This window comes from Canis lupus, chromosome 15, assembly GCF_011100685.1.
Source record: "Canis lupus familiaris isolate Mischka breed German Shepherd chromosome 15, alternate assembly UU_Cfam_GSD_1.0, whole genome shotgun sequence".
NCBI classification, from domain to species: Eukaryota; Metazoa; Chordata; class Mammalia; order Carnivora; family Canidae; genus Canis; species Canis lupus.
This window is the reverse complement of record NC_049236.1, coordinates 14,007,783-14,232,755: the sequence shown is the minus strand read 5'-3', so window position 1 is coordinate 14,232,755 and position 224,973 is coordinate 14,007,783. Positions and strand designations below refer to the sequence as shown.

General features: G+C 51.4%; 7 protein-coding genes, 5 long non-coding RNA genes and 1 pseudogene across 27 annotated transcripts; 8 read left to right on the top strand and 5 right to left on the bottom strand.

The window, feature by feature from the left end:
* Nucleotides 1-889: 889 nt before the first annotated feature.
* RAD54L (RAD54 like) lies at nt 890-29,447 on the top strand. Of its 4 annotated transcripts, none has more exons than XM_038558168.1 (18): nt 890-1,526; nt 1,620-1,706; nt 2,845-2,964; nt 9,989-10,049; nt 10,767-10,902; nt 11,349-11,418; nt 11,521-11,809; nt 12,034-12,158; nt 18,896-19,046; nt 22,531-22,657; nt 23,856-23,930; nt 24,074-24,204; nt 24,717-24,827; nt 24,976-25,099; nt 25,451-25,529; nt 25,838-26,017; nt 28,788-28,951; nt 29,044-29,447. In XM_038558168.1, exons 1-18 carry the CDS (start codon nt 1,524-1,526, stop codon nt 29,252-29,254), a joined length of 2,244 nt encoding a protein of 747 aa, XP_038414096.1. In that variant the 5' UTR covers nt 890-1,523; the 3' UTR covers nt 29,255-29,447. The 4 variants fall into 4 exon arrangements, with proteins under 4 accessions (XP_038414096.1, XP_038414097.1, XP_038414098.1 ...); XM_038558169.1 differs by having other exon boundaries at nt 892-1,526; nt 25,009-25,099; XM_038558171.1 differs by lacking the exons at nt 890-1,526; nt 1,620-1,706; nt 10,767-10,902 and having other exon boundaries at nt 2,886-2,964.
* On the bottom strand, nt 21,871-23,911 carry LOC119869285 (annotated as a pseudogene).
* Nucleotides 29,373-47,871, bottom strand: LRRC41 (leucine rich repeat containing 41). 2 transcript variants are annotated; one of them, XM_038558166.1, is made up of 10 exons: nt 47,391-47,871; nt 43,516-43,602; nt 42,763-42,833; nt 34,860-36,003; nt 32,058-32,318; nt 31,344-31,508; nt 31,153-31,251; nt 30,487-30,609; nt 30,187-30,262; nt 29,373-30,086 (listed from the first exon to the last, which is right to left on the bottom strand). In XM_038558166.1, exons 1-10 carry the CDS (start codon nt 47,587-47,589, stop codon nt 29,867-29,869), a joined length of 2,445 nt encoding a protein of 814 aa, XP_038414094.1. In that variant the 5' UTR covers nt 47,590-47,871; the 3' UTR covers nt 29,373-29,866. The 2 variants fall into 2 exon arrangements, with proteins under 2 accessions (XP_038414094.1, XP_038414095.1); XM_038558167.1 differs by lacking the exon at nt 47,391-47,871 and adding an exon at nt 45,301-45,731.
* LOC106559767 lies at nt 29,840-39,804 on the top strand. 2 transcript variants are annotated; one of them, XR_005370273.1, is made up of 3 exons: nt 29,840-30,930; nt 32,482-36,150; nt 39,632-39,804. It is a non-coding gene; the product is annotated as an uncharacterized LOC106559767 (long non-coding RNA). The 2 variants fall into 2 exon arrangements; XR_005370274.1 differs by having other exon boundaries at nt 39,629-39,804.
* Nucleotides 47,872-47,932: 61 nt separating the features above from the next.
* Nucleotides 47,933-57,658, top strand: UQCRH (ubiquinol-cytochrome c reductase hinge protein). Of its 2 annotated transcripts, XM_038558176.1 has the most exons (5): nt 47,952-48,086; nt 52,259-52,285; nt 52,774-52,921; nt 53,031-53,192; nt 57,444-57,658. In XM_038558176.1, the coding sequence occupies exons 3-5, from the start codon at nt 52,859-52,861 to the stop codon at nt 57,474-57,476; spliced, it is 258 nt and encodes an 85-aa protein (XP_038414104.1). In that variant the 5' UTR covers nt 47,952-48,086; nt 52,259-52,285; nt 52,774-52,858; the 3' UTR covers nt 57,477-57,658. The 2 variants fall into 2 exon arrangements, with proteins under 2 accessions (XP_038414103.1, XP_038414104.1); XM_038558175.1 differs by lacking the exon at nt 52,774-52,921 and having other exon boundaries at nt 47,933-48,086.
* A 1,979-nt stretch (nt 57,659-59,637) lies between these two features.
* Nucleotides 59,638-70,477, bottom strand: LOC111098883. The gene is made up of 2 exons (XR_005370275.1): nt 70,360-70,477; nt 59,638-59,864 (listed from the first exon to the last, which is right to left on the bottom strand). It is a non-coding gene; the product is annotated as an uncharacterized LOC111098883 (long non-coding RNA).
* Nucleotides 70,444-88,986, top strand: NSUN4 (NOP2/Sun RNA methyltransferase 4). Of its 3 annotated transcripts, none has more exons than XM_038558172.1 (6): nt 70,444-70,599; nt 74,752-75,095; nt 80,261-80,415; nt 82,918-83,078; nt 85,952-86,076; nt 86,666-88,986. In XM_038558172.1, the coding sequence occupies exons 1-6, from the start codon at nt 70,507-70,509 to the stop codon at nt 86,940-86,942; spliced, it is 1,155 nt and encodes a 384-aa protein (XP_038414100.1). In that variant the 5' UTR covers nt 70,444-70,506; the 3' UTR covers nt 86,943-88,986. The 3 variants fall into 3 exon arrangements, with proteins under 3 accessions (XP_038414100.1, XP_038414102.1, XP_038414101.1); XM_038558174.1 differs by lacking the exon at nt 70,444-70,599 and adding an exon at nt 71,424-71,568; XM_038558173.1 differs by lacking the exon at nt 70,444-70,599 and adding an exon at nt 73,860-74,000.
* On the bottom strand, nt 74,629-81,789 carry LOC102152839. Its single transcript, XR_005370276.1, has 3 exons — nt 81,289-81,789; nt 75,569-75,682; nt 74,629-75,136 (listed from the first exon to the last, which is right to left on the bottom strand). It is a non-coding gene; the product is annotated as an uncharacterized LOC102152839 (long non-coding RNA).
* Nucleotides 88,987-95,366: 6,380 nt separating the features above from the next.
* On the bottom strand, nt 95,367-98,459 carry LOC119869332. Its single transcript, XR_005369910.1, has 3 exons — nt 98,158-98,459; nt 95,973-96,196; nt 95,367-95,756 (listed from the first exon to the last, which is right to left on the bottom strand). It is a non-coding gene; the product is annotated as an uncharacterized LOC119869332 (long non-coding RNA).
* Nucleotides 98,460-102,854: 4,395 nt separating this feature from the next.
* Nucleotides 102,855-119,862, top strand: FAAH (fatty acid amide hydrolase). Its single transcript, XM_038558161.1, has 15 exons — nt 102,855-103,064; nt 109,157-109,270; nt 111,421-111,555; nt 111,780-111,913; nt 111,991-112,197; nt 112,446-112,486; nt 112,717-112,841; nt 113,885-114,010; nt 114,503-114,600; nt 116,448-116,547; nt 116,861-116,901; nt 117,705-117,744; nt 118,222-118,330; nt 118,880-119,025; nt 119,461-119,862. Exons 1-15 carry the CDS (start codon nt 102,870-102,872, stop codon nt 119,587-119,589), a joined length of 1,740 nt encoding a protein of 579 aa, XP_038414089.1. The 5' UTR covers nt 102,855-102,869; the 3' UTR covers nt 119,590-119,862.
* LOC475367 (fatty acid amide hydrolase) lies at nt 119,847-147,262 on the top strand. 4 transcript variants are annotated; one of them, XM_038558162.1, is made up of 17 exons: nt 119,937-119,981; nt 127,278-127,363; nt 127,525-127,700; nt 135,469-135,582; nt 135,738-135,887; nt 136,216-136,349; nt 137,158-137,364; nt 138,576-138,616; nt 139,021-139,145; nt 140,509-140,634; nt 141,346-141,443; nt 141,745-141,844; nt 142,212-142,255; nt 142,912-142,951; nt 143,364-143,472; nt 145,113-145,258; nt 146,910-147,262. In XM_038558162.1, exons 3-17 carry the CDS (start codon nt 127,530-127,532, stop codon nt 147,036-147,038), a joined length of 1,734 nt encoding a protein of 577 aa, XP_038414090.1. In that variant the 5' UTR covers nt 119,937-119,981; nt 127,278-127,363; nt 127,525-127,529; the 3' UTR covers nt 147,039-147,262. The 4 variants fall into 4 exon arrangements, with proteins under 4 accessions (XP_038414093.1, XP_038414090.1, XP_038414092.1 ...); XM_038558164.1 differs by having other exon boundaries at nt 119,949-119,981; nt 127,501-127,700; XM_038558163.1 differs by having other exon boundaries at nt 119,954-119,981; nt 127,508-127,700.
* Nucleotides 147,263-152,744: 5,482 nt separating this feature from the next.
* On the top strand, nt 152,745-182,053 carry LOC102152650. 5 transcript variants are annotated; one of them, XR_005370270.1, is made up of 4 exons: nt 152,745-152,883; nt 153,836-153,971; nt 175,155-175,247; nt 181,505-182,053. It is a non-coding gene; the product is annotated as an uncharacterized LOC102152650 (long non-coding RNA). The 5 variants fall into 5 exon arrangements; XR_005370271.1 differs by lacking the exons at nt 152,745-152,883; nt 153,836-153,971 and adding an exon at nt 166,536-166,817; XR_005370268.1 differs by lacking the exons at nt 152,745-152,883; nt 153,836-153,971 and adding an exon at nt 167,743-167,883.
* A 21,158-nt stretch (nt 182,054-203,211) lies between these two features.
* Nucleotides 203,212-208,468, top strand: DMBX1 (diencephalon/mesencephalon homeobox 1). The gene is made up of 4 exons (XM_038557579.1): nt 203,212-203,374; nt 206,563-206,741; nt 207,000-207,348; nt 207,894-208,468. Exons 1-4 carry the CDS (start codon nt 203,221-203,223, stop codon nt 208,331-208,333), a joined length of 1,122 nt encoding a protein of 373 aa, XP_038413507.1. The 5' UTR covers nt 203,212-203,220; the 3' UTR covers nt 208,334-208,468.
* Nucleotides 208,469-224,973: the final 16,505 nt, after the last annotated feature.

Sequence of the window (224,973 nt, the reverse complement as noted above, 5' to 3'; positions counted from 1 at the left end):
GAAACCGAGTCAGACGCTTAACTCCGCCCCTCCCACCCCATGCGTCCCTAGAAGGTACATTTTATTTTAATTTAATTTAATTTAATTTAATTTAATTTAATTTAATTTAATTTTATATTTTTAAGATTTTATTTATTTAATCATGAGAGACACACAGAAAGAGGCAGAGACACAGGCAGAGGGAGAAGCAGGCTCCACGCAGGGAGCCGGACGTGGGACTCGATCCCGGGACCCCAGGGTCACGCCCCGGACCGAAGGAGGCGCTAAACCGCTGAGCCACCGGGAATTGCCCGAATGTACATTTTAGATACGAAGAAACTGTAGTTTTGAGACAGTCATTAAGTCTCTGGAATCAGGCTTGATTCCAGGAATCACACTTCCACCAACATGATTTTGCCTAGATAACAAAGGCAGCTTTCTTCAGGAAACCCCAGACCGAAGAATCCTGTTCCCCAAGGGCGCGATCCCTGCAGGAGCGGACCTGGCGGCAGGTAGGCAGGGGCGGAAGGCTCCCGCCGCCCTCGGGGTGGCGACATCCGAGCCGCAGCACAGCCGCGGGCTCAGCGCGCGGGCAGCGCACACACCCGCCGGCCTCCCCGAGCTCCAGCCCCAGCGGACCGGAGGCCACGCCCCCAGCCCGGCCCGACGCAGCCGGCCCCGCCCCGCCCCGCCCCGTCCGCCCCGCCCACCTCCCCCAACCGCTCGCGCCTCTGCCGGCCCCGCCCACCCCGCCAAGTCCCACCTCCTCGCGGGTGGGTTTAGCCCCTTCTCCGCCGCGGGCCGCGGAGGCCGCAGCGCCAGGCCCGCCCCCTTCCCCGGGTCGCGAGCGCCGAACGCATCGAACGCAGCCAATGGGTGTCGCGGCGGCAGCACCGCGGGAGGTTCGATTCACTGGGCCTGGCGGGGCCGCGGAGTCCGGGCGGCTGTTAACGCGCGCTTTAGGGAGAGGAGGGTTCTGGCGGGAGTGCTGGGGCGCGGCCTCGCTTCTGCGGCTCTCCCCGGCTCTCCCCGGTATTCCCCTCCCGGGCGCGGGTTCTCTTACTTGCCCTGCCTGGACCCCTGCTCGGCCTCCCCCAGTCCGGGCCTGGCTTCCGCGCTCCGGACCTGGGACAACCGCTTCAGACTGGCGCCTCGCCCTCCGCAGGCCTCGGGGTTTCACCGGGCCCTCTCCCCGGCCCGTGACTTCTACCCCGTCCCCCAACTGCTCCCTACCGTCGCGACCACTACCCCGGCTCCACTCTGCCTCTTCCCCGCATCCCAGGCTTTTGCTCTCCTTTGCTTGGATACTTCTGGGCCTGCTCTCCCGCCTCAGTAACTGGCGACCGACGCTCACAGTGTGGGCCTGAACTCTGGGCCCTGGCTGGATCCCCTCCACCCGTGCCCCATGCCCCCTCTTTAATCAGCCCGTGCTTTCAGTAATAGAGCACATCGCTTAAACCCGCGCTGGTTCTGCGCTCTCAGCTGCTGGGTGCCTTTGACCTTTGGTTGATGGGTACTTGACGTTTCATGCTCCTAAGCCCAGGATGGTAAGTATGGCCTAAGGGAGACTGTAGGTAGCCTTGTGTCTGGGTCTAATAGGCTCGGGCTGCGGGTGCTCAGCTTCCGTTTTCCCCTTACAGAGGAAGAGCTTAGCTCCTAGCCAGCTGGCCAAGAGAAAACCAGAAGGCAGACCTAGTGATGATGAAGACTGGCAGCCTGGGACAGTGGTGAGTACTCTGCCCTCTGGGAGATAGGACAGGGCTGTTTGGGCAGAAAGGAATCCTGGGCTTGGTTTCTGGGGTTTCATGGAATGAGCCTACTTACCTCTAGAAGCCCCTTTCAGTAAACTTTTACTTAGTGCTTATTCTGTGTCAGGCATTGAACAAAATAAAAAAAAAAATCTTTTGTCTTCAAAGTGTTTACAGAAGCTAATGTAGCCCCAATTTTTCTGGTACAAAGGGATTCCCAAGCAAAAGAACAGATTGGGTTGGGCCTTTTGGCTCCCCTGGAAAAAAATGGCTCACCAGTGGCAACAAGCTGGCTGTACTTTTGCTGTGGATTGGGTCCTGTGCTCTGTTCCCTGCTTTTGAGGCTTTCTGGGGCTGGCTGTGCGTAGGACCTATGTAAACACATATCAATAGGATAATGCAGCATATACTTCAGAAAGAAAGAGTAGTTCAAGAAGTAAGTGGTTTAGCCACTGGAACTTCGGAGGAAGGGATTAGCTAAGGAAGATCTAGAAGGCAGTTTTGGGCAGGGACTGTATGTGAGAGGTGAAGGGGCTGATGTTTGTTTCAGGTGTGTCCTATAGGATCACTGAAGCTTCAAATACCTTGGCAAGGTGCTACAAGCTTGCTTGATGTTTCTATGGGGTCTTGCTCTGTAGTTGCACCACTGCTGGTGTGCCGGGGGCAGTGGGGGAGGTGGGGGGTCCCTCTCCCTGTAAGGAACAAGGCTGCCTCTTGCTACTTATGTGGGTCTCAGACTTGAACTTGGGGCAGCACTTGGTGCAGCTGGGTCATAAATGGTGCTGTTTGCTTCTGAAAATCCTTTCAGTGTGAGGTACATCACTGCTCCAGTGTGGGCTGACTGGCTTTCTTTATTCACTTTGTCCAGTGCCCCTCTTCAGATTAGACAAGTTCTGTAACCTCATTAACCTCCAGTTTTCTCACCTACTAAATAAATATAATAATAATAAACATCATAAGATGGCTATGAAGATTGCTGTGAAGATGATACATGATAATATACGTGAAGAGTTTAGCATAGTGCCTGGCATTTAATAAACGTTTTAAATGTTAATTGCCACTGTGGTGAACTCTGTGGTCATCTAGACTTCACTCGTCTTCCCCAATACTCTTCTAGACTCCCAAGAAACGGAAATCCAGCAGTGGGACTCAGAGCCAGGAGTGTTTCCTGTCTCCTTTTCGGAAACCTTTGACTCAACTAACCAATCGACCGCCCTCCTTGGATAGTAGTCAACATGTAAGTCAGAATTGCAGCCTGCTGATGAAGGTGTGCGCCCTATGGAGGCACCTTTCTTGTTTTGTCAAGAGAGGCTTCTACCCCATAGACAGACTTTTGTGGAGGCTTTGGGTCTAACCATAGCCTCAATAACCTGGAAGAGGCCTGACCTTTTCAAAATGTGTGCCTGACTTGGAGTCTCCCTTGTTATTTGGGCACCGGATTCCGGTGGCTCGGATTCTTGAGGACCTGAGGGTATAGGAAAGGGAAGGCCGTGGCAGGGTGTTCCACCCAGGATCCTCATGCCAGCTCAGACTCTCACTCAGCATATGGCTTTAAGAAGTGTCGGAGTCCTACAGCTTTCACGTGTTTCCTCTAGTAAAATAAAAAATGATGTTTACTATGGCAGGTTCTATGCATCATCTTATGTAACTCATGTTTTAAGATGCAGAAGTTGAGTCTCAGAGGGGTTAAGTAATTTGCCCAGAATTACAAACTAGTCAGATCTGCTTAGCTTCACCAAAGCTTTTTCCACTAAACTTTCTGAGGAGAATGGTATTGAGCTCTGGCACGGAGCTCCAAAAACCTTTGGAATTTCTTAGGTGATAAAGCAGTAAAGATGTCTTTTACTATTTATATATAAAACAAAAACAAAAGCAAAACCATTTCAACCACACCTGAGTTTATGTTAATGGGATTTTTTTTTTTTTTAAGATTTTATTTATTCATGAGAGACAGAGAGAGAGAGAGGCAGAGGGATAAGCTGGCCCCATGCAGGGAGCCGGATGTGGGACTCTATCCCAGGTTTCCAGGATCACGCCCTGGACTGAAGGTGGCGCTAAACCGCTGAGCCACCCGGGCTGCCCTGAGATTTTATTTGTGAAGCAACTAACCTTGTGGCTGGTTGCCAGGGGAACCAACCTACCAGTGGCTAGTATTTAATGCCTGTGTAATGAAGCCTCCATAAAACCCCCAAATGATCAAGGTTTGGAGAGCTTTTGAGTTGGTGAACAAGCGCTCGTCCATGTGCCAGGAAGTGGCCGCCCCAGACTCCACAGGAACAGAAACTCTTGTGCTTAGGACTCTTCCAGACCTTGCTCTATGTGTCTCTTCATCTGGCTGTGCATATCCTTTTATAGTCTTTTTGGTAAACTGTTAATCTAGCAAGTAAACTTTTCCTGAGTTCTGTGAGCTGCTCTAGAAAATTAATTGAATCCTAGGAGGGGTTGGGACCCTCTGATTTATAGCCTGTTGGTCAAAAGCATAGGGAGCAACCTGGATTTGGAATTGATGTCTGAAGTGGTGGAGGGAGGCATGTGGGACTGAGCCCCTAACTTGTGGGATCTGATGCTGACTCTAGGTAGATAATGTCAGAATTGAGTTAAATTGTAGGACACAGAGGTGGTACTGAATAATTTCTTGTGTGTGGAAATCCCACACATCTAGTGTCAAGTGAAGTACTGTGGTAGAGTGGGGGAGACACAGGAGTCTGTTTTTACTTTATAAGGATGTTTTGTTTTTTGTTTTTTTTTTAAAGATTTTATTTATTTATTCATGAGAGACAAAAAGAGAGAGACACAGGCAGAGGGAGAAGCAGGGTCTGTGCAGGAAGCCTGACACAGGTCTCGATCCCAGGTCCCCAGGATCATGCCCTGGGCCAAAGGCAGGCGCCAAACCCAGGGATCCCCCTATAAGGACGTTTTGAAGGAAAATGCAAATATGTTGATAGGAATATGTAATGGACGTTAGTTATTTGTACATTCAGGAAACATTTTAAAATTTTTACATAAAACTTGATAAATACAAAGGAATATGTATATAACATGGGAGATATAAAACACAGAATAAACACCTGTGAACCCACCATCCTGCCCTAGAATATCATCAAATCATAATCCCCCCCCAAAAAAAGTCATCCCTTTTCGCATTCTGACAGGTAACCACTATCCTGATTTATCTTCATCATCCCTTTTGTGATAGTTGAACTCTATATAATTCACTAAGTGATAACATTGTTTAATGTATTAAATGCATTTATGTAGTTAACTATTAAGCCTTTAAAAATGATGTGTATGGGGCACCTGAGTAACTCGGTGCCGAGTTCTTGGTTTCAGCTCAGGTCATGATTTCAGGGTCATGACATCAGGCTCCATGCTAAGCAGATTCTGTTTGAGATTTACGCTCTCCCTTGGCCCCTCCCCTTGCATGCATGCTTTCGTTTTTTTTCTCAAATAAATCTTAAAACCACAACAAAAAGATGTGTAGTTCCGTGTAAGTATATGACATAAGTGCAAGTGCAATGTGTTATACAACAGGGGGTCTAACAGTCTGGAAGTTGGTGAAATACCTGAATCTGAGGGATGTGCCAATTAGGTTGAGTCCTCAAGGATGTGAGGAGTCAGCCAGGTAAAAAATAGTGGGCAATGTTCTAGCTAGAGGGGACAGCCTGTGTGAAAGCTGTGGAGGAAGGGGCCTGAAAGGCAAAAGTGCTTCAGGCCTACAAAAATCATAAGGTGTAGCCCTGGAGATGAGCACTTAGTCATAAATGTGTTGAGTTTGAAGCCTTGTAAGATAGGATATTTAGGTTTGGGGATGGTTGCAAATATGGGTAGTTGTGGAGCCTAGGAGGGAGGTAGGCACTGGAAATAGATTTGGGGTCGCTAGCATAGAGATGATGGTTGACTCCTCCAAAGTCTTTTGGAGTGTCAAGGTGAGTGTAGTCAGAGATGCTGAGGGGCAAGCCCTGAGGAACACTGACATTTAAGGAGGTTAAGTAGACAAAGAAGAGCTTATCAGGGGACTGAGCATGAGGTCCTAGAGAGGCAGAATAGTGGGAAAGTGGTGTCATGGTAGTCAAAGGCAGAGAATATTTGAGAAGAATAACCAGCTTTGTCTAGCCAGATAAGGATAGAAACACGTCCACTGGAATTTAGGTCATGTAGGCCATTGGTGATCTTAGAGTCATTTCAGAGGAGTGGAAGATTAAAAAGGGGAGACAGACAACTCTTTCTAGAAGTTTGAAGGGGAGGAGATAAGAGGTCAAAGGAATCTTTGCTTTTGTTTTTTAAAATTTTATTTTTTAAAGATTTTATTTATTTATTCATGAGACACAGAGAAGCAAAGATATAGGCAGAGGGAGAAGCAGGTTCCCTGTGGGGCGCCCAATGTGGAACTCGATCCCAGGACCCCAGGATAACATCCTGAGCCAAAGGCAGACACTCAACCACTGAGCCACCCAGGCGTCCCAAAATTTATTTATTTTAGAGAGAGAGAGTGTGTGCACAGGGGGAGAGGGACAGAGAATCACAGACTCTCTGCCGAGCATGGAGCTGCATCCCAGGACCCTGAGATCATGACCTGAGCTGAAGTCAAGAGTCGGATGCTTAACCGACTGAGCCACCCAGGGGCCTCAAAGGAATTTTTGTTTATAAGACAGGAGAGAGTTAAACTTGTTTTAAATGCTGATGAGAAAGACCCAGTGGAGAGGGAGAGGTTGAGATACAGGAGACATGGGGCAGAACTGATAGAGTGAACGTCCAGAAAAGGGAACCTTTGACCTTGGTGGGGAAGGTGGTTGCTCTCCCCCTTCTATCAGAAGGAAAGGAGGGTATGAGTTTTCCATAACTAAATAAAGAAAGAGCATGCTCTTTCCCATGCCTCTGCCCATCTTATGAGACCAGATTTCAGGAGGCTGGCCATGGTAAGTCTTGTAGGCTGTGTCCTCATGTTTTTGGCCAGGGATGCTCATTCTGCCACAGTGGTCGCACAAGCTTATAGTTCAAAGTCTTGCCTTTTTTTTTTTTTTTTAATTTTTATTTATTTATTATGAGAGACAGAGAAAGAGAGAGGCAGAGACACAGGCAGAGGGAGAAGCAGGCTCCACGCAGGGAGCCTGACGCGGAACTTGATCCCGGGCCCCCAGGATCACGCCCTGAGCCTAAGGTAGACGCCAAACCACTGAGCCACCCAGGTGTCCCCAAAGTCTTGCTTTTTAAATTAAATTCTTGGCTACTCAGAGCCTCAAATCTAGCCTTCTATGTTGACAATTTTGAAAATAATATTTCCTTTTTTGGGGGCGCCTGGCTGGCTCAGTCAGTGGAGCATGACAGTCTTGATCTCAGGGGTTATAGGTTCAAGCCCCATGTTGGGAGTAGAGATTACTAAAAAAAAAAAAACTTTAAAAAATAATACTTCAGTTTTAGTATTGAAGCCAAATTAGATAGGAATTCTCTTTCCTTTCCTTATTTGTTTGTTTAATTAATTTATTTGAGAGAGCATGCATGCGAGAGCTAGGGGAGGGGCAGAGGGAGAAGGAAAGAAGCAGACTCCCTGCTGAGGGTGGAGCCTGATGATGCAGATGATGCAGTGACAATGCAAAAGATGCAATGCAGTGACTCCAAGACCCTGAGATCACAACCTGAGCTGAAATCAAGAAGCTACACTCAACCAGCAGCCACCCAGGTGCCCCATCCTTTTCCTCTCTTTAGACTTAAGGGTGGCTTTGCGTTAGCATTGTTCATATACAAGCTTCTCATTATCATTGCCATTCATAGATAGAATAATCACAGTAATTAAAAATAGTCAATATAAGATTTCATCCAGCTGCAAAGAAATAGGCAAACAATTTGGGCCTTTCTTTGATCCCCCTCCCCCATCATGTTATTTATGTCATGGTCAGTTCTCCACATTATTTTTCTATCTTCTAGTAGATTATCAAATATATTAATTATATTTTTCCTATTTAAAGTACACTGAGTTTCTGGGGGCCTGGGCGGCTCAGTCAGTTAAGTGTCTGCCTTTGACTCATGTCGTGGTCCTGGGATTGAGCCCTGCATCGGGCTCCCGACTCAGTAGGGAGCCTGCTTCTCCCTCTCCTTCTAGGCTCATGCTCTCTGTCTCTCTCTCAAATATATAAAATCTTAAAAAAGTACGCTGAGTTTCTAGAAATTTATAATCTTTGTAGAAATGGGTCGGAATAAAAAGGTACAAAGTTCAGGGCAAGATAGGTTTGCTTTTTCCTTGTTAAACTACCATTTTGCTTGAGGGTAATATTTTTCATTATTTCTTTTTCCAATAATAATGTATTTACATTAAAACTACCTTTAGGGTTTCTGTTCTTATTTTCTCCTTGCTTTCTTGGGTTTCAGCTCTTGTTTTGTAGAGGTTCACAGACCATTGTAATTCCCCAAAGAGCTCAGAGATCTATAGACCAGAAGACCAGAATGTTGATGGGAGCTGTCAGAGTTACCCCAGGAGCTGGTGCTTGGACTCCCCTGCCTGCTCTTCAGCCCCAGCCCCATAGTCCAGTGCTGGTTCCAGGCTGAGGTGCTGGCACAGAGGCTTCTGTAGGCCCTGAGGTGGAGGCAGCAAGGCCACTCTTCTCTACGACCTATGTATGTCTACTTCTTGGCACCCTTGTCCCATTTTTCTTTTGGTGATTTTTTGGCCTTCTCCTATCCTCTTTCTCATGTTCCCTCTCTTGTGCTTTCCCATGGCAAGAAGATGCTGACTCTGGGCTGATCCATATGGCTGTACTTAAACAGGTTGGATTAGGAGGCCATACTGCCCACTGGTTAAAGTAAGGGTCCTGGAAACCAGGAAAGTCCTGCACCCGTCATGGCCCTGTGACTGGGGACAGTGACTTAACCACTCAGTCTCAATATGCCCATCTGGTACAGTGGAGATACCAGTAATAATGGGCCTCATAGTGCTGGTAGTGAGGATTCAATGGCATCCTGAATGCGGGCATCTCGAGTGCTTAGCACTGCACCTGTTATACACTGTTATAGTCATCATGACTGTTGTCATTTTTGCTGTTGTTAATATTATTTAATAATAATACTGTTCCTGTTACTGCTGCTATTTTTTGAAGGTCTAGTTAGTTCCCAAGGAGGCTGATGTAGTAATTAGATGCAATAGGCAGAACTGTTACAACAAAAGAAATGTGATGTATGCCTGGGAAGATGTAGCCCTGTAGGAGAGTGGTTGTATCCAGACATTGGAGTTGTTAGTACTGGGGTTGGGTAAGTGTGTGGTGCTTTCTTCTTAAGGTGCTGTACCCTAGGGAATAGTTAGTTGTCCTTGTTGGCATGGCCTTTTATGAACAAACGAGTCTAAGCCTTGTGGCTGACGGAAGCTGGGCACTTGCCAGTGGTACTTTGCTGTCCCTGAGTATTTGTAGAATTGTATGTAAAGCCTTAAAGATGAAAACTGTTGTATAAAACCTAATAACCTAATAATGGAGTACATTTCCTTCTGTTCTAGATGCATCTGAGTGAGATGTAATCAAAATATAATGCTCTGAATGTATTACCTTTAAATAGGCATTTTAGGGGGATCCCTGGGTGGCTCGGTGGTTTAGCGCCTGCCTTCGGCCCAGGGTGATCCTGAAGCCCCGGGATCAAGTCCCACATTGGGCCCCCTGCATGGGGCCTGCTTCTCTCTCTGCCTGTATCTGTCTCTGTCTCTGTCTCTGTCTGTCTGTCTCTCTCTCTCTGTCTCTCATGAATAAATAAAAATCTTAAAAAAATTTTTTTAAAAATAGGCATTTTATTTAAAAATTTTTTTTTTTTTTTTTTTTTTTAGTTATGATAGTCACACAGAGAGAGAGAGAGAGAGAGGCAGAGACACAGGCAGAGGGAGAAGCAGGCTCCATGTACCGGGAGCCCGACGTGGGATTCGATCCCCGGTCTCCAGGATCGCGCCCTGGGCCAAAGGCAGGCGCCAAACCGCTGCGCCACCCAGGGATCCCTAAAAAAATTATTTTTAAGGTTTACTTACTTTAGAGAGAGCAAGAAAGTGTGTGCAAGTAGGAGAGGGAGAGAGGGAGGGGAGGAGAGAGAATTTCTGGCAGACTCTCCACTGAGCACAGAGCCTGATGTGGGGCTTGATCCACGACCCCAAGATCATGGCCCGACTGAAACCAAGAGTCAAATGCTCAACTGACTCAGCCACCCAGGTACCCCTAAATAGGCATTTTAGACTGCATTTGTAAAAATATCCTAGAACATCTCTAATCAGTCCTGAATCCCTGTTTCTTTTTTAGGAAGCGTTTATTCGAAGCATTTTGTCAAAGCCTTTTAAAATCCCCATTCCAAATTATCAAGGTAAAAATGGAGACTTTTCTGTTTTTTGAATCAATCATGTTTGAATGTATCTGAATAATTTAAAACCTCTGTTTTTGTGAATATACGCTTACCTTGGAATTGAAGATGCCAGCCCAGTGGTGACAATGTGTGGGGTAACACTCCAGAGGCCTGCATGAAGGTTGTGTTTGATAGCTTCAGCAAGAGCTGCCAGGACTAACTGCCCCTCCTCCTCTTGGTGGGATATGCCAATACTTGGGAAGCTCCTGGGGGCGGGCCCTGGTGGCTGATGGGCCCAGGCTTCATTCAGTCTGAGTGAATTTAGTAGCATCTTGTTTCTGAGGTTGACTGAGGCCTGGGTTCCACAGAGTTTTTCCCTGGCCTGTGTAAGACCTAGCATAGTGCTAAAACGGGCTGGGGAGGGAGGAGGCCAACTCCTAAGAGTTCTTCATCTTCAAAGGCCTCTTTGAGTTTTAGACCTTTCTAGGATTGATTTGAGATGAACAAGACCTGGCCCTCCACAAGTTTATAGTTAAATGGGATAAGTAAGATGTGAAAAACGCTAATCTGAGGCAGACTAGGATAATAGATAGAGGTGCCCAGCTAGGTTTGGAGAGGTTCTGGAAGAGAGAAGGTCATGTGCAAGCTTAGGAAAGGTTATGTGAAGGATAGGCATTTGAGCTGGGCCTAGTGATCTCTTCAATACAGAGGCTCAGGTGACAGATTGTTGGTTTCTAGGTCCCCTGGGCTTTCGGGCATTGGGCCTCAAAAGGGCTGGGGTCCGCCGGGCCCTCCATGACCCCTTGGAAGAAGGTGCCTTGGTTTTGTACGAGCCTCCCCCACTGAGCGCCCATGACCAGATGAAGCTTGACAAGTATGTACATTGGTATTTCTTGGGCAGGTCTAGTCTTCTGTTAAGTGCACGTACCTGGAAGGGCAGAGGGCATTTTGGTGTGATTTTTTTCCTTGGGACTGGCATGTATTCAGAGTGCTGTCATGACCACTGTACCACCATCCAGAGAGTGGGTTAGGTGGGGAAGGAGAATGTGTAGCAAAGAGTTTGTGGGCATGTTTAGTTGGTGGGTGTTCATCTTCTTGCCAAGCTTGCTCAGGGAAGCTGGAGGGATTGATGACATAGGGAACCCTCTCCTCACTTTCTAACTCCTAGAGCAAAAATTTGCTATGGTATGATTATCAGGCCACAAAAGTCCTCTCTTAGGCAGCTGCCTCTGTGGCCTCTGGGTCAGCAGGATACAACTTCCTAAGGGCGTATCCTTGCACATGTCTGAGCTACATGTTTTCTTTGCTGTGTTTTCTTAGGGAAAAACTCCCTGTTCATGTGGTTGTGGATCCTATTCTCAGTAAGGTCTTGCGGCCTCATCAGAGAGAGGTAAAAGGGACTGGGGGGAAAGAGGTATGGGATGGGAGGCTGCCATCCCTGGGGCAGCACCAGTGTGGGTACCAAAGTGGCCTGAATGCTGTTATTCCCCAGGGAGTAAAGTTCCTATGGGAGTGTGTCACCAGTCGGCGTATCCCTGGCAGCCACGGCTGCATCATGGCTGATGAGATGGGCCTGGGCAAGACGCTGCAGTGCATCACGTTGATATGGACGCTTTTGCGCCAGAGTCCAGAGTGCAAACCAGAAATTGACAAGGCAGTGGTGGTGTCACCCTCCAGCCTGGTGAAGAACTGGTACAATGAAGTCGGGAAATGGCTTGGAGGGAGGATCCAACCTCTGGCCATTGACGGAGGCTCTAAGGACGAGATAGACCAAAAGCTAGGTATGGAGCCTTAATAGAGTTGGCTGTACTCTTCCATACAACTTGCTCCTTTCTTGTATATATGCTCACTGATGGCCAGCAGGCTGAGGGCAATGAGGGGGGTGGAAGAGAATTCCCATGGAAAATAGTGGAGATAGTTATTTCCAGGCAAAATTAAAGAATCGGCAAACTCTTTTTCTTTAAGATATTCTAGATTTTTTCCCTTGACATGTTTTCTATTGTAGAAGGATTCATGAACCAGCGTGGAGTCCGAGTGCCTTCTCCCATCCTCATCATTTCCTATGAGACTTTCCGCCTTCATGTTGGAGTCCTCCAGAAAGGAAGTGTTGGACTGGTCATATGTGATGAGGTACTTGGCTCCCAGCAGTCTGGGTGGTAGGAAAAAGTGTTGAAATGTCCTAAGAACTGTCATCTAAGGGCTGTATCAGTTACTGGGGAATATATGTATGTATGTATATAATATGACATATATATATAGATTTATTTTTAGAATGTTTTTTTTTAAAGACGTATGTATTTTTTTATGAGAGAGAGACACACACACAGAGACATAGGCAGAGGGAGAAGCAGGCTTCTCACAGGGAGCCGAGTGCAGGACTCGATCCCGGATCCCGGGATCACACCCTGAGTTGAAGGCAGATGCTCAAGCACTGAGCCACCCAGGTGTCCATATGTATATATTTTTTAAGGTTCTATTTGTTTGAGAAAGCACGAGTGAGATGATTCAAGGGGAGGAGCAGAGGGAGAGAAACAGATTCCCCTCTGAGCAGGGAACCCGATGCTGGGCTCGATCCCAGAACCCCGAAATCATGATGGAGATGAAAGCAGATACTCAGCCAACTGAACCACCCAGGCATCCCAGTCTCTGGGGAATATTAAGGACAGAGCTTGTTGCCTTAGAGGACACAGTGAGAGGGAGAGCCCTTGACGTCAACCTACCAATAGGGATTAAGCATTACTTGGAACTCCCAAGGAGGGTGAGGTACTATGGGCTATTTGGTTTTGTTGCCTTCAGTCAGTATTCTCAGACCAAGGAAATACTTTGAAGGATGGGAGGGATTTGGATGGGTGGAGAGACACAGTACAGTGTTTAAAGGAATAGGTTCTAGAGTCAGAGAGACTTGTATTCAAATTCTGGCTCTTGTAATTACCAGTAAAATGACTTTGACTCGTTGCTAAACCACCTGAGCGGGGCAGCCCCGGTGAGGCTCAGTGGTTTAGTGCTGCCTTCAGCCCAGGGCGTGATCCTGGAGACCAGAGATCGAGTCCCATGTCAGGCTCCCTGCATGGAGCCTGCTCCTCCCTCTGCCTATGTCTCTGCCTCTCTCTCTCTCTCTCTCTCTCTCTCTGTGTCTCTCATGAATAAATAAATAAATAAAATCTTTAAAAAAAATAAACCACCTGAGCCTCTGTTTCTGAGTTAGTAAAGTGGGATAATAATATTTATAATAATCCTTGAAATAATATTCATGGGATTATTGTGAGGATTAAATGAGGTGAATGAGGGAAAGCTCTTCACACAGTGCCTGGTATGTCATAAGACTTTGGTAATTGTCATAAGACTCTGGTTTTGGTTTTTGGTTTTTGGTTTTTTTGTTTTGCTTTGTTTTAAGATTATTTATTTATTTATTCATGAGAGACAGACACAGGCAGAGGGAGAAGCAGGCTCCATGCAGAGAGCCTGATATGGGACTTGATCCCAGGTCTCCAGGATCACGCCCTAGGCTGATGGTGGCGCTAAACCGCTGAGCCATGCAGGCTGAGCCATCCAGGCCCTGTTATTTTTTTGTTCGAGGCTGGGGAGATGCATGTGAACAGAAACAGGGAAGTCTAGTGTGGACAGTCCATACACCTTATAGTCTGTATAAATTGTATGGGACAAAGAGAAACATGGTAATAATTATTTTCTAGCCTTTTCCACCACAATGCATGAATGGTGGTAGAGATGCTACTACTTGGAAAGGAATGAGGGTGACTGGGAGCTTCCCATTATAAAGAATTCTCCAGGTTTTCAGGGTGCTTAGGTACTCTGAGGCTGCTATCATTGCGCCTCTTGGGAAGAGTGAAGGCCACTCTGCACACCCCTGGGGCTTTAGTGGAGGGGTGGCTGAAAGACTTGGTCCCCTTTGTCAGCTGTTTGGCAAGCTTGACTGTGCTCTGGAAACTATGGATTAGCTCAATATCTAAGGGACTTTTGGGATGCCATGCTTGCTAGTTATGATCTCTTTCCTTATTGTGCTTTTGTCTTTAATGAAGAGTCTGTCATTGTTGGGCATGTGTATCAACTTCTAACACTTTGATGGACTGTTCTTTCTGGTAAGAATAAAGGATTTAGCAGGTTGAGGTGGGTTACATGTATGATAACCCTATGAAGTTCAAGGCCGTGGCCAATCTAGATTTCCTTCTGCTCTGTAGTGTTTCTTTCTCATTCTGTCCTGCTTTCTGAGCTGACTCTGCAGGGCACAAGGGACCAGGCTGCTTCTTGCCACATTGCAGCATCCTGGCCCTCCCATTTACTCATCTACCTTTTTTATTTTTTTAAAGATTTATTTATTTATTTATTTATTTATGAGAGAGAGAGACGGGGAGAGTGCAAGTTAGAGAGCGTGAGCATCAGGAAGAGGGAGAAGCAGACTTCCTGCTGAGCAGGGAGCCCAACGCGGGGCTTAATCCCAGGACCCCGGGATCATGACCTTAGCTGAAGAGAGACACTTAACTGACTGAACCACCCAGGCACCCCACATCTACCTATTTTCATCAGCAGTTTGTCAATTGTGAGAGATATGAGGAAGCCAGTTTGGAAAGATAGCTTACTCTAAGAGGACTTTCTCAGGTTTGGACCCTGGAGAGGGAAGATGCTGCCCCAGGCTTTCCTTCTCCCAGTACCCACAGTGCTTCCTCCCAGTACCTCCAGTGCTTCTCTCTGGCACACAAAATCTTCTTATCCCTATAGTAGTGTGAGTTAGGGCAAGTCAGAAGACTTGGGGTCAGCCTTGGCTGCCACTTATAAGGATACTGTGCAGGTGAGACTGCTCAAGGTCTCAGTTACTTCTGTGTACTAGATGGCATAGGGTCAACCTGAAAAGAATATGATCCAGATCAAGAGAGATCTATGGAAGCATTTTGTAAAGTAGATGAATAGGTGAGGGATTGACATTGTCATTATCATCATCATCTCAGTTTTAGAGGTTAGGAGAAGTGTGATGACTTGCCCAGTTTCCCCCTGTCAGGACCAAGTGAGGTGGGACTTGAATCCAGGCCTGAGATTTTAAGACCTGGCTCTTATCCCTTGGATATAACCCAAAACTTGGTGTGGGAAGTCTGGCTTAGGTATGGGAGGACTGGCCCTGTGTGCCTTATCCAGATCCATATATGTTCCTTTAGAAGAGCTAGAACACACAGCAGGTCAGAAGAAACATGGTGGGGAAATACATAAAAAACAAGAATATTGCTCGTAGGGCTCATGTGTCAGAGAGAAAAGTGGTATTTAATTGTGGCATTGTTTATTGTTTTCAGAAAGAATAAGTGAAGAACTCTGCCAGAACTGAAATTCAGCAGCAGCTTATTAATAAGAGCTCTGGCAACTTTTCATCTGGCCAAATATTTGATTTGCTGAATTGTCAGAGTTTGGGTTTTATTTATTTATTTATTTTTAAGATTTTGTTTTTGGGGCACCTGAGTGGCTCACTTGGTTGAGCGTCAACTCTTGATCTCAGCTTGGGTCTTAATCTCAGGGTCATGAGTTTGGGCCCCTCATTGGGCTCTGCACAGGATGTGGAGCCTACTTGAAAAAAAAAAAAAAGAGGGGCACCTGGCTAGCTCAGTGGTTAAGCATCTGGCTCAGGTGTGATCTTGGGGTCCTGAAATCGAGTCCCCCATCAGGATCCCCACAGGGATGCCTGTTTCTCCTTCTATAAAATATTATTTTTAAGCAATCTCTAAACCCAGTGTGGGACTTGAAATCATGACCATGAGATCAAGAAGAGCACATTCCTCTGACTGAACCAGCCAGCCACTCCAGAGAGTTTGGGTTTTAAATCTCTGGGTGATAGTGGAAGGAGGTGGGTCTGAAGTCTGGGTATTCTCATAAGGAGCTGGGATTGGCTTTCCCTTCCACAGAGACCCACAAGGATAATGTGTCAGCTCAGTTCATTTACTGGATTATTTATTAAGTGCCTATTATGTGTCAGGTCCTGGGGGTCCCATGATGCCTCCCCTCAGGGAGCTTCAGTTTAGGGGGACCCAGTTGTTGACACCTATTTCCCTAGGGTCTTTTGGGTAATTTCCTCACAAGTTTCATTTCCCTCTTGGGCTCCAGATCTGAGCCTTCTCTCCTTCAGGGCTAGTGCTTATAGCCTCTAGTCATTTTTAGTTTTTTAATTTGTTTTGGATGTCTTAAATATTTTTTGAGATGTAATTGATATATAACATTGCACTAGTTTTAGGTATACAACATGCAGTCATTTTTTTATTTTTTTAAGATTTTATTTATTTATTTATTCATGAGAGACAGAGGGAGAGGCAGAGACACAGGCAGAGGGAGAAGCAGGCCCCATGCAGGGGGCCTGACGTGGGACTCGATCCTGGGTCTTCAGGATCAAGCCCTGGGCTGAAGGCGGCGCTAAACCGCTGAGCCACCCGGGCTGCCCCATGCAGTCAGTTTTAAAGATTGAAATTCTATGCCTAATTCTTCTTTAATAGCAATACTGATTATTCATTCATTCATTTCATTCAACAGACATTTACTGAACAGTTTTCTGTCCTATGCACCAAATTATATAGAGGCAAATCTGACATGGTTTCTTTTTCTTTTTTTTCTTTTTTTTTTTTAAGATTTTATTTATTTATTCATGAGAGACAGAGAGAGGCAGAGACACAGGCAGAGGGAGAAGCAGGCTCCATACAGGGAGCCCGATGTGGGACTCGATCCCGGGTCTCCAGATTACACCCTGGGCTGAAGGCAGCGCTAAACCGCTGAGCCACCGGGGCCGCCCGACATGATTTCTGCTTTAAGAAGTTCCTGTCTAGGGATCCCTGGGTGGCGCAGCGGTTTGGCGCCTGCCTTTGGCCTAGGGTGTGATCCTGGAGACCTGGGATCAAATCCCACATCACCGGGCTCCCGGTGCATGGAGCCTGCTTCTCCCTCTGCCTATGTCTCTGCCTCTCTCTCTCTCTCTCTGTGGCTATCATAAAAAAAAAAAAAATTAAAAAAAAAATTAAAAAAAAAAAAAAGTTCCTGTCTAGCTGAGGAGATTAAGTATAGTAGAGTATGGGGATCCCTGGGTGGCGCAGCAGTTTAGCGCCTGCCTTTGGCCCAGGGCGTGATCCTGGAGACCCGGGATCGAATCCCACGTCAGGCTCCCGGTGCATGGAGCCTGCTTCTCCCTCTGCCTATGTCTCTGCCTCTCTCTCTCTCTCTCTCTCTCTCTCTGACTCATAAATAAATAAAAAAAAAAAATTAAAAAAAAAAGATTTATAAGTATAGTAGAGTATGATTAGTCTCTAGTATATATAGCAGTAGATGAGAGACAGAGTAGTACAAGTGCTTGGAACCACACATACCTGAGTTCAAATCCTAGTTCTGCTATTTACTACCAGTGTGATTTTGGAAAACTGTTCACCTTTCTGACCTTCATTTTCTCTAAAATAGGTATTACAATTCCCACTCATCTGATTGTTATCTGGATTACAGAAGAGAATATAAGGGAAGTGCTTCCTATTAGTACAGTGCCTGGCACTTTGAAAAGATTCAGCAAACAACTATTATGTACGGAGCGCCATAGGAGTGAGGAAGTGGGAGAGACCAACGAGCTGGGGTCATTGAGGAAGGCTTTGCAAAGGAGATGACCTTTGAGGAATTGGCCTGTGGGAGAGAATTCTGGGCAGAGAAATGGCATGGGCAAAGAGACCTAAGGAAATCCAGCATGAAGAGTTATAGCTTCTTGGACTAAGACCAGCTGTGGAGAATTGTCAGAGAAGTTAGTTGGGGTCTTACTGAGAAATGCTAAAGTAATGAGCTTGGACCTGATCCTAGAGACAGGAGGTTCAGTAAAGAGTCTGTGTTTAATTCCATTGTACAAGGCTGACCAGAGGGGGGGCATGCTGACTTGTTCATTCTTTCATTGGTGATTGCATTTTGAATGTCTTGCTCAGTACAGGCTGAAATGGGGCCTGTGGATGGAAGAGGCACAGATCTGATCTTGCCCATGTGGTTCTTGGGGAAAGAGGGAAGATAATAGGGTCCTTTACAACCCTCTTGAAAAAGGCTTAAAAAAGAGAGATAAAACAGTGGTGTATATGAGGGATGGGTGACAGGGAGAATAGGGATTGGGGAACAGCTGCAAAAGGAGGCAGGGAGAGGCTCTTTTTTTTTTTTTTTTTAAACTTTTTTTATTTATTTATGATAGTCACACACACACAGAGAGAGAGAGAGAGGCAGAGACACAGGCAGAGGGAGAAGCAGGCTCTATGCACCGGAAGCCCGACGTGGGATTCGATCCTGGTTCCCCAGGATCGCGCCCTGGGCCAAAGGCAGGCGCTAAACCGCTGCGCCACCCAGGGATCCCGGGAGAGGCTCTTTAGGTATATGAGCTGTGGATTCTGCAGGGAGAGGGAAGGAGGAGCCTGGGCCAAGTCCCTTTAGCTCTCACAGCTGAGAGATGGCCTGTAGACCAATCCAGAAGGCATCTGGCTCCGGAGGTTCTGGGCTGGTTTGGCTTATGGGGAAGGAGGATTCCCTGAAAACAGGAGTCTAGAACATGGCTAAATGTCTGTGAAGAGGATAGGCAGCCTGCTAAGGCTCTGGAGGTTGGGGCGGGGAAAAGGAGGGTAGATAATGGAATCTAGGAAATCCTTGCTTTATGGATGTAGCACTGGTGGTCTGGAAACTAACAGTCTCTCTCTTGAACCTGACTTTTCTCCCTAGGCAAGCAGGTAAATTCTCATTCTTGTTGCACTCTACCCAGTTCCCAAGATCCTAGGACCTGTAATGTTTATGATTCCTCTTTCCCTGTTTACACAAGACTTTGCTATCATGAGGGATTCCACATCATGCCGAGGCCTAAGTGAAAATTAATTTCCTTGCAGGGACACAGACTTAAGAACTCTGAGAATCAGACTTACCAGGCCCTGGACAGCTTGAACACCAGCCGACGGGTGCTTATCTCTGGGACCCCCATCCAGAATGATCTCCTTGAGTATTTCAGCTTGGTACATTTTGTTAATTCAGGCATTCTGGGTAAGAAACCAGCCTTGTCTGCTACATTGGAAAGGAGCCTTGCTTTGGCCTTGGGAATGTAACTCTAGCTGAAGAGAGAAAGGAGGGAATGTTAGTTATATGTAGGTCACTAGGCACTCTTGTAGGAAGGCTGCTTTTGTCAGGGAGTAATTTAGCCATTGGGGGGGACCTTGGTGCTACTGAACAACTCAACAAGGCCCAGTCCAGCTATTTTTCTACTGCAGAGGTGGCAGGGGCTATGCACAATGTGGTGTGACAATGAGCTGGGGATGGAAACACTACCCCAGGCATTTTTGCTCATCACAGCCTAGCTGCCTCACAAGAGCATTGGCCTTAAGGCAGTTGGTCTTGGACAGTTTTTGTTTTTGTTGGTTAACTGCCTTTTAGTGTACAGTTCAGTATCATTTTTTTAAAGGATTTTATTTATTCATGAGAGACATAGAGAGGCAGAGACACAGGCAGAGGGAGAAGCAGGCTCCATGCAGGGAGCCCAGGATCATGCCCTGAGCCCAAGGCAGATGCTTAACCACTGAGCCACCCAGGCGTCCCTCAGTATCATTAAATATGCTTACATTGTTGTGCAGCCATCACCACCATCCATCTCCAGAACTATTTTTATCTTGAAGAATTGAAATGCTACCCATTAAACAATAACTCCGTTGTCCCTTCCCCCCAGCCTTTAGCAACCACAGGTAGGTAGTTCTTGCACATAAGTATCTGTGGGAGGGTTTGTTCGTGCCACCCCAACTTGCCAGTGCTCAGGAAGAGAACTTTACATGAGAACCAGCTAAGTAGCAAAATTTTCATAAAGTTAACACATTGGTGTAACCACTATCAGATCAATTACTGCCACCATCTCTGCAGTAGAGTACCTCCCCATTTTTTTAATATTTTATTTACTAATTTAGAGAGAGTGAGCAAGTGAACACAAGTGGGAAGGGGCAGAGGGAGAGGGAGAAAAAGAATTCCAAACAGACTCCGTGCTAAATGTGGAGCCCAGTGTGGGGGCTTGATCCCAGTACCCTAAGATTGTGACCTGAGCCAAAACAAGAGTCAGATTCCCAATCAAGCCACCCGGGTGCTCCTAGCAGCACCCTCTTCTAATCACTGTTCTCTCCTTTTCCCTGGGAAGCACACTCTTCTGACACCTGATTGGTTTTTGCCTATTTTTGACTTTATATAAATGGAATAATACAGTATATATTCCTTGGCTAAATAATATACAGTATATATTCCTGTTTCTTTTGTTCAACATTATGTTTATGAGATTCATCCATGTTGTTGCTCCTGGCAGTTAATTTTTTTCTTTGTATACTAATCTCTTCTTTTGTTTGTTTTTTGAGAGAGGGGAGCAGAAGGTAGAGGGAGAGAGAATCTTAAGCAGGTTTCATGCCCAGCACAAGCCTGATGTGGGTCTCAACCCCACAACCCTGAGATCACCACCTGAGCTGAAATCAAGAGTTGGATACTTAACCCAACTGAGCCACGCACATCCCCTTATACTATTCCATTTTTATGAATATACTATAATATTTTTTGTGTGTTCTGGTGATGGACAGTTGAGTTTCCAGTTTTTCATTCTTTTGAATAATGTTGCTGTGAACATTCTTGTATGTCTTTACCTGAGCATAATGTACATTTCTTTTGTGTAAATATGCATTCTCTGTCCTGCAAGTGGAATTGCTAGGTCATATGCTATGCATGTGTTCAGCTCTATTTTATTTTATTTTTTTTTAATTTTTTATTTATTGATGAATCAGAGAGAGAGAGAGAGAGAGAGGCAGAGACACAGGCAGAGGGAGAAGCAGGCTCCATGCACCGGGAGCCCGACGTGGGATTCGATCCCGGGTCTCCAGGATCACACCCTGGGCCAAAGGCAGGCGCTAAACCGCTGCGCCACCCAGGGATCCCTGTGTTCAGCTCTAGTAGTGATTATGCCAGTAGTATAAGAGAATTCCAGTAGCTCTATGTCAGGGGTCAGCAAATTTTTTCTTAAGTGGCTAAATAGTATTTTAGACTTGCAGGCCATACTGTCTACTCAGCGCTGCTACTATGGCAAGAAAGCAGCCATAGAATGTAAATGAATGGACGTGGTTGTGTTCTAATAAAACTTTATTTAAAGAAACAAATGGCTGGCCCACGGCTGTAGTTTGCCGACCTCTGCTCTCTATCATGACCACTATTTATCTTGAGAGATTTTTAAAAATTTTAGTCATTAGGTGGGTTTTCGGTGATACCTGATACCATTTGCCTAATGTTGAATAAATTGAACACCTTTTATTGTATTTATTGGCCACTGGAGATCCTCATTTGTGAGATACCTGACTTTTTTATTCCTGGCCAAAAGAAAACTCAGTACTCAGTAGCAGTCACTGCCTATCTCTCCTTTCCCTCAAACTCTGACAGTCGCCAGTCTGCTCTGTCTCCGTGGACTTGCCTATTCTGACATTTCATATAAATGGACCATACAGTATGTGACCTTTTGCATCTCACTTTTACTTAGTGTATGTGATGTTTCATCCATCACATCCACCTGTTGTAGCAGGTATCAGTACTTCATTGTACATCCATCCATCCACCTGTTGTAGCAGGTATCATTCATTCATTGCACTGGTTCATGCTACTTCATCTCTTACAAGCAGCCTATAGATGGGCTTTAAAAAAAATTCCAGGGCAGCCCTGGTGGTGCAGTGGTTTAGCGCCGCCTGCAGCCCGGGGTGTGATCCTGGAGACCCAGGATCGAGTCCCGCGTTGGGCTCCCTGCATGGAGCCTGCTTCTCCCTCTGCCTGTATCTCTGCCTCTTCTCTCTCTTTCTCTGTGTCTCTATGAATAAATAAGTAAAAAATCTTAAAAAAATCCAGTCTGACAATTGTCTTTTAATTGGATTATCTGGTCCACTTATATTTAATGTAATTAGGTATGTATTTGAATGTTAATCTGTCTCTGAGGCCTTTCAGTCCCCACTTGCTTTGCTAGCTCTCTGATCCGTTCAAACAAAATTGCCTGTAATTGTCCAGCTTTGTTCTTGACAGGAAGGTGGTCTATAACAAAGTAGTCTGTCATTATTGGCAGTGAGATAATCATTCCTTTTTTACATTCTTTTTTTTTTTTTTAATTTTTAAAATTTTAGTATAGTTCAGATCACTGTGTTAGGTTCATTTCAGCTCTTTGACTGCCAAACCTAGGGACAGGGATTGCTTCAGTTTCTCTGTCTTCTCTTTGTATGTGATGACCAAGATATAAAGGTATCTGCTCCAACAAACTCTAAACTTCACTTTACTCATATGTTTCTTGATCTTGACAGGTTTGGCATCCTTTGCCTGGCCATGAGCAGCAAGTCCTTGATTTCTTCCATTTTGTGAAACATGCCCCATGGGAGTGCGTGGCTGGCACAGCGTGACTACAAGCGAGGAGGGAAAAGAACGAGTCTTCCCTCTTTTTACATTCTTTAATGCTTTAATTTTCCCTTTTCTCTTGTCTTAGGAACTGCCCATGAGTTCAAGAAGCATTTCGAATTGCCAATTTTGAAGGGTCGAGATGCAGCTGCCAGTGAGGCGGACAGACAGCTAGGCGAAGAGCGGCTGCGGGAGCTCACCAGCATTGTGAATAGGTAATGGCAGGGTGGGGGCTGGGCTAGGCAGCAGCACCTTTCTTCAGGACTTTCCCCCAAGTTAGGTCATCAGAATTGCCTACTCAACCATCCAAGTCCAATCTTTCGGGGCCTTGGCCTATAAGGGCTGGGATTCTAGGGAGTGGGATCTGTGCCCTGATCAGGGTCACTGAATAAATGGAGGTGTCTTGCAGGCCAAGTCCTTGCTTTCTTCCTGGCCTAGGTTCTTTTATCTGGTTTGGGGCTGCTTAGCATCATATTGAGGAAGCTTTTCTCTGATGTCGCTAGATTCCCTGAGCAAAGCTTCCTGTCAATTGGTCTCAGAGTTAAAGCACCAGCCTTCCCTTCTCAGGCCGCATAGCCTTCTTTGACAGTTAGAAATAGATCTGAAGGAGGGATGTGGCTCCCAGACTAAGAAGGCTTTTCCATAGTGTCCACATAATCCAGGGGACAAGTACATCTGGGACTCCTCTGTTGTAGGTAATACACTTGATGGTTTATATCCTGGGGTCCTGTCTCCTCCCCTCCCCCCCAATTTTAGATGGTAGGAAAGAGAATCACTGCGTTCTTAGCAGCTACTCCTTAGGTGTCTAATCCCTGTCCTTCCTAGTCTGCTAGGAGGTATGAGCTTAGTTTCTTTGAACCTTGGGCCAAGTGGTATTTGGGCAAATGCAAACAAAAACTCCCCTAAGGATTTAGTGGTTTGCAGCTTGCTTTCCCTGTCTGAGCACCAGACTCAGTGGGAGGTCTTGGCCTTCTCTTGAAGACCAGCTAAACTTTTGAAGAGGAAGACAAAGCGTTGTCAATGTAAGGTAGGTTGTTTGAAAGGGTCTTTGTTCCCATGACTGAGACCCTCATAAAGATTTCTTTGCCAGGGGGATCCCTGGGTAGCTCAGCAGTTTAGTGCCTGCTTTCAGCCCAGGGCATGATCCTGGAGTTCCAAGATCGAGTCCCGCATCGGGCTCCCTGCATGGAGCCTGCTTCTCCCTCTGCCTGTGTCTCTGCGCCCCTCTCTTTCTCTCTCTCTCATGAATAAATAAATAAAATCTTAAAAAAAAAAAAAGTTTTCTTTGCCATAGGGCTGGTGGTTCTCTGACATCCAAAGGTAGTCTTTTGGATTCTTTGGGTGGTAGCTTTTATTCCAGTAGTTAATATGGCATTTTTACCAGCCTCTTGTCTTTTTACCCTGTCTTCCTAGGTGTTTGATACGGAGGACATCTGATATCCTTTCTAAATACCTGCCTGTGAAGATTGAGCAGGTGGTTTGTTGTAGGTACTGAACTCAACTGAGGAGGGGGTATAGAGTGAGTGTGTAAAAAAAAAGCTCAGCCTTTGAGCCTGGCTGGGCTTTCATGGTGTCTTCAGGGCTGAAGTGTGGTCCAGCCTTTCCCACTGACCCAGCTGTTCTTTTTTCAGGCTGACACCCCTTCAGACTGAATTATACAAGAGGTTTCTGAAACAGGCCAAGCCAGCAGAAGAGTTGCGTGAGGGCAAGATGACTGTGTCTTCCCTTTCTTCCATCACCTTACTAAAGAAGCTTTGTAATCGTGAGTTGGGTCCATGTCCTGAGGTCCTCTAAGAGTACGTAAGGAAGGATAGGCTCCTATATGGTTCAGGCATCTTCCAAATTTGTTTAGAGTCCTCATAAAGGCCACATGTGATTCTAGCCCTTCCCGAGGTATGAACCCTACATTGTGTACTCCGTAAACCAGACCCTTTGTTTGGGAAAGTTTACCTTATCCTCTGCCCAACCGATGCTTGTGTATGTGAGACTCTGTATGCGTCTGTGCATGCATATGTACATAATAAAATGTTAGGAAGAAAATTAGCAAACCTTGCCCTCTCTTGGTATAGTTCCGTTTTTGTTGGGAGAACACACTAACTAGTGAGCAGGATTGTCCAGATGGAACGGACTGTATCCTGGGATTTGGGCCCAAGCAAGTCTGGGGCTGAGGAAGGTCTGCTGAGTAGGCTTCTAGAGGGGGTTCCCATGAACATTGAAGTGGAAATTCCCGAAAGCATCATAACTGGCATTTTGTGTTTTGTTTTTGTTTTTCAGATCCAGCTCTAATCTATGACAAGTGTGTGGAAGAGGAGGATGGCTTTGAAGGTGCTTTGGAAATATTCCCCCCTACTTATAGCGCCAAGGCACTAGAGCCCCAGCTGTCAGGTAAGCCAGTCTTTGGGCTCCTTTCGGGGAGGGTGGGAGATTGTCTCTTTGTGCTGATGTATCCTTGCCTCAAGGCTTGATATCAAGAGTAAGATTCCTGGGGCACTGGGATGGCCTGTTGAGGACTAATGCTTGCTGACTTCTCCAGGTAAGATGCTGGTCCTTGATTACATTCTGGCAGTGACCCGAAGCCGCAGCAGTGACAAAGTAGTGCTGGTGTCCAATTACACTCAGACATTGGACCTCTTTGAGAAGCTCTGTCGGGCCCGAAGGTAGGAAAGAGCCTAATTGGTTTACTAAAGTGGTGCCTCCCCAACTGTCCTGCTAGGAAGAGTTGGTGTTCTGACTGGTGGATATGGGCCAAGATGTGGGTATGGGAGGAGCTTCCCAGAAAACATCTGTTGTTTTATTTCTGTGATGGTCCCAGTTCCACCTCTAAGCAGAATAGCCCCCTAGTCCTTCAGGTAATCCCAGTGAACAGAGTCCTGGGCCCTAGCTCCCTGCCTGTCCCTTTGGGAGTTTAGGGCCCCAGGCTGTACACAAATAGCCTCAAGCATTGTTTAGTTCCTTTAGTAGCAGGGCTCTGCACCTTCTTGTGTTTTGATCTTTGGATTCCCCTTCAGGTACTTATATGTCCGCTTGGATGGCACAATGTCCATTAAGAAGCGAGCCAAGGTTGTGGAACGCTTTAACAATCCGCTGGTAAATGTACAACCTCTGTTCCCACACTACCAATGCAGTACCATCAGAATCAAGGGGTGATAGGGAAGCTATAAGGGTGCTCTGCTTTAGGGTCTCTTTGATTTTTCCTTTTTTCCCCCTCCTTTTCTGCTGGGTGTGGCAGGGTTAGGTTGGTTGGTGATGGCGGGGTGGGGAAATTAGTAGGCAGACAAATTAGTGGTCTTTACAGCATAAGAATACAGATGTGTGAGAGAACAGTCGGCTGGGTTGAGTAGGATTCTAGTTCAGGCTGCACGAGGTTCTTCTTCTCTTGCTTCCTCTCTTTCCAGAGCCCTGATTTTGTCTTCATGCTAAGCAGCAAAGCTGGAGGCTGTGGCCTCAATCTCATCGGGGCTAACCGACTGGTCATGTTTGACCCTGACTGGAACCCAGCCAATGATGAACAAGCCATGGCCCGGGTCTGGCGTGACGGTCAAAAGAAGACCTGCTATATCTATCGCCTGCTGTCTGTAAGGATGGTGACAGTGGTCATAGTAGGAGTGGGTCATGAGATCTTCAGGACCATCTTATGTTTTTCTCAGTGCCTCTTATTGGCCCCTCTGCCTCTAGCAGTAGCCAGGCTATAGGCTTAGCCAGTCCTTTATTCTGTTCTTTCTTCCTCTTTCCACCCCATTTCTTCAAAACCTTACTATGCCGTCTGGACACCTGTTCTATGGTTAACAAACCCCTGCAGCCTCTTCCCACCTGCTTTCCCTCATACCTGATTTCTGTCTGGCCACTTGGCTTGTAATCTTCTTAACAGTCCCTGTGTCCCATGGGGCTAAGAAGTGGTGTTGGCATTAGCCAAGTGCTGTGTTGTCATTCAGACCATCCACCTATAGTTCTCTTTTAAAGCTCATGTTATCTGACTTCACTACTCTTTTCTTCCTTGTTATAGTCCTCTATCCTATGCTGTTTTCCTAATTCATTGATGACTTTGGATGCCAGCCCAGTCTTCATTTTTTTCCCAAATCATCTTGACTTCAAGGACCATGGAGTTATCTAGCACTCTTGCCCTTCATGTTTCTTTGACCTCCTAATACCTCTCATTTAACTACTCCCAAGCCCATACTCTAGAACTTAAATAGTACCAAAACTATACCTAGTACCCAGAACTTTAATAGCTATCATTCTATTCTCACTTCCTATCCTTCCAACTTTCTCATACCCATGAGACACACCCATCTCATACCCACCCAGATACACATTTTATCTGCTTCAACCTAATGTGCTTTGTACCCTACCTCCCCCCAATCTGGCTTGACTTCTCTTTCTGTTTGGCTTGATTCCTACTATGTATCCTTTCAGCCACTCTTTCCGTAATACCTTCTCCACTTGGATAATTACAGCTGTTCTCAGCTTCTGCACCAGATAAAATGTGCAGGTATAGATCATCACTATTACAACATTCACATGTTCCATTTTGGGCTGGGTTGTATCTCGTTTCTTTCAACAGCCACTTCAAGCCTTCACCACTTGCCTCAAGTTTCTTACCTAACCCTCATTAGGGTCTCTCATTTCTTTTTTGCAGAGACCTTGTCTTCTACTTTACAGAAAATGCAGGCTACCAGGCTTGAATTTTCTAGCCTTTCTTTTGTAAATCTCCACACCTGCTCTTCCCTTCCCATTTCAGAGGAAGATAATTTCCTTCTTTGTTTGAGGCTTATCATTCTAGCCTTGCCCTAGACTGTTTCCCATCCTTTCCTTTCTTAGTTAAATTTTCCTTTATTTCCCCAGGTCTATAAGCATGCTCGAGTAGTGCTCACCTTAAAACAGTTTCTTAATCTTCTGTCCAGTTGTAGCCACTACTTTGGGTTACTTTCTATTTCTTCACAGTCACATTTTTCCAAAGCTCACAAACTAACTTCACTTCCTCACGTTCCACTCACTTATCAGACCACTTATGCCATTCAGCCTGCTTTTGAATGTACTGTTGGCTTCCTAATTGCCAAAACAAGAAACTCTTGATATTTTTCCTCTGAGTATCTGACACTGTTGACCACTAATCTTTAAAATTCTGTTTGCTTTGGAAATTCCACTCTGGTTTTCCTATCTCTGTGATTATATACACTCATTATATTGACAGATCTCTAAATTTTTAGCCTGGATCTCTTACCTGGGTTCTAGACCCACATTTCCATCCCATGTTGTACATTTCTGCTTGGGTGTCTTATGAATACTTTGGATGCATGATGATTAAATTAATTTCCTTTCTGAATTTTTTCATTTAATGACTCTATTATCCAGCCAACCCAAACCTGGGTATCTCCTACTGGACAATTTCTCTGTCTCCTAACAACAAATTACTATTGATTTTTACCTTCTGGAAATTTCTTCAACTTTCCTCTCTGTCCCATACCAATGTCACAGCCCTCTCTCACTTGGATACTACAGCAACTTCCTAATTCTTTACCTTTGGTCTTAATCTGTTCTTTACATACTGCTTCTAGAATGAACTTGAGAAAAATTCTGATTTTGCTTTTTGTCACTTATAGGACAAGACCAAGCTCTTTCAGCCTGGCATTCCTATTTCTCCAGTATGACCTCTGCTGACTTTCTCAAATCTGACTACATTCCCACCATCCTCTAGACAGGCTCAAGTTCTCAGCCCTCTAGTAGGTCAGGCTTATTCCTTTGTTCCTGTGTGGGGCCTACCTAGGAGTTTTCCCTTCTCTCTCCCCTTGTAAACCATGTATTCATTTTTAAAAATTGAATTCAAGGATCATCTTTCAAGCTTTCCAACACTCTTTCCCCCTACCATCCCTCTGTGGGCCCTTGGTTATCCTGTATAGGTTTCTATTATTATACAGTTAGTTTATGTCTCTCCCACTAGCTAGCCTATGAGGTCAGGAATAGGGATCATCTTTGATTCTTCTTTGTATCCTCGTGCACAGGGCATGGCCTGTGATATGCTAATGATTTTTAGTGAGAGAGAGAGACCTGGGCTTGGTGTGGAGCTCTGGTGAAGCTGCTGCAAACCCAGCTCACTCTGAAGGAATTTAGCCAGGCCATGAAACACTCCCATTTGTACAGAAAATATCCTGGGGGAACTGATATGTACAAGTCATGTTCCCAACAGACAGACTGGGAAAATGGGCTCAGCAGAGCAGATGTGCTGCTGTAGGATTTTTAGTTTTATTTCCCCTTCTCCTGGGTGGCTGTAGTTTCAAACACTAGGTTTTCCTGCACCCTATGTACAGGGATGACTTAGCCATGGGTTCTTGGGTCTCTCCATCCCAGGCAGGAACCATTGAGGAGAAGATCTTTCAGCGCCAGAGCCACAAGAAGGCACTGAGCAGCTGTGTGGTGGATGAAGAGCAGGATGTGGAGCGGCACTTCTCTCTGGGCGAGTTGAAGGAGCTATTTACCCTGGATGAGGCTAGCCTTAGTGACACACATGACAGGTAGGTGGCCTTTACTGGCCATTACCTCTGAACTCCCTGCACAGCATAGAGATGGGCTCTGTAGTTACCACGACTCTGTCCTCTGCCCCTAGGTTGCGCTGCCGCCGCTGTGTCAACAACCACCAGGTCCGGCCACCCCCTGATGGTTCTGACTGTACTTCAGACCTGGCTCAGTGGAATCATAACACTGATAAGCGGGGGCTCAAGGATGAGGTACTCCAGGCTGCCTGGGATGCTGCCTCTACTGCCATCACGTTCGTCTTCCACCAGCGTTCCCATGAGGAGCAGCGGGGCCTCTGCTGATAACCAGCTGGTCTGGGTGTAGCAGTCAGAGGAAAGAGACAGGGAAAAGGGGCTCCTTGCCCTATAGGACCCTACTGAATTTTGTTCTCTGGGACAAAAATCATCAAGGAGGGCTGCATGATGTTTGCCCAAAGTTTATTTTATAAGAAAACCTTTTTGGTTAAAAAAAAGAAAGGAATAAAGGTATGAAAGGGACTGAGGCCTGGGAGCAGCATGGTAAGAAGCCCAGTGGAGAAGAGGCCTGGTAATGGACACTCCTAAACTTCTCTAAAGCCTGGGTATCTGCTTGAGGAGGCAAAACAGGAACCTCAGGCAGGGGGAGGGGAGCTGTCCCCAGTGACTGATGAGCACTGTAACCTGGCCCAGGTTCCCAGAGTACTGGGGTAAGGGGCCCAAAGGCTCTACACCCAGTTGTGGAAATGCCTTTGCTGAGTCCCATCAAGGCCTCCAGGACCTCAGTGCAAGGGAAGAAGGAAAAAAGAGAAAAAAAGGTGGCAGAAAGAGAAAGACAGAACTGGTGTTTGGGAGTTCTGGGCAGCCCATGTCACAACCCAGGTCTCAGCCCCTGCAAGCTGATGGTACTGAGCATGGGCCTGTGAAGCATGGGCCCCATCACATAGTGCTGACATAATCTGCGAAGGCCTGGGATGAGTCCCACGAGTCGCTAACCACGTGGCAAGTGGCCCGGAGCCGCCGAATGGCTTCCCTGGCTGTGACTGCATCCTGGTCCAGCCAGTTCTGGAAGAGGCGCAGGTGACCAAAGGCTCCACGGCCCCAGCGCTCCAGCCGCTTGGCGAACTCCAGAAGGCCATCGGGCTTGATGCAGTTGGAACTGGTAGGAGTGAGATGGATTAGACACACCTAGGAAATAATTAATCCCTAGTCTATATCCCTGCAGTTCCATCCCTTGTCCCATCCCCAGCCCCATGTACCTGATGTCCAGCTGACACAGAGAGGAGGATGAATCCTCTGAGAAAACATCTGCCAGGGCCAGCAGGCCAGCATTCCCTGGGAAGAAGGGGAGAAATGTCTACAACCACCCAAGAACAGGGGAACAAGGGGATGCCAACCCCGTTCTGGTAGGGAGAAGCCCACCCTCCTGAAGCTTCAGCACACAACAATATTCCAACCCCCATGTTCCCCAGTGGGAAGGCCTGTGCCTTCATCCACTATGTTTCTAAGTCAAAGGATTGGCTCCTTCCCCCTGTCCCTTCCCAGGGCCCTGCCCCCACCCAGGCGGTTCCCTGGCAGCCGGAGGCCCTTCAGTGTGGAGTTGCCCTTCATAGCAGCAACCATCTCAGGCAGAAATTGGGCCGGGCGCTTCTCAAAGAGACGGCAGAAGGAGAAGGTAATCTCTGTCAAGAGAAATTAGAATAAATTCTGATGGCTAACGTTAGGATTTGGTGCTACCCATCCTACCCCAGTTGGCCCTAGCAAGGGGGTGGTGGTGGTGAACATTTTATAGAAGCCCAGAAAAGGGAATTTGTCTAAGACCCCAAGGAAGACTGGAACTAATCAGATTCAAAACAGAGACTGAGCCCAGATATTCACTATTGGGAGGTTCTCTGCATGAACAGTTCTTCATTCACCTCTTTTCCCTCTATACAGGGGTGGGGATTAGGGGCAAACAGCGTATTTATCCTTCCCACCACCATTATTTCTGCAGCTATTTAAAGGTAAGAAAAACTTGAGGCACTTTAAAAGTGAGTAATCTTCCAATGTTTAGGAAGAATGGAGTTTGGGACCTTTTAGAAAGAAGATTGTGCAGGTTCTCTAACCCATTTTATAGGTGAGGACATAAGGGCAAGAAAAGAATAGTGGCTTGCTCATTTAGTGAGACTGTGGCAGAACTGCAGTGGAGACCCAGGAATGCTCCAGGTTCTGGATAAAGAACTTACCTTGAAGAGTCAGATTCTGTAGCAAAAAGAGCACCTCGCTCTGACAGTCAGCCAGATTCATGTCATGGAAGCTCAGCCTCTTCAGGGCTAGGTTGTACTCTGCATGGGGGCAGAGGCCATGTGCCTTAGCTTTCCTGAAGAACAGTATGGAGGTCTCCTACCCTCCCTTTACCATTTCAGCTGGGTCCTACCTTTGAGTGTCTGTAACACAAGCCCAAAATCTTGGGGAGAGGCAAAGGTGGCACTATCCAGAGACAGCTGCTGCAGAGAACCTGAGGCCTTCAGTACAGAGCAGAGCAGTGGGGCTGGTTGGGCTCCCCGTGGAAATCCCATCTCCAGCTGTTCCAGGCAGTTTTCTGGATATAGTAGGGAGGAAAGATTCTAGCTGGCCATCCCTCTTCTCCCGCAGCAGGTCCCATCCTGTCCTTTAGAGATTCACTAAAAAAATCTCATTCATCTACTTGTCATTGAGTGTAGTGTGTACTCCACATTAGGTACTATGCTAGGTTCTGGGAGCAAAGCACTAAATAGGAGATTTAGTCTTTGCCCTGCTGTAGCCTTTAGTTCAGGAAGACTAAGCAAATATGAGTGTGCAGAGTAGTGACATAGGAAACATACTGGATCTAAGGGAATATACAGAAGAGGTACCTACACCACTTTACTAGAAACTGATCTACCATGGTCACTTCCTACTGGGCTTATAGTGGTTGGGCCCTCTCCAGCCCATGGTTATCTTTGAATAACAGGCTCTAAAGAGGGAATGGGTTTCATTCCCTCTTTAAGGAATGAGTGGTGCCAGGCCTGGACTAGAGGTCTTCCTACCTTCTCCACACAACTGCACCTGCACATTTGTGTGGACACACACACACACACACACACACACACACACATATGCAGTGCTTCACCTGGTATCTCCTCATCTCCAATTATGTGGCTAGTGGGCCCTGCATTCCCTGGTACAGCAGGGTTGTCCCTCTGGCTGGGGTGATCAACACGAATAGAGAGGACCCGCAGTAGGGGCAGGGCTCGCACAATGGCACGTGTCAGCTCCAGGATGGGCAGTGGTGAGAACAGATCACTGAGATGCAGGGCACGGAGGCGGCATCCAGCCTGGCCTGACAGGGCCCGCAGACTGTCCAGCAGGCGGAAGATGTTAGAGCCCAGGCCTATAGCAGGAAAGAAGTTAGATCAGTCATGTGGGAGTGTCAGCAGGAGTAACATTCAGAGACCACTCCAAATATTTATGTTGATAAGTTTCTTGAGTTTTAGATCAGCTTATTTAAAATCATTTATCTCAACTATTCATCCATTGTCTTGCTTTTTCCTCAGGTAACCAGCAAACTGATGTCTACTATACTGGGCCATGCCCTCAAGCATCAGTAAGGGCAGTCACAAAACAAGATAGGACATGGTGGGGCATCTTGTGCTGCCAGCTGAATGACAGGCCCAGGCCCAGAGGGCAGCAGCAGTCTCTGGACTCTTATAGGTCACAATGAACTCGTGAAATCTAAGCAGGGGAGTGACAATGACCCAGTAGGCAATACTTTAAAGGATTAACTGGGTGGGGAATAGACCAAAAAAGGACAACCATCTCACAGAAGGGTTGGAGAGGCTTAAGGCCACAAAGCAAATATCTCCCCTTGGACTGAGCAAGTTCCTGTGGATTCATTCCTTCCGTAAAACCTCACCAGCACCCAGTAAATACAGTTTTTGCTAGACGGTGAACAGATCTTACTCCTGCTTGTGTAGCCTGATGAACAAAAATGTGTGAAGGGAACTGGGGAAGTATGAGTATTGTGGAAGCACAAAGGATGGGTACTTGGTACCCAGTCCGGTTTCTATCAGTAAAATCTTTCCAGTGGAGTCCCAAAGAACACAAAGGAGACAGGCTAAAAGGAGGGAGAGGAGTGACTGGCAGGGAGAACTCCGTATATATAAAGGCCTGAAGGAAGAAGGTGACAGGTTTCAAGAACTGAAAAGTAATGTGACTTGTGTGTAAAGTACAGGGGGTGGGGGGTTGTTCAAGATGCCTCTACAAAGGTAAGCAGAGGTGAGAACATGAATGACCTGTAAGAATATTAAGTATGGTGACAGGAAACCAATGAAGGGTTTTTGAGTGAATAAATGAATGCTCTTTGCACTTAAAAAATGCTACAGTGTAGACAGTGAATTATATGGTGAGTATGGAGTCAGGAACTGTTGAAATGATGAATACAAATAAGTAGTAATGGTAGCTTGAATTAAAGATCTGGAGAGGTATTAAAGAGATAGATTTGAGATTTCTTAAAAACAGATGTGCAAAAGAAAGAACCCAGCTGTCTTCTGAGCAGCTGAGAGCTGTGATGTCACTGATAGGAGGAGGATCAGCATGGGGAGGAGAAGATGCATTCAGGTTGGGGAGCTGTGGTTTATGAAGTGATATCTAGTAATCAGCCAGCTAAAATGGTTCTGGAGTTTATGATAAAGATCTGGGTCAGTGTCATAGATAGGGAAGTCTGCAGCATAGTTGGCTTTTAAAGCAAGGGAATGGACAAAACTATCAGGAAGAATGTAAAATGGCAGAAACTCTGAACATTGATAAGAGAAGTAATCTTCAAAGGGGGATAAGAAAGATTTTGAGGTAATGGAAATGAGAGTATTTCATGAAGACTGCGTCATAGCAGCAAATGCCACCGAGAATAAAAGAGGACTGAAAAGTATGTATTAGCATCTCACTGGAGAAGGAAGGCAGCATTAAGTAGTGATTTAAAATCTTGGAATCCTGGAATCCGATTGGGTTTGAATCCTGGCTCTACAACTTACTAGTGAGGTTATCCTCGGCAAGCCACTTGACCTCTTAGGTTGTTGTAAAGATTCAATTAATAGAATACTTAAATTATGCCAGACACATAGGCAGTATATAAAAGTTCTTTAGCATTTGAGAAACAAGCTTTCCTAAGGTAAGACGGTATGGATCCAGAGCATAGGTAAAAGAGTTAGTCTTGGTTAGGATGGCCATCTCTACTATTGTGGAAGAGGAAAGGAGTGTAGACATAGAATTAATAGGTTGGTAACAATAAGCTGAAGTTCATGTGATGGCTTTCTCTGAAGCAGGAGGTAGTCATCTGAGAAAGAGGGAAACATTTAGAAATAAGAGGAACGGGAATTAATGTTGCAAACACAGGATTCATATAAGGTTGATGACTGAATGTATGTGTAGTAGCACCAGTTGGCACAGTTGTGTGATTTTCTCCATCTGTGCTCAGCAACCTGGGTAGATTGGTGGATTTACCCAGAGTTGAAATTTGCCTAGCTGGGCGCAGCCAGGTAGGTAAGAACTGAGAACTCCTTCACAGGTTGCTGGTCTGATAAAAAATGTACACACACTTTGTACAGATGGTTTGATAGGATTGGGGGGGGGGGCTTGCATATACTATATTGTTCCCACCTGCCCATGGATTGCTTACCATTGCTAAAATGTACCCACTCTTCAGGTTTTCACTGCCTCTCAGGAACCCCTGTTTATAACTGTAAATCAAGCCTACAGACCTCATGTTCTTCCCCAGGACTAAGTCTGCCCCTACTTCAAGTATGTGCTTTCTGCCCTGCTGTGAAGCGGCAGGGCCTCATCTGCAGCTTCCTGATCATACTCCCTATTCCCCTTCACAGGACTGGGCACACAACTGGTGCTGCTGTGAGACCCATCCCTGCCCCTGCAGGGCACTCACCATTATAGGAGAGTGTGAGGCTCTCCAGAGACACCCAGGAGCTCAGCAGGTGGCACAGTGTCAGAGCCGCCTCTGTGGAGAGCGGAACTGTGAATAGCTCCAAGGTGGAAATGCTGCGGAATCGCTGGGAGGCCTCCAGTGCTGGAAGCCCCAGGCAGCTGGGATCTGATCCATCCAAAGCTCCACAAGCCACTTCCCCGATCTCCATCTCTTCCCCATCCTCCTTCTCACCAGCCACAATAAAAACAAAGTCATACAGGTCTTCAGACTCTGCACCGGACCCCTGACGGGTGCGAGGACCCTTCTTCCCTGCAGCTCGCTTAAAACGCTTTAGCGGCTTAGACTGTGGGGCTGAGCTAGCTGGAGCCCGTTTGGATGAGGATGTGGAAGAGGAGGCAGAGGCAGAGGAGGTGGTGGCTGGAGCAGAGGGTGGTTGCTTGGTGCCAGGAGCCTCGTAGGAGGTTGCTGGAGGGTGCAGATCCCTCTTAGGGTCTGTCCCACCTGCTGTCAGGCTCTCTTGTGTGCTCCGGCGTGTTACCCGGGTGGTGGGTGCAGCTCTGGCTGTCTGCTTGGCTTCACTCTTCCGCCGGGATGCCATGAGGGCTGCAGCACATCGCTCAGCAGCATCCCTGCGAGGCCGGCGTGAGCCCAGTAGGAGGGACCCTTCATCTCGGGATGGGGCCCGGCCTCGGGAGGCCTCTCCACAGAGGCGGCAAGGTGGACCACCAGGGCCTGGCTGCCAGAAGCCAGCACTCATGGTGAGGATAAGGATGAAAAGGGCTGACTCAGGCACAGGCCAGGAGTACAGCGACACCTGGCTGACAGCCCCGTGGTGAATAAGCTGATGCAGCAGCTGCCGAAGTGACTGCTGAGCAGCCACATCAGAGAACAGCAGGTGGCGGAACTTGAGGGTGTGCAGGGAACTGGCCAGGGTCTCCAGAACCCTGCGGTTGGGCTCAGCCACCAGCTCAGTTGCACCCTGCAGCATATTGCAGATGGTGAGCTGCCGGACATGGCGGGAGCTATGCAGAAGAGGTGAGAAGCGCTGGTCACAGAGACGCCTGTCAGAAGACACATCAATGGTCCCACGTAGAACATGGGAAAAAAAGGCCTCCATAAACTTGGCTCGCCAACAGGTCACACTCTGAAAGTAGAGAACATGCCAGACAGCTGTGATACTAAGAGCGCTACCTGTTGAACCATCATCATCCTGGGTTCCTTCCAATAGCTATTTGCTGAGCCAGGCAACATTCTAATTTATACAAATTCATTTAATCTTCCCATCTTTGAGGTATGTGTTACTATTAGCCCCATTTTCTTTCTTTCTTTCTTTCTTTCTTTCTTTCTTTCTTTCTTTCTTTCTTTCTTTCTTTCATTCATTCATTCATTCATTCATTCATTCATTCATGAGAGACACACAGCAGAGGGAGAAGCAAGCTCCTTGTGGGGAGCCTGACGCGGGACTCAATCCCCAGACCCCGGGATCATGCCCTGAGCTGACGGTAGACACTCAACTGCTGAGCCACCCAGGCGTCCCTATTAGCCCCATTTTATAGGCAGGAGAAACGAGGCACAAAGGTGGTTACTGCCTGTGGTTATACAGATAAGTGGTAGAATCAAGACCGAACTCAGGGGATCCCTGGGTGGTGCAGCGGTTTGGCGCCTGCCTTTGGCCCAGGGCGCGATCCTGGAGACCCGGGATCGAATCCCACGTCGGGCTCCCGGTGCATGGAGCCTGCTTCTCCCTCTGCCTGTGTCTCTGCCTCTCTCTCTCTCTCTCTCTCTCTCCCTCTCTCTGTGACTATCATAAATAAATAAAATTAAAAAAAAAAAAAAGACCGAACTCAGGAAATTTGGTTCCAGAGATGCTTTTGCTTTAGTGCTGATGAAACAATCCCGTAACTTCTTCCATGTCTGTTTCTAGAACCTGGTCCCAACCTTCCATTCTTACCATTACCACCTTTGTTTGGACCGTTATCACCTCACACCTGACCACTTCATTAGTTTCCAGATTGTTCCTCTATCTCATTTTCCCCTTCCCAAACTTTTGCACAAATCCACTGGACTCAATCTTTGTAAAACCTGTCTGATTACATTCTGCTTTAGTGCCCACCACCCCCATATCTATCCACTACTGAGGGGCAATCTGAAGTTCCTCAGCCTGGCAGGGAAAGCCCTGTACAAAATGACCTCTATTTGAGCAGCTTTATCTCCCACATCTTGCTCACGTGAATGCTATGCTCCAGCCAAACTGGTCACCACACTGACCCAAACGTGCCTCCTCTGCCCTTTCCTACATCTGCCAGAAATGCTGTTCATTGCCGGCTTCCTAAGAGGACCTACTAACCTTTCACTATTGTTGAGGCTGTTCATTTCAGCCTCTCTCCGTGAGCCTCTTTCTGCTCTGCCTCTTGTGGGACTCCTCAGATACTCTGACTCAGGTCTTAAACATTGGTAGACCTGTCTTTAGGGTGTCGAGTCTCTGTGTACGTGTTTTATCCCAACCAGATTAAAAATTCCTGGAGATCAGGGTCCAAATCTTTGGTTTTCTCCAGGCAGTAGTTATTGGCTTTGATGCATGAGACTTCATCAGACTATTCCAGTACATTTAGAAGAACTCTGAATGCAAGTGTTTCTCAACCTTTGGTGCAAATCAGAACGGACTGTGGAGCTTTTCTTTTTTGAAAATTCATATGCCAGGTATCCAGACTTGAGGGTTCTCTATGTTACATCTGCAGTAAGGCCCATGCACCTTTATTTTTTAAACCACCTCCAGATGATTCTGATGTATAGAGAAGGTTAGCAATTACTGCCTCCACCCCCATCCTACCACCACAAAAGGGCAGAGACGTCCTTAAGTTTCCATTCTCTCAGGTACAGGAGAAAGTCTGTTAACTGATACAGATGTCATCTCTGCCACTATCTAGACCTTTCTTCATCTATAAAATGTGGATAATATCACTTCACAGGTTTGTTGTGAACATCAAATGAGTGCAAGTGAAAGCACTTCATAAACTAAAATACAAAATGTTATTTCTGCTCCTGCTAATAATTAGTCCAGATGGGCAATATGAAATGGACTTGATGGAGGCAGAGCCTGTTATGCAGGGTGCTTGTTTAGCCTGAAGCAAATGGTAGCAGGAGCCTGAGGTTCCCCAAGATTAAAAGGCACTTCTCTGGTACTTAACCTTCCTCTATGCACTCCCTCATACCTGAGTGGACCTCAATTTATGTCTGAGGTTTTTGGCAGGAGTTGGGCTCCCATTGTTCTCAGCAGAAGTGTCATTCCCTTTGCCCTGCCTATTCCCCATGACGCTGCCTGCTGTGGTAATAATTAGGAATGACTTCTTCATGTTTGAACTAACTGCATGGCAGCAAAAAGAGGGAGGGACTTCTCTCACTAGCAACGGGGGTGGGGGGGAATTGGGGGACCAGGAAAAAATACCTGGGAACCAAATCTCCACTCAGCCTCAAATGGAAAAATGGAAGCAGAGAGGGTATTTCTGAATTCTACCTCTAACACTTTGCTAACACATTTACTGGCCCAAGCTCACAGCCTTGGAAAACACTTGCAGGTAACCTAGCAAGGCTTCAACTTCATAAGTGAGACATTCTGGGCCTAAAATACGGACAAAGATATGAACCAAGATACTGTAGCTATTTCTGACCATAAGGCATGTGGAACATGTAGTTTAGATAACTATTAGTGTGGTTTCCCCCCCCCCCCACATTTCATTGGTTGATGAAGACAATGTGAGAATATTTGAAACTGGAACACCCCAGATACAATAACTGCAGTGAGACCAGCAGGACATAGTGGTTAGGAGCATGCACTCCACAGCCACATGCCTCAAGTTGAGTCCTGGGTCTGCCATCAGTAACTATAACCTCAGACAAGCCACCTCACCTCTTTCTGCTTCAGTTTCATCACCTATAAAGTGAGGAATATATCCTACCTATATCATAGAGTTGTAAAGATTAAATGAGTATCTAAAGTTGGTTATGACAACTATCTCAATCAATTATCAACAGTAATTACTGCATTTTATTCCATCATCACCTTTTAGAAGAATCTCTGCTAAAATTCCAAAGCTGAAAAACAGCTAAGAGATCTAGTCCAAGCCGCTCATTTCGTGGGCTTGTACAGTATTGCTCAGGGAATGCAAAGTGATTTGAACATGTTCTTTTGGGCAAGAGTAGGGGAAATGAGATACCACCGAGGTGAAATGACATTTACCTACCAACACAATCCTTGGCCCATCCACAGGCTGGTGGCTCAGGCATAGTTGGGGAGGAAGTGTGTGTACAAACTAGGGAATAATATTTTCTTGTAAACAAGAGCAAATGTTCATTAACTATTGTCCACTATTTTTCTGATAACAGAAATACTGTTTCTGGAAAGATAAAATCTGTAAACCAATTCTTTGGAGGGTATATGTAAATGTGAATAGCTATAGAAAATTGTTTTTATAACGTTGAGACAACTCTGAACAGTTTCAGATGCTGGGCTTTTAAAATACTGTACCATGGTATATTTAAATGTTTTCAAAATATGACTTTATTAATATGTTGAAAATATGAATGTACTATATACTTAATAATTCCTGCATTACTGAATAAGTTTGTTTCTAGATTTTTAATAGTTGCTATAATGAACATCTTGGAAATCTTCAGGAGTATCTCAATTTTTATATACTATAAATTCTAAGAAATAGAATTTCTACCCAAATAATATAAGTGTACATATATAACTTTTTTTTTTTTTTAAGTAGGCTCCATGCTGGACATGGGACTGGACACGGGACTTGAATTCAGGACACCGAGATCAAGAATTGGATGCTTGGGATCCCTGGGTGGCGCAGCGGTTTGGCGCCTGCCTTTGGCCCAGGGCGCGATCCTGGAGACCCGGGATCGAGTCCCGCATCGGGCTCCCGGTGCATGGAGCCTGCTTCTCCCTCTGCCTGTGTCTTTGCCTCTCTCTCTCTCTCTCTGTGACTATCATAAATAAATAAAAATTAAAAAAAAAAAAAATTAAAAAAAAAAAAAAAAAGAATTGGATGCTTAACCAACTAAGCTACCCAGGCACTCCCAAAGAATTAATATTTAAGATTCTAAATTAATAATTAATTAATAATTAATAATTATTGTTAAGATTCTTGATAATTATCACCAGACTGCCCACCAAGAAAGTTACATAACATTTTTGCTCCCACCAATAACAAATTAAAATGCAAGTTTTACCCACTCCTGAAATTATCTTTTGAAACAAACCAAGGCTTTACTAATTTAAGAGTTATATACTTTCCCATTTTTTAATTATTGAGGTTGAGTATTTTTCACTTTATTGGAGATTTTTGTATATTTTGTGACTTGGCCCCGTCTTTACTTATTCTACTAGGATAGTTTGCTTTTGTCTCATTCCCTCTATCCTCTTGTTTTACAAATAGTGTTGCAAACATTCTTTCTTAGTTTATGTACCTTTTAAATTGTGTTTACAGTGTTGGCATTTTATATGGCCAAATATGTCCATACCTTTTTTTTTTTTAAAAAGTGTAATTTAGTAATTAACACTCTCCATCCTGAGGTTAGATAATCAGTCACCTTTATTCTTTTTTTAGTTGTTCTGTGCTTTTACTTTTTACAATTTAATCTTTAATCTATATAGAAATAATTTAAGTATATTGTAAAATGAGGCTCTAATTTTATCTTTTCCAAATAGTTAATAACTAGAGAATCCTTTATTGAATACTCCTTCATTTCCCCATTGCTTTGTCTACAGATTATTTTATTTTATTCTACAGATCTCTTAATACACATACACTAGTACTACACAGTTTGAAATTATATTTCTTTATAAGCAATCAGGGGCTATCCCTATCTTGTTTACCACTATATCCCTAGAACCTAGAACAGCACCTGGAATTGAGCAGGCACTCAGTAAGTGTTTCTGATTTACAAAGTTAAGGTTACTGTCATGTAAAACTGGGAAGCAGAAGGCAGTACCCTTTGGAATGCATATGATCCAAGTAAGGACCTCTGTCTAGGGAGACTGTTAGGCCATCAAGCCTGGGGCTTCCTTAATGTTCTGAAATGCTCCAGAACAAAAAAAGATAACAAACTACCAGGATGCTTGAGATAATATTGGGAAAAAAGCTTACTCTATGTGAAAGACCTTATGATCTCCATCATCTGTTAGTCAACCATATTATTTGGGAAACACTGGGAAAAAGTGAATCTCATGCATCTTTAAAAGTTTCAGGAAACTTTCTGTTTTCTATTTTGCATCCATTTCTCCTCCTCATAAGGCCCAATTCATGTACATGCTGCCTGAGGATTTTCTTGGGCCTTAGCATTATCACACTGAGCTTCAGGAGTGACGTCCAGATCTAGAAATGGGAAAGCTGAAGGATATGGAGCTGAATGTTACTGAACCCAGTGCATCCCCAGAAATTAAGACTCTAATTCCTGATAAGAACTTGTTTTCTTATCATTTGGCCTCATCCACCATTTAAAGCCCAGTTCAAATACTACTTCCCAGGAAAGACTGTCATGCTCCCTTCTCCCTCAACCTCCTTGCTACTGTCACTGAACCACTTATCCTTATACCATGCACAATGTATTTGTTTGCAGATTTCTTTGCTAAACATGAAAGGGACCATGTCTGTGCTTCCAATATCTAACATAAGACCTGGTATGTGGTTAAGTTTAGTAAATGTTTATTGAACTCAGTCTGTCCTATCACTATAAGGAGCAGCAAAAGAAATTCTACTTAAGTAAGAGTGAGCTATATCTGAACCAATGAATAATAGAATCTAGGACTAATAGGAGCCCTAAAAGTCATCTTGCCCGACTTCTTTTAAAATGCTGAAAGTCTTTTACCCTTGTGTCAAGTAGTTATCTAGACTCTTTTTGAACATTTAAAGATGGGAAGCTTATTACCTCTGGCATTAGCTTGTTTCATCACCAATAAGCTCAGAATTTAAAAGTTCTACATCCAGGGGGCGCCTGGGTGGCTCAGTGGTTGAGTGTCTGCCTTTGGCTCCGGTAGTGATCCCAGGGTGCTGGGATAGAGTCCCACATCGGGCTCTCCATGGGGAACCTGCTCCTCCCTCTGCCTGTGTCTCTGCTTCTCTCTCTGTGTCTCTCATGAATAAATAAAATCTTAAAAAAAAAAAAAGTTCTACGTTCGGTTTAGCAGAAATTTATTCTTTTAGCTTCTACCAGAACAAGTCTATTAATTCCTTTTTTATGTGAGAATCATTCAAATATTTCAAGACAGTTCATGTTCCCCAGGTCTTCTCTTTTTCAGGAAAAACATCTCCAGTCTTCCAAATGTGACTCATGTGATATGGCCTTGGCTTCTTTCTCCATACTCCAGGGGTAGCCTGCCAACTGCAGAGCCAGGCCGGTCTATTATCCCCATAGTCCTTTAGCTTATAGTTAGATTAATTCACACAGCTTAGAGTAGAGTCATTATATGAGTGGCTTTAGCACACTACTGACTAAACCACCTTAATCTTTCTCATACAAGTTGCTGGTAAGCCAGACCCCCTGCACCTCCTACCCTAAGGTCATGCAATTAGAATTTTTTAGATTCAAGTGAAGAATTGGTTTATTCTGTTAATTTGCATCTTGGTAGGTTTGACCACTATGAGTCTTGGTTCTGCCATCCATTGTGATCACTACCCTTCCCTGTTTTGTGTTACCCGCAAACATGGTGAGCAAGCAAGTCAGTGACAAATGCCAAATGGAAAGAACCTGGTGACAAGCCATCAGAGCCCTCCTCCCAAAGTCACGCCACCCCTGGTCCTGCACTTTCCCAGTCCCCAGTTTGCGTCTGTAAGCTACTCCTGCTTTCACTGTGCAGGGTCAAGCCAGAGTTCTCCCTGGTGCCTTCACTTACTTCCAAACTGGAAGGCCTTGTCTTCATCAGTTCATCCCATAGTCGGCGCCAGATGGCCTGAGTGGAGAGGCCTGTGGGGAGAAATATCACATTTACTTGGCTGCTCTTTGGCCACCACGAATGTCGCACATTAGCCTTTAATGCTGTCTTTCTCTGGGTTCACAGGAGCGATATGGCAGGCCAGTAAAGAACACTGGCTCTACAGATAGACTGCCTGGGTTTAAATATCAGCAAACCACATTCTAGCTGTGTGATCTTGGGCAAGTTTACTTATTTTTTCTGTACCTCAGTTTCCTTATCTGTAAAATGTAGTTAATAATAGCTATTTCATAAAGTTGTTAGAAAGTTTAAATGAGTTTCTCCAGGTGAAGTGTCTAGGACAGCACTTGGCACATCGGGATTAGGTAGATAAATGTTAGCTGTTAACAGATCTGTACAATGAGGGGTCTGGAAGACAGCAAGGTAAAATAGAAAAACTAAGATTCAGAAGATCTAGGTTTCAGTCTAGCTAAGCCAGCTTAGTTATTCATGTGGTGTGCCTGTGGTTTCAATTTTATTAGTATAACTGGAATCATTTACTTGCTTTGTGTTTCACTGGACACTGTGAGGAATAACCTAAGAAAGTCAGTATGAGGGAATTTTTTGAAAAGCACAAAGTTCTACACAGGTATCAGGTGTAATATTTACCTGAAGAACATCATGGTGCCTTGCTTACAGTCACTGACTGAGAAAGAGAGAGAGAGAGACACTCACCTTTCTTGAGGGCAGTTTCCTCAATCCTCTCCAAGTAATATATATTGAGCAGAGGTAAGATGCTTTGGAGTATTGGGCCTGGGAGGGCTACAAAAACCAAAACACAAAATTTACTTTTTTTCTCCCAGGGTTCCAAGCATTATTTACCCTATTGGAAAGGAAAAAAGAAGGGCAGACTTCTCATTTGGCAAATAAATCCCGTAGAAGTTAACCTAAGTCTAATTCAAACTCTAGTCTACTTATCTTCAGCCACTTAGTTGGCAGCTGGAATTTCAGGGGCATGCACATCTTCAAGGGTGAGATAATAAGGCAGGATGATATGCTCATTGAGGAGGTGGTCAGTTCACTTCTGCCCAGCATAATGAACCATTCTGCATTTAACACCATTCCTACTGAATATGGGTAATAAAAATCTCCAACATAATCTGGGCCCAACTAATTCTCCAGCTCTGCGCTTTGCCTCCTCTCCTTCAGCCATACTAAACTAATTTTTTCACTAACCTAACATGTTACACTGCTTTCTGCCTCTGTACCTTTGTCATGCTGCTCTCTACCAGGAATGTCCTTGCCATTTTCAGCACATCAACTACTCATCTTTCAAGTATCATGTGCCCTTCATTAAGCCTTTCCTGAATTCCCGTCCCACTCTTCCAGGCTGGCAACTCCCATTCTTTGGGCCCCTACTATATCCTGAACTAGTACTTTCCTATGAACGATAGAAATAACTAGGCCCTAACTCTAAATTCAACATATCATAAGAACAACTTGCTCTTGCTGATGTCTAGATTTGAGAGACTTTATAGTATTGTGGCTAAATGGTTTAGTCTCTAGAGTTAGACAAAACTGGGGGAAACTCTGATTCTATTACTTAGTTAATCATGAATCCTTGGGCAAATTAATATCTTTAAGACTTGGTTTCCTCAATTTTAAAATGGAGGTAATAATAACTACCGCATAATATTGTTATAAAAATTAAAGAAGATCATGCTTGTAATCTTTTTTTTTTTTTCATGCTTGTAATCTTTTTAAGACCATGCCTGGCTCTAATAAGCTCACTAAATGTTGTCTATTATTTTTTTTTTAATATTTTATTTATTTATTCATGAGAGACACAGAGAGAGAGAGAGAGGCAGAGACACAGGCAGAGGGAGAAGCAGGCTCCATGCAGGGAGCCCGATGTGGGACTCGATCCTGGAACTCCGGGATCACAACCTGAGCTGAAGGCAGAAGCTCAACCACTAACCCACCCAGGCGTCTGTCTATTATTATTCTTATCCTGTCAATAGCCTCTGTCCTGTCAAGAACAAGTCTAAAATCTTAGAGTATACTAACTCTAAGGAAAATCTTTCAAAACTTTGTTTCTATGATCTCCCTTTCTCTTTACTTGTAGAATATTTGGATTTTGATGTCCAAGAGTCTAGTATGATTCTTTGTACATAGTACTCGATGTACCTCCTGAATGAAAGTATTAATTCCCTAAGCTACTACATTAACGTAGGCAGGCCCCCTACTGCATTCAAGATGAAGTCCAAGCTCCATATCCTGGCATTCAAGGTACAACATACCGATTCTACTTGTTTCCTCGTTGTGTCCCTTCCTGCTGCTTCTACTCACTTTACCCTTCTCTCTCGCTACACAAAGCAACCCTAGTCCTCTGCCTCCAGGAAGCCTTTCTTGGCTGTTAGCCCACACAGGGACCTTCCTCCAAAACAGCGCTTCTCAGCAGGCCTATTACTTGGCTCTCCTAAGAGGCCTACCTTGATTCAGCTTTTTCTGTGTGTTTACCTGGGCAAGGCCCATAGGAGCTCTTTCTCCTCTGCCCCTCCAATCTGCTCTGTTTAGCCATTTTCTCTCACAGCCACTGGGGATTCTCATCCCCTGTTATTCACACTCTTCTTTTCTCCATTCTTCTTAAGCAAGGCTCTTCCGTCTTTCCAGCCTATACCTTTAATGCTTCCTCTTCTCTACTCCAGGCCTCCTCACCCAGTCCTCTTCCCTCCTAGCCAAGTTTAGCATCCTAGAAGTTCCAGGCTGACACAGCCAGTCTTCTCTGCCTTCTTCCACTTCCCAGGACTTTCCAGAGCCCCCTGCCCAGCTCCACTGAGGCTTCTCCTATTCCCCATGGGTCAGTCTGACCCTTCTTCTCTCAGCTGTTGGCATAGGGCCTCCACAATCCCCTCCCCCTACCAGCTTGAGGACTTCTAACAGTCTTTCCCACTACAGGAAGACACTTGGGCCTCTTTAGGACCAGCGCCCCACCCCCACCTCACCAAGGGCCTTCCCGCATCCCTGGGCCTTCTTTAGCCAGTCTCCAGAGTCTCCGGGCTTATTCCTGGAGGCCCAACCCCCCAAACTCCAGGGCCTTTTCTTCACAGCCACCTCCCCAGGTGCAACCCCCCCAATGCCCCCAATCCCAGGATCTCAAGCCCTCAACCTGACCTTACCAGGGCCTTCCTCCTGGCAAGACACTACCACCACTCCCGAGGCCTTCTTCAGAACCCCACCCCCTCACGGCCTGAGGCCTCCTCTCCTGCCACTCCTTCCCCCTTCTCTGGGCCCTAGGCCTGGCCTGGATCTCCTCACCCAACTTCGGACCCCACCCCCTCCACCACCAGTCTGTCAGGCCCAAGGCCGCCCTCAGCCCTCATCCCCTGTGCGGGCAGGCCTACCCCCCCTCCCCTCCCCACCCAGAGCCTTCGCTCTCCTCTTTCACTCTCACCATCAGGGTTCACAAGGCCAACTCGAGTTTTTCTCATCAGCTGCCAGTCTGGGTCCAGGGGCGCCCACCCCAAAGCCCGGCCTCCGCGTGCCCGTCGGCTGCGGGCCTCCTCTCCGGCGCTACCTGGCCGGCGCCGCCCGCCCTACTCCCAGGCCCACCGGCCCGGCCCGACCCGTCAGTTTGTCCCGCCGGGCCCCTCCGCCCAGCGCCGCGGGCCCGCCTCTGCCGCTCAGCCCCGGCCCGACCGTCCCGGCAGCTCAGGCCGGGGCCTCCTGTCGCTCCCACTCAGCCCAAGGCTTCCTCGCCGCGACGCGCCCCCTCCTCGCCGGGATCGGGGGGGCCTCCCTGGCCCTTCCCGCCTGTCCTTCATTCGAGCCTCCCTCGATTGCTGGACCCGCTCCGGCCTCCCTTCCCCGCTCGGGGCCCTTCCTCCGCGCAGGCCCATCCGAGTGGCCTCCGGCGCTCGCTGCTCTGCCCGTCAGTCGGGCGCTCAAGCAGTTTGGCACCCGAGGCCCCGGTCGTCAGTGCGCTCCCTTCAAGCCTGGGTCGTCGGACAGGCCGCGGCGCTCCAAGCCTTCTGGCCTCTCCCCGGCCCCTCGCTCGCCCATCCTCCGGGCTGCCTTCGCCCATCAGCCTGCCCTCCCGAGGCTCGGCACCCGCGGTCTGTCAAGCAGACGCGGGAGGCCCCGCGCGTCAGTCAGGCTAGGTGGCCCGGGGCCTGGCCTCCTCGCCCTAGGCCGGGACTCCCAACCTCGGCCCCCGCCCCCGAGCGGCAGGGCCATCCCTGGCCGTCGGTTCGGCATCCGAGACTCCGCAGCCCCGCTGGCCCCGAGCGTCAGTTCGGTGCCCACGGCCGGCCCGTCATTCCAGCTTCTGCCGCCCGGGCCCTGCCCGTCTGGCCCCAGACCGGGCCTCCTGGCCTCGCCCCCCGCGCCCCCCAGCCAGGCCGCGGCGCGGCTCCACCTGCCGATTTGCTCCCCGCCTTTACTCTGCACAGCCCGGTCAGTCACGGAATTCATGTTCCGACCCGACGGTGTGGCTTCTAGTGCCCCGGGCTGGGCCTTGCCCCAGGCCTCCCGGCCTCGCCCCCCGTGCCCCCCGGCCGCTGGGCCGCCTCCGCTCGTTGCCAGAGGTAGCCCCTCACCCCGCGACTTACCCCACACCCCGCTCTCCAGAACCCCCATATGGGCGCTCACCGCCCGCCCGCACAGCTCGAACAGGGCGGGGGGAGCGCTGGGGCCCGAGGCCGAGCTCTTCGCTGGCGCCGCCTCCCGGGACGTGGCCTCCATGGTCGTTGCCGCCGCTACCTCACAGAACCAGCAACTCCGGGCGCGCCAGGCCTCGGGCGCCGCCATCTTGGGGAGGTGCGCGAGCCCGAGAGTGGCGCCCGCGGGCCGCCATCTTGAAAAGGTCAGCAGTTAGGACGGTTTCATCAGCGATGTGGGTAATACTGGGAACTGCGCTAAAGGAACACCGAATAAATCCGAATTCTTCCCAAGTCTCTTAGGAGCCAAAATCTTAAATTAATTCGGAGATCGACGTAGTTGGCCCCGGCGCCATGAAGGGGATATTTCTTAGCAAATCCTCCTCAGGTGCAAATACCAGCTCCCCCCATCCCCTGCGTATGGACGGTAGTAGATGCCAATCCGAGCGTGTGTTCGCGACTACGACGAGTCTGCCGCACTTCCGGCCAGACCGCCGGATATCCGCCGAGTGACCCTTACAAGTCCTTCTTGATCCTGAAGTGGAGTAGGTGCCGCTGTTGCTGCTGGTGTTGAATTCAGAACTGTAGCGGGACATGGGGCTGGAGGACGAGCAAAAGATGCTGACCGGGTCCGGAGATCCCAAGGAGGTAAGGCAGGGCGACCGACTCGACCCTCTTCGCTGCCCGGAGGGAGGCTCAACACCTAGCCCGCCAAAACCCACCGGGCCCTGTTGGCCCTGGAGTCGCCCCTGGAGTTTGCACCGTCCGGATTGCTGGTTCCCTTGACCCTTCCCCAGAATTTGTCGATTCATCTTGGACAAGTAGATGACTAGCCTTTCTCTAGCTCCTGGTTTCCCCCGTCTGTGAATGCAGTGAAGGTGTAACGACAAAGAAATGCTGTGTCGCCTAAACTTTTGTAAAAATTGTATTTTTATTTTTAGTCGGTCAGGTGTTCCGAGACCCTAGTTTGGCAGGTTTAGAGAGCAGGCTGACCAGCGCTAGTGCTTCTCTCCACTCGGGTCAAGAATCCTGCCACATTTTCTGTGCAGGTTCCGAAGATCTGGCCTTATGCTAGTTTCTGTAAAGAAGTGGTGGTTTCTTTTTTTCGGTAGGGGTGAAGGTGGGAGATATATTTGGGGACAGTGTAGGAATGTGCCCCATAATTCTGTGCTGATGGAAGAGGGAGCTCTTTGCCAGAGTAAGAATGCCAATTTAATAATTATTTTTTGACTGCTTACTATTCCAAGTTATTTATATGTACCAATCCGTTTAAGCGACACACTAGTCCTAGAAGGTGAGTATTGGGTACTGTTCTTATTGTCATTTTACAGATGAAAAACTAGCACAGAAAGGTTAAATGTCTTTTCTAAGGACCACAGCTGGGAAATCATGGAGCCAGGACTTGAACCCAAGCAGCATGGTTTCTGACCCAACCAAGACTTAGTCACAGTGCTTCACAGCTTTACAGAAGCCAGCTACCTTTGTTTTCCAGTCACATTTCCTATCCTTTGTTCTCTAGTCCCTTCAGGGCAGCTGTTCCAGGTTTATGGGTTCAAAACAGATGGAAACTAGTTTATCCCAAGATTTTTCCTAGTCTTATTATTTTCAGAAAGAGGAGCAGAATGAAATGGAACCAGCCTCAGGATGTTCAGCAGGAAGTATACCAGAAAGTTCAGCACTCCTACCACAGCAGTAGATGAGAAAAAGCAAGGAGTCAGTTTTAAAATTAAGAAAACTGAGGTCTTTGGGGCGCCCAGGTGGTTCAGTTGGTTGGATGTCTGCCTTCAGCTGTGTCATGATCCCAGGGTGTTGGTATCCAGCTTCGACAGGCTTCCTGCTTGGTGGGGAGTCTGCTCTCTCTCCCTCTGCCCCTTGTCCACCCCTACCCCTACTTGGGCACTCTCTCTCTAACAAATAAAATATATTTAAAAACTAAGGGCTTATGAAGAACCTATACCTTTTGGACATTACATCTTTTTGTTTAGTGTGACCTTGGTTTTTGTTATTGACTGAAAATTTTACATGAAGTAGTCCATATTCAGACTTGGATTTGTTTTTCTACATGTCCTAATATTTTTTCATACAATATTATCAAAATGATCAATGTAGTAGCATTGCTAGTAGAGAAATGATACAAAGGTCTTGTTTCTAGGATACAAATTCCAGGTTTCTTTTTTTTTTTTTTTAAAGATTTTATTTATTTATTCATGAGAGAGGGAGAGGGGCAGAGACACAGGCAGAGGGAGAAGCAGGCTCCATGCAGGAAGCCCGATGTGGGACTCCATCCGAGGTCTCCAGGATCACACCCCTGGCTGAAGACGGCGCCAAACTGCTGAGCCGCCCGCCGCCCCCCGCCCCCCGCTGCCCAAATTTCGGGTCTCTAACTGAAACAATATGATTTCCGTTTTTGTGTTTTTGTTTGTTTGTTTGTTTGTTTTTTTATGATAGTCACAGAGAGAGAGAGAGGCAGAGACATAGGCAGAGGGAGAAGCAGGCTCCATGCACTGGGGGCCCGATGTGGGATTCGATCCCCGGTCTCCAGGATCACGCCCTGGGCCAAAGGCAGGCGCCAAACCGCTGCACCACCCAGGGATCCCTGATTTCCGTTTTTTGGAAGAATTTTTTCAGTATGAATTTTTTTAAAGAGCAAGGGTAAGAAACCTTAATGAAAATCTAGAATTTGGGACGCGTGGGTGGCTCAGCGGTTGAGCATCTGCCTTTGGCTCAGGGTGTGATCCCAGTCTGGGGATCGAGTCCCACATTGGGCTCCCTGTGAGGAGCCTGCTTCTCACTCTGCCTGTATCTCTGCCTCTCTCTGTGTGTTTCTCATGAATAAATTTTTTAAAAAGAAAAAAGTAAATCTAGAATTTGACATCCTAAAAATCTTCATGTTTAGAAGAGATCTTTGCTAATTTTGAGGATAAATAGCAGCCTTAGCCCTCCCAGCTTTCCTGAGTTTTGGTCTCTTCCCCAAAGGGCATGGTAGGGACAAGCAGATTGTGTTGGATTTTTGAAAACATAATGAGGGATTGCTGAACTAGTTCTTGGTATTTTCCTATATACCTTTTCTTTCCCTTCCCCCAAATGTGGATACATGGATGTGCAGGCAGGCAAACAGGCTGAAATATTGATCAGACTCTATTGTGCTCCAGATTTAGACCTATAATGATGCTTCCATAGGGACTTTTTTGCTCTCTTAGGAAGAAAGGAAACAAAGTTTGAGGTTGTGTACCTGAATCAGAAGTAAATAGGTAGAAGGTGGTATTTCCAAGGTTGTGAATGGAGCACTGTACTGTAGACCTTTGATGCACTTAGGCTCATAGTCTATGTAGAGACCTGGGAATTCAGCAAGTCAAAAAGCAGTGACTAACGTTTTTAGTTAAGCTCTGGCTAACGAAGTTTAGGTTTGGCTATTTTCATATTCCTAGTTCAAGTTCAGAGTCTAGAAAAAAATGTTAGTTTTCTTCCTAATTTCGTTTTGGATAGAAGGACTAAACTGAGCTATTTCTGGTAATACTAGGGCCTACCAGAATTTCAAACAAAAATTTCATGTGAACATCAGCTTGAATTTATATCAGAAAATGTCTAATTGGGGCACCAGGCTGGCTCAGTAGATAAGAGCATGTGACTCTTGATCTCAGGGTGGTTGGTGAGTTCAAGCTCCACGTTGGGCGTAGAGCTTATTTTAGAAAAGAAAGAAAGAAAATGTCTAATTAGTGTTTGTTATCTGTAAAGTGGAGCCCTTAAGGGGCTGTTGTGATTAATCAAATTACAGATATGAAAGTAATTTATATACTTTATTTGTTTGAGAGAGAGAAATCAAGAGAAAGTGTGAGCAGGGTGGAGGGGCAGAGAGAGAGGGAGAAGCTGACTCCCCCTGAGCAGGGAGCCCGATGTGGGGCTCAACATGGAGCTGGATCCCAGGACCCTAGGATAACAACCTAAGCCAAAGGCCGAGGCTTAACTGACTAAGCCCCCAGTTGCCCTACTTTATGTAGAGTGTCCTACACACTAGGTTGTTGCTAATGAAAGTGGATAGTATGTCCTTGTTGAAATGTACTCTGGGTTTGTTTTAATTAGGCATGGTAAGGTTATAGACTATAGACATGGAGACACTTTTTTTTTTTTTAAGATTTTGTTTATTTATTTATTCATGAGAGACACAGAGGCAGAGACACAGGCAGAGGGAGAAGCAGGCTCCATGCAAGGAGCCCGATGTGGGTCTTGATCCCGTTCCCCAGGATCACGCCCTGGGCTGAAGGCTGGCGCCAAACCTCTGAGCCACCCAGGGATCCCAAGACACTTTTTTTTGAAAGAAGAGTTTACTATTTATGGATCCCAAGAGAAGGAGGGGAAGGCATACTACCCAGGGCCACATGGAGAAGTGTGTGGGCCAGTAGAAAGAGCAAGGGAAATCAGCTCTTGATTTCTGAGGGAAAGAATGGGTGAGGCAGGATAGGTTAGCCCTGGAAAGTTTAGTAGGACTGGATTATTTGAATAATTTGGGGCAATAGGGGTGGTCTAGTTATTTGTACTTGGCCCTTAGGGTGATTAGGGCAGGAGCAATAATTGGTTTAGTGTAGGAGATGAAGTGATTGGTGGTGTTTTGGATAGGTTGGTTTACATATGAAAGGTATTGTCCCCTGGGAGGAGCTTTCACACCAGAATTAGCAAAACCTCTAAAATGTCAAAGCATCATAAAATAGAGAAAATTTAAAAACAATTAATACAGTGTTTTTCCTCAGTAATTACAACACCAGTATGACTAGGAATATATGTCCTAAATTGCTGCTGACATTAATTTTGTTTTCCTTTTGTAGGAGGAAGAGGAGGAGGAGGAATTAGTGGTAAGAGCCGTCTCAGGTTTGGAACATCTCAGTAAAAGGAAGTTTGAGCTTCATGAAACTCTAAGGGCATTTTAAGGAGTCTTTACTTGACATCTTGGAGAGAATGGAAGTGGAAAAAGCCTTTAGTACTGTCTGTGCTGTGGAGTGTTTGGGGGTGTGGGCCTGGGAAACTGAATCTTCTGGGTTTGGAGCTGCTTTAGTCATGGTATGAGAGAGCACAGCAGCATCTTGAGGGCCTGGTATTCAATTTTCTATCTGCTTTTTGCGGTTTAATAAAGGATTCTGGAAGGAACTTTTCTTATGTAGCCCTTCTCCTTATTAACATTGCCCTTCTAGCTGGGCAGCTGGGGCATGTAGGCCTGGCTCTCAGATGAGGGGAATTCAAATTCACAGACATTACATAGCCCAAAATAATGTGTTAATAAGTGAGGCCTCCTATAGATCTACTTCAAGTTTGGCTAGGTTTCCTTTACCACCTTGTTTTTCAGATAGGACTGAGGCTTTCAGTGCATACTGGCAACCTTGGAAGGCAGGAATGTGAAACTTTCCCCTACTACTTAGCATCAGAATTGAATGGGAGACCCCATTCTGCCATTTCTGGCGGCAGTGTGGCTCTGCCAGCTGGCCTTCTGCACGGTAATTCAGAGGCAGCACCTTGGTTTGGTGGTTGTATTAATCAATCAGATGGTTTGTGAGTCTCCTCCTAAAACCCCCATTTTGGTTCTTTTCTCTGTTTCTCCTTTAGGATCCCCTAACAACAGTGAGAGAGCAATGCGAGCAGCTGGAGAAATGTGTAAAGGCTCGGGAGCGGCTAGAGCTCTGTGACCAGCGTGTATCCTCCAGGTCACAGACAGAGGAGGATTGCACAGAGGAGCTCTTTGACTTCCTGCATGCAAGGGACCACTGTGTAAGTTAGCTGGAAGTCAGGAAGGGGAACGCTTCTGGTGGCCAGGCCAACCTGGTTCTGACAACCTTCCACACTAGGGGCAGTTCTGTCAGTAAGCATTTACTTATTGGCCCATTCACGTCAGCTACAGTGCTGAGCACTTTATGTAAATAATCTTACCTAATTCTACTACTTTCACTGGAGATAGGTGTCGTTAGCCCCATTTTACAGAAACTAAGAAACTGAGGCTTAAAGAAGAGAAACAGTGTCCCAACTTGGACTGCTAAACAGTGGAAACGCTGGATTTTGTACCTTTAAGTGGTAGGCTATTCTTTAAAATCGTTTACATTCTCCAGTATGTCTTATACATTGCAGTTGGTCCAAAAAGTATTATTTTCCTTTTTTTAAAAGATTTTACTTATTTATTCATGAGAGACACCGAGAGAGAAAGAGGCAGAGACAGAAGCAGGCTCCATGCAGGGAGCCCAATGTGGGACTCGATCCTGGGACTCCAGGATCATGCCCTGAGCCAAAGGCAGACGCCTAACTGCTGAGCCACCCAGGCATCCCAAAAAGTTTTCTTTTTCTTTTCTTTTCTTTTTTTTTTTTTTAAGTAAATTTGTATTTGACTCTTACATCTAACAGGTATTTTATTTAAAGATTTTATTTATTTGACAGAGAGCACACGAGCATGGGGAGTGGCAGGTGGAGGTAGAGGGAGAAACAGGCTCCCACTGAGCAAGAAGCCTGATGTGGGGCTCACTCCCAGGACCCTGGGATCATGACCTGAGCTGAAGGCAGACACTCAGCCGACTGAGCCACTCAGGTGCCCCCATGTAACAGGTATTTTAAATAAATTACAGAGTAGGCAAAAGTTTGATATGATTGCTTATATTAAAGCTGATAAGCATATGAGAAGGTGCTTAACACCATTAGCTCTCAGGGAAATACAGATCAAAACCACAATGGAACTATCAGTTCATCTATCAGGATGGCTATAATCAAAAACATAGGGAGAAATGTGTGAAGGGGGTCAAAGGTAAAAAAGAAAAAATAAATGACTTTTTTCCCCCCCTCTGAAAAAGTTAATGATCTCCATTCAACCAATTTTATTTATGCTTCAAAAATCCCAGGGCACCTGGCTAGCTCAGTCCATAGAGCACACAACTCTTGATCTTGGGGTCATAAATTTAAGCCCCATGTTGGGTGTGGAGCTTACTTAAAAAAATAAATCCCAATATAGGTGTTTTGTTTTAATTCTGTAATATACAGTGGAAATACACAAATGCATATGCACCCCACCCATTAAACACATTGTGACCATTAAGGAAGATATTTTATAAAGATAGAAAAATCTGGCATCCCTGGGTGGCACAGCGGTTTGGCGCCTGCCTTTGGCCCAGGGCGCGATCCTAGAGACCCGGGATCAAATCCCACATCGGGGGATCCCTGGGTGGCGCAGCGGTTTGGCGCCTGCCTTTGGCCCAGGGCGCGATCCTGGAGACCCGGGATCGAATCCCACGTCGGGCTCCCGGTGCATGGAGCCTGCTTCTCCCACTGCCTATGTCTCTGCCTCTCTCTCTCTGTGACTATCATAAATAAATAAAAATTAAAAAAAAAAATGTAACTGAATTATACTGCCTAGAGATAACCCTGTTTTCTTGTATATACTATCAGATTTTTAAACAAAATGGAATCATAAGTACATTTAAATATAAAATATGAATAGAGGTATTACATTCCTTTTTCAACATAATTTTAGTGGAAAGAAGGAAAAATTTTTTTTAAACTTTTAATTTTTTTTTTAAGATTTTATTTATTTATTCATAGAAATGCAGAGAATGAGAGAGAGAGAGAGAGAGGCAGAGACACAGGCAGAGGGAGCAGCAGGCTCCATGCAGAGAGCCTGACGTGGGACTCAATCCGAGGACTCCAGGATCATGCCCTGGCTGCAGGCGGCGCTAGACCACTGCGCCACCTGGGCTGCCCCAAAGAAGGAAAATTTATATACAAAATGTGCATCTGTAATTCTTCATATCATTAAAAATAGATGGGTGTTGGTGATGTGGAGAAATTGGAAACCTCATATACTGCTGTTGGGGCTATAGATTGGTATAGCCCTATAGAAGGTGGTCTGGCAAAAAGAAAAGAAAAAGAAACTGGTCTGGCAGTTCTTCAAAAAGTTAACATATGACCCAGTAACCCTCCTAGGTATATACTCGAGAAATGGAGAGATATGTCTATACAAAAGCTTGTACACAAATATTCAAAGAAGCATTATTCACAATAGCCACGAAGTGGAAACCTAAGTGTTCACCAATTGAGAAACCGATAAATGTAATATATCTGTTATAATGGAATATTATTTGGCAATAAAAGAAATCAAGCACTTTACTAAAAAAATTAAACTCTGCTATATGATCCAGCAATTCCATTTCTGGTTGTATAGTTTCTTTTTTTTTTTTTTTTTTTTTAATTTTTATTTATTTATGATAGTCACACAGAGAGAGAGAGAGGCAGAGACACAGGCAGAGGGAGAAGCAGGCTCCATGCACCGGGAGCCCGACGTGGGATTTGATCCCGGGTCTTCAGGATCGCGCCCTGGGCCAAAGGCAGGCGCCAAACTGCTGCGCCACCCAGGGATCCCTGGTTGTATAGTTTCAAAAGAACTGAAACTCTGTTCAGTTGAACAGAAACTTGTACATGCATGTTAATAGCGATATTCATAGCTAAAAGGTGGATGCAGCCCAAATATCCATTACAGTATAGACATACAATGAAATATTTAGCCTTAAAAGGGGAAGGAACTCTGACGTGCTACAACCTGTATGAACCTTGAAGACATGCTAAGTAAAATAAACTAATCACAAAAAAACATGTCATTCCACTTATGAGGTACCTAGAGTAATCAAATTCATAGAAAGTGGAATGGTGGTTGTCAGGCTTCAGGGAGGGGAAATGGGGGATTATTTAGTTTCAGTTTGAGAATATGAAAAAATTCTGAAAATTAATAGTTGCTAGTGTAAATTAATGCCACAGAAATGTAGAGTTAGGGACGCCTGGGTGGCTTAGTGGTTAAGCATCTGCCTTTAGCTCAGGGCATGAACCCGGTCTTAGGATCGAGTCCCACATCAGGCTCCCTGTGAGGGGCCTGCTTCTCCCTCTGCCTGTGTTTCTGCCTATGTCTGTGTCTCTCATAAATAAATAAAGTCTTTAAAAAAAAAAAAGAAAGAAAGAAACGTAGAGTTAAAAATAGTTAAAAGAAAGGCCCCTGGCAGGCTCATTCAGAGGAGAGTGTGACTCTTCATCTCGGAGTTGTGATTTTGAACCCCATATTTGTCACGGAGCTTACTTTAAAAATATATAGTTAAAATGATAAATTGCATGTTATTTAAATAGTTTATGAGCCAAGCACTGGGTTGAGATGTAGGAATGAATGAAATAGGCATGGTCCCTTCCTTTAGTTGAACCAGCATAAAAGACAAGTAGAGGGCAGCCCCAGTGGCTCAGCGGTTTAGTGCCGCCTTCAGTCCAGGGCCTGATCCTGGAGACCCCGGATCGAGTCCCACGTCAGGCTCCCTGCGTGGAGCCTGCTTCTCCCTCTGCCTGTGTCTCTGCCTCCCTCTCTCTGTACTCTCATGAATAAATAAATAAAATCTTAAAAAAAAAAAAAGTAGAATACTTAACTCTTTCGGGTATAAACTTCTCAGGATGGCTTTCACTGATGCTCCTATTTAAAGCCACTTCTCCCACTCCGCTACCCCCTGCTCTCGTAATTTCCTCAGAGCATTTCTCAGTAAGTTAACCTCATGTGTGTATTATGTTTCTGTTATTAGTCTCTAAGTTCCTCAAGAGACAGAGATACTGCCTGGTTTACCAATGTAGCTCCCTTAGCACCTGACATATAGTAGATATTATATAAATATTTGTTACGTTAATAAACACTGATACGGGAGGTATAAGTTTCTGTGGGGAAGACAGAGGAGGGACAGACGTGTGGGGTAGGAGTTCGTTTAGAGAAGGCTTACAAGAAATGACATGTAAACTTAAATTCTAAAGGAAAGCTAAAAGGTGAAAAAGTGGGAGAGAGTTCTAGGTAGAAGGGAAATAGTATTCATGTAACTAAAAGTAGTTCACTAGCACTTAGGGGTGTGGGTATGTGGGAACGCTATGGAGAGAGAAGGGGCAGTAGTGTGTTCCAGGTCATGAAGGACCTTGTAAGCTATGGCATTAAAGCTGCCAGTTGATGACATCCTTTTCTTTCCCATCTAGGTGGCCCACAAACTCTTTAACAGCTTGAAATAAATGTGCATACTTCACCCCAGCCTTCATCACCTGGGCATCAGGATATTTCATGGTTTTGACCATGCATTTGTTTCGTATCCGTCTAACTGTATGTTCATGTGGACCTCATGGATTTTGGCTTAGACAGTAGCTTCTAAGTAATTAGCAGTGATTCCTCTTAATAAAGTCCAATGATCTGCAGACCTGTTGCCTCCTTTCCTTTTTTTCTTTAATTTGAAAATTTCAAACATAAGACTAGGTAAACAATAATCAACTCCCTGGTACTCATCACCTAGCAAATCTCTCTTTTTTTCTTAAGATTTTATTTATTTGATAGAGCAAGGGTACTACCTGGGGGAAAGGGCAGAGGGACAAGCCAACTGCTCAGTGCTCAGTGGGAGCCCAACACCGGGCTTGATCCCAGGACTTTGAGATTATGACCTGAGCCAAAGTCAGACGCCTACCCAATCGAGCCACCCAGGCACCCGCCAATGTGTATGTGTAATGATAAGGACAATGTGTAATGATAAAGACTTTTTAAAGATGTATGTTGGGACACCTGGGTGGCTCAGCGGTTGAGCATCTGCCTTCAGCTCCGGGCGTGATCCAGGAGTTCCTGGATCTAGTCCCACATTGGGCTCCCTGCATGGAGCCTGCTTCTCCCTCTGCCTGTGTCTCTGCCTCTCTCTCTGTCTCTCACGAATAAATAAATAAATAAAATCTTAAAAAAAATAAAAAATGTACTTTGATGCCAAAGTCACAGTTAAAATGAACAGTGATGGCTTAATTTCATTGAATACCCAGTCCATATGAAAATCTAGCACAAAAGTGTCTTGACAGTTTTTGGTCTCAGTGTCCAACCAGGTTGTTTTTTTAAACAAAAAAAACAAACAAAAATTTTATTTATTTGAGAGAGTGTGCGAGAAAGAACATGAGTTGGTGGGGGTGGGCAGAGGGAGAAGCAGGGAGCCTGAGCTGGGGCTACATCCCAGGACGCAGGGATCATGATCTGAGTCCAAGGCAGATGCTTAACTGACTGAACCACCCAGGCACCCCACAAGGTGGTTTTTTAAAAAATATACGTGTTTTAAGAAGGAATGAGGAAGATACACGTTTGTGAAGGGAGAGGTACTGGATTCTAAGACGGGTGAGAAAAGGGCACTGGGGTAGGCAGTGCTGGTAATGGGAGATTGGTTACATACATAGAGTGGTGGGGGAATACTTAGTTAATATATTGAAGGTAATAAGTATTAGCAGAGAATGGAGTTACAATTAGGGAAAAGGAAAAAGCCAGAAGGAACCCAGCAGCATTGAGGTATTTTTATAAACTAGATAAATATAGATTTCGATGTAAGTATATATAGACATTAGAGTGTATATGTAGGGAATGTATATTTCTCTAGCTCAGCCCATAGAAGGCTTAATTCTCCAGTAAAAGGAACCAAGGCTCCTTGGAGAAATGGGTGAATCCAGGACTGGAAAGTATAAGATAAGCGTGGAACATTTTGTTTGTTCCAGCAAAAAGAAAATGCTCAAAGAACAATAGGGACATGTCAGAAGTACACAAAAACTACTAGCCAAATCCAGAACAATGTGAGCATCATAATATATAATGATAATACTGGATTTAAACTCACTGAATAAAATAAGCCATGATTCCATATTAATATAGCTAAATGAATCAATTAAAAGGTGAGGGGCACCTGGGTGGCTCAGTTAATTAAGCATCTGTCTTTAACTCAGGTCATAATCCCAGAGTCCTGGGATCAAGCCCTGCATTGGGCTCCCTGCTTGGTGTGGAGCCTGCTTTTCTCTCTCTGCCACTCCCCCTGCTTGTGCTCCTTCTCTCTCTGTCAAATAAATAAAATCTTAAAAAAAAAGGGTGAGGAAGTTGATACATCTTAAATACAAAAGGAGAATGTATACACTATAGTTGAAATGAAAGCTGACATCACACTAAGGAGACCAATAGCTGTACTGTAGGCAGCAATGAGAAAAACACAGCATCACCGTGATTTCTACAAAAAAACAGATCCGCTAAATCTAAACAGATGAACTGAGGGACATTTTATAAAACTGGATATAATACAAAATAATCCTAACTGTCTCAAGTTGGTAAAAGTCCAGGAGAGAGAGAACTGCTTCAGACACAAGGAGATTAAAGAGACAACTAAAGGCAACATGTGATTATAAACTGGATCTTTTTATTATTAAGGACATTATTGGGGCAATTGGTAAAACAAATGGGGTCTGAAATTAGATGGCAGTTAACATAATTAGTGTAATGAAATTATGAAAAAAAAAACCACCTCAATAAGTGTGTAGAATAGGGGCAGACTTGAGACGTAACAGCCAGTGTTGTGAACGGTTCACAAGCCCACGTCTCGTGTTAGATCTTGGCATATTTTCCTATAAAAACAGAAAATAGTGGTGAGTCTCCACAGTACTGCTAGTAACGTATGTTACTCAAAAGATAGGGAAGATGTTCTTCTAACTGGGGAGACAGAACAGAGTTTTAAGATTTTATTTAGGGGCACCTGGGTGGCTCAGTCAGTTGAGCATTTGCCTTTGGTTCAGGTCCTGATCCTGCATCCTGCTCCTTGCTCAGTGGGGAGCCTGCTTCTCCCTCTCCCTCTGCCATTCCCCTTGCTTGTGCTTACTGGCTCTGTCAAATAATTTGAGAGAGAGCATGCGTTGGGAGAGGAGCAGAGGGAGAGGGACAAGCAGACTTCCCGGTGAGCAGGGAGCCAGACACAGGGCTCGATCTCAGGGCCCTGAGATCATGACCTGAGCCAAAGGCAGATGCTTAACCAACTCAGCCACCCAGGTGCCCTGTGGCAGAGTCTTGTCCAATATGGTAGCCACTAACCACACACGGCTACTAAGCACTCAAAATATGGCTGAGGTATTGAGGTTTTAAATTTATTTAATTATAATTTAAATTTGAATTACTTTATGTTCAAATTGCTACATGTAGCTAGTAGTTACCATATTAGACAACAGAGGTCTAGGAGTTGCAGATTCAACCACCTGAATAGTAACTGAGGGAATTAGGCCCTGTAGGTGTTGGAGAAAGGCTTCTCCAAATGCAGTCAGCTGTTGCTATGTAGAAATGTACGTCCAGTGTTGCCAGATTACTTGTTAAGGAGCCAGAAATCCAAGTTTTATATGAAATCTTCCAATTTTTATTTTTGTGAAGATTTTATTTTTAAGATTCTATTTACTTGAAAGAAAATGAGTGGGGTGGGGAGGAGCAGAGAGAGAAAAGAAGCAGACTCCCTGCTGAGCAGGGAGCACAATGCAGAGCTCAGTCCCAGGACCCTGAAATCATGAACTGAGCCTAAGTTAGACACTTATCCAATTGAGCCACCCCAGGTGCCCTCCCAATTTTAATTTTTATTTATTTTTCCCCTCCCCATTTCCCAGTTTTTGAATGTAGACAGTTTATTTTTTACTTTTTTTTTTTTTTTAACGATTTTATTTAGTTGAGAGAGAGAAAGAGCAGGAGCCAGGGGTGGGGGTAGGGGTGGGGAACGGTAGCAGAAGGAGATGGAGAAGCAAGCTCCCTGCTGAGCAGTGAGCATGATTCGGGCCTCAATCCCAAAACCCTGAGATCATGACGTGAGCCACCCAGGTAATCTGACAGCTAACTTTTAGGTAGGACAAGTTAGGACAAATAAAACACATCTATGGGCTGTCTTTGGCTCACTAGTTTGCAATCTGTTTGCATATGAAAAAGACTACATGCAAATAGTTATAAAGTGAACCATGGCAAAAATGAGTACCTTGTGCTTCAGAAGTAACTGATATTCAGTATAGCCAGCAAGACTGCAGAAGCTTCATAGATGAAAATGTGGAGCTTCTGAGAACTTGAAGGATGTTTGGAAAAATAGGGTGAAGTGCCACTTGAATCTAGAAGGTCTTTCAATCTATTGTCCTAGTTACAGGGATGGCCTGCATTTCCCAGCCATTTCTGATTTAGAACTCATTTCATGATGATGTATAATCTCACAAATACCTTTATAAATGGTGGCATTGTATTTGTTGTATATAATCTGATTATTTTCAAACATCTCATTAAAATTTCAAACATACAGTAAAGCTGAAATTTTATAGTGAACATCCCTAAACTCATTACTCAGATTTTAGTGAATGGTTAGTAATGTGTTAATTAGTGTTACCATAGAAAGAACGAATTACCCAGAGAAAGAGCTCCAGAATTCTGCTTAGAGGATGCTTGAGTCTGTTGCTAAATATTAAGCAGCAAATGAATAGGGCAAAACTCCGTGTAGCCAGGCAATGAACTACTGGGTATCCATAAACTGAATAATTCCCAAAGTTAGCAGAGGATTGGGCGATGTTTGAGTTTTGACCAGCTAATGTGGGGAATTCCTTTTGAACTTGTTAAACACCTAGAGCATTGAACTTAAACTCCAGAAGATACTTCAGTAATAGGACTAAAATTAGCTCTAGAAAGAGGCCACTCAAGATAGGCTATACCCCATCTTAAAAAGGAGCCTTGAAAAGATCAAACTGATTCACAAAAAGCCTGACTGCCTGTTAGAACAAAGTTCAAGATGTTGGCGATCCTTGGGTGGTTCAGTGGTTTGGCGCCTGCCTTTCGCTCAGGGCATGATCCTGGAGTCCTGGGATCAAGTCCCATGTCAGGCTCCCTGCATGAGCCTGCTTCTCCCCTCTTCCTGTGTCTCTGCCCGGCCCCCTCTCTGTGTCTCTCATGAATAAATAAAATCTTAAAAAAAAAAGTTCAAGATGTTTTAAAAGAAGTCAACAAAATCTAGCATTCAACAATGTAAATTTCACAATACCAAGTGTTCAATAAAAAATCGCTAGACATGCAAAAAAAAAGTAGGCAAATGTGACCAGGAGAAAAATAGTCAATAAAAACAGACACATGATGATAAGATGATAAAAATAGTAGACAAGCACTTTGAAAGCACTATTACAGGGCAGCCCTGGTGGCGCAGCGGTTTAGCGCCGCCTGCAGCCCGGGGTGTGATCCTGGAGACCCGGAATCGAGTCCTGCGTCGGGCTTCCTGCATGGAGCCTGCTTCTCCCTCTGCCTGTGTCTCTGCCTCTCTCTCGCTCTCTCTGAATGAATAAATAAATAAATCTTAAAAAAAAAAAGCACTATTACAAATGTGCCCAAGGATTTAATGGAAATGAACATAATGAGAGAAATGAAAAATATAAAATGAATCAAATAGAATTTCTGGAGCTTAAAAGTACAATATCTGGGGGTTCTTGGGTGGCTCAGTCGGTTAAGCGTCTGACTCTTGATTTTGCCTCAGGTCATGATCTCAGGATTGTGAATCGAGCCTTGGATGGGCTCTGCTCAGCGCCAAGTCTGCTTAAGTTATTCTCTCTTAGGGACGCCTGGGTGGCTCAGCGGCTGACTGTCTGCCTTCAGCTCAGGGCGTGATCTCAGGTCCTGGGATCGAGTCCCCCATCGGGCTCCCTGCGAGGACCCTGCTTCTCCCTCTGCCTATGTCTCTGCCTCTGTGTGTGTATGTGTGTGTCTCTCATGAATAAATAAAATCTTAAAAAAAAAAACTCTCTCTTTTCCCTGTCCTCCCCCACTCACACTCACACACTCTCTCTCTCAAAAAAAAAAAAAAAAAAAAGCACAATATCTGAAACTTAAAATTCACTGGAAAAGACTGGCAAATATTACACACTGAGGAAGAAAAAGAATAGGTGTACTTGTATGTTCTTGGAGATACAGCAACAGAAACTATACAAACTTGAAGGACAAGAGAAAAACACTAAAAATAGATGAACAATGAAAAAGCAAGCTGTGAGACAGTATCAAATGGCCCAGAAGACAGAGGAGGAAGTTGAGGGGTGGGAGAGAGTTGAAAGGAAGAGAGGGAAAAAAATTCTGAGCAGGGGATACCAAATTTTTTTAAAAGATTTTATTTATTTATTCATAGAGATGCAGAGAGAGAGAGAGAGAGAGGCAGAGACACAGGCAGAGGGAGAAGCAGGCTACATGCAGGGAGCCTGACGTGGGACTCGATCCCAGGCCTCCAGGATCATGTCCTGGGATGCAGGCGGCTCTAAACCGCTGCACCACCGGGGGATACCAAATTTTTAAAAAATATTTATTTGAGAGAGAGAGAGAACAAGCAGGGGGAGTGGCAGACAGAGGGAGAGGGAGAAGCAGGCTTCCTGTGGAGCAGTCAGCCCAATGTGGAACTAGATCACGGGCCCTGGGATCATGACCCGAGCCAAAGGCAGACACTTAATAGAACCACCCAGGTGCCCCAAATTACTTTATTTGGAGGAATGTACAAATGAAAGAGCTTAAGTAGATGTTCTGGAACAGAAAAAAAAAAATCTGAAACAGTAATGGTTGAAATTTTCCAAGTATAACGAAAATTATAAGCTCCTTTATTTACCGGAAGCTCAACAGACTCCAATTAGTCTCAAAACACTCCAATCAGAATAAACAGAAAGGAAATCACATCAAGTCACTTATCACCAAATTGCTGAAAACCAGTGAAAAAAAGAAAATCTTGAAAAAGAAAAGATGCATTACATACAGAGGCACGACAAGAATTACTGCCCACTTAAGAAAGCTCATCTTTAGGGACGGTTGGGTGGCTCAGCAGTTGAGCATCTGCCTTTGGCTCAGGTCATAATCCCGGAATCCTGGGATCAAGTCTCACAACAGGCTACCCGCATGGAACCTGCTTCTCCCTCAGCCTGTGTCTCTACCTCTCTCTGTGTGTCTCTCATGAATAAATAAATATTTAACAACAACAAAAAAAGAAAACTCATCTTTAAAAAAGTGTTGAAAGAAAAAAAGTAGTGTTGAAAGAGGTAAATTTTTTAAAAAGATTTTATTTATTTATTCATGAGAGACACAGAGAGAGAGAGAGGCAGAGGCAGAGGGAGAAGCAGGCTCCACTCGGGGAGCCCAACGTGGGACTCAATCCCGGGTCTCCAGGATCACACCCTGGGCTGAAGGTGGCGCTAAACCGCTGAGCCATTCGGGCTGCCCTATTACACAATATGTTAACTAGAATTATATATATATATATATATAATTCTAGTTAACATTATATATATGTATAATGTTAACTAGAATTTTTAAAAATGAAAGAAACAAAATAACATGGGTACATAGAATATTTTCTTATTTTAAAAATTTATTTAAAAGGTAGTTAGCAATAAAAAGAACACATTAAGTAGAAATTATAAAGAATAGAAATCTGTGAAATAGAAAAGGAGAAAACCAACAAAACCAAAAAAATTTTTTTTAAGTTATATATTTTTAAATTTTATTTATTTATGATAGTCACAGAGAGAGAGAGAGAGAGGCAGAGACACAGGCAGAGGGAGAAGCAGGCTCCATGCAGGGAGCCCGACGTGGGACTCGATCCCGGGTCTCCAGGATCGCGCCCTGGGCCAAAGGCAGGCGCTAAACCGCTGCGCCACCCAGGGATCCCCAAGTTATTTATTTTTTTTAAAGTTATTTATTTATTCATGAGAGACACACAGAGAGAGGCAGAGACATAGGCAGAGGGAGAAGCAGGCTCCATTCAAGGAGCCCAATGTGGGACTCGATCCCTGATCCCAGGATCAGGCCGAGCCAAAGGCAGATGCTCAACTGCTGAGCCACCCAGGCGTCCCCCCAAAATTGTTTCTTTGTAAGGTTCAATAAAATGAACCTCTAGTTAGGCTGATAAAAGTACCCAAGAGAGAAGATACAATTTACCAATATCAGTGATGAGAGAGGGGACATTTCTATAGATCCTACAAATCAGGGGTCAGCAGCCTTTTTCTATAAAGATTCAGATAGTAGGGCAGCCTGGGTGGCTGAATCTGGCCTGTGCTATAGTTTGATGCCCCTTGCTACAGACACTAAAAGGAAGAAATCTCCAACTTACATGAAGTGAACACATTATTTAAAAGTCTCAAATTGGGATCCCTGGGTGGCGCAGCGGTTTGGCGCCTGCCTTTGGCCCAGGGCGCGATCCTGGAGACCCGGGATCAAATCCCACATCGGGCTCCTGGTGCATGGAGCCTGCTTCTCCCTCTGCCTGTGTCTCTGCCTCTCTCTCTTTCTCTCTGTGTGACTATCATAAATAAATAAAAAATAAATAAATAAATAAAATAAAAGTCTCAAATTGCTTTAAAAAAAAAGGAGGGGGGGGGATCCCTGGGTGGCTCAGCGGTTTGGCACCTGCCTTCGGCCCAGGGTGTTATCCTGGAGACCCGGGATCGAGTCCCACATCGGGCTCCCTGCATGGAGCCTGCTTCTCCCTCTGCCTGTATCTCTGCCTGCCTCTCTCTCTCTCTGTATCTCTCATGAATAAATAAATAAAATCTTTAAAAAATAAAAGTTTCAAATTGTTAAAACTGCTATAAGAAGAATTAAAAAATTCAAATAGCCCTGTAACAGTTTCTCAAATTTTAGCAGTCTTGACATTTGGGGCTAGATAATTCTTTGTGTGGGGGATAGGGTTTTCAGCAGTATCCCTGGCTTCTATCTACTATATGCCAGAAGCACCATCTGATTATAATAATCCTAAATATCTCCAGATGCTACCAAATGTCCCCTGGGAAGGGGTATCACCTCTGGTTGAAATTCACGGCCCTACATCAATGAAAGAAATTGACTTCATAATTAAAAAACCTTCCCTTCCTTCTCACCCTGTATTTCCCATCCCTGCAAAACAAAACAAAAATAAAAAACACCCAAACACCCAACTCCAGGCCCAGATGGCTTCACTGCTGAATTCTATTAATAATTTAAGGAAGTGGGGAACCTGGCTGACTCAGAAGGGCATGTGACTCTTGATCTTGGGGTCATTTATTTATAAATAAATAAAACGAAAAAGTAATAACTGAAGGAAGAAATAATACCAATTCTATAAAAATTCTTTCAAAAAATAGAAATGATGGGAGACTTCCCAAACTCATGTTATGAATCCAGTATCACCCTGATATCAAAATCAAAGACGTTACAGAAGGAGAAAATTTCAGGAAAATATCCTCCATCAACAGAGATGTAAGAATTTAACAATATATAAAAAGAGTAATACATCATGAACTGTTTTTTTTTTTTTTTTTTTTTTTTACAGGAATTCAAAGTTGGGGAATGCCTGGGTGGCTCAGTGGTTGAGCATCTGCCTTTGGCTCAGGGTTTGATCCAGTGGTTCTGGGATCAAGTCCCGCATTAGGCTCCTTGCATGGAGCCTGCTTCTCCTCCCTCTGCCTGCGTCTCTGCCTCTCTCTCTCTCTCTGTGTGTGTCTCATGAATAAATAAATAAAATCTTAAAAAAAAATCTTAACTAGGAAAGAAGGCAACTTTCTCAATCTTGTATAGGACATCTGTTGTAAAAACAACTATGGTTAACATCATATATAATGATGAAATACTGAATGCTTTCCCCTGAAGAATGGGAACAAGGCACTCTACTACTACCACCTATATTGAACAGTGTACTGTAAATCATAAATAGTAAAATAATGCAAAGAAAAAAATGAATTCAGATTGTAAAGAAGTGTCTTTATAGAAGACAAGACATTATGTATAGAAAAGGTGAAGATATTTCCAAAAAAGTTACCAAAACATAATTTTTAAAAAGATTTTATTTATTTATTCATTAAAGACACACACAGAAAGAGAGAGGCAGAGACACAGGCAGAGGGAGAAGCAGGCTCCACAGGGAGCCTGACTCAGAACTCGATCCCTGGTCTCCAGGATCGCACCCTGGGCCGAAGCTGGCGCTAAACCGCCGAGCCACCCGGCCTGCCCCCAAAACATAATTTAACTTAGCAAAGTGTCAGGATAGAAGATCAATAGAAATCAAATATATATATATATATATTTTGAAATCAAATATATTTTAAAAGCATTTTCTTGAAAAATGAACAATGTAAGCCTGTCACTTCAAGAAAAACAATTGATAGTACTAGTTGCCAGAGATAAAAATTAAGCTTTCAAGCAAAATTAGGATTTGGAGGGATGCCTGGTGGCTCAGTGGTTTGGCACCTGCCTTTGGCCCAGGGCGCTATCCTGGAGACCCCGGATCGAGTCCCACGTCAGGCTCCTTGCACGGAGCCTACTTCTCCATCTGCCTGTGTCTCTGCCTCTCTCTCTCTCTCTATATATATATATATCTCTCATGAATTAAAAAAAAAAAAAGCCAGACATTAATTTGCCAGATATTTGTAAAATAATGCATTTGTAACTCTTCTAAATTTCTAAATGAGGATAGGACCTGTGGTCAGAAAAGGCTGCCATGAGCTTTTTTTTTTTTTTTTTTTTTTAAAGGCTTTTCTCTATGTACATACCTTCCTCCATCTTACAACTCCTAGGTCCCTGTAACAAACTCATCTTTCACTCAGTCACTCATTCAATAAACTTTTATTGAGAGCCAACTATGTACCACATACAGTTCTAGGTGCTGATAATTCAACAATGAATTAAAGAAAATCCTTGATTTTTAAAATCTTACATTCTAGTGAGGGCAAAACTGGTAAGAAGAATTGTTCAGAATTTGTAAATGGGCAGAAGAGAATTACTGGGTGCTCCTTTACATAGTGCTAGGATATACCTTGGATCAACTTTATATTGACTAGGGTACTGCACAACTTTGTAGGTGTTAGGTTAATTTGTAGAAAACCAATGGCGGGCAACCCAGGTGGCTCAGCGGTTTAGCGCTGCCTGCAGCCCAGGGAGTGATCCTGGAGACCCAGGATTGAGTCCCATGTCGGGCTCCCCACATGGAGCCTACTTCTTCCTCTGCCTGTGTCTCTGCCCTTCTCCCTCTCTCTTTCTCATGAATAAATAAAATCTTAAAAAAGAAAAGAAAAGAAAACCAATGGCAATGCAAGTGATTCCTAGCCGTAGTGATGCAATAGAATTTTGATCAGTAGAGATGGGATTGATTTCCATCTGGTAGAAGCAATAATCCCAAACATTACAGTTTATTACTTAATAAGATATCAACATTTTTGCAACTATTAACAAATTCATTTCAGCATTCCTTTGGCTGATAACCTAAATCTCTGAAACTCAAGTTCTCATTTGAACAAGCCTTACCATCTAACTGGTTCCCTCATTACTTAGGCTAATGATGGAGGAGCAGTTTCTTATGATGAATAAAATCTTTGGTATTTTTTATCTTTGTATAAGGATTATGTTTCCACCTTTTGAAAATTATAATTTAGCAGACTGTATGAAAAAATACATGTTATAAGAATAAAAGCAGGTTAGGAGGGCAGCTATTAACTGGTGGTGTAGGATATACTAGTTTAGATAGATAGGGCCAATCAATCAGCAAGTCCTGTTAATTCTCCCTGTATTTTAAGTGGAATCAATCCTTTTCTCTACCTTTACTGGCACCACAGTAATCCAGAATCATCTTCTCTCATCTGATCTCCCTGCTGTAAGCCTACTTACTATAATTATCAACTGTCAGATGATTTTTTTTTTAGTGATAAACACAAGATTCTATTTATGATATTTAAAGTTTCGGTAACTATTCCTGTAAATGAGGAAATAAAGGTATATGTTTTTCACGGGGACTTTACAACCCACATCAAGAAGAATACAATTTGACCAGAGGCTAAAAATTCCCTCATTCACATGCAGCTTTGGGAGTTCACAATCCATAAAGTACTGGAAAAGCTCAAAGTGCTACAAGGGTTCCTCACTACTTCTAATTTTCTATGGTAGCGAAGAGATTGTGGTCTTAAAATTCACACCTGCTTCATCACTCCTGTAACTCCAATAAAAATGTACCTAATTTCCTGCCTCCTGAAACTGACAGGACTCTGATGGAGTTTGAAATAGTGGCTGATATCTTTTGAATACTTCAGCTTTACTGACCGCTCACATCTGTACTGCTGCTGACTCTCTGCCTAGAGATGAGGTCCCCAGGGCCCCATCTTTGGGCTCTATTAACTGGCTGGAGCAGCTCACAGATCTCAGGAAACCCTTACTCACTAGATCGCTCGTTTATTATTAAGGGATATAACTCAGGGCAGCCCAGGTGGCTCCGCGGTTTAGCGCCGCCTTGGGCCCAGGGCCTGATCCTGGAGACCCGGGATCGAGTCCCGCATCGGGCTCCCAGCGTGGAGCCTGCTTCTCCCTCTGCCTGTGTCTCTGCCTCTTTCTGTGTGTCTCTCATGATTAAATAAATAAAATATTAAAAAAAAAAAAGGATATAACTCAGAAACAGTCAGATGGAGGAGATGCATAGTGCAAAGTATAGGGAAGGGACACGGAGCTCCCACGCTCTCTCCCAACACCTAGTACACGTGTATGCACCAACCAGTAAGCCCCCGGATGATCTGTTTTGTTTTTGTTTTAAGATTTTATTTATTTATTCATTAGAGACAGAGAGAGGGGCAGAGACACAGGCAGAGGGAGATGCAGGAGCCCGACGCGGGACTCGATCCCGGGACCCCGGGGTCACACCCTGGGCCGAAGGCAGGCGCTAAACCGCTGAGCCACCCAGGGATCCCCATTTTTAAAAGTCCCGACCTGATCATATCCTTTCTACTGGCCCCGTACGGTGGAGTCAAGTTTTGTGGCGACTACCGCTTACACAATTCGAGGGCCTTCTTTAAAACAATCATTAAGCCCAGGGCCAAAGGAGCGCCGCAAGTGACAGGTTCTCAAACCTCAAGCTTCGTGGGCTTCACTCTAAAGCCGCCTCTGCCCACAAGTCTGGCCTCGCCTTCTCTGCCTGGAGGCCCCCCGGCCCCCGCCCCGCTGCTTCAGGCTCACCCGCCGGTCCCAGGCCTCGCTCCTCCCCCAACCGGTGGGCTGGGGCTTTAACCGAGTCTCTCCCAAAGCCCAGACCTCCCGGCAGGGGCCCCATTCCGAGCACCCACGGAAGACCCCTGGCGGGCGGGCTGGCACCTGCTGGCAGGGTGGGCCGGGCCCCGGGGCTCCAGGGGCCGCCCGACTCCCCGCCTCTCTGCGCCTGAGCGGCGCCGCCGCGTCTCCGGAACCCGCGCGTACGCCGTCGCGGTTCCGGCCGGAATTCCTCGGCGCTGCACGCGGGCGATGGCCGCGCTGGTCGGGAGGCGAGCTCGGGACGTGCTGAAGCGCGCGCCCTTCGCGACCGTCCCGCGGAGACACCGGCACAAGAAGAAATGGGTAACGTCGGGCCGCCGCCCCCCGCAAAGCTGCCCCGGCGCCTCCACGGCCCGGCCCCCGGGACGCCCCCGCCCTCCCCCGCCCGCAGGGGCGTCACGAGGCCCCCCCCTTTCCTGTCTGTTACGTCTTCGCCTCCGTCCGCCCCTTTATTTCGTCACAAGGCTGGGGCTGTCGCCGCGGTTACGTCAGCGCCCTCCCGACTCCGCCCCTCTAAGTTACGTCATCGCCCGCCCTCATTCTTTCAGTTATGTCACCGCCCCTTGCTCCCCGCCTCCGGGCGACCTTCCCCTTGGCCCCCACTATCCCTCCCTCCCTTCCTTTCCTACCCCGTCCCCCCCCCCCCCATGACCTCTCCTCCGCCTTTCCTCCTAGAACTTTCAGCCCGGCCGACCTCCCCCCTCGAAAAATGTTTTAGCGACAACCCCTTCCTCCCTGGGTCTCCGCCGCCCCCCGGGAAAGGATTCAACCCCATCCTTACCCTCGGGGTGCCTCTGGCGCCCAGGAAGGGTTACAGCGATCACCCTGCGCACCCTCCCGGCCTCTCCCCGAACCCAGGCGAAGCGTGCAGCGACTCCTCCCACCCGCTCGACTCCCCCCACTTCTCCGGGGACCCTTTCTGCGGCCTCCCCTGTGGGCCCGGCCTTTCCCCGCTGACCGCCTCGCCCTCCTCGCGACCCAGACGGCTTCGCTCCCCGCCGCCGCCCCCGTCCCCGCCGCCCCAGCCCGCGCTGCGCCCCGTGAGATGTTCTTTAGAACCCTGTTCTCCAGTCCTTGCCAGGCCTTGCTGCCGCGAGCCCATCCTCTTGCGTTCGCCTCCTTCGAGCCCTTGTTTTGACCGGTTCGGCCTTCTGGGGTCCCCCCCTGTTCGTCCGCAGAGGCCTTACTGCAGCTGGATCAGTCCCCCGAGAACACCGCGTCCCTGCCCCCGAGGCCCTTGCGTTGACCAGCCGAGTTACCTCTGTTACTGTGGTGGGTACCCTTCGGCCCTGGTAACCAGCCCGGTGACTTCCCCTCCTCTTCCTCATCGGCCCTTGGGAACCAGCCCGGTGACTTCCCCGGTCCTCCCTCATGTGCCTTTGGAAACCGGCCCCATGATTTCACCTTCTGTCACCTCTGGGCCCCAGGGGACTTGCCCCATTGTTTCACCTACTGTTGCTCATAGGCCCCTGGCAACTGGCCTGGTTATTTCACCTCCTCTTGCTCACCGGCCCATGGAGATCAGATCTGTGGTTTCTCCACCCCTTTCTCACAGGGTTTTGGAAACTGGGCCCATCTTCTCACCTGTGCTCTGCACCTGGTCCTCAGGCAAAAGTTATAATGACCCTCCTCTCTCCCCAGCATGTTCCCTACCCTCTGGCAGCTTTTGCCAAGGTTGCCTTAAGCCTCCAGACTCTTGTGAACCTAAACCACAGCTTGACTTGCCCCTTGGGAAAAATTGCTGTGGCCCCCCACTTTCTTCTCAGGCAGGCACATCCTGCCCTCCCAGCTCGTCTCAGGAGGGCTCCTTTCACCATTCCCATTTTTCTCAAGAGGCCCACACCCCTGCGCCTGCTGGCCCTTGCTGTGCCATCCGCCTGCCTGTTAGGACTACTGGCTCTCCTTGCTCACCCCCATCCCAGGCTCCTGTGAAGCCTTGCTGTGAGTCCGTCTTCACCTGGGAGACTGGTGGGAGCTCTTGCCTCTTTGTGGAGCCAGGCACCACACTCTCTTGTTCCCCCTGTCCCCCGGAACTGCCTCTTCCCCTGTCCTCTCACTGTCCCTATCCTGTCTTCTCCTTCCCTTCCCCCCTCGGCAACCAGTTCATATCTCCACCCCAGTCACCCCCCCACAGAAGCTATAATGAACCACCTCTCCCTACCCCAGCTTGCCCACAAGTGAAGTCCCCCAAATGCCCAGAGTTAAAACCACCGTGTCCTCCCCACAGATGTCGCTCCCTGATCATTCCTCTCCAGCACAGTCCTCTTGAACAGCCCAGGCCTCCTAAGGCCTGTGCCTCTCCTCCACCTCCCTCCCACCCTTCTGGTCCTTCTTGTATGGTGACATCCATTACCACTTGCTCAAATTCCTGCCCCAAAGAACTTCCCCAAAGAACTGCCTTACCTACTGTGATCCCTAGGACCCTCAAACCTGTTATCCCCACTTGTCTTCCCCTTCGCCTTCCTTTTTGTTCTGTCCCACCCAATACTTATGTTCAGAGCAGCCCCTGTGGGCTCCCCATAGGACCCCCATGCAATACCCATGTATATTCTGTGGTTCCCTCAACTTCTGATCCCTGCCCACTCCTTGGCCCCCCTCAGTGTCATAAGCTGCCCATAGTGTCCCCCTGTGGCATTTATAGCACTCCCAAGTGCCCACCCCAACCTCGTCGCCTGCCTGTGCCACCTCCCTGTTCCACCCACATCTATTCTTTTATCCCTTTGCGGACACCCTTTGATCCTCAGTGTTTACCCATTGCCCCCCAACCCCGATGCCACCCTGATACTATGCCCTGTGGCTTCCATGTCTACTCTGTGGCCCCTCGAGGCCCCCGCAAAGAGTGCCCTCAGGTCCCCTATAGCTGTCCTTTGTCTTCATCCAAGACTTCTAGCTGTAGCTCTAATCTCAGCCGTAGTTCAGCTGTTATTATTAGTGAATGCCAGAGTAGTGACAGCCACAGCAAGAATGAGAATACCCACCACCCCAGAAGAAGTCGAAGTCAAAGCAAGAGTTTCCATCCTCAAAGAACTCAGAGCCAGAACAGGAGTCCTGGTCGAAAGAGAAGTAGGAGCCAGAGCAATAGTCCCCACCAAAGCGTGAATCAGGATAAGAGTGAGAATCTTCAGGGTAGCGGAAATCAGGGCCAGAGTGAGAGTTCACAGTGTAGCAAAAATCAGAGCCAAAGTAAGAGTCCTCGCCATGGCAGACGGCGGGGCAAGAGCAAGAGTCCCCACCACAGCAGGAGCCAGAGCAAGAGTCCCCGCCCTGGCAAAGGTCAAGGCCAGAGCCAGAGTCCCTGTCACAGCAGAAGTCATGGTCGTCACAGCAGAAGTCATGGTCGGAGCAAGAGTCCCCGCCATAACAAGAAATGAGGGCCAGAGGACCAAACCCAAAGTGCAGGCTGGAGCAAAATTAATATTATTAGGACTGCTAGCCCGAGCGAGTGTCCCAGCTGTGGCAACCTGGCCCGACCTAGGGACCCCACAGCCAACATCTTCATTTTCCTTTTAATCTGTGTTTCTGCTCTGCAAGCCTGATTCCAGTCCTGCTCTGCTACCCCCACAGAAGTCCCCATTTTTTGTTTACACCACGAGGTTTCTGTGAATTCTCCTTATCCCACCTTCCTGGGGTCTAGGAACTCTCCCCAAATGACCCTCAGCCCTGTGATTCTAAGCATTATGGTGTCCGTCATCGCATGACCTTAGGTAAGTTACTGTATCTCTCCACCAAATGTGGAAGGTGGGTATCTTTTGTATCTCACTGAGCTGTTCTGGTGCCCACAGAAGCTAGGAGACAAGAAAATGCTTTAGAAGATGAAAGGACTGTTGAGAAAGAAAGCGTCTTTTGTTTTTCAGGCTGAAGCTTCCCCCAGGGCCTTCGTAGTTTCTTCCAACCTTCTGTAGACTTTCCTCAGAGTCCTATCCTGAGCTCCCAGTTCTCTTAAGTTCTTCTTCCTCCCGGGCCTCAAGGATCACCCCCTTTCTGGGTGACCCACACATGGTGTTGTGAGAACTACAGCTTTTTTCCTCACAACTCGGAGCCCTCATTGAACTGATTTAGAAAGGCAGGCACCCAGTACTTTTCTCTTTCATACTTCTATTCTGGCTGGCAGAGGCAGGATGCAAAGGCAGGAGTGGGCACTAGCTGGTTCTGTGTTTACTGCAGGGCTCTGAGGTATTGGTGAGGTCAGGTGGTAGGGGAGAGGTAAGACTTGGGGGGATCTCTGGGTGGCTCAATGGTTTAGCACCTGCCTTTGGCCTGGGGCATAATCCTGGAGTCTTGGGATCGAGTCCCACATCAGGCTCCCTGCATGGAGCCTGCTTCTCCCTCTGCCTGTGTCTCTGCCTGTGTCTCTGCCTCTCTCTCTCTCTGTCTCTCATGAATAAATAAATAAAATCTTGAAAAAAAAAAAAAAAAAGACTTGGAAGATCATTAAACCCATTCTTTTCCTTTCAGGCTGCCACAGAGCCCAAATTTCCTGCCACCCAACTGGCTCTGCAGAATTTTGACATGACCTACAGTGTGCAATTTGGTGATCTTTGGCCATCCATCCGGGTCAGTCTCCTTTCAGAGCAGAAGTATGGTGCGCTGGTTAATAACTTTGCTGCCTGGGATCATGTGAGTGGGGAGCTGGAGCAGCTGAATGCCAGGGACTTTGTGAGTGAAGCCATCTCCCACGGGGAACCAGAGCCAGAGAGTGGCCAAACTACAACTCCACCTCAAGCTTCTGGGGCCTACAGCCCGAACCTTCGATGCTTCACTTTTGCCAGAGGGGATGTCAGTCGGTTCCCTCCTGCCAGGTAGGATCTGGAGCCATGGCTGGGGTTGTCCTGGGTGTCTTCTGGAAGTAGACGGAAAAAATATTTATCGAGTGCTTATATATGCTAGGTGTTTTTCTGAGTGTTGTGTGTGCATTATCTCCTTTGTTCTGTCAACAGCCTTCTGAGGTAGGTAATATTATTGTTCCTCTTTTATATTTGAGGAGACAGGTGCAGAGAAGTTAAGGTACGTTCTTGCTTTAGGTCCCTGAGATACCAAGTGGTACAGCTAGTGTTTAGACCTGCAGCATTTTGACTCCAGAACCTGCGCTTTGAACCTGTTCTGCTCTGATGCCCCCTATGGAAGACAGCGTCTCTGACTTGAGCACTTATTATACCCTCTACAGTTAAAATGTGTATTATTTACAACTGCTTTCTCATTTTGCCCTCATAGCCACCCATCCAGATGAGTAGGACAAATAAACTCACAGTAGCAAAGAATGAGTGAGACTTACCTGGGACACATAGTACCAGAGGGGTTGTTGGTGAGGGGACTTCTGGTCTTCTCAGCCAGTGCTCAGGTGTATATGAAGTTGAAGCCCTCATGGAACTTACAGTCTAGTGAGAAACTATTTATATATAGTGAGAAACTATTCTATTAAGAAACTATAATTGTGGGATCCCTGGGTGGCGCAGCGGTTTAGCGCCTGCCTTTGGCCCAGGGCGCGATCCTGGAGACCCAGGATCGAATTCCACATCGGGCTCCCGGTGCATGGAGCCTGCTTCTCCCTCTGCCTATGTCTCTGCCTCTCTCTCTCTCTCTCTCTCTCTCTCTCTGTGACTATCATAAATAAATAAAAATTAAAAAAAAAAAGAAACTATAATTGTGATAAGTGCTACAAAGGAAAAGTACAAGATACTATGAAGTTTTATAATTAGGAGATCTAACCCAGTCTTTTCTGAGGAAATGAAGTTTAAGTGAAGACCTGAAAATGAATAAGAATTAAAGCTTGGAAAATGAATAGGAATTAAATGGGGATGGGGATGGGGGTGAGAGGCTATAGAAGGTGGCAGAGCCAGATTTTGAAGGTCTTCTAGGACATATGGGATTTTAGACTTTTTCTCTAAAAGGAAGAGGGAGCCATGAAAAGTTTTAAGGAAGGGAGTGACATGACCAGTTTTGAATTTTCAAAATTCAGGCTGCTGTGTGGAAAGCAGATTGGAGAGAGGCAAGACTATATATAGTTCTAGCTACTGGTTTGAAGGAAGGCTGCATGCTTAGGAAAACTAGGAGGCAAAGCTGGAGAGTATGTGGAGGGGCCACATTTGGGAATCTTGAATGCCAGGAACTTACAGCTTTGGGAGAAGGTTTTTCCTGATGGCCCAGGGTTGCTTATAAATGGCTGTACTTGCCAGGGTTGGATGGCTTCAGACCATGCACCCTTTAGCCATATTGTTGTAAACTGCTAAGATGTGTTCTAGAGAACTACTGGGAAGGGTTACGGAGTAGGGGAAAGGCAATAACACACAGTGGTTATAAGCACCGCCTTCGGAGTCAAGAAAACCTAGATTTGGATTTTGCCTTCATGACTTATTGGACACATAGCTTTGGATAACTGACTCTTGGTTTCCTTATCTGGAAACTCATCTGGAACATAATGGCACTGATACTATAGCTTGTGTGCCAACTACTGTACAAGTGCTTGGCTTCTATTAATTTATTTTTTTAATATTAATTTCTTTAATCTTCAAAATAATCCTGTCTGGTAGCCACCCTTATTACAGATGAGGATGCTGATGCACAGAGAAGTCAAGTAATTTGCCGAAGGCACACAACTGTTTAGCAGTTTGGCTGGATTTGAGATCCGGACAGTTTCTCTCTGGAATCTGGGTTCTCCTGCCTCACAGGGTTATGGTGAGGTCTAAATGAAGTGATGGGGTAGCCCTGGTGGCCCAGCAGCTTAGCACTGCCTTTGGTCCAGAGCGTGATCCTGGAGACCCCGGATCGAGTCCCACATCAGGCTCCCTGCAGGGAGCCTGCTCCTCCCTCTGCCTGTGTCTCTACCTCTCTCTCTCTCTCTGTGTGTCTTTCATGAATAAATAAATAAAATCTTAAAAAATAAATAAATAAATGAAGTGATGTATCTGAGACACTAGTACAACACCTCCAATATAGGGCTCACAGTCTCCCTTACTGGCGGTGTTCTACTCATCAAAGTTATGCTTCAGGAAGATCATGTTAGTAAATGCGGGTGAGAGGGAGATAGATTGGGGCAGGGCTGGAGACCAGTTTGGAGGCACTGATTTTAGGCAGAACAGTGGACACAGCACCATGTGGTTTCCTAAGTTGCCTGAGGTGCTTGGCTTCTACGCAGAGAGGTTTGAGTTTCCTTCTTGTCTTGATAGGTTCCCTATAAATCGGGAATCCTAATCTCTCAGGAGGTCAAGGATATATTTAGGGAGTCCAGGAATCTCCTGAAATTGTCTGAAAAATTGTCCCTTTTTAAAAAAAAATTTTTTTAAAAATTTATTCACGAGAGACACAGAGAGAGGCAGAGACACACACAGGCAGAGGGAGAAGCAGGCTCCATGCAGGGAGTCTGACGTGGGACTCGATCCCGGGACTCCAGAATCACGTCCTGGGCCGAAGGCAGGCGCTAAACCGCTGAGCCACCCAGGGATTCCCCCCCCCCCCTTTTTTTTGAAAGAAGGACTATAGCTTTTAGCAGATTCTGTCTGTGACCCAAAAAAAGGTTGAACGATGCTTCCAAAAGGAAGGAACTGATGAGAATGGGTTTTCTAGACCCGTGCTGGTGTGATAGGAATTCTGTGCTTTTCTCAGACTTCTTGTCATTCTCCTCTGTGAGGCATGAGGCACACAGTTTCAGGGATAATCCTAGTGTGATTCGACTTTGAAAATATCCCACCATAGTCTGAGCCTATTTGTGAAGGTGTCACCACCTCAAGCCTGGGGACTGTAGCTCTTGTAGCAGACCCTCCAGGGTACTATGTCTCCTGTCTTGTCACATTTTTCTCCTAGAGCCTTCCCATCAGAGCAGCAAGGATCAGGCTTCTGTCTCCTTGAGTCTGTCCACAGTGGCTGAGCTGTGTCTCGGGGGCAGGAAATGGCTTATGACAACTGGCCTGGGAGTGAAGAGTCCTTCTGTGCCCATTAGGTTGTTGTCCATCATCCCTCTCTCTCTATTCACATGGCTCCTGTCTTCCTGCCTTGGACTCATCACAGCCTTCTCACTGGTGTTGATTTCTAATTTGTTCTTTCTGGCCCACCTAGCTTTCTAAAATTCTATTTAGGTGATCATGTTACTTTCTTCACAAACTTGGGTAGCTGCCTGCAGGTTACAGTCCAAACTCCCTAGCATAGGGTTTAAGACTTTTTAGAATCCAGCCTCTATGTGCTTTTCAACCTCAGTCTCATCCACTTTGTATTTCTATGACACAAGATTTCTCATTGTTTCTGAAAGGAGCTATGAGTTTGCCTGCTTCCATGCTTTTGCTTTGTTCTTTTTTCTTCTCTTGGGGTGCTCCCGTTTCTTTCTCCCCTCCTCCCTTCTTCCCTTCCTTCCCTTCCTTTACCTAATGAGGGCCTATTTCTTCAGCAGGCTGACTCAGGTAACTGTGAGAGGCACAACAGATGGCATTCTTCTCTAAGGCAACAAAGCATTTTGTATCTTAATACGTACTCCAGTAAGACCAAGTTCCTCCAGTATGCCAGGTGGTGTTTCGGGTGCTGGGGTTATTACAGTGAATGAACAAAGTCTCTGCCTTCATTCTAAAGGGAGAGGAGGAGAAGGAAAGTATACACACACACACACACACACACACACCCCTGTACATATAAAGTGAATAATAAGTGCTTTTGTAATTTTTTAATTAAGTAATTAATTTTTTGAACAATAAGTGCTTTAAAGAAAAATAATGTAACATAGAGAGCTAGGAGGTGATGGGAGTAAGGGGTGCTAATTTTCAGATAAAGTAGTCAGGGAATGCCAGTATCTCTCTGGTGAGATAACTTTTATGGAGAGAACTTTGAGGAGAGACTGAAAGAAGTGAGGAATCAAGTCAGGACTATTTGGAGGAGGAGTTTTATTTTTTTAATTTTTATTTTTTAAAAGATTTTATTTATTCATGAGAGACACAAAGAGTCAGAGACATAGGCAGAGGGAGAAGCAGGCTCCATAAAGGGAGCCCGATGTGGGACTCCAGCCCAGGACTCCAGGATCATGCCCTGGGGCAAAGGCAGACGCTGTACCACTAAGCCACCCAGGCGTCCCAGGGAAGGAGTTTTATAGCTAGAAAGTAGAGCAGCTACAAAAGCCTCAGACTGGAACGTGCCTGGCTTAATTAAGGAAGGGCAATTAAGAAATGGATTGCTTGGCTGAATAAGAGTGAATTAATCTGTGAGCTGTTTTGTTTTCCTTAAAGATTTTAAGTGATCTGTGCACCCAACATGGGGCTCAAAGTCACAATCTCAGGGCACCTGGGTGGCTCAGTCAGTTGGGCCTCTGGCTCTTGGTTTTGGCTTGGATCATGATCTCGGGGTCCTGGGACTGCATGCCACATCTGGCCCTGCACTCAGTGCAGAGTCTGCTTGTCCCTTTCCATCCCCCTCTGCTGCTCCCTTTCTTTCCTTTTTTTTTTTTTTTTTTAAGATTTTATTTATTCATGAGAGACACAGAGAGAGAGAGACAGAGACACAGGCAGAGGGAGAAGCAGGCTCCATGCAGGGAGCCCGACGTGGGACTCCATCCTGGGTCTCCAGGATCACACCCTGGGCTGAAGGCAGAGCTAAACTGCTGAGCCACCCGGGCTGCCCCTCCCTCTCTTTCCTAATGCCTGCACTGTCTCTCCCTTTCTTTCTTTTTCTTTTTTTTTTTTTTTTTTGTCTCTCTCTTTCTAATAAATATATAAAATCCTTAACAAAACAAAACAGCAACACCCCCCCACACACACACACACAACCCTGATATCAAGAGTTGTATGCTCCACTGACTAAGCCAGCCAGGCACCCCTCGATCTGTGTTTTAAATGGGTTACTCTGGCTGCTGTATGAGTGAGTGAGTGGTTCTGAGAAATGAGTTTTTGCTGAGTAGACTCAGTAGTCCCCGAGAGCATGAGTTTAGTGGCCTTGACTTCCAGTGGGTCTCCTGACTTGGAATTTGACTTCAAGGTGGTCTCGTCTCTTCTAGGCTTGGCAGCCTGGGTGTCATGGACTACTACCTGATGGATGCTGCTTCCTTGCTGCCTGTCCTAGCCCTTGGTCTGCAGCCTGGTGACACTGTGCTTGACTTATGTGCAGCCCCTGGGGGAAAGACACTAGCACTGCTTCAGACTGGCTGTTGCCGTAAGTCAGAGGGTTGGTGTCTTGGGCAGGGAGGGCCCCCTACCTCACCCAGTCAGGGACTTGCCAAGTAGGATGGGCTCTCTGGTCCTAAGGTCAGAGGCGGGGTATAGTGCCTGCTTGCTAAGGTGGTGGATTTTTGTTTGCAGTTTTCTCCTCTCTTCCTCTGTCAATTGGCCAAGAAAGATTGCTGAGCAGAGCAAGGTCTCTGAAGGCAGATTAAACCAGGGCCCTGATCAATCTACACATGACACTTTCACTCCTCTACCCCTGTTTTCTTTTGTCTCTAAGATTAAGTTCATTTCCTTAGTCTGCCAACTAAAGCAATAAGATCTGGCTGCAGCCACCCTTTAAAGCTTTGTTATTCTTCCCCAGACTTTGTGTGCTTCAGCCACATTCTGCTACTCTCTGTTGTTTGAATAAGCCTCCATTTTTTGCTCATGTTCCATTTTCTCTCTAGAATACCCGCCACCTTATCTATCCCAGCTGGCCTGTCTGAAGCCTTCAGCCTTCAAGCCTCAGCTCAAGGGTGCCACCTCCTGGAAGTCTTCCCTTATGACTTTTGCTAGCCGGTTGCAAAGTGATGCCTTAGTCTCCTACACTCCCATGCCGCGGGCGTCACTCTTGCAACTGTTAGCACATTAGCCTGTGTCAGAGCTTTACGGTGTATGCATCTTCTCCTGCTCTAAGCATGAATTCCTTAGGGACAGGCACAAGTCTTGTTCATCTCAGTAGTGCAGCCACCAGCCAGGGCCATGTGCGCCATGATGTTCACTTCAGCTATCTACTTGCTGACATCCTGCCTTAAAATGGGCACCTTTCGTTCCACAGGGACCTGAGAAATATCCAGAGGGGGGCTATGGGTTTTCCACTCACCTTGGAACTCAGCCAGGCTTCTCTTGCCTTATGCCTTAGACTTTTTGATGGGCTGGGCCCCTTGTCTTCCAGGTCTCATCAGCCAATTACTTGCACAGTTTGAGTTAGCTTCCAGCCTCACGGTAGGCCCTGTGGGTGATTGCATGGTACCATGTTTGTCTTCCCTTCTGGTAGTGCAGAGGCAGAGGAGAAAAAGTGTTAGTATGGTTTAAGGAGTCCAGTGTAGGAGCCCAGCTTCTGTGCTGGACTGATCTGACCCAGTGCTATGGGAATCCATCAGAAAGAGGTTAAGTGAGGTAGGGTTACCTAGAAGAGGAGGATCTGGACTCTAAGAGGCAGAAGAAGGGCCAATGAGAAGTAATCGAGAGTTGCTCTTGTAAGTTGTATTAAGTTACCAGCACCTTGCCCCCATGCCAGCTCCTCACCAAGAGAGTCCTCGTGTTTTATGGAGGGGGAAATTGACTCTGAAGAGATTTAAGAATTTAACTTTTACCTGAGTTGGAGATAGAGCCAGAACCAGAACCCAGCTTTTCTGTTCTCCATTCACATCCTTTTACAAATTCCTCCTGAGCAAAGAATCCAATTTTTACTTCTTTGAGTTCCCTCAAAAATTGGGACTCTAGGTCTGTGTAGAAACACTAAACTGGTGCATGGTGGATTGCTCCCATCGGATAAGGGATAAGGTGTGCCCTCTAGTTCTTCACCATTGTTCTGCCTCTCCCTTTCACTCTTTCACTTCTTGACTCTGAGACCAGGTATCAGTCACCATTTATCATCAAACTTGCAGTAAGGTTTTTCTTATGGTAGAGTCAAGAGCAAAGCAAGCTTTTTTTTTTTTTTTTTTAAAGATTTTATTGATTTATTTGAGAGACAGCATGAGCACATGAGCCGGGGGAGAAGGACAGAGGGAGAGAGAACAGCAGATTCCCTCCTGAGCAGGGAATCTGACGTGGAACTCAATCCCAGGACCCTAGGATCTCGACCTGAGTCGAAGGTAGATGCTTAACCAGCTGAGCCATCGAGGCGCCCCAAAGTGACCAATTTCTTGAATTTGTGTCTGTCACAAAAAGGAAAGTAGAAGATAGATGGATTAGGTTTGGTAATATTCAATAGAAAATCAATGAACTGGCTTAAAGAAGAAAATTTTAGGGATCCCTGGGTGGCGCAGCGGTTTGGCGCCTACCTTTGGCCCAGGGCACGATCTGGAGACCCAGGATCGAATCCCACGTCGGGCTCCCGGTGCATGGAGTCTGCTTCTCCCTCTGCCTGTGTCTCTGCCTCTCTCTCTCTCTCTCTCTCTCTGTGTGACTATCATAAATAAATAAACATTTAAAATATTTAAAAAAAAAAGTTTATTTCTCTCTTACATAAGGTGGTGCTAAACCGCTGAGCCACCGGGGCTGCTCACAATGTTAAAATTTCTATTCCTGGGGATCCCTGAATGGCTCAGCGGTTTGGCACCTGCCTTTGGCCCAGGGCGTGATCCTGGAGTACCAGGATCGAGTCCCGCGTCAGGCTCCTGGCATGGAGCCTGCTTCTCCCTCTGCCTGTGTCTCTGCCTCTCTCTCTCTCTATGTCTATCATGAATAAATAAATAAAATCTTTAAAAAAAAATTTCTATTCCTACAGGCAATCTCGCTGCCAATGATCTGTCCACTTCTCGAACAGGCAGACTACAGAGGGTCCTTCGCAGCTATGTGCCTCAAGATATCAGGGATAGAAATCGGGTTCGAGTCACCTCATGGGATGGCAGGAAGTGGGGAGAACTGGAGGGAGACACCTATGACCGGGTAAGTGATTCCTGACATCCGGCTAGCCAAATCTGGCCTTCCCATCCCAGCACCAGGCCCTGAGAATTCTCATGGGATCCAGACCTCCATGTTTGAGGATGTACGGTCATTTCTGGACCTGGCCCATGCTCTGTGGGTGATTGGGAGAACAGAGTCTGCACATCTGCACAATCATTGGTGTTATCTTCATTAAAGACAGTTAGCAGGAAAGAGTTTGAACCTGAGTGGGAAAGGAGTTATTAGACTTATTTTATTTCTCAACTTCTTTGGTTGGTGAGAAGCCCTCATTAAAATAAGTATGAATAACCTAATTTATTTTTGAATATTAATACAGCACATGGTGTAAAATTCAGAAGGTGCTTCCCTTTTACTTCTGTCTCTCAGCTATCTTTCCTCTCCCCACAGATGATCATTGCTTGTTTTCATCTGTATCCTTTAAGAAGTATTATTTGTGGATATACAAATACAAATGTGCATGTGTGTTGTTGGGTTTTGTTTGTTTTAGAGAAAGTGTGTGCACACATGCATGTGTGTGAGCAGAGCATGGGGCAGGGATAGAGTCTCAAGCAGGCTCCACACTCAGTACAAGCTTGATTCACACTCAGTACAAGCTTGATGTAGGGCTCAATCTCATGACCCTGAGATCATGACCTGAGCTGAAATCAAGAGTCCAATGCCCAACTGACTGAGCCCACATAGGTGTTCCAGTGTGTGTGTATTTTTGAATAAAGGAATGGTGGTGTATTATTCTCACTATTTGAACTTTGTAGTTTTTTCATTTAATAATATACCCTGAGGTTCAGTCCTTTTTACTTTTATGCTTTTTAAGTATCTTTGCTGGATAACAGTTTATATGGATGTAAGATTTTGACAGAGGGTACTAAATCACTCTCTGGGGGGGTTACATTGGTTTTGTTTCTACTGGTAATGTGTAAGAGTACTGTGTTCTCATATCCTGCCACCACTAGTATTATTAAACTTTTTGGGTTTTGCCAAACTGATAGCATCTAATTTACATTCTCTTATTATGAATGATGTTGAAAGTCATTTCCTATTTTTAAGTTATTTGCATTTTCTTTTAATTGGCATATTCTAAAAGTATTTATTAAAACATATGCTTCTAAAAATATAAAAAATATATAGCTATTGTCTCTCTTGTCATCTGACTCGTTGATCTGACCTGTTCCGTTTTCACCATTCTGCCTCAACCACTCTAAGGCTTATAGAATCTTGGATAGGCTTAAGAGGCCTGCTTTTTGCCTGTGTAGGGATCCCGTATTCAGCTTTTTTGACATGGAGGCAGCAGAACAGAGTGGATAGAGCATGACCGTTCCTGTCCACCTAACCTGTTTCTGTACCCCAGGGTTGCCACTTACTGACTTCTGACAAGTTGCTTCATCTTGCTGAAATTTCAGCTTCTTCATTTGTAAAGTAGGAAATATTGCTACATAGGATTATCCAGACAATTCCTTGAGAGTATTTTAGGAAATACCTGACTATGAAGATTAGACACATAGCCATCATAGTAGTACTGGCCATGAATATTAGGCACATAGCCATCATCATGGTACCTGGCCTGTGAAGATAAGGCACAGAGCCATCATCATGGTACCTGGCCATGAAGATTAGACACATAGCCATCATCGTAGTACCTGGCCTATGAAGATTAGGCACATAGCCATCATCGTAGTACCTGACCATGAAGATTAGGCACATAGGATAGTACCTGGCCATGTACCTGGCCATAAAGATTAGACACATAGCCATCATCATTACTCAACTTGTGCTTGCATGCTTTCATTATCATTATTAATTTACTTGGAGTTTCTGCTTAACTAAAATTCATAGATCTCTTCCACAGATGATCTTTTTTTGAAACATAAATATAGGGCAGCCCTGGTGGCTCAGAGGTTTAGCGCCACCTTTGGCCCAGGGTGTGATCCTGGAGACCTGGGATTGAGACCCATGTTGGGCTCCCTGCATGGAGCCTGCTTCTCCCTCTACCTGTGTCTCTGCCTTTCCCTCTCTCTCTCTCTCTGTTTGTCATGAATAAATAAATAAAACCTTAAAAAAAAAAAGAAACATAAATATAGGACTTTTGTTGTTGTTGTTTTAAAGCTTTTATTTATTCACAAGAGACACAGAAAGAGGTAGCACCTGGGCTGAAGGCGGTGCTAAACCGCTGCGCCACCGGGGCTGCCCTTTTTTGTTGTTTTAATTTTTGTTTTTGTTTCTTGTGCCTAGCACAGAATATATAGGCTCTTAGTGGAGATGCATGAGTGATTTTATATTTCTCACTTTAAAATTTTTCCATATTGGATATGATGTTTCAGCATAAAATAATTTTGAATCCTGATCCTGTTATTCAGTATATTAGCTACCTTCTGGGCATTGTATCATCTGTAAATTGGATGTTTCATTCAAGTACCTAAAGACGGAGCCAAAGACAGAACCCTAAAGGATGAAAGACTTTTTCTAGGAGCACTTTGTTGGCTCAGTTGGTAGAGCATGCAACTCTTGATCTCAGCATTATAGGTTCGAGCCCCATGTTGGGTGTAGTGATTACTTAAAAATAAAAATCTTTTAAAAAAAAGACTTCTTTCTAGGTCAATATTAGTTATTTAATTATAGTTATTTGGGCATTGGCTTTGGTTTTTTGACCAGCCACAAGTATACCTAAATATACTGTGTTACCACTCATTATTTCACAGTTATCTGTGAAATAACCGGGTTAAAATGAGAAGCTTTGTTAGGTTCTCTGCATCTGAAGGATGGGCAGAGGGAGCACTGCGTGAAACCTCTCGGGGCAAGGGTATAAGGAAGACAGCCTGTAAGGAGCTCTGATACTGTATACCCTTCAACACTTCTGGCAGGTGCTGGTGGATGTGCCCTGTACCACAGACCGCCATTCTCTTCGTGAGGAGGAGAACAACATCTTTCAGCGGTCGAGGAAGAAGGAACGGCAGATGTTGCCTATGCTTCAGGTGCAGCTGCTCGCGTGAGTAACAGATTTACAAAAACTCAGGCCCCGGTGCCACAGGGCTCCGGGGGGCCGGTCACCTGGGGGATTGGAAGCTCTTGCCACAACCATCACTCACGGAAGGGTCTTCTGGCTGAGGAACAACCTAGAGGAGACAGACGTGATAGGAGGGTCCTCTGGAGTGTGAAAGCCCTACGTGGTAGGACACACAGAGCACGGTGGGCCGCACAGATTCATTACATTACCTTACCTCCTTGCTCGTCCCAGTTCCAGTGAGTAGCACAAGTTTGAGAGCTTGAAAAAAGTTACTGAAGTCAAGGCTCTGTAGGGCTGGTAAAGACTCGATGCACAGCTAATGTCAGAATTTGGACCATAACCAGAGTCAGAGTTCAGGGGATTGCTTCCGGAGGAGGGCCTGTGGAGTAGGGCCAGGTTGTTCCCTGCTTTGAGAATGACTTTCCAGGGGCATCTTTGTGGAAGGGGCTTCAGAGGCTAACACAGCTGCCCATCCCATAGTAGACTCCACTCACCATGCTTCCAGCTCCTTCCATTGTCCTCCTGCTTCTGGGAACTCAGTAGTCACCTGTTTTTCTCTTTCTGGTTTCAGGGCTGGACTTCTCGCCACCAAACCAGGAGGCCACATTGTCTATTCCACTTGTTCACTGTCACACTTACAGAACGAGTATGTGGTGCAAGGCACCATAGAGTTCCTGGCCAATCAATACAGCATCAAGGTTCAGGTGGAAGACCTGACTCACTTCCGAAAGCTTTTCATGGACACATTTTCTTTCTTCCCATCCTGCCAGGTTGGGGAGCTGGTAATTCCAAACCTCTTGGCCAATTTTGGGCCCATGTACTTTTGCAAAATGTGTAGGCTGACCTAGCATCACACTATTCCCGAAGTCCTGGTGTGGGGAGGTGAAGGGTATACTCCCATGGCGGCACCAGAAACTGAGACCAGTGGCAAAGCTGCACCCTGGGTCCTATCTCCATCCTGTTTGTCTTTCTAGAGAGAGTTTCCATCATTAGAAAATAGGAGTTTTTCCATCCTGCTGTCCAGTTGTGGAGCATCAGCAGGTTTCTAACTCACTTATTATACCCTCTCCTCCCATTTCTAGGCCTGTGCTAAAGGTTCCTGCCCCATTAGGGGCTTAGGAGGAGGAGCCAGTGACGAGGCCCATGCTTTAAGCTGTAAACTTGGGAAGAAGCATTTAGCCAATAAAACTGTTGAAGCTCCACACAATGGGGCTGTAGTTGGGGCCTCACGTTGGTCCAAGTACTGTTAGTTCCATTTGTACCAGCTGCTGTTACTGTGCTCTAGCTCCTAGGGCCCCGAAGCCCAGGAACTCGGCCTGGTTACAGACCTCTGGTTACAGAGCACCTCTCACACTTGGAGTTCTGTGTGATCAGTCCTCAGCAACCAACACGCCCAAGCGAGCCTCCGTAGTTTCTTCAGGTGGCCCATGATCTAATTTAAGGAACAAGCAACTAAAAATGTTAAGCCAATCATGATAATCTGCTTACTTGCATGGAGAAAGCTCTCCCGAGCTGCATCATTGCAGCCACCTCCTGCTGTCCACAGCACTGCTGCCCCGTGTGGCTGAGAAAGCTGCTGCCACCACAGGGCTATGATCCTCTTCTGTGTGTTTCTGTCATTCTTCATTCATCTAGCAAGTATTCCTTGAGCTCCTGTAGGACAGGTAGCCAGGGAGCTGTTGGAGGTGTAGTAGCAGCTGGGAGATGAGACTCATCTGTCTTTATGGCAGCTCTCCTCCTTTTGCTGAGCACCTAGGCATCTCCTGATGCCTTTTTCTGTTATGTTATGCTTTTTTTGCTTTGTTTTTCTTGTTCCTGATCTGTGGCTGAGCTCCAGTTGTTTGGCCCACGACCAAATCCCTGAGAGCTATTCCCCAGTATCACAAGGGCTCACCTTCCAGAGGATGTGAAGTTTGGGGCAATATTATATCATTGCTGACTGTGTGCTCATTATGTTGTTTTTGTAACTTGAACATAAAAAGGTAATCCCTTAATGGCAGGGATATTAAAAATTGCTCGTGGTCACTTGCAAAATACTGCTTTTTTTAATTAAAAAATTTTTTTTTCTGAAAAACTGATCCTTGTGTAGAAAAGGGAGCATAATTCTAGAACATTTGTGTTCTTGGTTCTCCCCACTTTCTTTATCCCTCCTCTTCCTCTTTCTGTCACTCATTTTGCTCTTTATACCTTTCCTGCCAATTCTTGTTTTGGTATTAGAGGTGTCAGCTGAGAAGGATTTTGGATAAGGTTAAGCCTTCTCTTTTCTTGGGATTTGCATTATAACTGAGGGCCGTAGAAGATCTTTCATACTCAAAATCAAGTGAAGCTAGGAAGAGGGAGCTCTAGGGAGTAGAACTTTAATTAGCTTCTGTGTGTGATATGTGGTGCCTGCCTGCTGTTTGCTCTTAGTATTGGCTGAGACTGGGAGGCCTCAGGTGCCTGGGTTTCTGCCCTTGGCCTCCTGGGTATCCAGCCTGGTGCTAACTGAATGCTAAGCAATGCTAATTCAGGAAGAGATTGGGTCTCCTGCCCCTGGGGTCCCAGTCTAACCTGGACAGACTGACCCAGCTTGGAAAAGCAAAGAATTACTTTGGAAAGAAGTTTGAATATCTCCTGTAATTGAACATTTACTTACCCTACAGCCCAGTTATTCCAATATTAGGAGTAAATCCAAGAGAAACTCCTCCATATACACTGGAAGATTTGTACAAGAATGTTCATAGCAATTCCAAAAGGAAATGCAAATACCCATGAGCAGTGGAGTGGACAAATAAACTGGAATATTCACACAATGGAATATTATATGGCTGTCGAATGAAGCACAGTGTTACATAATGATATGGATGAATCTTTATAATTAAATATTAAATAAAAAAAAGTTCAATCCCAAAAGATTAAATGTAGCAATGATGCCCTCTAAAAAAAGAAAACAAAAATTTATTATTTACATACAATATAATTGATCAATTTTATTTTTTTTATTTTTTTAAAGATTTATTTATTTATTTATGATAGACTTAGAGAGAGAGAGAGAGAGGCAGAGACACAGGCAGAGGGAGAAGCAGGCTCCATGCTGGGAGCCTGACGTGGGACTCGATCCCGGGACTCCAGGATCGCGCCCTGGGCCAAAGGCAGGCGCCAAACCGCTGAGCCACCCAGGGATTCCCTAATTGATCAATTTTAAATGGATTAATGAATTTTGATAATTATACATAATAACAATCACCATAAAGTATAGAAAGTAATTCTCTCTCTCTCTTTTTTTTTTAAGATTTTACTTATTTATTCATGAGAGACACAGAGAGAGGGAGACAGAGAGAGGGGCAGAGACACAGGCAGAGGGAAAAGCAGGGAGCCTGGCGTGGGACTCGATCCCGGGACTCCAAGACCATGCCCTGGGCGGAAGGCAGGTGCTAAACTGCTGAGCCACCCAGGGATCTCCAATAATTCTATCTTCTAAAAACCTTCCTCGTGCTCCTTTGTACTCAATCCCTTTCCCCCCACCCATTCTTGGTCCCAGGAAACCACTGATCTGCTTTCACTATAGTTTAGCCTATTCTAGAATTATTAATATGCCATTTAAAGTCTGAAGCTCGGGGTCCCTGAGAGGTTCAGCGGTTTGGCGCCTGCCTTCGGCCCAGGGCATGGTCCTGGAGACCCAGGATCGAGTCCCACATCGGGCTCCCTGCATGGAGTCTGCTTCTCCCTCTGCCTGTGTCTCTGCCTCTCTCTCGATCTGTGTCTCCCATGAATAAATAAATAAAATCTTTAAAAAAAAAAAAAGTCTGAAGCTCCCCTGATGACTCCCAGGGTCACTTTCTTTACTAATGGTTTATAACTGGCCTAACTGGTTATGGGTGTCTGGCTTGATTATATGGCCAGAGTAGCATAAAAACCTTTCCTGAACTTCTAATTTGAGCTCCCTCAAAGCCAAGATTCCTTACACAGACCATGGTGATTCAAACCAAAGACAGAATGCTTTGTTCCACATCCTTGCTAATACTTGGTATTGTCAGTTTTAAACTATATTCCAGTTGGTATCTCTGAGCATCTCATTGTTTTAATTTGCATCTCTCTCATGTTATTAGAGTTAAATACAACTAAGAATTTAAAAACCTTTTTAAAGAACATATATGCAGTAAAACTACGTAAAAAGGATGGAAGGATTCTCACTGTGGGATTCAAGATAATGGTTCCCAGGTAAGGGGGATTGGTTGGAGCTGGAGGGAACATATTGTTAGATTAGGTTATTGTCAACTAAATTAGTAAAAAGCTATGCATTAAAGGATGTTGTACATGAAAAAAATGTATAATGAAAAAGGACTATGATTAATTCAATTTTGTGCATGTGATGATCAAAGAAATAGAGGAGGGGGTAGAGAATAAGGTCACAAAGTATAATAATGCCAAATGTGGCTTGATATGGGCTGTGGGAGGGGCTCTATCTAGAGACCTGGAAGCCTAGCAATGTGCCTCAGTCTTGCTTTGTGAGTTTCCCTTTCTGTGTGATATCCAACAACCCATCCTTGGCAGAGGACCAAGTGTTGGGGCAGCCATGGGTTACATTAGAGAGATGGCTTGGGTCTGTGGTCTTCACCTTGTGGGGGGCAGAGATAATAAATCTGAGAGATTGGTAAAAGCCTTGGCATTCTCAGGGGAAAATGCATTTTACACATAGTCTCAGGGGTTTGAGCATTCCCTGAAGACCATCCACAAACCCCAAGGTGAAAACTTTTAGGGAAATAACCAAAAACTTTGGGTTAGAAGGTCTCAGGATTTGAGAGTCTTTAGAGGAGGGCAAGGGGAATAACTCAAATCACTATTCTCTCTTCTGCCAACCTGCTCTTCCTTCCCATGTGCAGTCCTCACCTCCCAACACAGTGCTGCTAGGGGCCTGCTGCCCAAGCTGGGAACTGCTGCTACCCTTGATGCCTCACTCCTAACAGCAGTGGCAGTAATCACTACTGCTTGCTGAGCGGTTGTCTGTCCCAGGCTGATGCTAAGCCCTGTTTTATAGACATCATTCTTTCTTGTCCTCACAAAAACCCTGAGAGATAGATACTCTTTGTAGTTCCATTTTATAGGTAAGGAAACAAGCTTAGACCACTTGTCACTTTCAAAAAATTACACAATCTGAAAATTCTTTCTTGCTCTCTCTAAAGTAGACCGAATTATTCCTTCCTCTCTGCTTCCTCACATTCTGTATATCCTATGAATGTAGCACTTCCTATGTTTGTTTTTCTCCTCGGCCCATCCCCAGACTAGGAATTATTTGGGGTAGGAAGCTAGTATTCTTTGCAGCCCTAACCCCCAAGCGCCAATAACACGCTTGGTACCTAATGAGGTAGGCAGTATCTGTTGGGTGTGAGGTCCAATCCTATATGCTGGAGACAGTGGTGAACAAAACAGACAAGGGGGTTCTTCTCACAGGTTGTATAATCTAGTGGGTAAGCTAGACAAGTAACTACCAGTGAATTTCAACTAAGTGGAAAGTGAGCAGAGTACTGAGAAAAATGTGGAGTGCGTTCACCCAGGGGACCTAACCTAGCTGGGGGAAGAGAGGTTTAAACAGGCCTGAGGATGAGGAGGAGGGAGTTAAGGAGGCAGAAGGGGATGTGGGGCATGTTCAAGAGAACAAGGCATATGACTGTGAAGCTTGCTCTGTGAGGCAAGGGAGGGTATATTCCAGGACCTGAAAGTGGCCTAGTGTGCTGAAACAGAAGGGGATGGTTGTGGAACACGAGGTTAGAGAAGCAGGCCGAAGCCAACTGCACCCAGGCCTTGCAGGCCACTTGAAGGAGTGATGTTTTATCCTGAGTAATTGGAAGCCGTCATAGGATTTTTAAGCCAGAAAATGATCCGATCAGATTTCCTTGGGCCTCCCGCTGGGAATATATCAATAGTATTTGGTGAATGAGGAAATTAGATAACAGGCTGAACAAAGCTGCCTCTGAAAGTCAGTCCTCTCTTTCAGCTTGCTCAGGCTTCATCCCTCCGAGTATGAGAGTCGCTGAATGCAGGCAGCTCAGACTGCATTTTGAGATGACACATTAGGAGGTACATGGGCAGGTGGGGAGGGCCTGAGGAGGAGAGGAAACTGAAAATCTCAGCCTGGGAAGAGGAGTTGAGGGGATTGAGAGTATTAAGCCAGGAGAGAGGAACACCTGGGGAAGAGAGACGCCTTCCTCAGTAGAACTGTTCTGAGGCAGGGTGGGCAGAGGTGTGTTGAGTGTCCGCAGGGGTAGAGTTGGGCCAGTAGTAAGAAGTTGTGGTCCGGATTGCAGATCACCATAAGAAACCTTCAAACTGGGCAGCCCCGGTGGTGCAGCGGTTTAGCGCCGCCTGCAGCCTGGGGTGTGATCCTGGAGATCCAGGATCGAGTCCCACATCGGGCTCCTTGCATGGAGCCTGCTTCTCCCTCTGCCTGTGTCTATCTGTCTTTCTGTCTCTCTCTCTCTGTGTCTCTCATGAATAAATAAATCTTAAAAAAAAAAAAAACCTTAAAAAAAAAAGAAACCTTCAAACTAGTGTGTTCTTTTTTTTTTCTCCCAGATTTTATTTTTAAGTAATCTCTGCATCCAGTATGGGGCTCCAACTCACAACCCCAAGATCATGAGTCGCACAGTCCACTGACTGAGCCAGCCAGGTGCCCTGAAGCTAGTATTTTCTGAACTATGGTTCACAAGCATGACTCATCAGTGGCCATGAAATCAGTTTTGCGGGTATGGTAGGCCATAGGACTTTTCATAGATTCCCAAGTTACTCATCCTCCCAGGCCCTGGGCAGAGTTGCCATCCCCACTCCCTCTGCAGTCAGGCATGGCCCTGTGACTTGCTTTATGTGATATTAGCAGAAATGGTGTTTTTCTTCTATATTTCTGGATGGAAGCTTTGAACGTGAGCATCAGATTCACTGTATCATACCCAACACAGGAACATTTGTTGAGATGGAATCTGCATCTGCTTGAGTGCCCAGGTGACCGTGCTAAGTGGAGCCCTCATGGACCTGCATGAGGCTTGTGGCAAGAGTGAAAAATAGCCATGGTTGTGTGAAGCCACGGAAAGTTTGTATCGTTACTGGAGTAGAACTTGGTCTGTCCTGACTGATGCAGCAGGCATAGTCAGCTATGAAAAACATTTATTTATTTATTTATTTATTTATTTATTTATTTATTTATTTATAAGATATTTTATTTATTCATGAGAGACACACAAAGAGAAAGAAAGGCAGAGGCACAGGCAGAGGGAGAAGCAGGCTCCATGCAGGGAGTTGGACATGGGACTCGATTCTGGATCTCCAGGATCATGCCCTGGGCTAAAGGCAGTGCTAAACCACTGAGCCACCCGGGCTGCCCACCTCCACGTTTTAAAGAGAGAATAGAAGAGAAAATATAAAAAAAAAAAAAAAAAAAAAGAAGAAGAGAAAATATCAGATGCATCCCAATCTGTAGTGATGGACAGCAGATCAGTGGTTGCCTAGGTGGGCTAAGGGGAGGACCAGATTGGGGTGCAAAGATAAAAAGAATAAATGGATTAAATATGAGGGGGGCTTGGATGGATCCATTATGATAATGTGCTATAAACTGAGGAATGTGATGGACTCAATCATCTGTACCCGAGGGAACAAAAGAAAGACTGGACCACAGGCAAAGGCGGGTAAAGGTGCTGGTGATGTGCATATCCTATGGAGCTGAGTAGGATAGTAGGATGGCCTCCTCTCGGGAGGCCTCTCCCCTGATCCAGAGGGCTGACTGGTCAGGAGAAGGGAGTGTGACCAAGAAGTGGGCAGTTCATTGGGACTCCTACAATATCAATGTCCCCCCCCTCCTTTTGGATCTATCATAGGGGACCAGAGTACAACTCCTTTCTGTTCCATTCCTACTAAGCCCTAATGCCCTTAGTGGTTGCTCTTCCCAGACTGGAGCACTTTATTTCCAGAGTATTCTCCAGACTCAAAGCTGGACTGTTACTTTATTTATTTGTTTGTTTGTTTATTTATTATTTTTTAAAAGATTTATTTATTCATTCATGAGAGAGAGAGAGAGAGAGGCAGAGATACAGGGAGAGGGAGAAGCAGGATCCATGCTGGAAGCCTGACGTGGGACTCGATCCCGGGACTCCAGGATCACGCCCTGGGCCAAAGGCAGGCGCAAAACCGCTGAGCCTCTCAGGGATCCCCTCTCTTATTTATTTAGTTTTGAAAAAGATTATTTATTTATTTATTCATGACACACACACACACACACACACACACAGAGGCAGAGACACAGGCAGAGGGAGAAGCAGGCTCCATGCAGGGAGCCCGATGTGGGACTCCATCCTCCGTCTCTAGGATCACACTCCTGGCTGGAGGTGTAGATAAACCACTATGCCACCAGGGCTGCCCCTCCTCTCTTATTTTAATGGAGAAGATAATTGTGAGCTTTATCTGCCTTCTGGAACCCGAGGCCTCTGAATTGGGTCTTTAGGGATGAATAGAAGTTTCCAGGCATTGTGTGTTCCAGGCAAGGGTGGTTAGAAGAAGAGTATGGAGGAACACTGGGCATTAGAGGTCAAGCGAATAGGGTCACCTGAGTGGCTCAGTGGTTGAGCATCTGCCTTTGGCTCAGGTCATGATCCCTGGGGTCCTGGGATCGAGTCCTGCATCGGGCTCCCCTCAGGGAACCTGCTTCTCCCTCTGCCTGTGTCTCTGCCTCTCTCTCTCTGTGTCTCTCATGAATAAATACAATCTTTTTAAAAAATTTAAAAAGAAGTCAAGGGAATAGTGTATCAAAGGCACAGGACAACACTGAGGACTAGTGTTTGAGGAAGGCTGAGAAGTTAGTTAGGACCCTTCTTCATACTTGTGCTCATCCCAACAGCCTACCAGAATCATGAGATACTGAGTTTTAGCCCTATCTGTGTTTACCCAACTACCAGAACCAAAAGTGGGCATCTGCTAGAACTGTGGGTTCTCTCTTGGATGCCCCAGTTTGTGAAGGAAGTTCCTTTTTTTTTAATTTTATAAATTTATTTTTTATTGGTGTTCAATTTGCCAACATATGGAATAACACCCAGTGCTCATCCCGTCAAGTGCCCCCCTCAGTGCCCGTCACCCAGTCACCCCCACCCCCCGCCCACCTCCCCTTCCACCATCCCTAGTTCATTTCCCAGAGTCTCTCATGTTCTGTCTCCCTTTCTGATATTTCCCACTCATTTTTTCTCCTTTCCCCTTTATTCCCTCTATTTTTTATATTCCCCAAATAAATGAGACCATATAATGTTTGTCCTTCTCCAATTGACTCATTTCACTCAGCATAATACCCTCCAGTTCCATCCACGTCGAAGCAAATGGTGGGTATTTTTCGCTTCTAATGGCTGAGGAATATTCCATTGTATACATAAACCACATTGTGAAGGAAGTTCTAAGCAGGTTGTTACCTGCTAGGGAAGAAGCCAGAGAGCTTGGTACTTGCCCGTCCAGACTGCCAGCACAGGGACATCAGAATCACTGCAGAGAACAGCTCTGCACCTGCAGTTTTCAAAGAGATTCACCGCGGTAGAGCCAGGAATCACACAGGTCCCAGCCCTGGAGAGCCAAGGGCAAGAGGCCAAGTGAGAGGAGGCCTCTTGGGGTTGTACTGAGGGTCAGCAGCAGGCAGCCCTGGAAGTTGTGGGGGGATCCTGGAAAGAGAGAAGGACTGGAGTCCCTTGAGGGAACCTTGGGTGGCAGATTTGTTTTAGATACAAAGAAACTAAATCCATCTCTAGTCAAAATTTCGAATGTCCCTCAAAGGGATACTGATCTGCTTTACAAAAGCCATCTTCACTTTGCAAAATGATTCCCCAGATGAGCTTTAACACAGATTTATGTTAGGATTTGACTTCCATGCAACCTACCAGGAATATGCTCTCTGTGGAATAAGAGGTAAATGTGTAATAATGGTCCACCAGTGCTTCTCAAGAAGGGATGCGTGTGCTTTTCCGCACGTCTGGCTTTCAAGAACTGCTTTGCCACCCACGAGGTGATGTCTCCCACGCCGTCTTGGAGAGAAGAGCTTATGGCATATGAGCTGACTCAACACTCATACTGATGTCACCAGATCCAAGTGAAAAATATGCAGCTTTCAGGATCAAAATAAAAATGTTTCCCTAGTAAAACTGCTACTGCTGTGGCTCATTTCTAGTCACATTATTTTATTATTTTATTTAATAAGGCCTTTGCTAGACATCAGGCACTGTTCTATACACTTTACTGACATTAACTCATTTAATTCTCATAACCACTGAGGTAGTACAATATCCCCATGTTACAGATAAGGAATCTTAGGGGCAGAATGGTGAGGAAACTTACCCCACAGTTTCAAATACATTTAGGAACGAGAAAGCAGAGCATGTATGAATGTCCAAATAGGGCATGGGCTACAGCAGGTTGAGGAACACAGATTTAAGGTGAGGTGTGGTTGATGTATTTCCAAGCTAACAAATAGGGACTTTTAATAACAGTTCTAAAGTCTCTATGTCTGGGCAGCCTGGGTGGCCTAGCGGTTAGTGCCGCCTTAGGACCAGGGCATGATCCTGGAGACCTGGGATCAGATTCTATGTCAGGCTCCCTGCATGGAGCCTGCTTCTCCCTCTGCCTGTGTCTCTGCCTTTCTCTGTGTCTCTCATGAACAAATAAAATCTTAAAAAAAAAAAAGTCTTGATATCTGTGTCAGCAGCGAGTCTCAAAGATCAGGTTAGACGGATGGTTGGACCCCTGCCCCCCCCCCCCCCGCCCCAGACAAACACACTGGCTATATTAGCATTGAGCAAGTCTCTTGTTGTCATGTGGGCAATGGGGATCAGTTAGCTATTGCTTTGTGACAAATTAGCCTCAACAGTAGTGGTTTAAGCACCATTATTATTCTCTGAGCCTACTGGGGGACTGGTGGTTCTGCAGAGCTAAGCTGGTTTTGGTTAGACTCATTTGTGTATTTGCATGTGAGTGGCTCTGCTTATCTTGGCTGGGCCCTCTCCTCTGGGTTAAGGGCCTGAGCAGGGACGACTGGGCTGAGTAGGTTCCTTCACATATGGTCTCATCCTCTAGCAGTCTGGCTTGCCATGACTTGTTCTCATGGTAGTGGCAGGCTTCCAGGAAAGGGAAAGAAAATACTCTTGCAGCCTAGGCTCAGAACTAGCACAGCATGCCTTGCACTGCACTCTGTTAAAGCAAGCCCCAAAAGTCAGCCCAGGCTTACAAGGGCGAGAAAATAGATTACACCCCCTGACGGGAGGAGCTATAAAGTTATTTTACAAAAAGCATAGAGCTAGAAAGGGGTGGAGTATTGGGGTCATTTATGTAATCATCTTACCATGGGAGACAGACTTCCCTAACCCAGAGGACAGTGTAGGGGTTGGGGGGTCTTTAAGGTGGTAAGGAGGCTCAGACAACTGAGGTCAAAGACAGTGCTTTTAAAATTATAAAGCACCTCACAAGTAATGCTTCAGAGTATGGTATCCTACCTGTGGGACTGTGAGTTCCTTGGAGCAGGGCTGTGTCCCTCTCCTGCCCACCCCTGAAGTACCGAGGAAAGGCTCAGATAAGCGAAAGGAAACAGAGAAAGGGCACCTGGGTGGCTCAGTGGTTGAGCATCTGCCTTTGGCTTGGGGTGGGGGGTGATCCCGGGATCCTGGGATCGAGTCCCGCATCGGGCTCCTTTCATGGAGCCTGCTTCTCTCTCTGCCTGTGTCTCTGCCTCATCTTAAAAAAAAGAAAAAAGAAAAAAGAAAGAAAAAAGAAAAAAGGAAATGGAGAAGCAGAGCAGTTGCTGGCAACAGGGGTACACTCTGTGTTCTCACCCCCAGAACAAAGATGGACTTTAAACCCTCTGGAATCTGAGAAACTCCCTTCCCTTCTACAAGCTCTCCTTGCCCTTCTTGCAACCCTGCTCCCACCACCCAGGGGACCTGGCAGGGTATTACCTGTCTTCCCAACCACGGAGGATACACAGGGATGACTTGCTGAAGGTCACCAATTAATGGGGGAGGACACCCTGCTCCTGCTCCAGGAGCCACCAGGACCTGCCTGAGAGATTGCTCTTACCTGGAACAACTCTCCCTGTACCACCTGAGTGCAGGTACATGCTGTTCTGGCTCACAGAATGGTATGGTGTTGATTAGTGGATGTTTTCTGGATAACACAGGTGGAGCCCTGGGAACCATCCCCCCTGGATCCTCGCATCTGCTCGCTCTTCCATTCTGTGGCCTCTGCCTCCCGCTCCTCCTCCACATTACTTTCTCCAGACACTGGTAGGCTTGCATCACATTTCTGGTTACTAATGAACTAATGTTTACTGAGCTCTTACAGTGGGCCGGGTGCTATTCTAACCTCTTGCCTTGATTACACTCATTTAATCTTTCCAGTTCTGTGAGGTAGTCACTAGTATTATCCCCCATTTTGCAGATAAGGAAACTGAGGCACAAGAGGTTAAAGTGACTTATTCAAGGTTTTTAAAAAATATTTTATTTATTTATTCATGAGAGACACACAGAGAGGGGCAGAGATACAGGCAGAGGGAGAAGCAGGCTCCCCATGGGGAGCCCTATGCGGCACTTGATCCCAGGACCCCAGGGGTTACGACTTGAGCCAAAAGCAGGTACTCAACCAACTGAGCCACTCAGGCATCCCTCAAGGTTACTTGGTAAGCAAGTGTCAAACTTAAGAGTTGAACTCAGGCAGTCTGGTTCCTGAGCTTGGGCTTCTCAGGCCAGAAAACCCTTCTCTGTAGGTCTCTATTTTTTTTAATGATAAATAATAATAATAATAATAATAATAATAATAATAATAATACAATGATTAACATGCATGGAACCCTTGCTATATGTTAGGTCCTGTTCTGTGTTATGTGCATTAACTCATTTTGATTCTTATAATACTAGAATTGAGGGAGAGGTTACCATTATTGTCCTCATTTTATAGGTAAGGAAGTGGGCACAGTCACACAACAGGGATGGGTTGCCAGACACGTTAACCTCAGAGCAGAGCTTTATGTATCTGTTCTATCTGCTTCCCCCAAGGGTTGTTTAGCCCAGGGCCCAGCATCCAAAGGCTCTTTGGGTTTATGCAGTATGATTGCTGCATTTCCACCAAAGTATATCTTTGTCTCTTGGTCTATGCATGTTTTTTCCTTCCCAACCAGACCTTGAGCTCCACAAGGCCACATCTGAGGTCTGGTACTTGCCTCCATTTCCCCAGCTCACAGCAAGAGTTCTATTAATTAGTAGCAGGAGTCAGTGGCAGTCTGTTGAATCAAACCACAGAACGTCAGAAGGTGAAGGGACCCTCTCTCAGAGGAATGAAGTGGCATCTACCTTGACCTGCACATTAGAATTGATCCAGGAGTTGCTATCTTGGCTTCCAGACCCCACCCAGATCCCCCAGATCTGTTCCATAAATTAAATCTTGGGATGCTTGGGATGCTCAGAGCGCCTGCCTTTGGCTCAGGACATGATCCCGGAGTCCCGGGATCGAGTCCTGCATCAGGCCCCCTGCATGGAGCCTGCTTCTCCCTCTGCCTGTGTCTCTGCCTCTCTCTCTCTCTCTCTCTCTGTCTCTCATGGATAAATAAAATCTTTAAAAAAATAAATCTTGTTTAATATGCCCCCAGGAAGCTACTACTTAGAGCAACCATCATCACAGCAAAGAAATACAAGTGAGTATTTTGTCAATGGTGCTCCTAAATTAACAAATTTTGGCCCAACTCACAGCAGGTTACAAACTTCATGATTAAGCCTCAGAATGGCCATGGTGTCTCCACTTTAATCTTAAATTCTTTCTTGAGAGGGAGAGCGTGTCAGAAAGGATGCTTCTCATTTTACAAAAGGGAAAACTGAGTTACCCAAGGTCACCCAGAAAGCCAAGCGTTTAATTGTTGAATCGAGGGCTAGAATCCCTTTAATCTATCAGGAAATGGATTTAAATGACCTTGCAAGACCTACTTCAGATTGGGGTTTCCATCATCCTGCTTTGTCAGCTCTCCTAGGGAAACTGAGGTCCAGGGAAACTTACAAAGGGTTACTAAGTAGGAACTCGGCAGCTTTCAAATGGGATTGAAGACTTAAAAACACAAGGCCTTGGACCCCTCCAGAATATGCTCAAGGGCCTGACAGCGACTTACAAGAAGACCCTCAGGTTCAGATTCTTCCAATACCATGTGTGAAAACTCACAAAAGGAAACTGCATTTATTATTTTATTTTTATTTTGTTTTATTTTTTATTTTATTTTTTTTTAATTTTTTATTTATTTATGATAGTCACAGAGAGAGAGAGAGAGGCAGAGACACAGGCAGAGGGAGAAGCAGGCTCCATGCACCAGGAGCCCGACGTGGGATTCGATCCCGGGTCTCCAGGATCGCGCCCTGGGCCAAAGGCAGGCGCCAAACCGCTGCGCCACCCAGGGATCCCTTATTTTATTTTTAAAGTAAACTCTACACCTGATGTGGGGCCCAAACTCATGACCCCCAAGCTCAAAAATCACATGTTCTAGCAACTGAGCCGGCCAGGTGCCTTGGAAAACCTCATTTCAAGTGGAGTCACCAGGTCAGAGGGAAGAGCTCTCCCGCCCTATCGCTCCTCAATTGCACAACCAACAGGATGAGACACATCTTAAAAATTCCTACTATTTTGGGCAGCCTGGGTGGCTCGGCAGTTTAGCGCTGCCTTCAGCCCAGGGCCTGATCCTGGAGACCCAGGATCGGGATCAAGTCCCATGTCAGGGTTCCTGCATGGAGCCTGCGTCTCCCTCTGCCTGTGTCTCTGCCTCTCTCCCTCCCTCTCTCTCTGTCTTTCATGAATAAATAAATAAAATCTTAAAAAAAAAATTCCTACTATTTTACTACCCAGCTGGAGGAAAGAAAGTTTTTCTCCTCTCCCAGCAACAGCTCAGCCAATGAAAAGCCGCTATACCTCAATTTCTCAGTTTACTCCAATGGACTTTTTGTTTCTCACAACCCCTCCTAACTTCCCCCTTTCCTCTGTAAAAGAGAGTCCACTTTGTTTCCTAGACTTGCCTGTGGCTTTGGCCTGGCTTGGTTGTCAGGAGTTGCAACTCTCTGCTATTCTCAAATAAACCATTTTGCTGTTAAAAATAACCGATAGTTTTATTTTTAAAGATTTATTTTTATTTATTTTAGAGAGAGAGGGTGGGGGGTGCTGACAAATGGGAAGGAAGAGAATCTCAAGCAAACTCTGGGCTGGGGAGGGCTGCACCGGTGGTGGGACTCATCCCCCTGACCCTGAGATCATGACCTGAGCCAAAATGAAGAGCTGGTGGACGCATGGACTGAGCCACTCAAGCCCCCCACTGATAGTTTTATTTTTTATTTACCACATCTAGGCTCTTTGCAGGTAGGCCTTTATTCAGTCAATAAACATTTATGGAGGACCTACTATGTGTCAGGCATCCATCATAAAGGACCTCACATACAGCTAACAATCCTGTGAGATAGGCATCATAACCATCTTACCCTTTACATCTTAAGGCACAGATTCAGAGAGGTAAACATAGAACTGGAGTTAACCGCAGAGGGTTTCAGCAGACAGCATTTCCAGCCACAAAGCACATTCCCACCCTGCATCCCACAGGGTTTCATTTCCAGGGGGCCATAATGATGGTAAAGCTTGATGGTTAAGAGCAATGGTTTGGCACTAGAGCTGAGTTTCAGTCCCTACTCAGCCACGTGTGTGACCCACAGTTGTTTAACCCCTCTTGCCTTCAGTTACCTTATCTGTAAAATAAGAATAAAAAATGCCTTCTGGGGATGCCTGGGTGGCTCAGCGGTTCTGGGCCTGCCTTCAGCCCAGGGCATGATCCTGGGGTCCAGGGATCGAGTCCCACATCGGGCTCCCTGCATGGAGCCTGCCTCTCCCTCTGCCTGTGTCTATGCCTCTATGCCTCTCATGAATGAATAAATCTTTTTTAAAAATGTAAGAATAAATCTTTAAAAAAATTAAAAATGCCTTCCTTATAGGTCTGTTGGGAGGACAAAAGCACATAAAGTCCTATGAGAGAGGCCTGGATGGGAGTGTTTTGTTTGTAGGTAACCCACCCCCTACCCCCTAATGAAGAGGGCCGGGTCCCCAGAGTCCTGACCAGGCGTTCACCGTGTGTAGAGTCCGGGAGGGCCCATGACTGGAGAAGGCCAGTCTGTAGGAGGTGGCTGAGCCAAAGGACAAGTGATGGGTGGTCTGGCCACGAAGAAAAGCCCTGGGAGAGAGACTTGGGCCCCGGGGTTGGGACAGGGGAGGGGCAGCAGCGGGGCTCCCCAGGGGCCTTCCTGTGCCCCTCCCACCGGTGCCCCGGGAAGCCCCGAGCACGAGCACGGGGCAGGTGGGCGCCCAGGGAGGGGGGCCTGGAAAGATGCTTCTCAACTGTGTGCGGGGATTGACCACGTCCGCGAGCCCGATCGTCGGGCCCGGCCTCTCCCGCCGGGGCCTCGGCTGGTCGCGTCTTCCGGGAGCTGGGAGCTGGGAGCTGGGGCTCCGGGCGGCGGCGGGGCGGCGGGGCGGCGGTTGCGCGGCCCGCGCCTCCCCGCGGGGTGCGGCCCTGACCTTGACCGTTGCGCGCCGACGGCCGCGGGCCGCTGCCAGGCAACGAACGGCGCGTCTCCCCGCGGGCGGCCGCCGCGCCCGCCCCTCCCGCCCTTCCGCGCAGGCGGGCGCGGGATCCCCGGCGATCCAGGCCGGGTTTTGCGGCGGCGGGCGCGCGTGCCGGGCCCTCGTCCGTGGCTGCCGGCGTCGGTCGGCCGCGGGAGACCATGGTGCTGGACGAGCTGTGGGCCGCGCTGTCCGGCGCCTCCGGGGCTGCCCTGGCCTGCTGCTTGGTGGCGGCGGCCGTGGCCCTGCGCTGGTCCAGTCGCCGGCCGGCGAGGGGCGCGGCGGCCCGGGCGCGGCGGAGGCAGCAGGCGGCCCTGGAGACCATGGATAAGGCGGCGCAGCGCTTCCGCCTCCAGGTGACCGCCCGGGGACGGGGGACCGGGCGGGGGCGCCTGGCGGCATTGTCGGCCGCACCCGCGCAGGTTTTGCTTTCGGAACCGCCCCGCGCGCTGCTGCGCTCCGAGCCCTGCGGAGTCAGGTGCCGCCGAGCGGGAGGCGGGAGCCCGCGGGGCCGCAGGTCGTGGGGGGCCGTCGCCGCGCCGGGCCCGAGACAGAGGGGCTTTGCTCGGGGCCGAGAACCTCAGGACTGGTGGAACGCTGAGCTGCGAGGCTGAGAACCATCAGGAGAACCATTAGGATGCTGGGGGTTAGGACTTTGGAATCAGGGAGCGACGGGCAAGGGAACCCGGAGAGCTCCCAGTCCAAAGTCGTTCTTTGCGCGCGACGATCTTGAAAGCGAGCCAGAGGCGGACTTGCCCGAGTGCAAGGGGCGCGCCCGGGCTGCACTCGGCTCCCGCCGCCCTGCCCTGCCGCCCGGTGTCCCTTCTCGGCCCTGACAGGCCCCCTTTTCCTTGAGCAGGTGTAATTCCAGCCCTTCCCTGGGTGACCTGTCAACAAGCTTTTCTCCTTCCGGATCAGCTCAGTGCGTGTTTAGGCGCCAGGGCCCTGGAGGAGGACTTCCACTCCAGGTGTTTGAGCCACCGGACCCAGCGAGAAGTCAAACTGATAAATTCTGAGACATGTTCCCACCTGCCGGGGGAGGAAAAACTTGCCACGGTTGTTTGTGAGGGTGTGTGTTTGGTAGGACTCAGATCCGACAGGTGGGAGAGAAACCATTCCAGGTGACTGGGGACACAGCAGGAATCAGGAGGATGCGCCTGGGTGGGAGCCAGGGAAAGTCACAGAAAATTGCACCTAGAAGGCGATGCTCGCCTGCAGCAAGTGATTTTAGAGTTGGGGCAGAGCTGGAACCACTAGAACCTAGATGCCCAGCAGGACTCCCCAGCGTCATTCTAGAGAAGGGGAAGATATTGGGTAGGGATGGGCATCGGGTGGCTCTGGGGTTGAGCATCTGCCTTTGGCTCAGGTCGTGATCCCAGGACGGGATCCTGCATCCGGCTCCCCATGGGGAGCCTGCTTCTCCCTCTGCCTGTGTCTCTGCCTTTGTCTCTGCGTCTCTCGTAAATAAATAAATAAAATCTTAAAAAAATATTTATTAATGAGAGACGCACAGAGGCAGAGACACAGGCAGAGGGAGAAGCAGGCTCCATGCAGAGAGCCTGATGCAGGACTCGATCCCTGGACTCCAGGACCACGCCCTAGGCCAAAGGCAGGCACCAAACTGCTGAGCCGCCCAGGGATCCCCACATTTTTTTGTTGAAGTAAATATGCATCTGGTTTCAGCCTCTATTCACCAAGCTGGCTGAAAAGCCCACCAAACTGACCACTGACCCTACCGGAGCCTCAGTTCTTCACTATCCAGTCCTTCTCTGGCTCAGCTCCCAGGTGCCCCCCTCAGGGATCCTGACAATGATAACCCGGCTCAGCCTGAAGACCCTCAGCTGCTCCCCAGACCCCAGGTCTTCGACAACAGCCGGAACTGCAGCCAGCTGGTTCGACCAGCAAGAACTGTGTGGGGGCAGCCTCGGGGATCAGCCCACAGCTCCTGCCCGCCAAACTGCCCTCCTAGTCACAAGAAACCCACCACAGGGGTGTGAGGTAGTAGAAGGGTGCGTCTTCCCCCCACTTTAGCTCCAAACACCAGGATCTACACAGTTTCCGTCTGGAGCAGCCGCCTTTCATTATTTTTAAGAACAAAATTTTCCAGGGTAGAAGTTTTGGCTCCAAAACGCAAAAAAGCTGTTCATGCACCCTCCTGGGGCAAGAGAGCCTGCTCTCAGAATAGCTTGGCTCTTCTCTTCCAGGTGGGTGAAAAGTACTTTTTGATTTGCCCGTGGCTGTGGAGGAGAAAGAGCCATCTCAGTAGGCTCATTGGTTTGAATAGTCAGCCAAGGGATGGGATCTTGATGACAGTAGCTCCCAAGGCCCTGGGGGTAGGTGGTTTAGCTGAACTCAGTCCCTTGGGAACTTGGGACCAGGTCCTTCCTCCGTCCTGCCCCCAAGTGCCTTTCTGCTTGGCTCTGGAGTGGCTGGGTGATGGGGATGTGGGTTTTTGTTTTTGTTTTTGTTTTTTATCTATGATAGTCACACACACACACACACAGAGGCAGAGACACAGGCAGAGGGAGAAGCAGGCTCCATGCACCGGAAGCCCGACGTGGGATTCGATCCCGGGTCTCCAGGATAGCACCCTGGGCCAAAGGCAGGCGCCAAACCGCTGCGCCACCCAGGGATCCTGGGATGTGGGTTTTGAGGCTGTCTCAGCAGCCTTTCTTCTGGTTTTTTTTCAGTCCAGCCCCAAAGAGCAAGGGGCAGTGAGGTTAGCAGGGCCCTGGTACCTCTCCAGCCTCATAGACTCCTGGCACCACTTGCTGGGAGCCCAGATACCGCTGGCATTGCTGGAGAAGGGGGACCCCTAAGCATCTCTGGGATCCTCACAAAATGGTTCACCTCTCTCAGTTCTGGAACAACTCTAGAGTCAGGCCTGTTTCAGGTAACTCTCTGTTGACTATGTGAGGCTTAATCTGTAACAACTCTTTGCCCTTTTACTCTCCCCTCCCCTGCCAACCCTACCCTCGAATGGGTTTTAATATCCTTTCTAGACTGAAGACAGGGACTGCCATCACTGGAATAGGATGGCTGGGAGAGATGCCAGAGCAGTTGCGCGAGCCCCTGTGCCTTTGCGCTTGGAGTTTTACCCTGAATGCCTCTCCCCCACATCTCCTACAGCCCCGCTTGTCAGAACCCCCCTGGTCTTAACAAATGCCACTTCCTTCAGTTGGATCTGTCATTCCGTCTCCTGGCCTTCTCCAGGCCCAGCTTGAACCTTTCTTTTAAAGCAAAATGATCCAGTAGATGAACCGAGGAAGAGTAGTTTTTGTTGAGACCAGTCTCCATGGCCTACATGACCAAATGGAAAAGATATCTTGAAATAGAACAAAAGTGATAAAAACACCATGAGGGAAAAGAAAAAAGACATGGAGGATGATGTAGGATACCTGAAATTGGGACAGTATGGGGACTCAAGGAGAAGGGACAGCTGCTGGGGGGACAGCAGGTCAGCAATGCTATAGTATCCATCCCTTGGAAAGGACTGCTACAGGGGGCCACACGCTTAGTTAGAACTTATTTGTACACTTCTCTGCATTCTCCATTCAAACTTCATTGCTTCCGTGTTTGTAGACTGGCCTCCTGGGCTTTCTTGGGTGTCTTGTGAAAGAGGAAATGTCTCAGCTGCCTGATAACTAGTTGAAGACTTAAAAATAACTGTTAGCAATGGTGTCATCAGCCATCCAGATGAAAGAACACGGGACAAAATTAAAATTTGTGCTGAGAATAGAGGGGCACTTGCTGATAGCTCAGAGCTGAGGTGCACAGGGACTTTGTGGCGTCTTGTAGCGAGGTGGGAGATGCTGGTGACCAGACGGTTGGTGGTAATTATCCTAGTGTGATGGGCTCTCAGCTGATTTTTACTTTCTCCCCCATACTGTTAGGCACTTTTTTTTTTTCCTACAGTGAGCACATTTATATAATCAGAAAAAAAAAGTAAAGCAATTTTGCTATTTCCATCAGGAAGTGAGAAAGGCAAGGTGTAGGGAGTACTGTATCTATAATATGACTCCTTTGTGCAAAAATAGAATATATAAAAATAATTACATACATGGTGGGTTTTCCATAAACATTCCCCACCCCCCCACCCCCTGAGGTTTCATTAGAAACCATTAACTGTGGTTTCCTCTTTAGAAGAGGGACTGGGCAGGGTCGGTGGGGTAAATGAAATGTTCAGTTTTCACTTTGCATATCTTTTTGAAAGATATACAGACAGGGATTATCTAGTGTGTGTGGAGAGATCATGGATCCATTTTTTTCTTTGTGGCTCCCTGTATTATAAACAAACAAAAAAATCCCAAGTAAGTATTATATGTGTTTAACAAATTAAGGGAAAGGGGTAGAGTGTTCCTATTCTCAAGGCCGGGGTACAAAGGCTGTGTGGTGGGCAGGCCTGGAGGGTGTGAGTAGGTGGCGGCTGGACAGGGGCGCAGAGGAGTCTGACAGGACCACAGCCTGGAACACTTCTGGAGCTTGTGGTGTGACAGGGACCTCAAGGGGAGAGGCAAGGCCCAATTGGCTTTTACTGTTTGGCCTGGCAGGAAGGGTGGGTGAGTGCGGCAAGGCTTGGGCATGGCAACTGGTTAGCTGGGCCCTGTGTGACCCAGCAGAGAAAGGATGGGTGCCCATGAGGGTCTTGGTAGAGGGGATGGAGAAGTGGCTCTTTCCCAGAGCTACTTAGTGGCACCGTGACTGATTGGATTTGGATGTGGGGGAGGAGGGGAGGGGGAGGGGTCTGGGATGACTCCTTTTTTCTCATTTTACCACCTGGATGGATGGCAGCCCTTCCCTGAGCAAGGGTACATGGGGCAGGAGCTCGGGGGTCGGGGAGAAGGACACAGGGGCAGGTGGCAATGACACTAGCCCATGAGCACCAGGGCTCAACTGGGTGAGACTGGGTGGAGGGTCAGGGGGCCATGGGGTAGGTGAAGAGCCTGGATTGGAAGCCTTGAGAGAAGGGTTCACTTCTCCCAGCATCAGAGAGGTAACAAGGGGTGCCCAGAGGAACCTGTGTCTTCTCACATCTCAAGTCTCCTTCTCATCCTTCGGATCACAGCCAAAAGAAATGTCACCTCCTCAGAGAGACCTGACCGTCGCATCTGAGTCAGTCCTCTGTTATTTCCATCACAGCCCTGTACGTTTGCCTTCTTGCACTTTCCATGAGCTGTCCATCGTTTGTTAACTGGTTTCTTTTCTTGAGTGTGGGCTCTCTGAAAGCAGAGACTTGTCTTAGTTACCTCTAAATTCATAGCCCTTAACGTAGCCAGTCCTTGGCATATAGCAGGTGTTCAGAACATGTTTGTTGACTGAATAAATGGATGACCGAAGAGCAGAGGAGCAGGACAACACCAGAGAGGGGAGTATCTCCATGCCCAGGGGGAAGTTGCAGAGAGCCAGTGTGTGGCCTCAGTGCCTTTGAATCCCTCAGGGAGATGGGGAGCAAATAACAGAATCAAATAAACTCTTGGATTTGGCACCAGGAGGTCCCTGATGACCTTGGCGGGAACAGCGGAGAGTAGGGATGGGCAGTGGTGGCTGCAGTTCCGAGAGCTCCTCTAGCTGTGTTTGCTAATTGGCTCAATACCTCTGAGGAAGGAACAGGCTGGGGTTGCAGGCAGGGCCTGACCCCAGAGACTCTGAGAGTCTTCCAGGGTCCCGCAGTCAGGTGTCTCAAAAATTGCACCTCGTCCTTCAGAGAGCTCCTCTCTGACTCCCCTCTACCTGCCTGTGACCCCCCACTCACCAAACCCAGTTTTGTTTCCCGTGAGTCCTTCCTGCTTCCTTCTGAATTGCCTGCCCGCTGCCCAAGCATGCCTTCCAATCAGTGGGATTCCCACTGTGGTGCTTGATCTACAGCAGGCACCTACTATGTACCTGGAACGAAGGAAACAAATCCTCTCTCTTAGGCATGGCCTTTAGCTACACCCCAACCCCCAGAACAGTGTCTTTTTCTTTTCCTGCCCCCCCCCCCACCAGGGGCTGAGTGGTTAGTGCAGGTGGCTAGGCAGTGGGCAGCCTGTGCTGAATGGGGAGAGAACCACACACTTCACCCATGTGGTCCTAGGTGACGCACTTAGCCTCTTGGTGCCTCAGTTTATCGGTGCAGTGGGAACGGCAGCAAGACTTGACCAAGACAGAGAGTGTGCTGGCATGAACCTGAGGGGCCATCAGTGGTGGTGGTTTGTGATGGTTTAATAATCTCAGAGGCCGGCATGGCCTCTCCCAGGGCACCCCCTCTGATAAGCTTCTGGAAGAGATATGTCTGCATTGTCGTAGGTGACAGGGGCCTGCCTAGGTGTCAGACAGCTGCAGGTGGGCAGGTGACAGTTAGCATCTGCTCTGGCAAGGGGTGGGGACTTAGGGGCACAGGTCACAGGTGACCTGCCGCAGGCGCTTGGGGCCTGTGGGTGAGGGGATACTTACCTGAGTGTCTTCCCAGAACCCTGACCTGGACTCCGAGGCACTGCTGGCCCTGCCCCTGCCTCAGCTGGTGCAGAAGTTACACAGCGGGGAGCTGTCCCCTGAGGCCGCACTCTTCACCTATGTGGGAAAGGTAAGGCCAGCCAGAGGCTTCTCTCCGCAAGGGTTGTAGGGAAAACCTGGCCTGGAATTATTCTCTGAGGGCCAGGGTGGGACCACAGTGCCAGGGGCTGCCAGGAGCTGCTGCATGAGAGAGAGAGAGAGAGAGGGAGGGAGAGAGGAGCTGACTCTGTGTGTGTGTTTGTGTGGGGGCGACACTGAGCATGTTGTCTTAGCTCAAAACTTGGCTTTCGGCCCAGACTGCCTTCTCCCTCCCGCCTCCACCCCATGGGTCACCAAGTGTGGTCTGTTCTCTTTCTCTAGCTCTCTCCAGTCCATCCCCTGTCCCCATCCCCCAGCAGCCACCCTGGTCCTCCACCACCATCTCCCTCCATGATGGAGCGCCGGCCTCCTGGCCAGATGCCCCCTGGGGCCTCCAGTTCTTCAGACTCTGCTCTTCTGCTCCTCTTGGTCTCCAGCGTCCCGCCCGGCCCAGGCCTTCTGGAGTGTGGGCATCAGTAGCTCAGCTCCTGGCGGGGCCCAGGCTCCAGCCTGCCACACTGAGCACTGGCTTGTGTGAGGACTGGAAGGTTCTTCTCCCTCTTCTTTACCCACTTGGGGCCGCAGGCACCGCTGGCTGAACTTAGGGGCTCAGAGAAGGAGGCCCTCTTCTAGGAAGTGTCCCCTGACACCCCTCCCCTCCCAGCCTGAGTTAGGGGTCCCTCCCTCTTCAGTGCCCACTCTCTCACACTCTTCCCGTTGTTGGGCGTGCCTCGTCCTTCTCCTTCTGCTGTCAAGGGGGGCTCCTTGTGGACAGAGCTTGTCTCATTTGTCTTGGGATGTCATGCCGGACACTGTGTGTTTCACATAGGGAGTGTTCCAGGCACATGTTTGGAATGAAACAGGAAAGAAAGAGCTGTACTTTACGAGTTGACCTGCATGTGGTTTCTTGAAACAGAATGTGTGACAGTGAGGCTGACCACTGAGCAAGCAGATGTGCATGCCGGGTGACTGATGGGTGCATGTGACAGTGGGTGTGGGTGACTGTAGCTGCGCGAGGGGGAGGGAGGCTGCGTACAGAGAGAGGACACAGGCGGCCTCAACAGACTGTGCTGTGTCTCCTCTCTCCGTGTCCCTGGAAAGTGGCTGCCCTTCCTAATCACCCACCGGAGAGCATTCTGGTCACAGATCAGCCCGGTCCCGGCCGGCCGTGGGCAGCCCCCACACACACTGCGCGTGCCGGGGTGTGGCGGTGGGGCCCACGCCATTTCCCTCAGATGTCTCACAGGGACAGGAGTATTGTGGAAAGCCGTGCATCGTTCTGCCCTGACCGGCCCTCCCCTAGGGCGCTGCTGAGTGTGGGTGGAGGGCCATGGAGAGGCCCCGTGGCAGATGGGGTGACTTGGTTCTCACATTGCAGAGTTTCCCAGAGAGGAGAGGCTTAGCTGGGGCAGGTTTGGGCCAGGCCCGGGGTGGGAGAGAGCCTGCTGGCCTCTGGGAGGCTGGCAGCTGGGTCTAGCCCTGCTCTGGGCTGACTCCCAGTGTGGCCTCAGATGGGGATCTGCCCCTGTCTGGTTCCCATGTGCTTCACTGACAGAGATGGGGCTTAGAGGAAGAGGTAGAGTGGCCAAAGGTCACCCTCGTCCCAGCTCATCCCTCTGGGGGGCATCTGAGGCCCGTGTCTTGCTCCTTTGAGCGCTTGGCTGGGCCCTGGCTCCATCTTGGGGTTGAGGCCAGACACTGCCAGGGGAGGCTGGGGCCAGGTGTCCCCAGTGAGGTGGGTGCCGGGCCCTACATTCCTTGTGCTGCTGGCTCTGGGCCATGCTGCTGGTCACCCTTTCGCTGGGTATACTTTAAAAAGCCAATTTTATGTCATGGACATTCTACCACAATTTTTTTATTTTTTTATTTTTTTAAAGATTTTATTTATTTATTCATAGAGACAAAGAGAGAGAGAGAGAGAGAGAGAGAGAGAGAGAGAGAGAGGCAGAGACACAGGCAGAAGGAGAAACAGGCTCCACGCAGGGAGCCTGACGTGGGACTCCATCCTGGGACTCCAGGATCACATCCCAGGCTGCAGGTGGCGCCAAACCGCTGTGCCACCGGGGCTGCCCTCTACCACAGTTTAAAAAATAAAAAAAGGCCAATCACACTCTGCCTTGTGTCCAATTCTCCCTCCTCCAGGCCTGGGAAGTAAACAAAGGGATCAACTGTGTGACCACCTACCTGGCAGACTGTGAGACTCAGCTGTCCCAGGCCCCGAGGCGAGGCCTGCTCTATGGCGTCCCAGTGAGCCTCAAGGAGTGCTTCAGCTACAAGGTGTGCCCTGCCTCCTAGCAGGCTTCAGCTCCCCTCCCCTGGCGCCAGCTCTGCCTCCTTGGTTACCCTGGGCTCTCAGGGGACACATTGGGTCCAGAGGCCTTGCGAGGGACCGTGGTGTGCCCTGCTCCGGCCTATGAGATGGCGGTAGGAGTGGACCCTCTGCCACCAGAGGGCCCGGACCCATCAGCCATGCCCCCATGGGTGCCCGTCTCTCCCTCCAGGGCCAGGACTCAACTCTGGGCTTGAGCCTGAACGAGAGCATGCCTGCGGAGTGTGACAGTGTGCTGGTGCAGGTGCTGAAGCTACAGGGTGCTGTGCCCTTCGTGCACACCAACATCCCTCAGTCCATGTTCAGGTTGGATGGGGTGCAGGGTGGGGGCCGGGGCGCTGGCACCACTGTGACCTGGCCTGACCCGTTCCTGCTTCCCCCAGCTATGACTGCAGTAACCCCCTCTTTGGCCAGACCTTGAATCCCTGGAAGTCCTCCAAAAGCCCAGGGGGCTCCTCCGGGGGTGAAGGGGCCCTCATTGGGGCTGGAGGCTCCCCCCTCGGCTTAGGCACTGACATCGGAGGCAGCATCCGCTTTCCCTCCGCCTTCTGTGGCATCTGTGGCCTCAAGCCCACGGCGAACCGCCTCAGGTATGGCGGGAGTGGTGGGTAAAGGGAGCTTCTGGGTCTCTTGCTGTGTGATCTTGGCCTAGCTTCCAACCTTTCTGGGCCCAGGCAGGGATCCCCTCACTGGGGTTTTGTTGGGAGGGAGTGTCACGGCACCATTGGCCTTGGTTCCTAGTCTCCAAAGTGGTAAGAGTTCTAGGCTGCTCTATGGGTTTGGGGTTGGACAGAGGGTGACCGTTTGCTGTTTCCAACACCTTGTGTTTCTTATCCAGCAAGAGTGGCCTGAAGGGCTGTGTCTATGGACAGGTAGCAGGTGAGGTCTGGGGTTCCCTCGGTGCCCTGGAGGAGGGGGGCCTGCCCCACCCACCTCTCCCCCGGCCTCTCCTAGGGGCCAGGTTTGGCTCCCAGGCTAGTTGAGGTCTGAGTTCCTACCTCCTTGTCTCTGCTCACACTCCTGGGCCCCCGCCCCGCCCTTGCCTGGCCCCAGCCCCAGAGCCCATTAGGGCAGGGTGATCTTTCTTCCTTCCCCTGCCTGCCCCACAGTGCAGCTCTCAGCTGGCCCCATGGCCCGGGATGTGGAGAGCCTAGCGCTGTGCCTGAGAGCGCTGCTGTGTGAGGACATGTTCCGCCTGGACCCCACGGTGCCCCCGCTGCCCTTCAAGGAGGAGGTGAGCAGGGGCGGGGATGGGCCTGGGATTGAGTCTGGTTATTACTGGTGCTCCTGAGCCCAGAGAGCAGCCTCCAGGCAGTGTGCGCGGGCCTTGGAGGCTCTGTCCCCTGAAAACCAGCCCCCAAGGATCTGAAGCCAGGCTCAGCTGCTGCTCCACAGGCAGCCACCAGATGGAGCCCTTGCCTGAATGTGGTGACCTTGGGGCTTTTAGACTGGTGGAGGTGGGGGGGGTGGGGGTGCGAAGGGGGGGTCTGGCCCCCTCTCTCATTATCAGGGTCCTGTTAAAGACACGTAACAGTGGGATTCCTATTTGCCCTGGAGTTTGGATCCTCATGGATTGTACCTAGCAGTGGGGACAGTCTGTAGCTGTGTGCTGAATGCCTATTGGGGGGGTGGGGGTGCGACGGGGGTTTCCCTGTGCTGAGGAAAGGTCCCACCTCTTGGCCCCAGCCTCTTCTGCTCTAGGGAGCACTGGGGTGTTTCTTGGCAGGCAGGAGACCTGGGCTGGGTGGGGTGACCCCTCCCGCTCCTTGGCAGAGGATATTCTCACAACCCAGTGGTTTAACAACTCCTTCCTGAGAGGAAGGAGAAGAGGAGACAAAGTCCCTGTTATGTGGTCTGGAACGAGTTATCATGGGACCCAGGACTGGAAACAGGCAGTGGAGGGCCTCGACCCAGGAGACGGGATTCCTGGGTTCTGGGCCTAGTGGTGTCAGTCTGCGCTGGGGAGACTTTGGCACGTCCCAGCCCCACTCAGGGCCTGTTTGCCTGTCTCCCTATATAGACCTGAAGCCTCAGTTTCAGCATATGGCCCCAGGGGAATTCTCACCCTTGCTGGGCCCCTCCTGCAGGGTCTTGGTGAAGGTGTTTTGTGAAAGGGCGCTACAGAAAGGGCTGGCCTCTCGAGCACTCAGTTTTCTGGGGATCCAGGCTGCATCCTTTCAGCTACGTCTGGGGCTGAGGAGCTTCTCCGATCTCTGAGAGCCCTACTTTGGGCCTCCCTCCCTTGACCTGGTTCTGACTCCTGTGTCTTGCCCCCAGGTCTACAAAAGCTCTCGGCCCCTGCGTGTAGGGTATTATGAGACCGACAACTATACCATGCCCACTCCGGCCATGAAGCGGGCCGTACTGGAGACCAAGCAGAGCCTTGAGGCTGCTGGCCACACGGTATGGCTGTGGGGACCTGGAAGTCCTGGTACAGGCCTTCTTTCAGGGAAATCTTCCTGGTACCCAAGGCTGCCACCTGTCCCCGGCGTCCTTTCATCCTGATTGTTTTGTGGTTGAGTTGGGAACTCTGTCCCTGTGGGACCAGTGGATAGAGGGCTGATCATGAGTGTTAATTTAAGTGATTGATGATGAACTCAACCCTATGTGGGGGATGGGTGAGCGCAGTGTTGGGAGGCTTTCATCAACCACAATCCCAGGATTCCCACCATCCCAGGATAGTGGGCCAATGGGTTTTAATCTGTTCATCTGAGAAGTGGCCTGAATTCTCTCATAAGGTGCATTTTAAGGGAGTTTTCGTGGGTCAGTATGGCTTCTCCAGTGAGGGCTACCCTGTGTGGGGCAGGGTGGGGGCCTGGGCTGCATGGGCAGCATGGGGTTCGTGGGAGCCAAGGGTTTCTAGGTGTGGTGGCCTTACACCCCTCAATCCTGCAGCTGGTTCCCTTCCTGCCAAGCAACATACCCTATGCTCTGGAGACCCTGTCAACTGGTGGGCTGTTCAGTGATGGCGGCCACAGCTTCCTACAGAACTTGTGAGTGATGTTGGACTTTGGGGTCTGGGGTGGGGTCAGGACATGGGTAGAGCCAGGGAGAGCAGCTGGTTCCTGTTATTCCCAAGATGGGCCACTCTGGGAGAAGATGGGGAACAGGCTCAGCTGAACACAAAGCAGGTCAGAGCATTCTGGGCAGAGACCTCACTGCCCCTCTAACTGTGCAGGTTGAGCCTGGAGATACCCCGCCAGGGAGACTTTAGAAAGGTACCAGCTTGAGGGGAGGGTGGATTGAGCAGAGCTCAATTGATGGGAGTTTGTTGGGAGGTGGGCAGGGGAGTTGCTTATCTATTTGGGAAAGATTGAGAGACAAGGGCAGGGTGAAGCAGGAAGGGAGAGGTCTAGACATCATACTGTGACTCCAGGCTCTTCTGATTGACCTAAGTCTGCCTTTTTTTAAAAAAATATTTTATTTATTTATTCATGAGAGACACAGAGGGAGGTAGAGACACAGGCGGAAGGAGAAGCAGGCTCCCTGTGGGGAGTCTGATGTGGGACTCGATCCCAGGACTCCAGGATCATGACCTGAGCTGAAGGCAGATGCTCAACCACTGAGCCACCCAGGGGTCCCTGGGTCTGAATAGTTTTCTCTTTCATTGAGTAGGTGGGCTGGATCAAATCAACTTTTGCAGAGCTCATGTTTAGGGAAGCTGGTTCTACTAAGAAGCTTTCAGTCCTTAAGTGTGACAGGGGTGCAAGACAGACCTGTGAGGGTATCTCTTGGGGATGTGCCTGGGCTGACTGGCCTCTTCTAAAGGTTTTATTATTTATTTATTTATTCATGAGAGACACAGAGTGAGTGAGAGAGAGGCAGAGACACAGGCAGAGGGAGAAGCAGGCTCCATGCAGGGAGCTCGACATGGGACTCGATCCCCGGTCTCCAGGATCAGGCTCTGGGCTGAAGGCGGCGGTAAACCGCTGAGCCACCTGGGCTGCCCCAAGACTGGCCTCTTCTAATACTGAGTATGGTACAGGCTTCAGCAGAAGGAGCTGCTCCTCACTCCAGCCCTCAGAATGAAGCCCTAGGGTCAGTCTCCTGAGACCTTTGCCTGAGCTCTAGAGCTAGAGACAGCCTCAGAAATAAGAGTCAAGGGGGCTCCATTTGTACCTCTCGGCTGGCATCAGCATCCATAGGGGATGTCCTCAGTGTCAAGCCCTCACCAGGGAGATGAGTCCTTATTGCTTTGAGCTGAGTTTGCCAGGGAGGGAGACACAGAGTCCTGCCTTGGGAAGCTCCAGCAGGTATGGAGTGGAGTCCAGGTGTCCCAAAGGATCAGCAGAAACAAGTCACATGTCTAAAGGGAGGCAGATAGGGCCACCTGGCTGGCTCAGTCTGTATAGCACAGGACTCTTGATTTCAGGGTTGTGAATTTGAGCCCCACGTTGGATGTAGAGATTACTTAAAAAAAAAAAAAAGAAAGAAAATATTTTTAAAGATGTTATTTATTTATTCATGAGACAGAGAGAGAGAGAGGCAGAGACATATACAGAGGGAGAAGCAGGCTCCCTGCAGGGAACCCGATGTGGGACTCAGTCCCTGGACCCCAGGATCACGCCCTGAGCCAAAGGCAGATGCTCAATCACTGAGCCACCCAGGTGTCCCAAGAAGAAATACAATCTTAAAAAAATAAATAAAAGGAGGCAAGTGGAAAAAAAAAAAAAAGGAGGCAAGTGAAGGGGTTGGAGACGAGTGGTTAACAGAGTCCGGTGGGGAGGGATTGGGGAGGGTGTCACTGAAGAGATGACACTGATTGGGGGTGCTGTGGGTGGAGGCAAGCCAGGAGGGAGGCCTGGGAAGGGAGTGCTGGACTGGACCCTTTGTCTCCCAGCAAAGGTGATTTCGTGGACCCCTGCCTGGGGGACCTGATCTCAATTCTGAAGATGCCAAGTTGGTTGAAAGGACTGCTGGCTTTCCTGCTGAAGCCTCTGGTGAGGGTGCAAGGAGCAGAGGGCTGGGTGGGCTGTGAGGGAGCCTCTGGGGCTCGTCCCCTCTCATTTCCGCCTCTCTTGATTTGGTCAAGCATGGCCTCCTCTTCTCTCCAACCCCTACCCAGACTCCTCTCCTCTCCCCATGCCCTGCAATCTTCAGCCAACCCACATGCTGAAAGAGGTGCTGACCTGGGACCTGGGGGAAGGGACAGAGGGAAGAGGCACAGGTGGCTTGGCTTGAGGAAGATTGCTGTCTGCACTCAGCCCAGAACTGAGTCACTGGGTCACTGACACTGTGTTTGTCCTCCGGCAGCTCCCGAGGGTGGCAGCTTTTCTTAACAGCATGAAGCCCCGGTAAGGATGTTTCCTATGCCTAGAATATGCCTCCCCCTTTCCCTGACCTGGGGTTAAGTGGTTTCTGACAGGAAGAGAGGAGGAAAGTAGCTTCTGAGGCTGGAAGTGGCCTGGCCAGGGTGGCAACCTCTGTGGCTTTCAGATGGGACCTTGAAGTTGGTCTTCACGGGGTCCAGGTCTGGCTAGAGAGGAGATCTTGGGATGAGACCGACTAGAGAGGGGAAGGCCTGGCGAGGCGAGGCGAGGCGAGGCGAGGCGAGGGTAGAAAGGAAAGGTGCTTCCTTCCCAGGAAAGGAAGCACTGGGGAGGCACTGGGGAAGCCCTGAGAGACGCTGCTCTTCGAGGTCTGACATGAACTGAGCTGCGCTGGGTCCTGCTGTCCCCTTAGTGGCTTGGGTAGGGAAAGCAGGCCCCAAATGGCCTCATTTTTAGGCCCTGACATCCTGTGGACTTGCCCCTTCTCTTACTGCCAGGCATTTAGGACCTTTGGTAGCTCTGGTCTCTCTTGTATCCTGAGGGTAATTGGGAATCAGGCGTGAGCTGGGCCTGACTCTGCTGCAGAGTCACTGAGTGACACAGCCTAAATCCCTCTTGGGGCCTGATTTTCTCAACAGGACATGAACTTAGGGATTTGAACTCCTTTCCTGTACTACTCCTGTAGCTCCTGGAGCTCTCGGGGCTCCCACAGTTGAGAAGGGTCCATGGAGGAGTGAGATCTGTGAGGTGTTAAGAGTAGGGATCTGATGTTGCTACTCCCCATGGCTGTGGCCACGATGGCCAGTGACCTCATTTCCTCTGCCCAGGTCAGCCAGCAAGCTCTGGGAACTGCAGCACGAGATTGAGGTGAGGCCAGAGCCCCTAGACTATGGGGTGGGGTATGGGGTGGAGCTGGACAGGATACCTGCCAGTGGGATCTCTTAGCCGCTGGTCCCCTGGAGTGGCCTATCATTTCCCCTTCTGCCCCCTGGACTGGTCTACTCAGGCCCTGCTCTCTGATCCTCACTTGCTGGTTGCTCATCCTTGGGACCCAGATCAGTCTACGGCTGCTGGCCTGGACGCCTCTTTGCCCACTGGTGCTGTTGGGAACTAGGTGGCCCTCCTCTGGCAGGAAAAATGATGTCCACAGTTCATGTGGGAGGTGGAGCCTCCTGAAAGCAGCCATGCTTGTGTGCCCTGAGCACCTCCATCCCACTGTGGCTTAGTCCAGAGCCCAGGCCAGGTGCTGGGGCCAGAGCCACCCCGGCCACGGTCCCTGCATTGAAGACTCTGTGTGATGGGCTGGGTCTGAGGGCTTCCTCTGGTGTGCTGGCCGCCTCCCAGGTGTACCGCAACTCCGTGATTGCCCAGTGGAGAGCCCTGGACCTGGATGTGCTGCTCACCCCCATGCTGGGCCCGGCTCTGGACTTGAACGCCCCGGGGAAGGCCACAGGTGAGGCCTGTTGCCCCACCACACCCTGACACTCCTGCCTGCCTCTTCTCTTCTGTGGGTTCAGCCCAGTGCCCAGCAGGCTGCCGGCAAGTGGGAGGAGCCTTGGGGTTGGGAGGGCCCTGCCCTTGGGACCACCACCCCCCCCCCCCCCCCCCCCCGCCCATCTAACTGGCTGGAGAGATGGGAGTCGGATGGGATTCTCTGGGAGGGAGCGAGCTCCCTGCCCTCAGTGCCACTGAAGTCGGAGATCTTGAGTTATGGAGCTTATGGTTTGGGGAGGTGGTGTTTACAGTCCAGGTGGGATTGAGGAAAGCCAAGACAATAGGACCAGTGGTCAGATGGGGAAGGTCCCCTGGCAACGTCACCGGGCAGGCCTCGGCAAGCGCTGCAGCCTGCCCTGAATCTGGATTCTTGGGCTTTGTCACTCTCTCCTCAAGTCTGGGCTCTGGAGAGAGCCTCTCCCCGTCTGAGAGGCAGGGTGCCATCTCCCAGGGTAGACAGTTGGCAGGAGCATCACCGGCCTGCTCCGACCCCTGTGCTGCCTTTCAGCCGCTATCAGCTACACTGTGCTCTACAACTGCCTGGACTTCCCAGCGGGGGTGGTGCCTGTCACCACGGTGACCACCGAGGATGAGGCCCAGATGGAACATTACAAGGGCTACTATGGGGATATCTGGGACAACATGCTACAGAAGGTGAGGGCGCAGGGCCTGGCCTGGCCCCTGGGGTACCCCTTCCCCTAGACTCCCACCCACACTCCAACTCCGGCTGCTGCTGTGAGGGAAGCAGCATAAGCACGAGCAGGCCTTGCCTGCCTTGCCTTGCCTTTCTCCTTGCCTTTCTCTTCCCCTCCCCTCCCCTCCCCTCCCCTCCCCTCTCCTCTCCTCTCCAAGTAAGCTCTACACCCAACTCAAACTCACAACCCCAAGATCGGGTTGCACGCTCTATTGAGTGAGCCAGCCAGCACGCTCTATTGAGTGAGCCAGCCGGCCGCTCCCTTGCGTGCCCGGTCCCCCCTTGATGTGAGAGCCTGAATGACTGCAGCCTCTCCAGCTGCGGTGCCTCCTGGTCCCTGGAGGAGAGGGGGCTCTGCTCCACTGTCGCCCTCCTGATGCCTGTGTCCCCTGTAGGCTGTGAAGAAGAGCGTGGGGCTGCCCGTGGCTGTGCAATGTGTGGCTCTGCCCTGGCAGGAAGAGTTGTGTCTGCGGTTCATGCGGGAGGTGGAGCAACTGATGACCCCTGAAAAGCGGCCATCCTGACTGCTGCCTGCACCCCATCGCCTGGCTCCGGAGGACCTGAGACCATTCCATCAGTGCCCCGCCTAGCCTGGGCACAGCTGCCACCCTGAGAGGAAATGTTCGGCCTGGGGCAGAGGCTTCTGTGTCTGCCCCACCCCCATCCCCTACAAGAAGCACAGACCTCCCTGAGTCTGGACCTTGCTCCCCATCCTGGTCCCCTCCCCCTGGCCTGACATCCCTCCCTGTGGCAGGCAGTGGGTATGACATGGGCAAAGGCCTCTAACAGTCAAGAAACGTTTCTAGTCTGTGTACTTTCTGGCCGTCACTGTCAGGGCACTGAGGGCTGAGCCCTACTCTGGCCTTGGCAGTCTCCTGGGTCCTCACACCCACAGGAGCGACACAGGCTTCTCAGAGTAGGTCTTTCGGTCCGGCACCTCCCCCTCCCCCGCTCCCCGTGCTTAGACTAAGTCCTGCTTTGCTAGGCATTGCCTTCTCTTCTTTGCTCCTTCTGTCTGCCAAGCATGCCCTTTCTGCTCCTCTGCCATTAAATCCTTGGAGGCCCTGCTCAGGTACCTCTTTCTCTAGAAGGCCTTCCCTCCTTCCTCTGAGCCCTGGTATAGGCGGGCTGTTTCTTCCCAGTCTGCCCTGTATGGTGAGCATCTGTGGGTGGCTTTGCCTTTCTTAGTACACTGGCTTTCCTTGACTGCAGGGACCCTGATGCTCAGGGACCCCCCTGAGGCTCTGTCCTTAGTGGCCGGCACAGGGCAGCAGGGAGTCTGGGGTGCTGGCCAGGAGGTGGCACCGTGGCGGGGAGGGGGCCTGTAGGCCTCTGGTCAAGAGCACTCACAGGGCTGGCCAGGCACTGGATTGTTCTAGGGAGGCTTCCCGAAGGAGGAGGACCTGTGTTGAGTGTTGGAGGTTCCCAGAAGCTGAGATGGGAGTAAGGACATTCCCGGGAGAAGGAGCCATACACCCAACTCAGACATATTGAGTTCAGTAAATGGAAGTATTGAAAGGGCGTAGGAGAAGCAGCAGAGATGTAGGTGGAGGCCAAATCAAGGTGGACTTTGGAGGTCGGTTCAGGAACTTGAATCCTGTCTCAAGGGCAGTAGGGAGCACCTAAAGGATCACACAGATGCAGTGAGGACAGCGCCTGGAGAGGGTTACGGAGGCTAAGGCCTAATCCTAAGCTGCGGAAGAGGGCCTGGGGCCTGAGCTAGGGCCGCGGCACAGGGGTGGCTTGGGAATCAATGGTTGGGGCAGAAGTGAGCTGTCTCGGTCAGTCTCCCCTCCACCCAATCTGCCAGCCTGCCTCTTAGGGGACTGCGTTGCCTGGCGAGTGAGGGGGTGACAAGTCTCTGATCAATCTGGGGGCTCCTTGGCCCCCTTAAACAGAGCTTACTCTTCCCTGGCCCCAGCCCTAACTGCCCTGCTTACTGTAGGTGTTTCTGAGCCTGGGCCTTGGGTCGGGCAGGTCCCCGGTTCTACCGGGCCCACTTCACATTCTTTTCAGGGCAGGCTGCCTTCCCGAGGCTTCCTTCTCCGTCCTGACTTTCCTTCTTGCAGAAGGGCTTTTCCTTCCAGGTTATGTGCCCAGTGACACCTGTACTGTCCGACAGTGGTGTCCCTGCCTCAGTGGGACCAGTTTCAGGGCAGACACGAGGCCTCACACTTCAGGGCTGATTGGAGGGCCTCACCCACGTGGACACCTAGAGTGGGATGGCCAGGTAGTTGCTGCGCTTTGCCCAGATTCCTTGTAACTGCTCTGGCATTTCGCCCCATATCATTCCCTAGAATCATCTATACCACCCCATCCCTCGGCGTCTTACTCCGCCCCATTGCTCTCTTTGGTTACTGATGTGATTTTTTTTTTAATTTTATAAAAGATTGATTTATTGCTGTGCCTAGCTCACTCAGTCAGTTAAGCCTCTGCCTTCCGCTCAGGTCATGATCCCAGAGTCCTGGGATTGAGCCACATGTCAGGCTCCCTGCTCAGTGGGGAGTCTGCTTCTCACTCTCCCTCTCCCTCTACCCCTCCCCCTGCTCGTGCATCCCCTTCCCATAAATAAAATCTTAAAAGAAAAGATTCTTTATTTTAGAAAGTGTGCATGCATGAGCAGAGTGGGAGTGGGGGTGGGGGCAGAGAGAGAGGGAGAGAGAATCCTCAAGCTGTCTTCCTGCTGTGTGAGGAGCCCGAGGCAGGGAACGGCTGGGTCTCAGGACCCTGAAACCATCATGACCTGAGCTGAAATCAAAGAGTCAGATGCTTAACCAACTGAGTCACCCAGGTGCCCCAATATCCTTGTGCTCTTAGTCACAAGGTTGTGGGGCAGTGCCTGTTCTCTTCCCTTCACTGCTTCACCCTTTGAGCCCCAGTGTGGACTCGCCCTGCCCTGTGCTCAGTGGTGCTGGAGCTCTACCAAGCCCGGTTCCCATCCTTGAGAGGCCCTGGGGCTTTTGGGACTGTTGAACATTATCTAGCACATCTGCTGCCTGGGTGATCAGGGCTTGAGGAAAGGTTAGACAAAGGGACAAATGCCAAGAGGTGTGTGTGTGGGGGGGTGGGTGAGGTGGGCCAGGTGGTCACTGTAACCAGAGAGGGCGCAACCCTCGTGGACGCCTAGATTGGGATGGCTGGGTAGCTGCTTCGTTATGCCCTGGATCCTTGTAACTACTGTGTCCATTTGTCTCATTGCATAAAACCACCTGCCTCTACTTTTTTCCTTCTCTTGCCCTATTTCTCTCTTTGGTTACTGATACCCTTGTGCTGTTAGCCACGTGGCTGGCTGTGGGGTGCCTGCCTTCTTCCCTTTGCTGCTTTTGAGCCCTGGCGTGACCTTGCCCAGCCCTGTGCTCAGCGGTGTCAGAGCTCTCCTAAGCCTGGCTTCTATCCTTGAGAGGCTCCGGGATTTAGGGGGCGGGGGCGGGTGTTTGGACATTAACACTGGCACATCTGCTCCCTGGTGATCAGGGCTTGGGGAAAGGTTAGACGAAGAGGCAAATGCTGCCAAGAGTGGGGGGTGGCGTGAGGCAACCGGTCACTGCGGCCAGTGGGAGGCCCCGAGTTCCGCCTCCACTGCCGCACTAGCACTCTGGTCCAAGCCACCCACTCTGGACTGTGCAGTAACCTAACTGGGCTTCCCTGCCTCCAGCCTCACTGTTCCCCAGTCCATTTTCCATGCAGTTGCCAGAGGGTTGCTTTGAAAGTGTAAATCAGATCCAGTCACTTGTCTCAAGACCTAAAGGCTTCCTCCCATCCAACTCAGAATAAAATCCAGCCTCCTCCTGTGTCTTGCGAGGCTCTGTGGGACATGGCCCTTGCTCACCTCTCCAGCCTCCTCTTGGGCGTGTCTTCCTCTCATTCGTTGTGCTCCGGCCACATGAGCACCTTTCCATTTCTTTTATTTTTATTTATTTATTTATGATAGTCACACAGAGAGAGAGAGAGGCAGAGACACAGGCAGAGAGAGAAGCAGGCTCCATGCACCAGGAGCCCGACGTGGGATTCGATCCCGGGTCTCCAGGATCGCGCCCTGGGCCAAAGGCAGGCGCCAAACCGCTGCGCCACCCGGGGATCCCTCCATTTCTTGATCATCTCCAGCTGGTGGTCCCTGCTTCAGGGCTTTTGTGTTATACTGGTCCCCTCTGCTTGGAACGCTCAGCTCCTGTGTCACCTTCCCTGATCACCCACTTATTTTTTTTTTAAGATTTTATTTTTTTATTCATGAGAGAGAGAGAGAGTCAGAGACGCAGGCAGAGGGAGAACAGAGGGAGAAGCAGGCTCCATGCAGGGAGCCCGATGTGGGACTCGATCCTGGGACTCCAGGATCATATCCTGGGCTGAAGGCAAGCGCCAAACCGCTGAGCCACCCAGGGATCCCTGATCACCCACTTATAAAACAGCTTCCCATGTCATCCTTTGTACTTTATAGCATTGTCGCTATCTGGAATTATATGGCTTTTTTTTTTTTTTTTGTTCCCCTCCACTCAAACAAACTTCCCGAGAGCTCTATGTTGTCTTGCTCATCACTATATTCTTGGCATGTAGAGTGGCACATATCAGGTACTTAGGTCAGTGAATATTAAGTGAGCATCCCCTAGGGACCAGGCACTGACCTGTGTGCTGAGACTGAGTGATTACTGAGACAGACTAGATTCCTGTCCTCTTGGAGCTCACATTCTGGAGGATGTGTGTTGAATGAAAGGAGGAAGAGAGGCAGGTAGGTGTGCTGGTGAAGGCCCTGGAGATACATGGAGTGATAAGGTGACTTGATCAGGAAAAAGGAGAAAGGGCATCTGGAATGACATGTACCCGATACCCTGCTATGAACCCTCTACCTTCTGTTTTTTGTTTTTTGTTTTTTTTTAAGATTTTATTTATTCACGATAGACACACACAGAGAGAGGCAGATACAGGCAGAGGGAGAAGCAGACTCCATGCCGGGAGGCTGATGTGGGACTCGATCCCGGGACTCCAGGATTGTGCCCTGGGCCAAAGGCAGGCGTCAAACCGCTGAACCACCCAGGGATCCCCAACCCTCTACCTTCTGGGCACTGGATTGTCCTTGGGTCATTTAATCTTCCCATTACCCCTGTGGTAGGCATCTTTGTCCCCTTTTTTCAGAAAGGTCTACAGCTAGAAGAGGGATGAGAATCAAACCTGGGTCAGTTTATGTCAAAGTCTCGGCAGAGAGCTCTTCCTGGGGTCCCATGATCCTGAGGCACGGAGGAGTGACGGCTCAAGCCAGCCACCTCCTCTTTCCTGTCTGACCACCAGTCAGTCCAGTGGCCTCAAGGCCCTCAAGGCCCCATGGCTACTGTCTGTTTTCTGCCTTCTACCCTCTCCCCAGGTCCACTGCCAGGCTTCTTGCCTGGCCTCCCCTGCCCCAGACTGGTCTTTTCCAATTGTCCTTCAGATAGGAGTTGGGTGGCCTCCCAAACACAGTTCCGATCACGCCTGAAACCTTGAGCATCACTTGTGTTGGGTCAGACTCCTGGCCATGACCTCAAGGCCATGCCTCACCTACTCGTGCTGCTGGCCACTCCACTCCGCTCTCCTTCCCGAGGCCTCATGTCCCAGTGTGGCCCTCGGGTGGCACTTGGGACATTGTGCACACCTCCCGCCTCCACACCGTTTGCTTCCTATACGTGCTCTTCCTCATGTCTGCCCCTACAGACCTCCCACTTACCAAGGCGAGGGCAGTGTTCCCTCTACAGCTGGCAGGCTGGGAAGAAAGGGCTTTTTCGTGCTCCTGTTCATACTCCAAAACAGGGGCCGTGTCTTAGAGAATCTGATGTCTGTTAGGCTGTGGAATTGGTAACCCATTTTCCCATTGGAAAAAAATGGCCGTTATTACTTCCATTTTAGAGGTGGGGAAACAAGTTTAGAAATGGTTGCCAATTTGCCCAAGGCCAAAGACTTGCACAGATATTTGAAGCCACCTGCCAACTCCAGACTAAGTATATTTTCCTTGTTTGCACAATCATCCTGAGAACATGCGCTAAACATCCAGGGTGCCAGGTTCTGGGCCAGGTGACCACAAACACTGGAGACAGAGGAAGTTCCACTCACTGGGCACCCCTGCTGGTGTATCTCTATGGGACATTCTATCATGTGCCTGTCCACCCTCCCTTCCTCTCCCTGGGGCTGTGATCGTTGATGTTTAGCAGGAAAACTTGCTATTTGTCCCTGTTAGGCAACATCTTTTAGGGTCATCCCAGGGCCCCAGCCTATTGAGAGCCTTTGGGATCCCGGCTCTGTTGACCACTGTTTCTGCTCCACCTTGTCCATCCACAAGTCTGAGCTTTTGGACCTCTTTAACTTCATCTGAGTCACCAATACAATATTGATCGGATCAGGGCCAAGGAAAGACCCTGGGTGTCACTCCAGGCCACCTGCCAGGGCCATCTGATTGGCCACACCCTTAAAAGACACCCGCAGAACCAAGTCCTGAGCCTACCAGCCAGCCTGGGCTGCCCCCTTCAAGTTTCCCACCACATAGTTTGGGAGTGGTGTCCCTGGGTGTCTTAGGCAGGTGAGGCCATTTGGGTTCAAGGTGTGTGAGATTTGCTCTTGTGTATCCAGCACCCACCACGGTGCCTGGAACTCAGTAGGTACATGGCGAAGGCTTGTTTTTTTTGTTTTTGCTTTTTTTTTTTTTTTTTTAATTGAGTGAGTAGGGGAAGGGGGGGAAGCAGAGGGAGAGAGAGAGAATCCCAAGCAGGCTCCATGCCCAGTGCAGAGCCTGACACAGGGCTCAATCTCCTGGTCCTGAGATCATCACCCCGAGATCATGACCTGAGGTGAAATCAAGAGTCAGATGCTTAACCAACTGAGCCATCCAGGCACCCCCTCTTTTTTTTATTTTAATGAGAGAGACTTAAGCATGTTAAATGTTGCTGGGAAGGAAGGGCTCAACCTGCCTGTGATTTCATTTAAGAAGTATTACCAAGCACCTGTTCTGTGTTGGACATTTTGAAAAGGGCTGACAAGGTCCTTCTTTCATGGAACTTATTTTCTAGGGAGGAAGGCAAGGACTAAGTAAATAAATAAGATAATTTTAGCTAATGATTAGTGCGATGACGAAATAAAATGGGGTGATGTGCTAAGGGAGGAGTGCAACTTGAGAAAGGATGATGTAGTAAGGTTTAGGGTGCTGTAAGGGGTGCAAATGTCAAATGGCCTAGGGGAGCTGAGCCATCAGGGGAGAACTGGGGTTCAGTGAGGGAGGTCTCAGTATGGGGGAAGGAAATAGTCAGAAAAGAGAAGAAAGACATGGGGATGGAATGAGAGGGGCTAGTTCCAGAGATCCTTTGGTGAAGCCACAGAGTGTTAGAGAGCAGATGGCCTTTGGGTTACCCTCTGGGTCATGAGCAGCAGGTCATGGACAACTGGACATCTAGCCCTTAGGTGACCATCAGGTGCTCAGACCCCACCAACCACAAGTATCTCCTTCTGCTTCCAACGTCCCAGCCTTGAGGGTGGAGCCATCATCCTCCCGGTCCCCATGACTGTCAGCCTCAGTTGTGATGGGTAGCTCCTCTCTCCCCTCTGAGACAGAACTGGGTCAGAAGCTCCAACAAGAGCCAAAGTGCTCCCAAACCAGTCCTTCCAGTTCTGCTTCCCCATATCTTCCCATCACTTTTTGCTCTTCCACCAGGAAGCCACCTGCACCTCCTCACCTCCCCAGCTTCCATACTCCCCTCCACTGCTCCCCCTGCCTATAGGGGGCTCCTGGAATGATGAGAAGATGGGAAATGAGTCTGGAAGGGGGAATCAGTCTACCGGGAGGCTGGAATCCCAGGATCACGAATGTGGCCTTGTGTTACAGTCAAGAATGAGAGCGCAGCTAGGGTAGCAGAGGCAGGAGAGGGGGCTATGCCTGACTGCTCTGTCCTCACTCTCTTGTATCGTCTCCCCTGGGCTGAGGCCTTCAGAGCCCTGCCCGGCCCCCAGAGTCCCTCCTTTCTTCTCTGCTTGGGCCTCAGACGCCCTCCAGAGTGAACTGGTTCAGTCTACGTCTATGTAGCCTGTGAACCATGTTAAGGGGGCTGGCAATTATTCTGGAAGAAACAGGAAACCCCAGGGGCAGCTCCATTAGGAGCTACCATAGGTCAGACTAGGGTTCTGGTGGGGTGTATGAAGGGTGGGGTGGGGGAGAAGGATGTGAGGAGGTCTGGTCAGAGCCTGGTCACCTGCCCACCTGCAGGCTTGGACGCCTCTCACGCTTGTCTCTGCCAAAGCCTTTTCCTCTGCATCTCCTGGGGCACGAGGGCTTGGTCCCGGGAGGCCCAGGTAGGTAGAAGGACTGGGTTGGGGAAGTTTGGATCCTGCCCCAGGGAGAGTCATATGTGGTTTCTGTCTCCCCGTGATCCTGCCGTGGGAGGGTGCTCCAGCATATAGCTGGCAAGCAAGCAGGTGGTGCTCCTGAGGGAGCAGTTGCTGTGTCCAAACAGGTTCCATGATGCCTGGGGTGGCTTGGCTGCTGGTCCTGCTCCTGCTGGCCCTGCTGGGGGCTGCCCTGCGTTCCTGGCAGCGTGCTCCAGCGCGGAGCAAGATCCCCAGGGCACAGAAGCGCCGGGTGGAGGCACTGCAGCGGATGGAAGCCCTGGCACGGCGTCTCCGGGAGCAGGTGAGTGGACATCTACCCTAGGGCCCCAGCCCTCCATCCCAACAGGTAGGTCCCACCTCAGGGCCGTTGCCCCATCGCCTTCAGAAGACGAGGAACCTGGCGGGGGCACTCCTGCACCCCTCACGCTGGCTTTTGTGTTGCTCTCCGTTCCCCCTCCATCCATGCACTCTGGGCCTATGAGCGGGGGGGCCGTTTTTCCTTTGTTTTCCCAGAGCCCCCACATGACTCAGTAACGTGGTGGGTGTTCACTTAAGCTATTTGTTGAAATGAGATAAACTGGGGCTTCTGGTGGCTCAGCCGGTGTGGTGTATGCCTTCGGCTCAGGTCGTGATCCTGGAGTCCTGGGTTCAAGGCCTACGTCGTCGGCCTCCCTGCTCAGTGGGCAGTCTGCTTCTCCCTCCCCCCTGCTCGTGCTTGCTCGCTCTCTCTCTCCCTCAAATAAATAAATAAAATCTTAGAAAAAAAAAAAAAGGAAAGAAGATAAACTGCAGCAATTGGAGGCAGAAGATCTTCTTTCCAGTCTCTTTCAGCTCCTGCATACCCCCAAACCCCACTGACACAGGAACCCTGGCTACATCTTCTCCCGCCCATGCCCCCACCCCCGGGGTCTGCAAATGTTTGAGAGCACCTGATAGATGCAAAGCACAGAGTGGTCACTGGGGATAGGGTCCTCCCAGGAAGCTATGCATCTTAAAGGGATTTTGACAGCTTAGGTGAGGACATTTCAAGGCCCTGGGGCAGTCATCGAGGCTGGGCTGGGACTTGAAGATGAAAGGACTGAGCTGTGGGTGTCCCAGCAGAACCTGCCCAGGGTGGCAGAGAGCAGGGTGGGAAGGGGAGGCAGCCCACCCTCCATCGTTCTTGGGGTCCGCTGGGGGGCCTGCAAAACGTGACAGCCCCTTTCTGGGCTCCCCAACTGCCCTGTGAGGGGTGGGCTTATGGTACCTCGGGGTTCCCAACTGTGGTTGATGGTGACGGGCTCCCTGGGAGCCCTGGGAGTAGGGGCTGGGGCCAGGGCCCGGGGTGCTAGCCTCACATTCTGGAGTTCCCGAGTGTCCTCTGCCGTCCCCTGGATGGTGATTGATGGCCCCGAGGGACAGCTTCTCTGCCTGAGCTGCTACAGTTCCTGAGAATGTGTATTAATATTAATTGGGGCTAATTAGTTGGATAAATCAATCTGCCCCCAGAGAGCAGCTGCCCCTCCCCGGTTGGTGAGCAAGATATCTGGGCTAATGGGGTTGCTGTGGTGAATCAGCGTGATGGAGAGGATTCCTGTGTGTGTGTGTGTGTGTGTGTGCACGCGCGCATGGGGGTGGGTTTGGGTGCCTTTACTGCACACACCAGAACCTGCCTATGTGTGCCTCCTGCTAGCTTGTTCTTGTGTGCTGGTTGAGTGGGATGCCTGGCTGTGTGTGCTTGTTTCATGGGCTTGTGGTGTGTGTGCCTGGCTGGCTGTGTATGTGTTATATTACTGATTCAAGTGTGTACATCTAGATGCGTGTGGCTGGTTTGGGTCTGAATGGTTGAGCATGTATGTGTGTGGCCGGGTGTCTGATGCATGAGGACATCTGCTTCTGTGTTGGTCTGGGCATCTGTTTGGTATACGTGGGGGCATCTGGGATGTGGAGCCGGTGGGAGTGTGTGTGTCGGTTGGCCAGTGGAAAGGGTTTAGGGTGAGGTCACCCCTGGGGTCTCCAGCTTTCCCCCAAGGCTACAGGCCTCCTGGCTCTCTGTACCTTATTCTCTCCCCAGCAAAGCCACACAGGTCTGTCCTGGGTACCTTCCCACCTCAAGGCTTCAGGTGTCCAGCTCTATGTCCCAGGGAGGTAGGGGGCTGAGACACAGGCCAAACCCTGGCAGGGTTCAAACAAATCCAATTCAGTTCAGCTTAACAAAATTTTACAGAGGGCTTCTCTGGGTCTTGCCTTTTGCTGGACCCTGGGGACAGATTCATAAGCAAGATGAATCTGACATCTGACTTCGACTTGCCTTAAACGTGCTCCTGGTCCTAATGTGGCCTGCTGGTGGGAACAGATCTACGCAAACTGTGATGGGAGGCAGCTCAGCTGAGTGTGGTGAGGGCCAGATGCCCGCGGAGCTCTAGGGCTCAGCAGGAAGGGCTTTGGTCCACCTGGAGAGGGCTGGGTGGGGAAGGCTTCTCAGAGAGGTGGTCCTGGAGCTGAGCCTTACAGGATGTGTAGTTTTCCAAAAGGAGGAAGGAGGAGGGAAGGCAGTGCCGGAGAGAAGAAAGCCTGAGATCACTGTTTCTGTAGAGCACATAGAAAATAATACTTACAGTCCACTGGATAATAGACAAGCTGCTCACGGCTGAAGGCTGCTGGCTGGAAAGCTCTGGTCACCTCAGGGGGAATTAGCCTCCCTGAAGGTTGAGAGTTTCTATTTATTTTTTATTTTTTTTAGAGTTTTTATATTAAACATATTTCACAACTACTCTATAAATATGAATAATATGTTGATACCCTGATAACAACGTAACAATATATTTTCTTTGATTTTTAAACCATGATAGGAGGCAGCGCCAGTTGAGAACAGAGAAGATGAGATAGGCATGGAGCCGTGGGACTTGGCAAGAGGGGGATTTGTTCTAACCCAAAGTATGTGTTAAAAAGACTTGAAAATGATAGAAGTTGGGACACCTGGGAGGCTCAGTGGTTGAGCGTCTGCCATCGGCTCAGGGCGTGATCCTGGAGACCCGGGATCGAGTCCCGCGTTGGGCTCCATGCATGGAGCCTGCCTCTCCCTCTGTCTGTGTCTCTGCTTCTCTCTCTGTGTGTCTCTCATGAATAAATAAATAAAATATTTTTAAAAGTAAGTGATATAAGTTGAGGCTCAATTCTTTCATCAGATTATCCTAATAATGTCCAAGTAATGTGTTAATTTTTAGAAAACTTGTGGGGATCTTTTAAGTGGCTCACATCTTTGGAAGATTTCCCAATCTTTCAAAGATCTCCCAATAAACTGAGAGTTATTGGGTGACTGGCAGTCTCGTTAAGTAGAGACTTTCTGTACACATCAGTGATGTCACTCCTTGGACTGAGTCCTCACTCAGCTTCTGCCAAACCTGTAGCAATTATGCTCATCATTGTCTAGCTAGTCTAATGCTCTCAGATTCTATATAATTAAGCATCTGTATTCTCAGCTAAGTCATAAACATTGTTATTAAAAGGGAATAATAGGGGTGGCTTGGTCAGTTAAGCATCTGCCTTCAGCTCAAGTCATGATCCCAGGTTCCTGGGATGGAGCCCTGCGTCGGGCTCCCCGCTCAGCGGGAGCCTGCTTCTCCCTCTTCCCCTGCCACTTGTGCTATCTCAGTCTCTCTCTCTCTCAAATAAATAAATAAATAAAATCTGAAAAAAAAAAAAAAAGAATGGCAAAATAAGTTATAGCAATCTCGAGGCACCTGAGTGGCTAAGTTGGTTAAGTGTCCAACTCTTGTTTTTTTTTCTTTTTAAAAATTTTTATTATTTATTTATTTACTTATTTATTTTGTCTTTTGATTTTTTCAACTCTTGGTTTTGGTTCAGGTCATGCTTTCAAGGTGGTGAGATCGAGCTCTGCATCAGGCTCTGTGTTTAGCCTGAAGTTGGCTTGAGATTCTCTCTCCTTCTGCTCCTCCCCACCACCCCTCAAATAAATAAATAAATAAAATCTTTTTCAAAAAAAAGATTTTATTTATTTATTCACAAGAGACCCAGAGAGAGAGGCAGAGACACAGGCAGAGGGAGAAGCAGGCTCCATGCAAGGAGCCTGATGCGGGACTCGATCCCAGGACTCCAGGACCATGCCCTGAGCTGAAGGCAGATGCTGAGCCACTGAGCCACCCAGGCATCCCATAAATAAACCTTTAAAAAATTACAGTGATCCCAATTAGTTTTTAATGATTTTTGTATATATTTTTAAAGATTTTATTTATTTATTCATGAGACACAGAGAGAGAAAGTCAGAGACATAGAGGGAGAAGCAGACTCCATGCAAGGAGCCCAACATGGGACTTGATCCCAGGACTCCAGGATCACGCCCTGGACCAAAGGCAGGTGCTCAACCGCTGAGCCACCCAGGGATCCCCAGTGATCCCAATCTTATGGGCCTCGTGAGAAGTTGTGTAACAGGACAGTCAGGAGTGTGGTCGTTCAAAGACGGCTCCACTGTCTGTGTTTGAATCCTGACTCTGATGCATTTTAAAAATTTATTTATTTATTTATTTATTTATTTATTTATAAGATTTATTTATTTATTAGAGAGAGAGAGCGCAGGGTGGCAAGGCAGCAGGAGAGGGGGCGGGAGAGTTCAAGTGGACTCTGTGCCGAGCTCAGAGCCCGACACCGGCTCTCACCACCCTGAGATCACAACCTGAGCCCATACCAAGGGTCACTTGTCCAACCGACAATATGGCACAACATGCGTATATTGTAAATAAGTCCTTTGTGCTATAACAGCCTCATGTCTCCAACGGGGTGATGACTACAGTTGTTGTGCTCAGGTCAGCTGGTCAGTGTTCACGGTGGGGTCTGGCTCGCAGCAAGCAGGAGCTAAGTGAGGGCTCTCACTTTAGTAACAGTAAAACTAATGTCCTTGCTGGGCCAGTGTTTAGTGAGTTTCAATGAATTTATTCTTTTAGGTGGAAGGGACACTCGAGTAACTGCGTTGGTGAATGTATTGGTGGGCCCTTGAAAGCCCCGCCTGCCCCAGTCCCTGCAGTGCCCGCTGTGCTGGCAGAGGAGCAGTCCCAGCAGCAGCCTCCAGTGGCCCCCATTAGCTCCCTCTGTCTGCTCTCCCCACTGCTCCCCAGCTCCCGGAGAGGCTCCCCTTTATAGCAGTGGCCATGTGAGGACAACTGCAGGGGAGGTCCTTCAGAGGCCCAGATGGACGCTGGGCACCTTCCAGCAGACGTGCCACCAGCAGTGTCATCTCTCCAGGTAGATGGGTAGGAATCAGGGTTGACAGGCAGTCTTGGTTGGAGCCTATGGTCACTGTGTGTGGGGATGGTCCCTGGAAGGGTCCTACTAGGACTCCTTAGGGCTCTGGAGGGGTGAGGGCAAGGGCTGAGCATAGGCTGGCTCTTCTCAGTCCTTGAGGGAATCAGAGGCTGTGCCTAGAGGGTCCCTGCTGGGCTGGGCATTAACCTTTTACCTGCTGGACTGTGAAGAGAGGGTGGAGTCCCATGGCAGGGCCTAGGGCAGCTGGGGGCAGTGGAGTACTCGTGTGAGTGGCTTTTTGCTAAGTGACTCAGAAGGATTTCATTTTAGCCTCAGTGCAGCCACTGAGGTGCATTCTAGCCAAATGCCTGCACTATTCTAGAAGGATCCAAGTCTGGGCTCTTCTGAAAGTCCCTGTGGCATACAGGGAAGGGAGTTCCAAGCTCAGACACCAAAATGGCAAAATGGCCCAGCAAGTCCAGGGACTGGGCAGTGTGGCTAAACAGCAGAATATGGGACAGGGGCAGAGAAAGACAAGGGTGGTGACACGGGCCTACCAGGACCCAGGCAGGGAAAAGGCCTAGTAGAGTGCCTGGCACTCAGGACGTGCTTCATCAGAAAAGCTTCCCTCCCCAAGAGCCATTTGAGGGTAGTGGTGAGGGTGTAGACAACTTTGGTTTAAGTCTCTCTGCTTTTATGACTTTGGGCCAGAGAGTTAACCTCTGTGTGTCCTAGTTGCCTTTATTGGTGAAGTGAAAATATTAATATAAAAGCACCTATCCAAGTGTTTGCATGAGGATTTCATGAAATGGTGCAGGTCAAGCGCTTAACACGGTCCCCAGCCACACAGTAAGTACTCAGTAAACGTGAATCTTGGTGTGTCCGTACATGAACACACATTACACGCTTACAGTGAAAGGTCTGTAAAACACACCGAGGAGAGTGGTTTTGCAACTTTATTTGGAGGGCAGTTGGGACCTATGGGTTTTATCTGAAAAGGATCCCCTGGGCTGTAATGAAGAGGCTGAGCTGAAGGGGTAGAGACTAGAGGCAGGGAGGCCAATGAGGAGGCTGCCGAGAATACTGAGAGACAGAGAAGATTCTAGGCAAGGAGCCTGGAGAGTCAGAGGTGGGAGATGTGAAGGAGGCAGAAATACCTATCAGCGATACGTGTGGGTAAGAGAATGGTCACGGGGCCTGGCACCAGGTGTGTACCCAGGCCCTGCTGCTTAACGAGCTGGGTCTTTGGACAAATAGCTCTCTGTGCCTCAGTGTCTCTTTCTACTGTAACATGAGAAAAAAACGCACTCTACCTCCTCAGGTTGTTGTTGTCGTAAGTGATATGAGCTATTATTTTTTTTTTTTTGATATGAGCTATTATACGTAAGATGCTTGGAATGTGGCCTGAAACTTATTGAGTGCTGTTAACACATCTTCCATGTGATTGAGATGAGCTATCATGACTCTCATCAGAGCTGGGATGTGAGGAAGTGATCCGGGATGACTCTGAGGATTTTTGCTGTGGTGACATGAGTACCATCAACTGAGAATTTCATGAAGAACAGGTTTGAGAGAAAAGCCATCAGTCCCGGGGTGTCTGTGGATTTGTGGGTCAGTAAGTGGGTCTGAGGTTTAGCAGGAAATAGGCCCGGGCTGCAGACACAGGGAAATCTGAGACACGTCTGGCTGCTAAGGTCACTCAGGGAGGGTAGGCGGGTAGGCAGAGAGGAGGCCAAGGCCTGAGGAGCACCGACATTTATTTAGAGGAACAAAGAGGGGCAGAAGAGATTGAGAAGGAGCTGTCCGGGACAGGAGGAAGCCAGGAGAGTTGAGGGCATAGAGTTTCCAGAAGGAAAGAGTCTAAGAGTCACATGCTACTGAGGACAGTAAGATGAGGACTAAGAAGAATTCAAGAGAAGCCTTGGGGGCCCGTAACCCCCTAGGGAAGTTCCCTTGTCTGGCGCCTTCCCCTCCAGGAAAGGCCCACCGTGTTGTCTTCCCACCCAGCCCCCGCTCTAGTTTACAGGCCCCGGGGTTGGGGGTGGGGGTGGGGGGGTGGGGAGGTGGGTTGTCTCAGCTGGATGAAGGAAGACAACCTCATCTTCCCGAGTGCCTGCTGTGTACCAGGTCCTTGTCGTGTCACACTTGCCTCTGACAAAGAGTCCTGAGGGGCTGCTGTCGGGCCTCCCCTCAGACCCCAAAGGATGGGGCTCGCAGCAGCTGGGTAACTCATGATTGGCTTCTAGTCCTTTCTTCTTTGGAGTGACGATGGCCATGGGAGGGAAGGGATCCACCCTGGGTCACCCAGCTGACCAGCAGTGTGTGTGCCCAAGGCCGGGTCCCTGCTCTCCTGCCACCCAGGCTGGATCTTGCCCTTCCCCAGGTCAGGTCACCAGGAGTGGGAAGGCTGGGTAGGAAGGAAAGCTGGGATGTCGGGGTGACCCTAGAGGCAAACCGTACAGAGATGAACCTCACTTCCACAAGCCTTGAATCCTACAACATGCAGACAGAGCCACTCCCACAGCACTTGTGCCCCTTCTAGGTGGGAACACGGGTGGGGGGGCAGGCCCTCCTCCATACCAGGCTTCAGGCTGGGCACCGGGGAGGCGGAGGCCGAGAGGACATCTGCCCCCTCGGGCTTTCATGCCAGCCTGGAGACAGCCCAGGAAATGTTCTTCATGCTAAGGATGCGCACGGGAGCCTGCGCGGAGCAGGTGGAAGGGCGAGGGGCGTGCAGCCGTGTATCCAGTGGAGTGTGGGGATGTGATGCTGAGTGGGTGGGAGCAGCCTGAAGCGAAGCAGTCATTGCCTCTGCTGTCCCCTCTGCACAGGAGCCGTCCCTGGACCCCAGGCCCATCCTGGAGCTGCCGCTGGACAGGCTGGTCCAGAAGCTGCGGGATGAAGAGCTCAGTCTGGAGAGTGTCCTCTGTAGCTACTTAGAGGAGGTGGAGTTTGGGGTCAGGACTGGGGTGGGGACTGTCACCTGTTGTCCTCTTCACAGGTGGGGGGGCAGCTGTGACATCTTGGTGCTCCAGTTGCCTGGGCCCCGTGTCTGGCCTCAGCCTGAGCCCCTTATCCCGACCCCCTCACTGTTGCTCAGGCGCTGAAGGTGCACCAGGAGGTGAACTGCCTGACGGATTTCTTGGACGAGTGTGAGGAACAACTGCAGGCATTGAAGAAACTCAAGAAGACTGAGAGAGGCCTTCTGTATGGGGTCCCCATCACCCTGAAGGACCCCTACAACTGCAAGGTGAGCTGGAGGGGCACGTTCGTACATGTGCATGTTCGTGCGCCTCACACATCACCGAGCCTGTGAGCATCGGAGTGTGTGACTTTGGGCAAGTTACTGAATCAAGGATGCACAACTAGAACGTGGCCAGCTGGGATCTGAGCCGGACAGTCTGGCTCTGGCCCACCACGTTCTTCTGCCACTCGTGAATCCTCGTAGGGGGACAGCAGGTGTGTCTCAGTGGCCGTGACAATGTGTGTGATTGAGAGCAGAGTGAGGACGAGAGTCTGTCTGCTGGGCGGTTGCATCCTGACCCCGATGGGCTGGAGTTAATGTCACTTCCTTGCAGGGCCATGACTCTACGTGTGGCCTGGCCCAGTTCCTGGAGAAGCCAGCGGCCAAGGACGGGGTCATTGTGAAAGTGCTGAAGGCCCAGGGAGCTATTCCCTTCGTTAAGACCAACATCCCCCAGACACTGTTCAGGTCTCTGAAGTGGGGAGGTGGGGCTGGGCTTGGGACTGGGCCCAGGACTGGTGGCAACTTAAGTCTCAATTCAGGGCGGAGGGTGAGGTGGGGGCCAGTCAAGTTGACTGTGAGGACGGAGGTTCTCAGGCAAGTCTTTTCTGTCCTCTGAGCCTCGGTTTCTTCATCTTTTTATTTTTTTTAAGATTTTATTTATTTATGAAAGAGAGAGAGAGAGCGCACACATGAGCAGGGAAGGGCAGAGAGAGAGGGAGAAGCAGACTCCCTGCTGAGCAGGGAGCCCCATTCGACTTGGGGTTCGATCCCAGGACTCCGGGATCATGACCTGAGCCAAAGGGAGACGCCTATCTGACTGAGCCACCCAGGCGCCCTGGTTTCCTTATTTTATAATGTGTGGGTGGACTTCACAGTCTCTACGGGCCCTTAGGCTCTGAGGTTCTGAAGAGTTTCCAGCTCCCTAATTATCCCAGTTTCTCTCTCTCATAGTTTTTCTCACCCTCAATTCTCTCTCTTCTCCCTCAGCATTTAGACTACCTACTTTTGTGAGGAACCTGTTCCCAACACTGGCAGCAGGGCTGGGGCCTCCTGTCTTTAAGTTAGGAGTTGTGGTTGGTGTCCACTCTTGGTCTTTCCCGTGGGCCCTCCCCTCAGCTGTAAGGGAGACTAGGAGGGCTCAGCTCTGGGGAGGAGCTTGGGAGCCAAAGCAGGCCCCGGGTGGACTCCTGAAGGCGTCGGTCTCTACACGGGGAGGGATGTTTCCCCAGTTCAACCTTCATCTCCCAGCCCCCCTTTCTTCTGCTTCCATCAGCGCTGAGTGCAGCAACCCCATCTACGGACAGACTCTGAACCCTCTGCGCTTAAAGAAGTCACCGGGGGGCTCCTCGGGGGGCGAGGGAGTCCTGTTTGCACAAGGGGGTTCCATCCTGGGCATGGGTACTGACACCGGAGGCAGCATCCGCATACCAGCCAGCTTTTGTGGTGTCTGTGGCCTCCGGACAACAGGATACCGTCTCAGGTACTTGGTACTGGTGTAGGGGGAAAGGGGAGGCTCAGCCCAGCCTAGGGAACAGAGGTCTGGGGGTGCAGAGGGTCTGCTTGGCACATCCACTCTTATCCATTCACCTCAGTACTAGGGGAAGTGGCTAAAGGTAGGGGGGTTTCAAAGAACTCCTGTTTCAGCCCCAGATAAACACACCATGTCTGGTATAGGTGACAATAGAAAAGACCTTCCGCTCACTCATGAATTCATTTGTTCATTAATTCATTCATCTTTACGACTCCTCTCCCTCCCTGTTCCTTTAGTCACCCATTGGTCCATTTATTTTTCCATCTATCCATCCTTTGTCCATTCACCCACCTATACAGTCATCATCCTAGTCTCTATCCATCAATCAATGTCACTATTCATCCACCATTTAGTTTATCTAACAAACATTTATTGAGTGTTCACTCTGTGATTGACAGTGTCCTAGGTACTTGGGATATATCGGTAAACAAAAGGATGAATATCGAAGCCCTTGAAAAATGTATACACATCCTTCCTCCCATTTGTTAATTCACTCACTCATCCATTTACCTCCCCGGTCATCCCCTCACCTAGCCAGCTATCTATCCACCCATATCTGCCTCTGTTCATTCATCCACTCATTTCTTAGCCCCACCCTGAGTACTACACTGGGGTGGCCCCTATGCTGGGGACACAGAACAGCGTCAGACCCAGTCCCAGCCCCTTTTGTGCTCTTAGACATGCAAATGGCTTAGTCAGAAAGTGGTGGGGCTTTCAGAGATGGTCAAAGCTTGTGGGAATCACAGGATAAAGCTGACATTTTTCTTCAACAGAGTTTTATTAAAAGCCCAGACTTTAAACTTTCAGAGGCAGGGCAAGGGAAGAGAAGGTTTCCTTAAAGAGACAGAATCTGAGCTTGGCTTTGAAGGATGGGTATACAGAGATGGTGTAGAGTCTAGAAGCCGTAAACTGTGAGCTGCTTACTTTGCCTGGAGTAATGTGTGTATGTGGAAGGGCTGGCAGGGGAAGCCATGGAAGAAGCGGATACTCCAGAGCCTCGGAGGCATTCAGAGAGTTCAGACTTAATGCTGTGGGCAGTAGGGTCATGGCAGGGTTGAAGCAGCTCCTCTTCCTGGGTGCTGGGCCCTCGGGAAGTGCTTGGCACTCAGGCCCCTCCCTGCAAGTGCTGAGCTGGATACTGTGTGGGTGGGGTTTTGCAGCTACTCCGGAGTTGCCTCTGCTATCAAGGGCCAGAAATCAGGTAAGCTCCTGTCTGTGCCTGTGGCCATACCCATTGAAAGAAAACCTGTCTGCCTTCCTCCCAAAGACGTTTCACTCAGCCCCTGTCTCAGACAGATTAGCCCCCTTGGTGATGAAGCGCTCGAGGGGACAGCATGGCTCCCACCTGGCCTCCCCCTAGGCCAGTGAGAAGTGCTTCCTACTATTTAGCTTTAATCTCTCCTACTTGTCTCCTATGTTCTGCCCCAGTGGGGATTCTCCAGTCAGGCACCAGCCTGCAACTTTCCTTGTCCTCAACCCCTGACCCAGGTTGGCCCCAGGGCCCCTTTGACATTCATCATGGCCCTGGGCCCCACCCCCCAAGGCCAGGCAGTGGGGGTCCCCAGAGCAGAAAGGAAGAGAGGAATCTGTCTCTTCTCTCTTCAGTGACCTCGGTGGCTGGCCCCATGGCCCGGGATGTGGAGAGCCTGGTGCTGTGTCTGCGAGCCCTGCTAAGTGAAGACATGCACCGACTGGACCCCACTGTGCCTTTCATGCCCTTCAGGGAGGAGGTAAGCTGGCCTGGGGAGCAGGCCTGGAGGGCTCCCACCTCTTCCCTCCCTTCATTCCTCATTGACAAGTCTACCATCTGGCCATCTTCTGTGAAGACCTCCTTTCTCAGCCCAAGGTCCAGTGACCAAGAAGTCCTCAGCCATATTCACCTCCCACCCCTGCTGAATACCAGTTGCTTTGGCCTCTCAGCTACTTTGGAGCCATAGCTAACACTGCCCCCAGAGCTGGACTCCATCGTCACATACCCAACACACACAGACATAACACTCAGCAGGTATGGTTTAGAGAGCCTGGTATCTGGTTCAGCTGGACTTTTAGTCCTCCAGGTAACCTTGGCCAAGTTACATATCTTTCTAGGCCTCAGTTTCCCTACTGGTATAATAAAGAAGTTGGACACGAAGATTGCTCCAGGCCCTTCCAGCTTGGCAGCTTCATTTATTCATTAGTTTATTCCATAACATTTATTGGCACCTACTATGTGCAAGCTCTTTGTACTTCATCCTAATACTCATTTGATAGAAAGCATCATGCTTCTCTCTCTCTCTTTTTAAATATTTTATTTATTTATTCATGAGAGACACAGAAGGAGAGAGAGGCAGAGACACAGGCAGAGGGAGAAGCAGGCTCCATGCAGGGAGCCTAATGTGGGACTCGATCCCGGGTCTTCAGGATCACACCCCAGGGCTGAAGGTGGTGCTAAACCGCTGAGCCACCCAGGGATCCCCAGCATCATGCTTCTCATTTACAGGCAAGGAAACTCGGGAAAATGAGGTGACTTGCCTATGATCACATAGCTAGTAACTGGCAGAACTGGGCTTTGAAGCCAGCCCTAACTGCTCTAGAACCTTCTCCATACGGACAGTCTCTCTCTACCATTCAGTCAATGTTTACTCATCTGATCTCTCCACACATCCTAATATCAATCTGTGGTCACTTTCTATCATCCATTATTTGCCTCTACTGATCTCTCCATCTCCATCCTCTCCTGGCTGTTTCTTAGCTTAAAGGTCTTTGTGTCTATTCATCTCCTTACTTACCTGCCTACCCACTCAATTCCAACCATCCATTCTCCCACCCACCCATCTATCCATTCAACCCTCTGCCCACCCCCCCACTCATGAATCTATCTACCTATCCACTTCATCCACCCAATTATGTCCTCATCCATTTGCTCTTCCAGGGGTTTCTCCAAAGGACCTAGAGCCTGGAAAGTACATAGAGAGGCCTTGGTACTGAAGGGGCTCTTGGGAAGCTTCTGTAGAATCCCCTAGGTTGAAGACAACCATGACCCAAGGCCCTGGTCTGGCTCTTCAAGAGACCCAGTCTCCCCTGAGAGCCCCACCCTGCCCTTCTTGCCCACAGATATACTCCAGTAACCAGCCCCTTCGAATTGGCTACTGTGAATCAGATGGCTTCACCCAGCCATCTCCGAGCATGGCCAGGGCCATGAGGCTTACTTCCAGGCTGCTCCAGGATGCAGGACATCAGGTAGGCTTGCTTAGCCCTGGATGGGGAGGGAAGCCAGACTGGTGAGGATGCTGGGCTGGGCTATTCTTAGAGAGAAAGGGAGTTAGATCTGAGTGTGAGCTGCTAACATCACTGTGTTTCCCCCTAAGTTTCCTGGAGAATACTGATGGGCTGCAGGTGGGGGCAGGGTGGGCCCACCCTGTGAGGAAGGCATCCAGATTTTGCAGCTTCCCCCTTCAGTGGTCGGGACTCAGGGACTCACTCCTATAACTCCTATAGCTTGGGTTTCTGCCTCCATCAAAGGGCCATAAGGAGATCTCTGTCCTCAAAATCACCTCCCCACCCCAGTCCTTGCATCCCACATCCAATGGCTTGTCCTAGTCCTGCCTCCCCTTTGAGAATTTCTCATTGGTGACACATGTACCTATGTAATCTTAGGCCAGTCTCTTAACTCCCCTGAGCCTCAGTTTTCTACCACGCGGGGCAGTGAATATTAAATGAGCTCATGTATGTGAAGCACATGGCATGGGGGCAGGATCACAGTGAAGCAGGCAGGAAATGAGGGTTGCTTGAATGCCATGGCATCTCTGTGTGGGGTGAGGGAGTGGCATGGGAGCAGAAGGGCTAAGGTGGATGGAGATGAGCAGTGACGTGGTATCCTCTCTTTAAATCCTGAGGGAGGTAGAGAGGATCCCAGGCATTCCAGGCCCTGACTCAGCCTCTGTTTCCCAGGTCATCCCCTTCTCCATCCCCCGCATAGAGTATGCTGTCAAACACCTGTTCGTGGGGGGTCTGTTTGCTGATGGAGGAGCCACCCTTCTGGAGAAGCTGTACATTTGTCAGGACTCAGATATAGGGGATGGGGTTGGGGGCGGGGCTGGCAGGGACTCGGGCCCTGGGAAGGGACTATGAGCCTGGGATGGTGGGATACCTCTGGTTAATTGTGTCACCTTAAACAGCAAGTCAGCTGCTTGGGCTCCATATTTTATATGCATGTGTTCCTGGGGTGGGGGTGAGGGGAACAGAAGTGTCTCTTTGGGTCTCATCTCCATCCAGGGCTTGCCTCTGGAGGGGCAGTTGGGTGAGAGCCAGTTGATGGCCGAAAGGCTGTAACTATCTGTGGTTCCTCAGTGAAGGAGACATTGTGGACCCTTGCATGAAGACAATGATCAACCAGCTCCGCTTGCCAGACCTACTCAAGTGTTTCTTGGCCTGGATCCTGAAGTACATAGTGAGTATAGGCCCAAGGTGGTGGTGGTGGTAGGGGGGGCATTCAGGAAGGGAGAAGCCCAGAGAGGAGAAGTACTCAGAGAGGAGAATGGGCCCCAGAGAGTGGTGGGGGCTCAGAGAAGCGGAACCTAAAGGGGTGATGGGGGCCACAAGAGAGGGGTACTTTCAGAGAGAGGGGTGCCTCAGAAAGAGGAAGGGGTTTTAGAGAGGAGGTCTAGACGGGGCTCAAGGCTTGTGGAAGAGTAGAAGCTTCCAAGCTTCCAAGTCAATGGGCTGAGCAGAGATGATTCTCCTGGACCTCAATTCTGGGCAGGTTGGTGTTGCCCTGTGGTTTCTGAATGGGTCGCTCCTTCTCTCCCCTTCTCTAGGAACCCCGAGCTAGCCAGAATTTAGAAGAGATGCGTGGGGTGAGGTGAGTGCTAATCTCTTCAGGTGAAGCTCACAAGCATTTTCCACGGGGTGGAGGGAATTGGGGAAGGACCATGTGGCTAGAGTTGGCATCCACCGGGGGCGAGGACTATTTAGACTTTGGGATCTAATTAGGTTTTTAGGGTCATGTCTGACACTGGTTGAATTTAGGCTTTTGAGTAGGGTTGGGATTGGGGCTACTTTGGGGCTGGGGTTTGATTTGGAGTTAAGCTCTGAGTTCAGGCTAGAATTAGCTTAGGCTGGGGTAAAGGTTGGGCCTGAGTTGAGGTTGGGTTTGGGTTTGGGTTGTGGTTGGGGCTGGGGTTAGTTTGGAATTGGGACTGTAGTAGCCTGAGGGCTGATGGGGGCCTCACAGGTTAGGGGAAGAATCTGTGGTTTTGGGGGTAGCCTGTGAGTCCCTGTAGTTGGTGGGGGTGGGGTGGGGCATTGACCAGAGGGTGTGTACTCTTGGGAGCACTGGACAAGCAAGGTGTTTTGGTCAGAGAACATGACACAGGGTCATTCCCAGCCCATCAGCTGATTTGCAGCCTGCATTGAGACTAGGCTCTAGCTCTTGATTGTAACGTCCCCGTTTGTATAAAAGGGGGTCGGTCCTCTCACGCTAACCTTTGGGCTTCGAAGTCTTACTTATTCCCCCAGGACTCCCAAGAAGCTGTGGGAGCGGCACAATGCAGTGGAGGTGATGTGTGCCTGAAGAGACCTCAAGGGACTGCTGGAGCAGGGGCAGCAAGAGACCTGGGTGGTGACAGGAGTGGCCAGACGGGGGCAGAGCTCTGTCCTGGCCTGCAGGGGAGGTCCAGTTACACCTGGATGGGAAGGCTTGGCGACCTGGGAGGTTAATTTAGTCCCTCTCTTTGGCACCAGGATGATATGTTGTTCCCAAATAATGCAGCCTGAGTCTCCCCTTCCCATCCCTTCACCTGGGCCCCTGGGAAGGCCCTGACCCACCCCAGATATCTTAGTCTGCATCTCGCAGTCTGGGAATTCTTCCCCATGTCTAATGTACTGGGAGGCTTGGTCACACCTGACCTTGTCCTGCAAACAGTGACTTCTGCTGGTCTTGCCCCTCCCATCCCCCACTGTTCCTGCAGGAATATCGGCAAGAGTTCATAGCCAGGTGGAGGTCCTTAGACCTGGATGTGCTGCTGACACCAGCTGTGGACCCTGCCTTCGATGTAGGCTATTCTGGCAAGGCATTAGGTGAGACAACACTGGTCCTGGTGGGGTTGAAACCCGGAGTCCGGGACTTCACACAGCCTCCGTGGCCTTGACTTCTGTCACCATTCACCATTTATTTTATTTTTTTAAAAGATTTTATTTATTTATTCATGAGAGACACAGAGACACAGAGAGAGAGAGGCAGAGACACAGGCAGAGGGAGAAGCAGGCCCCATGCAGGGAGCCCAACATGGGACTCCATCCCCGGTCTCCAGGATCACGCCCTGGGCTGAATGCGGCACTAAACCGCTGAGCCACCGGGGCTGCCCACCATTCACTATTTAAAAAAAATTCTTAAATTGAGATAAAATTTCATCATTTTGAAATGTACAATTCAGTGGCTTTGAGTATATTTAGAATGCCGTGCAACAACTACCACTATCTAATTCCAAAACATTTCCATTATCTTTGAAAGAAACCTGTACCCATTAGCAGACACTCCCAATTTCCATTCACTTTGAAAATGAATTTTGTTGAAGGGCTCAGTCAGTAGAGTATGCAACTCCGGATCTCAGGGTCATGAGTTCAAGCCCCATGTTGGGTGTAGAGCTTGCTTAAAAAAGAAAAAAAAAAGATAGAAATGAACTTTAGTGAAATATAATTTACATGCTGCGAGACTCACCAATTTTCAGAATGTAATTTGATAAATTTTAACAGATGCATATAGCTATATAACCACTGTCATAATAAAAATAGACTATTTTCATCATCATCCACCAAGTTTCCCTGATAGCCCTTGGCAGTTCACCCTGCCCCTGCATCCCGCAACCACTGATCTACTTTCTGTCACTATAGTTTGGCGTTTCCTAGGGTTTTCTAGAAATGGAATCAGAAGGAAGAAGGCTTTTGTGTCTGGCTTCTTTCACTTAGCATATGCATTGGCTCCTAACATACTTCCTGCTGCCCCACTTTAGTCTAGCCACCCTGAAATGCAGTTTATGGGGCAACGTGGGGGTTGGGGAGTGGGGGAAGTGGAAGGGGTGGGGGAAGTGGGGGGAGTGAGAGAAGTGGGGCCGCCCTGCCCAGCACAGGCACAGGCCTCAGAGGTGTTATCAATGCAGAATGAAAACCCACCTCAAGCCTGGACTCCTCTTCCCTGGCTCCCCTCACCGTGGCTGCCCAAAGGCACATCCTGTCCCTGGCCCTGCACCCAAGTCCTCTGTGACATCACCGCCCCTCCTCTGTCACTCATTCCCTACGTATGGGTGGCTGCTGCACAGGAGCTGCCTTTTAACTCAGGCTTGACTTGCACGCCTCAGCCACCAACAACCCTGTGGCCCGTGAAAAACCACCTCCCCCGTCAACCACCTCGGTTTCCTCATTTGTACACAGGGAAGAGTCCCCTCCGCCCCACAGGGTGGAGAGGACTCCAGGAATCAGCAGTGGAAGGAGGCCAGCACTGGCCTGAGGGCCTGGCCCTGAGTAAGGATTCAATAGCGTCCATTCTCTCCTGCCCTGTGGGGAGAGCAGGAGGCCGTGGTCAGGGGGGCGCCCAGCACCCAAAGGGGCCATGTGGCAGGCTGGGGGGCTGCAGTGCCGAAGGGGTGCTCACCCAACACACTTCCTCACTGGAGTCTTCAGTCCGCTGAAGATTCCCTGGGCTTGCCTGGATCTTCCTACAGATAGCTTCTCCTACTTGCACCTGTACAACGTCCTGAACTTCCCTATTGGCGTGGTGCGGGTCACCAGTGTGACGCCGCAGGACGAGGAGGACCTGGCCTTCTACAAGGGATACTACGGAGACAGTTCTGACACGTATTTCCGGGAGGTCAGTTCCCCTCTGCGGGCCTCTCCCCCAGGGGCACAAGCCAGGACTGGGTCTCCGAGTGGGAGTGGGGTGAGACCAGTCATGCCTGGCGTTCATCCGTTGTCACCTCTGCTGTGGTCTCACCCCACCTCTGAAGACTCAGGCTTTGAGCTCCAAGTCAGCCTCTGTCCTTGTTCGGGGAGACTACAAAACCACCGGTCTTCTTGTCACTTCCGTAGGGAAGGTTGACCCCAGAGGCAGGAAGAGTAGAGCAAATGCCCCGGTTTAGGAGCTTACTAGGTAACTGGTCTGGACACGGCTCCTCTCCGAGACTCAATTTCTTCACCAGGAAAATGGGAATTAAAATATCTATTTTGCAGTTTGTCCTAAAGTCTCCATCAAAACACTGGAAAGCAATTAGCATCAGTTTTGTATCTAAGAAGTGTTCGATAAATGCTACTATTACTAATTTGGAGGTGGTTTCACAAAAGGAAATATTTCCATGCGCCTATATTTTTTTATTTTATTTATTTATTTATTTATTTATTTATTTATTTATTTATTTATTTATTTAAGATTTTCTTTGTTTATTCATGAGAGACACACAGAAAGAGAGCCAGAGACATAGGCAGAGGGAGAAACAGGCTCCCCACAAGGAGCCCGATGTGAGACTCAATTCCAGCACCCTGGGATCACACCCTGGGCCAAAGGCAGACTCAACCGCTGAGCCACCAGGTGTCCCTCCATGTGCATATTTAATGCATGATCTAAAGTAACAACCTTGTCTTGCTTGGGTGGCAGAGAGAAAGAGAAGGAGAGACAGACTGACTCCGAAAAGTATGTATGTGTCTGAGTCAGACATTAAGTAACTTACTTTTTGGGAAATTGATTTCAGTGCTAGAGTTACCCAGTGGAACTGCTGACCTGAATTCTGAGAAAATAACAATAATGATACTATCTAATGTGTCTTGAGCTCTTACTCCGTTCCAGGAGCTGTTTAAAGTGCTGTATATATATTAAATCATTAAATCCCATAACCGTCCTGTGAGGTTTTACAAAGTTGGAAATGGGGGCACACGTAGGTTAAGAGACTTGACCAATGCCACCACGCCTCATGGGCAGTTGACGTGGAGGTAGCCAGGACTTGAAGCCAGCTGCCTTGGCTCCAGGGACATAGACAAATAAGGGTTCATATCTTATCATCATAAAACAATGAAAACATGTTTGAATTCCTATAAGTATGTTTGGATTTCATGGCAGGGACTCAGGTTCAGTCCCCATGTTCCTGAGTCTGTGTTTGGGGTCTAGGTACCTCTTTCACTGCAGGAGTATGACCAGGCTCTGGATCAGGGCTTTGCACATTCTTCCCTCCATTGCTGAGAACACTGGGTGGATAATCACTTTTACATTTCATGATTACAGTCAGCTCTCTGCACAGGGAGAAGGTTTTACATCTTAACCTTGGAGAACTAGAGACAGGTAAAGTCAAAATAGTTTTTCCAGGTTTCCCTGAGAGCTGAGGAAGCCTGGAACCCTGAGACCCGGGACATCTCTACCTTAATAGAGCCTGGGGATGCGATGTTGGGGCTAAGGCGTATGGTGGTGAGGGGGGCTGGGCACAGGCCTGCGACTGGAAAGCAGGCTCTAAGTCCCCCCACCCTCTCTCTGGCAGGCCTTACAAGGATCCGTGGGACTCCCCGTGGCAGTGCAGTGCATTGCTTTGCCATGGGAAGAGGAGCTGTGTCTCCGGTTCATGAAGGAGGTGGAGACCTTGGTCAAGAACCACAGGGAACCAGAGTGATAGGCCACTCCTTCTCCTGGAGGCCTTCCTACAGCCTCCTCGAAGTTGGCTTCTGATGCCCCTTCTCAAGAATACTGTATGTGCCTCATGTCTCCTCCTCCTTGAAGCCCACTGGATTCCTTTTCTTTGTTGTCCTTCTGCATGGGTACGCAATACATGGACTCTTCAGATTGGCCCAAGATGGGGCACAGGGTGAAGGGCTCAATAAACATTTCTGACTGGTCGGCCTTGTGATCTCTGGTCTAGGCGGGGCTGTAGCCTCCTGGTGGCCTTCTGCCTCCAGTTCAGTTCCCCAGATGACATCTCAGATTGCAGCAGAGGGGAGAGAGCTCCAAACAGAGGGGCTGGTGAGTCCAAGTCCTGGCTCTGCCACTGGCTTGCTGTGTGATGCTGGGCAAGTTACTTCCCCTTTCTGGACTTCAGTTTTCTCATCTACAAACTGAAGGGGTTAGATTTGATACCTGCCAACCAGACTATTCTGTGATCTGTGACTTGTAAGCACTTCCCTGATCAAGGACCTGCCATGGCTTCCGCTGCTGTCTAGAGAAAGTTCCAAAGAGCAGGCCCAAGGGAGTGAAACCCAGTCAGTACAGATCATAGGTTGGGACCCACACCCAGGCTCACAGTCCAGAGCATAGCCTGCAAAGTGCCTATTGCTTGGCTTGACACTCAGCAGCTCCCAAGATCCTCCAAGGCCTCCTCGGCCAGGGCCCCACCACAGCACAGCCTCTGTCTGTTCCCTCAGCCTGGAGCTTTCTTGCCACACAAGTGCACTTTGCATTTTTGCTTCTCTGCCTCTGTCACATTATTGCCTCCACCCAAACACCTTCACTGTCTTCTCTGTCCTTCAAGCCCTGCATCAAATGCCACTTCCTTCAGGAAGCCTTTGATCCTCCAACTCTCCCACGACCTTCCCTTCATCTGAACTCTCTTGCGGTCCTTTCCCATTAAAACTTACCCTTTTTTTTTTAAGATTTTATTTATTTATTCATGAGAGACACACACACACACACAGTCAGAGACACAGGCAGAGGGGGAAGCAGGCTCCACGCAGGGAGCCCGATGTGGGACTTGAACCCGGGACTCCAGGATCACACCCTGGGCTGAAGGCAGATGCTCAACCACTAGGCATCTCAAAACTTACCCTTTTGTATCTCACTCCTCTTTACAGTCCTACTTCCAGCCAGCTAGGCAAGGTAAGGGACTCATTGCTCTCTGCGCCTCATAGCAGAGACTCTGGAGAGAAAACCTCAATGCGGAGGAATAGATTTCATCTATCCACCCACCCACCTGTAGCCATCCATCCTACATTTGTTAAGTACCTCCTATGAACACAAATGATGGAATGATAGAAAAAGACCTGAGTTTGACTCAGAAAAAAATTACACCAGAAGGGAAGCCTGACTCAACCTGCAACAGAAGGAACCATGTGGGGTATCCGGGTGCAGGTGAGACAGGGCTGACCTCACTGGGGCCTCTACTCTCTCCAGAGTCTGAGATCTCTGCTGGAGAAGGAGCCTCATGGTTTCTCCTCACACAGGGCTAGTAGAGCTTCTGCTCTGTCCTCTCCCCCCCTAAGAGGGAGGTCTAGGAGGCTGGGAGAAAATGGTGGGAGGGGAGGCCAAGAGGTTTTCTTCCTCAAGTGCCTCCTGCCTCTTCTCTCGCTCCCCGAGACTGCAACAGCTTGGACACCAGGGGGCAGCATCGAGCTTTCCACAGCCCAGATTTGTCCGCTCGCAGATGCACAGTCACCAGGACTTTCCCAGCCTTAACTCAGTGGTCCAGATGGGAAAACTAGAGGTGGGGAGACTGGGATTGGGGAACACGGGAATAACGTGGCGGTTTCAACATTAGCAGATTATAAGAGATAGGGCGCAGAATTCTATTTTGTCTGAAATTAGCCTGGAGAAAGAGTGGCAGATACCAGCGCAAGGGGCCAAGGACATGGGAAGCCTCTCCTTGGGCCAGATTTCCCTCCAGGCTGTGCTTTCTCTTGTTTCTCCTGAACTGATATTTGGGTCAAAACTGCCTTCCTCCCCAGCTCCAGCTTCAGCTCCTGTACTGAGCTGTAACCTCTCACTACCTGCCAGCATCGTCTTCAGCTAAAATCAGCCCTGGTCTGCGTGACTGTGGGCAGGTCACTGGCTTCCTCAGGGCCTCTTCCCGTAGTGGCTGAGGCCGTGGGTGGGTGCGCATGGGATGCCCAGGGACAGGGCATTGCCTCCTTCTCCCCTTCCCACTCCTGTTACTTCCGTTGCAGAAGGCTTGGCCTGGACACACGTGTCCCGCTTCCGGATCAGCCTGCCCAGGAGCAGTGGGGAAGTCCCCCAGCTTCTTTGAGCCTGCTTCTTCTGTGAGGTGGAAATGACTACATCTGCCCCAGCCACCAGATGAGACGGATCCCCAGAGGGTGGAAGCCGGGTGGGAGAGGACTCGGGGTCCCCTCCCAGCCTGGGAGTCACTGCAGGTTGAGAGGCTGCCTCCGGTCTGGTGTCAGTGTCCAGAATTCACCTTGGAAAGCCAGCTCCTCCTGGAGGAGCCTGAGAGCAATAGTGGGTCACTCCGGGGAGGAATTTAGCTTTGAAACCGGAGAATTAGGAAGTCTGAGTGGCTCAGTGGGTTAAGCGTCTGCCTTTGGCTCAGGTCATGATCCCAAGGTCCTGGGATTGAGCCCAGCGTCAGGCTCCCTGCTCAGTGGGGAGTCTGCTTCTGCACTTTCCTTGCTTGTGAGGAAGGAAGGAAGGAAGGACGGAAGGAGGGGCAGCCCAGGTGGCTCAGCGGTTTAGCGCCGCCTTCATCCCAGGGCGTGATCCTGGAGACCCTGGATCGAGTCCCACATCGGGCTCCCTGCATGGTGCCTGCTTCTCCTTCTGCCTATGTCTCTGCCTCTCTCTCTCTCTCTCTCTCTGTGTGTCTCTATGAATAAATAAATAAATAAAATCTTAAAAAAAAAAAAGGAAGGACGGAAGGAAGGGAAAGAAAAAGAAAGAAAGGAAGAAAGAAAAGAAAAGTAAGAAAGAGAAAAGAAAAGAATTCCAGTGGGACGGGGTGTCTACAAAGCCTGGCACGGAGGCTCCCGCCTGGGACCCTTTGGGAAGGGGGTGCCCTGAGCTCTGGTCTTGATCCCGCGCTGGGGGCGCAGGTAGGAGCTCGCCTCTCCCGGGGCCTCAGTTTCCCCCGCGGCTGCGCGGGTGGGGGGCCGCGTGTCTGCCCGCCCCCTCTGCCCTCGGCAGGCTCCGCCAGCAGCCTCTCCGCCAACCCCGTCCCCAGCGCGGTCCCGGGCACCCGGACCCGGCGGAGCCCCCCAGCCCCGCCGCCCCCGCTCCCGCCCCCGCCCCCGCCCCGCGCCTCCCCGGGCGCCCGCATTAAAGCGCATATGCAAGCCATGAATTATCAACTGAAAGGAGTCAATTACCGGCTCTAAAAACGAGTGTCTGCGCCCGGAGCGCCCGGGGCCATCCGCCTATTTACGGAGCGATCTCCCCCGCCCGGCCTCGGGAGGGCTCGGCGGCGAGAGCTGGAGCCCGACACCGCGCGGGAGAGAGCCGCGGGGACCCGGAGGTGGAGGCCTGGACCAACGCGCAGAGGCTCGGGCCAGGCAAAGGCGGCTGGGCTGGGTCCCTCCTCTCCCGAGAGTCGGGGGTGGGGGAGTCGGGGGGAGCGGGGAGCGGCCAGAACCTCAGAGGCCCCGTTTCCCCTCCCCCGTCTGTGTGTAGGGACCCTAGGCCTCCAGGGCTGGGGGAGACCGGACTGCTGGTCCGAGCTCTTGGGGGGGAAGGTGGGGAGCACAGTTCCGGCAGGAAACCGGGGAGCAGGCTGGGGCGTTGTCCAGCGTGGAGGTGAGCTGGCCAGCGTGACCATCAGAAGAGGAGGAGAGGTGAGGAACAGGCCCAAAGTGAGGCTAGAGTCTGACTTGGGGGTGTCTGCAGAGCCCCAGGATTGAGAGAGGGGTGGTGAAACCACCCTCAGTGGACTCTGGAAGTCCTGTCTGCCCCACAGGCTCTCACCCAAGCGGCTCCCTTCCCTGGAAATGCTTCACCTCCTGGCCTCTCCAGCGCCTGCACCTGCCTCAGCCCAGCACACACCCCGTTCTGTCGCAGGATCCAGGCCCAACTTCTCCAGCAGACCCTGAACTGGGGTGAGGCAGGGCCTTGCCTACCTGGGTCCTCTGGAGGGAGCTACCTGGAGCTACCGAAGCGTTTGTTGAACAAGTGAATGGAGGGGTGAGCTTTGTTGAACAAGTGAATGGAGGGGTGAGCTGGCTAGAGGGGACCTTGGCTTGGACTGAGGCTGTAACCAAGGCTCAGGGTTCAGAGGGCAGGGCTGCATGTAAAGCACTCTGTACAGATCAGTGGAAAGCTTCAAGCCACCCTCATGCTGGAGTGAAGTCACAGAAACTGAGTCCAGCTGTTGCTATGCAGGGCTTGGGGGAGAACAGGGGAGGGAGGAGCAGGGGCAGGAGGGTAGGGGTGGTGGTGGGAGGGGTGGTGGTGGGTGGGTTGGCGGAAGCTGAGGCCCAGCTCACCAGCACCAGTAAGTTGCAGCCAGAGCCCCCAGGGCTTGTACTTCTGGTTCTTGGCATCCTAGGCCTCTCCTGGAGGCAGTAGGGACAGGAAACCCCCAGGAACTCTGAAGAAGGAGCAGGGTCTGAGATGGGACAGAGGGAAGAGTCTGGGCTTGGGCATCAAAGCCTCTCCTAGCTGTGTGACCTGGGGCAAGTCCCTTCACTTCTGAGCCTCAAGTTCCTTAATCTGGAACACTGGAACACTTTCTTTCTTTCTTTTTTATTTTTATTTATTTATTCATGAGAGAGAGAGAGAGAGAGAGAGGCAGAGACATAGGCAGAGGGAGAAGCAGGTTCCCCACAAGGAGCCCTGTGTGGGACTCGATCCAGGACCTGGGACCACACACTGAGCCGAAGATAAGACACTCAACTGCTGAGCCACCCAGGCGTCCCTAGGACACTTTCTAAGAATGTTCTCACGTGTACATAGCACTCTCCCAAGAGGGAAAGTAAAGAATAAGAACGGCTACTATATTGAGGCCTACAAGGTGCCAAGTACTATGATTAGTGGATTATCCCTTTCTGCCTCCCAACCACTTCCCCATGATGTGAAATCACTTTGCGGACAGGGAAACATGAAGAGAGACTGGGATTGGGAAGCAGTAGCATCAAGGGTTGAAGCCAGGTCTGATTCCAGAGCTTCCTTAACCCCTCCGCTACAGGACCTCCCAGACGAGGTCCAGTGTGACCCCTGCCCGGTTCCCTCAGCCCTGCCAGTGTGAATGAGCCCAGAGTTACAGAAGGGACAAGCTGCATAGTGGGCAGGACAGCTCAGGTCCAGCAGAGGCAGCCCCTTGGGTCCTGTTCCCACCATGGCGTGGGCCGGGCGTCTGGCCTGACAAGTCTGCAGCCCTACCATGCCATTATCGGGCTGCCAGAGGGGGTGTCTGCAAGCGCCAATGCTGGGGTTCCCGCGACCGCTCGCCTATTAGTAGCTGGTGGCTTCACAATGATTTATTGGGGCTTCTTCATTTCCCCTTGGTCTGCTATAAACATATTTATACCACCAGAGTGACCAATAAATTTCCCTTATGAATCCTGTTATCTCCCCCATTAACCATCCGTCACCTTTTATGCGGCCACAATGGGCCGGGCCAGGGCAAGGGGGCTGGGTGGGAGGCCTGAGGCCAGCACAGCCCATGGGCCCAGTGAACTCTTCACCTCCCCCACTGCTCCCCAGACAGTGGCCGTTGCTGCCTTGGAGCAGGATGAGGATATGGGCCTTGGAACAGACTGGACGGCCCCTTTGAAATGTGGCTTCCTCCTGGTTCTCAGAATAGGGTAAGTGCCTCTAGGGACTCACCTGCGTCTCTCCCCTGTAGCTCTGGCTTTGTCACTTCTAAGTGAGCAAGAGTCTTCTGAAGCTGCTGCCACTGCCCTTCCTCTTCTCTCTATCCTAAGCTCTCACCCTCATCCCTCCAAGGACAGCAGAAAGCTAAGACACAGATGTGGTGCCAGAGGGACTGAAGCCAGCACCCTGGCATTTGCTGAGCACCTCCTCTGTGCTAGGCACTTTGTATCTGTGATTTCCTGGGACCCTCACCGTGGATTACCATGGAATCCTGGAGCCAGACCGTTATAGCTCCGTTTGCCAGATGAGGAAATAAAGCTCAGAAACATTCAATGAAGAGCCTAAGGTCACCTAGCCAAGGGGCAGAGCTGTGATCTGGGGCCTTTTGGGTTGAAAGCTTGTGCTTCCAACTACTGCATTCGGTCACCTCTTCAGATGCCCTGGGCTAGGAGGGGTTAGTCCAAGAAGTCTGTCAGGGACAGGGCTGCAGGGCAGGGGAGAAAGGAGAAGAGAGGGGAAGGATGGGGCCTCAGTGGTAAGCTGGCAGGGAGAAAGGGGCAGAGCTGTGGAGGGGAAAGTGGCCTCGGGCCCCTATTCTCAGTCAAGCTGCTGGGAGGGAGGTGAGGTCTCTAAGAACCCTAAGCCACCTGTTCTGCCCACACTTGGCAGGACCAGGGGCCTGGCGCATGGTCAGGACTAGTAGACCACAGCTTGGCTCGGTCCTCAGCTTACGTCGAGGGCAAGGCCCAACCTTCTCTAGGCTTCAGCCTTCTTCCAGAGCCAAGGCATGCAGGGTTCTGCCCTTTGAATACCCGATATGTCGATATGTCGGCCTTCTCAGGAGATGGCTGTGTGCGTGTATGTGTGTGTGTGTGTATGTGTATGCATGTGTATGTGTGTGTCGGGGGGGGGGGGTTCCTTTTCTTTCACCTTCACCCACAGAGTCAGCCAGAGCTGCTGAGAGCTCCTGGGAGTTAAGACGACCCACGTTCTCCAATGGAGAAGAATCTCAAGACTTAGACCAAAGTCTACCCTGAGTCCTGGCATCGCTTCTCTGGCCCAAGGAGAATGGGCACAGGTAGGCGTTATTATTCCCATTTTACAGATGGGAAAACTTAGACCCAGAGGAGGAAGGAATCTGAGCAAAGAACAGCCCTGGGTTAAGACTTGGTGACGAGGAGGGGACTCAGCAGCATTAGGGCCAGGAGGCCGCAGAATGGGGCTGAACAGGGGGGTGGAGTGTAGTCTGCGGGGTCTGGGGTGGCCACGGGTCACGGTGGGGATTGGTCAGCTCTCTCAAGGATGTCTAATTACTCTTGTCTTCAGTAACACCCTGGTGTAGGGGTGGCTAGGGCAGCGTGGACTCTGGGCTTAGCACCCCAAGGAAACAGGTTCTCCCCTGACTTCCAGAAGGTGCGGGGAGGTCGGTCTGGCCATTCCCCTCCCTCCTGGTCCAGAGGGGGTGGTTCCAAGACCTAGTCCGTCTACTTGGCTCCCCCCACCCCAGCACCTTCAAAACAGCTGGGCTGGGAGGAAGGAGATCCGCCCTGCGACCCCAGCCTCTTCCCTTCCACAATGTCTCACTCAGCTTGCAGACTGGCGGCTGCCAGGCCCCGGGGACACCCTGAAGGGGGCGCCGGCTGGGAGCCCGGCAGGCCCCGCAGCCACACGACCACCTGCCCCGTCTGGCTCGATCTGGCTCCTCTCACCTGCTCGTCTTCCCCTCCTCCCGTTCACCCTCTGTATCCTCCCCACTGCCTGTCGGTCGGTCTGCGCGTCTGTCTTTCCCGGGGCTGGCAGCCCGCTCCCGTCCTCTCCGCAAGGTTGGAGGGAGGGGAGCAGGGCTGGGAGTGCGTGTGAGAGCCAGCCAGCAGGGCTCCCCCCCTGCTCCTGCACACTCACACACGCACACACTCTCTCCCTCAGTCATTTTCAATGTCATAAATTTCCCCGTCTCTCTCCTCCACTTGCTATTACCTGCGCCTCCGTCACCGCGCTCGCTCCCAGATGGGCTAGGCCATCTCCGCTCCGCAAATGACTCCGGGAGAGAGAGGCAGGGAAGGAGGGAGAGAAAGGAGCCGGGAGAGGCGTGGAGAGAAGAAGGAAGGCAGCCCGCAGAAGGCCGGAGAGGGAAGCAGAGAGGGAGAGAGGAGCCCCCAGAGGGCTCACAGCCCCCCTTCCCCCTCCCCCAAGTACAGAAAGCCGCTGCCATGGGGCTCCGGGTGCCAAGGCAGGAGGGGCTGGGGCCGAGTCTAGGGGTGGAGTCGGGTCCCCCAGCTCTGCCCCCCACCCAGTGGCACTTGCTGCAAGTCCTGTCCCTCCACACACTTCCCACAGGCACCTGTGTGTGCCAGCGCCGTGCTAGTGGCGAACCAGACACCCGGGGTTCCTCCCGTGTGGCTCCCAGCCAAGGGGACACGTGGACCGGGAGGTGAACCCCCGGCCTTACTGTGTACTAGGCTTTATGGGATCCTCTGGCAGGAGGGGGGTGGTGTAGGGTAATCTGTGCCTCTCCCTTGGTATCTGAGTGGGGGGCGGTGGAGGCTGTCTCCAGGAGCTGGCTTCTTGCCACCAGTGAAGCTCCCTCCTACATTCATTCATAGCTTCGCAGGAGCTCTTGGCTTCCTCAGGACTGGTTCTTGGGATGAGAACAAAGCTGGGAAGACTCAGTGGTCTGGGAGAAGGAGCTTGTCCGGGAGACCCCATAGGATGGAGAGTGAGGCGGAAGAGAGGTACAGGTGGGGCTGGTGTGGCAGGACTGGGGAGAGTGTGGACAGGGAACCCAGGGCGCCCAGACGCTGCTAGGAGGGACTCAATGAAACACCGGTTGGCTTTCCTGCTGCTACTGCTGGTGGTAGTATTAATGATGGCATGTGTGGGAGCTGCTCATGGTACTGGGGGGACTTGGACCCCAGGCCTAAGATGCTACCAGAACCCCCCCTCCTAGAAGGTTTCCTGCTTGTACTCTCAACACCTCTAATTTCTTGTAAAAATGCAGACGTGACCATATCACTCTCTTGGTTCAACCTTCTGATGGCTCCACATCTCACTGGAAGCGACCCCTAAACTCCTCACCCTGGTTCCTGAGGCCAGTCTGTTCTAGCACCATCCCCTCCTGCTGCTCCCCTGACTTCTCTCTGACAGGGCCCAGACTAGGCCCAGAGCCTTTGCACTCTCTGTTGCATTCCTCCCTCAGCTCAGATATCATCTGCACAGAGGAGCCAACCCTGACCACCTGCCCCGTCTAATGATGGGTTACTCCATTAACTCTATTGTAGTCTTTTGAGTATTTATTTTGTGGCACTTTTTTACATTGTGTCATTATTTGTTTACTTACCTGTTTACTCCTTTAGTGTCTGTTTCCTCTGGTGGCTGGACCTTGCATGTTTGTTCTGTTCTTCAAAGACAGTAAGTACCAACGATGAGCCCAATGAATGATGGGACGAATGATGTTGATGTAGATGTATCCTCCTCACCTTGGTTTGGATTGGGATGGATATTGGGATGGATGAGGCCAGGCTGGTGGTCTCAGGTTTGCTGTCTACCTGGCAAATTTGAAATCCCAGTGTGCTAGATTCCATTCCAACAGGGAGAGGCATCTTGCCCTGGTACTAGGAATTTAACCTGTAAACAGGGTTGGGCCTCATCGAAGGATTTCCCTCTACTAGAGCCCACCCACCAGAGCCCCTCCATCTGTGGCAACCAGACATGCACCTTCACAGACACACAGATGCACACGCACACACCACAGGCATCCTTACACCCCTGTACAGAGCGGCCTAAAATAAGGCACACTCACATACACGCTCAGGAGCCCCCGTGGATGTCTGGACACACCAAGGCATGCAGGGGAGCAAGCCCCATTACCCATATCCCTGCACCCACCAGATACCACCCTACAGGTATATCTGTGAACAGACGTACCATAAACACACATACCCACAAACATGTACCAACACAGTTAACTACTAAGATGACATCAGTGGAGAAGACACCTGTTTGCTTGCTTACTGACGCAGGAGTCTACACCGTGGAGTAACAGACGGGCCTGTTAGCTGCCCTCCAGCACGGGTGCCCTATGTTGAGTGAGCCACACCTTCCCACCTCATTCCTCACCTCCCCGGCTCCACTGCCCCAGCCCTCGTGGTCTGGGGAGAGGCTTGGCGGGCTCCAGCAGACTCAGTCTGTGGCCAGAGGCAGGGCTCAGCTGGAGCTGGGTCAGGAGTTGGTCTGTGGCCAAGGTCAAGGTTCACTGGGTGACTGGGGTCAGGCTCATCTGGGACCAAGGTCAAAGGTCAATCAGAAGCTGAGATTTCCTTCATGTCCTATGTCTTGGCTCACAGGTGTATCCCCCCCCCCCAACTATATGCCATCCCCAGGAGCTGCTGGTGGGGACAAGACTCAGGGTCCTTATCCTGCGTGGGCCTCTGTGGCTGGTGGAGGGGGGGCAGGTGGGGACCGGCTGGGCAGATAGCTGTGAGGTACGTTTCCATCTCCGCGGGTCGGGCGGGCGAAGCCATTTCCAATCTGCTCTCTATCATTTTCAATATCATTAATCCCAGACACTCTATTTTCCATGCCTGCGCAGCCAGGCCCCCGAGTGTGCGCCGTGTAAAGTGACACATATTCATCACCGGCTCGTGGCGCCGGCGCCGACGCTGATACAATATTAGTGTTGCCCCCCCGCTCGGGGCCCGCTCCGCCCGGCTCCCCGATGGCACGAATCCATCACCTGGAGCCCGTGTCACTTTCCCCAGCAGCCACATTTGTTTGGGCACTTAGGAGGTAATTGTGGCACATTAGCTGGGGCGGGGAAGGGCGCTGGGTCCTCAGGAGGAGGGGCAGCCGAGGCATCTTCCACGGCCTGAGCCCACCCTGGCCTGGTGCTGCTCTTGGCTCGGGCTGGGGTCCCAGGAACCCGGGCTCTTGCTCAGCCTCGGAGGAGGTGGCTCAACGAAGGGTCCCATGTGGGGGAGGTGGACTTGGGCCCCAATCGGGAAGTCTCAGCAGGGTTCTTCCGCTCCCCTGTGAGCCCCAACACTGGGGCTTGGTCTACATGGGGTCCCAAGCTTGGAGGTGATGGCTTTGCAATCTTTTTTTTTTTTTTTTTTTTGCCAACCAGTCCATATCCTAGCCCTGGGACTCGGGATGTGGCGATCCCAGCCCTCCTGGCTCCATTTCAAGTCACATTTGGGAGAGGTCAGTGGGAGGGGGAGCAGGAAGGAGGTGGCACTGCCCAGCCCTTGAGAGCCCAACTGTGAGGGAAAATCTGGCACTGCCCTGGGAACCTGGGTCTGAGAGGGGGTGACATGGCCCAGCCCTTGGGAGCCCTGTCTGGATCTAGGAGGAGGAGAATGTCACCAGCCTGAGCAGTAGGGCACAGTGCTTTTGGGAAGACTGCCTGGAGGTGGTGAGCCAGACATCTAGGGATAGCCTCTGGCCACCGGGAGGCCCCGAGTGGCTGCGGTGCCGGGAGGAGCAGCAGCCGGGGTCACTGATCTGGGCAGAGGCCAGGCCGTGCTGGGGCCTGGGTTCTCCCTCCACAGTCTGCAGGGCTAACACCCATTAACCTCGTCAGCAGACAAATTGCCCGTCTTGTCAAATTCCCATTTAAAATGCAAACTCGATTTGACAGAGTAAACGGAGCGGAGGTGGGAGCGGATAATCCAGTGGAAGCTCATTAGCAGGGCCCAATGAGAGGGGCCTGCCAGGAGAGCCTAACAAACCTGCCCTGATGAACTCCCAGCCTTTTAACATCCCACCACCTGCTCAACGCCCTGACTTGCCCGCCCTACTGCCTAACCCCCTCAAGGGGTCTGAGGCGCCAGCTGCTTGCTAGCACCTCTGGGAAGGTGCATCCAAGAAGCAAACAGAGCGGGAATCAGCCTCTGCCCCTCTGTCCACTCGGTGGCCTCCGGCAGCAACAACAGCAACCATGTGCCCCCCGACCTGGGTTCCCAGTGGAACCCTGTACATATATTCTCCTCCCTGGCCTCCCCTTCCCCTGGCCTTCACTTCCTGTGAGTTGGTATTATTAACCCATCGACAAATGAGAAACTCCAGGAGGTTGCCCCATAGTAGGCAGGCCAGGCCGAGCGTGGATTCGATCCCCAGCCCATCAGACCCCAGTAATTTACACTTGTAACCACTGCACTACTTTGCCTTCCCGAATTGTGAATGGCTGTCCTGCCCTCTCCGCGTCCCTGGCTTCAGTGCTGTCACTAGCTGTGTGGGTCTAGGAAAAGTGACTTCCCTTTGAGCCTCATTTTTCTCACCGGTAAAAAAAATGGGCAAACAACTGCTGCCCAGCCCGAGGGGTAGGATAAGGAGAATTTTAGTAGTACTTGGTTTAATGAATACTCATTACCAACCCCCAAATATCTGCAGATAACTTAGCCCTAAAGGGAGGCGTCCTGGGGCAGGGGAAGGTCTCGCCCACCAGGCCACTCCTGTCCTGTGCTGCAGGCGCTGCAACCTGTTTCTAATAGTTGAAATATTGGTTAAGAGGCCCTGGAAGGCAGCCTCCAACAGCCAATGGGCTATTGCTCCACCTTGCCTCTGGGGCACCCTCGTGTCGCTCCCCCCGCCCCCAGATACTCATAGAGCCCCTGAACCAGACGGGGGCTGCACCTGTCCCGGCCCCCACATGGAGTGCCATGCTGTCTAGCTGTGCTGGGTGACCTTGGGTGGGGGTCCTCACTGGGTCTCATTGCCTGTTGCTAGCCTCACAGCAGGGGTCTCCCCACCCCCAATCTCTGTCCCCCACCCCTCCAGTCCTTGCAGGCACCAAAGCAATGGGTCTGAATCCCGGCACTTGCCCACCACGACCCCTTACTCTTCCCCCGTAAAGTCCACATTCCTCAGCTGGCGCTCAAGGCCCTACACGATCTGATCTTAGTTTACCCTTCCCGTCTCTCTCATGGCACAGAGTGTCCTGAACTCTCCTGTTCGCCTTTGCCAGGCTGTGCATGGCACTACCTCTAGACTCAGCACCCGCCCTAGAGGGTCCTCTTCCTCTTCAGAACTTCTTCACCCCCTGTCGTCCTTGCCTGACTCCAGCAGTGACCTGAAGGAGACCCCCTGGGAGACTCTGGACCTTGTCTGGGGGTGGGGCCGGGGGGTAGGGGTGGGCTGCAGAGGAGGAGAGGCTGGGGTGGGGGCTGTTCTCGGCCTCCCTCCGGTTGTCTGCAGAACCATCCTCTGAGGCTGGCCTAATTCCCTTCAGAGCCCGGCTCCCATCTTCAGGGTGGTGCTTAGGGAGCTGAGAGCCCAACGTTAATGCCTAAGAAAGTCGTGGGTGGATTAGAAAGCGAGGGGGATTAGGGCCAGAGCTGGTAGCTGATGCAGGAGGGAGCCCCTCCTCCTGAGGAAGAGGAGGCTAATCCTGCTTAGTGACTGAGGAGCCTACCATGCTGAGGAGGGGCCTTCCCTTCTACTCAGGCTGCCCAGACCTGGCCAGCTCGCCAGCCCTGGCCCAGCCCAGGCGGCAGCAGCATGAAGACCCCTCTCACCAGCTCTTTCTTCCGAACTTCTGGTCCGCTGGTGTCCCCCCAGGCCATCTCTGCCTTGTCCCTCATGCTACCCTAGACCTCTCTGTGACCCCAAACCTCTTCATCCCTATACCCCCATTCAAAGTGCTTCATGTAGCCACCCCCAGACTTACATGACTACACACTGAGCCACACACTGAGCCACCCCACCGAGACTCCTGCTGCCCCTGCATCTGTGCTGCCTGGAAAGTCTGTGTGGACGCTGCTGGGCTGCCCAGTGTCCTCATTCCTGTGGCCACCGGGGGCCGGCTACTCATGGCTCATGGTCAACTTCCTCATGGGGGAATGGGCCTCAGTTGCCCCACCCAAGGCTATGCCCTTTCCCTGGGATGACTGGTCAGCGCGGGAGTACAAGGTCTGGCCCCTTACCTCAAGCTTCCCATGGGACCGGCTGAGGCCACTGTTGCCCCAGCGCCACGGCTGGACCTCTCCCTCTGCCCTCCCTGCTGCTTCGCACGCTTGGTCCCCAGAGCACGCCCCAGCAAGCCTCTTCTCCCTCTGGTCTCCTTAGGACGTCTTGCCCTTCGCTGGCTTTCTGAGTCTCACAGTTGAGGATGGAAGATGAAGTTGGCCACTGAAGGGCCTGGGGTTAGGAGCTCCTGAGCTCGATGCCCACAGTCAGCCAGGCAAGGGCCAGCAGCAGCATCCTCCTTCCCTGAGGATGGACCCTGCGGGGGATGGGGCCCTGGGTTTCCGTGGTGTAGGCCATCCTGTGGACTGAGCCGGGAGGGAGGGCTTGCCCCAAAGACCCAGCCTGGGGTCTTGGCCTGAAAGAGGAAGCAAGAGAAGGAAGCCCGCTCTGAGATTTTAATCTGAGTGGGGAGGCAGGTCACTTCCTGTGAGCCTGGTCTGAGAGGAGAAGTACAACTTTGACTTGGGAGCCCAGTCTGAGGGGGAAGGACAGAAGGACAGCATGTTAAGAGCTGAGTTTGAGGGATCCCTGGGTGGCGCAGCGGTTTGGCGCCTGCCTTTGGCCCAGGGCGCGATCCTGGAGACCCAGGATCGAATCCCACGTCGGGCTCCCGGTGCATGGAGCCTGCTTCTCCCTCTGCCTATGTCTCTGCCTCTCTCTCTCTCTCTCTCTGTGTGTGTGTGACTATCGTAAATAAATAAAAATTAAAAAAAAATATTTAAAAAAAAAAAAGAGCTGAGTTTGAGGAAGTAGAGCAGGCTGTGGGCCAAGAGGCAGTCCGTGCCCCGCCTGCCTGCTCCCAGGGCCTTTCGCCACTCGGTCAGCCCAGGTCCTCCTTTGCCAGGCCTGGCCTACCTTCCAAGGGGCCAGCCAGCCGGTGCGGTGCCTGACTGTGGGAGGACCGACTTTCTAAGTTAATGACCCGGGTGTGCATGAGAGGAATAGGAAGGACGCCTACTACCTGGCTCCTTAGCTCCATGAGGCTTGAAGCCGTGACATGAGGGGATAGAGCACATCCTGGATGCAGGGCCTCTGAGAGATTCTGGTCCTTGGGTAACTCGGGAGCAGGGGCAGGGAACTGGAACTGGACGGATTGACCTCTGAGCCAGTTTGGGATGCGGGGGTCAGTTGGGGGGGAATGCTCCCACTCTGTTCCCTACCTCTGATGGACAAATGCTAATGACATTACCAGCGATTGACCAAAAACGAATAAATAATTCAGTCTGGCCTGAAAATGGGAGAAAAGTACTTAAATGCTATTGACAAGCCAGTCCCTGGCCTCATTACCCATGCAGACTCAGGCCTTCACATCGACCATACCCCCCAATTCCTTCAAACCCCACTGTGGGCAGCCTTAGGCCTCCCTCCCACCAGCCTGGCCTAAGTTGAGAGTGTGGAGGGTGACCTGAGGAGACCAGGGAGAGAGTGGAGGCTTGTGGCCAGAGGCACCCCTAGAAAGGACCCCAAGCAGTCTCTCAGGTCCTTCCCCACTCCTCAGCCCCTCGAAGCAGCTTCTGTCCCCAGGAAGGGTGGCCCTGGCCAGTCTCTCTCCAGCTCAGCCCCAGGTGTGCATGTACAGGGAGCACAGGCGTGTTTGCACATGCACAAGCAGAGCCCAGCAGCTGCTGCATCCTCTTCCAGGACAAGAGGAGTGGTGACCCCCGGGGCAGCTGTCAGTCACTGCACTCTCAGGGGTGCAAACTCATTAAACGTTTCCCTGCCTTGTCAGAGGGGCCCCCGAGTCCCCAAGTCAGGCCTGGGGAAGAAGAGGAGGAGGAAGAGGAGGAGGAGGAGGAAGAGGAAACAAATGTGCAGCTGATCCTTTAAAAGCACATCCTGTATTTCTGACCCCTGGAGAAGATGAGGGGATTATGGAGGGTGGGGATTATCGGGGGAAGGGCCTCACCATGGGTTCCTCCTGAGTCCGGATTTCCAGCTCCCAAGTAGCACATGGACCTCCCCCCAACCAGTAACTTTGCAAAACAGAACATTTCATGTTCTCTTAGAGTCTTCCTCTCTCTTCCTTGGCTGTCTGGGCCTGACTCCCCTTCCTGGGGGCTCCTCTGGTATCATCTGGTCTCTTCAGGGGAGCCCTAGAGAGGCTATCATTCCTCTAGTCCCATCCCTCCTGCCCACATGCTTGTACTAGAGTCAGGAGCCTCCAAAAGGCTCAAAGCGAGAAGCGAAGCCAGAGAATGGGGAGCCTCAGAGGTCCTGCAGCCCAGCAGGCAAGCTGCCTCCTGCTGGGCAGCTCTGGAGCAGGATGGGGTGTGGGGAATGTGGGAGGGAGGACTGTGAGGTAGGCCTGGAGGTCCAGGATGCTTCAGAGGGTCGTAGGGTGCGCTTCAGCACAGCCCAGGATCTAGTTCTCAAAGGGACCCCATTCTTTGTGAGCCAAATAATTTGCTCCTGGGTGTGGGCAGAAGCTCTAGTGGTCCTCCCTGCCTATCACAGGTAGCTCGATTGCCCTCTCACTTCCTTTGGAGACAGGAACCCCCACGCTGCAGTGTGTAGGGTTCTGGCTGGGGTCACCAGTCCTGGCTTCTCTCCTGGGCTCCTCCCTGCTGGGATCAGAATCCTGCCCTGACTAGGGCCTGAACTTCCCCAGCCCAGCTTCTCCCTTCCACCTCCCCCACTCCACAAAGCCCAAGGGCTCCTCAGCGTTCCCAGGGACAGAACCCCCACCCACACCCCTCTCGAGTGAGCTGAAAAACTGCTTCCTGCTCCCTTTCTCCTCAGTGTCTCTTCCCCCACTGGAGTCCCACGGGGAGTCATTTATCCGGATCGACTGGCTCTCCTCTGTGCAAACATCTGCAGGAGCATTAACAAGCCTAAAACCCAATTAGCCTTCAATTACTCAGGCCTCAGCCAGATTTTCTGTGATGGGGACAGGGGTAAGGAATGTGTCTGGGCACTTCCTGGTTGGAAGCCACCCTCCTTCCTGGAGGCCACCCCCCATGCACCACTACTCCTGCCCCAGCCATTCTGCTTCCTAAGGCCTCTCCTGGGCCTTACTACCTTCTTGTCTTCCTTCCTCCTGCCCTCCCTTCCTCACTCCTCTTAGAAAATCATTGTTCTCAAGTGTACATAACTAATACATGGTTCAAAAAAAAAAAAAGCTCATTCTAGAAACATAATGCAGAGGCATTGGTCAAGATCCTGGGGTCCGGGATGGAGCCCTGTGTCTCGGGCTCCCTGCTCAGTGAGGAGCCTGCTTCTCCCTCTCCGGGTGCCTGGCGCTCCCCCTGCTTGTGCTCTCTGTGTCAAATAAAATCTTAAAACACACACACACACACAATGCAAAAGAATACAAAGTGAAAAGCTAAATACCCCCCCATCCCTAACCCCTGAATCCCACTGACAGTAACTGGGGGTTCTCCTTCCTTCCAGCCATTTGATTGTATACATTTACACACACACAACCCCCACATCGTGTTAAGTGATTTTTTTTAACATTTCAAATTGGAACCCTACTATTCCTATTGTTTAATGACCTACTCTGGTTACTGAAGGACATGTGCTGTGTCTTCCCAAACCAGGGCCGGCAGGTCCAGCTCCTCCTTCTTCCTGGGTACCTAGTCTTCCGTGATATGGCCACACCGCGATGCCTTAGGTTGTCTTCGCTCAAGGTACTGCTTCATGGCAGCAACCATCCCTGTCCTTACGCCACCCTGCACACAGGCCAGCGCTGCTGTGGGACAGATGCCCAGAAATGTGCAATTGTTCAGCCCCTGGGATGCATATTTAAAATTTTGCTGATTATTGCCAAAATGCCCTCTGCCTCCAGACCCTCCAGGGTTGTGGGAATTTGTACCCCCAGTATCCATGTCCCTACTCTATCAATACTGGGTATTAGCTTTATAAAATGTATTTTTTCCCCCAACCAAATAGGGACAGCGACATCCAGTTTCATTTGTACATCTCTTTCCTCACCTTTTACTTCCAAGTCTCACTCCCTCTTTCTCCATCCCTCTTCCCGCCTTTCCTCGCTCCCTCCTCCAGCTCCTCTCTTTCCCAGCCTCCTTCTTCCCTTCCACATCTTCTTTCCATTCTCTTCCCCACATCATCTCATCCCTTGCCTCCCCCCTCCTCCCCTGAGTACCACAGTCCTGGGGGGAGGGGCATCCAGAGAAGCTATTAGCTCTGCCCCCCTAATACTCTGAGTCCCTCTCGCCTCTTAACACCTCCCTGAGCCTGGGCCTCTAAGCCCCATCTCTTTCGCGTCTCCCTCTAATCACTAAGGCTTATTTCTGATTTTCTGAAGTGACAAGGAGCTGGGTTTGGGGGGAGGGAGGGCTGTCAGCCAGCATCTCCCAGGATTGAGGGAGGGAAGGATCCAGGGAGGGAAGCCTGGTTCCTGGGATGTGGCGGTCTAGACTCCAGCGAGGTCCTCTTCACTGTGTAGAGGCCCTAATTCCCTAGCCCCTCTGCCTTGGTTTAGGGCTTCAGTTTCCACCCTCTGGGTGTTCTTTTAGGCTACTTTCTCTGGTTTCTGAAAAGAAAAAGAAAGAAAGAAAGACTCCACCCTCAAGGGAGATCCTGTGGCCAGAGCCTCTCCTCCCTCCCCTGCCACCACCCTGCTGCTCCCACCTCTTTCTACCCCACCCCTTTGATCCAAAGGTGGGAGACACCTCTGTGCTGCAACCCCCTCGTCTTCTGCTTTCTACCCCATGGAGATCGGGCTCTCCCCTCCTCTGTCCCAAATCCATCTCTCCAAAAGCTCCGTGAATTGGCATAAATTTAATTAAGGGCAGCAGCAAATCTCTTGTCATTTTAAAGACACTTAAGGTTTAAAATATGTGTTGAGAGTAGAGGTCTCAAGAGAGGTGGGATGAGGGGGCCAGAACTAATTTCAAGGGGTTACACCGGAGCCCCTGTTCTAGCTCCACCGTGTGACCCTGTCTGCTTGGTGTTTCTGAGCCTTCCTCATCAGCGCCCGCCACCCCCAACTTCTAGGAGGCTCAGCAGGAGGAAGGATACCTTGCTCCTGCCTGGAAGTGTTCTCCCTACGCTAATTTAATTACATGGCCTAACTGGGCCCAGGCTGGGGAGGTGGCTAATGGCAGCTGCCGAGATAGGGAGTAATCAAGAATTAATTACGGGTTTCTGGGGATTCCTGAGTCTGGGCTAGGGATTCCTGGGAGCCTGGCTATGGCTGGGCAGGAGTGTGGGGCCCCCTCCAGCTCCGCCCCCTGCACTGCCCCTGTCTCTTGAGGAGTGGAGGAGGCAGCAGGCCCTATTTCCAAAAGGCTCTGGGTGCAGGGCTGCTCCCAAGGCAGTCTTGGATCCATGGGATAGGGAGGCACAGCCCTCCTGCACTGATGGGCCAGGCCCCGGAGCCAGGCGTGGGCTGTGTGGAGCTGGACAGGTAGGTACCTGTGCCCTGGGTCTGGGCATTTCTCGCCAGGGGCTCAGCCCGTGTTAAAGACGGTGCTTCGTCTAGGCTGGGCAGGTGCAAAAGGAAATGGGGTTCAGCCTCTCGAGGCTGGAGTCCAGCAGCCCTGAGGGCTCCCCTGGGCTTTACTACCTGCCAAAGGCACGCCCTTGCGCGGGGTGGGGGGTGGGGGGGTGTTCCCCTCTGCTCCGGTGTGTGTGCGGGGCACCCAAGCGCCGCCCCAAGCTGGTGCCTTCATTTCACAGCTTTCAGGTTTGGGGGGGGGGGGGAAGGGCCGCTCCTTCAGAAGCAGCTTTCTCTGAGCACCCAGCCTGGGTTAGCTCCGCAGGCACCATCCCATCACTTCGCCTTGCTTTCTGTTCTGCTCTCTGCTCGCTTCCTGCGTGTGCGCTGCCCCCTTCACTAAAGCCCCACTTGGTGGCAGAGGCAGCGTCCGTCTGGCTCCCGCTGGATCCCCAGAGCCGAAAACAGCGCTGCCCACAGCAGCTCTTTGGAGAAGGAAGAGCGCCCTCTGAAGCTGCTTCCTCACCTGTGAAATGGGGACGCGGCTACTGTGCAGGCCCGGAGGTTGGGGGCACTTAGAGCCTGGGCTCCCGGAGCGCTGCGCTCCGAGCCCGCCCTCGCCCTGGGGGGGGGGGGGGAATGGGGGATGGATGGGGGATAAGGGATGGGAGGTGGGGGGATGGGAGGTGGGGGGGGGATGGGAGGTGGGGGATGGATGGGGGGGGGGGCGCGGGCGCGGGCGCGGTCACAGCGCGCCCCCCGCCGTCGGCGGTCCGCGTGGCCCGCGTCGTGGCCACCGCGGTCGCGGGCGGGTCCCGCGCTCCAGCCGGCGCCCGGGCCTGAGGACGGGCTGCGGGGGTGGAGGGCGCCCGCCGGGCAGGGGCCGCGCCCGCCGCCCCGCGCCCCGCGCCCAGCCGCCCCGCGCCCCGCGCCCCGCCGCCCCGCCGCCCCGCGCCCCGCCGCCCCGCGCCCCGCCGCCCCGCGCCCCGCCGCCCCGCCGCAGGCCCCGCTCCTTCCCAGGCGCCCCCGCGCCGCCGGCGCTTTGAAGTCCCAATCCGGCAAATAGAGTCAATCAATTATGAAGGGAACAATCTGGCGGCCCCTCGGGGAGCGGCGGCCGAGCGATCCCGGGGGATTAGGCCGCAAATCGCGCTGAGCCTCCCTAAGTGACAGCGAGAGAATCGCGCGCGGCGGCGGCGGCGGCGGGAGCGGGAGGGAGCGCGGCCGCTAACCCGATTATGCAGATCCGCGGGGGGCGCGGATTAGGCCGCGGGGGCGGCTTCGCCCTAAGCGGCTCGGGGATTTGGGAAAAGTTTACTCGGGCGGAGGGGGCGGAGGGGGCGGGCCTCCCCCGGCGGGCGGCCGCGCGGCTCCCAGCGGGGCGAGCGGAGGCGGGTCGGCGGGGCCGGGCGGGGCCGGGGAGGGGCGGGGCCGGGGAGGGGCGTGCGCCGCTCGGACGCCCCGCGGCCGCCCCCCTGCAGGCGCAGTACACGCGCGCGCTCGCCGAGTCGCGCACCAGGGCCCACGGGGACCCGAGGCGCACAGCCCCCGCCGCCCCCTCCCAAGCGCCCAGGACGGCGGAGAACACGCGGAGGCAGGTGCGCCCACGCACCCACGCCCAGCATCACACGTAAGCCAGGCCCGCCGTCGCTCACCCAGGCGTGCAACACACGGGCTCCCGGTCACCCTCACAGACACACAGGCGGACCCTCTACCGCTCACAGACAGACACGCGATCCTATATCCAGATGCGGCGCCTCCTGTGATCCTAGTGGAAGCCCCCCCCCCAGGACTATGACGTCAGCGACACTGTGGCCCGTGCAGAGATGTGGCCAGTGCACAGCCTCGCAGGACCTTCCCCACCCTTTCCCTCGGAAGGACCCTAAAGACAAGTGCGTGCTAGTGTCTGTGAATATGTGTGTGCTTGAGTGTGAGCCTGCCACAAGAGCCCATATCTCCCAAGTCTGCACTTACTCTTGGGCTTTTGCAATGGGGCCTTCTCAGGGCAGGTGGGCAGGAGGGAGGGAGGGAGGTATGGGCTGGGAGATAAGCTGGTTCCCCTTGACTACTCTGGCTAGTGAGGGGCAGAGGTGCTGGCATTCTCTCTATGGGCTGGGCGTCCAAGACTTTCCTAGCCAGGTCCTCTGGGCCTACTGCTTCCTTGAGGTGCAGTCAGGGAGGCGGTTGCAGAGAGGGTGGTAGCTTCCCCTTCTCCATCTGGGAAAAAGGCACAGAACCCAGCTACGAGCCAACCCCAGGCAAGATGTCAGGAAAGCCCCACTCTCTTTTTATCTGTAAAATGTTCCATATGTGTGATCAGTGTGTGTCCAGGGAATATATGTGCTTTGATGCTCTGTGATGTTCATAGTCTTTGTGTATGTCTGGGGTACTATGTCTGCTTTTGGACAGTGTGTATTCATGGTCACTGGTTTGTGTATTCCTAGCCTCACACCCCTCACACAATATCACAGCCACACATAATAACTGTAGACACAGAAGGTGCTCATCCCGCACACACAAAATGACCATGGACATACACTTTAACACACACACACACACACACACACACACTGAGCTTCTGAGAGAGGCCAATCCTTTGCATGCACAGACAGTAAACACTAAATGGAGTTGCCTTCTCAGTTCTCACAACTGCTGCCTAGGCGGCAGAGGGCAATCGCCATGGCCTGGAGGGCACCGCACTCCATGCCCTAGGCAGTGATAGAGTGACCCTGTGGCTGACTCAATCAGCTAATGAGTCTTCAGCAAGCAGAGCACTGGCTGCTGCCCCCACCCCTGTGCTGTAGGCACATGTGTGACTCCGTGCCCATCACACACACCATTGTTATTGGGAAGAGCATATGTGTGTGTGGCCGGGCGGGGAGGGGAGAACCTTGCCCTCAGAATCTGGGATCCACCTGGAGGTCTGGGCTGACCCCTGGATCCCATTCAGTCGAGGGAGAGGGGATTCTGTGGTAGGATGAAGATGTGCTCTGGTATTTCAGGCCACTGGGGATGGTAGGAGGATATTCCCCTCCCTGGGCCTGAGCCCCTCACTGGCCTTCCTTCCCTGATCCAGCCTTTCTGGTTCTGAACCCATTGAAGGAAAGGCTAGAGGACCCTGAAGAAGAAATTCTCCTGAGCATCTCTGACCCACTGGGCAGGACCTGCCAGCAGGCCTGGCACCAAACCCCTGCTGAGGTGCCCAGGTGGGGGTGCATGTGGCAATCAGGCCCAATTTCATGCTCAAGAAGGATTCCTCTGGCTGCCTATGGGGCAGATCTGATTCCTCGGCTGCAGGGAGGGCTTGGTCAGAAATAATCAGCAACCAGGCTGTAGGGATGGGCCTCCTAGGTAGGATCCCACCTCAGGAGTACACAAGGGGGAGGCCTGCCTGTAGGACTAAAGAGAATGAGGATAGGAAAAAGCCTCCCCATCTGGACACACCTAGGGGGCCTCCAGGTGTGGGCTCAGAGGACCTCAGTGGTCCTCAGCTGGGCTGGGCCTTCCTTCCCTGCCAGCCTGTCCTGGTCCATATCCTGCTGCATCGCTTAATATATGTGTATCCTTGGATAAGGTACTTAACCTTTGTAGGCCTAGGGCCCAACTTTAAAATGGGGATAAAATAATACCTTCCTCATAGGATACATATAAAGAAAATGTAAGGCATGTAGCAGGGTGGCTGGCTGATAGTAGGTACCCAAGCTGTGAGCACTGTGTTACTACTATTATTTTCAGAAGAGCAGACTGCAGAAGGACTCTAACAGCCAATGGTGTCTTGACATACCACCCCCATCCCCACCCCTGAACCCCAAAACAGGAGGGAGGCTGGGGAGAAGGGATACATGGGGACCACTACAATTCCTCCCTCCCCCACTCAGGCTTATCACCTAGGAGAGCACAGAGGGGATGGGAGCCAGTCTGGGCAGCCTGCCCTGAGGGGAAGGGAGCCTAGCTACCCCCTTCCAGCCCAAGTACACGTCTGAGGAGTGGATGGGGAGAGGAGAAGCCAATCTGAAGTGGCTTAGCGGCTCAGTTGTTTCAGGCCAGAAGCCATTACCTTCCCGGAGAGAGAAGCCCATGGCCCATCTGAGGCTAGGGGCAGGGGCTAGTGGAGTACAGATTCGAATGAGACTCCAGCTCCGCCTGAGGCCTCCTTGCTTCCCCCCTTCCCTTTCTCTGACCAGGTGAAGAGGCCAAGGCCAGCGGGCTCTTCTCCAGCCTGGGCATGGGTGGGCAAGTGGTCTCTGCCCACAGCACCACCATAATTGATCGCACCTACTGGGTGCTAGGCCCCCAAGCATCTCCTGTTTACTTTGTGCCTTTGCCACAGCTGGACCCCAGCAGGGGCCTTTTCAAGAAAGTCATCCAATTATCTAGCCTGGGGGGCAAGACTTGGTAGTGGGAATCAGAGGATTTCCATATAGGGGGGTGCTGGGGTGGCTGCCTGCCGGGTGTGCACAGCAAGCATGCTGTTTTACGAAGATGCCCTCCTATCTAGGTGGATCGGCATCGCTGGTGATGAAGGCGAGAGCTAAAGCCACCAAGCCACTAAGGCACCACCCTGGGTTCAAGCTCAGGGAAAGCATTTGTCTACCAAATCCCAGGCCCAGAAGCCACTCCAATTCAAGGTGGCGATCTTTTGAGTCACCCTCAACGTGGGTAAAGAGGGGCAGAGGAGAGCTTAAACCCTGGGTTTGGGCTGTGTGCCCATTCTTACCCAGGACTGGGGTTGTATCCAGCAGATTCTTCAACAGCCTGAATCCAGAGCATCCTGGGGAGGACATCTTTTGCCTCTTCAGTAAGAGCCTCCCTCACCTTCGCCAGGTGCTGTGGAGCCTCTGAGTTGGGCCCGAACAGGTGCTCCTCCCAACTGATGCCACTGAGCCTTCTTCTACCTCATGCCCCTCCAGTCCTATCCCCTGCCTCTGCTGCTCTTGGTCTCTCTGTTTCTATTTCTATCTCGCAGGGGCTCCTTGTTTCTGACTCTATCTCTCCATGAGCCTGTGAATCTGTATTTGAGTCTGTCTGATTCTGTATCTCTATCTGTATCTGCAACTCTCTCTCTCTGGCTCTTGCTTGTCTCTCTTTGCCTCTGATTTCCTGTCTCTGAATCCTGGTGTTTCTCAGTCTGTGTCTCTCTATCCCTGTCTCCAGGCTTGTCTTTCACACTGGATAAGTCTCTATATGGCTTCAGGAGATCTTTATGGTCAGGTTCAAAGGTCACTGTAGCTCAAGAGCTGAATGGAGAGGGAAAGCTGGCTTGTTCTGAGGCTGGGAGACAGGGTGTCCTGGATGCTCAGTGTTCCCTCTGGGGGAGTTTTGTCCTCCAGAGTTTGCACTTGTACTCAGTCTGAGTCAGGTCAGAGATACTCTGAAAGTTTTCAAAGGCTTAGCCTCCCACTTTAGACTATTTCAAGGGCAGGGCTTTGTCTCTATTCAGACAGGTAGCCAATCTCTCTGTAGGCTCCAGCTTCTCTTTTATGCCGTGAGAATCAGTAGAGATGGCTTTTGGAGTAAACACAAAACAAACAAGCAAAACCCAGGTTCAAATTCTGGACCTGCTATGAATACACTCCATGATAATGGGTAAGTTATTTGATTTCTCCCAGCCAGGGACATTCTCCTCATCAGTGGGGATACGAACAGTGCCTATCTCTCCAGATTATGGTGAAGATAAAGTGAGATCATGACTAATACACTTGACAGAGCCTGATTCAAGAACTGGAAGTCATTTTTATTGGGTTCCCTCATTTGCTTATAGAGCCCAACAGAAGCATAGGCCCATAGGATCTTGCTGAATGAATACAGATTTTCTCGTTGTTCATTTCCCTACTTTCTTTCTGTTTTTCTCTGTCTCAGTGCTTAGACAGGATGGGTCATAAGAGCCACTTGAGCACCCTCTATGTACTCAGCCTTGATCCTGGCTCTGCAGGCTCTGCAGGTGGCTCTGTAAATCATAATGAGATCCAAATGTGGGGTTTGGCCCAGCAAGTTGGGATGGTCGTTGTGAAGTCTTAGGCTCTGAAAATAGTAAGACACTCTGAAAATTACAATGGGATCTGTAACAGCGATAGGCTCAGACATCAGGGAGGGGATGTGCTCTACAGATGGTAATGGGCTCTGTAAACATTGATGAGTTTGGCATACAATTTCAGGCTCTGCAGATAATGCTAGGCTCTGCAAACAGTAATGGGCCTGGTGAATAGGAACAGGTTCTGCAAATGGTAATGGGCTTTGCGGATAGTGATGGGAGTGGCAAGTCATGAAAAAACTGAAGACTAGTTCTTACCTGTAGAGAACAAGGGGGAACCTGTGGATACCTAAAGAGCAAGACTCTGTCTCAGTACCACGGACAGCAAGATCCACCTGCTTCCAGGCTCCACTAGGCTCATCTGTCCATTGTTTTCATTGTGTGTTGATGTGTGTTGGGGTCAGGGATGGAGGTGGGGGGTGTCCTGGAGAAGAAATGGGACAAGGAGAGGAATGAGTCTGTGTCTCCACCCTCAAGCCTTCTAGTAGGCTGAGAAGACAGACTTCTAAGATGCCAAATGGAGGGGATTGTGTCTGTATTGACAAATCTGCTCTCAGCCAAGCTATTTGTGAGGTAGAAGATGTCTTTCCACATTAGAGGCTCTCAGAATGCTAAAAGGGTGTTTAAACCATACTGGGCCTCCTGGGGAAACTGAGAAGTCAGCTTTGCAAAGCACATCTTGCCCGCTCCAGCTGACCTTAAATTCTGGCTGGTGCCTGAATAGCTTTGTAGCAATTTAAATTTCTCTGTCTGTCTTTTCCAGGTCTGGCCATATTAACAGATCTGTATGTCAGGGAACATTCATACCTCTCGGAGCACAGGGCCTAGGGAGGGCAAAAGCAAGATTCTGTTCTGGGTAGGCTGTGAGTAACCATGCTGAGGAACCAGTAGGGGTTGAGACTGGCATGGGACGATGACCATGCAGGTGAGACAGCCATGGAGATGGTGGTGGTGGTAATGTGCTAATAGAGGTGGGGAGAGAGTACGGGGGTGTTGATAATGGTGGAGGTGACAGGGAAGTGATGGCGATGGCCAAAAGGTGGCAGTACTGTAGGCAAGGAAGTAAGCCCCAGTGGGAGATAGCTTGGTAGAGAAGCTAAGAATTTGGCCTGCGTTTGACTTCTGGTTCTGACATTTGCTAGCTGTGTGACTATAGGCAAGTTATTTACCTTTTCTCTGCCTCAGTTTCCTTATCTATAAGATAGAGATAATAATAATCCCTACTTCATCAAGGGCTAAATGAGTTAACATGTAAAATACTACCCCCCCAAAACACACACACACACACACACACACACACACACACACACACACACACCATGTAAAATACTTAGAGCAGGGACACCTGGGTGGTTCAGTTGGTTAAACATCTGGCTTCGGCTCAGGTCAGGGTCCTGGAATCCAGCCCCATGTCAGGCTCCCTGCTTCTCTCTCTTCCTCTACCCCTTCTCCCCATTCATGTGCTCTCTCTTGCTCTGCTCTCTCCCTCAAATAAATAAATAAAATCTTAAAAATAAAATCTTAAAAATAAAATAAAATACTTAGAGCAGCGCCTGGCATAGGGTGAGTACTATGTCAGTGACAGCTGCCGTTGCTCTTAAGGAAGGGGGAGGCAGTAATGATGAGGACGGAGATGGTGGCAGTGATGTTGATAATGGTGAGGGCACAGATGGTAAAAACAACCCTGCAGTTTATAGAGTGCTGACCACGTGCCCTGCTATTGGAAGCACTTTGCATGTAGTAACTTGAATCCTCTTAACCCTATGAGGTGGCTAATAACCCCGTTTAAAAGGTGATAAAACACCTTTAGGCACAGAAGGGTTGAAATACCTGATGGAAGGTACACAGCTGGTAATTGAAGGAGCTCCAGAGCTATGCCCTTGACTCCTTGCTGGCTGGAGACCCTGGCAGACTTGGGGATAGCAAGGGTGAGTGCTGGGGGCGTGGGAAGGATGGTGATGGAGGGAGCTCAGCATTGGTAATGGTGACAACAGAAGTGATGACAGCCCAGCGGGGGTGGGGGTTGGGGGGTGAGGGGGAGGGGGGAGGTGCAGGTGGGGGGGCAGTGAGGTCCTGCTCCAAGAACACCCCCTGGCCAAGCTCCCAGCAGGGCTCAGGGCTCCCAGGCAGCGAGGTGGGATAGGAACCCACAGTTTCAGCCGCTGAGAGGAGAAGGGATGGGCTGGGGCTTTCCATTTCTCCAAGGTCCCGTCCTTCTGGGACTTGGCCTCCTTGGATCCGGATCTGGGAACTACCCAGCCCTCGCTACCTACCCCCTCCCTTCCTGGTCCAGCAGCACTAATGGCAGGGGCGAGCCACCCAGCCCATCCTAGAACTCTCCGGTTTGCGGTTTGCGGCTGCGAGGGGGAAGCCTTAATAGAGACTCGGCCTCTGCGCCGCCGCTCTCCGCCCCGCCATCCCGTCCCTATTATCAGCACCATCAGCGGCGGCAAATGACACTCTCGGAATCTTGACTCCAATCTGATGCGTGGTCCCCGGGGCCCCGGAGAGGCGCAGGCCAGCCAGGCTGGGGGGCTGGGGAGGGGCTGCGCGGTAATAGGATGTGGCTGAGGATGGTCTATTAGCAGCACTGCTGATGAGCCCCCTTCCCGGCCCCTGGGCGTCCCCATCCCTGCTCAGCCAGGCACCAAAGAAGCCTGGGGGGCGGGGGGGGGCAGGGGGGTGAGGCGGGAGGCTGCTGGGGGTTTGGCTGGGCCATCTTTAAGCCTGGACACCAGGCTCCCTTGGGAGCTTGTGGGTGGGAAAAGGGAAGTTGGAGAAATAAGGCCACTCAGACAGTGTCTTAGACCATGTGTCTGGGGAGGAGAAGAGTTGGTCTGAAGGTGGATGATCTTTCCCTTTCAACCTAGGAGTGTCCCAGGGCCCAGGGTTTGGAAGGAGCCTCAAGAAGCATCCCATCCAGCCTTCCATCTACAGAATCTTCTTGAACTCTCCCAGGCATGGTAAGCTCAGCATCTTCCCAGCCACCTTGTTGCTTTAGTGCTCCCTTATTTGGGATCCTGATTGGCTTTTCTTGGTACCTGAGGTCCCCTAAGAAGCACTCACCTCACGACCAAGACAACCTCACGGGATTTGGGGACAGAAGATCTGTATCAAGTCTGCTCACCTGGTCCTCACCCCTCTCCATGGCCATAGATCTTCTGGCCTTTGTGTGTCGTGTGTGTGTGTGTGTGTGTGTGTGTGTGTGTGTGTGTGTGTAAAGGTTCTAAGAGGCTGGGAGCCCGATGGCTAGACCCGTTCCTGGGCCCCTAAGAGGCAGGGGAGGTAGTGGGCAGAGCCCTGGGAGGGTGCAGGACACCCAAGTCCTAGCCTGGCTTGTCTGCCAGGTGACCATGGGGCAGTTACACTTGCTCACCCAGCCTCCTCCCCCACCTCCACCTTCAAGGGCCCTTCCTGACAAAGGGAAATAATGAACCTGGCTTTTCTCAGGGGGCTGGGCAGATAAATGCTTTGGGAGGCAGAAATCATGAATTTGGCACTGGACAATCTGAGAGCAGAGTCTAATACCCCCTCCACCCGCACATACACAGCACTAAGCAGGTGGAGGAAGATGAGGCTAAGAGCAGAAAGTGAACTTGCCCCCTCACTTCCTTGGGCCTAGCTGTCAGTGTGGGAGGCACCACGAAGGGGTCTTTTCTGCCCTGAGGGTACCTGGCAGGCTAGAAGCCTGAGTACCCCTGCCTCTATCCCAGCTGGACAGGGCTCCCTCTGGGCTTTGAACTGGGAGAGAGAGGCTGAACCCAGTTGAACAAGGATCCCTGGGCCCAGCAGAGGCGGAGGAGTGGGAAGGAGAGGAGCCCAGGTCCTGGCTCACAACCACAGGTCCTCCCCTCCCCCCAGGCCTGGGCTTCCGACCACAGCACTGAGCTCAATCTGTTCTGCCCAGTGCCCCTGCCATGCCCCACAGTCCAGAGGCCACAGACATCCCGGCTGTTTGCCTCTGCTGCGTGCCTGCCCTCAGTGCCCCAGCAGGGGCCTGGCCATCAGTCACAGGGCTGGCTGGACACACGGTTGGATGTGGCCCAGCAGATGGCAGGCGGCAGGGGGCATTTGACTTCCTGCTCATGAGCCCTTGGTGGCCTCTTTTCACTCTGCATCTTTCCTGCCCCCTTTGATCTTTCTCAGCTCACCTGTGTCCTCACCTGTACATTGCTCTCCTTTTCTCATCACCTGTGCCCATCTCACCTGTCTTCTCACCTGTGCCCCTCTGATCTGCCCCCCTCTCTCCTCCCTCCTCAGACTCCTCTCCCTGCTCCTCCTCCCCAGTCAGTCACCTCTTCTCTTTGCCATTCTCCTGTTAGTCTCCCTCAGCCCCTTAGGGACCCAAAAGCCAAGATTCAGCCTATGGAACTCCATCTCCCTAACAACTGCTCCTACCTTAGCCAGGCTATTGCCTTCTCCAGGTGGCTGCCAGTGGAAAATTGGGAGCCCAAGCAGGACACGTTTTTTTTTTTTACTCAACCAAGGGAATCCAGAGGTGGGAGGTGAGAGGAAGAGGCCTTGGGTGATTGGGGCCCGGCAGGGAGCTACCGAAGGATCCTGGCTGGGGCGCCCTGGGGAGAGGGCGCAGTTTGGGAGGTCAGACAGCAGGGGGCGCCCAATCCCTGCTCTAGTCTCCGAACCCACCGCGGGAGTCACTCAGAGCTAGAATGATCCAAAGACCTAAGTGTTGAGTACACTGTGGGTGGGAACCCTCAGAAAGGGGCCAGCTTTGTCCTGGTCTGAAGTTGGCCTTGTATTGTTAGCTTTTTAAAGAAACTTGCCTGTTGCTCAGAATAACTACTCTATTTGAAATCCTGCAAGGATTGAACTTGGGGCCTCAGACCTCTGGGGAGAGGGAGGAGGAAGAGGTGCTGGCATTCCTTGGAAAGGGCCATCTCCCTGCCCTCCAGCCCCCTTAGGAGCACTTTCCTCTCATCTACAGGCAGTGTCCTCCCTCCCTGGACTTCACCCCTACATCAGCTGGGGGAGGCAGTAAGCTCACCTCAGGCCCACGGTGTCCCCAACGGACCTGTCTGGTGCTCAGCAGTGCAGAAGCAAGGGAGGGGCTGGGGTGGGTAGACCATCCCTGTGTGGCAGTGCGGCTGTGTCTGTGACATTTTAATATATAATGTGTGCATGTGAGTGCACAGGTGTGTGTGGGAGAGAGAGATTGGAGAGAGAGAGAGAGAGAGAGAGAGAGAGAAAGTGAGAAGCACACCAAGGTTCCTTAGGTTCTTTGCTCAGTGAAACCTCTGCCAGGTGCTGTGGTGCATCCTCCCCCCCCCCACTCCTTCAAGAACGGCCTGAATCTGGGTGTGGGGTCAAAGCAAGTGTGAGTGACATTGACTCCAGCTGCATGGAGAGGCCTCTTGGGACCTGCACCACCATCTTCTTTGTCCTCGCTACCTAAAAGCCCACATAAGTTTAGGAGGGAAGGCCCAGCCTCAGGACTTGAATAATATCATAATAATTATGGCTCTGGGTGGGACAGCATGAAGGGCCTAGAAATGGCTTGGAGAGGACCCAGGCATCTAGAGACAGGGGGTGCCAGAGCAGACTTCCTGAAGGAGGCTCAGCCTGATGGCGAGGGGTCTTTTAGACAGCCCTGGGAGCTGGCAGGCAGGAGGGGTGGGCTGGCACAGTCATTTCAGGACCCAGAGACACCTTTCTAGGCCTCCCATTATGCTGGGAACTGGAACTGAGCTCCTCGGTGTAACACCCCCTCCGCCCTAAGCAGGCCATGGGAGGTTGGTAAATATCGTAATCAGATTAGTGGAGTGGAGGCGGCGGAGGCTATGGTGGGAAAATGTTTCGGGCTGGCCAGGCCCCCACCCCTCTCCTGGGAATGCAGCCCTCTTGCCCTGCCCTGTCCCTCCACGAGGGCCCCAAAGTCACCCTGGCTCTTCAGTGGCCTCTGCTGGCCCCAGGTGATCCCACCTGGCACCTGGCTCTCCCTGGATCTGGTGGAGATTTCGGAGTCCTCGGGGAGAGATGGAGCAGCAGAGAGCCCAGCCCTGCTGACACCCCCTGTCCCAGGGAAGCTGGTCCTCTGGGCTGTTCCCTCAACCAGCAGGGCCCCTGCCCTTTCCTCTGGCCACCACGACGATGTGCTTACCTGTGAGCCTGGGCTGAGGCCAGGATCCCAGGGTGATCTTGGGCTGGAGGGGGTGTCTGGTGGGAGGCGCAGGGGTTCATCAAGGTTGAGTAAGAGTCACTTCCCTCTTCAGTCTTCTCCATGGCCAAGCTGAGGACTGGTCAGACGGAGTGGAATGGGGCAGAGAGCCAGGCACACCGGGTAAATGGCAGGGGCATCAGGTCAGACAGGGGGTTGGGCAGGGCTGGGAGATCTCCGAGGCAGGAGTGGGGTCTCAGGGGAAGAGAGCCAAAGGGCCCTGAGGCTGGGGAATTTGGGGCTGGGGAGGAGAGGTGGAGACATTGGGAGTCCGGGAGGTATTAGGGGACAGGGGATTGGGAGCTAAAGGATTCGAGCCTGGGATGCTGAGAAATGGGATACTGGGAGACTTGGACGCTAAAGTCAAGGAGCCACGTGTTGAGGGACCAGGGTTCCAAGACCTGAAAAGGGGGTCAGGTGTTCGGGGCTGAGGGACAACCCAGTGGAGCTGAGCTGGGACAGAAAAATAGAGGAGCACATTGTCACTGAGAGGGAGAGGAGTCCCCAGGTGGACAGGAGGAAGTGCCGAAGGTCCCAGGCCAGGCCTCCCACATCCCCCCATGGCCAAGCTGTGGCCACTGGGGCAGTGGCGGGCCTTTCCTTTTCGGGCTGTCAGAGCGGGTTAGGCTCCGGGAATTGGTTCCCTGGATCATCTCCTGGGAGCCAGCCCCTCCTGGCAGCTTTGTTTGGCGAAAGCGCAGGGATTAGTGGGGCTGCCCCCACACCACCTCCCGGCCGCCAGCTCCTGGCGCTTTCATCCCTGAAGGTCGCTAAAGCCGCAGTGCTTTGAGATTAGGCCCCACAAAGGGGCCCCTTGTGCTCTAGCCAAGCCTGGGGGGCAGGGAGGGGAGGGGGTCCCAATAACTCGGCCTAGACTGAGCCCCTGAGACAAATCCTTCTCTCCCTCCCTGGAGCATCACGGAAGGTCCCCCTGGCCAAAGGCCGAAGACCCCTCCCATCTCTGCCCCCAGCTCAGAGACTGTCTCCAGTGGACCCTGGCAAGGGGACATTCAGGCCAGTTAGAGGTGACCCCCCCCCCCCCGCCCCGGCCTCATCAGCTCTGCCAGCATGTCAGCATCCACCTGTGGTCATCTCAGGCTAGAGGTGAAGGGGGTGGAGGGCAAGGAGGGGTGGGGGTACCCAGGGTAAAGGTCAGAGTGAGTCTAGGACCACAGACTGAGAAAGGGCATCTGTCTAACCTGCTATACAGCAGATGGGGAGACCAGCCAGGGCTGGGGAGAGAAAGGGGCTTGTCCTGGGTCATTCCAAGTCGCTGGCAGAGCTGAGGCAGAGATGAGGTGAGCTCCCTCTTTTACCTGGTGTCTGAGCCCAGGTCAGGGGTCAGCAGGTGTTCCTCTGCACTGCTTTGTGCCTCTTGCACAGAACAGAGTCATATTTTTAAAATGCGGGGTCCTGCATAAAGTTGCCAGCCATTAATTTTGCCATATGAGGTCCCTGAAGGAAAGTTACCAACTGTTCTCAGCCTCATTTCATAAAAGAAAGGATATCAGAACATCAAAAAAGTTGAAAAGACATCATATCAGAATGGAGAGGATAGAGCTTCATATTGAATAGGTGTAGCTTTTTGCACAATTTCCTCTAAAATTTTTACTTTTTTTTTTTTTTATTTTACTTTTCTCTTGTTGTTTGGGCAAACCATCTTAGGACTCCTGGACCAGGTGCACATGGAGAGGGTACCTGCCCCAAGGGGCTGGGGTGTGTCCGGGCCCCAGGCCTGCCTACCTCTCAGTGCCAGGGGCAGGTGGGGGCGCTAGTTGTTTCATGTCTCACCCTGGGGAGGTGGAGCGAAGGGCCAGTGGGACTGGGCTGCTTCTCTGTGCAGTGAGAGCAGGCTTCACCTTGTCCCCCTCATCACCAAGGAGACCTAGGAAGAGGAGGGGGAAGGAGCAGGCCTGACCGCGGGTCGATAGAAGAAAATTTCTTCCTGTCTTCTTGCTCATAAAATGTTTGTGGCCAACATATTGCACAACATTCCCAGAGAGGCCACAAAAGGCAGAGCTGGGCTGGCAGGGTCAAATGGAGCTCATGGAGCCCAGCCTGTCTGCTTAGCCCTCCACCGGGCCTGCCTGAGGTGATCGGGACAGGGAGGGGCCCAGGGGCACTGGGGCACTGGTGGTGGCTATATGGGCTTAGCTTGAGGAACATCAAAGATGCTCGATAAATTCCTTGTGAGAAAGTGTCCACAGGGAGGGATCCGCCAATGAGAGGTAGGAACTGATGGTATCAGCTGAAACTCATGTGGGATTTATAACATACCAGGTACTGTGCTAACTGTGAACTCATGTAACCCTTATGACAACCCTAGGAGGTAAGTGCTATTATTTCCCCCATTTTACATACAAGAACACTGAGGCACAGAGGTTGGGTGACTTGCCCACAGTCACACAGCTAGTCTGGCTCCATGGCCATGCTTGGAATTACTGTGCAATTATACTGTTATACTGTGGCCCTGAGCAAGGGTTACCTCTGTGTGTCCACCATCACCTGGCCATGCCTTCCTCACACGGGATGCTCCATGGTTTTCCTGGGGTTTGTTTGGAAGCATCAAGAGATGCTTGCCATTTTGCAGACACTGGGTAGAGTGGAAGCATCCTCTTGCTTAGTTGTGGTAGTTTAAGAAATATGTCCACAGGGATGCCTGGGTGGCCCAGCGGTTGAGAGTTTGCCTTTGGTTCTGGGTATGATCCTGGAGTCCCAGGATCGAGTCCCACACCGAGCTCCCTGCATGGAGCCTGCTTCTCCCTCTGCCTGTGTCTCTGCCTTTCTCTCTGTGTGTGTGTGTGTGTGTTTCTCATGAATAAATAAATAAAATCTTTTTAAAAAAAGAAATAATGTTCCCAGATTCTTTGATACTTCTTCCTTTGAGTGGTGGAGGTTCACTGTCCTCTCCTTGAGTGTGGGTTGGACTCAGTGACTTGCTTACCAAGACTAGAACATAGCGGAAGTGATGGGATATCACTTTTAAGATTAGGTATAAAAGATTACAGCCTCTATTTTGACCTCTCTCGCTCTCTCATATTCCAGCCACCATTTAAGAAGAAAGAAGTCCAGGCTACCTTGCTGAAGAGCCTGCATGGAGGAGAACTGAGGCACCGCAGCTGACAGCCAGCACCAAATGCCAGCCATGCCAAGAAGCCCTCTTGGAAGAGATCCTCCAGCCCCAGTCAACACTTCAGAGGGTGTAGCCCAACCAATACAACTGCCAGCCACAAGAGATCCCCAGGCCAGAACCAGCTAAGCTGCTCCTGGATTCCTGCCCCTCAGAAACTGTGATATAATATAGGTGTCCTTCGCTTTATTGAGCTTTGCTTTATTTTAGTTTGTCGATACTCTATTCTTTTTATGAATTGAAGGATTGTGGCAACCCTGCATCAAGCAAGTCTATCAATGCCATTTTTTTCAACAGCATTTGCTCACTTCATGTCTGTGGCACATTTTGGTAATTCTTACAAGATTCCAAATCTTTTTGTTATTATTATATTTCTTAGCGTGGTCTGTGATCAGTGAGTGTGACCTGCTGAAAGCTCAGATGATCATTGGCATTTTTTAACAATAAAGTATTTTTAATAAGGATATGTACATTGTTTTTTATTTTTTTGAAGATTTTATTTATTTATTCATGACAGAGAGAGAGAGAGAGAGAGAGGCAGAGACACAGGCTGAGGGAGAAGCAGGCTCCACGCAGGGAGCCTGATGTGGGACTTGATCCCAGGTCTCCAGGATCACACCCCGGGCTGAAGGCGGCGCTAAACCGCTGGTCCACTGGGGCTGCCCTATTTTTATGTTTTTAGAAGATTTTATTTATTTATAAATAAACACACAGAGAGAGGCAGAGACATAGGCAGAGGGAGAAGCAGGCTCCCCTCAGGGAGGCTGAGATGCGGGACTTGATCCCAGGACCCTGGGATCATGCCCTGAACCAAAGGCAGATGCTCAACTACTAAGCCACCCAGATGTCCCTGTACATTGTTTTTTAGATATAATGCTATTACTCACTTAACAGACTACAGTATAGTAAAAACATAACTTTTATATGCACCAGGAAACCCAAAATTCATTTGACTTGCTTCATTGAGATATTTGTTCTATTGTGGTGGTCTGGAACTGAACTTGCAAAATATCCCTGAGGTGTGCCTGTAAATTGTTTGTTTTAAGCCACCTAAGTTTAGGAGTCCTCTGTTATGCAATGACGGAGAATTGATACATTTGGCCAATCTCATGGTCTGGAATCTCCCCATTAGAGCTTCACCTATGGTTGGGTTAAGTCCCTGTCTCCTCCATGTCTCCCCCCCCCCAATCCTGAGATAAGTAACAACTGCTAATGCCGATTTGCTGAATCAGTTAATAGTCCCAGGATGGTTAGGTGATGCCATTCTGGAAATGGCATGTGGCCACTTAATCATTCTGAACCCACCCAGGCCGGGGGTGGTCACCAATGAGCAGTTTTGACAGAATTATGTGACTTTACAGCTTTCTCATACAGTGGCTTCCAGACCCCCCAGCCTCACCCCCCACTTTAGTTGACAGCAAAGGTCCAGGGCAGTCATGGGGATGAAGCCCTGGGGAGAGCTGGATTGACTGGAGTCGGGCCCAGATTCCACAGATCCCATCTCGGGCTCTGACACTCCTGGTCTCTTTCCATTCCTCGCCCAGTAGTGGCCATAGCTGCATTCATGAGACCCACTGCCCCCCTTCAGCATCTTCCAACCTCTTTTCAGAGTCCCCATTCTCGGCTGGCCACCGACCCTGAGTCACCAGCTAGCGTGATGTGATCGTGCACATCTCAGGGCCATGGTGCACATATGTGAGTGTAAGATGTGAGGTGGGAAACATTTGTATGTAGACATATGCACTGGTGGCTTTCGTGAAGCATGCATTTGTGCACATGTGCATTTGATTTGGGTTTCTGGGTGGAAAGGAATGTGTATGCTCTTGTACTTCTGTGCGTACCTGGGAGAGTGTGTGTATACATACCTGAGGATCCGAGGATCTGCACGGTGGCTTTATAGGGGCCTGTGCGCTTCAGTCAGTGTGTCTGTGCAACTGGGATATGTGGCTGTGTGTCTGGCTTTCCCGGGCCACGTACCAGCACTAGAAGCGCCTGGACTGCGGTCCTTAAAGGGTTAAGGGAAACAGGAGCCGCCATAACTCTTAATCATAGCTTTGCAAGCTTAGCCAGTGCCCCTGTTGAAAAATGTTTCAAAAAGCAAAATAAATGATCTTTTAGTTACAGAAGTATTGATTTTGCCCACATCTAGTAATAAAGAGCAAGTCACCTGTAGCTAAAACTCTTGTAAAATATATTTTATACTCTAATAGTCTGCAGATAGAGTCACCCGCTGAGCACAGATGACAAATCTCCCCAGCGCGGCCTGCGCCCCCCATATTTCACGTCAGGGACGCAGTGGTGGCGCAGGCAGCGACATAGCTGGGTCTCCCTGCGGGTGAAGACACGGCCTAGTTGGCTACAGGAAAAGAAGAAAGTCAGGTTCCTGGCACATGGTCCATTCCCCTGCCCCCACCTGGGCACTCAGCATCAACCTGGGTCATGGTAGAGGTTCAAGACCTCCTGTCCTTCAGAGAGAGTGCCCCTCCTCTATCCAAACCCCTTAGAAGGGGCGCCAACCCCCCCCCCCAGCTCTCAGAGCCTGGCCACATCTCTCCTCTCCGTATTACCCAGCTACAGAGGCTGACAGTGTGGAAATGTTGAGGATCTAGGAGAAGAGTCAACAATGGGGTGGGGGCTCCTTCCTGGTTTGAAGCCAGCTACCCTAGGTATGCACTGACATGTCCACACATTTGCCACTTGCTGCTCACCCCCAGGCCTCCATGTACACTCAAAAAGACACACTTAGCCCCCAATGCATACATATATCCAGAGGGACACACCTGACATCCCCCCACCTGCACAAGTATACACCACTTGGCTTTATCGGTACAAGACACACACACCCAGCAGCTCACCTAGGACACATCTAGTCCCTTCATGGGGATCTGCCATATGTCTAAAGAACCACATCCACCCTACCCAGAGGATTTTTAAAAAGGAAGATTTCTGTCTGAAATGACCAAATAGTCACTTTGCTTTTGGGGCCTGAATATGTGGCATGCTCTTCTCTCATTATCTTTTATACATAGATAAATCTGGCCAAACACACCTCCTTTCATTTATAGCTCTCCCCACCCCTCCCTGCAGGTGGGAGAGGAGTTGCTTAAGAAGGGTGCCCAGATCTCCTCGCCTCCTTTACTTCCAGAGGGGGTGCATCCAGAGATGAAGCCGAGGCCTGGGAGGCCACACACCTGGTTCCAGTCCCTCTTCTGCACTGACCTGCTGTGTGGCCCTGAATTTCTCTGAGCCTCTGTTTGGATAGGGACCAACATTTTCCTCTGGCATTTATGCCTCCCCTCAGAGAAAGGCCACATAACTCACCATGAAGGTCCCTTACCAAGGTATTATTGGAGAAGTCAGAGTGCCCTCCCACCTCCACAGTTAACCAGCTGCCTTGGGCTGCCCCGATCCCCACAGTTAGGTTACCTGAGGGCAAAAGTGGTGGGAGGAAATTCAAAAGCAGGGTAGGGGAGACCCCTTTCCTCCCAAAGCTGGTAATTAATAGGGTTTTCCAATCCCTGATGGCAGGGGGATAGGTACAGGGGGTGAGGAGGGCAGAGAGAAGTGGGGGGGACCCTCTGGGAGTAAGAAGGTGGGAGTTAATTCAGGTAGTGTTGAGAATAAGGCTGAGACACGGTGGGAAGGGGCAGAAGCCCGTGGGGGGTTGGGGGGACGGCTGGGGACGTGGGGGAAGTGGGTAGGAAGGGGGGGGACAGGTAGGGACCCCCAGCTAGGGGAGGCAGGAGCGGCCTCAGGGTGAGTGCGTGTTGCGGGGGGCAACCAGCAGGGTGAGTGCGTGTTGCGGGGGGCTGACTTTGGGGTGGTCGGAGGGCCGGGAATTCGCAGGGGCATCCGAGCGGCGAGGGGCAGTGGGCATCGGAGGGAGGGGACGCAGGTAGCCGCCCGCGCAGGGCTGGAGCTGGGGGGAGGGCTCTTTAAGCGGCGGCCGCGCTAATAACCTGTCCAGGAGATGGCTCGTGGCAAATTGCTTTGTTAGTCTTGTCAGCGCGGCCGGGGCCGCCGTCAGCGCGCGCCATGGATCAAGATGATGAATCGCCGCGGACCGCGCAGATGCGGGCGGCCCGCGGCCCTGCCCGGGGGTGGGGGCGGGGACGGGGGCGGGGGGGCGGGGGGACGGGGTGGGGGGGCGGAGGGGGGGCCGCGGGGGGCCGGGCCGCCGCCTTCGACTCTCGAATAGGCTCTAAGCCGCCCGCCACCGCCACTGCCCCGGGGATCGCCGGCCGTGGGGCGCGGGGGGGGGTGGCCGGTGCCCCCCACGCGGAGCCAGGACTGGGGGCCCGACTCGCGCCTCATAGGGATGCGGGGGACAGTGGGGTTCCGCGAAGGAGCCGGGAGGGGCACGGCCGCAAGTCTGCGGGGCGAGCCTCTTCCATGGGGCCGGGGTTCGCCGCTCGAGGGTCTGGGGCGCCCACCGAGCGACCTCTTGGGGCGTCTGCCCCCTTCCCTCTGGCGCTGTGAGTGGCCGAGGAGGCCAGAGTCCTCCTTGAGGGTGCATGTGGGGGCGGCGGGGCAGGGGTTGGTGCAGCATCGCTGCTCTAAACTGGGCCCAGAGCTGGGATTTTGGGGAACCTCGGACCCTCACTTCCCAGATCTTTCTGCACAGGTGGCTGGGACCCCGTGGTCTCAGAGTCTCCAGGCCTAGCAGCACCCGGTTTTCTCCCAGGTCCCCAGTTAACCCATCCCTGCGCACCCACTGCCTGGGTCCAGTTTAGAAGCATCTGCCCCAACAGGCCTCGCAGCCCGCACAGGCACAGTGCGCATTCACATACCGTGTATTTAAGCCTGCACGCACGTTATGCACAAATATAGGAGTACATACATGTAACTCCCATGCCCGAAACTCTCAGGGTAATGAATGCACACAAACATACTAGCGCATCCCGAAATGCACTGCTTCCCCCACTCCCAGCCCCAGCAACCCAGGAAAATCTTTTGGGGGCGGGTCCCCAGCCAGTCTGGGGACGCCTTCCTTTTAAGCCCTTTGAAGGTGTCAGCCACAGCCCCGGGGGGCGGGGAGGGTGGGAGGTTCCAGGGGCTGGCAGGGGAGAGAAGTCCTGAATCATTTCTACTTCTTAGCTCCTGTCTAGACGGTGGCACCTTTGGAATCATTTTGTTAAATCAGTAAAACCCACCCACCTTGTGGCTTGCCAAGCTCCCCATCACCCCAAGCCTTCCTAAAGGACACCTTCCCTCTGCCTCTCCTCTCTCATTTTCCTCTCTTTCTGTCCCAGCCTGTGCCAGAGATTTTGTTCACCTCCCCCCCCTTCCCCGCCCCCCAGTCCTGTAAGAATCTACAATCAGCCTGGGGCCTAAACACTGTGTGGTGCAATGTCTCTGGAAGTACACGGGGGTGAGAATATACAGTGATGACCCCCACGCCGCTGTGCCCTTCTGTGAGGCCTGGTGTCCCTGCAGGGTAGTGGGGGATTCTCCAGGTGCCCGGGAACTCCAGTCTGTGGAGGCCCAGTGTGTACCATGAGGCTTGAGGCATACTGGCCACCCAGCCACCACCTCCAGACCTCTGGGACTGAGACAGCTGGAACAGGCCGAGGCCTGGGATAAGAGGGGTTTCCCCAGCCAGGCTCAGAGTCTGTGTGGCAGACAAGTTCCCCTCAAAGAGCAGGTGCCACCTGGGTGGCTCAGCGGTTTAGTGCCACCTTTGGCCCAGGATATGACCCTGGAGACCCTGGATCGAGTCCTGCATCAGGTTCCCTGCATGGAACCTGCTTTTCCCTCTGCTTGTGTCTCTGCCTCTCTCTCTGTTTCTCTCATGAATGAATAAATAAAATCTTAAAAAAAAAAAAAGAGCAGGTGCCTAGTTGGGCCCTATCCCCCATCATCTGCTCCCCCTGCTCCCCCTCTGCTCACTGCACTATTTTCAACAGCCCTGCTCTGCAAGTCTGGGCCTGGTAAACCCTGACTGGGTTGGGGTCCCCACCCTTGCAGTCTGCCCCACCCGGCAGCCCCCTGTCCTCTCTGGGATGGGAACTAGGGAGAGATGGGTTAGAGTTGGGTCTCTGGGCAAAGAAAGATGAAGCCCCTTCCTGCTGGGAAGGGAGTCTCAACTGAAGCCAAGCTTCCTCTTGGGGGGAGCACCCTCAGCGCACCCTCCCCTGGTACCGCCAAGTAGAGATGGTTTGGGGCAGGGAGGGATTCCACATCTGTGCTTCCATGGAAGGGACTTCAGTGACCCCACCTCCATTTGTGCATCTCTAAATGGGATGCTCCATATGTGCACCTGTATCGAGGTTTCTGTGTGATTGAATAACCGTGTGCGTGTGCAGGGGTTACAGTTTTCTCCAGGGTGGTCTGTGCACATGTGTGTGGAGGGCAGCCAGGTGGGGGCGCAATGTCCTTCCCACCATTTCTCCTGCTTGTGAAGCCCCTGGCCAAAGTCTGGATAATTTAAGCCAAAGAGACAGGCTTCGTTCCCCTTCCCTCCCTTCCCTCCTGCTCCCTCCCCTCCCTCACAGGGCTGGATCCCTGAAGGGAAATTAAAAGGTTATTTAAAGCCCCCGCCTCCACCTTTCTTGTCCCTTTAAATGGAGCCTAAACGGTTTTGCTTTGGCAGAAGAAATCTTTTCTGGAGCTTTGGGGTGGGGGTGGGGGATCCTGGTGGGAGAGAAGGGTCTAAGCGGCCTAATCCTCTTACCGCCCCCTCCTCTCCCCTCCCTTCTGAGGCCCACCACTCCCTGCTCACCCCCCTCGAGGCGCTCAGCCTGTAACTCTGCCTGGGGATCAACCCTCAAATCTGTCCATGGCCCCTCTGCCCTGCCCAGGCCAAAATTCCAGACCTCCTCGACCCAGGCCCGGACAGTCAAATCTCCGGGCAGCATCACCCAGCCACCATCTTCCACCTCTCATGCCTTTGCCCCCCAAGTAAACAGCCCAGCTCCTGGGAGCTTCACTTACCAGAGGGAATGCCAGAGCCAGGGTCCAGTTGCTCCGGCCCCAAGTTTAAGATCACGTGCTCACCCTGTGTCCGTCTTACACACAGCCACCTGGATTCACAATCATGCTTGCACTCACAATTACACAGAGATTGGTTACACACACAAAAGGGACTTAGGGCCACAGTAATGCATAGACTTGTAGTCACAAAAACATTTGTTACAGGGACACACTCCACATTTGACTCACAGTTGCTACCACTGTGGCCAAAGTCAGACTGCACAGAATCCTAGCCACACAGGGACACACACCACATGCACCCCACACCTACACACACTTGGCCAAGTGCCTCTCCAGTTACCACACAGGCACACACAGAGCCTCAACACAATCACTTGTCACTCAGGCACTACCAGTAGTGTGGGCATCATCCTGCCCCTCTGACACACACCTCAGACAGGTGGCTGGCCTCCTTCACCACCTGGCCCCAGAGCCAGCTCCAGAATCTTCCTGTGAACTGGTCCTGCCTGGGGGAGTAGGGCACTGGCAGGAATGTGAGGGTGAGCACCCGGGGCCTAGTATTTTCCCCATGTGGGTCTGGAACCGTGTGTCTGTCCCCCCTGAGACAGGTGCATGCACTGCGTGGGAAGCTGAGTCTCCTATGGCAGCCTCTCCAGGAGGCCTGCAGCTGCCAGGCTGGAGGCCGGCGGTTGGAGCGCCATCCTGTGTATGGGCTGAGTGTGCTAGCCGGGAGTTCTGACTTCAGGTTGTGTGGTGCTGCGGTGGCGTGGGGGTGGCAGGGCTGCGGGTGCCGAGTGTGTCCGTGTGCGCGCGCAGCTCAGGACCAATCTTGGAGGGGCGGTGGGGGTGGGGGTCAGCCGGAGCGCCGCGAAGCCACCGCAGCTGATCCTGGTGCCAAGCCCCCAGTTGCGGGTGAGGCCTTGGGAGGGAAAGGTGTCTCAGACCCCCCCCCCCGGGTCCCAGGGATTGGCCTGCGGCTTCGGCAGAACCGAGAGAGGCAGGGATCCCGAACGACTGAAGATTCGGAGGAGGTGACGGGCGCTGGCGGGGCCCCCAGACCCGCCGGCCGTCGGACCCGGGCGGCCTAGGCCCTCGGCGGCTCCGCGGCCCCGGCGGGGCGGGGCGGGGCGGGGGCGGGAACGGCGCGTGATTGGCAGCGGCCGGGGCCATTAGGGAGCGCACGGGCCCGCGCCGGGCGCCCGGGAAACGCCGTTTAAAACTCCGGCCCCGGCCGCGGCGCGCGTAGATGGCAGCGGCGGCGGCGGCGCGGCCGGGGAGACCAGGTGCGAGCGGGCGGGGCCGACGGGCCGAGCCGGGGGGGCGCCGGGGCGGGGGGCCGTGGCCGAGAACCCCGGGGACCGCCTCGGCTCTGCGCTCCTGCCGGGCCCGCGGGAGGCCTGGAAAGTTTGCTTGCGGTCGGGGACCGGAGCCAAGACGGGCTGCGCAGGGACACCGGAGGCCGCGGGGAAGGCCGGAGGGACGCGGGGCGAGAGCGCGGGCGCGACACCCAGGGCTGGAGACGGAGGCAGAGGCCGCGAGCGACCCAAGGAGGCAGACGGCGCGCAGCGCGCGGAGTCCCGGGGCGGAGAGCAGACAGCGTGGGCAGGAGCGCCGCGGCGGAGACGCAGGCGCCCGCAGAGAACGCTTCGGATCCGTCACGGTTGTGCCTCATTTGGAAGATATTACTTCGCCCCTGAAAAAAAATAAATACAAAAAAGGTTTGGATATTAAGCGGAGACAAATCCTTCTCAGTGTGGAGGGGGTGGGGAGGAGGTGGCCGGGGTAATGCGGAGCAGATGCGCCCGGGGCCCGGGCTGGGGAACGCGGGGGCCGCCCACGCCCCCCCCCCGCTTCCGCGTCCACGCCGCCTGGCGAACCCCTCGGTGCCCGGGACGTTGCCCGGGATCCGGCTCAGGTCCGGCTCCAACTCGCCGCCGCCCAGCGCGCCTTTTCTCTCGGGATGGCGATTCTGCACGAATGCTCCGGTCCGGGGCGGTTCCGCGCGCTGCTTGCCTCTGTCCGCGTGAGTGCGGCCTCGGGCTAGGGTACCCCAGGTGGACGGTCGGGGCGCGGCGGGCCCGGGCCCCGGAATTCGTTTTGCCTTGTGCGGCCTCGGCCGGCGTGGGTCGGGGGAGCGCAGCCCGGGAACCGCAGGCTGGGGCCAGTCCCCGAGCGGCCCTCGCGGCGCAGCGGGAGGAGCGGCCACGGGGCCGGGACGCTGCACGCTCTCCCCGGCTGCTCGACCCGGTTCAGGAGCGGAACGGCGGTGTCTCGGACGCCGCTGGCTCAACTTTCTCGCCCGTCACAAGTTCCTGGGCTCTGCGCTGGGGCCGCGGCGGCCCGGGTGGGGCGCGGGGGGCGCCTCGGCGTAACGGCTCCTGCAAATTCGCCCCGAAACTGGGGCTTAAACTTTTCTGGATTCCGGCGGCGGCGGGATGGGGGCTCATGAGGCTGATAACTTGTTCGATGAGGAGGTCTGGATGGGGGGGGGGGGGGCTGGGATCCGCGGCCTGTTCGCCGTCTTTGGGTGTTCAGAGCCCCCCCCCAAGCAGCGAACCCGCGGAGTCTCCCGCGCAGCCTCAGGGCGGGTTGCGCTCGGACCCGGGCTACCTTTTTCGTTTTAGAAAAATCTGCAGAGGCTCAGTCGGCCTGGCTGGTGCTCGTTTTCTGAAGCTCCCCGGGTTTAAGGACCTCGGGAAGAGCGAAGGCTTTACAGACTCCATGGGCCTTGCCAAGGGGGTTGGGGGAAGGCAGTTCGTTCTCGGAGGCTGTTGGCGCGGCAGCCGTGGAAATTGTGCAAGTTCCCAGTTCGCAGCCGAGGCGGGCGGTGGCCGCTGTGTCTTGCACTGGAGCTCGGGCTCCCGTGCGCTGCAGGCGGGTTGGCCCGGTCCAGCATCTTCCTGGGAGGTCTTGTGTCTATTAGCTTTAGGGGGGGTGGAGGGACTTGTTTTCAATTTTGCTGGGATTCGCCTTTCACTCCCCAGCGTCCCTAGTACTTCCCCAAAGGGAAAGCAGTCTAACCCAAGGATCGGGGAATTTAGTCCTTAGTCCCTACCTCCCCTCTCTGCGAGCCAGCTGTGGTAATGTGTGTGTAGGCGGTCAGAAAAAAATCGAATTTGCTACCTAGTGAGAGCAAATTATCCAGATAATTGGTTCAAATTTCTTTCCTCTGTGGCTGGGGTATGCACAATCTTTGGATCAGAAGCAGGAATCCCTACTCAGAATGGGGGTAAACAACCATCCCCCTGGCAGACCTCTCCCGCGAGGACTTCTGCTGGGACGTGGGAAGCTGGCTGCAGTGGAACAAATCCCGTGTGGAAATCCAAACGGAAGGGCAAAGGTGCAGAGGAGTGGAAACCCGCCCCAGGCGAAGGCACCCGCAAAGGCGAGCACCCTGGGCCTCTGGATGGGTTCCGCCTGTTGGCGGGCTTGCCGGTCAGCTTCAAGGGCACCGGGTGAGTGTCTCTGGGGCCCCTTCACACCGTCAGTGTCACTTTCACATGTGGCATTATCCAATGTGGTCATGCAACTGGAGCCATTTCTCTGCTCAGATACAAACAACTTGTTCTGGAGACCTGGCCCCTGCACACCCACTCACACTTCCCACGCTAGATCTTGAGCAGGAAACAGTTTCCAAAGGACCCCAATCGTGGTATTCTGGCCCTGTAGGCTTGGAATGAGGGATTGGTTACTGCCTTCTGTGCCAGCTTCCCTGAAGCCTGGGCTCTGGGGGGCTGGAGCACCCTGACCCCCACCTGTAGGTTGTGGGGTAAAAGGGTGAACCTGACCAAAGGACACAACTTCCCACCCCATCTTTGAGCTAATCCTGCACACACACACACACACACACACACACACACACACACACACACACATTTTAGGGCCATTCTGATGGACAGACACACAGGGCCACACATACACTGACTGCCACCCAGAGTCGCACGCATAGGTTCACCTGGGCTAGGGGTAGCTTGCTAAGACACACGAAGGTGAGAAGTTACACAGGTAGAGGAACACACACACATAGGGGCACATAGGCAGATCCACGGGACACGCACTCACAGAACCCCTCTGACAGTTACTACACAGGTTAAATACTCACAGGGACACTCACTGCTCCTCACACGCAGACACCCCCCGAGGACAAAGCTCAGAGGTGCAACAACCCCACCTCTCCCTCTTTGCCCCGCAGCCCAGGGGCCTGCGTGTCTACACCTGGCGCCGGGCCTGCGCGCTCCCAATTCCCCCGCGCTCTCCCGGCCTCTCCGGCCCATGTGGAGCCGGCCCCCTCCCCCGTCCCCGTTCCTCCCCTCCTCTCCCGCCCCTTCCCCGCAGTCCCGCTCGGCCGCCCTGCGGTGCCCATGTAAATGACAGCAATAAATATCTAATCAAGGCCCCGGGCGACGCCGCCGCCTCCCGCCAAAGCCCATTACCGAGCGGGCGGCGAGTAGGGAGGGGTGCTGGGGGGGGCTGCTAGCGGGGTGTGGGCCGGGCGCCGTCCTGCTCCGAGCACCCCTCATCTCTGACCTTGGGGAGTCGTTGCTCTTCCTCCGGCCGGAGGGCACTGAGCCGGGCTCCCCGTGGCCCAGTCCGGCCCTCCCGCCACCCAGCAGCCTCCCTCCGTTTAGTCGCACGTCGGGGCTTCGGGGCTTCGGACAAGCTCCCTGACGCAGCCCCGCCGCACCGCCACCGCCACCGCCACCACCACGGCCACCGCCACCGCCACCGCCACCCGCCGGGAGTCCCAGCTCGGCTCCGACTGCTCTTCGAACTTGAGCCGTTTCCGGCAGCGCAAAGCGGGAGTTGTAGGGATCGGAGCGCCTCCCGCAGACGCGGCTCCCGGCTTGCGGCTGGGGCCAGCCTCCCGCCGCGGCGCTGCCCGGTGCGCCCAGGTCATGGGCACCGCGGCCCCCAGCCCCGGGCCGTTCGCGTCCTGGCCGCGCGCCGGGGGGAGGGGGGGGCACCAGGCTCCCCGAGCCGCCCGGCACGCTCCTCCCCGGGTTCCTCCGAGGCCGCGCCCCGAGCGCGGCCCCGCGGGGACCCTGCAGCCGGTTCCCCGCGCCGCGCCGGCCTGGGTGTGGCCGAGCCCGGGGAGGCCCGCTCGGCCCGCGGAGCCCTGGCCGGGGCGCACCAGGCGGCCAGACCCCTCCTCCGCGGGGCTGAGACCTCTGCGCCCCCCTGGCTCCGACCACGTCTCCTCGGTTTTCTCTGGTGTTCTAGCTGCATCTATGCTGGAAAGGAAGTGGGGAACGAAGCAATTCTTTGGCGTTCTACTCCCAGGACGCGGGGTCAGGCCTCCCCCCGCCCTAGACTGTCTCCAAGAGCAGACCCACTGAAGGAGATTCAGGATTTGAGAAAAAAAGAACAAAAATTCGCCTCTCTCATCTTTTTTCTCCCTCCCTCTGCCTCATTTCACTGCCTTAAAAAAATTAACTCCAGCCGCCGGATTTCTTTGCACCCCCCCCCCCAACACTAAACACCTCAGAAAATCAGAGGAGGGTGGGCAGAGAGGCCTCCCTTAGTCTCGGCCCATTAGCCTGCGGGGGGCTAATTACCCCAATTAGCTTCTGATTTATAATTAATGGCTCGGACCAAGGGATAATTGGATGTTAATGGATAACAGTTTGTGTAGGGAACTAAGCTCCTGGGCTCCTCCTGAGGGCCTTGGGGGTGGGGCCTGTCCTGAGGCCCACCTCTGACCCTGGAGCTCTCCCTTCTGGCCAAGGGAGGGCATCCCTGAACCAAGTGGGGAGGTCAGAATCTCCTTTGAGGAACTGATAAGTTCTAGGTGCCAGGCCAGCACCCCATCTGATCTGACCCTTGCAAAGCTACACACCCTGAGGCCCATCTGAGGTCTTCGGCTCCAAATCCAGAACCACTTTGAGGGCCCTCAGCTGAAGGGGGCTGCTGGTGTTCCTGGACCTCAGCAATAGTCCATTCCGTCTCCACATGGATCAAGCAGCATGAGATTAATGGTAGCAATGTAGGGTCATGGAACCTGTATCAAATGCCACTGGGAGATGGGGCATGACCAGAGTGAGAGCAGTGGCCAGGGCATCGTGTGGTGGCAAGGTCAGCGTCACAGCTATAGCCAGCTATGGTGTGGCTTCTGGTGGGGTCATACGATCTTTCCTGCGAGGGTAGGGCAGGTCAGACAGGTTAGGAGGAGACTCTGGGATTTGGCTCACTTAGTTCTGGGCTCTGCTGCTCTTATCATCACTTCTAAAGCCGGTCTCTTCTCATCCAGGGCATCTGACCATTCCTCTAGAATCTGAGCCCATGGGGCTAGAACTCATTACATTACCGCAGAGTCCACTGCCTGGCAAACAGTGGCTCTCTTTCCTTGAGGAATGAGGGTCTAATGTCCCCTGTGCTAGGTACTGAGTACTAGCTCTAGAGCCAGATCCTGCTTACAGGAGCCCCGGAGCTGGCGAGTTCATGGTGAGCACTTTGTTCACACTGTGGAGTTAGACTTCCTGGATTTCATCCTGGCTAAACTGCTTAGCTGTGTGGCTTTGGGCATATAACTTTACCTCTCTGAATCCCAGGTCCCTTATCAGTCAAATGGGAATTAGGAGATTGTTTTCAGGATTAAATGAGATGCTACCTGTCAGGTCCCTATCAGGATGGCTGGTAAAAAATAGTGATTATTATGTCTTGAGTGAAGGGCAGGCAGGTAGGCAACTAACCTGGTGAGGCAATGCTATGATAGTACAAAGGAGTCACTTGGCCCAGCCTGGGGTATCGGGGGAGGCTTCTTGGAAAAGGGGATGCCTAAGCCTAGTGTGAGGGATCAGGAGTTCTTCAGGGAATGCTGGTGAAGGAACAGTGTTCCCAGAGGAGGAGGCACGACGCGATGACTTTGGAGAGCTCTATCTCAGTGGTCGGCGGGAGGGTGGTGGGGTGCAGTGGGCTAGGGAGAAGTGGAAATGATGACTTTGGAAATGCTTTTCAAGAAATTAGTCTTTAAAGGGAACAGAGATAACTGGCCTAAGAGATGAGTCCTTTCGTTTTAAAAGGGGGAAATGGAAACAGGTTTAAATGTGCACCGATAGGAGCGGAGGGGCAGGGGTTGGCAGTCTAGAGGATGAGGATCTGAGGGAGGTGCCCCAGATTCCCAAGCTCTCAGACACCGAGAGGAAATGATGCCACGTTTCCAGCCATTGGCCCTTATATGTGTCTCTAGAATGTGTCCTCGGCCAATTCCTGTGGCCTTGCTGGCCACGTTGAATCACTGAGTTGTTGGGTGCCCTGGATCACCCCCTTGGGAGGGGAGCCATGGATGGGGAAATCTGGCCCTTGGCAAGGGGAGGTAGTGGCTAGTTCCCGGGCTCTCTGCACCACTGAGTGCCTGTTCCTGACGGGAGATTTTTGGAGTTGGAGGGTTCAGCAGTGACCTGAGAGTGAGGCTATAAAACAGCACCAGAGAGGGAACAGCTGGGGACAAGTTCATCTGAAGTCCGCGCTCAGACCTGGTGCCCGCGGGGTCCTTGCTCAGAACATCACACACTCCCATTGCTCTTTCTTGGCAACTCAGGGCTAAGGACCGATGTGGGAATAGGGGTTCTTACTGGGATGGGGGGCTCAACTTTTCCTGTTCCCAATCAGTCCAGGGTAACTCACCTTCCTTGAGCCTCAGCTCCTCCTCTGTAAAGCAGAGATAACAACAGTGCCTCCCTCCTAGAGCTGAGGTAAGAGATTAGTGAGGTTCCCGAGTTGAGTGTGCCAGGCACAGAGCTTCTCTCAAAATCGTGGACACACCTGCTCAGAGCCAGAAGTCTCCTGGGTCGTCTTGTTCAGCTGCCTTCCTCCAACACACACACAGACACGTGTGTGCACACACATGTACCCACGTGAGGGACCCTCTCCTCCTCGGCCTCCCTCAGGTGGCTGGCCAGCCCTGGGCTACACACTCCTCATGCTGTGGGACCTGGGACAGGTGGTTTTACCTCCCCAAGCCTCGGTTTTCTCATTCACATATGGAGATCATAATTCCTACCTGGGGGGGTTGTGCTGAAGCTTGTGAGTGAGAAGAGGGCTTGGCTCCTGGTCAGTGTGCGCTATAAGGTGGCTGTCATTGTTCCTGAGATAATGTGTCTGGCCAGGCTGGGAACAGAGGAGGCAGGTCCTCAGAGGATCCTGGTTCCTCCCCTCCTGCTTTGTTTCCATCCCTTTAAACAAAAGTTGTTCTGCTTCGCTCCCCACCTGCGGGATCCAGAAGACACCACAGCGAGGAGGGATTAAAAGTTCAGAACAGGAGAGGAGGTGAGGAGAGAGGGCCTGGGCCTGTGGGGGTGCTGAGCAGGGAGTGACCGGGGAAGGAAGGGTCCACTCTCCCGGTGATCAAAGACGCCTCGCGTGCAGTTTCCTAGCAGTCCTGCTGTTAATTTATAAAAAATGCCCCCTAATAAAATTCTGCTTGATTCTTCGATTGGCTGGGCATTAGGCCGCAGCCAGCAGCGACGCGGGGACATAACGGATGCATTTGCAGATTTGGAAAATTAAAGCCATCTATATGGCGCCTGTGGCGGGAGATCCGCCGATCTGCTTGCTTAATGAAATATAAAGATTCTTTTAACCAATGTAAGCACAATTCGACAGCTTGTGAAACGCGGCCGCGCCGTGATGGATGGCTCTCCTGGCTCGCCAGGAATTGCGGGGCGGCACCTTTTAAATATATAATTGATTCTGTTTGGAGTGTGCAGTGGGCTGAGCCCGCGCGGGGCCGGCCTGGGGGCCAGGAGCGCAGCGCCCTGTCTGGAGGCTGCTGCCGGCCCCGCGGACTCTGGCCTGGGCGGCTCTGGGCCTGGCTCTCGGGCCCTGATATCAGAAGTGGATGTGGATGGGGTTCCAGCTGCTGGGCCTCGCTGAGGACCCCGGCAGCAGGTCTGGGCTGCGCTGATTGCTAGGAAAGGGTCCACTGGGCAGGGTTCTCCCCAGACCCTGGCTTCTGGTCCTGGGGACACAGGAGGTGATGGGACTGGGGCTCTGAGTGTCCATTCTGCTCTGAGGACCATACATACGGGGCCATGGTGGCCCTGCTTCCTGCACTGGTCCCTCATCTCTCTTAGCCGGCGGTTCCTTCTCATCCATTCAACATTTGCTATTCACTAAACACTGGCTCTGTACCAGGCTCGGTGCTGGCTGTTGCAGAAACAAAAAAAAATGAATGAGGCAAATCTCATTTTCTCTGTGTTGATCTTTCTGTCTCTGCATCAACTCCATCTTCTTGGTTTTCCCTGTTTTGTTCTCTTTGTATTTCTCTGTCTCATTCTCCCTCAGACCTTGTCTGGAAGGTATGTTTACTGTATGTTTCCCTGGTCATACACACGCACACTTACACACATCCATTCAGGCATACACATGGGGCCACAGACATGCATACGCACAACAACATAAGCATAAATAACTGCCGACACCCACATAAACACAGACACACACACACACAGTTATGTGGCCAATCACAGTCAGGCTGCGCGCAGACATGGGCGAATGTGAAAGCTGAGAGGAACCGCAGATATGGGACCATGTGGTACCACGATGATCAGTGCCACCCACAGACAAGGACCCCGCCGTGGCCTCAGAGGAGACCTGGGGCCCTGATGTCTACCTGGAGTGCGGAAGAGGAGTGTGAGACTGGGGAGAGAGGAGATCAGCTCGGAAGATTTGGGCTCACACACAGCCTCATCTCACAACACATGTGTGCGTGCATGCATGCACGCGTGCACACACACACATACATGCATGCACAAGCATGCACAGCGGGGAAATGTGCTTTTTCTCTGCTGTTGCCTTAGATCGAATCAGAGATGCTGGACAACAGGGAACAGAACGTACTGGAGTAAGAGCCTGGGGTTAGAACTACTAGCTGGTGGGAAGAATCTCACCGTGGAAACCTGTTCCACCACTTCCTAGCTGCCTGCCCTTTAACAAATTAATCAGTCTTTCTCACCTTCCACTTCCTCATCTGATAAAAACAGTCCCTACCCCCTATGGTGTTGGGAGGACTGATGGAGATGGCTGATGTGTCTGAGGCACTTCATACATAGTTGTTATCATTCATTTATTCATCCGATCCTCGTCTCCAGAGCCCTGCCTCTGTGCCAGACCTTGTGATCTGGGCCCCGGTGGGGAGTCCAGAAAGGCCTGAGATACACCTTCTGCCCTCAAGGGGCTCAGTCTAGCCAGGGAGGTGGAAGTGTCATCACACTACTCCGAGTCAGGTGCTCAGTTAAGAAAATCCCTGGAAGGTGCTTTTGTGTGGTGAGCTAGGGCTCGAAGGGCGTGTTCAGGAATCAGGAGCTGTCGCTCTTGTTTTCTTGTTGTTGGCGTGATCATGTCTGTGACCTGTGCTGGCTGTCTGGAGCCCGGAGAGGGGAGAGATGCCCTTTTACGGACTTGTTGGGAAGGGTCCTGTTTTGGAGGAGGCGTCAGTTGAACTCACCTTGTTGGAGAAGGAGGAATTTGGCAGGTGAAGGGGGTGGAGGGAAGGGTGTTTCAGGTGGAGGGCCCAGCGGCTGCAAAGGCAAGGCTGCGACAAGGGGGAGTGGCAGGTAACCTGAGATTGCTGGGTGCTGGGGGAAGGGAGGGCATCCGGCTGGAGGGGTGGGCAGAGGCCAGACTGGGAAGGTCTTGGACACCTTCAGAGGACCAGTGAGCCGGGGCAGTTGTGGCGCTGAGACAGAGAGAGAGAGAGAGAGAGAGAGAGAGAGAGAGAAAGAGGTACCTCTCTTGGCTTTAGTTAATAAAGACTTGTCCTGCATCAAAAACTGTGAGAGCAGCAATAATTAAGTCAATTAAGATGTCACCACATCAACAGCTACGAGTATTAAGGCAACAAAGCCTCACAGGGGTGGGGGAAGGGGATGGATAAAATTACTTCTACACTCTGTTCCCTCTTCCCCACCTGAAGCTTGTGACACCTTTCAGGGCCTGGCTCTATCCCCACATCCACTGGAACTCATGGATGAGGCTCCCCACCCTCAAAAAAAGAAAGAAAGGAAAAGATATAAATGTGAAAATCACCAGTAATCCCACCTGCTACCTCCCAGAGATAACCTCTGTTAACATTTCAGGGTATAACCTTCCAGCCTTCTTTTCTATGCATATTTATACATACATTACAAAAATGGGATCATATCATGCATACTGTTACCTATTTCTTCCACTCAACGATATATTGTGAGCATCAGCACACACAGATACACATCATTGTTTCAAACTGTGGCACGGCTTTCCACTGGCGGCATGACTGGCCTCTCGTTTACTCAACTAACCATCTCGATGGACAGTGAGGTTTCCAATCGTTTGCCACGTAAGCAGAGCCGTGATGAACATTCCTGTACACACTTCTGCATATTTGAAGGATATGTTTCTGGAAATGGAATTGTTGAGTTAAATGATGCTCTTTCTAAAGGCCTTTGATGCAGGAACTAAAAAAGCTCTTTTGTCAGTGAAGTAGGAGAAGGACCATTTCCCGCTCCTCTAGATAACCCTGGCTAATTTTTTTTTTCATATTTGTGAATCTGATGGGTGAAATAAAATTGTATCTTATTGTTTCTGTTTTTATTTCTTTGGTTACAAGGAAGGCTGAGCTTTTTTTTGTCATAGGTCAGGTGGCTATTTGTGTTTTTCCTAATAAGTTGTCTCTTCAGTTACGTTGCAGTCTTTTATTAAGGTGACCATCTTTTTGTTTCTTGAAAAGAGCTCTTTATATATTATGGACATTCTCGTACTTTTATTTGTGCTATTTATTATTTTTAAAATCAATCTTGCTAGGTCATAGATATGGTAAAGATTTTTCCAGGTTTGTTGTTTGCTCCTTAGCTTTGTCTATGGTATATTCTATTATACAGTGTTTAAACACGGTGTTGCCCTGTCTGTCCTTCTCTTCACTTAGATCTCTGCCCTTGGGGTCATGTTTATCAGTGCATAGAGTGGGCCTCTGTAAGTAAACATTGTTGGTAGGTGTTACATGTGAGTGTTGACTCAGAAATCTATAAATCCAGCCCTCAGCTCCTGACTTGTATATCCACCTGCCAATTCAACACCCCTACTTGGAAGTCAGATCCATATTTTACAATTAGCATGTCCCCCCAAAAAACCTTGATGTCTATTGCTCCCTTCCCAGACCCCCTTCTCCCTCAATGCTCCTGGCTCAAGAAAAGATGCATCTTCATTCAGTTGTTCAGGGATTTTCTTAACTCAGCCACACAAAATATCCCCTTTAAGTAGCCTCTACACCCAGTGTGGGGCTTGAACTCACAACCCCGAGATGAAGAGTCGCATGTTTTACCGACTGAGCCAGCCAAGACCTGGCGTAATCCTTTTTGACCTCTTTACCTTACAGTTTATAGCTAACCTATCAGTAGTCCTGTTGATTCTTCAAAAGATGTCGTGAATCTGACCACTTCTCACCAGGTCCACCCCTACCGCCTGGCGGAAGGCACCTCAGTTGCTGGCCTAGTCTTCTAGGAGACCTGGCCAGAGACCTGGTCTCTTCTGCTTTTCTTCTTCTTCTTTCTCTCTCCTTCCTTCCTTCCTTCCTTCCTTCCTTCCTTCCTTCCTTCCTTCTTCTTTCTTTCTTTCTTTCTTTCTTTTTTTTCTTCTTCTTCTTTCCTCCTCCTCCTCCTCCTCCTCCTTCTTCTTCTTCTTCTCAAAAAATTTTATTTATTCATGAGAGACACAGAGAGAGAGGCAGAGACATAGGCAGAGGGAGAAGCAGGATCCCTGCGGGGAGTCCGATGCAGGACTCGATCCAGGGACTTCGAGATCATGACCTGAGCTGAAAGCAGGTGCTCAAACGCTGAGCCACCTAGGCGTCCTTCTGCATTTCCCCTTGACCCTCTGCAGTCTGTTCTCTGCAGCCAGCTTTTCATGACAAATGGTATCACATTACTCTTTATTCAAGACCCTCCAGGAGTCTCCCGTCACCAGCCCACTGCTTACAGTGGCCCTGTGGAAGCTCCAGAAGCTATCTTGGAGGGGTGGGCAGGGTGGGCGTAGTGGTATCTGGTCTCTCCTCTCCCTCCAGTCCCATCCCCTTCGCTCGCTCCCTCCCCCTCTGTGTTCCAGCTACCCTAGCTTTCTTGCTGGTCCACAGACACACCAAGCTTCTTCACGCCTCAGGGCCTTTGTCCTTGCTGTTCCTTTTGTCTGGAAAGCCTTTCCCCCAGAACTTCACATGGCTTCCTTCAAATAGCAGAGAGCCCTTTCCTGACCTCATGTTCTAAAACAATCTTCCCTTTCCCTCTCGTTATTCTCCTCCTCTGTCTTATTTTTCTTCAGAGCACTTGTTCCTGCCTGACATTATTACATGTATGTATTTGCTGTTCTGTTGTCCTCCTTTGGAATGTAAGTGCCATGGACGCAAGGACTTTGTTTGGGTGCTTCATACATATTTACTGGATGAATATGTGTAATATATAAATGTGTGAGAGTGGAAGGTTTGTGTGTGGGTATGTCTGCTGCATGGATAGATATCCGTGAGAGTGTGTGCAGAACCATGGGAAGAATGACACTGAATGGGTAAATGTTGCTGAGTTTGTGTTTGAGGGTGACCACCTCTGTGAGTGCCTTGCTGAGGATGTCCACGTACGGGTATTTGTGTGTGAAAGGTGTGTGTGCGCGGGCGTGTACGCTGTGGATGTTTAGTGGTGTGCAGCCTGAGTGTCTACTTCAGTGAGGGTGGGGAGCTGAGATGCTTTGGCAAGTTCTTCCTCTTACCAAATGGACCTGCCCTTGCCCCCACTGCCCCCCTTTCCCTCCTACACCCAGGAAACGGGAAGCACCTGTTTCTTTGGGAGACTGCAGACATGGGACCACATTCCAAAAGTGACATTTCAGGCTGACATGCAGTGGACTCTCAGGTGAGGACTGTGAAGGTCCAGAGGAGACCTGGGGCTCATAGGACCTCATGCTGAGCTGGGCCGTCTCAGTAGGAAGGATGAAGATTTGGCTGCCAAAGAATGAGGCGGAAGCCGCGTGTGCAGGAGGGGCCCTGATTTGGCTGTGTGGCCTCCGTATGGCCCTGCTCTTTCTCTAAGCCATAGCAGAGCCATCTGCAAATGGGGTTGGTTTGCTCTCGGAGGAAATGGTAAATAGAGGAAGGTAACGGTAGTGAATATGTAGCAGTCAGTAGTCTTATGTCTGTGCGGCACGGGAGGCTCTAAGACCCTACTATCTCGTCGGAGTAAATGCCTCTGTGTCCTCAGTCCAGCTCTGGACTTGGCCCCATGTGGGCTCCACTAGGTGTTTGTTGAATGAATAGAATAGTAAGTGTGTGAGTGAATCAATGAAGGTACAAATAAGAAAGCACCTGGGTGCTTAAGTGAAAACACGTCTTCAGAGAGCAGCAATGGGGCTGGTAAATCACAATGACTAACATTTTCTAGCACACGCCATGTGCCAGGCCCTGTGGTTAAGCCTTCTCTAAATCCCTGCACGATCTCCTGCAATAGGTACTATGATTAGCCCCATTAGCAGATGGAGAAACTGAGGGTCAGAGAAGATAAGTGACTTGCCCGATGTCACACAGCTCTTAAGTGACCGAATTGAGATTCCAGCCCAGGCCGTCTGACCCCAGAGCCCAGAGAGGAAGGAGCTCTTGGGGGCGAGGGGGCGTCCAGGGTCTGGGGGGGCTAGAGCAGGGTGCCTGCTTCATGCTCCCTCTCCCTGCCGTCCGCAGGCGCACGCCACGATGCAGCACTACGGGGTGAACGGCTACTCGCTGCACGCCATGAACTCTCTCAGTGCCATGTACAACCTGCACCAGCAGGCGGCCCAGCAGGCCCAGCATGCCCCGGACTACCGGCCGTCGGTGCACGCGCTCACGCTGGCTGAGCGCCTGGCTGGTAAGAGCCCTGGGGATGGGGCCCTGGGGACACAACCGTGGGGGCGGCGGTCCCCGAGGGGTGGGGGGCGGAGTGCTGGCCGTGTTTCCTGTGGGGGCCCTGGACGTCCCAGGTCACTCCGCGATACACAGAGGTGCCCATGCAAAACCTCTGCGTGAGCATCCAGAGCGCCCCTTATTGGCTGGCACAGTGCCGGGCGCTGGGGGGGCCTTCAGATTCCCTCGACAACCCTGCGAGGGGACTCCTTAGCCCATCTCACAGATGGGGGCATGGGAAGGGAGCAGCCCCAAGGATTAGGGCTGGGCACAGGGGTCCCACAAATAATTACAGCACCCATGTTTTGAATGCTGATTCTGCATCAGGGGCTGTGTGAGACTTTGTGAGTCAAATTACTCAGGTCTGATAAAGAGGGGTTGTTATCTCCCTTTTATGGACAAGGAGACTGAGGCTCAGAGAGGTTCAGTCTAGGTGGGGGTGGGCCTGGGTGATGGCTAAAATATAAGCTTTGCAGTCTGGGCCTGTTTACCTCTCATCTCTGAGCCTGCGTCTCCCCTTACAAAGTGGGGGCCAGAGGCTGGCCAGGAAGTTATTTGAGGTAACGTATGCAAAGTACTGGGCAGAGACTAGAAAGTGCTCAGAAGTCATTATTGCTCAGGTCCCAAGGTAAGTGCCCACGAAGGAGTGGCTGTCTTGTGTCCCCCTCTGCCTTCAACTGACCATTGCCCTGCCCTGCAGCCTCTTCCGGGGCCTGAGAAAGATTTGACAGCATAGGCGAGGGGCATGATTCCTGAGAGGTGGTGCCACCCACTCTCTCCTGTCCCAGGTCAAACCTTGAGTGGCTGGTGAGCCGCCTTGGGCCCAGCACCGTGCCAGGCAGTACTCTGGGGGCTTGAGAGCACCCCTAGAGAGAGCAGGTGTTCAGAGACGCATAGGAGAGCATGGCAGGGGGGTGGGCAGGATTTGGTGGTGGGGCAGCTGGTACAGTCTAAGAGGACTTCCTGCAGGCTGTGGGGCAGGAGCCAGGCCTGAAAAAGGAATGACTGGTGAGGGGACCACATGAGCAAAGGCATAGTAGAGGGACAGGATATGAGGACCCTGCCTGGGAAGAGGTGCTGGCCTGGAAGGGAGGATGGAACAGCCATTCCTACTCCTGGAGACCCTGCCAGGCCTCAGGGCAGGGCCCAGTGGATAAAACTGAGCCCCTGGTTACCTTCTCCAGATCAGTGTGGGGCATTCGTCTCCAATGTGGGAATGTGGCTGTGGCCTTGGCTATGCTGCTTCCCTGCCTCGGAGTGAATTCCCTGTGTGTGAATTCCCTGTGGTGACACCAGCTTCTCACTGTGCCGGACACAGAGGAATCAGGGATGGAGGCTCACCTCTGCTGGTGGGGTAGAGGAACTGGGATGTTTGCGCCCTACTCCCATTCTCTACTTCTCAAGAAGGGGGACATGAGCTCCACGTGGGCCTTTGCTTGGAGGCCTCACCTTCTGGCAGAAAGTTTTGCCGATGGTACAGACAGCCCGGCCTCCCCTATGATCACCCACCCTTATGGTCCCTGGGGCCAGTAGCGGGATGTCGAGCTGTTGCTCTCTCACCAGGGTTCGGCCACCTGAGGGATCCCCAGTCCCCAGGTAACCAGCATGCACTCAGTCCAGGCTGGGGTTAGTAACAATTTGTGAGAAGTTCAGGGCTCCCTTTCAACTGAGGAAAGAGCAAGCCAAAGTCTGAGCCTTTCTGGACACCCAGTTGTTTCCTTCCTCATTTAGAATGTTGTGGATGACTCCCCAGTCCCTGGAGTACAGGGGAAGGACTCTGGTAGCCCTCAGATTCTCTTCAATATAGACCATCCAGGATCCATTTATGGATGATGGGAGCCTGGGGAGACAGGTTACTGTCCATCCACTGGGGTCTAGTGAAGCAGAAGGGCTGATAGGCAGACCTCTATCCTGAGTTGTTTCCTTTCTTTTTAAAAAAAGTTTATTTATTTGAGAGCGAGAAAGAGAGAGAAAGAGTGTGCGAGAGAGCATGAGTGGGGGTAAGGGGCAGAGGCAGAGGGAGAAGCAGACTCCCCACTCATTAGGGACATAGGGCTCGATCCCAGGATCCTGGGATCACAGCCTGAGCCAAAGGCAGATGCTCAATCGACTGAGCCACCCAGGCACCCCTGAGTTGTTTCCATGTTAGCCCTGTAGAAGCTGTGGTCCACGAGCTCGGTCTTCCCTCCAAGCCTGTGGTGCTTAGAACTTAGTCTTTTTGTCCTTCTTTGCGGAAGCAGCCCAAAGGATCAAGACTAGATGCAAAAACTTTCCTGTGCTCTGAGGACCCTGCCAGAGCCAGATTTTCTGTTGAGGAGACATGCGAGCAGGGGCCTCAGGTCCTGCCAGCAGAGACTCATAGGCCATCTGGGATCAGGAGAGTCATACCCAGAGTCATACCCAAGAATCAAGTGCCAGTGAATTAGGCCTACCAGTCAGCCCTCTCCTAACTAGACCTTGCAGATACGTCCCAGCTGCCAGCCTGGCCTCGCATAGTCAGAGGCCAGTATTCTGTTAGTATCCAGAATCTGAGGGTCATGGGGTATCAGAACCTTCATGACACCAAGGTACAGATTACTAGCGTCGTGTAGTCTGAGAATCTTATACTCATTGCATCCGAGGACTTTAAGGATCTTAGAGCAATGTCCACCTACCCACCGCCAAACCAAATGAGGAAGACCCCTGTCAATCACATTCCTGACAGCTGTTCATGGAGATCAGTTAGGCCTCTGTGGTCCTCGTAGTGAATGTGGGCGTGGAAAGATCTCGAAACCCCAGCCATGTGGAGAGAAGATGGGTGGTTTCCAAGGGGAAGGGGCCAGGATCCAGCCTTGCAAGAGCCTGGGTGTCCACAGTGGGTCAGAGCAGAGTAAGATCCAGAACCCATTTCCCATAATTATTTTTTTTAAAGATTTTATTTATTTATTCATGAGAGACACAGAGAGAGAGAGAGAGAGAGAGAGAGGCAGAGACATAGGCAGAGAGATAAGCAGGCTCCATGCAGGGAGCCTGATGTGGGACTTGATCCCTGGTCTCCAGGATCATACCCTGGGCTAAAGGCGGCACTAAACCGCTAAGCCACCTGGGCTGCCCCCATTTCCCATAATTAAATGGGCCCCCTCTCCTTGCCCTCCAACGGCTGTACATTTCAAGACATCATCTTGGAGGCCCGCTATGGCTCGCAGCATCGCAAACAGCGCCGCAGCCGCACAGCGTTCACTGCTCAGCAGCTCGAGGCCCTGGAAAAGACCTTCCAGAAGACTCACTACCCGGACGTGGTGATGCGTGAGAGGCTGGCCATGTGTACCAACCTGCCGGAGGCCCGGGTGCAGGTAGGGCCCCGTTCCTCCAAGGAGACCTTGCAGACAAGCACCAGGCCATCTGCCTGGCTTCCCGCCGCCCAGGAGCCAGGCGTCACTGCCCTCTCCACCAGCGCCTGCAGCTACAGGAGGGCAGCTTCCGAAGGGATTGAGGGTGTGTGGAAGGGGTTGAGGGTGTGTGCTTCCCGGGGGTGGGGGGAGCCCCGTTAGCACGCATGGCCCCTCTCGCAGCACCAGAACCACAACCCGCAACTCCTCTCCCATCCTCAGGTGTGGTTCAAGAACCGCAGGGCCAAGTTCCGGAAGAAGCAGCGCAGCCTGCAGAAAGAGCAGCTCCAGAAGCAGAAGGAGGCCGAGGGCTCCCATGGGGAAAGCAAGCCAGAGGCCCCAACCCCAGACACCCAGCTGGAGACTGAACAGCCCCCAAGCCTGCCGAGTGGTGACCCCCCTGCTGATCTTCACCTGAGCCTGTCTGAGCAGTCCGCCAGTGAGTCAGCCCCCGAGGACCAGCCAGAGCGGGAGGAGGATCCTCGGGTAGGGGCGGAGGATCCCAAAACGGAGAAGAGCCCTGGGGCTGAGAGCAAGGGGCTGGGCTGCAAGAGGAGCAGCCCCAAGGCAGGTGAGGCTTGGCAGGTGCCTGTGCTGGGGTGGGGGTGGGGGGGTGGACCGGGGTGGGGAGTGGGGTCAGCTTCTAACGTGTGGCGCTCGGCCCTGACCCCCCCCCCCGACCCGTTAGGAAGGAGTGGGCCACTGGCTATTCACTCTTTACTTGCTGAATCCTGAGAAGGTCTTGGGGGGTCTGGGGAGGGTTGGGGGAGCTCGGGGCAAAAGCTATTTATCAACCACTATGGAAATGCGATGGCACTTTAACGACCAGTACAGACACCCCAGCGCGTGTCCAGTGAGTGCCACACCGATCCCGGGATCGTCACAGAGACCCAGAGGCCGGTTTCAAGGGGACAGAGCTGCGGCCTCAGACACACATCCTGAGGCCCGGCAGGGAGCTGGCGAGGGGCAGTGGGCGCCCTTGGGAAGGAGTCTCCCCAAGAAGTCAGGCTCGGGGCCCTCGGGGGCTCCCCACAAAGCCCGGCGCCCAGGGATGCTGGGGGGGCCGAGGGCGCCCCTCCTGCCGGCCTGAGGCCCGGCCCGGTTCTCTGCTTGCAGATTCCCCGGGCGGCCTGGCCCTGGCCCCCGCGGCCCCCGCGGCCGGCGGCCTCCTGGGCCCTTCGCACTCCTACTCGTCGTCCCCGCTGAGCCTCTTCCGCCTGCAGGAGCAGTTCCGCCAGCACATGGCGGCCACCAACAACCTGGTGCACTACTCGTCCTTCGAGGTGGGCGGCCCGGGCCCCGCCGCGGCCGTGCCCTACCTGGGCGTCAACGTGGCCCCGCTCGGCTCGCTGCACTGCCAGTCCTACTACCAGTCGCTGTCGGCGGCCGCCGCGGCCCACCAGGGCGTGTGGGGGTCCCCGCTGCTGCCCGCGCCCCCCGCAGGCCTGGCGCCCGCCTCGGCCGCCCTGAACAGTAAAACCACGAGCATCGAGAACCTGCGGCTCCGGGCCAAGCAGCACGCCGCCTCGCTGGGACTCGATACGCTGCCCAACTGACCGCTGGCCGCCGCCCGGCCGTGGGGGTCCCGGGCACCCCAAGGAGTTACCTCCACGAGCCCAGGGAGCCCGGGGGCCTTGGGGTCCTGCTCGCTGTCCCCTCCCCAAGCCCCCGCCCCAGGTGAGGCCCGCGCTTGCACACCCTCTGCATGGCCCTGCTCGGATCCCGGGGAGGCCCGAGTCGGGGGTGGGCAGGCCAGGGCGCCTGCGGCCTTCCGCGGGGAGCGAGGCCCTCCATGGCCACATCCTGCCCCTGCACGGCCTCCTCCCTGCCCGCCGCCCTGCCTCCCCTCTGCCCCCTAGTGAGTTGCTGTGTGGAATGTGACATATAAATATAAATATATAAAGCTATATTTTCAGGCCCCCGCCTGCCCCAGGCCCCCTGTAGCCCTTGCCTCCCCTATGGCGCCCACGGGGCTCTCCTCTCTGTCTTCCTCTCCCCTGCGCTGCCTCTGTCCTGTTGCCCCCCCGCCGTGCCCCCCTCCTGCCCGCTCCCACTTTCTCTCTTGGTGCTGGCTGTGTGGTGGTGTCAGTCCACAGGCTTCGTTTTGTTTGGGATTGTGACTTTTTAGTCGTAGTAATTCGGCTTCTCCCCGTCCCTCCTCTCCTGCTCCTTCCCCGCTGCCGTCTCCTCCCTGCACCGGCCCCTCTCTCGGCTGTGGGTCCCTTTCTGCCCCCAGTGGCGGCGGCGAGGCCCTGGCTGGAGGCCTGGAGGCCCCGCCGCCCGCCCGGAGCTGGCCCTTGCCCCCTCAGCCGCCCTCCCTCAGGCCCAGCATCTAGAAGGGCTCATGCGTCGCGCTCTCTTCTCTCTCTCCTCAGCTTTGAGGCCCCATCCCAAGGTGGAGGAGGAGGGGAGTGGAGGCAGGGGTCAGGCTGAGGCTGGCAGCAGAAGGCCGCACCGCTGCCCATAAGAGCCCCAGGACACAGGCCTGCTGCCAGCGTCAGCCGGGACTGACCTCGGGGCTCCAGCTGGTGAGGCTCCTCTGGCCATGGGAGGCCGCCAGGGACGGGGCGCCCCGAGAGAAAGAGAGGCCTCTGCAGAGGAATGGGGACAGGCCTCCTCCCCCACTCCCTGGTCCCCAGGCTCAGGGGGAAGAGTCCATCGCAGGGTGAGCCTGAGTCAGGAAGGAAGGCTGAACTCGAACTCCTGATCACAGTAAGTGCGAACCACACCACAGTGCGTAGGCTTGGCCTCTCCTGACGTGGGGTCCCAGGGCCGGCGGCCGCAGCGGGGACTTCGGGCCAGCTGGGCCTGCCATGGGAAGGGGTGTTCCTGTTCATGGCCGGGAACCCAGCTCAGCAAACTCCCTCCCAAGCAGTGTGGCCTTGAGGCCGCCGGGAGCCCCTCTGGGCCTGTTTCTCTGTCTGGGTTAGATGGCCTGTAGTGTCCCGTGGAGCTGTAACATTCTGCATGTCTGTGCTCACTGGGCCTTGCAGGGCGGAAGTTTCTAGCTAACCTGACAACTGCAAGAAGGCTCTCAAAGGTATAGGGTATAGTGGATGAGTTGGGAAATCACTGTTGCCTTGCTATGGCGTGATGAGTGGTGCGTGTAGAGGCCTCTGCACGGGCATGGCCAGTCTCGGGCCCCAGTTTCCCAGCAAATAGAATAAATAGAATGGGTCCCTTCTAGTTGAGAAGGTCTTGAGTTATGGTGCCAGCCTCTGAGGTCGCCCCACTGCTGTGCCTTCATGTAGTGTCGGGGGCTCAGGGCGAGCGGAGGGCACAGATTCCGAGTCATGGTCCCCAACCCTTTGTGGCTCAGCCCTGAACTCTCTACCCCTGCTAGAGAAACTGCATCTGGAAACTGGGGTGAAGATTCCTCAGGTGTGTCTCTTTTCCCTGTGGTAAGGGGTAGGAGGTCGTCTATAGGTGCCAGGTAGGATTGGTTTGCGGAGGAGTCAGTGCCCATCATCCTTGGCGGGGGTGTGGGGGTGATCTATCTGAGCTGGGGCAATGGAGAAGGCTTTTGGTGGGAAAAAAGTGAGGAGGGTGGTAGCCTGGCCCAGGAAGGCTCGTTGAACAAGGCAACAGAGTGAGCTGAGGCGGACAGTGGGGCCGTGGGCCCTGGTTCCACGGGAGGCAGGGCTGAGAGCCCTGAATCCAGGTGAAGCACCTCACCCTGATGAGGCAAGCAGACAGGTACTGGGGGGATCCGTTGACCCGGGATCTGGGGTCTGGGATCTGGAAGTTGAATCCAACAGCCACAGGAGCATCAGAAGAGACTTGGGTGGGGGGACCAAGGAGTGGTGGAGACTCTGGGAGACAGAAGGGATTTTTGGTTTGCCTTCTGGGATCAGGTCCGGGAAGGTCCATTTCTCAAATGAAAACAGTCTCATCTAGATGAGGCATGGGGACTGACACCTTTCGCAGTCCCTGGATGCAGGTGACTGACTGTCAGTGGGCCTTGGGATCCAACAGCTCTGGACATCACCACCTCCTCCAGGAAGCCTCCCCTGACCTCCTAAGGGGCAAGTCTGCCCTGGAGCCAGGCTCACCTCAGGCTCAGCTGGCTTCCCTCAGATCTTTGTCAATACTTCCTCGTTCAACTGAGCCAGTCCCACCAGCCCAGAGAAGACAGGGAAAGTGCGTGCGACTCCTGGCCCCTGGGCAGATGTCAGCCTAGCTCAGAGAACCAGCTCGAGTTACTGCAGGTGGCTAGAGAGCCACAGGAGGGCGTCCCAGGGCACAGGCTTGGGGTGGGCCCCTCCAGGACTACAGGCTCACCCCGAGGCTCCGTCTCTGGCTGTCCCTTCCAGGAAAGCCTCAGGCCCCACCTCTCCCTCTTATCCGAGGTGTCTCCATCTCCCTACTGCTTCACCTCCCCCCCCCCCCCAGAGCATGGTCCAGGGGCCCGGGCCCCCACCCCGACTCCGCAGCTGGCGGGCTGTACAGACTGCTTTCCAAACCAGCTGTTTCGTGACCATTTGTGCTTAGAGGTCGTGCCAGGCCGTGGCAAAAACACTGTGTACCGTATTTATTTATTGTTAGTTGAAAAAAATCAAGACTCAGATTCCCCCCTCCCTGCCCTGCCTCCTGCGTAGTGCAGCATGAGACTGTCCTGTGATCCGTCTGTCCGTCTGACTTCCTGTGATGTTGTGACCTGTTCTTTGTCCTTCTTGGCTAATAAAAGAATCCAGCAGCACAGCCCTTGGTCCAGGTTCATTCCCAGAGATGCCTGCTATGGGCTGAGTGGGCGGCGTCTCAAGGTCTCTTTACTGCTTTCCCAGTGCTGTGGCCAGGGGTGAGTCGGGGAGCCAGGCAGGCGTGCCTCGTGATGGGCCCCTCCCGGGCTGGCCTTGCAGCTCTTGCCAATCTGTGGCTGTTGTGCCGCCCTGGAGTGGTCGTGGGGAACAGGAGGACCGGGTGGGAGGGGGCCCCATCTTCTGTGGGCTGCTTCTGTGGCAGGTGCAGGGCCCCTGGGGGTATTCAGGGTAGCCTGGGCTGTGAGGGGTCTGTAGGATGGAGAGAGGCACGGGATTCCATGGAAATGGCAAGTAAGCCAGGACCAGAGAGGGATGACAGGAGGGCACATTTGGACCTAAAGCCAGAGTAGTTCTCCAGTGGGCTGGGTGGCCTCTGGAGGGAGTGAGCTCTTTGTCTTCAGAGATGAGCAAGCAGAGAATGAAGAAGGGATCTCTGCTATGGGTGGCAGGATGGATTAGAGACTTATGAAGGTCCTTCCGGTTCAGGGCGAGCAGGGTGTGTGTGTGTGATCATAGCCTCTAAGTCTGTATGTATGTCTGAGAACCCACGCCATGAATTCCTAAGTGTCTGCTTGTGTGTGTGTGTGTGTGTGTGTGTGTGTTTGCGCATTTCTGCTGCATTTCAAGAAAAAGATGACGAGCCATCTTCCCTGCTCAGCTTCCACTACCCTTCCCTGGGGTTCCAGAGTATCTGCACAGGGCCCCTGAGCCTGGAGGGGTAGTGCAATCTCAGGGCTGGGGCCTGGGGGTGGTGAGGGTCCCCTCTGGAGATTTCCTGGTGGGACCCCAGCAGGCCCTAATAGTGTGCAGGGAGCTGCTCCCTGTACTTCCAGGGGGCAGGTGCCTCAAGCCACAGGGACCCTGGGAGGGCGCTGATCTCCCCACTTCGCTGGTCCCTGCTGACCCCAGGAGACGCATTCCTCTCTTCCCTGTGGGGCTGAACTGGATTAGGGCAGAGGAGGGTCACCCCCTTCACCCAGCCCTCCCACCTCCCTAGGAGAGGCTGGCAGACCAAGTATCTGCCCCAAATCTCCCACTGCTTCCTCCCAGACCTGAGCCACTGTGTGCCTCCTCCATATTTCAGCCCCACGGTACGCACATTCCTGGTGTTCAGGTAATAATCCTGCAGTTTGAGTCGCTCGTCTACTTGACACTGAGCATCTGCTGTATGCCTGTCCCTGTGTTGGGTGCCAGGTACCTAGAAATGAGTGAGGAAAACACGGCTCTCAAGAGTTACAACACAGGGTGATTTGGGGTTCAAAAAATAGAGAGCTATGGGAGTATAGAAAAGGGGTCCCTAGCTCAGCCTGGGGAGGTCAAGGAGGTCCCTTGGGAGAAAGACTGGAGTTGTGCTTCATAGGCCCAGCGTTGGCCAGGAGGGCCCAGCGTTGGTGTCCTGGGAGAGGCAGGGCACACACACAGCTGCAGGATTGAGCTACTGGGTGAGCCCCTGGACCCTGGAGGGATTAAGAATCGGGTGACCTCATTACAAGTCAGGGGCTGAGAATGGAAGGAGAAGTTTGGCCTCCAGCCCAGGGCCGTGGGAGGCATTTGCAGTGGGGGAGTGGGGTGATCAGACCTCATCTTAGTAAACCCACCTCCCCCACCTCTTTAAAGTATGGGGTTCATGAGGAGGCTGGGAGACCAGGGGGGAGGCGGATGTCACGTCCTGGTGAGAGGAGGGTGGCATCCTCCTGGACTGGGAGGAGAGGGGAGTGGAGGAAGGAGTCAGATTGATGAGATGTTTAAGAAGTAGAGTTACTGTGGTGATTATAGGTGTGGGAAGGGTCAAGGGTGCTCCTGAGTCTCTGGGTGGGCCACATGGCAGATGGAGACCCCTGGGCAGGAGTGCGTGAGGGAATGTGCCTGGGCCCAGTCTGGCCTTGTTTGCTACAGCTGAGGAGCCTTTAAGGATTTATTCAAGGGAAGATGTTGGAGTGTCCTGGACCGGGGCTCAGGAGAGGAGTCTGTCTACACCACTGACCGGGACTTTAATTTAACAAATACTACACCGCACTTTCTCTGTGCCTGGTACAAGTATTCAGTCACCCAATCCTCGCACAGCTCTATGTGGTGGGTACTCTTACGGCCATTTGACAACTGAGGAAACTGAGGCACAGAGAGGTTAAATATTTGCCCGTGACCACAGAGCCAAGGTGTGACCCTGGCTGACCTCGGAATCCATGCTCTTAACCCTGGTGGTTGTCAACAGACAGGGTGAACGAAGGCCTCGTTACTACATGAGATCACACAGGGTGACTCTGAGGATGGGACCTCAGGGAAATGCAAACAAGCAAAGAAGGTTCTATCACGGAGCTGGGGCAGGCTACCCTCAGCTTGCTGTTTACTCCGGCAAGTCACTGCCCCTCTCTGGTCCTCAGTGTCCTCTTCTGTTGGTGGGAATCATTAGCTCTGTCCAGCTTCCGGGGAGGCTTGGATGAGACGAAGAGGAGAAAACCCTGGAGGAGGCGAGGGGCCTGGCTTGCAGCAGGTGCAGGGGGGACAGCCGGTGGAGGGTGAGAGGAGAAAGGCAGCGTGGGGTTCCCTCAAGCTTCCCCCCAAATCCTCCTTTTCTTAGGTGTCAGTCCCAGTGTTCTTTGAGTCTAGGGGTCTAGTTCCTCAGGGGCCCAGGGGACAGAGAACCTTCTGAGAGGTCGTGGGGGATGGACCCCGTTGGGGCCAGTAGGGTTAGGCCTGACCCTCCCCCCTTTCCCACAGAGCTGCGGACCCAGCGCCAGCCCCCACCCCGCATTCTCCTCTCCCTTCTGGGAAAGCCGATTAGGAGGTGGCCTCCTGCCCGCCCCCCTGACAAGTTTGTCTGAACTTCCAACAAAGGCCCTCAGAGGGCTGGGGAGGGAGGGCCCGGCATCCTGGCATCCCAGGGAACCTGACACCTCGGCTGGGGCTGGCCGGGATCACCCCAGAGGCCTCCCCACCCCAGGCAGGCTGGAATGTCTCTGGAGGGTTCTGGCCCCCTGGGGCCGGGGGCATCTTCACCTGCAAGCCCCTCCCAACAGGGAAGGCGGCCCAGGCTGGTGCCAGCAGGGCGGCTGGGACACGCATACCTTGTCACACACAGTCACACGCACACTCCCAGACACTCCCAGTTACATTCTTCCCCATTCACAGCCACATACGTCCTCTCTCTCACACCCACGGGACATGCTGACGTCTGCATTGGACTACACAGTTGCAGGCTGTCTGTCTGCTGTCTCCCCCTGATGGACACACGTCCCACGCAAGCCCTCAGACACACAGCCCATTCTGTCTCTTGGACGTTCTGCATATACTCACCCCACCCCCCCAGATGTGCAATCTTCTCAGTTTGCACTCCACACAGGCACCCCTGAACACTCAGAGAGTGGCACCAACTCCCCTCTACATGCAGGCCTCCCTAGCCGCACAGCCAGCTTGCTGCCCGAACATTCTCCATGACTGGTGCCTTGTGCCTGCCCCAGACGCTGCCCAAATGCCCACCCAACAATCAGCGCTCAACCCTCGCTGCCCCTCCAACACTGGTGTCCTGATCCACACGTCTGTCCTCACACGCTGTCCTTCCTCTCAGGGCTGCCTTCCTGGGAGTGTGACCTGTGGTCAAGCCCTCAACCTCTAGAATGTTCTGATGTTGCCATCTTGAAATCCTTACTTTTTAGACAAGGGCCCTGCACTTTCACTCTGAACTGGATTCCACAAATTACGTAGCTGGTCTGGCTCCCTCATCAAGTGTCCCTAGTCTGATTCACCTGGCCCTTCTTTTCTTTCTTTTTCCTTTTTTTTTTTTTTTTTAAGATTTTTAAATTTATTTTTGAGACAGAGAGAGAAAGAGGCAGAAGGAGAGAATCTCCAAGGAGACTCCCTGCTGAGCCTGGAGCCCAGCTCGATGGCTCCATCTCACCTTGAGACCATGACCTGAGCCGAAATCAAGAGTCGGATGCTTAACCAACAGAGCCACCCAGGTGCCCCCTCCCCGGCCCTTCTATGGCTTCAGAAACTCAGTCTCCAGAAAGCTCTTAGCTGTTCCCAGCTGCCCACTTCCTCTTACCGCTGAGGTTTCCCTCTCTGCCCCCAGCCCTCACCAGGCAGCTGAATGTAATGGATGAGGGAACTACTAAAAGCATCCTGTACTTCTGCCCCCGCCCCCCCCCCCCCCGCCTCCTGGTGTGACCTTGGGGCTCAGTGTCCTCATCTGTAAAATGGACTCAGGGTAATACCTGCTTCAGGGTTCTTTGTGAGGATTAATGAGACAGCCTCTGTATAACACGGAGTGCAAGGCCTGACATTTAGCAAATGCTCAAGAAGTGCTTGTTATTTGTTGCTCTTACTTTACTAAGTGCTGGCAAACGAGATAGACTCCGCCCCTTGGCCCTATATAGTCTGGTAGGTAAAACAGAGATTGCTTGAGCAGTCACAGTGGGAATGTAAAGTAGAGGGGAGAATGAGAAGCGCAGACCTCTGACCTCAGGAGGTTTACAGCGGACAGGAGAAGGATCCGAGGCTAGGATCAGGGATCAGGCTGGGGTAGGCCGCAGTTCTGTCGGGGTCAAAGCGCTGTGTGTAGCTGGGATCAGGGATCAGCTGAGGCCAGCGGCCAGGCTCAGTCTAGGGCAAGTCACAGCTCAATTAGAGGTCAGAGTTGGGGCTCAGAACGGGGCCAGGGCAGGGCTGAGCTCAGTCTGTGATTGGGGCCAAGTCAGTCTCATTTCCAGCATCAGTTCCCCGCAGGGCCATTTAATAAGCTGTAGGCTTCTCCCAACCTCTGTTTTATGCCTATAAAATGGGGAGATCTCTGCCTACCCCCAGGCTTGTGGGAATCCAGTGAGCTAATCTTGGAAGTGAAGGATTAAAGCTGCCGGGCTGCTCAGGACTCCCAGCCTGGCCCCCCGGGGCGGCTCTGCTCCCCCCCCCTTCCCGCCAGGCCCGGGAGGCTGTGCCATCCTTGGCCTCCATCTCCAGCTGCGGGGAAACCGCCACCTCAGCCCGGGATCGGTTCCAAGAGGAGTCTGGAGATTTCGCAAAGCCCTTTGAACAACAAAGGCCACGGGAGCGATATTTCCTCCTGGGGGCTGACCGCCCAGTGGCTCCTTTATCTTGGCAACCAGGCTCGGGAGCCGTTCTTGGAAAGAGCCTGTGTGGGGCGTGTGCGGGTGCGTGTGAGCGCGGGCCCGCGTGCACAAAGCCGCTCTTTGTTGCCGTCTCCACCTGAGCGTCCCGGCCGGTCCAGCCGCTGGCCTCCGCGCGAGGCGTCGGGCAGCCAGAGCGGGGCAAACACTGGGGGCTCTACTCCCAGCTTCCCTCAGAGGAAGGAATCTCCATTCCCTCAGGAGGAATCCAGGTTAGGCTGAGGCGGATGCTTGGTGACGTGGGGCAGGTGGAGGGGACGCTTCGCCTCTTGCAGAATGCTCGGGCATCGTCAGGCCGCGGGGCCTCCCCGGGCACAGCCTCCGGGGGGAGTCCCTCCTTCAGACGCCCCTTGGTAAGCCGCCCAGAGAAGGACCGTGTGGCCCCGTCTGCCGCTGGACGTGGGATATGGGCCTGTGCGACGTCCCTAGACCAGGCGGGGTGGAAGCTGCAGATGCACAGCAGGGCACTGAGCAGCTGGAGGAGGGCCTCTCTGCCTCCTCTCCCCTCCTCCCCACTCCTGGCCGCCAGGTCCTGCCGAGGGACTGGACAGGGTGGGCTGGCGGGCTGCCTGCTGGAGGGCTGGAGCTTCCTGCTCCTGGTTCTCAGACACCTGCGGGGGCTCCAGTTCAGCCCCCTGTGGCCAGGGGTCACCAACCCCCGGCCCCCGCTCGCAAATCTGCAGGGATGGGAAGCTCATTACCAGGTCTACGCAGAAGCTCTTCCTCACACTGAGCTGAAAGCGGCCACCTCCTCGTCGGGCCTGGCCTGCCGTGGGGTCGGGGGGCTGTGCACGTGCCTGCTTGTCCTGTTCTGGGACGTCCAACGGAACCACGTGGTAGCTCGCACACTCACCATGCCCTTTCTCACCTGTTTGCTCCTGCTGGTCCTCCCGGGGAAAGCCCACTCGTTATTCAGAACCCATTCACAAGCCACCCTCTCCAGGGAGCCTGGCCTGATTACACCAGGGTCTCGAGAGGAAGCCCCTTCCCTCTCCCGAACCCTCTTGGCCACTACGTACGGTTCTTGCCCGCACCCACATAGAACGAACGCCCTGAGCAGGACTTGGCATGGCCCAGAGCCTGGCTCGGAGCTGGTGTTCAACCTAAATACCAGCCTTGTCAAATTCAACTGGAGTAGCAGTGTGAAGGACAAGCTCTGCCTAGAACCTCGGGAACCTTTGTCTGGCTTTGCTGTGTGGCCTTGGGCGACCCCTGGCTTTTTTTGGCGGGGGCTGTTCCCTGTGTGGACATTGGAGGGCAGTTTGTGCAGGCTGCCTGCCCACCTGGGACAGCCTTGGTTTCCGAATGTCCTGCGGGTTTTCTCTCCTGTGTGAGATCACCACCCCTGCACCACCTTAACTGTCCCGTCCAGGCCCCCTCCCCATGCTGGGTGCCCAGCTGTAGGTGCAGATGGGGCTGAGAGACACTTGTGTGGCGAAGGCCTCGCAGCAGCCCAAGGAAGTGGGTGCAAGAGTCTCTAGGGATGGCACCCAAGGATGAGTGAGCACCCTCTGGCCACGTAGGGCCTCTCCCTTCTCTGTCTCACTCATGGCATCTTTAAAGGATGAGGCTGGGCCTGAGGTGGAGCGATAATGGCACAGCCTCCTGTCACTTCTGGAGGCCACAGCCCTGGCCTAGCACAGGCTTTAGCTCGACCTCCCAGTCTTGAGTACCTAAGTCCCGAGTTACGGGACCACAGCCCAGTCTTTGTGAGGTGGGTGGGAGGCACCTCAGTCAGCTAATTTTATTGAGCACCATCTATGGGCCACACAGGGCACAGGGCAGGGGCACTGGGGGTACGGGGCTGGGAAGACTGGCTCTGCTCCAAAGGCACTTAGTGCTGGTGGGGAGAGAGAGGACACACAGATAAGCAAGGAAACAAATACACCTGGGATCCAGATGAAAGGTTATGAAGAAACTAAAATAGGAAGCGGGGTCAGGGCTCAGCCAAGGAGACTGATGGAACCACCAGACCAAGAGTGAGGTCAGAGATGACTGCGCAGAGCCCTAGCCAGGTGGACAGTGGGTGGGTACAGAGGTTGCCCCCCCACCCCCGGCCTGCAGGCAGGACTGAAGGCTCCTGGGGGGAGAGGGGTAGGGAGGTGGGACCTATTAAACTGATGACTCCAGGCCCTAATCCTGTGCCAGGCCTAGGCGGGTAGCTGGGGGGGGGCGGGGGCGGCACCCTGCTGGGGTGTAATTTCACGCTGTAGGGTCTGATGGGGCGTCCCAGGGACTGATCCTTTCTGGATCAGAAAACTCACTTCCCTTTGTCGCATGCAGGGCGATTAATGCCTTAACCCTTTGTGGGCTGGCCTAGGGCCAGTTCTGCTGGGTCCCACCTCCAGCTCCTTGGGATCTTGTCAGGGCCCTTTACCTCCAGCCCAGCGAAGGCCTGGACCAGGTCCTGGACCAGGTCATATTTGCAGGGAGGGAGAAGCTGCCGCTGAGGAAAGCCAGGGGTCGGGTTCCAAAACACCTTGCCCATGTCTCTGTGTCCCTGCACGTGGTGACCCCAGGCCCTTGTGCCTCCAGAGAAGTGAGCCTCCCACCCGTTGTGCAGGGCCTTATGGCTCAGTCCAGTCTCCCTTGGGAAGCCTGGGGTCTGGTGTGATCCACCAGCACAGCCCCCCATGAGGTGCTCGCCACCTCTCAGGGGAGCCCCTCGCACCGGCAGTAAGCAACAAAGCCAGAACCTGGGTGCCCGTGACCCATCAGTGAGGAATGAGCCCTGGGTGCCCCCAGAGGCCAGGTCCCCCAAACACCCACAAGCCATGCCTCCCGTAACACCCCAGGGGGCTCTCTGGCCATTTTGTCCCCTGGTGGCATCCCAGGGGGGCAGGTGATCTCGGTCAGCCCCACCCCCCACCAACCCCCGCCCTCCCTTGCTCAGGTCCCTGGCCCCTCTCTATTCAAAGACCCACTGGGAAGTTGTGGAACCTTCTCTGCCTTCTCTGGCCCCTCCCCTCGCTCCTCCCAGTCTAACTTCAGTGCTCAGGGCGGCTCCCCTGGGTGGGGAAGAGGGGCAGGGACCTGCCTGGCCTCCTCTAAGCTCCCTGGGTCTCTAAAACCCCAGCACCATTAAAAGAAAGCCCCTAAATGTTATTTACACTTCGGAGTCTTAAAAACCATTAACAAAAGCCACTTAATTCAATTATCTTCCTGGCTGGCTCAGTTCTCAGCGCTGAGCAAGGGCCTCCCCTTGCCGCCTCCTCCCTCGGCCCCCCCCCCCACTGTCATTGTGTCGGGCTAATGAGGTAAACTGAAGCGAGCCCTGTCCCCCCTGACAGGTTTATGAGAATTTAATAAAGCGTGGCCGGGACCAAATGAGTTGCCTCAGCCTCGGAGAGCTCATTGTCTTTGGCGTCAGCGTTTTTTGACTAGAGCCGTCCCCTCCCCCGCCTGGCTCCTGCCTGGCTTGGCCCCCACTCCTGCCTCAGTACCTCCCAAGGTGAGCTGGCCAGGGGGCCCTGCCGGGCAACGCACCCCAGCCGAACCTGAGTAGGGCAGAAACTCAACTAGTCCGTGTGCCCTGGGGACAGGTGTGTGGTCCCTTGTGCCCCCCCCAGCCCTCACACCAGCAGACCCCCGAATGTAGGGGGACCTCTGGGACTTCTACTCCCCAACCCACGCTACCTTCATGCTCACCTGCCCACCTGAGGCTGAGGCCTGGCTGGTGCCACCTTGAGCATGAGTCACTTTTCCTTGCCTGGTTGGATTGACCAGCCAGAGTGAGCTCCCCGAGTGAAGGGGCTTCTCTTCCGGCTGGGCCTCAGTCACGGCCGATCGGCGACACCTTCACATGGAAGGTCACCTTCTCCTTACCTTGTCCCTGAACAGTTAAGTAACAAGGGGGAGACAACCAAAGGGACTTGCCCAAGGTTCCTTGGGAGTCAGAAGTGCAGATGGATGAAACTCCCAGCCTGGAGCCCCCCAGACACACAAGCAGGCAGGAACCCCCCCTACCCCCCAGGGCTCCAAGGGTATCTGGAGAAGCCCAGCTGGCCTTCCTTCCCTATGTCCTGGGCAGCCTGTCTCTGCTTGGCCTCTCAGAGCTCCAATGTCCAGGAGTTCTGGACCATTCTGAGGCCCAGAATACCTTCTCTTACCCTTCTAAGTATTTCCATGAGTAATTTCCTTCTGGGGTTGAAACCTGACCCAGTCTCTGACCATGATGAAAATTCAGTCCTTGTCTAGGGTCAGGGTTCAGTGTATGGATCAGGGTCAGAGTTCAAGTTGGGACCAGATTTAGGGCTCGGTGTATACACTGAGGGGTCAGTCTGTCACCAGAAAAAAGGCTTAATGTATGTCCATGATCGAGACTCAGTCTGTGCCCAGGTCAGGGTTCACATCTTTGATAAGGATCAGGGCTCAGTCTATGGACTGATTCAGAACTTGGCCTACAATCAGGATCAGGATTCAGCACAGAGACCAGGCAGGGTCTTAAGGCTCAGAGTATGAGCAGGATCAACTTTAGGTCAGGACTCAGTAGGGACTGGGGTAAGGGCTCAGTCTAAGATCAAGGTGAAGATTCAGTCCAAGCCCAGACTCAGGACTTACCTGTGACCCGGATAGAGGCTATCTTTGTCCAGAGTCAGGCCTCCTTCAGTGATAAGGTCAGGTTTGAGGGTTGGAGGTGTCAGTAAATTTGGGTGACCCAACATCCGTCACCCCTACCCTTTATGTGCGCAAGTCCTCTCTCCCCCTATTCCTCAGGGCATTGGCCCTCGGAAGGGGAAAGGCAGTTGTGCGGTCTGGCTAGGCTGGGCCTGCGCTATCGGACTGTCATGTGCCCAGGGTGCCCTCTGGCGGCACTCCTCAGCAGTGCCGATTTCCCCAGGCTTGGCCAATCTAGCTGGTTCCTACTTTTTTTTTTTTTAAGATTTTTATTTATTTATTCATTAGCGACACAGAGAGAGAGGCAGAGACACAGGCAGAGGGAGAAGCAGGCCCCATGCAGGGAGCCCGACGTGGGACTCGATCCCGGGTCTCCAGGATCAGGCCCTGGGCCAAAGGCAGATACTCAACGGCTGAGCCACCCAGGCGTCCCTGGCCGTTTCCTCCTTTTGGGAGCCTGGCCCTCAGGCGCATCTGCCAAACCCGCTGCGTGTTCCTGTGTCACCCTACCTCCCACAAGGAAGCAGAAAACAGGAGCGGGCCAGAGGAGCTCCCAACACACGTTTAAGGAGCATCTCTCCCTTCCCGCCCAGAGCCGGCATCTTAAGAATTCCCTATTACTGGAGACCTCTGGTCATGGCCCCGGGATAAGATCCACACCTTTTGCTCATTCAGTCATTCAACAAATATCTAATGCGTACCTGCCGTGCGCCAGGTGAGTACTTGAGCACAGAGCAGTGAATAAGCCAGCCGTGCATGCGAACCTTCCGGAGCGCACATTCCACTCGCTTCTCCTGAATCCCCAACTCCTAGGCCACGGACCTCATCAGAAGGGCACTTGCCTCAGCGGAGGGTTGGGCGAGTTTCAGAACTGGGCATTCAGGGGTCCTTCCTTCCCCCTAGATCCAGAGGTTTCTAGACTATTCTATACTATTCTAGATTCTGAGTTCCTGGTCTCCCTCTCTCCTCAGTTGCCTCCTCTAGACTCATGGCTTCCCCACCACCCATCTGCCAGTGGCTTCTAAATCTGTATCCTCTTCCCAGAACTCAGGGTTGTGCCCCCAGCAACTCCAGGACAGCTCCACTGATAACAGACCTTTCATCTTCCCACAGCCCTGGCTCCTCCCCACCCTCTGCCCAGCTGCTCAAACCAAAATTCTAGAGATTCCTTCTGGATTTCTCTCCTTTCACTCCTCCTGAACTTCCCCCACAAGGAGACGGCAAAAGGGAAGGCGAGTCCCCCACTTCCCAGCCACCAGTCCAGTGGAGCCAGTATATCACCCTGCAGTAACCCCCCCCCCCCCCCCCCCCCCCCCGTCTTTCCTCTGGCCCCGCGACACTCTATTTTCCACACAGCAGGCAGAGCGGCCTTTACCATCATAAATCAGACCACGTCACTTCGCTGCTTCAAACCCTCCAGTGGCTCCCACTTCACCGAGAATAAAAGCCCAGCTCGGCACCTTGGCTTCCGAAGCCCCCCGCGAGCTGAGCACGGAGCCCCTTCCCCAGCCCCCCGCCCCCAGCCTTCATCTCCCACCCCAGCCCTCCAGCCCTTCTTTCCTGGCAGGACACACAGAGGCGCAGTTCATCCCCACCTTAGGGCTTTTGCACTGGCCATCGCCTGACCTTGAAATGTCCTTGCCCTAGAACTCTGCGTGGCTGACTCTTGTCTGAGGGAGCTCAGCTTAAATGGCACCTCGCAGAGGAGACCTCGCAGCCCCTCAAGTCTCTCCGCCAGGCCCTCCCGTGATTTTCTGCAGAGCCCTCCCACTAGCTAATATTTGTCTTTTTTAAAAAAATATTTTATTTATTCATGAGAGACACAAAGAGAGAGAGAGGCAGAGACACAGGCAGAGGCAGAAGCAGGCTCCATGCAGGGAGCCCGATGTGGGACTCGATCCTGGGTCTCCAGGATCAGGCCCTGGGCTGAAGGCAGCGCCAAACTGCTGAGCCACCGGGGCTGCCCTAATATTGGTCTTATTTACTTACTTCTGTGTTGTCTGTCCCCCCAGGGAGGATGCTCGCCCCCCTCGGCCGGAGCTTGCCCGCGTGCTGCTATCTTCCCAGCACTGGACACATTTTAGGGCTCAGTCAACTCATAAAAAATGGTCCTAAGTGGCTCCCTCACTGCTTGCAGTGGGAAGGAGGAGATCCGGGTTCCCAGCTCCTTGGTGGGCTCCCTCCTCCCATGCTATCAGGAGTTCCCTCCGGGAAGTGGGGCCCACCTTGTCACCCCTGAGCCCCACAGGCCCCAGGAAGCACCCGTCCTCTCAGAAGAACCAGCTTTGTGTCCTGCACTGCAGCTCCCGGGCTTGCAGGACAGGCCCTGGTGCCTCAACTCTCAGTCTCAGGGTGGGCGTCGGATTGTCTGGCCTCCATCCCAGGGCTCCTCTGCTGCGTCCCTGCTCCCATTCCTCGAGGTCAGGGGCTTTCGGCCCTGTGTTGTCAGGGTTGTGTCCTCACTTTCCATGGACGGACCCCCCTGGAGCCTTCCTGAGAGGGGCCTGCAGATGGGTGGGGACAGAGCAATTGTCCAGCCCGTGTGTGAGAGAGTGGGGTGCTCCCAGGCCTTCTCAGTGGTGTCTGCCCTAGGAAGGCCTGAAGGAGTGGGGGGGTGGGAGCCCCCTGCAATAGCAGCCCAGAAAGGTGGGGCAGGGTGGGGGGGCAGTGGGCTGTGGGGAGGGAGGAGAGGAGGGGAAGGAGTGGTTGCTAGGGCTGGGAGATTGGGAAGAGGGCCCCTGGGGTAGGAGACTATCTCCTGGTGTGCCTGTGGAGGGGGGAGAGGGCACAGATGGGACAAAGGATGACCTTCAGCTGGGGGTGGCCGTGGAAGGGACCCTCCAGGGAGCCAGGGTTGCCCCTGGAGCCGCCCCCATTCTGTTCACTCACACCGTCCATCTGTGGCCCACTGCCCTGAGCCCTAACCACCCTCACTCTGCACCCCCCCCCCCAGAAGCCGGGCTCCCACACCGGCCCTGCAAGTGTTCTGCGAAGAGGCAGGAGCCCTCGTGGTGTAATTCCAGGCCTCTGCCAGCAGGTGGGAGAAGGGTTTGGGCTGGGCCTAGCGAACGGGCTAGAATGTGGGGTGCCCCCTCCTAAGGAGGGTGCTCAGACCACACCCCAAGGCAGCATGGGCATCAGCCCCTCTCACCTCTCGCTCTACCGAGGCAGCAGCAGGTGGCGTCTGAGGCTGCAGACCAGTGATCCAGAGGAGATGAGACCGCTTGAAGCTTGGGAGGGTGGCCTTCCTCACATGTGCATGGGAGATGGTGGGTGCACTGGCACACACACACACACATACACACACACACGCGCATGCGAGGAAGTGCTCTGGGGAGAGGTCATCAGCTCCAGGGGCTGGATGCTTCAGAGGTTAGGGCCCATCGATCCACATGAATTAATAGAGCTGACCTGCTTATTAGCACCTTGCAGATAGAGCCCCCCTTCTCCCGGGTCAGCGGGAGAGGCAGAGGCAGAGAGGGGGTCAGAGGAACGGAGGGGTCAGCCCTTCCCAGGGCTGGTGGGGAGTCCCAGAACAGGGCAGAAGAGCAGTAGAGCTTGCCCAGAAAGAAAAAGGGAGGCCGATAAACCCAAAGGTGGGTGGGCAGGGAGCTATGGCCAGCAAGGGGCGCCCACCGTCACTGGCGGGGCGGGGGGGGGGGGGGGGGGGGCGGGGGGCGGGGAGGGGACTGCAGTGAG

What these genes read in the sequence shown, in the direction of transcription:
- LRRC41 (XM_038558166.1), bottom strand. Translation starts at nt 47,589, where the DNA reads ATGGCGGCGCCCGAGGCCTGGCGCGCCCGGAGTTGCTGGTTCTGTGAG. An exon ending in GCTGCCAGGGAACCGCCTGG is followed by an intron (nt 30,263 to 30,486) that starts GTGGGGGCAGGG and finishes CCTTCTTCCCAG; the next exon opens with GGAATGCTGGCCTGCTGGCC. An exon ending in CTGTGTCAGCTGGACATCAG is followed by an intron (nt 30,087 to 30,186) that starts GTACATGGGGCT and finishes CACTCCTACCAG; the next exon opens with TTCCAACTGCATCAAGCCCG.
- UQCRH (XM_038558175.1), top strand. Translation starts at nt 48,033, where the DNA reads ATGGGGCTGGAGGACGAGCAAAAGATGCTGACCGGGTCCGGAGATCCC. An exon ending in GGTCCGGAGATCCCAAGGAG is followed by an intron (nt 48,087 to 52,258) that starts GTAAGGCAGGGC and finishes TTCCTTTTGTAG; the next exon opens with GAGGAAGAGGAGGAGGAGGA. An exon ending in TGCATGCAAGGGACCACTGT is followed by an intron (nt 53,193 to 57,443) that starts GTAAGTTAGCTG and finishes TTTCCCATCTAG; the next exon opens with GTGGCCCACAAACTCTTTAA.
- NSUN4 (XM_038558172.1), top strand. Translation starts at nt 70,507, where the DNA reads ATGGCCGCGCTGGTCGGGAGGCGAGCTCGGGACGTGCTGAAGCGCGCG. An exon ending in AGTCGGTTCCCTCCTGCCAG is followed by an intron (nt 75,096 to 80,260) that starts GTAGGATCTGGA and finishes CGTCTCTTCTAG; the next exon opens with GCTTGGCAGCCTGGGTGTCA. An exon ending in AGGGAGACACCTATGACCGG is followed by an intron (nt 83,079 to 85,951) that starts GTAAGTGATTCC and finishes CACTTCTGGCAG; the next exon opens with GTGCTGGTGGATGTGCCCTG.
- DMBX1 (XM_038557579.1), top strand. Translation starts at nt 203,221, where the DNA reads ATGCAGCACTACGGGGTGAACGGCTACTCGCTGCACGCCATGAACTCT. An exon ending in TGCCGGAGGCCCGGGTGCAG is followed by an intron (nt 206,742 to 206,999) that starts GTAGGGCCCCGT and finishes TCCCATCCTCAG; the next exon opens with GTGTGGTTCAAGAACCGCAG. An exon ending in GAGGAGCAGCCCCAAGGCAG is followed by an intron (nt 207,349 to 207,893) that starts GTGAGGCTTGGC and finishes CTCTGCTTGCAG; the next exon opens with ATTCCCCGGGCGGCCTGGCC.
- LOC475367 (XM_038558165.1), top strand. Translation starts at nt 127,530, where the DNA reads ATGATGCCTGGGGTGGCTTGGCTGCTGGTCCTGCTCCTGCTGGCCCTG. An exon ending in ATCCCCCAGACACTGTTCAG is followed by an intron (nt 136,350 to 137,157) that starts GTCTCTGAAGTG and finishes TGCTTCCATCAG; the next exon opens with CGCTGAGTGCAGCAACCCCA. An exon ending in GCCACCCTTCTGGAGAAGCT is followed by an intron (nt 141,444 to 141,744) that starts GTACATTTGTCA and finishes GTGGTTCCTCAG; the next exon opens with TGAAGGAGACATTGTGGACC.
- RAD54L (XM_038558168.1), top strand. An exon ending in ACTGGCAGCCTGGGACAGTG is followed by an intron (nt 1,707 to 2,844) that starts GTGAGTACTCTG and finishes ATACTCTTCTAG; the next exon opens with ACTCCCAAGAAACGGAAATC. An exon ending in AAGCTCTGTCGGGCCCGAAG is followed by an intron (nt 25,100 to 25,450) that starts GTAGGAAAGAGC and finishes ATTCCCCTTCAG; the next exon opens with GTACTTATATGTCCGCTTGG.
- FAAH (XM_038558161.1), top strand. Translation starts at nt 102,870, where the DNA reads ATGGTGCTGGACGAGCTGTGGGCCGCGCTGTCCGGCGCCTCCGGGGCT. An exon ending in TGTCTATGGACAGGTAGCAG is followed by an intron (nt 112,487 to 112,716) that starts GTGAGGTCTGGG and finishes CCTGCCCCACAG; the next exon opens with TGCAGCTCTCAGCTGGCCCC. An exon ending in AACTGCAGCACGAGATTGAG is followed by an intron (nt 117,745 to 118,221) that starts GTGAGGCCAGAG and finishes GCCGCCTCCCAG; the next exon opens with GTGTACCGCAACTCCGTGAT.